This window comes from Hirsutella rhossiliensis, assembly GCF_020360975.1.
Source record: "Hirsutella rhossiliensis strain HR02 chromosome Unknown scaffold00001, whole genome shotgun sequence".
Lineage (NCBI taxonomy): Eukaryota > Fungi > Ascomycota > Sordariomycetes > Hypocreales > Ophiocordycipitaceae > Hirsutella > Hirsutella rhossiliensis.
This window is the reverse complement of record NW_025408667.1, coordinates 2,156,285-2,428,063: the sequence shown is the minus strand read 5'-3', so window position 1 is coordinate 2,428,063 and position 271,779 is coordinate 2,156,285. Positions and strand designations below refer to the sequence as shown.

The window sequence follows — 271,779 nt, the reverse complement described above, 5'->3', positions numbered from 1 at the left end:
CCTTTATTATATAGTCTTATATAATTCCTTAATTTCCTAAAATTCCGCTTTTACTTATATACCTTAAGATACTAGTACTTATATCTCTTATATAAGCGCCTCGTTAACTACGGCGTAGTACTAATAGCCCTTATCTATAAGGGTAGGGATAAGTAAGGAGTTATTAATTATAACTTATATTAAAGTAAGCTCCTCTTTTATATAGGCAGATAATTCCTCCTTTTCTTTTACTAGTACTAGTAATTAATACTTTAAAGCCTATCTTTACTCTAGAGCTACTCTTTTTCCTTTAGGCCTAGGGGCGCGGAGTCCTCTTTATTATCTAAAGTAAGGAGCAGTTCTATCTTCGCCGCTTAAACTACTATAAGCTATTTAGCTAAAAGGAAGGGGCATTTTAATATAAAGTATATAAACGCGCTATAACGTAAGTAGCGGCTATTAGCCTTTCTTTTCCTAATTTCCTTGCTTATTACTTACTTCGCTTACTACTTAGAGTATAGGATAGTATAAAGGATATTCGATAATAACTTCCTACTACGTTTAGCTTAGTCTATATAGGTAGCTAATATTAAGGTATCTTTATTAGTATTAATAGTTAGCTATTCCTCTTATAAAAGGGCGGTAATCCTATTACCGCTATATAGCGTACGCTTATAAAGCTTTTAAAAACGCGGCGTTTACTTATAGCCCTATACTACCTTTATTAACTAGCTTATATACTTACTATAGTTAGTAGGTATAATTATAAGGATAAGTAGCTCCTATAAAGCTAGCGTAATTAAGTTCTATAGCTATATAAGCTTTACGCTATCTTTTTATACTATAGTTCCCGCTGCCTATAAGAGCGTTTCTTTAAAGTTAAGGAGGAATTCGCTAAAGGTCTACCTATCCTTCTACCTAAGGGTCTATAGCCTATCCTATGCCTTCTCCCGCTCTTATACGTTGCCGAACGTATATATAAGGTATTAAAAGAAGTCCTATAGGTCGCGTCTACCCTTAGGGCCGCCCTTATCTTAGAATCTAAAGATCCGCTATATCTAGGGCTTTAGTAGTATATAAAGGAGCGAATACTATACTATATTGCGATAGCTATTTAGGCCCTATTTCTTATTTATTATAAACTTCGTCTATAGCTAGTTAAGGAAGAAGTAAAAGAACTTAAGCTTACTATCTTAAGTTAGCTAAGGAAGTAGCTTTTATATCGGTAGTACCGCCACCGTAACTAGTATTACGGAGGTTATAGGGGTTAACGCTAGTCTTATAGATAGCTCCCTTAGTATAGTAAGAACCTTATTTTTCTTATTAGCCGTCGCGCTTTTAATCGCTTCTAAGATAGCTATAATACTTCTTATTTACTTAAGGGGTAGCGGGGTACTCCTTTAAAGAAGCGGCACCCTTTTTAAGGAGATATCTATTAAATCTATTAGTTAATAGCTTATACTATTATAGAGTAAGTAAAGGTATATATATAAGTGCTATCTATAGGATAAAATTAATAAGCTATATAGAGCTCTCTTATACGCGGCTAGCCTATATATATATATATAGGATCCGGCCCTTTATATATTACTATATAGCTTAAGCTATAGCTTAAGCTTATAACCTATAATAGTTAAAGACTCTTATAATACCTTTATTATAGGCCTTTTATAGCCTGTTTAATAGTTACTTTTTCCTTTTTTAAGTAAGCTTAGATATTATTATTAATATAAAAAAAGACTATAATTTTACCCTTCTATATTATATATAGTTCCTAAGGGACTTTCTTAGAGCTTAGGGCTTTAAGGGAACCTATTAAATACTATTACTAAAGAAAGGGTAATCTTTATAGTCTATATAAAGCTTTCCTAAGCTATAGAACCTTTCCTAGCTATTAAAAGCCTAGTAAAAGGTATATATAAATAACTTCTTTTCCCTTAAGTAAGCAGTTAATAAAAGCATTAACTATATCTATTTAATTAAGTTTAAGGTTAAATTCTACTACTATAGCTATAAGGGTTTAAAAAGATATCCTTACTAAGGTAGTTACCTTAGTAAGAAGATCCTTGTTTTCCTATTAGTTCCTATAAATAACTAGCTAAGCCTTATACTTTTAAAGGAAGCTATATTTATTAATCTTATATATAAAGACCTACTTATAGCTAAGGACTTATTTTCCTCTTATTTCTTTCTTAAGGACCTCTTTAAATAACCTTATCTCTTTATATAAGGCTAGGTAGTCTTTCTAGGCTTAGAAAAACTAGTCTTTAAAGGGGTGTTCTTCTAGCTACTTTTAGTTTACTAGTAGGTCTAAGAGGTCTCTTTTATATACCTTGCTTATTAATAGTAGCTTAAAAAGCTAGCCTATTATAAACGCTTTATAGGAACCGTCTTTTATAAGGGTTAGATAGAAGTTAGAAAAATAATTAAAATAAGAGAGAGGTTAGTTTTCTTTAATAACTATATTAGGCCCTATATCTTCCTTTACTTCTTAAGTAAGAATAAAAAGGTAGCTAGGTAATCTTTTAAGAAAGGTGCTTTTCCTACCCCTTTAAGGGTTAAGATAGGAAGACTAATAGAAAAAGCTACTTTTAGATCTTTTTATTATATAAGAGGAGGTATAAGGAGTTTAATAGAGATAAGGGTATATACTTAAAGTATATATAGTATATAGCTAAGGATTAATAGAGTAATTAACTATATAATTATTTAATTATTAGTCCTATATATAGCTCTAAGGGTCTTAGGTTATTAATATAAGTCTTAGAGATTTCTTTACTTTATTCTTCTTTATCTTTACTAGAGTCGCGTAACTAGTAACCTTTACTTTAAAGAGGAAAAATAAAAATTTAAATTAACTATAATTAAGGAAGATACTTAATTAGATAATTAAGGTCTTTATAAAGCCTTTAAGTATACTTAAAAGGAAGTTAGATAGGGAGTGCTAAGGGTCTTATCCCTTTAATAGGCTAATATCTATAAGGGTACGATCTTACTTATTAAAGGAAGTAAGCGTATTTTAGCTCTACTACTTTCCTATAGTCTTTTTCTTTATCTAGATTGTTTAATTTAGTAGCTTCCTCTTCTTTTTCTTTTTTAAAGTTAGTGTTATCCTTAACTACTTTAACGTCGGTTTCTTTTTCTATTTCCTTATCTAGGACCTCTTCTTAAGACTATTTAAAAGGGGGGATTTAGATCTTATAAATTAGCTAACGTTATAAGAGTAAGAGGGGCTATTTATCCCTCTTTCTATTAAAGAAGCTAGATTTATCGAAAATTATATCCCTAGTTAAAATAACCTTTTTTAAAAAAGGAATCTAGATCTAAAAGATATTTATAAAGTTATAACTAATAAAGTAATTAATAAAGGCTCTAGGATTAAGCTTTCTTTTCTTCTTTCTTTTTAGCTATATATTAATAGTTATAGTATATACTTTATAGCTATAGGTATAAAGGTAAGCTAGTAAGGCCCTCTTTTTTATAAAGAGCTTAAGGGGGGATTTCTAGTTTATTCCTTAGTTTAGTTCCTTAGGGTCCTTAGGGTCCCTTAAGGTCTAGTTCTTAAAGTAATAAGCGGTCTTAATAACTTCCCTTTAAAGGTTATATAAAAGCCTTATAGTAAGTCTTATTATATAGGCCCTTTCTATTATAGTACCCCTTAATCTTTCTACCCTTTTTTCTAAGCCTAGGTATTTAATACTAATAAGAAGGGTAAAATGCCCCTTTTTTAAAGCTAATTTAAGATATCCTTTATTAATAGCTCTTTATTAAACTATATCTTCTTTACCTTATAGTTAACATAAGGTTTTATCTAGTTAATAAAGTCTTAAAAGGTAAACTAGTTATACTTACTTAGGTAGGTCTATAAGAAATAAGAGAAAACTATCTTTAAAAAAGCGTCTATAAAAAACATTACCTTAATAAAGCTTTTCTAGTCCTTAAAAACGTTAGTTTAGATAACCTAAATATCTTTATATAGCTAGTCTAGCTATAATAAGGTTCGTTTAGAAATTCGTCTCTTAGTCTTTCCTTAGCTATAGTATTTATATTTAACGGTCTTTAGGCCTTTTATTTATACGCCCTATTATTATCCTAGCTTATATAAAGATAGGGGGCCTAGGTAACTAAGTTATATATATTAAAGAAGGCCGTTTCTATTATATATTAGTCCCTTAGTATAGGGCTAGTACTTTAACTTAGCCGTTTACTTAGATTTAGTATAGGTTTAATAGGTAATTAAATAAACTAGCTACTATATATAATTAAACGTATTATATAAACTAGCTATTATATAGTATTACGCGCGTTAAATATAAACTAGCTACTAGTCTTATAAGTTAAAGTAAGAGTAATAATAACTATTTATATTTTTCTCTACCTACTTAAGATTTAGTAGGTTCTCTATCCTTTATATATACTATAGCGAGTATAAGACCTTACTTAGGGCTTTAACTAAGTAATATCTTAACCTTATAATTATATAATAGTAGTATAGCGTATTAGTAGTATTTCCTAGTATTTTTCCTAGGTAAGTATAGGTATTTCTCTATAATTTCCCCGCTATATTCTTATAGTAACTTCTTAAGGAAATATTAGTATAGTCCTTAAGGAGCTATTATTACTTAGGAAATTATAGTATATTCCCTATATAATATATTCCTAGGGGAAATCTCTATAAAATATCTATATAATTTACTTAGTTATTATTTCTAGGATTTCTAGGTAATTTCCTAGAGTTTACTTAGTAGCTTTTAGTTTCCTTTTTTTATAGAGAGCCTTAAGGAGTTAAGGGTAACTTCCTTAAAGGAAGTAGATATTATTATAGGTACTTAGATTATCGACTATAAGGTATCCTATAATAAATACCTAAGGTAAAAGAATTAACCGACGTCCTTATTAGTTTCCTATAGTATTTAAGCGGGAGTCGCGCTAATAGGGAATTATAGTAAAGTTATATAGATTTCTAAGGTTAGTATAAGGAATAACTTATATCTTACCTAGAACGTATCTTAGTATAACTAATACTAAGGGCGTAAGGTAGCTAAGCTAAAAGTAAAATTCTACTAGGACTAAGGGCGCTAAGTAGCTAAACTAAGGTAATAAATAAGTAGGGCTAAGGGCGTAGTATAGCTAAGCTAAGGAAAACTAATTAAAACTAAGGGCGCTCTATAGCTAAGCCGGTAATAAAATAAATAGGGCTAGGGATATAATAAGGCTAACTTAGTAACCGACCGTCTTATATTATAGGGGTTAGGGTAAGGTAAGGGATCTCCTTCTTAGCTTCCTCTTTTATTAGTTCCTTAGGGCCTACTAGCACGTTAGCTAGGGTATCTTATATATTAGAGGCTTTATAGATAGACACGCTATAAGCGTTATTTAGGGCTGGTTTTACTAAGAGTATTATAGCTAGTCTATTATAAGAGGCTAGAATTTAGTTATAGATTACTACTACTAGTACCTATATAGTTAGGCCTAGGTTCTAGAATCCGCTTAAGTACGTATTAGTAAACTTTTAGTTTAATAAGTTAAAATAAGCTATTATACTAGCTATATAAGGGCGGGCCGCTATTAGTATATATAAAGGGCTAATATAAGCGGCTCTTTAGTATACTATAGTAAGCTTAAGCGAGTTATCTAAGAGGTAAGCGGCGAAAGTAAACTAATAAATAAAGCTAGTAGGTACTTTAGCGAGGGTAGCGTACTAGCTAAGTAAGAGGTTAGCGTCGGCCTCCTTATAGATAGCGGCGAATAGATTTACTTAAATTATAGCCGCGTTTAAGGCTTTCTAGACTAGCGCTTCTAACCTAAAGTAAACGATACCTATATAGCCGTCTATATCGCTTAGGTTTTCGTAGTATACTATAAAAGGTATAATAAGGAATAGTCTAGGCTTTCCGCGGCTTAGAACTTAGAAGGGGTTAAGCTTTTATTAAACCGGTATCGGGGCTTATTCCTAAGTAAATAGGTTAGCCCGCTTAAAGGAAGTAAAGAGTAAGGCCGCGGCGGCGGTAAGTAAGCGTTTAATAAATAAGTTCCTTAATAGCTCGTTAAAGGTAAGGTCTACTATACTAGATCCTTTAGTCCTAGCTATGGTATACTTAAGGTTCTCTTTAAACTTATAAGTTCTTAGTATACTAATAGCCTCGCGCTCCTTTATAGTAGCGGCCTTAAATATCTTTAAATAAGTAAGGAGGCACTTTATACTAGTAATAATAGCGACGATCTTAAGTATCTTAGCGTTTATAGAGGCTACCTATCTAAATAGGAGCTTATTAATAATATCGGCTAAGATAGTAGCGATCTATATAGTTTTAAGGGCGCTAGTTATTATCTTAGTTTTATCGGGGAAGATAGCCCTATCTAGGTCGCGTAGTAATAAGGAAAGAAGCTCGTCCTTATTAAACGATAAGGTAAACTACCTATAGGCGTTTTAGGGGGTGCTAAGGGTTTTCCCTATAATACCTAAAACTAAGGGCAGCGAGTTACTAAACGAATTACTAAAGCTTAATAGCGATAAGGTATAGTTATTAAAGTAAACGCGTAATAAAGTACTAGGAATAAAGCGATAAGAAGCGCCGACCTACTATAGTTAGATAGTTATTATTACGTTTCTACTAGTTTAAGTAGTTACGAGAATTATAGTAGTAATATAATAGGCAGCGGTACTATAAGGTATAAAGAAGTATAGCTAGTTATATTTATATAGATTATAGGCTTTAAATAAGGGAAGAGATAAAGGGGTATAATATATACCGTTTTTTACTAAGCCCGCGTTAAGATTATACCTTTTTTTAATAAAGAGGTCGCGGTAGTTAGTATATATACTATAATTATCTTATTTCTACTTAGTAAATATAGCTATATTAAACTTAAGGTTATAAAGGAGCTTTGCTTTATTCCTATATAATTAGACTACTTAGTAGAATCCCTTAAGGCTTAAACGCGGCGGTTAGTAGTAGATTTAGTTAGAGAAATACTAGCGAAATACTAGGTCTTTATTATAATACTTATAGCTTTAGATAGTAGGAACCTTAAATATAAGTATAAGAGGGGCGTAGTTTAGTATAAAAAAGGGAGTATAAAAAGATAAGGAAATTAGGTTCTTAAAATAAAAATAAATATAGGTACTAAAATATAAAATTAAGTTACTATTTATTATAAGCGGCCTATTAATACTTATTAGCTAGTTAACCTATCCTTAGACTTCTAAGAGAATAAATAGTAACGGTATATACTATATACTATTATTTCTCCCTTAGCTATAGTAGCTTATACTATTATACGGCGTGTATATAAAGCTTCTAAGTATAAGTAATATAACCTTATAATACTCTTTACTATATAGTAAATTCTTTAATAAGGTCTTTAGCGACGATATCCTTAATAGCTACCTAAGAATTATAGCTACTTAGCTAGCCTTTCTAGCTAATAAGGTATTCTATATAAGTAGTCCCTTAGTAATATCTATAAGTTCTAGAGTTAAGGATTCTTTTAACCTCTTAATAGTTAGTATTAAGTTTTAAGCTAGGTCGGGCGTTTAGTTATTTAGCTAGCTATAGCTACGCGATAAATATAACGTTATAGATATTTAAAGATCTAGCTAAGTTAAGGCGGTAGGCTAGATAGCTAATCCGTTTAAGGACTTTAAATAGTCCTATATAGCGTTCCTTTAACTTTACTACCTATTTATTAGCTACGCTATATCCTTTCCCTAGCTAGAGCTATACCTAGTTTCTAAGCTTAAACTCTAGTACTTAGTACTTTACGTTATACTACTTTTTTATTCCTACCTAAGCTAGAGCGATCGAGATCCTAGCTTAGTCTTAAAGTATCTCTCTATCTATCTATAAGGGGCCTTCTTTAAGGTATTACTTACTATTATCTATCTATATCCTAGTTAATAGCTTACTTAAAGAAGTATTAATTACTAAGGAGTAAGAGTTTTTAAGGGTAAATTAAAGTAATAGTAATACGTCGACCTATTAATAGGATAGGAAGTCGGTTATAAAGAACTAAGTATAGTTTTAACTACCTAGTTATATTATTTCGATAAGCTATTAGTCTAAGGATACTAAGCTATAGATACTAATAACTTAGACCTATATATTATTTATAGTCCTTTCTAAAACGCTAAAAGGAACTTAGGGTCTTAGTAGGAAATAATCTAAGTAGGAATCTTTTAGTTATAGTATATTAACTTAGTAAATAGTACCTTAGCTTAGTCTTTTATAGTAAACTAGTTATAGCCTAAGATAAAGCGCTTTATTTTCGAGAACTTATTAGTTACTATTAGTAGTATATTATAGTAAACCTTAATAAGTAGTATTTATAAAGTTCGGTTTATAGGGACGTTTAAGAGTCTTATAACGAAATCTATAGCGATTATATAAAAGGGTAAGGCTAGGAAAGTAATTAAAACTAACTTACTAAGAGCCTTTAACTAATCGGTTTAGTTTTTATAGTAAGTATTATACTTATTAATAAAGCTATCGATAAGTTTCTTAAGGCTAGTAATAGTAAACGTAAAAGATAAGTCCTTTTATATCCTTTACTATCTAAAGTAAAATTTATATATATAGTTATCGGCGATAATTTCTATAGCGTAAGTAGTAAGGATATAAAGCTAATAGCGACCTTTAAACTTAACTAAGTATAGTAACTTATTCCGCTAAACGAATAAGAAACTAACCTAGGACTTATTATTTCTAAGCTACTTTAGTATACCGGCCTACCTAGGTTCTTTTATATATACTTCCTAGATCTTTTAGCGTAGGTTAGGTTAGATAAAGGATTCTATAACTATATATATATATTTAACTAGCGCTTTATCTTCTTAAACGCGGTTTAATTTCCTAGGTTTATATTTCCTAGGTATTATAAATAGTAGTTTAGGTAGTATATTAATAAGGATATTTATAGTTTTAAGAATATAGTAGACCTTTAAAGGTAACTAGCTAAGGTACTATAAAGCGAGTATAAGCTAATTATTAGTCTTTATATTAATAGTAAATAGCGATATTTACTTTAGGATTACGCTTATAGTAGTATAGTTAGTTAGTATAATAACCTTTAATAGTAAGGTAGAAATAATATATAACTAGAGCTTTTAATATACCTAGGAAAGATAAGCGACTTTAAGTTTAATAGGCTAGTATTTAAGCTCTCTATTAGTTAGGCGTTTACTAAGGTAAAGGATTAGCTAGATACTTATCTAAGGTAGGGTCCTTCTTAGGTTCTAGTCTACCCTTAGTACTAGGTAGAAGGCTACTACTATAAAGCCTAGCTTATAGCTAGCATTAATTTATAGGAATAATAGCTATTATAAGTCGAAATAATATAGCTATATTAGTTTTATAAGAGCGTTTATAATATCTTAAAAGGCCTATTCTTTTACTAAGGAAGGTTAGTATACTACTTTAAAGGTATACTTATTCCTTACTAATCCTTTAAGCAGCGCTTAACTATCCCGCGCTTCCTTAAGTATTACTATTTTCTAAACCTAAAGTACTTTTACCTTTTAAGAGAAGTAAGCTACTAAGTACTATAGCTAGTTAACTAAGCTAAGCTACTTTTTTAGTACTTATAAGGTATTTAGAAACTCTATATCTTATAATACTTATACTCGTTCTTTAGTATTTATTAGGCTAATACTATTAACTTAAAATCCTAATAGTTTTATAGATAGGTAGCTTAGGAATAATTTCGATCTAGATAAAGCTAGGTTATAGTCTATAAAGAGTTAAAAGATAGCTCTAAGGTAATAAATATAGTCGTTTATTATATCTAAGTATATTAGGATATTATTAATATACCTAAAGGAATATTCTATATATTCTTAAAGTATTTAGTCTATAAATCTTTAAACGTATATAGGTAAGTTCTTATATCCTATTAAGGCTACCGTTAGTCGTTCTAAGCCTTTATAGCTAATTACTATAAACCTTTCCTAATACTCCTTATAGATAAGGAACTAATAAAAGAAAGTCTAAGCGTTTATAATAGAAATAAAGCGTTTCACTTATAGCTTTTAGATTATATCTCCTTAGAACGGTATTAAGTAAGCGTCTAAGATAGCTACGCTATTAAGAGCGCGTAAGTCTATTACTATTTAGCCCTTTTTATTACTATATATAGTTCTCTAAACTATAAATATAGGGTAAGTAAATAAGGTTACCTCTTTAGCTTATTTTATACGCCCCTTTTAATATAGGTCCTTATAGGTCTAGTTAATTAGTACCTTATCCTTTTAGCTAAGCGGGTAAGCCTTAGACGCTAGTTTATATAGGTACTAATTTTCTATTAGTAGAATATATATATAGTAGTTTAAGTAGCCCTTAATAGTACCTTAGTCCTTTTTATAAGGTTAGGAAGGAAGCGACTATATATTAGATCTTTTTTATAAATATAGGGTCTTAATTATAGATTTTAACGTCCTTTAAAGTAGTTATTTCTAAGAAGCTATAGTCTTATAAAGTCCTAATCTTATAGTTTAAAGTCTATTTATATATTTATAAAGGGAGTTCCCTTTTAATAGACTTAGGGCTCCCTTCCTTTAAGGTTTCTACTAATAGGTTAGTATCTTAGTATAAGTCGCTATATTCTATAGTCTTTTATATAGCTAGCTCTTTAGTTAGAGTTACCCTAGCTAGGGTTTCCTTAGGTAGGTCGATCTATAAAAACTATATTTTATTACTAAGGTCTATTAGTATTCTTAAGTACTATCCTTTTTTAAATCTAATATAGTAAGCGGTAGTATTAACCGCTATAACTAAAGTTATACCTTAAATTAAGTTATAGGCTAATAATAGGTCTCTTAGAAGAAATACTAAGTTATAATCCCTTAGTACGTCCTTAATTTATACTAGTAAGCGTTCTATCTTATATATAAGGACGTCGATATTATCTTAGTACGTAACCTAACGATAGATCGTATAGCCCTATTAAGTTAAGCGAGCTATAACTATTAAGTTACTATATAAGCTAATAAATATTATTTCCTTAGAGTTTAAGATATCGACTTTATTTAGTACTAAGAAATCTTATTTAAGTAATAATCTTATAGATAGAGTCTAAACTACCTAGGTACCGATAGTAAATTACCTAACCTTAAATCCTATTCCTTATATTCCTAGGATATTAATTATTAAGGTCGCTTAAGCCTTAGTTTAGCTTTTCCCTATACTAGATAGTAAGACCTACTAAGTTATATTAAGGGTTATATCGTTAAAGTAGTTAAGCTAGTCTTCCTTAATTATAGAGCGGGCTACGCTAGAGTCTATATATACGTTTAATAGCTAGTCTAGGCCTTTAGTTTTAAAAATAAATATCTAGGCGTATATAAACTAAGACGGCTTTAATAGATTTAATATTTTAGTTTATAGCGCTGCTCTTATAGTTAGCTAGTTCCTTAGTATTCTAGGTAAATAGCTCGGTCCTATAGGTTCTACTTTTATTATATTAAGAATAAATAAGATCTTATCTTTTATTTCTTTAGTTTCTTCTCTTATATTAGCGGTAGTATCTTTATCTTTTAGCCCTTTATCCTAAGTAAATAGGATCTAGTTTTATATTTCCTAGGAAAGATAGATCCCGCCTTAGTCGTTAGTTAGTACTACTTAAAGCTAATAGGCGAGGTTAATAACGATTAGGTTTTCTTAAGAGCCCTCCTTTAGTTCTAAATCCTAAGGCTATAGTCTAGTTTAAGGACTAGTTAACTAGTTTAGTACTAGGCTTACGTTTACTTAGCGTAGATTATTTTATCTTAATATAGTCGTTATATTTCCTTTCTATTAAAATTATCCTTATTCCTAGGGTTTCTAACTAGTTAGTTTAGCTATAAATAAAGTAGAGTTTACTATAGTCCTATTCTTAGTTTCGCGTAACTTATTTTATACGCGTTCTTTTACTATATTACTTATCTTCCCTTATAACCTAATCGTTAGCTTAGTTTCTAACTATAAAATAAGTTACTTATAGTTATTAATCTAGGTATTAAATAATTCTAAACTAATAGGTCGGCGGAATAATTCTTATAGTAATATATTTAGTTATTAATAGACTAGTATAGTAAAGTACTCTTCTAAGTATAGTACTACTTTTACTTTTTAGTAAAGCTTTAATATCTATTTATAAAAGTTAGCTCCGTTTATAATATTTAAGGTAGTAAATCGTTTTATTTATAACGATCTTAAAGCTACTTCTAGCTAAATAGTAAAGCGTTTTTATAGTTTAGTATACTAAGCGGTATATTCTTAGTCTAGGGTATAAAGTATAGCTTAGTTAGATTTACTAAGATTACTAAAATACTATTTAATAGCGGTTCTATAGAGTAAGCTAAGAATTAGTATTACTAGTTTATTAGTATATTCTAGTCCGCGGATAGCTACCTACTTTAAGGAATCGATAAATCGATCGATGCTTTTATATATAATCGTTTTCTTAGTTTCTTTAAGGACGTTAAATATTATATTAAAGGGGCTAGTAAGGTTAAACTTCCTTATATCTTTTAGTCTAATATATACTAAGGGTGCTTAAAAAGGGTTTACGGTAGTATTATCCTTAGTTTCTCTTACTATAGCTATTACTAATAGGCTTATAAGAGCTTCTTTTATAATTAAACTTACTAGCTAGTTTACTAAGGTTATTATCGTAAACGTGCCGCTAAGGGTAGTATTATTTAAAGGTTCTTCTTTATTTTATTTATTATAGTTTAGCGAACTTCTTAGCGAACTTCTAAGGCTTTATCCTTTTAATAAAGGTAGTTAAGGTAGGGCGGAGGAAGCTATACTATACCGATTTCTATATAGCTCTATTACTTATAGCTAATATTACCTTATTACTAAAACGTATTCTAGGTTATTAATTCGTTCTTATAGGCCTTAAAAATTAGCTAGGTAAGCTAGTAAGTTATATTATAGAAGTTCTACTCTTAATTCCTTTAAGCGTTATTCCTACTATTAAGGTAAGCGATCTAGCTATTATCTATTTTTATAGGAACTTAATAGGAAATATCTTAGAAATAAGTATCTTTTTAACTACTAATAAAAGCTCTATATTACTTAAGCTTTAATACGTCGAAGTTATACCTTTATCTAAAGTTCCCTAAGTATTTCTTCTATAAAAAGAGATTAGGAAGCTAGTATTTATTAGTACGCGAGTAAGAGCTTTCTTCCTAAGAAGATATTAAGGTTTATAAGTTAAGGTTAACTTATCCCTTTCCTTATACTTTATCTTCCGTTCTATTAAATATAGACTTTAAGAGAATAGATAGTTAAGGGAATTAAAATTATTACTATTTATTATATACTAGTCCCTTAGTATAAGGCTCGTACTTTAACCTAGCTATTTACTTAGATTTAGTATAGGTCTAATAAGTAATTAAATAGACTAGCTACTATATATAATTAAACGTATTATATAGACTAGCTACTATATAGTATTACGCGCGTTAAATATAGACTAGCTACCGGTCTTATAAGTTAAAGTAAGAGTAGTAATAACTATTTATATTTTTCTTTACCTACCTAAGATCTAGTAGGTTCTCTATCCTTTATATATACTATAGCGAGCGTAAGACTTTACTTAGGGCTTTAACTAAGTAATATCTTAACCTTATAATTATACGATAGTAGTATAGCGTATTAATAGTATTTCTTAGTATTTTCCTAGTAAGTATAAGTATTTCTTTATAATTTCCCTACTATATTCTTATAGTAACTTCTTAGGGAAATATTAGTATAGTTCCTAAAGAGCTATTATTACTTAGGAAATTATAGTATATTCCCTATATAATATATCCCTAGGGGAAATCTCTATAAAATATCTATATAATCCGCTTAGTTATTATTTCTAGGATTTCTAGGTAATTTCCTAGAGTTTACCTAGTAGCTTTTAGGTTCCTTCTTTTATAGGGAGCTTTAAGGAGTTAAGGGTAACTTCCTTAAGGGAAGTAGATATCGTTATAGGTACCTAGATTATCGACTATAAGGTATCCCGTAATAGTCTCCTTAAGCTACTAAAAGAGGGTCCTTAGAACCTAGCTTCTTAGTAGATAAAGCTAACTTTTTAAGAGGCTCCTTCCTAAGTATAGGTTAGAATTCGAAAATAAATTAACCGAAGTTTTCCTTAATAAGCCTAATTATCTAAGTCTTCTAAACTAGCCTTATAGGCTTAGATATTATATCTTAAAAGATTTATTCTTTTTAAAGAAAGCGGAAGGAAATTAAGCTCGTTAAAAATTAAGGGTAAAAAGCTACCCTTTTTTATTAAAGAATTTATATAGACCTATTAAGTAATTTTATTATAAAATTCACCCTTCTATATCCTTCTATCTATATAGTTAATTCCCTAGTAATAAGGTACTCCTTTTATACCTTCTTAAAGGACCGGAATTATAAGAGTATATTATAGATATTAAGGGAAGTACTAGAGTTAATAATAGCTAATTTTCGTAGGGGATAGTTAGAGGGTCTTAATAGGTAGTCTTTCTAATCTATAGGGAAGATAAATACTAGATTTACTATACTAACGATTTTTCCTTAAATTTATAGCTCGAATAAGGGCAGCGACGTTATTAGTTACTATTTCTTAGTAACCTAAATCTTATCTATCTTCTTTTATAATAAGGGGTCCTCCTTAAGAGACTATTATATTATTTCTTATAGCTTCTTTAAAGGGTTAAATCCTTTAAGTTAGTTTTCCTTAAAGACCTACTAGTATTATAATAACCGATAGCCTAGGGATTTATAGGCTAGGCAGCTATTTCTTTTAGTCTTTTATTTCTTCGAGGAATCTTTATCCCGGTTTAAAAGGTCTACTTAAAAACCCCCCCTTTTTACCCCTTATTACTAATTTTAATTAAGAGGTTCGATTTTAACTAGTTCCTTAATTTTTCGACTAATAGACTAAAAGGTCTATTAGGGGACTAGTTAGGTTAGACGGACTAACGGGACCGGGCCCGGAGCAAAAGGCGGAGCTAGGGCCGGGACTAGGGCAGCCGTTAAAGACAGTGTTAATACTCTCGAGGGAGGAGGAGCTAGAGGGGCAGCGGTAGTAGTAGTAGCGGGGGCCGTAGTAAGAGGGGCTATAGCAGCTATAGGGGTAGTAGGTCGAGCCGTCTAGGTCGAGTGCTCGCTATAAAGGAATAAGACTACTTACTATTATACTTAAGTAGCCTCTTTATTTAGTTCCTAGCTAGCTTCTTAAAAGATAGTTAAGTAACCGTTACTAATAGGCTTTATTAATAAAGATATATCTTATAGCTACTAGCTAGAAAGAGCTTCTATTAAGAAGTATTAGTTAGCTTCCTCGAGGATTTCTTCTTACTTAGCTTACTATAAAGAAGCTAGTAAGTTCCTAGTAAAAAAGGCTCCTAGGTATACTATATAGGTCTTCCTAATACGGTTAGTTATATAGCCCCTTAAGGGAGCTATTAAGGTCTTAAGCTTTAAAAGCTACTACCTAAGAGTCTCTTCCTTTTAAAGAAAGATTAGCTTTATAGTATTAACGGATTCTATTATTACTATATATATAGTAGTTAGTAGCTTTATCTCGTATAGGTATTCCTTACGATAACTCTCGTAGTTACCTAAGGTAGTAGAAAAAGCTCTTTACTATATAGAGGTTAGCTCGGAGAAGAGGGAAGCTCCTTCTATAAATTCCGTTGCCCTAGGACGAAGAGTAGGTTCGAGAGGGTCCTACTTATTAATAAAGACTAAATTATAAATAGTTCTATTTATACGAGCCTATAGCTCCTTTACCTACTTATCTTAATCTTAGGGCTCTATAAGAATCGTCCTATATACCGTAGGGGCGGTAGAGTTATTTTTCGATATTATTACGGGGTAGAAAAGTTAGTTAAAATCGGCTTTTCTATTAATAGGGGTAAAAGGAAGCTACGAGGGATATAAGAAAGGTGCCTTTTATAGTAGCTAGAAGGTATAGGAATTTTATTCCTCCCTAGCTTATAACTCTCGCGAAGAGAGATATAAGAAGTATATAAAAATATACGAAGGTAAAATTAGAAGTAAGGGGTTAAATAGGTAGGGCAGAGATATTTAATTCTTATAGGGGCAGTAATTATAATAAGGGAGTAATTATTATATTACCTTAATCCTTCTTCTTTTCTTTATCTACCGCCCCTCTTTATACTTATTTAGTATCTTAATTAATAAAGAAGATCCTACTTAAAGAAGCTACTAATATCCTTTTAACTACTAAGCTTTTTACTAGTTTTTCCCCTTCTTTCTAGCCGTTGCCGGTATATCCGTTTTAGCTCTCGCTACCTCTATAGGAGGCTATCGCTACTTCTACTTCCCCTTATACCCTTACCCTCCTTTCTATACCTCTTTTTAGCTCCTTCTTCCTTCTTTTATACTAGGTATTTTTAGCTTTTAAAGTCCCTCTTACTAAGGGATGTTTCTAAGAACTACGAAATTAAGCTACGCTTCGCGATAAATATATTAGTTAATAAAGAGATAGATAGTGTAATAATAATTAACTTTAAGTATACTATATTACTTAAACTAGTATAATAGCTACTTATATTCTCGCGAAGAGAGATATAAGAAGTATATATAAAATATATAAAGGTAAAAGTAGAAGTAAGGGGTCGGATAGGTAGGGCAGAGAGATTTAATTCTTATAGGAGCAGCAATTAATATAGGGGAGTAATTATTATATTTTCTTAATTCTCCTTCTTTCCTCTATCTAACGCCCCTCTTTATATCTATCTAGCATCTTAATTAATAAAGAAGATCCTACTTAAAGAAGCTACTAGTATCCTTTTAACTACTAAGCTTTTTACTAGTTTTTCCCCTCCTTTCTAGCCGTTGCCGGCATATCCGTCTTATCTCTCGCTACCTCTATAGGAAGCTATCGCTACTTCTACTTCCCCTTATACCCCTACCCTCTTCTCTATACCTCTTTTTAGCTCCTTCTTTAAAACCTGTTTTTTAGCTTCTTAGGTCCCTTATACTAAGAGATATCTCCGAGAACTACGAAATTAGGCCACGCTTCGCGACATACCCCCTTAGCTATAGCCTGCCCTTATAGAAAGGGTAAAGCTAAATACCTAGGCCGGTAAGCGTATAGAGGAGGTCTTAGTCTATACTTATCCCTTACTTAAGAAATCTAGGTTTTAGCCCCGGGCTCTTTTAGACCTACTTTCTCGAGGATTTCTTCTTACTTAGCTAGCTACGAAGAAGCTAGTAGGTTCCTAGCAGAAAAGGCTCCTAGGTAGGCCGTATAGGTCTTCCTAATACGGTTAGTTATATAGCCCCTCGAGGGAGCTGTCGAGGTCTCGAGCTTTAAAAGCCACTGCTTAGGAGTCTCTTCCTCTCGAAGAGAGATTAGTTTTACGGCACTAACGGATTCCGTTATTGCCGTACGAGCAGTAGTTAGTAGCTTCGTCTCGTAAAGGTATTCCTTTCGGTAACTCTCGTAGTCGCCTAGGGTAGCAGAAAAAGCTCTCTACTATATAGAGGTTAGCTCGAAGAAGAGGGTAGCTCCCTCTATAAAGTCCGTTGCCTTAGGATAAAGAGGGGGCTCGAGAGGGTCCTACTTATTAGAGAAGACTAAATTATAGATAGTTCTATCTATATAAGCCTATAGCTCCTTTACCTATTTATCCTAATCTTAGGGCTCTACTAGAATCGTCCTACGGACCGTAGGGACGGTAGAGGAGTCGTTTTTCGATATCGTTGCGGAAGAGGGGGGGCAGAAAAGTCGGTTAAAAATCGGCTTTTCTAGTAAGAGGGGTAAAAGGAAGCTACGAGGGATGTAAGAAAGGTGCCTTTTATAGTAGCCGGAAGGTATAGGAATTCTATTCCTCCCGGGCTTATAACTCTCGCGAAGAGAGATACGAGAAGTGCATATAAAATATATAAAGGTAAAAGTAAAAGTAAGGGGTCGGATAGGCAGGGCAGAGAGATTTAATTATTATAGGAGCAGCAATTACGGTAGGGGAGTAATTATTATATTTTCTTAATTCTCCTTCTTTCCTCTATCTAACGCCCCTCTTTATATCTATCTAGTATCTTAATTAATAAAGAAGATCCTACTTAAAGAAGCTACTAGTGTCCTTTTAACTACCGAGCTTTTTGCCGGTTTTTCCCCTCCTTTCTAGCCGTTGCCGGCATATCCGTCTTATCTCTCGCTACCTCTATAGGAAGCCATCGCCACTTCTGCTTCCCCTTATGCCCCTACCCTCTTCTCTGCACCTCTTTTTAGCTCCTTCTTTAAAACCTGTTTTTTAGCTTCCTAGGTCCCTCGTACTAAGAGATATCTCCGAGAACTACGAAATCAGGCCACGCTTCGCGATATATATAACTAGTACTTAATAAGAGAAGATTAGACTTAGGTAATATAATAGGTTTAGGGAAGGGCAGAGTATATAAGCGGCGAGGTATAAGAAGTTATAGATTTATAAAAGATACTTTAAAAGTAAGGATAGTATTCCTAAGGAGAGAGGATAGCTATAAATAAGAAAGGGACGTTTATAATTAAACGTTATAATATAAGCAATAAATATATCTACTACTACTAAATAAAGGGTACGCTATAATAATATATTAATATTTAAAGTAGCTATATAATATAGTAATAACTTTAATTTAAGTATTAATTTAAGTATATTAAGTATACCTAAAACTTAATATACTTAAAATACTAGATTTCGTAGGATTTCTTAGGCGACGATCTAAGGAGCGTAGATAAGGATATTAATAGCCTATCGGCCTAAGCTATAGGGTATAAATTTAAGTCTCTCCGCGCTGATCGCACTAATAGTAGCCGGGGAGCGCGGCAGGAGTCGCGCCGTAAGTTTACGTGTTTGCCCGTGCGGTTAAGACGCGTCTAATCTAGATCAGGGTCTAAGCCGTCCCCTCGCTTCTTTACGTAGCATACTTTAATTAGTTTAGGACCTCGGTCCGCTAGTAGCTCGCCATGGCAGCGCAACAGCGGTCTTTAGAAACGCTTTTAGGGAGTAGCAGCTAGCGTAAATCGCTTAAATAATAGCCTAACGATGCCTCTATTAATGCTAAACCCGGGAGAGCGACGCTTGCCGACCGTCCTAGGGTTCGTATCGGCTGCAAAAGATATATACCGGAAGGGTAAATCGCCAATAAGAATCGCAAAGGCCGACGGAGCTGGATTTAAGTACATAGGTTCTTCCTTATAGAGATTAGTCCTAATTTACGAACGTTGTAGACCTACTAGGTCTGCTCTAAATACGATAAACACGGGAAAAGCTCGTTGTTTATCGCATCTAACACTACATCGCCTATTAAGCATCTCCGAAGGTATATAGCTTCCGTATAAATCAGGCGTTACTGCCAATCTTCCTTTCACGGCTCCGTCGAATCCGTACTTACGACGAAACCTCGAGCTATACGATGCGTTATTAGCAGAGGTACCATAGAACCGGCAGTCTATGCGTAATACTAGGCAGAAACGATTTAAGGTAAAGAAAGCAGTCTCCAGTTAACTAGAGAAGGCAGTGATAAGGATTAGCTTTAGCTTTAATATATAGACTTCTCTAAACCAGTACGCTTTCCTTAGCCTCCACGTTCACTATCTTAAGTTAAGGCCCTATATAGCTAAGGCCAGACAAGGGACGGGACAGGGACCAGTGGGTAGGCACTCTATCGAACGGCCTCATCCCGGCAGGGTGCCCTTAACCGTCACCATCTCTAAATAGGGGGTAGTCCTAACGGCTCATACATTATAGCGATCGATCACCCGCAGTTAAAATAGGTTGCGGGTAAAGGGGTTTAACCCTGCCGCAGCTTAAATGGCAATTAGCAGTCGGATTAGGAAGTCTTACTAAGGGCATTCGCTCTAGGGTTCCCTAATCATGCTAGAGAAAATCCCTTTCGAAGTCTCTACCTTCCCGACAATAAGGAACCTAAATTTTCGGTAAAGTAGAACACCGGAGGCTAATGCTATAACGAAAGTAGGGCAGTGCAATTAATTAAACCGATTATAGGCATGCTATAGTAGACGAGAACCTAAGCCCTAACGCTAACGACGAGGATAGACCGACGTAAAGGTTAAGCCTAAGCGGTATAGGTTAGCTAGTTCTAGATTGATTTTACTAAGATTCCACGCTTACGGCAAACGCGCTTACGACCGTTAAGAGCGCGCGCTCTCTCCTTTCTTAAGTTGCTCGAAACGCTAGACCATACTAATATATCAAGCGTCTCAGGTATTAATAGGTGCCTTACTAGTCCGTTCTCCCTCCTCGCGAGAGGTCTATCCTCTATAGTCCACCCGCAGAATCTAAGTAGTATGCCTTTAGCGTCGTAAATTCGAATAAGCGTGTCGGTGGTACGATTTAAAGCATCGATAGTCCCTCGTACGTACTAGTAGATGATTTCGGTTTATTGCTCTTCTATGACCTCCTTTAAGGGAAACATTAAGCGGTATAAAGGGCCATCCTCTATAGTAGGAAGGTCTACCTTACGCATAATATCGTCCGCACCTTTAATATCGAGAGGCGAGATATATAACTATATATTAAGGATAGGGTATATAATAGTAAAAGGAATAGCGATAAGCTCGTGGATATATATAGGAATATAGGATTAGGTAAGGCAGATAAAGACGGCGGCTGATAAAGACCGAAACGATAAGTCACTCTGCATTTGCAAGGCAGCGCTAGAAAACCCGTTAGGCGAAAACCAGCGCCGAGTGACTAAGGAAAGTACATGCCCATTAGTTAGCTACACCTATAGTTGCTCCTAGTATATGCTCCTCCCCGGTCTTTATAACAGTATTCCCTACAATTGCATCGGTTATCCTTATCTATGCCAAAGACCCACATTACAGAGATAAGACTCTCTTCGTTAATAGACCCCTTAGTAAGCATAATGTTTAAGCGACCCTCGGTAACCTTAACCGACGCGTTAGTGTCTCGCGAATCTAGCATCCTAACTCCCAGGATTTAATCTAGATTAGACTAGTGCAGGAATATAGACAGCTCTTATAGGAAGCCTTCTACGAAGTTAGATAATCCACTCTCCGTAAACTCGAACTCATAGGGACCCTAGCCCCCCTTCTAGGACCTCGTTGCCCGTAGGACAATATAGCCGTTATACTTTAAAATAACAGCATCCGTGTCGTTCCCAGTTTACTAAGGCGTAGACACGCTACGAAGATCTACGAGGCGCTCCTATAGCTAGATATCTAAATGCTTATATAGCAAGGCTAGTCTAAGATGCTTTTAAACTTTATAGCGAAGAAAGAGCTCCCGAATAGGGCCGGTAATAATACTTTCGCCACTATTTTCTTAGAGTAACTAATTCGCCCGGTATAAACTTAGGAGCGAGCGGTATACTTCTAGATCGTATACCATACTACTTTCGTCGTTAGTAAGTTAAATGGTCGCCGAAAGAATAACATACCTTGCCATTGCAATTATTCCGTGTATGCGACTTATAGCTTAGTAGGTTCGAACTATTAGACTATAGACGCGAAGAGGACCGTTCGGCGCTTTTATAGATTAGGGCCTTAATAGGTTTAGTCCTAAGCGGCTACCTTACGTAGAACACCGGCTCTTATATTAAAGGCATATTTAGGAACCAAGTATCGGCTTATCTATAGGTAGGCCAACTAGAAAGCGTCTAGTTGGTCTAGTTATAGCGCGCAGTAGTAGTTATATGAGCCGCATATACTAAAGTGCAACTCTACGGAGAAGGTCCCTATGCGATAGTATAACCGCGGACGAGGACGCCTATAACAAATGCCCGGGAGGCGAATAGATGATATGATTGGGACAACCCTTAGCTCCGAAGTTCTATGTTCACCGAATCCATCAGATAACAAAGGCCAAAGTACTATAGTTAGCTCACCATTTACCCTGCTCCTTAATATGTTCTTATTAAGCTGGTAAAATACCGCTACACTATATAAAATAAGGGCACCCCTAATAGAGGTGTTACTAACGCGTATTATAGGCCCTTTTCTTATCCTAATAGTACTATTATACCTATAATATACGGAATGCTAATTGGGTGTTGAGCTTGAGTGGACGGGTGGAGCCTGGGAGAGAAGAATGCCGTTACCCGACGAACCTTGCATTTAATAGCGCATCATCCGCTTCACGCCGCCGCATAGAAACTATTAGACATTAACCCCGCAGTTACTCTTCTCGCGACCACAACCGGAATTAGCAACGCACCATAGCGGCAAAAGTCCAGATCCCCGGCCTTAGCAGCGGCCTTACAGATATAGATATAGAACGGAGCCGTCAGCTATACGTCACACGCCTTATCCCATGCACCACGTACACTGCCACGCACACTAACCTCGTCCCGCAGGTACAACAGCCTTCCCTCCGATAAAGCCCAGCCCGAAATTGAGCACCTTCTCCAACAGCTCGCCGAGATTTTTATCCGAAACAACGCCCGTAAGGTTTTTGGCGTCTACTTAATCCATAGTTACCTCTAGATCCCGAAAAAGAAAGTACTATTCGGAGACAGGACTGGCCCACGTTGCCGCTAGACAAAGCCTACTAAGGTAGACTCATTGAACCTCGATAGCTTACGCGGGCATACTTTTATTCTCACAGACAAGGGTTTCCACCCGTACGAATACCACTCCGGCCAACGTCCCGAATTGGCCTAAGTTGAGGATAACTTCGTTCCTAAGCTGGCCGACTTCCTTAGGACAAATCAACTAAGCAGAATAATTACGCTTAAGGTTCTAGACAGCCCGTTGCCGGAAACCATAATAGAGCTTATCCTAGGGGATCATGGAACCATAATAATGGAACCGGAACGCCTAAGAGGCTACAAACCGTTCCAGCAAACTAGCTAGGTTTTCGTAGAAGAAAACGGCGAGCCACGTGTATATAAAGATGGGAAGCAGCATCATATCATAGGTCCCAACGGCCATATTATCATCGTTAAACCGCCGAAAAACAATAAGATAGAGACTTATTCTAATGCTTTGCATATCTTAAGGGAGCATAGCCTTCTTAACTAGGTACATAGGACATTAACGAATTTTTTTTTCCTACATCTAATATAGTCTACGCCGTAATAAATAGTTAATTAGGACTTCTAGGGATGTTTAGAAAGTAAGACGATCCGTTTAGCAGAGCTAAATGGGCCCTACTTTCGGTGACATCGGCAAGATAACCTAGCACTACCGGTGTTATAGAACTCCGCTCCGGAAGTTCACCAGGGCGATTTGTTAGTTTATAGGCTATTAGTTTAGGAACAGTAAATATTACACAAGACCCTATCCTACTATCTTAGTCGAATACTATCTAGAGAAGTATCAATATAAATTTTTAAGCATTGTGGTTCCGTAAAGCCTATATTGCCTGCTCTTTGCCAAGCATAAACGAGCTAGCTTAGAAGCTAGGGGAAGCTATATATTATTAACCCTGTATAATTTGATTGCAAAATAGGAGCATAACTCACTTAAATTAGAGGCGGCCAATGCACCTACGTGCGGCATAAGATGCTCTTATCTAATATATCTCTATATAGGCGGGCCAAGCGTGCCGGTTCGCGCGGCTCTAGCTTGCTCGCGTTGCGCGTGCACTACGGCGTCGTTATCCAGGCCATGTTCGGCAGGGTCGGACATAGTCGCACATAATATGCCGTTAAAGACTAGATCGGGCGAGGAGGACGCTCGTGCAGCTAACTTAAGCCGTTAGCAACCTAATATAGCAACGTATCTAGAAGCACTTACTCTCTTAAAATAACCCCTACACCCCCGGCTACGGGGAAAGGGACGGTACTATATTATATGCAGCTTATTGTGACGAATAAGTAGCGGGGTGTCTAGCAGGAGTTGGCAAAAGGACTCGGTCAAGGAAGGACGGCGCCGGGCGGTGGGTGACGGTGGCGGCGTCTAAAGGGCTTGCGGCAGAATGGGAAAGATAAGAGGCGGCCGTGCTAGTCTCTCGGTGGGATCTCTCATCCTTCTTAGACTCTTCTCTAGCCTACTCTAACGATTGCGAAAACTGCGGTTGGTCGGCCAGAGGCGAGCCCTGGGCCTAGAGCTCGGCTAATAAGTCTAGGTCAGGCAGTTAGCAGCGGCTTCCCAGTAACAACGGAGCCTTTAACTTACCGTAAACTTTCCCGGCATCTGCGGCAGCACTAACGGTAGTAAGACGAGTCCTCTGCCTCTTAGTCGCTCGGTCTAAGGGTGTCGGAGCTGCTCTTTTGCCGTGGGAACCGCCCGAGGGTAGGGCTTATTTAGACTCTATAGTCGACGACAAAGTTAGAGTCGTCCTAGCGTCTAGTAACGACGGCGGCGATGGCGGGAACGGGCATGGATTTCTACTAATAGCCCTGATGTCGGCAGGCAATAGGGCTAGCAACGGGCGAGCCGCTTCGGTCTGCAAGAGTCTACTGTAGCCGATGGGCGGTGGACGATCGGGGGCGATGCTACTCGCTGCCGATAGTGCGGGGTTTACTCGATTGCTATCTTGGCCGTCGGTCTCGAGACTTATTGGCTAGTCGTTAAATTCCTCCCTCACTATAACGCCGAAACGGTCTAACCTAAGGCTAGCAGGCAACCTATTGGCGGCACGGTAAAAATATTCAGACTTATATTTAGCTACCTTATAAGCGGCTTCCCGGTCTTTCTCGGTAGCCAGACCCTTAGCTTTAGCGCGCTAGATTTTGCCGCGTTAGTCCCGCCTTCTCGCTTTCTTAATATCGGTCTACGTAATCGGATTTATAGAAGCTAGGATAGGATACACATTAAGAGATTTAGCCTAGTATCGATCTAATAGAGTTTAGTTTAACCTCCTCACGAACGTTAGCCAGTCTATCTCCCTCGCTATAGCGTGTAGTTGTTAGCAGTAGGTGTGCGATATGGTCCCCCAGCCATAGTGGCGTGCGACCTAGGCACCCTAATAATCAGCCACCGTTTAGAGAGCCTTAGCACGGGCCGCCCGTAGCTTCGCTCCCTTCGCGGCTAGCTGCGTGAATTGTCGCCACGATCTATCAAGCTCGCCAGAAGTACAATTTTACTTAGAAGCTTCTATAATATCTTGGCAAAACGTGGATAAGATCTCTAAATTCTCGTGGTCGCCTAGAAGGCTGTCTCGTGTTTGGCGGCATACTATGGCCTTCTCTGCATCGGATTTGTAGGAAGCGAGCTCGCGCTGGAGTTTATTGACCTGCTCTAGTTGATGGCCGACGAGCACAATAGCGGGATCGCTCTAGGGCGAACCTGGGGACGGTGGAGCTCTCGCCATGGTGTGTAGGGAATACGGTGAAGGGTGGGCTAAGGGGGAGGAGAAGGTGACGGTCCGTATGACCCTCTCAAAGGCAGGACTTAGACATGTTAATAACAATGCCGAAACTCGAGGCTCTACTACCTTGCTATTGGTAGGTACTGCTCCATATTTTGTCATTCGAAATAGGACGAAGCGGAGCATCCTATAACCCCAACCACCAGCTGGGGTCGGTGCCTGCGCGCCGCCTATATATACGAACGACTCTCCTCTAATTACAGTTCTCCTCAGGGTGGCAAACCACGCAATCAACGCAACCGAGTGACGGGATTGCGTGGATTGCCAGCTTACATCATCAAATCCTCGATTGCGTTGAGCAATCTGAATCTCAATTGCGTGGATTGCGTGGATTGCTGGCGTTGACGGTTGTCAATATGCTATTCGGAGATAACGACAAAGTCCTCTGGCCCGTCCTCCTTTCTCAGAATTATCCTCTGCGGCCTCCACGAAGGCGTTGTCGTCTACCGATGGATCAACGACTCCTGGTAGTTGTGTATTAATCCCGCGTTCAGCCAAGACCGGATGGACTGTGCGGCGCTGATGGTCTTCACCTCAAGTCTCCTGCGCAGCCGGGTAACCATCAGTCCAGCAAATGAAAACGCCCTTTCGCACTCGGCAGACATGGGCGGGACGGATAGCATATCGAAAGCCATCCGCGCCAGCCGCGGATATGTCGCCTCTTTGAGTTTCCAGTACTGAAATGGATCATTGATCTCCCGTCGTCTGCCCCGATATCGACGGTCCAACGATCCAACTCGTCGGCGATAGGGCGCGTCGGCAGCCGGTAATCACCATTCGTGATATGGCTCGATTGCACCTGTGCCTCATTCGAAACTTTTGAAATCGTCCAGATCGTCGGGTGGCTGGAAATTCTCCACAGCAGTGGCTGGACCCTCCTCCTCGACGTTCAGCGACTTATAGTCACTTTCCCAGATGGCTCGGACGATCCGCCGGGCTTCCGTGACCCATTCGGGTCGATGAGCCCAAGCTTCTTCGAACCACTGTAACCGCAAGGCAGGATGCAGAGCGATGGCCGAGTAGTATATCGGACACTCGATGAGTTTCGCGTAGTACTTATCCAATTTTTCCAACCCAATTCGACGTTGATTGCGAAGTGGCCAGAATCCGGCAGGTCTCTGGCCATCGTTTTGGCTTCTTCAAGCTTCTCCAGAAGATATTCGAACGCCTGGATGATATCCCATGCGGTTCCATAGGCTATGAGCTTCCCGTCTTTGCGGACACGGACTTGCGCGTCTCCTTCAAGTGCCTTGAGAGCATTGGCAAAATGTCTCAGGACATCTCGGAAATTGCTGATCACCATCCAATCGTTCTCCGTCAGTAAATCCTCATCTCGTATACACGCAGGCCTGGCTCTACTTCTCGACCTGCCTCTGCTGTGCTCGAACTGTTCGATCGCGACAAGGTCGTCGAGAAATTCGCGAAGGAGAAGAGCCCGATCCATCATTTTGTAATGAGACAGCCAGCGCGTCATGTTATCGGTCACAACGTCGACCGGCCTTTTCGTACCATCCTTCTTCTCCTGCAGGCTCCGTAGTAGATAGGTCAGCCTGTCGGATCGATGAATCCAATGGACGAGATTGTGGAGTTTGCCGATCGGACCTTTTTTTCGCCAAAGGTTGTGCTGAGCCAGGTCGAGAATATTGGTACGATCTTCTGAATCGAAGACCTCGTCGTCTTTCCAAAGAGCAGTGCTTTCGCTACAAGGTTGATAATATGTCCAAAGCAGCGGACCCTTCTTTGCCTCCCATCGAAACTGAATTGGTCACCCAGGGCCCTCATCGCGGTGTCGTTGTTCTCCGCGTTATCCAACGTGAAGTAGCCAATCTTATCCTGTATCTCGAACGAGGTGATGACTTCTGCCACCTGAGAAGCGATGTTCTCTCCAGTATGGGACTGCCGCAACTCAGGCATTCCGAGAAGTATTTTTTGTGGGCGCTTTTCCTTGGACAGGTAGAACGCAGCAATCCCGTACACAGCGTGCCGATTGGGCGATCTCCAGCCGTCAAACGCAAGATGGATACGGCCGGGGCACTCTTTCAATTCCTTCACCACAACGCCCTTGTATTGGTGATACTCTTCGAAAAGCCTGGACCGAATGGTCGTGTGAGTCATGTGACTGGGTCAGGCCAATTGAAGGATTGAGATAGTCGAGCAGAGAACGGAATCGAGGGGCTTCGATGGCGCGAAAGGCAACATTTGACTCGGTGATCCAAGCAAGTAGGAGTGATTGGAACACATTCTTATCAAAGTGATTCTTGAGCGTGTTGATCAAGGCCTGCTCTTTGCCGTCGTTTGCGTCGAGCTCGAAGAACTGTGCGATAGAGCGCTTCTTTGTTGTCGTACCTTTCGGCAGACGTTTCCCAACGGCCCAGAAATGCGGTGCGCATCGTGCAGATGGCGCTCGATATTTGTCGTTCCCTTCGCTGCAAAGCTTGGGGGTCCTTGGGGCGATTTCTTGACCGAACAGGTCCCGCATACCCACAGCCTATTGTCCCCGTTGTCTTGATGCTCAATGTCAAACCCAAAGCGCCAAATCCACGACTTGAGCTTGCCGGCGCGTTGGGATTTGGTGTAGCCGCGAAAGTGCTGCCATGGAAATGTTTCCCATTCTCGACTGCCTTGGGGGCCTGCAGAAGGCAAAGAATCGAGATAGTCGCCCATCTAAGAGAAGAGTGGGATAATATGAGAGGCGTTACAAACATCCCGATTGCGGCACGATGATTGGGTCACTTTCCCTTACTCATGAACGCGTGGACGCCAGGTTCAGACACGAGCGCGTCGCGTTCATAACAGCAAGGACTCTTGTCAGAATGGATGATTGGTCCAATTGTCAATCTGCCCTGAGCTGCTGACGCTTCGGCTTGGGTGAGATTTCTTCATATAATCCACTGGTCATCTACCCTACACACTTTCCACCGTCAACGGCAATTCCGTCAATCCCGTCAATCAACGCGAGATCGGATTGAATTGCCGGCTTAATCAGCCGACCATCGATTGCGTTGATTGAGTTGCCAGTTGCTCAACTGGATTGAGCAACCGGTTGCCAGGATTGAGTGGTTTGCCAGCCTGGTTCTCCTATAACCTTTCACGCCTAGTCTTGCGACGCGTAAGGTTTACTATGAGGGCCGGTGCGCCAGCTAGTAGCGAGCATGATATATAGCGGGCGAGAGCGCGCACCCCCTTTAGAAATTCAAGGTAAGGGGCAGGCAGTGAAGCTGTCCCTGTTCCCGTGTTGTGTGCTAACTAACGGTGCAAGAGAAGCCTTGCTTAGGTCGACGCCTCAACGGTAAGTGCTGCGAAACGTGAATTCGCAAGGGCCCTCTAGGCCACGGAGACCACGGAACAGCTAAGAGGGAGTGCTAACCTGCAAGGTGGTGGACGCGCCATAGAGCACCTTATGTGGGGACCAGGTGCGACGACAGGCAGTATCCCGAGGCAAGAAAACGACGCTATAAATAGGCGGGGCGGGCTGGCGTTAGTACGTATCTTAAAAATGGGGTAAGTGTGTAAATAGCAATATGCTATTGTATAAATAGTAATACTTATTAATAATAATAATATTATTATTATTATTTATCTAGCTAGGTATTAAAAATACCTATAGCTTGGTATTTATAGGAGAAACCTTAGCTTAACGCCTTTAGACGAAACTCTATAATCTACTTCTCGTCGGCTTTAGGCCTAGGCATTATTAGGCCCGGTATACTTCTTTAAGAGGGCGGGCAAGCTTTCTAATAGTACTGTTAGACGACGACGACTGTCAACCGGTAGATCATTGGACCGGTGGGTCGTGGTCTAAGCCTAGTCACCCTTCTTCTTAGCAAGCAGCCAGCCATTACCTAGCCGGCTGAAGACGCTTCCTTTAGAGGAAGAATCGAGCTTCTTACACACACGCGCGCACATGCAAGATTGGTCCAACGGGCCACGCAACAAGTACTGTCACGGGGCTAAGGCCCTTTGGTTGGTTGTTTGACTTGGACCCAACGTTCTTACGTGTGGTTAATTAACAAAGCTGTCGCTTAGTCAATTCCGTTGCCTTGTGTCACACTCGTACAGTCGGCCTCTGTGGCAGGGGGGGTCCAGTAAGTTAGCGCGACCACTGCTTTTGCCCATTCCGGCCAAAATCCTTACAAGTACTCTCCAGCCCGGGAAAAAGAAGAGGTTAGGCCATAGCTTAAAGCATATAGTGCAGGCTGAACTTGCAGACGTAGTGTTACGGGATGGAAGCCAGACCTACGAGGAACCAGGAGGGTCTGGCCCGATCACGTATACTAGCTAGAGACACTAGACTCGTCAGCATGTAAGGCAGACTTAACGTCCATAGAGCCAAAAGAGACAAGCCTTTACCTCCCACTACTCGGACAGCATATCGTGCGACTGTGTAGAGTCACGGGAGGATCTCGTCAGACATAGCGAGAATCACTACGTATTTTGACGGCCAAGATCGTACCCATATGGACACAACCCCTGATAAGGTCTGACGGTCCTAAGCTTCTTTCCCGTGTACTTAAAGACTCCGAGGTGCGTAGATCATCTGATCAAGGGCGTCTCATCCTTTCATAATCAATTTGAACGTTCATTTTCCCCTCAATCGAGAGTTGCCAATCATGCAGCGCCCCGGCTTGACAAGAATCATGGAGTGAAAAAGTATCAGGACTAAGCATCTACGAGCGCAAGACTCTCAGAGCCACTTGCGACGTCGATGATTGGATTATCCCAAGGTCTATGAAGACGTTAACTACTTTATTTACCCTTAGCCGTATGCTGCGCGTGCTTTAGGTATATGCCCTCATCCCCGTCAAAGTACGTATCAATAATATGAAAAAAGACTACTTGATTAAAATACCCGGATTGCCGCCGGCAAAGGGGTAGGCAAAGCTGGTGCAGCCGGTGCAGGGGCGGGCTCTTTGCCTGCAGCGGGTTCTGCCTGTGGCGCACCTTCGCACTACAAACGTCATCACTTCACACGTTAGGAAGGCATAAGGTCGGCAGGAGATCTATTTCCGGCTGATTTTCAGGGGAATTCCGGCCAATTGCCACATGAGTTGAAATCATCTGGCCAAATACATGCTAGTAGACCTGTTAAAGGAGTTGAGCCCATTAAAGAATTAGCGCAGGAAGCTGCTGTTTGCCCACCTTCTGGTGCGCCCATTGCGCAAAGCTTACAGCTTGGCTTAAATGCTTTATTTACAGTTTTGCAAAAGAACAAAGGCCATGGCTGGGTTTTTTTTCTGCCTCCGCCCTAATTTTCGGCTGCCTAATCTCAGTGTTGAGCTTAATTGGGTGATCCCGTGGCGGAAGGTGTGTGACTCACAGCCTTTCTCGTAGTCTATATTCTTCCTTCCTCACCGACGAAACTTCCCTCTTTCCCAAACCGACCGTTCCCCGCTGCACGCAGAACTTCGTTCTTTCATTATCAAAGCTTCTCTTCTTCTCCAACCGGCAGTTCATTGTCTGTAAGCAAACTTCATTCTTACACCAAGCGTCGTCTCTTCTCCAAGCAGCTGCTGACCATCTGTACACAGAAATTCTCCATCATGGCTTCATCGTCCGATCCGCGACGCCGCGACAACTCTTCCGAATCATTCGAAGACAATCTTGCAAACAATCTCCAGCTTTTGAGCTTCCTCGAAGCCATCGCGGACGACGAAACCTCGTCCGCTGCCCCTCAACCTGCAGGCGGCCATCTTGGACCTGCCGATGGCGAGCTGAAGCGAATGCTCTCGCTTCACAGCGTCATCTGTACGGCATCTTCAGATGCCAAACACTACACCGCTGCTCAACAGCGCGATAGCGAGTCATTCAAGAAGATTGGTGCCGGTGCCTGTGGGATCATCTTCTGCCAAGAGGGAAAGTCTCTCGTCGTCAAATTTGCGAAAGCTGGATATCAGCCTGATCTGTTCAACGACTTCAAGAGCCACTCGACAATCCAGGCCGGGTTCGAAGCGTACGGTACCGGGGATGTCAAGATTCCGGCTTGTCTCTCCTTTGTTCCGAGCGACGATCCAATTTTCTTCGACTGCCGCCCTACCCTCCTCGAGGCAGCTCAATCCCAGTGCGATCTCCCGACTTGCGCTGTTGTCACTGAGCGAATTTGGCCGCTTCCAGAGGCTACGCGAACTCTGCTCATCGAACGATACTGCGCGAACCGGAACAAGGAGAACGCCTTGGCCGACCAAGCCAACAAAGACTGCTTGGTACGGCCTTATCTTGGTTCATCGCGCGGCAGAAGCAGCGCGATGTTCTTCTCCCTGAGGAACTTCAAAATGCACCTGAATCAAATGATGGAGATCCAGCTGGACGTTGTGGAGATGGCTCGTAGGATGGCTGTCGCCATGGCAATCATGCACTGGGCCGCAAAGACAGATGCCAGGGACGTGGAATTTGTCCTTGGGAGTTCAACGCTGAAGAAGCCGTCTGGCGCCGAAAATCGCGACCTCGCGAATCAGAACGGGCCGCACCGATACATCGGGCCACCATCGCGCCTGGATGAGGATTTCTACCATCGGACCACCGAGCTTTGGATTCTGGACTTCAACCAAGTCAGACCCATTACCATGGATGCAGCAGGTGTCGCTCAGGCCGTGCAGGCTGCGACAATCAATGACCCCTATCTGCCCAAGCCTCTTCAATCGTCCGCAGCTGAGATCAAGGTTTGGAATGCCTTTGTCAAAAGCTACTTGACCACTTCCCGCCGCATCCTGGAGGACCATGGTGAGGGTGGGATGGCTCTGCCAGGCATGTTTTTGCAGGGGCTCATTGACGTGCAGAGGGAGAAGCAAGCATGAGTGTCGGCAGGTAGTGGCAGGTAGTGAATAGTTTTACTCATAGAGTCTAAGAGAGACCTAGATCGAGGTTTGGAATCCCTTTGTTAAAAGCTACTTGACCACTTCCCACCGCATCCTGGAGGACCATAGTGAGGGTGGAATGGCTCTGCCAGGCATGTGTTTGCAGGGGTTCATTGATGTGCAGAGGGAAAAGCAAGCACGTGATTCTGGCACACCACCTGTCAAGTGAGTGTCGGCAGGCACGGAGCACTTCACATCTTTAGCTCGCAAGCCGCGGTGTGTGCGGCGAGGTCGCGATAGCTTCAAATTCGGCATGGTTGTGTAATGGGCGGGGCGGGCCGGCGCTGGTACGTATCTTAAAAATGGGGCGAGTGTGCAAATAGCAATATGCTAGTGTGCCAATAGCAATACTCTAAATAATATATGTGAATGCGGCAATTGGCCGGAATTCCCCTGAAAGTTAGCCGGAAATAGGTCTGCTGTCGACCTTATGCCTTCTTAATGTGTGAATTGACGACGTTTGTAGGCCCCGACTAACCAGCCGACGTGTCTGCCTAACCGGCCGAAATAAATAGGGTAAGTGTGGCTGGTCGAGGCGCAGGCTTTGTACCGCAAATTTAGGTGTATGTACATGTTCCCCGCGCCTACTGCGCTGTCTGCCATAAGAGTAAAATTTGCATCCCTTAACCTGCACGGCTAATATTCGGCATGCAAAAAGAGTGGGAAGTGTGGCTGGTTGAAGCGCTAATTGCGGTATCGGATTAGCGCCTTAACCAGCCACACTTCCCACTTTTCTTTTGCATGCCGAATAGCCAGAGCTGCATGCCGGTTAGTCAGGGCCCAAATTGAAGCTATTCACATCACGACTTCCGCACTAAGAAGCCGCCGCAGGCACGGCAGCCGCAGGCAGGCTCAATTCGTTTAAATAGCGCATCTTTGGCCCTCGAGCTCGAATGTGTGTAAATGACGTAAGCAGCCTACGCCTGCCTCGGTGCCCGTAGGTGCGAATAGCTTCACTTTACTCGAAGGCGGGTAGGTACGCGCAGAGGGGGGCGCGCGGTAGTCGCGAGGATCATGTACACTCAAATTTGCGGTACAAAGTCTGCGGCGTCACCAGCCATACTTCCCCCGCTTTTATCGGCCGGTTAGGCAACATGTCGGCTGGTTAGTCCCTCCCGTTTGTAGTTGTCAGCAGGATAAGGGGGTGCCCCTATTTTGCTGGTGGTCAAGTGGTATTTGCTATGTTTGACAGTAGTGTTAAGATGCCCCATAGGCAGAGCCCACCGCAGCACGGGCTGCACCAGCTTTGCTTACCCCCATCGCCGGCGGCAATCCGGGTATCTTAATCAAGTAGTCTTTTGTCATATTGTTGCTACATACATTTCCTACGACAAGTCTTCTCGAAGCCGAGTCTAAGAGAGATCTATCTCATTCCTGGCTTTCCGGCTCTGGACGGCTGCTTTCTGCCCTTTCAGTCTCGCAATTCTCCATCGTGCTTGCCTCTTTCGCCGTAAAGAAGGGGTGACTTGCTTCCAGCTGACGACCCTGGCAAATGTAGCCCATAGGGGTGTGCAGAATATCTTGCCCTTTGCGCCGGATGGTCAACCATTCGAGCAGAAAGGCGTAGATATCCCCAGCTGAGGTGCCTGCGGAAGCTTTCCCAGATGCAGCTCCAGCAGATGTGGCGCCGCCGACTTTGACCACGGAGCGTAGGTGCTCCAGGAGCATCGAATATTCCTCCAAATCGAAATACAATCTAGCGCCAAGCAAGCCCAGCTCAATTGAAAGCCACAAAGGCAAAGTGCTGTTGCTGAGAGGGGAGGGCAGGACGTAACCGGCCAGCTTGTTTGATTGGACCATGCCCTTGGTCGTCGATGCGGCGTAAGGGATCAAGTGTACCGGCGCATTCTCCAAGGCCCTTATGACTGGTATCAAAAGCTCCGCCTCCTCTGGAACGATCACCAAGGCGGTCTCATGAGCAGAACCCCAGAGAATCCACTCGACAGGTCTCTGTGCGGCCGTTTAGCTAACGCTCCGAAAAGTGAAAGTCAAGTCATTATATCTTACCAGAAAATTGTCATCCGGACTCTCCGACCCCATCTCAACGGTGCGTGTGAACTCGGCGGATACAAACAGTCGTGACCCTGGAGCGCGGATGTGGTACTTTTGCCCCAGGCCTGTGTTTGCAAGAAAGGTGGACGCCATCTCGAAACCTGAATCTCCGTCGAGTCTGCCAGTCCTGACAAATGAAGAGATAGCCGGATGCAGACCGAGGAAGCGGAGGCTCTTGAAGTGGCGAGGCTTTTGGATTTGGCGTATTTCCTCTACCTGGAATTCCACTTCACGTTCTTGTTCTACTTCCTCCATAAGCGAGCGCTGAATAGGAGACGAAGTGCTTCCATAGCCAGTTCTGTATCTCTCAAGCTTCTTTGCAATGCCGCTCAGGCTGGAGTGAAAGTTGTCCGGGGCACTGTTTCGCTGGGCCCGCGCAGCGCCCCCGTAAAGTTCATCGAGCATGATCTGTTCGGGGGATTTGATGACGTCAAGAAGAGCTGACCTATGTGCCTCTTCCGAGAGAAATTTGGGGTGTTGCCGAGTAGCACTCGTTCGGCGACAAAAGTCAATTCCTTGGGCGTTGAACAGGCTTCGGAGTTGCTCGTTGTTTCGACAGGTCTGTTCAAGCAACCAATGGATGACATCGAACGAGCTGATTTGCATCCCATTCCTTTTGCGACGTATATCCAAGATGCTGCGATAGACTTCTGGCGGAGCGCAGAAAGTGACTGATTGTGTTGTAGCCAGTTGTCGGAGTCGCATGGCGGCTAATTGTGCTTATTAGCTTTCACGGAACAAGATTGGCTTTTTGAAACCAGAAGCCCAATGAACAAATACCTTGAACCGTATGATCTTTCGTCTGCCCCAGAGCCAAAGTGAGGACCCCACGGGCTGGCGGTGGGAGCTTCAGGTCGGTGCCCCGAGTATGCGCTTCATCCAAGTAGACGAGGCATTCCTGCAAACTCTCGGCGAACGGCGTGGCTAGAAGAGGGAGCGTTTTCCCGTTTCTGTACAGAACCCAGGCTTGGTTGTCGTGCGAGCCAAAATAAACTCCTGCCTTCGCCTCCGTGTCGATGGCCAGCCACCTCTCGACAAGACTTCGGTTGTCCATCTCTAGAATGTAAGCCCCGGCATCGATCAGCAACCGGATCCCTTTTTCTTTTAGACATTCAAGTAGCTGCTCTTCAGTGAGCCGCGCCCCATGTCTCGCTGCGATCATGCACTCCCGATTTCTGACTTGGAGGAGACATGTCAGCACCTCGGCACTGGTGTGCCTCAAGCTCGGAAGATCATCTTGTCTGATTGTCAGAGGTAGCAGCCTCCGATTGTCATTGGTGCCGCTGAAACCTGTTGTCTTTGCACAGAGCTTCTTATCATCTGGAGAGAAGAGAGGTAAATCCCATCCCGAAGACTGCAATTTGACGGCAAACTGCTTCGCGTAGCGTGGAAACACGAAGGTATTCAGGTAATGATCAAGGACCCCTCGACTTAGGCGAAGATGCTTCCAGAGCTCCTCGATTTGTCCGGAATCATCGACGTTGATGAGATTCCAATGACAAAGAGCCTCTGGAAGTGAGTCGCATCCGGCAGTCCATCCATCATACTCCGAAGCCGGATCATCGGACTTGAGCACTCTCCCTAGGTCTTCTCGGAACTGGGTTATTGTGAGACCTGTATAGTAGAATGACAAGCAAGTGAAGATGATGGCAACATCGGGATGGCCAAATTCAGCCTGCTCGGATGGCACGCCTTTCGCCTCAAACGGGACCGCAAGGGGATCCCTCGTCGGATGCAGGCCGTATTGGACATTCCATCTCTTCTTAAGGCAGAGAAAAAGAATCCTCTTCAGCAACAGGCCTCGAACGATCAAAGCGTTCTTGAAGAGTGATGGCTTGGTGGCGAATTCTCTTGATAAGCTTGTGAAATCCTCGGGGTCTGGATTCTCTTCGGTCAGGATTCGCCTTAAGCACGCCTTGCAAGCGTCTGTAGACGAGCTCGGCAGCCGAAGGATTGAGGTATATCCCTCGCAAATTGTGTCAGTCAGCCTGCGTTGCAGTGTTTCCTCGATCTCGCTTTGAACAATGTAGATCATAGGAAAGCCGGCCCGCCGGTGGACAACCTCGATTCCCCGAGGAAACCGTTCACGAAGATAGGCCAGATTGTCGTGCACGAGTGTCAAAAGCCTTTGGGCTACCTTCCAACGATCAGGGTGCCCATCTACGGGCACAAGTTGTCCGCTTGGATAGATGAGTTGTGTCTTGACTGCCAAAGTGAAGTCCGATTCATCAAGCACATCACGGCAAGTCTTAGTCAACCAAGATTGAATACTCACCATCTCTCGAGCTTCCTCTAGCTTCGAGTCAGCAAGCTTCTGGAATCCGCTCAGCTTGTATGATAGTATGTGCTCCGGGATGGCGAGAATGACTCCGGAGCGGCCAAGGGTGTCGCGATGAAGCTCGACGTAGAGTTTCTGCATACCCAATCCCGAAGGAGTGCGTCGAGAAAATGGAATGTGCTTCATCTCACGTCCTAGCAAGCCTCCGATCTTGGACTGCAAAGTTTGGGCAGTCTGGCGCAGCAGGGCTTTTGGCACGATGAGTCGGCAAAGCTGTTTTGAATCTGCAAGGACGGCCACGACCATGGGCACAATACAGGAGGTTTTCCCTGTTAATTCGTTAGTTACTTGATAAACACATGGAGAGACGCGAATGTCGCATTTCTCCCCTCAGGATGACAGTGTAATGTGCATGTTACCTCTGCCCATGTTGAGTTGCAGTACGGAATTCGAAGACGAAGGCGGGGAAATGATTGCCTTCGCGACTTCGATCTGCTCACGACGAATGAGAATGTTGCTTTCAATCTCCAGAAGCAGCCAGTCAGGGAACTGGATCGGGTCCCAGTTGTTATGCCCTTTGTCAGAACAATACTCGAGGAGTTTCTGACGGTCCCCTCTCAGACACGCGGACCTCATTCTTAGGAGCCATTGAAGCGTGGTGATTGAGATACCGTAAGATACCAGAAGTTCTTTCATCCCCGGGCCAAGAATGGCCTTGTCGCTTGAACGCAATTGTTGAAGGAGCGACATTGGAGAGACTCGGGGCCAGAGGCCTCCCCGCCGTAGCCATCGAAATCGGTCGTCTTTCAAGGACAGAGCGTCGGCGATAAAAGCGAAACAATCCAAGACCATTCCACGAGCTTTTTCTATGTTCTCATTGATGCTTCTCAGTTCCGGAATCGTGGCTCGACCTTGTTGCTGACCTCCAAGCTCGCGCAACGCGTTGTGGCTTTGGATCAAGTCCTTGCCGTACTGCTGCCACAGTGGCTTCGGGGAGTTTGTGAATCTTGTCAAGATCTGGCCCAGTTCCTTCATTTCTCTCGTTTCAGTGCTTACTTTGGAAGTTTCTTCTTTCTCTGACGCGGGGCTGGTGGCCTGGAACACGGGACACAAGTCGCCAACAGAAGGAGCGCTAGGTCCCTGTTTGAGCAGAAGCTCTTGCGACAAAGACGGGACGACTGCTCCATGCGTTTTTGAACCAGTTGTCTTTAAAGGAGAACACCAAGGTTTAGGTCTCGAGGTTTCCTTGTTCCCGATTTGGCGATCCAGAACGGCCTGCGCCTTATCGAGATATTCCGAGAGCTTTAGATTATTATAGACGCGGGTCCATTCCAGCTGCAATATCTCCATAGCCCGAGAAATCTCAATGTCGCCTGCATCAAATTCGATCGTCGACGGCGTAGCACTAGGCCATTGGTTCAGAAGATGTTTCGCCAGCCTCCTGCCGACGGTTCTGCGCTTGGCCTCCTGCCGACCTTCAGATTGCGATTGTCGATACTTCAGCGCCACGAGCTCCGGCTCATGAACAGGCAAGGCAGCCAAGATAAGCTCCTCCAGGCGGTCCAGGGTCAGAGATTCCCGGTACTTGAACTCTGTGAAGAGAGGACAATCCGGTGGCTGCAGAATTTGTAGTTCTTTAAGTCTTGAGAATGCACACAATGCGTTGATTACTTCCATGTCGGCCTTTAGGGAGAATGACAGCAACCCTAGACGGAACACGGCATCATAAATGCTGTCCTCGTCTGCATTTCTGCAAATATTCACCAAACTTCCCCACTGCTCGCCAATTTTATCGTTCATCAAAGCATCTAGGGAGCCACAAGGGCGATCTGGCGCCGCGTGAAATCCCCCAATGATTTTCCCAGGAAGACCTAAAAGAATCTTTGCGAGGTTCGCCTTGGGAATCGTGAACGATCGGCAGTAAAGGATCTTGGCTGTCTGGTAGACATTTGTTCCGGAGCGTGAACCGGCGTTCCGATCTCTAGGCTCGTATGTCATGACTTTCTCACTCCGCTCGGCTGAACTGTCGGTGACACTGCGTTCATAGAGACCTCGACGTACCACGGCTCGATGTTGGAGGGAATTGGCGGCGTCTTCCGTTTCCTCGCGGACGCAACGTTTTTGAGCATGAAAGGCTTCCAGCTGTCTGGATTTGAAAAGAATGTCCTCAATAAGCCTGCCATAGCGATCGTGCTGAATCTCCATGGACAGTTCTCGGTTCCACTGAACAGTCTGAAGAATGCGCTTGCCTTTTGGGTAATAATCCCTCCGCGGACAAAGCTGCTCGATTTCCTTCAAAATGGAAAGGCTGTCTTCATCCAGGGGCATCCAGGGCTGACAATAGCCAGAGCTCAGAATTCGATACGCTTCTTCAGCCCCAGTAGAGGCTGTAAGTGGATCTGGCAAATGGAAAGACGTGGATGCGTGAAGCAAAGCCATCGAGTATAGGAGACTCATTTCCGGTGGACATGCGAGGCGTCCGAGAACGTTGTCGATTTCGAATTTGCTGTAAGAAGTCGTATTCTTTACTCGGACGGCAACATGCATTCCACGGCGTTGATAGGAAAGCTCTCCCAGGCCAGCAATGATACTTCTCTTGTTCCCATCAGCCGTGTCTCGAAGAACGATCTTGCTCTCAAGCCCGTAGAGAGTCCCGGCATCCTGATCCGGGTCAATTTCGGCTTGCAGCTGCCGACAATGAAGCATATGATTGTTATTGACAAAGAACGAGAGCTCCAGTGACTTCAGTTCCACGGATAGCTTTCCATTGGGGGGCTGGTAAACAGTCATATTTTGCGGTTTTTCGAAGCCTTGCAGAATTCCATTGATCTTTTGACAGACATCCGAGTGTGGGTCAACAAGGAGAGTCTTACGGCGTGTCGCATTGCTAGAGTGGATGTTAAGAATCCAGTTTCCAGGCCTGGAAATCCAAATGTTGGGTTTTCTTCGGATCTCAAGATCCCCGGTGGCGAGATTGAGCCAGTGGGCGCAGCCGTCAATTAGTTCCGCCGGCAAGTCAAAGTCGGACTCTCCACGAAAAAGTCTGCCCGGAATGTACTCAAGGAGAGCACTTGGCCTGTTTCTCTCATAGCGAAGGGCTCTAATGACAACTTCATCACCGCGAAGGCCCAGATGGATCTCATGATCATTGGAAAGGATAGCCAAGATGTGGCTCATGCCTTTCAAATGCGAAGGATATGTTCGCAAATGTCGATTGCCGAACAACTCCTTGACGTCTCTTGATCCGATGATATCAAGCGGCGGCCTTCCCAACGGCTGGCCGTTAATAAGAAGATGGCCCTCAACGACATTGTAGTGGAACACCTGTGGCTCGGCCCCATGCTGCGCTTCGTTGCTCATGATGGAGACTATCCATGAGTCGTTTGGCTTTTCCAAAAACCTCCATGGTGTAAAGTGCTGGCTGGGGTGATTCTGGGGCTCCGAGAACCTTGTGCTACAAAAAGCCGAACCCAGGGTCTCCACGTTGCTTTGCACGGACTCTTGCAGAATAGATCGAAAGCGGTGTGCCGTCTTAAGATCTCTCATCAACATGCTTTCAAGGCTTGAAGAGAGCTTAGTCGGGTCCACAGCAAGGCTCTGCTGCAAGGATATGGATGCCATCACAAATGAGTTAAGTTCCTCGGCATCCATAGTCTCCCTCTCTCGATCAGCGAATATCGCGAAGGTTCGTCTGCAAAGCAATGCTGCCCTGAAACTGTATTGCGCCATCCTCATCGCCTCATTGGCGTCGGTCTCGTTCTGGAACTTGTTGCGAAGATCTAGGCTCCACTGCAACGTCGCCCCGCGAGCAATTTTGATCAACTCATAGGCCTGTTGCCGCATATCTCCGCTTGTTAAGGCGTGAAGCCTTAGGGCCAGGGTGAGCATAAGCTCCATGCAGTGAACCTCTCGCCAATTGGTCTCAACCATTCGAATACGCTTCTCGATCTGCTCCCGAAGACGATGGCAGAACATATCATCACGAAAGATGACATGAGCGTCCCTAAAGACGTCCTCTGTGGACTGACCAGGGCCGGCTTGGACAGCGAGCTGGCTGAGCAGGCATGTGCTCTGCTTGTCACTGAAGTTGAGGTTGGACGAACCGAGCTCTATCAAAATCGTCATCCAGCGCCTATGCTTGCCACCCAGCAACCTCTGAAGGGCCATAAACTCATGAACCGACATATGCGAGGGGCATCTTGTTTGACTGGCAACAGTTTCATACGAAGACGGCCCATCAGCCCAAGAAGCCTTTCTTGGATCTGCGACTGCAGCGTCGAGTAAAGACTGCGGTATGCGGGTTCCACAGAGATGCTGAAATGTGACCGGGTCTTTGAAGTTGCTGACCCATGACTTAGAACCTTCGTCGTAGTATGAAAAACCAAGTCCAGAAGGCAAGACGATACTATCCAGGTCAACTTTCACAGCCTGCCCCCTGTAGTGGGTCTGAAGGAAAGATTTCGTGATCGAGGCCATGGAGATTCCGTGAGGCGCAGTTTGAGTATACGGCTCCAGTTGGGAGTAACTCTTGAGCAACATGATTGGCGAAGACGCCTTCAAGGCTGGACCCGGATGCCCCAGCTTGTGCAGAACCTTCCAGGTTGCGTGCCGATATGCCTGGAGATAGGGTGGAATGCCAAGCTCGAAAACAACCGTCGACTTTTGCGCAGACTCGGCAGGAAGAAAGTCTTCGTGAACTTTGATGGTCATCCTCTTACGGACACGCCGATGATAGCACTTGGCACAGCCGTGAACGCTGCGCGATCCGTCTGAATTGAAGGTGCAAACACATGTCCCGGAAGAAATTTTCTCGCTCAGGTCGTCATACTCGCGGCAAGCCTTCTCCCATTCTAGGATTTTCGCGGCGCGTGAGGCAGCAGAGTGCTCTTCAATCTTCTCCAGCAACTGCCGCATTGGACGGCCATTCTCGTCCTCTTGCAGGTAGCGAGCAGCAAAACAGTTTGTGCTTGGCCGGCATAAGATGTTCTCGTCGGGGTACTTGCAGCTGTTTCGCCTCATTTTCAGATAGCTTTGGACCTCTTGAAGTCTATGCATGGCTGATAGGTCGGCGAGGTGCAAGACATCTAAAGCCTCTGCGGGGAACAAGGGGTGATAGTCGCCAAGTAGGCGGCAGACCTTTACCGCACACTTGTCCATCCCAACCCAAAGCTCAAAGACTCTCAATATGAAGAGACTCATTTGATCCGGCTTCGAAGTGTAAGACTTGAACTCATCAATGGCCAAGAGGACGAAAATCGACTCGGCAATCGCGAGACAGCGGCTTTGGCCTGCTTGGTCCGAGTCGTTGGCTGCTAAAAAAGGCTGCTGCTGGACATTCGACTCCAGGTCTGCAAGCTTGAAGTAGCGGGCTGCAAGTTCACTCACTGGATGGACTACAGTCTTCTCCAGTGGAGGGAGACTCAGGTCCAAGCGGTTGGCATTGGCGGGATTGGCGGGCGACTGAAGGAGGAGATTCCTGAGGTGGTCGCCGCTTCTCGGAAGAGTAAGGTAAAGCGAGCGCTCGTTGGCACGAGAGGGGAGCAGAGGGATCCGTCGTGTCGTCGTCCTTTTGAAGTTGTCCCATGCGCTTTCGATCTGACGTGACGCTTTACCTATGATGTCCTCGCATTGCACCCCGACAGTGTCAAACAGCTTCTGGTAGACGCCACAAGCGGATCCGGAAGCCTTGGACTTCTCCTGCTCAAGTTTCGCAAGGCGGCGACACAGCTTGGCTCTCAGGACAAACGTCATGTCTGGAGAAAGTCCCCCGACGCAGTCCTTAAGGAGCCGAGCAAGCATAGTGCAAATCAAGAACTTGTACGACGCTCGGCCGCATTCGTTCCCCATGCTGAGACATAGCTGACGCTGGACAGCCACACGTAACGCCAGCCAGGATGGCTCTCTTCTCCAGGGAAAATCGGCACTGGAGATGCTCACATCGTCTCTGACCCGCTTTCTGAGCTTCGGGGTGTCGATAGACTGCCCGGTCGCTTCTAGTATAGGCATCAGAAACTGGGTCAGCAGGCCCGGGTCGGTGGTATCTCTAGATTCCACGGGGGTTGCTCCAGCCTTTCTGGCACGTGCAGCAAAGCGATGCAGAGGTTCTTGGGCAGCCTGTTCGAGGAATCGAGACATGTTTTCCTGAAAGGAAGCGTGCTGGAAAACATGTAGCGGAATCTGAGCAGCACGGCCGGGGAAATCCCATTCGAGAGCATTGGCGGACTCGAGCACGTCTTTCGCCGAAGGTGAGGTTTCAAAGACCTCGAAGATAACAAAGTGTTCTTCGTTCCTAGATTGGCTGTGAGAACACAGGATCGCACGATCACATGCTGATCAGGCACTGTTACTTACTGAATATCACGACGGATCAAAAGCGCTGCATTCTGCTCCGATATTCGCAGCAAGCACAGGTCGTCCAGGCGGAGATCGGCCCAGTCTTGCAGTAAGTGCTGGGCATCAAAATGTGCTTCTGCGATGCCCTTGCATTTCCCGAGACAACGTTTGATTGACGACCAGGCATCATCACCAGTGTCCTTGGCCACGACTTGACAAGCGTTCTTGAGGCGAGTCAAGATAGCTGCTCCTGTGGCTTCTGGATCCGGATCCTTGTGGTTGGGCAACTTGACCGGCAAGACCAGATGGTTGAAGACGGAATCAAAAGGCTCCATTTCGTCGATAGGGTTGAAGAACGTGCAAGTAGGAAGGGGGTTTTGAATTGCGAAGGGAAAGGTGTGTTGAGAGCAGCTTGACTCTTTGAGGGAGAAAGATGGTCTGTCAAGTGTCGATTATGTTGTATTTTTAGAGAAGGAGCCAAGTGCGAGGGTGAATTCCATTCTGAAAATTTTGCGGGCGCGTGACACTGAATTCACTTCGCTCGAGTTACCTGGTGAACACCCTGCCTCGTTCATTTGGATCTGATCCTGGTCGGCCTGTCCTACCAGCGCGTCTTTCGACCACACGATTCATCACTGGGAGGGCGGATCACGGGCACCTGCATTTGTGTACGAAGGCTCCCAGCAGCGGATCTAGCAAACAGTGGCGTCAGGGAGCTGGTGCCTGTTTGCTTCTAGATCCCTTTGAGTGCCGAGGGACCGCACCTATCTCACGAGCAGGGATGTCAGCTAATAGAGACGCCGCGCCCTTAGAGGTACTTTATTAATTTACTAGCAAATTAGGCTATAATAGAAGTCCCAGCAATCCGGCCGGGTGTAAATAGCTACTGTCAAGCTGGTAAAATACCGCTACACCATGCAAAATGAGGGCCCCCCCAATAGAGGTGTTACTAACGCGTATTGTAGGCCCTTTCTTGTCCTGACAGCTACATTGAACTGGTCGCATCCCTTACGAGTCTTCACAGCCGGCTTCTTGTTGCCGCTGGCCGCGCCTAACGGCTTGCGTTGACTCCGTGATCTTGGCTGCTCAGCTTTAAAGCCCTGGCAGGCAACGCAAGGCGACCCTTTTAATCGAGAGACATGATTGTGTTGCGATAGGGGCAGACTATGCTGTTGATAGGCTGCTCGCGCTAATAGTGGTCTAGCCGCATATAGAGGGCATGTTCGAAGCTATTTATAGCTAGAATAGCTGCCTGCGAAGCTTATAGATCTTGTTGCGAAGTCATTGAGCTTAATTTGAATGCGTTACTAGGAAAATTGGCTATTGAAGGTTTTGCTAAAACTGCTAGCCCCTGAATGGGTATTTTATATATAGCTACGTACTGTGGGGCTCGTGACATAGGTTCGGTCCCTCGGCACTCAAAGGGATAAAGCTCCCATGCCAAGGTGGACGGACATCCTCCATGCATCACAACTTTAGTCGTTGGCGGTCAAACTATCGACAAGGCTTGTCAAGGTTGCGCAGTTCATCGACCGCATGATGAAGCCAAGCAAACGGCAAGCTTTCTCACCTCCTCCCACCCTCAAATGCTGACCTGGCCGGAACGAAGGTGCCCATCGTCTACTATTCATCACAGCAGTCTAAATAGAGCAATTCTCTACCCGCCCTGGTAGAAGCTCTCCACGGTCGGACGTCAACCTTGAGGACAATGGCAATATCATGGATTGACAGGGGAATCCCGCCCGGCATCGACATCGGCTGTCCCTTTATTTTCATTCCCGAGCCTCGCTGGCCCTACCGTGTCGTATTCAGAGGCTTGACTTAGGTATAGATGGAGGAGAGTTCCAGGCATTCTCTGAATATTTAGGTATTCTTTTGTTTGGTTCATGGCGAGGCTTGTTTGCGCTCGATACGCGAGCATTCTTTGCATTCACGCGATCATTGGCTTATCGTAGCTTTAGTACCATTTTTGCCGGATCTTTAGTAGTCAAGCAGATGGCCCTGTTAGATAAATCAAGTTCAATCCCCGGTGGCTGATGATCTGCAAGATGCCGTTCGCCTCTGCCGGTGTCGTACCGATGGCACAGCCTCAAAGTTACTTCTCAACTTCAAATACCAGAACGCACCTTGCTTTTGCTGTGGCCGAGTGTGAATTCTCTTGTCTGAAAATACCACGTGTAACTACCTGGTACCCAGGCAACGTCAAGTTGCACTAAGGTTAATCACAGCAGTGCTAATCGTACAACCACAAAGCTCTGCCTGCAAATTTCCCCGACGTTGGTTGGGCGAAATACACTTACTGCACTAATTGCGACAGCTAATTGCATATCTCTGGATCGCATAATTCCACTGCTGTCTCCTTGATTAGCACTCTTTTTTTAGAATTGTGTGGCTCAGGCTTAAAGAGAAGACCTAGTTCAAATCACAGACGCTCTTCTGAATTTTCTTCAGTCATCAAAACGCAGTTGAAAACAGCGCCGCGCAGTGTCTGAGTACTAGAGACATCCGGCATGGCATTTGCAAGCCCAAACGACGGGACTCGGCCAGCCATGCCACCTTTTAATTATATCAATGGGTATCCAGGAGTAGGCAAGCTCACCATCGCCAAAGAGTTGAAGTTAGTCCCCATTCAAGCCGCGTCGGTTGTGCCATCTGCTAACGCCAGTGTGCGGACGTTGAATAGCAAGCTGCTACCGAGAGCCAAAGTCGTGAGCAATCATCTTCTCATCGATCCCGCAGCAGCTCTTTTCGATAGAACTGCGCAAGAAAATCAGCCTCTTCGTCCAGTCCTAGTAAGTACCGAGCCCTACTCGAAACGACCATGGCTTTTTCTGATGGAATCATAGCGCAGGGAAGTTTTAAGATCAATCGCTTCTTCTGTGTCAACGCGCGACATCACCTGGATCTTTACCGACCAGCAGTCGTCGAACCAATCTGGTAGCTCTTCTGCAAAGGACTACCAAGATGCAGCGACCGCACGCGGCGCGCCATTCGTCTCCGTCATCCTGCATTGCGAGCTGGAAGAAAATCTGAAGCGGGCCGTCCAAGGGGAGAAAGGTGGCTGTTCCAACACCAAGCTTACCAACCCAACAATCTTGCGTAGTATCAGAGAAAGGGAGGATATTTTCCGATTCAAGGACGAAAATGAACTGGAGCTAGATGTCACGCTGTCTTCTCCAAGGGAAGCAGCTCGTAGGATCTACGACCACCTGAGTAAGATGTTCCAGCTAGACGATGCTGGTCAAGAGCCACTGGAACACGCATCTTGCTGAGGCAAGTGTTTTATCAACAAAAAACAACCTTAAGCATTAGTGCGCTATTCAGGCCGATCACTCATGATGCAGGGTAGGAGTGAATGCGAACTAGAAACCTGTCTCTCTAAGTAATGGCATGTAAATGCGAGCGATCATGCAGGGTCGAGCCAGCGGCTCCATGCTTCATGTCGTCGTCACAATGCCTTTACCATGCGCGCCGGCAATCTCACTCCTGTCACACCACGATCTCCGGCGAGAGGTTATCCTGGTTGAAGAGCTGTGGGTTTGGAGGAGATGTCCCGCCTGGTCTCAATTACCTTACTGTTATTTCCTGATATGCTACGAATCTTGCTCTTGAATTGACGCAGCTATCAGGTTATTTCCGGATACTGTACGTGTGCTACTGCCCCCTCGCGCCAGCTTTATTAGGCAGCCGTACCATTGCATAGTGGCCCAGCTACTGGCCTCCTTGCAAGTGCATTGCATTGCATTAGCCCCCATCCTATCCGTACATTCTATAAGGAAGCCCATTTGTAGAAATTTCGGTCGCTGCCCGAGTAGCCGCAGCATTAAAACTTACTACCTCATCTAAACGTCTTTCTTTAGCCAGCGATGATGTTTCGTTATGAAAGTCTTCGACGTAACGTCCGAGAGATCCGCCTTGTTCGTTTTATCGCTGCAACAAGTGAGCCAGAATGCAGCTATAGCCTGCAGCTTGTCGCAGCTTCTAGGGATAGCCGACTAACTGGAGCTATCAAGGCGCTGCTGGATCGCCCGAACTGGTTTCGCTGTTGGGTTGTACAAGAAATCACCCTGGCTAGAAGAGGTCGAATACTTTGCGGCAATCAAAGTGTCTGCCTTGATGCTTTTCATTCCACCCTAACGGCCATATATTTTCCCAAGGTCAGCCGCTTTGCTCGTCAACAACCACATTGGAACGCGTTTGGGGCCGGCCTCAGCAATAACAGCTTTCACATTCGCGGCCTGCTCGCTCGCCAACAACATCTCCGAGGACTCCGCGTGACCCTCGTAGAGCTTCTCTTGTCAGAAATGAGGAAGGCGGATGAGAGCAGGCCTTTTTATGGCTTCGGATGCCCGGGACATTATATTCGCGCTTCTCGGCATTGCTGCGGACACGAACTTGCTAGGCTTACGACCAGATTACAATATGCCCGTCGAACAAATATACACTGCAGTTGCGAAGGGGTTTATCTTATATTGTCCGGACTATAGATTGGAATACTGCAGTTTCCCAAAGGAAACACCTCGCTTGCCGTCATGGGTACCCGATTGGCACCGTATCGGCCGTCTCGGAATTGAAAACCATCCCCTGAGCTACCGAGACTACTTTAATTCATCACGAGGAAGAACGCAACCTTCAATGGAGGAAACAGACGAGCTGACTCTACCTCGGCGTGGACATATGATTGATTCAATCGCCGCAGTTTTCGCCTTTGGCAAGTCCGAGGAGCACGAGCAGGATAGCCATCATCACTGGCTAAGCCTCTCAATGGCGCTTACGTCAAAGGCAAACAAATCTAGATATCTTCAGTCTATCTACGAATTTTCTAAGCCTTACTTCAGCGCAGGGGCCTCAGAATCAAGCCTCTGGCGGACTGTGGTCGGTGGCTGGATGGGGAACGAAAAGTGTACGTCAGAGTTCGACGCCTTGGCTCGTCGAGTTTTCCACGAAGAGAGGATCGAAGTCAGTGCTGTCGACGAGCCACAGCCGGCTTACATACTACGTAACGTATACTCATTCGTCTTGGAGCGCAAACATGGCGAGGACTTGAAACTCTTCCTCGATGAATTCTGTGATCAGGTCGTGGAAAATGCGTCCGTGAGGACACAGGGAAGGACTCTCTTTGCGACTACTGGAGGTATATTTGGCTTAGGTCCAGACACGTTATGCGAAGGAGACGTGGCTACAATACTATTTGGCACACAGGTCCCTATAGTATGCGATCATTCGGGAATCAGTATATATACTTGGGAGCTGCATACCTGGAAGGGTTTATGGAGGGTGAGTATATAAGAGCTGGACGAGAAGAGCGTAGCTTCTATATTGTGTAGAATGCGAAAGATACTACGCGGTGTTGAGTACAGGAGTGCGTAAGTATATTAGCAACATTAAACACCTTATGTTTAGAAATACCTATCCATTCTTGTGCTACTAAATCATGAAATGCTTGCGCATGTCACGCTTGTGATGCCTGTGGGAGGTCCCGATTTCTGTTCGCTCGTCGGACTGCAGAGACCGATGGCGGGAAGGCCCTACTACAGGGGTCTGCTCTTCCTCGGTATCGTAATCCTGGACAGATTCCTCATCGTGTTCGGTGTAAGCTTGGCGGGTATAGTGGTCTTAGCTGCTTCCGGCTTGGCTGAAATGCGGCGTGTCCTTGTCGTCTTCCACCTGTGTGGCCAGAACCGTCTCACACGCGGCTTTCCACACATTATCATCTCTCCTCCGTCGGTCAGGATCAGGTCCAGGTGAGAGTCGCCCTTGGACAGCCTCGATTTGGTGACGCCTAAGATGTTGTGGACGTATCCCTTGCCTGCGCGGTGCCGACTGTCTAGGCCACGGTACGAGTAATCGATGAGGCAATCGCCGCTTGTCGGCTTGTCGCCATCATAGACATTAGACAGGCACCAAAGAGTCAGGTTAATGGGCCCAACATGCGGCGGCCAGACGCGCAAATGTCCAATATACACTTGCCAGTTTAAGCTCTGTCGTCAGTCGTAGAGCAGTGGCGACTTGCATTTCACCCTTTGTTGGAGACACGGCATAGCCAGTTGTCCGCTTGTCGACGTCTCCCTGACGTGTAGATCATTGATGTGGACTGGATGCAGACGCAAGTCTAGAAAATGCGCAGCTGACTCCCCTTGCTCCGTTCAATCGCGTGACTGCGGGTGAGCCGGGGTGAGCCTTGCTGGGGGCGTCGCGCGACTGGGTGAGCCAGGATGCCAGGCATCTCTGCAGCGAAGGAATGAGGGGCGGTACAAATTGATGGGGATACTCCTGTTTTCATTGACCAGGTCGCGTCATTGAGCCTGCCCAATTGGCAATGAGAAACGGCATCCCCACACGGTGACGATACTCCAGCTGGACCTGGAGTTATTGAGCGAATCCTGGAACGAGATTAAGGGGCTGAAAACCCCTAAAACTCCACGTACAGAAAGCAAATGGTCCAAGAGCTAAACCGATAAGTGGAGGAGACAGGCGATGAACTGAAGCATATACGCGACAAGCTTGACACAATCGCAAGTTGCCCGATCCTTGCAGGCACCCAGACCAATCTACGAACGTATTGCCCGCACATCACCCCTGAACCAGACGACCAACCAAGCCCCTTTGTCGATGCGCACAGCATTAAGCACCTCCACCGAGACCTTACAATGTCATGATGGCGCATTCCGAACGTCTTGAATCGAAAGAAGTCAAGCAACCGACAGGCAGTAAGCCCGGGAGTAAGCAAGAAATTATGCGGCGCACGAATAATATCCGCACGGCCCATCGACTATAGCGAACGTAAGAGCTTGTCGACATAGCCCGAGCCCAATGCGACCGAGACCCCCTTCACATGGTTCCGAGAGCTTGACAGCGAGAAGTTGATGTTCCCCTCCGGCAGCCACGATTTCGGGCCTGGCTGTGGCTGTTGCTGTTCCTGTTGGTTCTCTCGCTGGCGCCTCACTTTCTTTGGCATCTGCTCGGGGTGAAGAACCCAGAAGGTATCCGGCGTATGCTTGTGGCTTGGGTAAACAAGGCAACCGTATTCTAGCTTAATCTTTTCCCTTGAAGGGGTCTGATGGTCGTTTCCGCTGCGCGAATTGCTATCGTTTCCAGAGCCGGCATCCTTCTTCGTTGGTGGTGTGCTGCGAGTGCCTTGGGCCTTGGCACCGTTGACCTCTCAATCAGGCTCTGCTTTTGAGGAATCATGCTGATTTCTTCCTTCGTTAGGTGCTGGCCGAGCTCACAATCATGCTCCCATTTGGCATACCACGTCGGGTGAGATACCTTAAGGCCGTGGATGGCCGTGATCACAAAGAGTCGCTTATCAACAGCTGGAAAGCCCGTTGTGGCCTGGGTCCAGCACCAGTGAAGGCGTTTGGTAAAGGCGTCAATGGAAGCGAAGTTATAGACCTCCAAACGGAACACTTCCTTGATAGTGCTCTTGATTGTGGCCTCCGGATGCTGTAGAGAATTTCTCTGAATGAATTGGAGGGTCTGGAGAGCTGTCATCTCATCATTCCAGCCTTCTTCTGAAAGATCCCCTTTAAGCTCGTTGGATAGGTTCTGTACCAGAATCCGTAGAGCTTTGAAGCCATCCTTAGGCGTGCAAACAGATAGATCAAATCCAGATGTACTCAAATCAAATCAGATATATCCAAATCAGATCAAATCAGATCGAAGGAGTCGAATTTATCTGGATATTTAACTATCTAAATAGCAGCTTCAGGGCAGGCCTCCGCCCACTAATACGCCGACGCAGTCTCGTTTGATTCGCCATCCAAGTCCCTACACTAGGCTTTAGAGAAGATTAAATCAGATTTAACTTTATTTTATTTAAATCATATCAAATTAACGGTCTAATCTCATTTAATATATCTATTTGCAAGCCTGTGGATTAGAGTCGAGATTTGGTGCGAGGCGGAAGTGGCCCGCTGGGCTGACTTAAATTTTTTTAAAGGGCTTTTAGGTAGGTGAGTGTGTTTTAATGGCGTACTAATGCTCGGTTTTAAATCACTTCGGCGAACAATGAACTGTCTTTAAATATGTTGGCAGTTCCTGGCTGCACTCTGCCCTGACTCAAAAGTGCTCTAAGTCAGCTCACCCACTTAGGGGCACACCCACTTAAGGGCACGTCTCCACAATACCAACGCGCCGACTAACTCGTATATCACAACCGCGAATTCTCGTGCATCTTATACTTAATTATTATTAAAAAAACATCATTCGAATCAGCAATATCTTAGCTTTCTAAATATACCGAAGATTAGCTTTAGAACGCTCTAGCTAATATTAAATTCGGCATAGGTTAAGTGCAGGCTAGTCGGAAGTAGGGTATTCTAAGGACGACACTTTAGAAACGCCTTAAAGGTGCCCAACCGAAGAGAGAGGCATACGAATGCCATTAGAGGCTTAGCCGAGAGTAAGAGAAACACCTCCGGGATTAGGTTCTTGCCTAAGCCGCCCTTAGGCTCCCCCCAACGCATCTCTAGCTAAGGGAATTCGCCGGCCGTATTATCACGGCTATAGGCGACACCCGCCTACTTAGAAAACACTAGGTAGCAGGCTTTTTAGCCCGAAATCTAGAGGTTAGCACGATTAAAGGTAAAGCTCTCGATTCTGCTCGCATTAACGGCGCCTCTATAGCCCGGATCAAGGAGTGGTTCTAGTTACTTAAGCTCCCGGCTTTATAGGCCATTCCCCCGAAATCACGCTTTAATATAGATAAGATAGGTATCCTCGAAGGCCTTAGCTATAACGGCCTCGTACTAGGGAGCTTAGAGAAGAAGGAGACGCTTAAGAAGCGGCTTAGGTCGCGTTATTAGACTATAATAGTAGAATATATCTCTACTACTAGCCGGGCCTTAACTCTTCTTATAATCTTTAAAGGTTAGGACCTTTAATACTAATAGTTCCCTAAAGAACTCGACTTTCTAAAGGATTAGGACTTTATAGCCTCTCTAAAGGGCTAGACGAGCGACTCTATCGCGATTTAATAGCTTAAGTAGGTCTTTATCCTATAAATAAGAAGCTAGCTATAAGGCAACGTCCTCTTAATTATAGATAGCCACGGAAGCTATTAGACTAACGATTTTATATACGAATGCTTCTTATACGGTATATATCTCCTTTTCCTACCTCTATACGCCTCGCACGTCCTTTAACCTCTCGATATCTCGATTTTTTCGCCGATTAAAGCTGCCTACCGACGTTAACTCTAAAAAATCGCTTCTCTCGACGATATAGCACTAATTAGCAAGGCACTTTTCCTTCGCTGCTATTATTAGGCCTAGTAGGCCGGCCTAACCGAGAAAAATATTAAAGGGGGGTGGCGAGGGATAGGACTTTAGCCAGTTAATATAGCAAAGCCATTAATAAGCCGCTTCGTCTTACCCGCGCCGTTAACGCCGTCACTACTAAAGAGGAAGAAGAATTTAAGCTTAATAGATAATAGCGATGCCCTTAAAACACCGAGACGATCGTAGGAAGTCTATAGGCTTATTAGGGGGCTCGAAAATCGCGGTTAAGTTGACCGTACGATCCGTGTGCTTTTTAGCAAAGTTGGCCGTAGCCTTAATCGTTAGAACACGCAGCTTATAACGGCATAGCTACGCATATAATAGCTTAAGCATTAATTATATCGTCTACGGCCTTAAAAGCAACGAAAAATCGCCTAAGATCTAAATGGCCGGTTTATACGGATTAAATAAGTCATCAAGACGAGGAAATAGCTTTAACGCGCCCTTAAGCCGTCTGCCGTCGCAATAGCTAATTAGAAGGCGGATTTTGAAGCTCTATATAGAAACTGGCAGCTAGAATAGTAGGAAAACACTATAATTAAGTATCGCGATGTAAAAACGCGGCTTCAATTGCTATTAGAATATGCTGTCTTGGTTGTATGAGACGTGCCCTTAAGTGGGTGTGCCCCCAAGTGGGTGAGCTGACTTTATAGTGTGGTTCTGTACACCCCACACACGTTTGGCACGTCGCAGGAACAAACTTGCTATAGATGTGCCCGCTTCTATATTGCATGTCACCCCTCGTTTGCCTACATCGGTCCCAACGCTGAGAGCAAGCGCGGGACCCGAATCAGAAAGCCCCGCGGCGCCCTAGGCCCTCCTCGTGGTCGTCGGCTGTCCAAGTCTGACTTGGACAGTCAATCTGAACCTGCTGAGAGTGTGTCATCTTGAATCATGTAATTTGCGGCGGACAGAGTTAGCAGTGTATTGAACCTCCGAGTAATGGCTACATGGCGGCTCTCAGCTGTGTTTCCGCTCATGTTTCCGGCAAATGCCACGTTTCGCTAGGGTCTAGATTCTCGCTCAGGACTCCGGGAACAGAGATGATCCCTGATATCGCTACTGCCGGTGAGCACTCATCAGAGGTTCGTGACATGGAAAAACCCTTGCCCGCCGATGAGTCGACCCAGGGCCGTCGCAGCGCGACATGACTTTGGTCCCATCTCCTTGAACTCCAGAAACACATGGCAGCTCTTGGACGATGGATCTCCGGCCCACCTCTGCTGCATCCGAAATGGCTCATGTCCAGATGACACCGGCGGCCCTGGCGGGCACTCGCTCTCCCTCTATGACCGCTTGACGTTTCGTCAATCCAGCCCAGGCCTACCAGGCCTCCCTGTCCCAGTGCTTGTCAGATGCAGAGTCGTCTGCTGTTTCGGCCACCGTCTACCCTCAAGGAGCTTTGCATCCATATCCATCGCGTCGGCTCCCATCTGACTCGAGAATTATCAGAGGAAACCAGTCATCAGTCCAGTAGTCTCCAGTCTCGTCTTCAAGAATATAAATATTGACTCTCTCACTTCCACTCTTGGCGTCTTGTCTCCTCACTGCAGCCTGCCTTGTTTTGTCCTTGTGTTTTCTTGTCCACTCAAGTCTGTGACTGAGTCCCCGAGTTGTGCTCCCCAGCTAGATGCTTGTTTTATTATCCTTATTAACTCCTGTTCCGACTCTCGCCCAACAACGCCGTCAATATGAAGTTCGCCGAGGTTCTCTCTCTTTTTGTTTTTGTCGTGTCCACCCCATATTCCTTTGCCCAACCTATTGCCAACCCTGATGGCAACAGCATTGATCTCACCAACCGAGGTAAGTTATCGCCTTGAAATTCCCCATCAGGAATCCAATGTTGACTGTAGGCCCAGCCCTTGGCATCAACTATGGCGCTGCAGCTGCGGCACCTCTGGCTGCTCGCAGCGAGAACGAGCTGAAGCCTCGGGCCAAGAAGGGCAAGAATAAGGGCAAGAATAAGGGCAAGAATAAGAACGGCAACAAGGCCAACGGCAACAAGGCCAACGGCAAGCGAAACAACGGCGACGATGACAACAAGATCAACGCCCAGCAGCAAGCCCAAAACGACGCCAAAAACGACGCCCTCCAGGCACAAAACACCGGCGCCGGACGCCAGGCCGTCAAGCGTGACGACGGTGTCGTGCTCGAGGAGCGCGACCCTTATCCCGTTGTCGGCGCTTCTGCCCACGACGAGTAAGCCGCGCCGGGTGCTTGCTGGGTGGCGGAAAGAGTGTCCACATGTCACTTTCGAAAAGACCACTATAGTACTATCTAAGCTTCAGGAAGATCTCTGGACGGCCGGGCCGTTGGGGGTCAAAGTCTTGGTGTGCGATAGCGGCTTGTTGAATAGGCTATGCTGTTGCGGTTACCTAGCCAATAGCTGAACAAGTCCCAACCGCCGGGTCAACCAATTAGCGAGACAATCACTCGGCAGCAGGCTAATGATGGTGTGCCGTGTTATATTGTAATTGAAGTTTGTTGTGACCATATAGTCTGCCATTGGCAGCGAATGTTTAGCACCTGCTAGAGTACGTTGGGTTTAAGTCAGCACACCCCACTTCTGGCATACCCTGCTTCCGGCACTCTCTATAACAACATCGCGTCGACTAACTCATTACATGTGACCGCGTTTTCTCGTGTATCCCTTACTATATAACTGCTACAAGGCTGTTAAGGACCTTTAGCCTTATCCTTAACGTTAATAATACCTAGGCTAGCAGGCAGCGAGCAGTATATATATAATACATCGCTAGCATAAGGTATTATTAATAACACTAAGCTAGAAAGTATATTAAAGAGTCCGTAGTTACTAGCAACATCGGGCTCTCGGGTGAGCAGATCATATTCGTCGAGTGGCTGAAACTGGTTTCTAAGTTCGGGGGTGGTGGTGCTCATCGGCAGCACCTGATAATGATCCTCCCAGTACTTCTTCACGCTATCCAGAACTGGTTTATGCCGTGACTTGGGCCAATGCTTTTGGGTGTGAACCATATGCCTCGAGGGATGAATCATCATTGCTGCCCCGTATGCAGGGCTCTCCTGCGTCAGCTGCTAGTTCTTGTCAAAGACAGCCTAAGAGGCTGCAATGCAGCCGTAGAGTGTATGTTTGTCGCAGTACTTTTGGAAAGACCGTGTGTGATGCTTATGGAGAGCATCCATGGTGAAAAGCGTACGGTCAAGAGTGACATAGCGACCCTCTGTGGGTTGAGTGATCTTCCAGAAGGGTTGAAGAAACGCGCGTGTTTCCTCTAGTACTCGCCATTCGTCGGGTGTAAAGTGGTAAATGTTGTTGCAAAGATTTATAGACAGCCCGCACATTCTAATAGGCAAGAAAATGAAGAAGAACAGCTGAGTATGTATGTTGAAGCGACGCAAGAATGCGACTGAGCTTGGCTATGCGGGATCTCCATCCTACCCAAACATCCAATCTTGATTACGTTCAGTGCTCGTAGCTTGCTCCACGCCTCCAAGGGCTCCTAATGTATGTCTGTCAATACTTCCCATTCCATCTAAGTTCAATGATCGGGCCTACCCTGGGAGTATTCGGTGAATTGAACTCAAGGGTGTCCGTGTTATCGTGTGACAATCGCCGGCTGAGCGAGGACCCCGAACGGTTGTAGAGGCTCAGCGAGGTCGAATGAAGAGGGTTCACTGGTCGCTGTTTTCTTGCTGAGAAGGGGGGCATTGATGGTTTGACGGATGACCGCGGCGTTTCCCGGTGCAAAGAGTGTTGTGGTCCAACTATTGGGTGCATGTTGTCGGAGGGCGTAAAATAAATCGACGATCGCAGTGGGCGAATGAAGAATTGGCGAAGAGGATGGTTCCCGTAAAAATCGAATCTACGAAATTAGAAGCAGAATTTGAGACGAGTTGCGATGAGAGAGTGTTACGTCTTAGAAACGAGAACGTACGTTAGTGCGCGATGAGAGGGTATAGCTATTGATTGCGGAACGAAGATGGAGGGCAAAGCTGCGCTGGACTTCTCCGCAAGGCAGGAAAACAACATATGCGTTGGACAAGTTAACATTCAGGCATTCTCAGAACTCTTAACGCGGGTGTATTTCCTTGATCGGATACAGTAGTTCTGGGATTCAGGCGAGCGGGTAAAAAACAAGAGTTCTACTATTTGCCCTTGGGCGGCTGCCTTTGTCGGGCGTTAGAGGAGTCGTTAAGTAAGTAGCTGTTAAGTAGGCGCCGCTTATATTGTTGTAAGGGCCAAAAGGCCCTGATCAATCGGCAGGCCGGGTTGTTGCAACTTCAAGCTAATGGGCCAAAGGCTCGGAAGTACGTTATTTAAGCGAATTAAGATGTATGCGTTATATGGCTAAAACTGCGTTGTGTATGATACACCATACCATCGTTAATGGATGGTCTCTTGGCGCCATCGGAGGGACGGCGTCCAGCAATGGCATCACAATTGCAACGGAGAGGCAGCTCTCTCGAATACGTGATCTTCTGTTAATGGTCATCTACACTAATCTCTCCTTTCGGGCCAAATGCAGTAGGCTAAGGCTTACAAGGCCGACGTTCGCCGACGCGGACGGTAAGCTTAGGGATCGTTTTGCCACACAAGCTTGCGTAGCGACTAAATGGATAATATGAATAGCCTCTACCCGCATGGAATTAGCACTTGAAGCTGCCATACCGCTTATTATGCGCTCTCCCTGCTTAGCACGGCTCGACAGAGAAAAGATGGATTCCGCGCATAGGACCGACCATCAACGGACTCTAATTTACATTGTCATGTGTATAGCGGAATTAGGAGACTCCAATTCATCGAAGTGGAACATGTCATAACACCGGTGATTTATTATATTCAGGCTGTCGCTGAGCACCTTATCTTCCGCTGCTAATACAACTGATTCACTACCTGTACACAATGGCCCACCCCGCGCCTCATCATCGCGATATCACCACACTACAACAGCACTACTGCAGGCATGGCTGCCGGCTGGCCTTATTATATTATCCACAGTCACAGTCACAGCTCCAGCGGCAATCAGAGCTCCGACGGTGGCGGGCGATACCAAGCAGCGTCCGCTGCGCTTACTATCCCCCGACGCCATCCTGGTCTAGCTCCTACTCGCAGTCACCTAAATGTTTTGAAACTGTGCCGTGAGAACTATTCTGTCTTGTAAGTCAAGAGCGGGAGCGGCCGAGACTCCACACGGGCCCTGCCTTGCGTCTGGTTAATTTGCCGGCTGAATTCCTGTAATATTCCCTCTTCGGTGGCATCGAGATCGTAAGATCTAGGACTCACTGTGCTTTGCGGCTATAAATATTTTTTTCTGTCTACTGCATATTTTGAATACGGCAAATTATATTATATCTACCTGAAACTAACCTCTGTTTTTACTTTGAAATTGTATATTCTCGTTATCATGGATATAAAGTTTTGTTTTATCTGCATGACTCCGAGGTTCTGTTACCTTTGGGCAAATGATCCGTAGATATGTAAAGAACCACCGGCTATATCCCACTTCCATGCCTTTAACTTTACTTTCAGTAGCCTGATTCTACGCTTCGGCACTTTTGTTCGTAATAAGAAGAAGATTTATTTTTACAAGATACGGATACAAGCTCGCTGAGCTCTTCTCTGCATCTCATACATCATCAATCTTCTGTGGCTTCGTTACATTTTCGCGTTGCCGGTTACTACTTGACTCTATATCTACAGTTTAGACCAGCCTCGAGCTTCGACTCCCCCCCCTTCGCTCTCTGCAACCATCACGCGAGAGCTGGAGTTAACGTCGGACTTGGCTTGCCGGGTATAATTAGTTTTTGGCAAGCGAGGAACAGAAAAAGGCCGGGCTTTTCGTTGATTTTGGTACACACAACGACCGGTGCTCAATTCGGACCTAAGCCTACTAGTCGCAGGTTTCCTCAGCTAAAGGGCCGTGTCGGCGCCGAGTCGGCGCCGGCACCTTGCAATTGAACTAGGAGTAAGCTCTGCCTGCAGCGCTAAAGCAACAAACCGGTACAATTTAATGTCTCTTAGAAGAGAGTAGAGGCTCTGCGGAACCAGCCAAAAGGTTTGGTGGCTGCCCACACGGCTTAGAGTTTCCCGACACGATCACAACCAAGGTCGAAGTGAAACGGGGCATCTTCGCCTTGAAGTGCAATAAATCAGACTGCCCATGTAGCTGAAAGAGTCACCATGTGTAATCTGACAGTCTATAAGTAAATGTGTCCGTCTTTATTGGCTTCTTAGTAATAACTACATTAAGCTTTGTCAATGCCAGTACATAGTGCATATAAGATGTATGCGGCTCTATGCAAGAAGGGCGAGAGGATAATAAATATGGGATCATCTCCTCTGCCTGGCATTTGCTTCTATCAGAGGATGAAAACATCAAACTTCTCACGCTGCCATGAGAGAGCATAAGTATGAAAGACAGCAACCGACCGCCGGCCTTTCCTTAGTGCAGGCATCCAGAAGAAACTTTCATTCATTGCCAAAAGACTTCGAGAGAGAGCCTGTATGGGCATAGACATTTCAGCGGTCCTTGACGGCGCACCGGTTAAATACATTCAGAACTTCAACCAACCCTTTGGCAGCTGGATATGAGTCGGGCTGATGTCGACGATACTGGTCTTGATGCTCCGTTGAATGAAAAGAAAGCCCCCTTGTTTAACATGCACCATTTCCGCGAGCGCTTTAAGCATTGCGATCCTTTTCACGGCCTTTTCCTGGAAACTCCTGCACATGATAATCCCCTGGGGGATTCTGGCCCAGCTCGGCTAATATCACTGAAATTGGTCTCGAATATGCAGCACACTGCATGGAGAAGCTGTGAATGATGAACTGATATCCGTTCAAACATTGAAAGAGGATCTTGGGAAGGCGAGGGGATCCTCATCGTTCTTAAATATGTGGCCTGGCGGATACGATGAGGGCTTGCACTGTCTCTATTTTAACAGGAGCATCTCTACCCCCTAAGAATACAGCCCGCGCAGCAGAGTCTTTAGCAGAGTCCCTGGCAGAGTCTTTAGCTAACCTGCTTCTTGATCAGATGATCCCTTGGCCCCCTGTTCGTCTAGGGGAGAAGGAAGGAAAATTCGGTCTATAAAAGGGGTCTCCTTCCCCCCCTTAGCTAGCTAGCGTGCATTATTCTCTTCATCTTCTTCACATCTCTTCTTAATACACTTTTTCCTCCTCTTTCCCTGCGTCGTTGATTTCCTTTTCCTTTGCTTCCCTAAGTCTCGTCGTCCCTCTTCTTCTGGCTTCTGCTGTTGCCGTCGGCGTGGGTGTGTCTTTGGGTGTGTGCCGCAGCCATCATCAAACTATATGCAAGACGAAGTCACTGTGCTACATTAATCGATTATTCGTTCTTCCCTTGTTTCTCTTATTTCATCGTAAGAGGAACGATGCCTGGCTGCAAAGGTCGCGCAAGTCAACGCTGTAGCCCAATCAAACTGGCAGCAGAATCCATCTCGGAGCCAACGTGATCCGATCTATAAAAACCGTCAATCGCATCCCATAGGTCAAGCAGAAATCATCTCTGCGGGGTAGCGAGAGGGCTGAAGTCTGAGCTGAGCAGAGTCGTACCGCGGCTAAATAGTGACAGGTCCGGTATATATATTGTATGCAAGTGCTTTATCCCTCATGTCCCGATCCGACGTGGCCGATGCTCGCGCTCTCAACTATCCGGCCCGGACCCCCATCATATCTCCCAAGAGCTGCCACCGGCTTCATAGTCTTCATCGATAGGCACCGAACATGCCCGGAAAGATTCGCACCGCCCAGTCCGTGTCCTTTGACGTACCTGCTTCCGAGCAGCCGTATTTGCACAACCGCTGGCATCCAGACAGTAAGCCGGTAGCAGCTGTCAGGCCAAAAGAGGAGACTGACCGGCGTGCGGCAACCTAGTTCCTAATATCGCCTCGATCAAGCCGGGAGAGACGGTCAAGATTGAATGCCTTGATTGGACCGGCGGGCAGATCAAGAATAACGACAGTGCCGACGATATCCGTGACGCCGTGCTCACCAAATTCCACTATCTTACCGGCCCGTTTGAGATTGAGGGCAGCGAGCCGGGAGATCTCTTGGTCGTCAACATCACCGACATCCAGCCCTTTGATCATTCGCCGTGGGGCTTCAGCGGCATCTTTGCTCGCGAGAACGGAGGCGGGTTTCTGGACCGCCACTACCCCAAAGCCGCCAAGGCAATATGGGACTTTGACGGCATCTACTGCACCAGCCGCCATATTCCTGGGGTCCGTTTCGCGGGCCTGATTCACCCAGGCATTCTTGGCTGCGCTCCCTCAGCCGAGCTCCTGGCTGAGTGGAATCGTAGAGAGTCGGCTCTGATTTCTACTTGTGCACAGTCGCATCCTGGTCAGGTCGTGGCCCTCGCACCATATGAGGAGAACTCACATGCCGGAAAGGCCGGCGACAACCTCAAGGCAAAGATTGCTCGTGAGGGAGCACGAACCATTCCAGGACGTCCGGAGCATGGCGGCAACGTGGACATTAACAACATCTCGAGAGGCTCTAAGACCTATCTTCCGGTACATGTCCCGGGGGCCAAGTTTTCCGTTGGAGACCTTCATTTCAGCCAAGGGGACGGGGAAATCAGCTTTTGTGGAGCAATCGAGATGGTGAGATTCACACGCTCCCCAACTTTCCTCGCATATTCTCAACGCGTCCCTTCTTGCTGTCAGCCGGGCTACTGATTGAAGCTTGGATTGAAAACGGGGACCTATGCTGACAATAGCAAACTTTGTTCAACGTTATAGGCTGGAGTGATCACGATTAATTTTGGACTGATCAAGAATGGTATGAGGGAGCGGGCCATCATGAGCCCGGTGTTTAGGCCGGGCGAAGTGGCCCCGTTGTTTGGGCCATCTCGCTACCTGACATTTGAAGGATTCTCCGTCGACGAGTCGGGGAAGCAGCATTTTCTTGATGCGACGATTGCCTATCGCCAGGCATGCCTTCGAGCGATTGAGTATCTGAAGCAGTTTGGTAAGAAACTGGGGAGAGCAAGCTCCGAGCAATCACGCAATTTACATAGAGCCGCCCCAGACAGAGCTGCTAACTCGTTTCATTGAAATTTTAGGCTACTCGGGCGAGCAGGCGTATATGCTCCTGTCTTGCGCCCCGATCAAGGGATCTATTGCAGGCATTGTTGATGTCCCTAACGCGTGTACGACCCTGGGATTGCCAATGGACATCTTCGAGTTTGACATCTCTGTTGAAGCAAAACGTATCAAGAGATCGCCGGGGTCTTGTCCTGTGTCCGATGGCTCGACTTGAACAGAGGTGCTCGATTCACTTGGAGAGCCATTGATGAAGTTTGCAGTGTCTCTCCAAGTCGACCCTTTGCCACAGATATACCTAGTAAATGGACCAAGAATGTACCCCGAGCTCTGTGAGCTCAAGAAATCGACCTCCCCAGTACAGATTTGCATCAAGTGGCGGAGACCTTTTTTTGCGCAGGCGGTGGCGGTTGTTGATACATGTACATGTCGTTTCAGTTGGTCCTTTGGACAGTGGTCTGGACTTCGAGCATTCCAAACTGTCCCACCCTAGCAGAAGTCCGCGGTCGAGCCCGAGGCGGCTATTCCACGTGGTCGGCAGAGGCGAGATTCACTACCCTTCTTTCCATGGTTGCACACATGTCTTTAGCTTTTCGAGGCGCCGTAGCTAAGCTTTCGAAACAAGACTGAAGAGGCAAAAGACTTTTGTCTCAACCCCTTTTGATATTCTCACCATTTGTTGGGGATGGATGCCATTGGACATCAATTGATCGAGTTCTGACGCCAGGGTATGTGAGCGGAGAGAACTTGGAGACTTATGCACGGTGCAGTTTCGTTAAAGTGAAGTGACGGTGTATATGGACACTAATTGCAAGATATTTCTTACTCTTCTCACGATCAAGGGCCTCGGCGATCATGTGTGTGCTTGCCGTGTCTGCAGGTGTGCCGTGATTATGGAACGGACCGCGACGGACCGCACTTATGAATCAAAGTGACTCTATTTTAGGAGCAATGTAGTAATGTCTTCTTAGCCCGTTGTGCATGCCTTATATGTGTACATGCATGGATTCGACTCGAAAAATTTGGCCTACGAAGCTTTTAGAAGTCAAGTCTAGTTCACTGAAGCTGGTTGTTACATGTGGAATGTATGCCTCAGGACCCACGCTCGTGATTGGTGATGCAAAGTGATCATATCATGTCGGGGAAGAAGCAAGCAATATGAAGCTGCGGTACATATGTTTCGTGCTGCGGGTACACTTTACGATTCCTTTTCAACTGTCAAAGTTTGGTTTTGCGAATCGGCGATCTTGCGTTCCAGATTTTGGAACTCGGGTCAATTGTTACGACTTCTCCAATTCCCCCGACCATGCTAGTGAGCGACGTCCTCATGCTTTCATGAGAACTTCATCTGCATGTTATGCGGTCATTCACGTGGTCACGGTTTCTGATCCGATATATACATGTAGCTGATTCTGCCGTGGCTTTAGAGCTCCGATACTGTTGAGGTTTAGGCTTGCAAGCTGAGAGTAACATCGTGGTGTTCTCAATACATGCATCAGAACGCTGCGAACCTCGATGAACCTTATGTGTATCCTATAGAAGGTATCAAAGCTGCCCTTTAGTCCATTGACATATGTTTCCGGTCCCTCCCCTCGTATTTGTCGGAAGGGATATTCGCTATCAACTATTGGAATAGTATTTCAACATAGGGCATCTGTGGCTACCATCATGTTGCAGCATGACTAAACGTTGCTGGCTCCCTCGACGCTATACAAAGAGCGGATGAGCGGGCGCCTTAGAAGCTGCCCTCTCAAGATCATTGTTGGAGCTAGAGAAACTATATCACACTGATTATGTACTAGAGATATCCTGCCTGATAATAAAGGCTGGGACTTGTAGACTTTGCTCCCTGTAGAACAGCCCCTTGCATAACCATCCATAAAAGCCACGAGACTGGGGTGTTTGGTCAAGCTGGTGCCAGGACGCGGTGCAGCTCAACATATTCATTCAGGTCAGGGGAAAGCCACCTATGATGCCACGCGAAACACAATGACAGCTTTATAAACGCAAGTGAGTGGATAGCCTGCGTCGAAGTCAACACCTACCAGGGACTCTGGGCCGGGAACCTCATCCCAGGCATCCTGGTGCAGTGGTGCCAGAGTGAAGCCCCCGGTATGATAGATTTCGTCGAAGAGTTGCGTAAGGAAAGCGCAATACTATAGAACGAGCCCTTGGACGGAAATACACTTTTCCAGAAGGCGCAAGCGTTTCCCGGCCATTTCATGATCGTAACGGCGACTAGGTTTTGGAGAAACAAAGAATCGCCAACGTTCAATGATGCGTCAGGCAGATCGTGGACATGGCTAGAGATGATTCGTGCCTCATGTCGGCAGGGTGAGAACATGGAGTTACTCGATAGCGGTCAACGCCGCAAGGGCGGTCGGCGTCAAGAACATGAAATCACGGGTACCGCTGAGCCGAAAGGCTTAGCCACGACTCTTGGCAGGGCAGCAGCGGCACCTTAGCCTAGAATAGTGGATGGGCAGTGGCCAATCCGTGACAGCCATAAGCTGCTGTCTCTCTTAACCTGGACACAAGTCCGGTGTTCTGAGGATGGGGCTCATTATTCAAAGGGTGCCCTCAAGCACGTTTTGCTGGCGATTTGTCGGCGAAGCATGAGCCACAGCAAAGGGACAGGACACAGTAAGCCTTGGCGTCGATCGGCCGGGTGGCGACCTCGCTGGTTCTTCGGTCGCTCGCATGGTGCGTGTGGAATGGAGGCGTAGAGATAGGGCGGGCCAGACTAAGGGCACGTCGGTCAGGCAATGATCGGTGAGACATGGACACCTGCAAACAAACTACCGTCCCATGAGGGAGTATGGACTATGAGGCCGCAATCCCTTGCCACATTAATGTTTCAGATCTCTCTATTCTTGCACTTGCACTTGCACTTTGCGTGAGCTGGAGGGGTTGTTGCTGCGTTGCACCCTCTTGGGCTCTGGCGATATTCAAGGCTTCATGGAGCGCCCACGCGGAGGACTGGCCGAACAGTCCACTGCAGTCACGAGAACGGTGGTTTGCCAACTTTCATCTGATCTCAGTGCTGGGCTCGGAGTAACTTTGGGGGGCCCCGTCAAGAGGGGATGTTTGCCGTTTCCCTTGAAATATTTCAGTGGCGGCGCCTAGTCTGGGAGGCGTTCGGTTGAGGCGTTAGATGAGGGCGAGTTCCTTGCATGGCCTTGGCGGCCAGAAGCAGTCTTGAACAAGCTTTTGCAGTTCTTCTATAATTACTTAACGCACAGAAGGGTACTGCAAAGGAGGTCGGGAAAAAGAAAGGTGCATATGGCTTATGCGCTACAGGGCTTAAGCAGGCAGTTCCAGTCCCTTTACATGCCTGACGCCCAATGCGGCCGAATAGGAGAGAAAGCTGCTGCCAAGGCGGAGAGCGTACGCCACCATGCGAGCAGATCTCGGGATGGTGATGATGACGAGACTAAAGATCGTGCCGGCGTCGATTGAAGGGGATGAAACGGCAGCCCGTGCAGAAGACATTCTTGGCCTCGACTGTACGGACTTGGAAACTCGTGGGTGGTGCTTGGAGCGAACAATGAGGGCGTTGGACAGTGCTGCAAGGGCGTGTCACGGTACATTTGACGTTTTGTAATCGGCTGGCAGCCCTAACGTGCGCCAATTTCTGACGGCTGTATGAAGAGGGGAAGATCAAGCCATCATAATCTTGTTGCCTGGTGAAGGGGTGGCTGTCCATCAGACATCGACTGTCCGGCACCACGGCAGGGATCCCTCGCCGGGAAGACTCCGGGGTTCGATCTCTCGGCTCCGGCCCCACGCCAGCTCCAGAGGTTGTGATTGAAACAAGCCATTTCGTGGAGGAAAGGCTTGGATGAAGCACACATTATGCAGGTCGGAACTGGGCCGGCACTTGACAGATCAGATGCGTCACCTTGGACTGCACGATGACGACTGACCGCGCCGGACCACCGGTGCCCCGTACCCACCCATAAGCTGACTTCTGTGTTCCTCGGCCATTGACGGCTTGTCACACGGCAGCGTCAAACAAGGGCTTCAATTAATACTGCTGATACTGTAGGGGAGCATCCATGTAATTACCCACCCGACATGGATGCCGGTGAGTCTCGCCCGGGCACCTACAAGCACGATACCGTGCAAGGCAGGGTCAAACGAAAAGGGAAAAATAAGGGGAGAGTTTTGGACGGGATGAAATCTGTTGATTGGAGCATGCAGTTCCCACAAACCGGGCTGTGTGTTGCGCCGTGTGTTGCACGCGCTGGCCATCGATCACGAGAAGGCTGCGTACTCAGCGGATGACGCAATGCGGCAATGCGGCAAAATCTCGTGGTGCGTTGCGCGGGACGAGCCAAGGCGGACATGGGGGAGATGGGGGTTGGGGGGGAGCGGTCAGGGGGAGCGATGACGATGGACCTTGAACGGGCTCGGGAGCCGAGCTTCGATCTGTTTTTAGTACGAATACTGTACGGAGACAGCATCCGGTGGTGAGAAGGCCACGGAAAACATGCAAGCTGGCCTTCATCGTCAACGACAGCGCAGTGTTGCCTGCCCGAGTCTGGCCCCGGACTCTCCGGTCGTCTTGGGCGGCGTCGCGTGTCCAGCTGAAGTTACATGTACATACTCGGGATATGAATAACTGGGCAATCGAAAGCTGGGATCATCGCCAAGGAACGAGGGATCTCTGTCGAAAATATTTCGGTCCCATTCCCGAAGCAACAGAGGATCCGCTGTCCCTCCAGTTTGGAGACAGCCGGAGGAAGAGGGCGTCGTGTACAGTAAACGATTATTTTCTGGTAGCAATTGTCCACTCGAAACATCTGCCTCCTTGTCCTCCATTGTTCCCACCAACACCGTGCTCATGGAGTTGACGATAATTGGCCCCGGTCTCCCTCCGAGGGCCCCACGGCAGGGAGGGGCTTCCCTGCAAAGTGCGTCATCGTCACTGCTCCGCAGCAGGCAGAAGCTTGACGTCCATGCTTGAAAATTTATCGATTTTTAGTTTACAATTTTTTGCCTCCCTTTTCTCCTACCGATGGTCTTCAAATGCCGGCGCCTTCTTGGCACAGTGTACCTTGTGAGCCTGGCAAACTCAAGCTCAAGAGGACGCTTCCCGGCCGTTTGCAGGTGTACTAATAACACACCGATGGACTTGGATTATTCGGTCAATCTCTGGTGCTTGGAGGCGAGAAGAATAGGGGTGAAACCCTCGGCTCTCGAGTCACATCGCCTTGCCTGACTGAGCCCACACAAAAGCCGCGCGCTCGTTGACGGACTCGCAGGGTCTCCACTCCCCTCCCCTACGGAGTGCTGGTGTTGGACTTAGATGGCTGCAGATGGTGGGTTGATACAGACATGGCATGGTCCAGTCTCTGTCGACGCTGCATCCAATGCGCTGGTGTTTCCACAATGGGCGTATGGGGAATGAGAAGAAGGGGAAGATGCTGTCCAGGGAAACACCAAGAAAAGGGAAGAAAAAACAGAGACTCGCCCTCTGAGACAAGGCGAGCTCGTTGTCTCGCCCATCCGCACAACAACGAGACCCAGGCGCCGAAAACCCGCTGGATACGCCTTGTCTCAGAGCCTCAGGGCGAAGGCACTGACTGGGGCGAGAGGAGCAAAGAGCGTTGCCGGGGCTACTCTCCTCCATCTACAGACGAGCTAGACCCGTCGAAATCCCTTCCCTTGAGACCATCTTTGCCGCCCGAGCTATTGATGGATGTCCCAATTGTCCACTCACCAGGGGCGCCTCCTTTGTGTTGGTTGGTATGGGCTTGTATGCGCGTCCCATGCATGCACACTGTGTGCCCTTTTTCGCCAAAGGCCGATTAACGACGATCCCCCAGACGCCGTGCGCTGTGTGTGATGTCAGTGGGTGGATGTTGCGGAGGCCGGCCAGCGCTCGGCCATAATACTGTAATATGCTCTGGTGGGCCTAGGAGGCTGCCACGCCCCGAGGAGGGAGACTGGAGTTCCTTGGTTTGAGGCTAAAGTAGTTTTCAATCCACGAGAGCTTGTTGCATACAAAAGCTTGCCCGTCCTCATACCACTACTTACACCTCCATTCCCCTCTCTCCCGCTCCCCTCCCCTTCTTCTTCTTCTTTTTCTTTCTCCTCATCCTCCTCGGCATAATTGGGCTTCATCTACACTGGTGAGGAGCAGCAATTATCCAATTGCCCCCCCCCCCCCAGCCTCTGCTTGCGCGGTCCAGACACAGGGAGGACTCGGAGCTTTGGCTCGCTTCGAACAAGCCCAGCATGCCGTCCACCCACTTCTCCGAAGACCCGCCGCAGGTCATTAACCAAAAAGATCTCGAACTCGCCAACGAGATGCTCAAGGCGTCCGATGCCGGGCACGCAGACGCTCGCGGCGGCGACGCCGTCGAGTCCGTCGCGGCCGCAAAGGCTCAAGACGAGGGCGTGGCACCCCTGCCCACGCAGGACGGGTCCGACTCGCCCACCGGCAACGGCAACGGCAACGGCAACGGCGCTCAGCTCGAGAAGCTCGGCACCTATGACAAGTACGAAATAACAGAGGACGACTGCTACAACGAGCTGGGCTATAGCTTCCCTACGTGGAAGAAGTGGTACATCCTGACCGTCATCTTCTGGGTCCAAGTGTCGATGAACTTCAACACGTCGCTCTACTCCAACGCCATCCCTGGCATTGCTCAGGAGTTCAACGTCAGCGAGCAAGCCGCCCGCTGCGGCGCCATGATTTTCCTAGTCCTCTATGCCTTTGGCTGCGAGCTCTGGGCCCCCTGGTCCGAGGAGTTCGGCCGCTGGCCCGTCCTTCAGCTCTCTCTCTTCCTAGTCAACATCTGGCAGCTTCCCGTCGCACTCGCCCCCAACTTTGCCACCATCATGGTCGGTCGCGCCCTCGGCGGTCTGTCCTCGGCCGGCGGCTCCGTCACACTCGGCATGATTGCGGACATGTGGGAAGCCGATGTCCAGCAATACGCCGTCGCCTACGTCGTCTTTTCTTCGGTCGGAGGTTCCGTGCTCGGGCCCATCATCGGTGGCTTCACCGAGCAATACCTGCATTGGAGGTAAGAAACTTCGAGACTGCTTGGACGGAGCTGATTGCTGACTTTTTCTCTTTCCATATTGCAGGTGGTCTATTTGGGTCCAGCTCATCCTCGGCGTCTTCGTCCAAGCGGTCCACTTCATGACCGTTCCCGAGACGCGCACCACCATCATGATGAATCGCATCGCCAAGAAGCGCAGAAAGGCGTCCAACGCCAATTTCTGGGGCCCCGACGAGCTTGTGCCCTTTGCGGATCGCTTCTCGGCCAAGGAGGTCCTCGCCACCTGGATGCGCCCCTTCAAGATGTTCCTGACGGAGCCCATCGTGCTGGTGCTTTCGCTGCTCTCCGGCTTCTCCGACGCCCTCATCTTCATGTTCATCCAGTCCTTTGGCCTCGTATACAAGCAGTGGGGCTTCTCAACTGTCCAAATTGGCTTGGCTTTCATCCCCATTGGTATCGGCTACCTTCTCGCTTGGGTGCTCTTCATCCCCGCCATTCGCCGCAATATCAAGGAGCGTCAGGCCAAGCCAGAGGATGAGAGGGCCCAGTATGAGTCGCGTCTCTGGTTCCTCCTATACACAGCGCCGTGCCTACCCATTGGCCTGATCGGCTTCGCCTGGACCATCTCAGGCCCTCCCATACACTGGATTGGGTCCATGATATTCGCCGCCGTTGTCGGTATCGCCAACTACGCCATCTACATGGCCACCATCGATTACATGATTTGCGCCTACGGCCCGTACTCTGCCTCCGCGACGGGCGGCAACGGCTGGGCCCGAGACTTTTTAGCTGGTGTCCTCACCGTGCCAGCCCTGCCCTTCTTCCAGAACATCGGCGCCTCAAAAGGCAGGAATCTCGAATACGCAAGCACCATTCTCTTCTGCATCTCCTTTGTCCTCGTCATTGCTGTCTACGTCATCTATTGGAAGGGGCCCACGCTGCGCAAACGATCGCCCTTTGCCCAGCGGTTGGCCAACGCGCGCGAGGAGCAAGTTACCGATGGCCGCCAAGGGAGTGTCTCGTACGATCCAGACCGCCGAGGTAGGTTTTATTTAACGTCTCTCTCCCATGTTGGGTATGATTGCTAACCCTTCTCGCCTTCCTCCAGCCTCTTCTGCCTCCGCCACCATTCGCCCAGGTGGATTCGAGCGACGATACAGCCAACAGCACCGTTTCTTCGGCGAAAGCCGAGTCACTCCTCGAGGAACACCACGCGGCACTCCAGCGGCGAGTCGGCGCCCCAGCATGGCCAACACGGGGAAAAAGTGAGATTGGGGAGAGCAATAGACGGTGTGTTGCGCAAGCCATCGGGGCCTGTCCCTGTGCCTGGACCCAAGTCCTGGCCGAGTAATACCGGGGCAGTTTGGCACTATCCCAGGAGATTCTTGATACTTCTTACTACACTGGCTAATATTCGGAGCATTGCCTGTTTCTTTTCGATTTATCTACTTTTTTCTGGGGACGATGTTCTGTATGATACCGATACTCTAGAGGCTCATGATGTGCTCTCAGTTGTAAGTGCAGGCTACGGGCTGCACCCATCTTATGTACAAGTACATAGAAAATACCCTCACCGTTACCCTCATCGTTTACCGTCATCAGTGTGCAAGCCTATGTCTGTCGGCGGCACCAGCATCGGCCGGATCGGAAACTCGGTCAACCGACTCTGCGACGAGATCGTCACTGGTTGGACGATGACGTCGATCTTCGGGCTGGGCAGACTCCAACCCCGCACGCTCGGTCATGGATGATGGAGGGCAGGTTGCTGCTTGTTGGCCAAGGTAGGTTAGGGCTGAACCATCCCCGGTGTTGGCGTAACCAACTGAGGCCTGGGTCAACGGCCTTCTCGCTCGAAACAGCGGTCCGGACCGCCGCCGCAGATATCTTGACGGATGTGTCTCCGGGGCAGGGCCAACCTTGTTCACCAAAAGAGCCTGGTGTCAATGCCATGACGCCCCTCGTGCAAATCGTCTTGGACGGAAAAGGTTAACAGACTCATCGACCTGCGCCTTTGTCGAGTAACAACATAAGTTACATGGCATACATCAGCAGACCATACAACGATAGATACAGCCAACATCGTGCTCCTACAGCTTCACGCCAACCGCAATGCGCATCACCATCGCACCGGCCGGGACCAAGACCGGAACGGCTGTGGTCCGATCGCTGCTATCTACCTCCGACCCCGTCGTCGAGGTCCATGGCCTGTACCGCAACCTGGCCAAGGTACCCGATGAGTTTTCCTCTCAACCACGCTTCCACGCGCTCCAGGGCGATGTCTTGGACCCTTTGAGACTGCACTTTACGGGGTCGGATGCCATCTTGGCAATCACTCCACCTGTGTACGATGGCCAAGATATCGTCTCGTATGCGGAAATCGCTTCCAAGAACGTCAGAGACGCAATCGAGAGGTCGGGCAGCGTCAAGAGGCTCGTCCTCCTAAGCAGTGGTGGCGCCCAGTTTAGCACCGGCGTGGTCCGTCTCCCCCAAGGTCCTTCCACCTCTGGTCTTGCGACAGATTACCCCTCCCATTTCAATGTGTGCCTGCTGCGGATTGACTGATGCACTCGTAGGGAGAGATCAAGACGAACAACATGGCGGAGAGGGTGTTTTCGATGACCGCCATTCCCGCAGTCACATTTGTTCGCTGCGCCTACTTTATGGAGAACTGGACCATGAACTTCGACACTCTCAAGGCACCACAGCCCTTTTTCTTTTCAACGATCACCCCCCTTGACTGGAGGGTCCCTATGGTTGCCGTAGACGACATCGGGTCTACGCTAGCAGCTGAGTTACTCAACGAAACCATTCCGCCCACCAAGCCGCACATATTCGAACTTCACGGGCCCCAGCCTTACACTCCGCTGGACGTGCAGGCTGCCTTTTCCAAGGTCTTGAAAAGGGAGGTGGCGGTCAAGCCGGTCGCGAAAAACGAACTTTACGATTTCTTCTCGCGCATATTTCCTCAACAGATTGTGGGAGAATGGGTCGAGATGGCCGCGAGCTTCCTCCCCGGCGGCATAATGGCTGCCGACACTATCAATTATGATGACGTGAATGTTGTCCGAGGTGTCACTGAGCTTGACACGGCTCTGGCTGCGGCTATTCGCAAGAACTTGTTGGGGTCCTGAGGGAACAAGGCCGGACAAGGCGCGTTGGTTCTTGACAGTCTGCTGTAAATGTATACTCCATGCTTTATAGTCTACAGTGACGTGTCCATTTCCATGGGCGCTGGGCGACGAGAAAACACATTCTATGATTCTAGGCGGAAGACGGCTTGCGCCAGACAATGTTTGAGAGTGGAATTATGCCAGTATTGTTTTTGATGAAGTCTCGTTAATCATCGCCTACGACCTGAACTCGAAATAGCCATCAATGTGAAGCAACGGGAATGCCCAATGTCTCCGGCCAGCTTAGCAGAGTCACCTCTACCGTGAAACACTTGCGCTACTCTCATCACCCTCCATCGGCGTCAATGGGCATGCCATTCTATTCCATGGGCCGGCCCGTCCTACTGGAATGTGGGCAGCAAACATCAAACGACGGTGTTGTACGAATAGATGTTGAAGTCTGGGTCTAGGGTAAGCTGCCTTCTCCTGAGCCGAACGGGGGCCGCCGAGACAGCCGACGACAACCGAGGCGGACAGTACGGAGTACAACGTCATGCAATCCGCGCGTGATTCTTGACCAGCAGACAAGTCGAGCCAATGCCCGTGATTCCGGTAGTACAAATGCGACGGCCACTTCTCAACTGCATTGTGCGACATGCCCAGTCGGCTGCATCGCGAGCGCACCACAAGGCGGCGGAAGCTGGGGGCCCGAAATCGGCCTCATTCAACCCAAGATGGTTCGCCGAGCTCGGGCACCGAATCAGTCAGTGTCTCGCTCGCCAGCCAAAGACCGACGATGGTAAGCTGCTAAGAGAGCGACTCGAATACATCGACAAACATTGGCTTGAGCTCTCCGCCGGCCGCGAGGGCTTCTTGACCAGCCACCGATGGCGAGGGCTGGACAAGCATACTGTTGTTTGGGGTGAAATGGTGAGCGGCCAGCGTTGGTTTCCCTTCTGGGACTCGCTCAGACTGACTGTCCTGACCATCCGGCGGGTTTGGCATCCAAAGGATAGCATGGTGAGAATGACTTTGACTCCTGGCCCGGTACATCGTGAGAGTAGCTGATCAAGTTGCAAGGGTACCGCTCCATGTCTCGAGATAGTGACAAGATGGCAATTGACGCTGGACAGGCCATGTCAACAACGTCATCTACAATCGATACGCCGAGTCTGCACGAGTCAACTGGCTCTTGAGGTTTGCAGCCGCGGCCGATCCAAAACACCGCCAACAGTGGAGCGAGCTCATGACACCCAAGAGCGTGGGACTCATCTTGCGAAGCATCAAGACCGACTACAAGCTTGTGAGAGCCACCTCCAAGCAGTTCTCGTCAAGTCAAGCTCCAACACTAACGATTGCGCAAGCCAATCACCTACCCGGACAGCGTGACGGTCTTGCACAAGCTTGCCAAGAAGCCACATTACAACTCTGATGCCATCTTCTTGGAGGCAGTCATCCTCTCCGAGCAGCACAGACGTCCGGCGGCTAGGTGCTTCGAGGACATTGCCGTCTACGACTACCGAGCGGCCCGGAGAGCGCCGCTGCAGGACTTCATGGTGGATCGACTCCGCGAGATATACGACTTGCAAGAGAAGAGCAGAGAAGAGGTTGAAAGCGAGGTGGTGCAATTAACCGAGCAGATTCTGCAGATAGAAGGTCGAGCTACGCATGATTCCGCGCATTGAAGGGGGCAGCCGCTACGAGGTCAGTATTTGTGAGGCTAGAACGGCGAGAAACTGTACAGATTGTCGAGGAGCGATCCAGTCCCGCTCACTCCCGTCAAGCCCGGCCCGCAAGTGGTTGTTCATCTTGTCAATAGAGTATGAGAAGTTTGCGCGACCGTGCATACGCATATACGCACTGCACTACATCAAACGCAAAGGCTCGCTCGTCATAGAATCGTCATAAACATCATCAGAAACTCGTCCCTATGTACACTTGGCCAATCTTATGTACAAGAAAGCTTGGAAGCGACAGATATAGAATGAATCTGAGTAAAGTTGCCCGCGCACTCAGCACGCAATCATGGGCAGAAGAAGGAATAAGTCGGAGCATTCAGTCGCCCAGTTTAATAGGCGGTATAGTGGGCCACGTAGCCGACCTCTAGCATGCTGCCGTAGCCGTCGAACGTATTGCCATTCGGATACCCGGGCTATAGCAGAAACCCGTGGTCAGCAAAGGGGTCCATGCAAATCCGTGTGTGGTTATGGCGAGCTAAGAATAGACACTCACCCAGTTGCCGCCAACGGCCACGTTCAGAATAAAGAAAAGGGGGCTGTTGCACAATGATGCCCAAACACCAGGGTTGTTGATGCGGTTGCCTCTGATTTGGTGGAACAGCCGGCCGTCCATGTACCACGAGATGCTCTGGTCCAGCCAGTTGCCGGGTCTGCGATCAAACTCGACTCTCCACGTGTGCCAGCCTTGATCGGGAAAGGCAGTGGAGCCCCCGATGCCGGTTCCCTCGTTGCAGATACCGCCGGGGAAGACATTGCAGTGCACCGTGCCATATCCCGACAGCTGGCCGTTGACGGACTCCATAATGTCAATCTCCCCGCAAGCAGGCCAGGGCGCGCCGTTGCGGATCGCGTGGCCCAGCATCCAAAAGGCCGGCCATATGCCCTGCTTGCGGTCGACCGGGTTGCCACCGAACCGCACCGCCGCCTCGACCCTCGTCACCTTGCCGGCCTCGGGGGTCACGAGATGGCTGCCTTCGAGCCGCCCGGATGTCCAGCCGCGCGGAGCCGAGCCGTCTTTCCAGGGGACGAGTTGCAGAGTGCCGCCCCCGCTTAGCTGAACATTGCGCGTCTTGGACGTATAAGTCTGCAGTTCGTTGTTGACGCCTAGGTTGCCGTCGATGATGTTCCAGTTTCCACGGTTCGGAGAGGACCCCTTCGCTCCGGCAAAAGTCTCTTGCCATACTCGGCCGAAGCCTGCGTAGTTGGGGGCGTCCCAGGCAGAAGCGGCCGAGACGAGGGCGATTATGGCCGTGAGAGTGCGTTGGGGGATCATGATGGAAGAAACAAACGCCGTATTGGTATGTACAGCAGCTATCGTGTAATACAGCCAAACAATGAGAAACAGACGGATCTTATCCTCTTATGGGAATGCCCTGAGACTTGGGCGGGCATTGTCGGGCAGTTAAAGGCGCAGCCTCCTCCAGCCTCCAGTATCCAGCGTTTTCCCTGTTGGAGGCAGATGAGATATTCAAGCAGCCATGATGACCTTCCAGCCATCCCATCCGCCTATACAGGCAGGTCGTTGCAGCGACCGTCGTCTGCAGCGACAGCTGGAATCCCTGTTGGTGGAAGTCACATTTCGGAGGGTAAGAGAGCAACGCGGAAGGTCACATGGCTCAAGTCATGACTCCCGTGCTTGTTCCCGGGACCCTGGGCAAAGCCCGAAGACGCCAGTGACCTCCGGCCCGGCCAGGCGCTGGCACAAGTTGGAAGCTTGGCATCAGGGTGCGGAGATGACGGTCTTCGGGATGAGTGACAGACTCGAAGACAATGTAACGTCCAACGCAGGAACTGAGCGCCTCCTGACGGAAGGCCCGAATAGACTGGCTGGGACACGTGCGATTAGATCCGGGGTCAAATCTATCGGATGATCTGGGGGAGGCTGGCAATGAGGCGATAGGTCAAGCCAACTTCAAGGTTGCTGCACTAGCTGCTTTAGTCTGGTCCTTGTTTTGTCGTGGGCACCGGGTCATTGACATCGGGATCTCAACGTCGCCACAAGGTTCTTTAGTTCCGTGGCCGATGGGTGGCTCGGATCGCCCTAGAACAGATTGACGTCCTTGAGCCGCAGGAGGCTTGCATCTATATAAATCAAGCAAATGTGCCGCGCTCTCCGCTGCATAATATTCGCGGATCTCATCTCTCGTATGGACTTAACCTTTGTTCTTTTTCTCTTCGGAGAAGGTGAGTACGCCCGGAATATCAGATTATTCATGAGTGCATGTCTCGTGAGGGCTGCACTCCTGCCACCAGAGGTTAGGCCGAAGCTCGAGCCATCCTCGACGACAAATAAGCTCTTGCGTCCAACATGGCGACCCTAGGTATTTAGTAGTATTTGATGATCAGAAGTACGTGTTGGCGGAATAAGAATAAGGGGCAGTGGCATTCCAGTTCGGAGGACTCCGGGCTGGAGCTAAACTTGACCCCGGCATCCTGGAAGCGGCGACACATCAAATATGCAGATGGATCATGCAGGGACGTTTGGCAACAAGCGCTGTTACCTCCCAGCGGGCTCTCATCTCGACGGAGCGGAAGAAGATCGAGCGCCGTCATGCCCCTCCACATCTTCCAGGGAAAACTAAGGAGGAGCGTGACAGCACATCCTCCCACACACCACCAAGCCCGAGTCTGATCACCTTGCTAGGTATATGATTGGCTGCCCCCCAGGTCGCCAGACAACAGGTGTAACCGCGTTATTTCACGGACCGGCGAGTGATGTTCCCCCCCTTTTCCTGTCGGCCGAAAACCTGTATCGCTACATAACCCGTGGGCAGGTTTGTACCTGAAGGAGATGCGCCGCCCAGCGAGCCAGAAAGCCGAGTGTGATTTACGGGGTAAGCTCGGTGATCGCGGTATTGGTGATTCGTCGACTTACATGAACCCATTCCTGTCTGCGCCAGAATCAAGTTACATGCTGGTTTGAATAGGTAGTCACAAAAACCCACCTCGTGGCCGAGAGTTGAAGTCGCCCCCGTGCCGACCAGTCGCGGCGGATACGGCGGCTCTGATGCTAGAGCCTACTCTGCCAAGACGGTGTACGTTGCGACTTCTCTGCTCCATCATTCGCCTATGCACCACGAGGCATTCATATTATGCTCGTGTGATTGCGGCCAGCATACAAGACGGTCGGCATTGGTCAAATTCGGAAGGGAAAGGCCGCCCTAGCGTGGCTTTTGGCTGGGAAGAGGGGCCATGTGGCATAAGCCTGTGAGCCTGACTGGTCCCGTGAGAACATAGGCCAGCATGCATCTATCCATGTCCGTTGCAGTTCTCTGTGTGGCGGCGCGTCTTCTCGTGCTTTTCCTCATGGACAAAGGATATGGGCGGAAAGAAACGGTCTTCCAAGCCCGCGCATTTTGCATAGAACCTCATGCTTCCCGTATGAAACCCGATTCGGGTTTTGTCACTGAGTGCTTCCAAAATCCGGGACGCACCCCCCCTGATACGTGTGTAGGCTCAGTGTAGCTCCGTAGTGTTGTAATTACAACTTCCAAGTTTGTATGTATGTACGCGGGAATTGCGTTCATTCCAAGTTATGTCGTATCCCGCGCATTGGACGGACCAACTGATCCGAGCCCATTGGAGGCAAGCTTGCATTGGCTTGGCCGGGCCCGGCCCTGTGGCTGTAAATGCGACGGGTGCCACAACTGAGAAGTTTCATGGGTGGCTTTACATTCCAACGGACCATTTTGGTATAACCGCTGCCGTTATTCTCACTACGACACCAAGGCCTGTCACGAAGCATCAGGCATTTTGTTGGAAGTACGAAGTACGTGAGCTGTGGTTCACGTTGTTACCCAAGGTCATTTCGGGTTCACGCTGACCACGCGATTTCGAAGCGATAAACGATTCGCGTGCTTTGTATTTCTATGTAAAAACGCTCCACCGTTGATATAATCACGCGGAAACTTCGTATCCGACTCGGCTCGGCTCATATGTACTCGCAAAGGAGGCCTACCCCGTTTATTCTTCAATAGCTACATCCTATTATTCTAGCGGCCCCGGGTATTCATCCTTCACTGCTGTCATGGTCAGCCCCAAAGCCGTCCTTTTGGTAACCGGGGTCAACTTCTCCTGATGCTGGATGCAGATGGAGTTTTCAAGCGGGCCTTTGCGGTCGTCTAGTTCCTGAATGTTGAGCTATCATGTGTCAATGCATATAGGATGGGGCTAAAAGTCTACGGGTTGCGCACTTCCGCAGAGAGGAGACATGCAGTCCTGAAATAATCGTCATTCCCCCAGCTTCCCTTGGCAGCCGTGCCGGCGTTCAGGACCAGAAGCTCGATGCCCCCAAAAGCTTTAGTCACGGCCTGTTTCAACGTCTTCCAACTGTCCGGCTGGCTGACGTCGGATACAGAAGTGACCACGTCTTTTCCCGTCGAATCTTGGCCGGCGATCTCGCGCTCTGCCCTTTGCAACGTGTCTGCATCGCGGTCGACGAGGAACACCCTCATGCCTTTGCTCTTACAGAGCTTGGCAATCGCAAGACCAATCCCCGATGCGCCCCCCGTGATGAGAGCGGCGGAGCCGGATGCGAAAACGTCGCCTGCAGTCATTATGGTGAACAGAGCGGTGTTTGTTCAGGTCGAAGCGCTTTCAATTGTCAGTACAAAGGGGTTTCCTGTTTATATAGGAACAAACTCGGCTCCATCACACAGAAACAAGTTGCAGTGAGCTCAAGAGCTGTGACGTCGTTCTCTGGCGGGGTTCGGCGTGTTAGTGATGTTAATGCAACGCTTAACTCCGCAGTCTCCGCGATTCCCGAACTCACTGCGCTGTCTGACAGTGAACCTCTCAAGTCTACAGATTCAAGTGATGTGTATATTTTCTAAAAAGCGCTCTGCCCTACGAGTCAGCCTTTGCTTCCCGCGAACCTTCCACCATGGTCCTTGGGGAGTGCAAGTGCTCGCCCTAGGGCCAAGACTGACGCGCCACGAACTTCTCCATGATGCCGACTTTCGGGGCAGTTCCGCGATGGTATCTCACTATGCGATATGAAGACTTTCTGACTTTGCAAGTTGTTCACGCAGTACGGTTTGTTCAGTACGTGGATCACTTATGCGGACTGTTATTTGCATCCGTAGATTTGCCCTCCATTCGCATGGCCTTGTCACGTAAGGGCCCCTTCTAGTGCTGCTTTCTCGATCATGCCTCCCTTGGGGAGATCCCCTCGCTACACGTGATTCCCTATTTCGTGCTGGCCCCGATCCCGGCTGCTGCTTGCCTGGTGGTGAGGCAGCTCATCGGTGTCCTCAGAATTAGACCCGTATATCTCTGATTGAGCATATAGCTCGAGTCTACATGTAGATAATAAGCATAGATGCCTCAAGTGCTGTTTGTTGATAATGCAGTCACTAATCTTCACTGTATAAGTCCCGGGACATGCGTAGGCCGCTTGTCAAACCAAATCTCGTAGATAAGGCACTACCAGTACCTTGTAGCTTAAACACACTCTCCCATTACTTTATTCTGAACATCCACACATTTCGAGCATCCTCTCATGACGCATATGTAGTCAAAAACGCATTTCGTTTTCCAGCCTTTACAGTGATTCCTCCTCAGCATCGGCTGTGAAACTGGTGACTGATTGGCCTTGGCGGGAGAATCCATAGGAATCTCAAGCTCGCCTTTGTCGTCAGACAACTCCTCGACCTGTCCCTAATGACCTCTGTCAGTGGCATTCCTTGGGAGGAGAGACATATGTACCAACCTGCGGCATCGCAAGGGAGACGCCAAAAAGGGCAACGATGGCAAGAGTTGATTTCATCTTTGCTTTGGTCGCTAATGATATGTGTGGACTTGCTGATGAGTGATGACTGAAAGTAGGCTGTTGCTGCAGGAGCTGTTGCAGCGGGTGTTGATGGTCTCTTAAATACGCAATTCTGAGGTATGCCGATTGCAGAGAAACACATTGATTGGAGATTCAACGAGGCTTAGACCACTCGTTGGACCGGCTAGAGCGGCAAGAATTATACTTATTCATACTGTTGGAGACGGCTGGTTATTTTGGTGAACGTGCCGCTCTCACGGGAAGAACAGGGGGGGGCTGTGCTTGCGGCCGAGGAAACGAGTCAAGAAAAGGTAGGTGAGATAAAACAGTAGGAAACGACCTACAGATTTGGAGATTGAACGAGAAATGTAATTCCTGCCTTGGCAATACTTGCAGAAAACGAGGGCGAGAAGAATGTGAGTGATGGTTCTCCAGCTAACAGCGGGCAATTGTTTGTGCTTTTCAAGCAAGTCATTCTATGAGCGCCAGCTTGCCATGTTTACATTAAGATTTCGATCATGGATACAAGACGATATACTGGACTCTGTATGATGTACATCATGGGTATATATTCGCACCACGTGCGAATAACCATTCTGCACGTATTCATATATATGCGATACATATGAAGTCCCAGGGACCATATAGACGAGGGTGGACGTGGTAGGCGAGCCATGTTGAACATCTCATGTATATACCATGGCCTTGAAATGAATACGTAAGAAATATTGGCTTGAAGAAGGTGCGAAGGCACCGAATCGCTCTGAATTGGAAAATTCGATTCCTTCTTCGAAAAACGAAACATGTAATGCAGTTGATACTAGTGACAAAGTCCACGTACCACGGCTTCTGGGAGAGGATTTTGAGTGCCAGGACTACAGGGGGAGAGCTTGAGGGGTTTTTCCACAGGGGCACTACAGTGTGGACGAAAACCTTCTGTCCATGCGAAGCTCACTGATGGGTAAAGCGGCACGGGAGTCGTCCCTATCCCTATCCACAGTCACGCGGGTCGGATGGGTGTGGTGTAACCAACCCGGCCCAGCGTGGTATCATCATCATCATCCTGGGATGGAGATCGCGCTGCTTGCTCTGCCGCGAGGGTCGGCAGAGTCAACACATCATCGGAGCTCGGCAACTTTGCGCAGTCGAGCTGTTACACACGCGGCGGATCCGGGCTGAGGTTGAGTTCTTGCCGCAGCACTAGGCCGGAGAACTGGTGCGCAGTGCATAAGCCAGATACTTCGTACACCATACATAAGCTATGTGCGGTAAGAGAAGGGCGAATGAAGGTGCTATCTCCGCCTCGGCGCAGGCCGAAATCCGCGACAGGCTTCAGTGCTCAAGTAATCACTTGCGCCCCTTTGTCTATCAGAAGGCTATACGTAATAAGAAGCTCTGGTTGGCTCCATAATGACGCCAGCTACTGTCAGCCCCATCATCCAAATGGCATTTTCGGCTTCGACTTGACGAAAGTGTGAGTCCATGAACATTCATCATATCCTGTAGACCGCAACACTTACCTCCCTACAGCCAACGTGCTATATTTGAGACTTTTAAACTTCTACAATAAATTTGGCGTTTATACATTCGATTGAGGTCTCATCTATTGCTGCACCCGCCTCGCATGCTGCCTTCATCGTAGCATTCAGGAGTAGACTCCCGCAATGTCTTTCTTTTCTTCATGAATATGGTGAGGTGCTATGCGGCTAGAGCTAATCGACCCTACTCCCAGACCCTCGAGACCAACCTTTTCGGAGTAATCCACGGCATCAACACATTCCTTCCTGTGGTGCAGGAAGCTGCCAAGTCAAAACAAACGGCCGTTGTAATCACTGGCAGCAAACAGGGAATCACCAACCCGCCGGGTAACGCTGCCTACAATGCATCAAAGGCGGCGGTGAAGAGCCTTGCCGAGCATCTCAGCTGGGATCTGAGGCACGACAAGACTACAGTTCATCTTCTCGTCCCTGGCTGGACTCACACCGGCCTTGTGAGTTTTCATCCTTTGGCCCCTTGCGGTCTAAGCACGGATTACTGAAACGCAGACATTTCCAAAGACGGGAGGCGGCCAAGGCAGAGAGAAGCCAGCTGGCGCCTGGGCACCCGAGCAGGTAGCTGAGCATCTTCATCGAAAGATGGGAGAGGACAGATTTTACGTAATTTGTCCCGACAATGATGTGTCGGAGGAGACGGACAAGAAGAGGATGCTCTGGTCCGTGGGTGACACTGTCAAAGGACGACCTCCGCTCTCCAGATGGCGAGACGAGTGGAAGAAGGAAGCTGAAGAGACGATGGCGAGCACTCAAGTGTGAGTCACAGGCAGACAGTCTGCAGCAAGTGTGGGATAACGCGGAGGCCTGCGGCTTGCCAGCTAGAAAAGGAGGTCCTCGTGAGAGAGGGAAGCGGTGAGGGCGACGGTTGGTGGTATCTCGTCATACTTGCTCCTGGAAGCGTCGCGTTGCGACTCGCGCGTTCGTCTGCTTGATGCATATGTTCGCTGCTAAACATGCGTAGCCGCACTGTGATCTGATGATAAATGAGCGTCGCGCATAACCAATGCGAATGATCGAGTGCTGGCTCCCAGTAAAGAGACTTCCCCAGAAGGAATTCCTTACCTCGGGCAGTCCTTCGATGTTCGACGGTGCTTCGACGGTGCTTCGACGCTCGACCGTTGGGGCAAACCGGGGACCGGGGCGACACTTTGCAAACGAGAGCTGCTCTTTTGCAAGAGATGTGCTGGTCCAATCGCACTCATCCCCTGCCTTGGGAAAACATGTTGAGCTGATCAGCCACGACTGCCTCGGTAGATGGGCGCTCATCACGTGACGTTGATGTTCCCTGGGGTTGGCGAACACCATCTCCACCCACGCTGGGCTGCTGGATCCGTTTTCGGCAGTCCCAAGCTCGGAGCTTCGCAAATTCTCAGGCGTCCTCGCGGACTCTCCCCTCTAGGCCTGCAGCCCGCGACGACGCTGGCGCGCTTCTGATCGCCGTGGCAGGGCCCCATCATCGTCACTGCAAGGCCCGATAGGGGCCCCAGCAGGCAGCATGTCTGAGGACGACATCGACATGCTCGGCCCGGACGGGCACTCAGAGACTCAACTCATCTGCGAACGCCGCACGCCGAGGTTCAGCTGGACGCCGGCCTACGAGACCACCTTCTTCCGAAGCCTTTGCGAGAGCGTCCAGCTTGGCTTGCGCGAGAATAGCAGTTTCAAGGCCGAGGCCTGGGCGCGCGCCGCTCAGGCGCTCGAAAAAAGCCATGGTGCCTATCCCACCAAGAGCCATCTCATCAACAAGAGCGACAACGCGCGCAAGCGATTTCGACTATGGAGGGGCCTACGCGAGCACCCGGATTTTCTGTACAACCCCAACACGCGAGTCGTGACGGCGTCCAAAGAGGCGTGGAACGCGCACATCGAGGTAAGCCACCATGGAACTGATGCAGTGTAACTGCGGCTTGGCGTGCTGACCGACAACCAGAAAGAACCCCTTTCGCGAGCCCTTCGCGGGCGACGTTTCGAACACGAGGATTTCATGGAGATACTTTACCCAGATGTGATTGGGTCGGGCGGCGCCCCCAAGAGAATCATGAAGCCGAGGAGGAGACCAGACGAGCTTGACGAGACGGATATGCCTGGGACGGGGATTTTGAATCTACAGCTGGACGCTGGCTCAGTCCAGACGTCCGACGGCGCAGACCAACATCGTGCGTATTCAACACAACCCACCACGGATAGCGCAACCGGCCCCGGGGCACGACCTCCGCGACCAAAGTCGGCCACACTTCCCGCTCGAACTGCCGTGGGACGGTCGCCATCAGCGCACACGCCGCCTGACGAGCCGGTCAATCAAGCCAAGAAGCGGGCGTTGCCGCAGGAACCCGCAGAATATGCCTTTGACGCTCAGCCGTCATTTTCGAGCGCCACGCCGGGGAGCGCTCCGCAGGCCGCGCAGTCGCCTGAGAAGCGAGCGCGCACGTCTGGCCAGGGCGATTCTCTGTCGAGCGCTCTTGGGGCCATAGCGGCTTCTGTGACGGCTCCCAGTTCGTCCAACACGACGCCGTTGCCTGTCAACGGAAACGGGTCCGGCTTGGAGGAACTGGACGCTGCGAAGAACAGACATGGCCTCCAATGGCAGGAAGCGGCCCTGGATGCATTCTTCAAGGACTTTGCCGACCAGGATCCGGATCTGCAACTCATGATTACTGAAGCAGTCCTGTGCGACCAATACAAGGCACTCCTGTTCTGCAAGATGCCTTGGCGAGTCAGGCAACACTGGGTTGCGAGGCTCAGCGAGACACATACCAAGCCGGCGTGACAGGCGCCGTTTCGGGGCATGCGGGCCTGGCGATGGCCTCGGCGCGGGGAGGGGGAGTTTTTGGTGGACAGATGCTTGCGGCACGTGGGAAGGATTGGCGCACTGGTTTCCTAGGCTGCTTGTTGAAGCGTGTCAGGGGACATTTTGATACCCGATGATACGGCGTCTGGCGGTTTATTGGATTAGAGGAGAGGGCCATGGGCAGGTGCGAGAGCATATTTCCGTCATTCGTCGATGATACCATGAAGGGTTGATCTGATTGTACTTTGTAAGAAGCAAGACGTAGTATTCTCTTCGGTTGCTGGTGGAAATGATTTTTCGCCTCGGTAGCGGGAATGGCAGGCGTTGCTTGTAGAGACCACAGCCTGTACCTGAGCCAGAACATGGAAGGACATAACAGTGAGCGGCCTTAACTGTGGTATCGAGCGGAGCGCATCGCATTGTCCTTCAACAGATAAGGCAGACGGACGGCTCGGAGTCTGGTAATCTTCGGCCCCATCAAGTCGACAATGCGCATTGTTTTGTCAAGCTAGAGGGGGGAATGGCCAATGTTTTGTTGCGGCCGCGGCGGTGGAAAACAAACTGGCGCGCAAGCTAGGTACAGTACGTCATGGGCAGTTGTCCCTCGGCCAGGACAGGAGTACCTTGGGTACTTGGCAGCAGGGCCCAGGCTTGGTTGCGTCACATGCAGAGCAACATCAGATCACTGCCGCCTACCTACTACTTAGCCTTAGCACACACGCCTCCCCTCCTCCCAGTTGCCGTGCAGAAGCCCGATTCATTCTTCATCCCTCCACCAAGGCCGCACCGTCGTCGCAATTGCCCTCTTTGCTCCTGCAACTCCTTGAACCAGTGAGTAGTTGTTGATGCGCATGTGCGTCTCCGCCAGACGTCGCTGACGCCCCTCGCGCCCCAGTGTCCTACGCCGAGATAGCTGCCAGCGGCCCCAAGCAATCTGCCAGTGAGGTGAGTCGACCGATTGCGAAGCGGCACAGCGCCCTAGCCCAAGATGACTCTCCCATCTTGCATGCCCTCGACCGTCCCGAGCAAAAGTTTGCTGAGCCCTGGCGCCTCGGATTCTGACCCTTCGTCCTTGCGAGCAGGCAGCTGCCCCCCAACCCCCCGAGATCATCCCCAACGAGAGCGCGTCCACGGCATCGCTAGTCGACGTCGACGTGCCGAGCGTGCACACCGTGTCCTCCGACTTCCTCGACCAGGACGTCAAGACGGAGACGCAAGCCGACCGGCGCTATCGCGAGGCCGCCGCCGCCAAGGCCAAGGCCGCAAAGGTCAAGAACGACGCCTCCAGCAAGGCCCGCCAGGCCGACTCGTGGCTCACAAAGCACTTTGCCGAGCTCTCCGACGGCAATGCCGGCGCCCTCGCCCTCGTCAACCTGGCTGCCGTCATCGGCTTGAGCTCCTACATGGGCTACCGCGCCTGGGGCCTGTACGAGAGGGGCTCCCTCGACTGGAAGACGGCGGGTGCTGGGCTGGGTGTCTTGGCTGCTGTTGGCGCTGTGGAATCGGTCATTGGAGGATACCTGTACAAGGGAAAGAAGAAGGGCTCACCCTAGGCTTTTCCCCGTCGTCGGTCACGGTAACAGCCAGCAGATGCTGGCTTCTTGACTCGGTTCTGGCGCTGGTCATTTGGTGTTGGCAAACTTCTCGTCTCTTGTAGTAATATATGTCTTGCTGGCTACTGACACTTGTCCCTGTTAAGATTGCGCTTCAAGTCTGGAGCATCCAGTCTGGGATATGCCCAAGACAGAAATTATCCTTTCGGAGCGAGTCGAGCGACAAGAACTCTGGACACGCGACTGGGTGATGAGAGGGCCGCCCCTTACTTGCAGTGCAGAGCGGTTGCGTGTCTTCTACTTCATCTACCATATATACTCCCTTGCTCCCCTTTATGGCGGCTGATAATACAGACATGACGGGCATGTCGACAGGTACACGGTATGCCTGCGCTTTGCGAGGCACACATAGGTTTCCCCCACCCCCACCCAACCTTTGATTTACTCTACGTCACTTGGTTGCCTTGCTCGGGCTTGACTCCTTCGGAGCCTTCTTCTCCTCGGACTTTGCCACCTCGTCGTTTGCGTCTGTTGCATCTGCCCATCTCACGGGCGCAGAGCTCACGGGCGCAGAGCTCTCAGTCGACTTTGCGCTGGGTGTCTCGGGCTTGATGGCGGCGACGTTCTCTCGGAGTACCTGAGTTTCTGTCTCGTGAGGCTGTGTGGGCCGTTGTTCGCCACGAGGTGCCGGAGTCTCTGAGGCTAGAGGCTGCTTGGCTCCATCGTCAATTTCCTCCGACTGCTCGTCGTCGGCCAGCTCGGCTCCATAAATGTCCGGGTATTTCCGGAAGCACTCCTGCATTCCCCTGGGTTCTGCGTCAGCACTGCATCCCTGGGTCTGCCATGACGGAGGGGTAGGGAGTCGTACTGGAACTTTTCTATGCAGTCCATGCCCTTGGGCTCCTCGGTGGAATAGACAAAACAGCTAAAGGCGGACTTGAACTCTTCTCCGCAGGGGCCATGTGCCATGCCGCCGAGGCAAGGACAGTCCCAGTTGATCTCGCCCGTCTCGGGGTTGAAGGCGCCCTCCTGGCCAGCCTCTTCCTCGAGAGCCTCGGGCGATCCAGGCACTGCTGTAGAGGTTTGTGCTTCGGATTGTGGCTGCGAGGCGGCTGTTTGGTTCGAATCTGGAGTTTTTCCTGCTGGATCGGGCCTCGCTTGTTTTCGCTTCTCCTCGATAACGGCATCGACAGTCGGTAGGTCGGACTCGGCAAACGGTGACGGGGCGGGTATCAACGCTCGTGCTTCTGGCCCCTGTCAATCTCACGATGGCCATGCCTAGCTGGGAGGCTAATCATACCAGGCGTCTCGTCTGCAAAAACCGAGCCGGTGCTGTAGTAATACACCGCCGCCACGGCGAGGCCCCATCGCAGCGCAGAGCTCTTCCAGCTTCGCGGCTTGTCAGCGGGAGACTGTGTGGAAGCGAAGCGTCGTGGTGCAGCGCGCACGAAAGCTCTAGGCGGCGCGCCCAGAGTCGCTCGAGATGTCGACCGCAGAGCTGCGCGATACATGATGCGCATTTCACATACGGGAGCAACGGATCGGGAAAGCTCGACGAAGCCCGGAGCTGTCGCCAATGACAAAAAAAATATTAACGGCATGGATTGGTCAGCGCGGCGCCATCGTCATGACGACTCTGTTGGATTGCGGCCGACAATTAGCCGGCTTGGTGCAAGTGTCCACAGCGTGCGACCAACGCGCGATGCTAGCCAAAGCCACCAAAGCAAAAAAAAAATGAGGATTTTCTGGTTCAGTTCTTACTTGGAAAGGTCTTGTCTCGGAGAAGATGTGTGACAATTGTGGTCCTGCGCCTTGAAACGACCGCGCCGCAGCCCGTCCTGTCCAAGCCCGGTGGCATTGAAGAGCTGAAGCGCATAAAAGTCACGGCCCGGCAACTATCGCGCTTGGACCCTGTCTTCAGCTCTACGCGCCTGTGTTTGCTTGGTTCAACTTATAAAGGCGGCATCGGTCTCCTTATCCCTGGCCACTTGGTCTTTACACTGTTGGATCATTGGCATATCACCCTTCCCTTCGACATGGCGGCCTCTCGGAGCTTTGAGTGGCAACCTGCCAAGCTGCTGCAGGACCAGGAGAGCAGCCCCGACTTTGCTCTGCTCGTGCTCAACCAACCGCTCAAAAACAGCGCCAATCTGCGTCGACTCTGGAAGAACTGTACGTTGATATGCAATTTCTCACCCCCTGCTCGGGAGGTCCCTGGCTCCATCGATGCAGCCAAGCTGAGCCTCGACTGACACCGATATAGCAACTCTGCGGGTCGCGGCAGACGGCGGCGCCAATAGGCTACATGAGTTGTCTTCGTTTAGGGGCAAGTTTGTAAGTCTCGCCCTTCCCATGAAGGCCTTCACCAGTCCATCTGACCTGTGCGTGTAGTCCAACCTACAAGCCATTATCGGCGATCTTGATTCCCTCGCGCCGTCCGTGAGAGACTTCTACTCTTCTCAGCCCAAGCCGGCGGAGGTCATCCACGACACGGACCAAGAATCCACCGACTTTTCCAAGGCAATCACGTGGATCCGCGGTTCTCAGCCAGAAGCGCTCGACATCGTCGCGCTCGGTGGCATTGGCGGACGAGTCGACCAGGGCATCAGCCAACTCCACCACCTTTACCTCTTTCAGCCCGGCTCCGACTACTCCATGGGCCGCGTCTATCTCCTCTCCGGGTCCAGCATAACATTCCTCCTCAAGGCCGGCACTCATCGTATCCACGTCAAGGAGGACGGCGAGGACCTTGTCTTTGGCAAGCAGGTCGGGATCATTCCGCTGCAGGAGCCGAGCGTCATCTCCACCAAAGGACTCCATTGGGACGTCAGCGGCTGGGAGACAAGAATCGGAGGAAAGCTCAGCACCAGCAACCTCGTCCGGCCAGAGACCAAGTACGTCGAGGTCGAGACAACCAAAGACGTGCTGTTCACGTTGGCACTACGGCAGGTCGACGGCGAAGAGGAAGGATGATGGAGCAAGGAGAAGTCGGATGATATTCGAGCCGAGCGCCCGGAGAACTCGGAGCATCACGGGAGCCAGAACGCCACGCTTTAAGAACCCCATGCCGTAGCAACACACATCCTCGTGCAAGGCGCCGCATCACCGCAGATAGTGTAGCACGAGCCAACAAAACAAAAAGAAGACGATGACGCCCGCGAAAAAGATCCACTTGTCCTCTCGCGCTCGCCGTTCGACCATGCGGATGGTGTCGCCGCTCACGCCGAGGGTGTTGGCGACGGTGTAGAGCCGCTTTTGCGTGTTCTTGAGCATCTCGCGCTGCTGGCCTAGATCTCCCAGGACAGCCTGTCCCCTGGCGATGTAGTCGTCCAGTGCCTGGTTTGTGTTGGCAAAAAAGTTTTGTTCGCGAAACGCATGGGATTCGCGCAGCTCGTCGGAGGACCCCGTCGTCAGGGGTTCTCCAGCGTGGGAGGACTGCCGGGGCGGGAAGTTTGGGTTGGGCGCCGTCGTGCTCGCGTTCGCGTACGGGTTCTCGGGCGTCGCATTGTAGGGTCTTCTTCCCAGCAGCTCGGCCCTGTTTGTTTGATGTTGCGCGTCCTCGCGGGTCTTCATCAACCCGTCGACCTGGGAGCGAAAGTCGGAGAGATCTTGGCGAAACCTCTTGACGCGCTCAAAGGCTTCTTCCTGCTTTTTCTGGACGAGTTCTTGGCGGGCGAGATGGTTGTACTCCTCGAGAGTCTTGCCAAACGACGCCAAGGAGGCGGACACGTTACCAATCTCTGCAGGCGCCAGGGCCCCTTTTGCGTTGAGGCTGTCCAGTTCGGCGCGGAGTGCCTTGCTCTGCCGCAGGGCAGAGTTGTAAGTCACGTTCTGTGAGTTACGGTCAGCATCAGATAACAGTGTCGGCCGGCAGAGACGTCTCCATACCATGATCCCCCGATGTCCTGCTTCAGAGGTTTGAGGAGGAATCAGGAAGCGTGTCAATACTTCCAGGCTGGGCGTCTGTAATTAATTAACTTGTCACATGTACGGATAAAGGCCACCTGTTTTCGGGACCGGAACATCTGCAATTCCGGCTCTCGCCAAGTACGATCTTTGCTTGGCCACACAATCTCCAAGCTCCAACCTCCAGAAGCCAGCCAACAATCACTGATCCAAGCGCTATTTCCCATTCGATTAAGTAAAAATGAATCAAATCGCCGCTACAAGTGCTCTGACAGGTGGTGAGCTGGCTGGAGGCCGACGCCGCGTTTCCGTGCAAGCCAATCCGCCATGCACTCTGTCAGCCTCCACGAGCAAACCAACAGGGCCGAGCTCGACGTGTCTTCAGCGTCGAGCAGCAGCCCCATCTCTCTGAAGAGCCACGCTTCCCTGGACGGAATGTGTCGACTCCAAGATTACACGGGCCTCCAACCCGACGCGCTGCACCTGTAGGGCATTGAAGCGCATGTCGGCTGGCCCCGGCTATGTGTCTGCTTTGCCGACTCGGCACCGAGCGCGGCACCGGTCCGGTCCGGCGCGCCTGTTTCGGCCCTGCGGCAGCGATATCGCGGGTGCCTCGACGGCGAGCACTACGCATGGTCTCATATCTTTCTCCGTCCTTGAGTATCTCGTTTATTACATGTCGTATGTCGAGATGCAGCTGTATGAACATCTGCCACTGCTGTCTACTTACTCTTGCGCCAAGCTGAAGCTCATCTTGTCAACGTCGAGTTGCCGACAACATGAATCTGAGTAAAGCCGAGAAGCCTCGGCAAACAATTGACGAGAATCTACATGACCAGCCGGGCGACGATGGCGAAGCAGCAACATCACCGCCCAAGTCAGCCCCCCCTTATTCCATCTTCACGACATGGCAGAAGCGCGCCATGGTTCTCGCGGCTGCTGTCACAGCCTTCTTCTCGCCGCTGACGGCGCAAATCTACCTTCCTGCCTTGACGGCCATTGCCAAGGACCTGGACGTGACGAGCTCCCAGGTCAACCTGACAATCACGACGTACATGATTTTCCAAGGCATCACGCCCATGTTCATTGGCTCCCTGGCAGATAGCGGCGGCCGACGTCCAGCGTATCTGATCTGCTTCGTCATCTACATTGCCGCCAACATCGGCCTCGCCTTGGCCCCCAACTACGGCGCTCTTCTGGGCCTGAGGTGTCTGCAGTCTGCTGGATCGAGTAGCACCGTCGCCCTCTGCACCGCTGTCGTTGCTGATATAGTCACCTCGGCCGAGCGTGGGCAGTACATTGGCTTTACCGTCATCCCAGCCGTTCTCGCCCCTGCTCTCGGCCCTGTGGTTGGAGGTCTGCTCTCCGAGTTCCTCGGCTGGCGGTCCATTTTCTGGTTTCTGGCCATCCTTGCTGGGGTGACGATCGTCTTGATCATCTTCTTCTTCCCGGAGACCTGCCGACACATTGTGGGCGACGGGTCCCTCTACCCACCGCCCATGTATCGATCCGTGTGGCAGATACTAAGAAGCCGTCCCAGGACAGTCGTGCCAGGCCGAAGCCATGGCGACTCAAGCACGCTTCGAAAAGAAAAGCAGTTCAAGTTCAAGCCACCAAACGTCTTGGGGTCTCTGTTTATGCTTTTCGAAAAGGAGACGGCCCTGCTGTTGTGGACTGGCAGTATAGTGTTCGCCGGGTTTTACTGTGTTGCCTCGGCTATGCCCATATTATTCTCGCACCGCTATGGATTCGACGAGATCAAAGTCGGATTGATGTATCTGCCACTGGCTGCCGGTTCCGTAGGCGCTGCCTCCCTCGTCGGTCCACTCATCAACTGGAACTTCCGGCGGCATTGTGCCAAGCTTGGCATCCCGTGCGATCGCAGCCGGCAGCAGGATCTCTCTGGATTCCCCGTTGAGCGGGCTCGGCTCGAAATCGGGCTTCCACTGCTCGCTGTGGGCGGAGCGAGCCTCATCGGCTGGGGTTGGGCGGTGAATGCCACAGTGCACGTAGCCGTGCCATGCGTGATCAGCGTGATTTTCGGAATGGGCATGATTGGTTACAACAACACAACCAACGTTTTGCTGGTGGACTTGCATCCTGGCAAGGCTGGGACGGCGACGGCTGCGAACAATCTGACGCGGTGCCTCGTCGGTGCGGGAGCAAGCGCTGCAATCGTACCCATGATGGATGCCATGGGTGTCGGATGGTCCTTCACCCTTGTCGGCGGGCTCTATCTGCTGTGTTTTGCCCCTCTGCTTGCCATCATGTCGCACGGCATGCAGTGGCGAGCGGAGTTGGCAACGAAAGCGGAACTTGGCAAGTCCGAGAAGGATCAGAAAGGGCAACGGACGGTTTGTCTTAACAGCTCATGAGGTGGATCAATAAAGTCCAAGTCTCGCGGTGTGGTTACCCGAGAGTGTCATCATGGATTAAAGCCCTGGATATGTGAGTGCTATGAAGGCAGCACCGGGTGTGTTTGTCACTCCTGAGTGTGATAGGCAACTTCTCAACCCACAAGTCAAACAGTCGGGTGGTTGCATATAACAAAACACCACATGTGTGTAGGACGAGACCCAAGGTTGTATTCACTTGTATTCACTTAGAATGAGGTGGAAGTTGTCGTACTCTAATTTTGCTATCCCGGTCTCTTTGGATAAATGTAGACGAGAAGCTTCTCGGGACCGAGGGGGCCGGTGGGTCTCTAACCCTCTAAACATCTTCGCCTACGAGCTAGCACTGTTAGGGACTCAGCGCTGGTCACCACCAACCAGCGCACCAAAAAAAACCATCACCACATCCCTCGTACCAGCTTGGAAGAAGCCCGCAACCAGACGCTCTGCCTACACGGCTACGATGCTCGAGGATGCTCAACTCCCTGGGTTCACCAAGCAATGAGCACGCCTTGGGTGGTCCGAAGCACACGCGAAGCCATCTATCAGGCCTCTCTGGCCTTTGACTTTGCGAGCAGGGAGGCCCATTGCCGACTGAGCTCACAACATGCACTTTGCATCTTTCTGGTCCACAGCCATAAGCGTCATACTGACAACAGCTCGCCTCTTTGCCCATATCTGCCTTGGCCTTGCGCTCTGCGCCCTGGCCGTTGCCGCATATCGACTATATCTCCATCCTCTTGCTCGTGTCCCGGGGCCGAGATGGGCTGCCGTGTCGAATGTCTGGCACGCTCTGCACGTAAGGAACGGCCGCGTGGGCCAACTTGCCATGACGCTGCATCAGAAGTATGGCCGTGTCGTTCGAGTTGGCCCAAACGAGGTGTGGTTTAACAGCAAGGAGGCCTATGACCAGATATACAGTGAGTCTTTGCATCCAACAGCTGGTGCGTACGCGGAAGGACTCACAATTTCTGCGTAGACACGTGTAGGGGTCTTGAAAAGTCTGACTTTTACCGTTAGTGTTCCCTTCCTCCATTATCCCGTTTCTCTCTTCAAGAGGGATATTGAAGCTTTGCGGTATGCTCAACGGGTGGGACAGTTGCAACGAGTTTGACCAAGCCGCGGCTTGACTGGCGCTTGCGCCCGCACTTTCAGGATACGCTTGATCTCCTGTCTGAGCGAGACGCAAAGCGATATCGCCTTCAAAGGAGGCTGATCGGGCGTACTTACCACGCCTCCAACATGGCCAAGTTCGAGGCAGCCGTTGACGGTGTCCTGGACCGCGTTGTCGAGAGACTCGGCACCTTGCAAGGCAAAGAGATTGACTTGACGGACTGGATGCACATTGTGGCCGTCGAGTGTCTCGGTGCCTGCGTTCTGTCCTGGTCGCCCGGAATGCTTCGCGACGGTACAGATTGGGGCACCATCTCCCACAGCTATCAGGGGTGGAGGAGGAAGACCGTGTTCGGCCTCTTCCCACTTGCGACTAAGCTGGACTTCTGCTCTCCTGACTTTGGCCGCGCATTTGGCAAACTCTGGGGCGTCACGTACAGGACGCCGCAGAGCTTCAAGGCCTTCTTCCCGGTCAGTTTAGCCCCGAAAAACCATCAGTGGAAACCACGCTCACACAAAGCAGGAGGTGACCAGGCGCGTCTCACGTCGCCTCAGAGCGGCTCTGAGGCCAATCCCAGTGAAAGATGACAGGGAGGATTTGCTCGCAGATTTGATCCAACTTCACCGGGATAAGCCCGAGTTCAACGAGACGTATCTCAGGAAGATGGCCGTCACCAACTTTGGCGCCGGACACGAGACCATGGCCTCGACCCTGACCTCGGTCTTGGCCATGATTGGATCTCATGCCGAGGTGCAGGCGCAGGTGGCTTCCGAAATCCGCGGGGCCCCTGGAGAGAAAGGCCATGTTGCCGCTGCCAAGCTGCAGTATACTCGGGCGGTGATCAAGGAAGCGATGCGGCTGTACCCCGTGGTCGCAATGTCACTCCCCCGCAAGACGCCAGCCGGCGGCCTTTCAATCCATCAGCGGTGGATGCCTCCCAATACGACGGTAGGGTGCAACCCTGTCGCTCTACACCGCAACCAGGACATCTACGGCCCCGATGCCGCGGAGTTCAATCCCGGCCGGTGGCTCAACGCTGATGTGGAGCTCGAGACTCTTCGAGCCATGGATCGGTACAGCCTCAACTGGGGCGGCGGCTCGAGGACCTGCCCCGGACGACACCTAGCCGAGCTCGTGGTGCTCAAAGCAGTCACTCGCATGTTGGATCGATATGATGTGAGGGTCGAGATGCCTCCAGAGAGCACTCAGCGATCCTATTTTCTCTCTATGCTGACGGGCGTGAAAGCCCGTTTCCTTCCTCTTCAAACGAGCCCAGACCAGGGAACCCAGAGAAGAACAGCCCGGCCCATCTGACTCGATGTAGCAGCAACGGCAGTTCAAAAAGGGCAAGGCGACTGCAGGAAGGGACACTGTTAGAATATGTCTCGATGTGCCGTCTTTGCATCATGCCGCGAGCATTCACGTTGCCTTGGTCATACGTATTTTACGTAATGGGCCCAGAGGTGTGTGCCCCTGTTTGTCTTTATCTCTTGCAGCTATGCAAGGCTCGTCGTCCTTCGACAAAGACAGACGAATGAGGTTCATGTTATCCGCGTGGGAGGCGTCGACATTAAGTCATTTCCCCTAGAGAAGCGTCATGCTCTCTCACCTTGTGGCCTGTTTCAGACCTGAACCAGGCCTTATCAGGTTATTGCGGACGTCCGATCCGGCTGGACTTGATGATCTACGGCAGGAGGGGAGGGCTGCGTCCAGCTCAAGCGGGATGAGGCGAGGATGGGCCTACTCGTCTCCAGTTTTCCGTTTGACTGGACTGGAAGAATCAAACAACTAGTCGTGACGCTGTTGTGCCCAAGGTCGATTACCTATCATGGCTTCAAGGACCGAAGCTTATGCCCACGAATCTATGACTAACAACAGTGACGTCCTTATCATTGATGCGGATTAACATTTCGTTATGATTCAGTATCTGCAACGTATATCCTTTGGCCGCCAAGCCATGTTTCAGCTACTCTGGCTTCCAAGAGCTTCTGCGCATCCCACTCCATGCAAATCACAGCCAAGTTGGCCGCCTTGCCCACTTCAAGGGTGCCGGTGCAACGGTCAGCGAAGCAGCTATAGGCGGCTCCGCGGGTTGCGGCAGCCAAGGCCGTCACCAGGGATAGTGCAAATTGCGGAGTCGTTTGCTCCGCCCTCTCGGGCTCCCGTGCCGAGCGCCGAGTCGTGGCCACATACAGGTTGGGCAGCGGCTTCAATGAGGCGGTGGGAGAGTCTGTCCCAAGGGCGAGGACGGCCCCGGCCTTGGCCAAGGCGGCGTACGGGAAAATGTGCTTGCACCTTTGGGGCCCAAGGAGCCTCGGCCACTCGTCCAGGATGGCTGGATCGCCGTGCACCGGCTGGATGGAAGCGATGATGCCCAGCGGGCCGAGACGCTGGGCGTCTTCGGGGGTGCATGTCTCAAGGTGCTCGATGCGGTGCCGGCCGGTCGGGTTGCCAACCTGTTCGAGAGAGTCGAGGGCCAGCTTGATGGCGGCGTCGCCAATGGCGTGCAGAGCGCACTGCAGCCCTGCGCCATCGGCCTTCTTGAGGACGGGGGCGAGCTGCTCCAGCGACCAGACGGGCTCCTCAACGTGCCCGCTGTGCGCGTACGGATCTCGCAGAGCCGCCGTGCACGAGTCCACAACGCCGTCGCATACAATTTTGATGCCTGTGATGCGACAGTCGGGCGTGTCGACGGCGTTGAAGCGCCCGTGCAGCTCGATGGCGCGGTCAACCTGCTTCATCGTCTCCTCCTCGGAAGCTTGAGGGAGGATCAGCCAGTGGATCGCCAAGGGGATAGGCAACGTGCCCTCTGGCCGCCGGGACCGGAAGGCCAGGAGGGTGTCCCATGCTGTGTCGTCGGTCGCGAGCTCCACTAGGCCCGTGTAGCCGGCCGAGATGTAAGCGTCAAAGGCGTCATGCATGCGCTGCACTCTTTCGTCGACGGACGAGGCTCTGGTAAGGAAAGGCCACACTATGCCGAGGGCGGCACTCTCGGACAACAAGCCCGTGGGTCTGCCGCTCTCGTCACGATGGATCACGCCGCCCGGCGGGTCTGGCAAGTCGGCCACGCCCAGTTCCTCGATGGCGGCCGTGTTGCACCAGGCCGAGTGCATGTCCTCGGCGGAGATGTGGATGGGACGGGGATCCAGGTCGTCCAAGTCACCGGCCTTGGCGAGGCCATCTGTCGATGGCTGCATCCAGCCCCGGCAGATGATGCGGGCCAGGTCCGGATTGGCCTGCGCATAGTCGCGGATGATCTGGCGGATCTCGTCCAGGGTCTTGCAGCTGTCCAGGTTCGGCCGGCTGAGGAGCTCCCCCGTCTGGAGCAAGTGCATGTGGCTGTCGATGAAGCCCGGCACGACGACGCGGCCGGCCATGTCGTGCAGCCGGGCGCCGGCGGCCCGGGCCTCAAGCACGGCTCCGTCCTGGGCCGATCCGACGTGTTGGATCTTGCCGGACGCTTCGTCGACGACGAGGCAATCCGCGAAATGGGCATCCTGCGACCCGGAAGCCTCCGACTGGAAGAACCGGCCATTGTGTAGGACAATGGACATGGCTGCTTTCGGGGAAAGGGGGGGGGGGGGTTCTGGCACGGACAGACCGAGGTGAAAGGGGCCGAGCTGGACGGAGTAAGGTTACCCCACCGGTTCCTGACAATTCTACGTGACGTTGTCGAGTGACGGCTTCTTTTTTCCTTCTTATCCTTCTAGATACAGTCCTCTTGCATCAAGAGGCAATGAGCCGTATTTCAGAGCAGAGCAATTGCACCGCCTCCGCCAAGTGCGGTCTCCGCGCGCGCCGAAGAGCCTTCTTCAAGGCCCCCGGCTCCAACAGCCCCTCTGTGTAAGCGATATGCGCGACCTACTGACGTATTGCACGACTCATTTGGTCTTAATAGCCGGTGTTATTAGGTAAATAGATCTGGGGAAATCCTCCGGTGTCGCAACTCTGCCCTTGAGCCTGACTAACGCGACTACATTCTACAATAGGCAGCTAATAAGGACGGTTCCCGTGGCGTAGCATCGTAGCATTGGACTATACGGCTTCGAACCGGCTAATAGCTGGCCGAGATCTTGGCCCCGAGCTTGTTGGAGGGAAGCCTTTGCTGTTGTATTTGGCATGGAATACGTATGTGCAGTGCATCTGTTAGGACTGGTCCTAGCCGTGTTGGCCTGCGCCTGGGGCCACCAACAAGTGCACGACCCCATATCATCATAGCTGTAAACCCTATTATCCTATTTGTCCTTCTCGACCTTTTCTTATCTGGTGGGCTACTGTGACAGCCGGATTCCATCCGGAACCCTGGGCGCTTACAGAGTGTATCCGTCTGCTGCACAGACCCAGGGATCGCCGGAGACGTTTCGTGTTTCCACCGGCTTGTATGTGTGCATGCTCAGCTCCATCTCCATTTGGATTCGCGCAAAGAATCCCAGCTCCCGGGTTGTTTCAGCGTCGAAACCAGGCTTCCATCCTGGGCAGTCAAGGCGCAAGGCACCTGCCGGCCCCCATGGTGGGCGACGCGTACGTACATGGAACGCAGAGATAAGGGAAGAGAGGAAGAAAAGGTGCCGGTCCTCGCGTTTGGCCTGAAAACTCTAACGGCGCCTACTGGGATCCGGCTTGTAATGGAGCTACTACCCTTGCTGGCATAAACTCTCCAAATAGTTTCAAGCCACGAACGCGGCAGCTGCAACGGGGAACGGGCGTCGTCGTGTTCGATGTTGTTTGCTCTCGTCACGTCTGTTCCGGCATCGCTGATGCCGCACTTGCCCGCCATGTAGCCACGCCCGCAGCATTGCACAAGCTCGGTTCTGAGGGTGTCAAAGTAGCACAGCAAGCCGCATCCCCTTGTTCGGGGTTGCTCCCATGCAGGCACACACGCGCTACCTCCATCTTCGTCCTAGACGGCAGGGCTGATCGAGTGCCGGGAGCACACCACACGGCACAGGTTCCAACATCCAAGGCCCTTACGGAGTACAGGCCTCAAAGCGCCATGCAGGAAGCATCATTGGGCAAGGTGGCATCGACGTGGTTGAGTGCTTCACCTGCAACGCCTGCGTCGGCCTCCCACCCTCCCTCCACTTGAAGCCACACCCACAGTGCCGCTGTCAGTCGTGCACCTCGTCCCTGCTTCTCCCCCCCGAGGCCGAGCTTGCTTGGTCTGGTATCCGTATCGTCTGAGTCAGATGGACGTGCAGCTGGCTAGGGCGCAGCTAAAGCTGAAGTGAACCCCCCTTTTTCCTTTTGCCCGCAGCAGACCATGCAAATCCCTTTGGCCGTGCAAAGACAGGTCATTTACAGGGGCTGTAACCAGTCAGACGCCGCAGAGGATACGCCTCAGCTTGCTAGCATATCAGAGAAGTCCTGGCTGGTACCGGATCGGCACTTCGCCTTATTTCAGTATTCTCAAGGCATGAGTTTGGATAGGCCCTCTCTGCTAGGTGGTGTGTATCGACTTCGTCTCTACGTATTGTGGGCTCCGTATCTCGAGGGTTGCCTTGCACTGCCATGAATAGGCGTACAAGGCTGGCCGCTAGGGTCCATGGATAGACATGGAGACCCTTTCATGTCCCGGAGGGCCCCCCTGGACCCCGCAAGTCTGGGGTGTCGACAAATAAGCTTGGTGCTTTTCCATTTTTGTCTGATAGAGTAGGAATTAAGCCTCTCAAATTCAACCCTATATATGGAGTCGAGTCCCTATCGACCCACCCACGGCGTGGTTCCGGGGTAGCCGACTACATGGTGTGCACTTGTCAAGCTTGATTTCTACGTGGATGGGAGCCGACTTCATTCAGGTCTTTTAAGAGATCATCGCGTCCCCCCCATCGAAGCTTCGAGGCTGTCATCTCTTTCCTTTCGAGGTCCCTCATCTAAGCTTCCTCACAACTTGCTCTACAAGGGTTAGCAGTGCCACCGGCTGGCTACACATGTCCCCATGAATCAACACGCCAACGCTTCCTTCAACGATGGCTCGAGCCGTCCGCATCCGCCAGGCACCCTGGAGCTGTTCTCCAGTAAGTCGACGAGCCGGGAGATACACTGAGTGCGCGGGTGTCTGGGAAATGAGGGCAACTAGCTGACGACGATGGCTCTTCAGAGGACAACAAGCAGGTCGGCAACGATGGCAAGATGGTGTTGATGCCGACTCCCTCGGATGACTACAATGATCCCTTGGTAAGTCGACCACGCCATGTGCTTTCGTGCCGCAGTCATGGTTCTGCAGTTTGCTTACACGGCATGTCGATATCCAGACGTGGTCGACGTTTCGCAAGGCCTGGAACTATGGTCTTCTCACCGCCATGACAATGTCCATCTTCGCCGCGTAGGTGCAATCATCCAACGCCAACTGCTCGCTTATAGCATGCTGACGGCCCGTCCCCGCATACAGGCTAGCTATCCAGACGGTGTTTTGGCCTCAGATGCTCAAGGAGATGGATGTGACGCTGCAGGTCCTCAACAACGCTCAGGCAGCTCAGCTGGTTGGCTTGGCCATTGGCTGCGTTGTCTTCATCCCCTTTGCCAAAAAGTACGGCAGACGGTCTACCTACATCGTCTCCACCATACTCGTCACAGCGGCCATCTGGTGGTCCGCCTTTATGAAGACGTCGGCGGAGGTTATCGTTACCAACATCCTCATGGGCCTTGCTGGTGCCACCAACGAGACGGCCGTTCAGATGAGCGTACGCCTAGCCCCTTTTCTGATCCCATCTCGTTCCGGTTTCTTCTCCCCGGTGCTCCCGGTCGAGAGAGTTGAATCGAACAAGTCTGGCCTGTGGCACCTTGCTGACTCCATCGTCCAGATCCGCGACCTGTTCTTTGTCCACCAGAGAGGCTCGGCCAACGGCGTTTACCTGATCGCCGTCACAGCCGGCACCTTTCTGACGCCAATGGCTGCCGGTGCGCAGGCATTCAGCTCTGGGTGGCGCTCGTCCTATCTGACGCTCGGCGGTTGGATGACGGGCCTGTCCCTGCTCTTCATACTCTCCTTTGAGGAGACCAAGTTCGTGCCCGCCACCCAGGGCATGAGCACCACGGGCGATGCCGGCGACGGGGACAGCGCCAGCGTGCGCGGCTTTTACGAGCTCGACCCCAAGCTGAGCCGCGTCGACTCCGAGGCGCCCGTCCGCGCAGACGCTCCGCCGTCCCGGCCGCCCTTTCCGCAATACCTCCGGCTCCAGCTGGTGACGCGGACCAACGAGTCCCTCTGGAAGACGTTTTACTACCCCATCTTCTCGGCCTGGTTCCCCCACGTCGTCTTCACCTTTCTCGAGTTCGCGTCGGGGGTTTGCTGGCTCGTCATCATCGCCTCCGTCACTTCAACCACCTTCTCCAAGGCACCGTACAACTTCAATCCCGCCCAGATTGGCTTCATGTCGGCGGGCCCCTTGATCGGCTCCGTGCTTGGCAGCTTGTATGGCGGGCCCCTTGTCGACTGGGCCATTGTGCGCTTCGCGAGACGCAACCGCGGCATCTTCGAGCCCGAGATGCGCCTGTGGCTCATTCCCCTTCCTGCCCTGGCCATGTCGGCCGGCCTCGCCATCTTTGGCGTCACAGCTGATCGGGTGCGTCTTGCTTTGCTTCCTACCCCTGACTTCGCGTCAGGCACTGTCCTGGCGAATTCTGACCGTACTTGCAGGGCATGCACTTCATTTTCCCCTCGATCGGATCCGCCGTGTTTGCGTACGGATTTGGCGGCATCTCCGACATCACCTTTACCCTTGTCATCGACTCTTTTCCCAATGTAAGCCAGCCACCCTGATGGTGAACCCCGAGGCCGATGATGAGACGAGGCGCTAATAATCCGTCTTCTTTTCAACAGCTCGTCGCCCAAACATTTGTGGCCATTGCCTTTTTCCGAAATGCCATCAGTATCGCCGGCCCCTTTTCAATCACCCCCTGGATGGAAGCCATGAGTGTCAGCTCCATCTTTATCATCGCGGCGGCCATCAGCCTGGGCATTCATTTGATTGGCGTTCCTCTTGCCATCTGGGGCAAGAAGATGAGGACGAGCATCGCTCCTCGGTACTATCGCTTGTCAGAGATGTCTGCGTAGAGCCTCCTACATAAGGAGGGTGACCTCAGATGATGAAAGGATACCCAATGACAGTGACGCCGGACGTCACGGAGGACTGGCTCCTCTGAACGTAATGTATTATGATTGCTTCAGGTACGGAGTAGCAGGACTGGATCCGTATGAGCACAAAGATTCGAAAAAAGGGGCGTTGAAACTTCCGAGAAGCTGTTCCAGACGAATTAGAAGATGGATAGGTGTGATCTTGAATTCAAGCGCTCGGTCAATTCACATTGCTCACTCTTGGATCCTGCATTTGATGGGATATCTTGTAAAGATTGAATAAGAACATGAGGAGTTTTGCCACTCGAAAATTGGTATCGTTCATCGTCACAGACACATTACTTTGTACATGACCTTGCCTGCCAACACACACAGTTCTCCCATCCGCATTAAGCCTCTTCGCCCGCTTCGTGAGCCTTGCTCAAGCCCGGCTGCTGCTTGCCGATAAATTCGGACCTCTTCAGCAAGTTCCACTTGTCTTCGTCGGAATCGAGATGTCGGAAGCAGAACCAGAAAGTAACTCCGCCAACCATGGCAATGCAGGCGACGGCGGTGTAGTTCCACACGAGGTACGGGTCGTCAGAGAGGGGGGTAAAGGCTTGGCCAAGGGCGGCGGAGATGGCGCTCATGAAGAGGTTAACGCTCATGACCAGAGACTTCATGTTCTCCGGAGCCTTGGAGTAGGCGTACTCATACGATGTGACGTTTGCAAAGATTTCGGCAATGCCAATGAAGATGTACGGCAAACATTGGGCCCACACGTTGATGGGCGCTGGCGGGCATGCCTTTTCGACGCCATCGACCAGGATGAGTTTGTTGGCATACCAGCCGCAAGGGCTTTTCTGGTAGATGTAGTATTGCATGACGGCCGAGGCAACCATGGACAAGGCGGCGATGATAAAGCCGGTCGTCATTCGCTTGATGGGCGTAAAGGCAATGCCGAGTTTCCGGAGTCCGGGGTACAGGACGTGGTCGATGAGGGGGATCATGATGAGAATAGAGATAGGGTTGAGGTTTTGGATAATGTCGTTGGGCACGCCGTGCAGCTCCAAGGTGCCGGCCTGAATGGTCAAGTTGCCGGTCATCTGGTTGTAGGAGAGGAAGAAGATGGGCAGGAAGAGGAAGACCTTGCAGGCCTTGAGACCGCGTCGAACCTCGTCGACCCAGGCATCGTCGTATGTCATCCAGCTCGGGCGCTCCGCGACGGGAACGTTCGATGGCTTGGCCACCTCCCAGCTGAACTTGGTCAAGGACGAGCGCTTGCGGACAAAGATGAACATGCGGAAGAACTTGGAGAGCAGCGAGCCCGTAGGGGGCTTGAGCTTGTAGCTCTTTTTCTGCGACCAGAGGACGAAGGGAGCCAGGAGGAAGAGGCCGGTGGGGATGATGAAGGCGACCCAGAAGCCCACGTACTTTTCAACGTAGACCATGCCAATCTGGCCGGTGAGTGAGCCGACGTTGATGCAGAAGTAGAAGTAGAGGAAGATGCGGGTGTTTGTGACGGCAGGGTCGACAATGACGCGCTCGCCCTTGCGGACCTCAATACGCGGCCGGACGTCCTCGTTTTGATCAGCCAGGAGCGGAGAAACGTTGGCCTTGAAGAAGCCGGTACCGACGCAGAGGGTCAGGAGGCCGATGATGAAGCAGGCGAAGGAGCCCTTGTTATTGGCGAGGACGCCCGGGGACGCGGCAACGACCAAGATGACGTGGGCGATGGTGGAAACGCCAATGGCTAGATGCAGAGTCCAGAAACGACCCATGCGCGCATCGGCAATCCAGGCACTGCAGAAGAAACATTAGCCAAGCTCCCCTCGTGGCCCTTGTGGCAGGCCTTGTCGCGGGATGACTTACCCGACGAGAGGCATCAGATAGGCAAAGAACATATTGAAGAGGTTAAGCCCCTGAGCAGCCTTGGGGCCCATGCCTAGGGCACCGGGGAGGTCGCCCGGGTGCTGGGGAGCGCCGGTGGTGGAGTCGACGGGCAGCGGACGGTTGATGAAGTTTGTGTAGAGAACCGAAGTGCCGTAGTAGGAGAAGCGCTCGCAGAGCTCGACAAAGGCGATGGTCCACATGCTCCACATGATCTTGCCCGAGACGCGGCGCAGCGTGTGCATTTCCTCCTCGGTCGGCTTGCCGTCGTACTCCTCTTCTTCGACCGACACGCCAGCCAGCGAGTGGCGCGTGACGGAGCCCTTGCGGACGTCCATGGAGCCGCGGGCAGGGTTGACGACGATGCCCTTGTGCTCGGCATCGACGAGGCCCGCCTGCGTGATGGCGTCGTGTTCGAGGTTGGGGGCGCTCGTCATGATGGGCGAGCTTGTGCGCCTGCTCTCTGGCCCGCGGCCGAGTTGATGGGATCAGCCAGGAGAGGGGGGGGGGTTCAGAGGGGGTTGCGAGGACAGGGGGGGGGACGACGGTAGGCTGAGCAGGCCGAGTCGACGAAAAGAAGAGGTGAGGGGGAGGATGGAGGCCGGAGGACGCAACGGTCGAGGAAGAGGGGGCAGAGAGGCGAAGATAGACGGGACGGGAGGGGGAGGGGGATGGGAATGAAGCCGTTACGGCGACTACTTATGTATCCAGCTAGCCCGTCCATCAGCGTCTCTCTTCCAAGCTAACTGGACGCATTAGAGCCTTGGAGGTACGCACAATCAGGTACAACACATGGCGCATTGTGCGTAACAGGAGCATGAGCGTTCCCGGTTGGATCTCCCTCTGAGCTTCGTCGAGTAGCGCCACGGCCGCCACTAACACATCCAGTCGCTATCTGCCACCAGCTAGCTCCTGCGGGCCAAGACACGCCGACCCCGGAGAAAGAGGCCCGATTCGGGAAGGTTGATGGCCATTGACAGTGGGACAAAAGATCCCGGTCCATCCAGCCGAAGTGGACTAACCGCGTGTGGGACCCTTGGCCTGGACAGGGGGGGATGGAGTGATGGGGACACCACCAGCAGGCTTGTCGACGGAGAAGCCGGGGCCTGGCGCCGAGGCGAAGAGGAAAAAGGCCGTCGGGGTGGCGGTTTGGGGGCTGATGAATAGCCGGCCGATGAGTGGCCGCGTCCTGTCCGTTGGTGCCAGATCTGTCCTACATCGCTCACCACAGCAAGACAGGTCTTTCTGTAGTTCATGTACTGTAGGAGCCGCCGACGGTCCATCCATCTATCCATCCATCCATCCATCCACAGCCGAGGATCAAGTAAGGGAGGAAGGGGAGACCAGCGTCTGTGTCACCCCCCATCATTCTCCGCTTGGATCACTGACCTCGCGCAGGCCGTTGATCCCATCCACTCGTCGGTGGTAGAAGAGGCGAAAACCGACCAGGTGAAACAAACAAGTCGAGGCGTTTGCGGCCGATGCCGCCGTTGCTGCGCTGCATCCGAGCGTCGTCTCGGGTAGCCATCCTTGCATTCCAGTCCGGCCACTCTCTCGCAAATAAGCCGCGTTCGGCTCTGCAGAGCACACGAGCCTGCTGATCCCTCGTATGGCCGTATGTGCATGTGGGGAGGCAATGATAGCATTTGAGCACATGTTCCCTCTTCATGCATCCTGTGGGCAAGCTCCTCCGGGGCCTTATACCGGGCTGCCTCTGCATACCCACGCCTTCACGGCTTTTCGGCGCAAATCAGGATGGGACAAGCCATCCGGCCATCCATCGGCGCATGTAATCCATGCTCGAGAGCCTGGGGTGGACCGATCCCAGACAAAGACCCGAGAGAGTTTACCCGCGGCACCGATAACAACAAAGTATGTGGACACACACACGCCCGGCAGCAAAGTGAGGCTTCTGTCGGACGGGTCCAATGCAGGGCCCAGCAAAATAAACCCGATGGACCCCAAGAGCACGCCATGGTGGGACATGCTCGGTATCTCTTGGCGAACCAGAGGCTTGCCTTTATCTTTGCCGCAATCTCTGGCTCTGTTTAGCTCTCTCCCTTTATCAGTATAGGCGCACAAATGTTTACTGCTGCCTGATAATAAGAAACGCCGGGAGGGGAGCAAGGGGGGGGGCTGAAGGGCTGCCAGCTGGAATAACCCTCCCCGACGACTCCTCTTCTAGAAGCAAAAAATGCTGGTTTGCCCGCGTGAGCGACGAGGAGCTGATGCCAAGGTGCAAAAGTGCAACGATGATCCTGGTCTAGGCGGCAGGCAACCCAGTCAGTCTATGGATGCCGGTGCGATGCCACAGAGGCCCTTGTTGCTTTCCGGTGAGACAAGTTCAGCAAGTCTTTGGTGGCAAGTCCCTTTCCTCTGACCTGACTGGCCGCATCCGTCGTGAACCAGCAGAAAAGGAAAACAAAGTGGAAACGAAAAGTGAAGGCTGGGCGGCCCGTTGAACCTGATGATTATCCATTGTCTCCATGCGCCATCCGCTTCAGATCTCGCCATCGTTGAAATATGTGTGTGCCCAATGCATATATCCATGTGTGTCTGCATCCATGGCTTGTACATCCACACCCCGTACATCTACACCACGATGTCTCGAGGGTCATGGCCCATAGCCAAGGGGCCGAACACTCCCTCCTCCCTATCTCAACATCAGCAGCACGTCTCCCACACCATCCTCTGCGGCGATGGTGCAAGTGTGTATTACCGGAAAGCGCAATGTAACCTTGAATTGATGAAACGATGCTTGCTTTTTCCCCGCAGAGTCTTGGCGTGGCTGTGACGGCGCAATCAAAATTGCCCAATGGGCCAATGCCCACGAGCATATGCTTGGGTCAACCTTGCCAGCCCCCCTCCATCATCTGCAGTACCCGGTATCGTCATGCCAGCATCCCAGCACGCACTTACGGGTATGGTGCGCATGTCCCGTGTCCACGGGCATACAGTAATTATTACGTAGCCAAACAGGATACGGACTCTGCGAGCGAGGCTTCAACTCTTGGGCTTCAACTCTTCACTTGATAGCAAAGGCCATCTACTGCTGCATGTGACTTGCAACCAAGAGTCATCCAGCCGCGTCGCAAAGGGCTGTACATCAAAGCCGGCCAAGGGGGGTTTGCATGGCGTCTGGGGTTGCCTCCGGTTGGACACAGACGCTCCATGTGGCTGCCGGGGAAAGGCAAACTGGATAGCTAGCATCTCAGTCGGGGGGGGATTGGTGGTGGCGGGCTGGCATCAAGCCATCAGCAAAGGCCCTGGTCCGCCAAGGGGCTGTATGTGGGGACGAGATGTTCGTGGCGACTGGGGTTTAGGCTTTGAACCGGCAAAAGACAAGGGAAGTGAGGCTCGACCGCATCGTGAAGTGATCACAGAAGGTCCCCTGCTTCCTGATAGCACGGAGGCCATGTACGGCTTCCGCGCCCGCGTCGTCTTACTGTACTGAGTCCGTAAGCCATGTTGAACCATGCACAGGATTGGGTCTTTCACCCCAGTCGCCGAAGCTCATCCGCGCCGTGAGACATATAGAAACGGCAAGGCGGGCAGACGCGGGTAGCAAAGGCCGCAGCGTTCTATCCAATGCAGACACCGCCATTGCCGACGCCTCCCGCCCGATCATCCATGTGCTGTTGGTTGCCTTGCATCATGTACATCAAGACCCTGCTCCGCTGCGCACTATGCGACTCTTTGCCTATCGCCAGACTGCTTGCCACGCGACGCTACATCGTAGGTTTTGTTCGAAGTCTAGTGGTGAGTGCTCCACGGCACGGCATCAACGGCACGCATCACTTTGAGCGTCTTGGTAACTGTCTACGCTGTAAGCTATGCGGAGCGTGTTAGGAACTAGAAGCCGCTCGATAATTACCCGTCAACCCGAGCAGCTTCAACATCGTCCCTCCCTCCCCATCTGCGCACGTGCAAGCTGCGTCAAGGATTCTCCGCATGCATGTCGGCGTGCAAGGCCAGCAAGGCCGAGGTGGGCGGATGAGCTGCTTGAAGCCTGTCCCTGCCAGGGCCACGTCCCACCGCATAGCAGAAGACTAGGCCCAACGTCTTGTGAGCCTGGGTCCGGGGCAAGGGAGAGGGGGGGGGGATCGAGGCCCGACCTGGGTTACGCCTTTTCTGGTTTCACCTCCTAGAACCGGAGTAGAACCATGGCTAATGCGGAGAAGCCTGAGAGCATATCGACGGGCTGCATGTGGACGAGCACGCAGGTCCAATCGTCGCACAGCGCCCGTCACCACCTCTCGGCTTGGCCATTGACAGGGATCTGCAGTCATGGCCTATCAAGTTGACGAGGCCTCCCCCCTCCTCCTCGTCCACCCCAACGATGAGCTGCTCACTTTCGATTCGAGCTTCTAGAATCAGGCAAGGGAGGGGCGTGACCAGGTCTTGGTTGCGTCTCTTGCATAGCCATCAACAATGTCTCGAAGCCCACACCCGCCAAGGCTCTGCACCAAGACCGGATTCTGTTCAGGATCAGTGGTGCGACTCTGCCTGTCACGAGGGGGGCAAATCTGAAATACCTATTGCTTCTAGTTTCTTTCGTGTGGGCGCGGCATTGCTGCGGCGGTTGCTTGTTGTGCGTGCGCTGTACCCATGAGATGATGAACACGCGGATGTATGCCCCGGGGAGGGTTGGCAGCGATAATTCTTTCCGGACGCTATATCCCGGGCCTAGAGGAACATGTTCCCTGCGACAAGCGTGATACATTGTATTCCAGATATCGCCACTGGGTTGTAGCCCAACATTGAAAGCTTGACAGACCCCAAGTTCGGGGATGCCTAGGGTGGGTGGCACATTATTCGGCCCATTACTCCGTATATCACTGATCAATGCGCAGTCGCTAATAAGTGTTGGACCTTGAAGTCGAGTGGCAAATCGTCAACTTCCTCCGTCAGTGGCGTGGTCACGGTTCAGTCTCGAGTCCAAGCTCTTGAACCATGCATGCAACGCCAGCGTGTAGGTCCAGATTTGACGTTCACTGTTTTCACCTCGATGATCGTGTGTAGCGCCCAGTGCTAGATGCGGCTCCAGCCTTGATGGGTTTACACTCGCAGCCACAACTGTCTGTACATGTTGCTACGATGCCAGTCACTTCCCCCGAATAGGACGCCACACAAGGGGTAATGGCGCTCAAGTCTAGAAGGATGGGTGCCTTTGTCAGGCATGTCCGCGTCAATGGCAACGTCGGGCTGAGCCGAGCTCCAAGCAGACGTAGCCCAGAGGTTGGCATTGACTGGCTGAGCGATTGGCCATTGGGGATGCAGCACTACTATTGCTATTAAAGTTCAACCGGTCATCTCCTCTGCCAGATTGAGTCCCTGACTGACATAGTTGAACCTGGTTGAGTGTACGGAGCATGACATGGGCATACAGCATTCGCCGTCAGTTGGGTGCGCTGCTTCCCCTTGAAAGCAGTGGAATAGAGAGCGTCAACTGTCAAGTTAGAGGTCTGATCAGCTATCAAGACAGTACATGAACTGACCACTGCGGACGCCGGAGTCAGGTCGAAATACATACGTCTGCCAGGCTCCTCTCTGCCACTGATGGCATCCTTTACCCATCTCCGGTTCTAGATTTCCGGGGTTCTCTCTCGAGATCCGCGCGATTCTGGAACGCCAGTCTCTCAGGAGGCGCCACTTGGTAAGCCTCGGGCTGCGGCACATCTCACCCGGATCGAGCGGCTGGATGCCGAGTGGATGCCGGCGTCCCCCGCACCGGAAAAGTTTCCGCTCCCACGGGCCCCGATATTCTCGGCACACTCGACTCGATGATTGGCCGCGGGGCTCGGCCAAGTCCTGGGCGTCATGGCTATCACCGGGATGCAAGTGTCATGACGGTGGAGACGGAGACGGGGAATCGTGCTATGGCCATGAATTCGAAGTAGAGAGTGGACTTGGGAACCATCCGGAGACGAAGCCTCGTTTGCGAGTTATCCGACACCGGAAACAAGTCTTTATCAAAGACCATCATTGTCAAGGGCGTAGACGCGCAGCGCAGCAAGTGGGATTCATCATGCCCGACTACACGCTGTACAGCTATTTCCGGTCCTCCTGCTCGGCCCGGCTGCGCATCGTCCTCAATCTCAAGGACATCTCGTACGACACTGCCCCCGTCAATCTCCTCGACGGCGAGCAGCTCTCCGAGTCCCACCGGGCCCTCAATCCTTCGGCGACGGTGCCGCTCCTCCTCTCTCGTCGATCCGAGCACGCGGGCTTCAAAGTCGGCCAGTCCGTCGCGGCCCTCGAGTTCCTCGAAGAGGTCCACCCGGAGACGCCCATCCTGCCCCCAGCAGGCGACGCCAAAGCCCGCGCCGTCGTGCGGACGCTGGTGAACATTGTCTCCGCGGACATGCAGCCGGTGACGAACCTCCGCATCATGCGCCGCGTCCGGGCCCTCGGAGGCAACGCCGAGGAGTGGAACAAGGAGCTCATGACAGATGGCCTGCGCGCCTACGAGGCCGTCGCCAAGGATCACGCTGGCAAGTACTCGTTTGGGGACGCCATTACCATGGCCGACGCCTGCTTGCTGCCCGCCGCGTGGAACGCGGAGAGGTTTGGCGTCGACCTCAGGGCGTTCCCCGTCGTCTCCAGAGTTGTCGACAGCTTGAACCAGCATCCGGCAGTGGTCAAGGCGCACTATTTCAACCAGCCAGACACGCCAGAGAATCTGCGGACAAAGACTTGAGACAGACGTTGCGAGGGTCGGCGACGCGGGAAAATGGATATCAGCAGTGGTTTGCACACGGAATATGTAAATACGTTCAATTCTAGAATGGAGGTCTCGGTCTCTCTCCCCCCAATGCGCCCTCTTCAACGCCGGCACCGGGATGAGAAACTCGGCATATTTCCCATCTAAAACAGGGGATGGGCCGGCAAGATCTTGCCAGACACCTCGCCAAAGCCAACCAAAGCGCCCTTCTTACCCGCCCATCCCCGAATGACCAGCGTGTCTCCGTCCTGCAGAAACTTGCGCTCCTCGCCGCCTTGCAGTTGCAAGGATATCTTTCCACCCTGCGTCTGCTCGAGGATGCTGCCCTGTGAGGTCGAGTCTTCACCAGATATCGTCCCCGAGCCGAACAAGTCTCCGGGCCGCAGGTTGCAGCCGCTGATGGTGTGGTGCGCAATCATCTGCGGCCACGACCAAAGGAGGTTCTTGGAGTTTGTCCTAGAAATTGTTGTCGTGTTTCCATTGGCAGCTGAGAAGGGGGGTCGAGTCAGCGGCCGTGTCTCCGGCGATATAAGGAGAGCGGTCTATAGAGAAAAACACTACACTTACTCTTAAGATCGACCTCGAGCTCGATGCTTAGGACGTTGTCCTTGACCTTCTCCTGGAGGTATGGGAGAAGCGGCGTGTCATTGGGGATACCGGGGCTCTTGGCATCCCTCAAGGCGTCGGCCAGCACGACCCAAGGGCTGATGCTGGTTCCCATATTCTTTGCCGTGAACGGGCCCAGGGGCACATACTCCCACGCCTGCAGATCCCTCGCGCTCCAGTCGTTCATAAGGACATAGCCAAATACGTACTCATCGGCCTCGTGAATGGGGATGGGGCTTCCCATCTTGTTCTCGCGGCAGATAAACATGCCCATCTCGAGCTCGAGGTCCAGCTTCTCGGCGGTGGCCAGGACGGGCACCTTTGGCTCCGCCTTGGGGTCCTTGAGGATCTGTCCCCACGGGCGGTGGATGGGCGTTCCGGAGACGACGACGCTGCTCGCTCGCCCGTGGTATGCCACGGGGAGGTGCAGGTAATTGGGCTGCAGGGCGTTTGCCGGCCCGCGGAAGAGCACGCCGACGTTGTAGGCGTGGTTCTTGCCGGCGTAGAAGTCGGTGTAGTCCCCGATGGCCATGGGGAGGTGGTTCTGGACCTCGGCACGCGGCAGCAGCGCGCGTCTCCTGAGGCTCTCGTTGTCCCTGAGCAGCTCGGGGTTCTTGGTGTCGGCGCTCAAGACGGCCTGTAGATACTCGCGCAGGGCACGGTGGAATGGGCGGCCGAGCGCGGCCAGGTCGTTGAGCGTGGCGGCGGAGAAGACGGCGGCGTGCTTCTCGATGTCGGGCGACGCAGCGAAGCCGCCGCCGGCAGCGAAGGCCTTGAGATCCAGCACATGGTCGCCGATGGCAACTGCCGGGCGCGGCGCGGCGTCGGCCGGGGTCGAGATGATGCCGAAGGGTATGTTGGCGATGGAGAAGTGAGACTCCGGGGCGATGGGGAGCCACGACATGATGGCGGATTGGGTCGTCGGTTGCGGATAGAGTCGGCGCGAGGTGAACCAGTGGATGGAGGAGAGGGAAAGCAGGAGAAAGAGAATGGCCGTTTTGTTTCTGAGCAGAGGAAGTCGGGCATCTGCTCAAGTTACTCAAGGTTCGGCTGCCCCGCGATTCATGAGCTTGCTGCCGGCGCAAGCCGAAAGGTGGTGGAGAGAGAGAAGTGGAGAGAGAGGTGGAGAAGTGCGGAACGACGGCTCGGCCTCGGTCCGCTCTGGAGGCGTTGGTTCGAGGGATGAAACATGCCCAAGATACAGGCAATCCTCCCTCCTACACACTGGCTCGACGTGGGCTCTGCGCAAGTACTGTATGTATGCTGTTTCTCACGAGTTGCGGATACTGGTATTACTGCCAAGCTGGTAAAATACCGCTACACCAGGCAAGATAAAGACACCCCCTTTGGGAGGTGTTATTAACTAACGCGCATTATAAGTGCTTTCTCTGCCCCGATTGGCACACTGTAGTAAACACACACGTGCTGTCTCCTTGAATGGCCAGCGACATACTGTACATGGCCACCTTTAATCCACACCTATCAAAGTCCTGCCTTGATGTGTCTTGTGCCGCCTGTATTCGCATCTTCGTTCCATGTCTTCCCATCAAACCAATCCCAGATGCCCACATCCGTATTGCTGCATGATTCTTGTGGCCTTGAGCTCGGCATTGCATCCGCTTGGTGCTTCTTTGTCTTGTGTCTGTCTGTACCAACGACATCTCCGACTCCGCGCGGTTCTCGAGCCCAGTCATATCAAAAGGCCATCTCACCCAAATCCATCCCAGCCCTGACTTTTGCACACGACAAGGGTGAATCGCAAGGTCCTTGCCTTGCTCTTCAAATGGCTGAGTCAAAAGGGCTTGACATCCTTGGCGACTGTTGCCTCGGTCGAGTTCGTCCCTCGAGGAAACTGTTGGCCCCTATTCGTAATTCATCGAATCAACATCAAGTGCCATCCATCTGCCACGACCGTCACGCGTCGTGAACACTACCTGCTCGAGCTGCAGTATGCCGCTAACCTCCTGCAACGGCTTGCCTAGCTGCATTGCCAGCGCAGCCGTCATGCCGAGCGAGAGCTGCCCCAGATCAGAGCCTCGCAATGCCTGTTGTGCCACCATGGTGCCTCGGGGGCTCGGAGGAAGTAATCACGGACGGGCGCCGCAAGGCAGTCAATGTCCGGATGGGAGCCTACGGGACGGGACCAATGGTGTGGAAGCACATGTGCATACACCGGGGGGTCTTAGCCGTCATGGATGATTTTATACCAGTCAGCGGATGCTCAAATGCCGATCCCATCAACGGCCTAGTGCAATCGCATTCACACGCGCGGCGTCGTCGGCCGTTGAGGGAGCCCGAGGCCCCGTCAGCTTAGTCTTGCAAATGATGCCGGCTCTTCGAGGCTATGCTTGCTCGTACAACGGCTCGCCCTACATCGCGCTCACCATGCATACCTAGCGGCCTGCGCCCAATGATGTCGCGTCGTCCAAGTCACTTGCACACGCCCGTGGACCAGACATCTCAGTAATCAATATATATTGATAAGTATGGGCATATTTATTGTTAAGCTTATCGATATCGATAAAAATATAGATGTCCCCTATCAATATGTATTGTTAATATGCCCCTATTATGCTCTGATTGCCTGTCTTAGGCGTACTTACTTTTCCCACTCGTCAGCCGTAGCGCTGTGGAAAGGGGCTCGGCACAGAATGGTAGCATTCTTTCGTTGAAGATTCTTCATGCCCTCCATTTTGCTGATTGAAGTGCACGCCCCCTCGATACCTCGGCTTTGGCAATGGAAGACTGCGTATCCCGTGTGCCGGAGGTTGACATCGCATCGAACCCTTCATCATCAATTTTGCCTTCCGATAGTGTCTCGCAATCTGCCAGTATACCTTCAGAATCGGAGCATTCCCCTCCGGCAGCAGTCAAGAGGAGGAAGTTGAGAGCGACGTCGACTTGGCATCACTTTCGACAGGCTCGAGGCGATGAGCCACGCACGGCAGGTGGCAATTTACTCCACTACTGCAAACGTTGTCGCAATCCATCGTGGTCAACCCACATTTCTGGCAACGCCCGCTATCATCTCGAAAAGGTTCATCACGTACAAGTCAGAGAAGATACGAATGCTCGATGCAAGCGTCAAGTAGCCATCGAGAATGCCTTTGCGAGAACAAGCGAAAAGCAGCTGAGGCTGACTCAAGAGAGCGAGGTCAACATTTTGCGGAGCGTGATCAATGTCGATGCTTTCCGAGAGGCACAGATGCTACTTTCCGCGAATAGGCATCTGCCACTGAGCTGCGCGACGTGGCCAGAGTATCAGGCACTTTGACCGCGATCAACCCCGCAGTCGAGGAGTTCCTCGTCGACTCTAGCAACACGGTCGCTTCGGATCTAGATAGGGCGTACGATACGCATCAACAATCCGTCTGTCGGTGGCTCGAAGGCGCTCGAGTCTTGTGCATATCGCAATGGATGTATGGTCTTCTCCTCAACGCAAGGCATACATCGCTGTTCATGCGCAATGGGTCGACGAGGCATACAAGCCTCGCAAGGCATTGCTGGGATTGCCAAACCTGCGACGGTCGCACGCGGGCGCAGCGATGACGCCGCACCTACTGAAGATCATCCGGAGATACGGCATCACACAGAAACTCGGCTATTTCACCGGAGACAATGATGCGAAAAATGACACTTGCCTCCGTCAACTTTCTGCTGATTTATCGCAAGAGCATGGGCTGACCTTTGATCCGATATCGTCTCGAACACGATGCGCTGGCCACATCATTAACCTTTCCCTGCAAGCCTTTCTCTTTGCGACCAGCGAAAGTGCACTTCAGGCCGCCGTTGAACAGGCGGACGACGAACTGAATCAAACTACTGTCGCAGATGCCTTGCATGACCACCTCCATTCAGAATCTACGCCAAGAACTCACGCCAAGCGCAGGAAAAGAAATGATACTGCCGGTTGGCGGAGCATCGGTCCAATGGGGAAACTTCACAACATTGCTGTGTTCATTCGCAACTCTACAATTCACAACGATGCATGGGACGACATTGCGGGGAAAGCCCTCGGTATCGACAACATCACGCGCTGGAACTCGTGGTTCAAGCTGCTTGATGCCGCCATCAGCCAGGAAGGCCCATTGTCGGTCTTCGTCAATCAGTATCATCGAGAGCTTGAGGACGACATCCTGACTCACGATGACTGGCAAGTATTGAAGATGACACACGAGTTTTTGCAGCCGTTTCACCAGGCCACCTTGGAGCAGCAAATGGCCTGGGCTTCAATAGATCAGGTGCTAGAGAACATGGACATCCTCTTCGTGCAATTCGAAGACGCAAAGGTCAGTCGTAGACTCTGCAAGTATTGCCTTCGGGCTGAAGAAAAGAAGCTCAACTTCGATGCAGGTCAAGTATGCCGAAAACGCCCACATGGTAAGCTCGATTCACATGGGCTGGTGGGTTCTTTCAAAGTATTATGAAGAAACCGACAAAAACCCCGTGTATGCCACGGCACTTCTGCTCCATCCAGAAAAACGGCGGAGGTATCTCGACCGTCATTGGGCACCAGAGTGGCGGCAGACAGCCATTGCTGCAGCACAGCGGCAATGGGCGAAGTATAAGGACAGACCAATTTCTTCGGAGAGAACCGTGCGACCCAGTTGTGAAGCGCGAGAGGTCGCTTCTTACGAGCGCATAAGGCAGTCAATGAGTGTCCTGGATGAACCTGGCGATGAAGACGAGTTTGAGAAATTCATCAATGCTCCTCCGAGACATATGCTGACTGCCAATCCGCTTGAATGGTGGTGTCGTGAGGAACAGAGAGCCGAGTATCCACGCTTGCATCAGATGGCTCTTGACATACTCAGCGTCCCAGCGATGTCGGACGACCCGGAGCGGGTGTTCTCTTGCACAAGGCGGACACTTTCTTGGGATCGAGCTCGACTTTCCGCGGACAGGACTGAAAAGCTGCAATGCTTGAGTAATTGGGTGAGGAACGACTTGATTCGCAAACTGTACGTTGCGGTTGATGACGAGATCATGGATGTGGGCGGCGGCAACGGAGACGGAGACGAGCATTCGACGTTATATTAATAATTATTGATAAGCTTAACAATACATATCAATATAGCCACACTCTTAACAATACATAACAATATGCCAAAAATATGTATTTATTTATTATTGCAATGTCTGCCGTGGACATCCCGCGGGTGCCGGGCTCGACTCCGTGCGAGATGGCCTGTAGTCTATATAAGCCATGACGCATCTTGGGGAGCGGAGAGTCTCGTCACTCGGCTCTCGAAAGCCAGCAGACTCCTTGTCCTCTTATTAGCAACTCTTTGCAACCTCCTCGGCCATGAGTTCCGCCGACCTCAGCAAGATCGGCTTTGATTCCTGGCGGGGCCTTTGGCAGTATGATGGCAACCTTTTACACACTCTTGGCCTGTTGTTCTTTCTGGTAGCTTACCTGGGCCTCCTTTGGCGTACTTGTGGTTCTGACAGCGATATAGGTCGTTGCTTACGGTGTAGCGCAAGGCATCTATCGTATCTGGTTCCATCCGCTTTCCAAGTTTCCTGGGCCGCTGCATCTGTCTCTTACATCGTTACCCGCTGCGTACTCCAACTACATCCAGGGAACTTGGGTGAGACATGTTGCCAAGCTGCATCAAAAGTATGGCCCCGCGGTGCGAATCGGACCAAATCACGTCTCCTTGGACGGCTCCATTGGATGGCCAGAGGTTTATGGCCGTCGACCAGGCGGAAAGGCAGAATTCCATAAACTGCCCCCCGTGTTTCAAGAACAACACGAAGCTCTCATCTCCGCTTCTCGTGACGGTCACCGGCGACAACGCCGACAGCTGGCCCATGCATTTAGCGACGCTGCCCTGGCGCAGCAGGAACCTGTCATTATCAAGTATGTGGATATGATGCTCGACCGCCTGTCTCAGCGTGCCGACGAGGGCCAAAGCATCAACATTGTCGAATGGCTAAACTTTACAACTTTCGACATCATTGGCGACTTGGTGTTTTCCGACTCTTTCTCCTGCCTGGAGAACAACGGATATCACCCCTGGGTACTGACCATCTTTCGCGGCGTTCAAGGCATATCTCTTCGACGCTTTTCTCAGTACTATCCACTCATGGGCTGGATCATCAGCAAATCCACCCGGCGGTCGTTGGCAAAATTATTACTCGGGGTCCGATCCGGTGCCAGAGACAAGGCCAAGACTCGCCTAGAACACGGCCCGAAACCACCCGGTGAGCACCAGGATATCATGGCCTACATGATGAAGAAGACTCGCGACGGTGGCGACGGCATGAGCGAGGGCGAGGTCCTGGTGAATGCGCCTACACTTGTCGTCGCCGGCAGTGAAACAACGGCGACAGCTCTGTCGGGCTTTTGCTTTTACATGTCGCGGAACCAACAGGCCTACGCGCTGCTCGCCGACGAGATTCGCGCCGCTTTCGCATCTGAAGAGGACATCAACTTGGTCAGCACCGGCTCGCTCGAGTATCTGCAGGCCTGTATCAACGAAATTCTTCGAATGTATCCGCCCGCCGCCGAGACCTCTGCCCGAGTCTCCCCTGGCGAGATGGTGAACGGCAAGTTTGTGCCTGCAGGGGTGAGTCCGGCTTTCAATTCTCGAGACACCCTTTTTTCTTTGGTGCGGTCCTTGACCATCTTCGTGCTGACGTCTTTTGCTTCTCCATCAGACCCGTCTTTCCGTATATCAATGGGCTACTTTCCAGAACCCGGCAAACTTCGTCGAGGCCGAATCGTATATCCCAGAACGATGGCTGCCAGCCACACATCCTCAATACGAGGGGCGCTTTGCGGCAGACAAGCGTGCCGCCTTCAAGCCATTCAGCTATGGCCCACGAGATTGCATCGGCAAGAACCTGGCCTATTCCGAGATGAGATTGATCATTTGCCGCCTTCTCTACCGTTTCGATTTCGAGTTGGCCCACAAGCAGGATAGCTGGCATGACGACCAGAAGATCTTCGGCATCTGGCAGAAGAAACCTCTTTACCTAAAACTTCAGCGGCGCGGCCCGAGGATTCAACAGACTGGCGAGTCACTCTAGGGATGAAAACGCTCAAGAGGGCTGAGTGTCATCCCTCATTACTTTTCTCCCATAAGAGTAGTGATGGTTAGGGTATGTATGAATATCTCGAGTTTGAAGGTTCCAATGTTTGGTGTATGTTGGCCACACATTCTGGTCAAAATTGCTGCTTCCCATCTCATCCTACGTTGTCCCCTGGCTTTCTTGTTTCTTGGGTATGGATCTTGAATTATCCCTTCTAGGTTGAGAGTCACAATGATACCTGATATGGACGCTAGCCCTGTTGCAAGCCGTGCCTCTGTTGTTGATCAAGGAGATCCCTCTCTCGGTCGAGTTTCGCTCCTTCGGCGCCATCCATCTGGCCCGTGGTTCAATCCGTGTACAAGGCTGTGCCCGTAAATTCTGTGCATTCTTGCATGTTCTAGCTCTTGATGGTCCGTATGTTACCATCGTCGCCAGTCGACTGCTAGAGGCTCTAATGCGCCAAGTCGAAATTGTCGCCCGGGGCGCACTGCGGATCAAGGGCTATTGCGGCCCATAGGCCGAGGGCAAGGGCCAGAAGAATTGGGTTCCGGAGAGGCATGTGGTGCGGGGGTGAAGATTTGGAATTTCGTAGAAGATAATCTTGCCCAAAGGTGAACGCTCACCCTTTGTATAGCAAATATAAATCTGTTGGCTGTCTGAAGCTATATCAAGACTATTATAGCCGTGAGAATCATGTATAAGCAAGCGGGTGAGCAAGTGGATGCTATCCTCAGAAGACTATGTGCGTTCACAAGAATGGACAAGTTAATACTTAGATCAAATCCAGCTTTTGACACCGATACACCCATTTGTCATAATTTTCAACTCGACAACGCTTTACTTTTCGCTTTTTCGGTCTTCAGGAATTTCCCCCGCTCTTATCCTCCTGCTTCTCGCTGTTCTTTTTGGGATAAAAGTTGGCGGATCGAGCAAGTCTAAGCTAAACCTTGCTGCTGTGTCACCGCAGAGCGGGAAGTAAGCCAGAATATGGACCAAGTGCCTAGCTAGCCTCGTGGAGTAAGCTGGTTTGGCAGAAGCTCCGATCAGAAAAATAAGCCTCGCAGAGAACTCCACATATATCCGTTCCCCGACTCCATGGGGTTATATTAATTCTCCGCCGTATTAATACTACGACGGGCCATTTAATGCGGGAGGATTATTGGCACATGCTACGGATTGGCAACTACCGCTTCCATAGGTATATGATCAGCTTCTATACGAGCTCCACCGAGGCAAGGGTCATTCCCTTCTCAGCAGTCATCTCTCTCTACTACGGTGGCCCTCCACGGCACGTGCGAGCATTGCCGCTCCAAGCTCGAGTCTCTAAAAACGAAGCTGAAAATTTGAAATGCTCGCGTCCCTCTGTCACAAACCTTACCGGCACAAAAGGAAAGCAGGAGGTCGACTTGGTTGAATCGGTCAGGCAGTCAAGTGGTGTATCCCGAGTAAAACATTGCATTGCTTTGGTCCAAAGTCGGCCTCCTTCTCGCAACACCGAGCCAAGACAAGGTAATTAACGCACTGAAGGCCGTCTATAAGCGTCTCCGTCTTGTAAAAGGGTTGCTTCTAATCAAATTAGCCATAAAGAACGCTGGCTCGGCCTTGTCGAGAATCATTCGGTCCGACAGGCCAACTGCCAACTACGAGCGAGACACTTGATTACATTCATGCATCTCAACGGAATGTTGGTAGCAGAAGCTGGCGGTTTATCAGAGAACACTCCGTTCCGGAGCCAAACAAAGGTTCAATTTCTGGTTTTCACCAACCACACCTTCGTTTATTTGAACCCGTCGTTGGCTTGTTGACTCAACAGCAGCATACAGGCTCCGAGGTGAGAAATGGAAATGAAACGGCGCCAATGAACAACCCGAGGCGGTGGCCTTGGGCCATCAGCTTGTCTAAACTCGACTTCGTTCTAGTTACAATGTTCTCTCTGCGAGAAAAATGACGGCATTTTATAAACGCGACGGAAAGCCGCGGTCAGCCCAGAAAAGAAAGTCTGGTTGGTCTAAGGCAGCGCAAAGGCGCCAATGAAGACGGCAACGCCGGCGTAGGCCGCGGCAGACAGCCTCTGGACGGAGGCGCCGGCGTTGGAACTCGGGGCTGAAGTGGTGGATGAAGCGCCAGCCCCGGAGCCGGAACGAGACCCGCGGCCGGAGGTCGAGGTGGAGCTGGAGAGCGAAGTGGCAGCCGTCATGGTGGACAGGTGGCGGCCGGTGCTGGTAGGTCTGAAGTCGGTGCTGTTAGCCTCACCGTAGGACTCAGAAGCAGAGCGGGACTTTGTCTCAAACTTGGTCGGGCACTTGAGGTCGAAGATGGGCTTGGTGGAGAGGTCCTTTGTGATGGCAAACTTGAGCTTGTTGTCCGGGTTGGAATCGCGCAGGTTGTACCAAAAGGTCGGGACCTTGTTGAAGAGCTTGCGGCAGCCAATCTCGTTCCAGTAGTGCTTTGCGTTGTCGACGCTGGCGACGGCCTGGTCCCAGTTGAGGCCCGAGACGGGCCAGCCAGTCTCGGTGACCCACACGGGCTTGCCGCCGGCGGCGGACAGGGTCTTCTGGTAGGCCTCGTCGAAGAGCTTGGCGGCGTTCTTGATGTTGTTGTTCTCGCCGCTCTGGTAGCTAGGGTACTCGTCGACGCCGAGCCAGTCGATGCAGTCGATGACGGGCTTGTTGGTCGAGTTGGTCCAGGCGTCCCAGGTGTCGACGTGGCCGACGGGGACCTTGGCCAGGGACGTCTTGGAAAACTCTTGCTTGAACTGCTTGACGAAGCGCACGATGGCGTCGGGGCTGTTGCCCACGCCGCCCTTGTTCTTGATGCCCGTCTTGGAGTTGCGGTACAAGTCCTCGCTGCCGATGGAGATGCCGATGACGAGGTCGGTGAACTTGGTGCCGTGCTTGGAGACGGCCTTTTTCAGCGCGTTGATCTCCTTGGCAATGCTGTTGGTGCCGGACGTCCAGATGCCGAGGAGGACATGGGTCTTTGTGTTGATGGCGGCCTCGAAGGCCTCGATGGGCTCCTCCTGGGAGTAGGCCTGGATGTTGGTGTAGAGGCGGACGGCGTTGAACTTGCCGGGGGCGCCCTGGAGGGCCTGGGCGGTGCGGAACTCGGCCTCGTAGTCGGCCTTGAACTTGGCCGAGTAGTCTGCCTTTGTGGCGCCCGAGTTGAAGCCGAGATAGTTCTTGTTGGCCGAGGCGCAGACGGCGAGCGCGCCCGCGACGAGAGCGGCTGTGAAACGCATGGCGGAAGGGCTGGAGAGGACGTCGATGGCGGCACTAGCGTCGATGGGATCGATGCCGTCGAGGCAGCTGTCGCGAGGATGAGCTTCAGGTCAAGGATCGAGCCGGTAGCGAGCGTCGGGGAGGGAGGAAGATGCGAAAAGACGGCGGCGTTGACAAAAACAAGAGTCTATAAAGGAGGGAATGAAAGGGCTTGTAGGAAAGATGGAAAGAGAGAGAAAGGCACGAAGAGAGAGAAAGGTCAGAGAGAGAAAAGGAGAGGAGAGGAGAGGTAGAGGTGGAGAGAGAGGAGGTGGCTTGGAATGACGCTGGGCGCATGGTGGCTCAAGCAGAAGTTCATAAGCATCTGCACAAATGCACAAGTCGAGCAGCGAGCGAGGAGCCAAAACAGGGGCCGGAAGCGGTCGTTTTTCTTTTTCTGCCCCTTTCCTTTCCAGCAGCCAACAGCGGTGATTGATTACCGGGCAGCAATGACGTACAACAAGGTGGTTTTCCTCTCCTTGGCCGCCTCGACCCTGCAGGCATCTCGCTCCCCTCTGTTTGAGGCTGTCTGGCCTTGACGAGCTTGATGTTGCGATATTATGAAAGCTGTGTAGACGGGGACCCGGCCACTTTGGACACCGAGGCAAACGTATGTACTGTAATTTCTCAGCGGTTGTGAAGCCAGGCGCTGCCACCCTGAAGGGCACTCACTGTGCCAACGGGCCGAGATGCAGGCGCCAGGGCCAACAATAGTTGAGACACGTACGGATACGCGAGGCTTGATTCGCCGTCTTTTCCAGGGAGCGCTGTGCCCTTTGATCTCGCTTGCGCGCGCGGGCCAGTTAGGCCAGAGCTACCTCATGTGTTTACATACCGAGTACGAGTGTCATCTTTTTGCTCGGCTGCTTGCCTATCAGGACAAGGAAGAGTTGTGATCTGCCAGCGGTTGGCAGTGACACGTTTCAGAGCATGCGGTGCTTACTCCGTAAAGTGATGATACATACTGTCAGCGTACATGCATGCCTCCAACAACAAATGCCACATGCAGAATTCGACCGACCAGCCGACCGAACAAGCATCTTTGTGCTGAGGCCCATGAAACGAAGCGACATCATGACGCTATTTTAAGCCTGTGGAGCGTCTCGCCCTCGGACAAAAATTGACCCTGAATCGATGGGGCTTCGTGCAGATGGAGCCGTTCGTCCACGATATTTATCTCCCCAACTCCCCCATGAGAAACCTCCACTACTACCAGGCATCAGCAGGGCAATTCGTTCCTTACTTGCTGGCCATCCAGAAATACCTGCCATTACTTGGGCCGCGCTCAGTGACATCTCGGACGCTGGCTTCTGCCTCGGCGGCCATGCATCAGACCTCCTCCTTCCTCCCCCATCTTGCCAGCCGTCAGCATCTGGCCCTCGAACATTCAATCCGCACCCATCTCTACCTTATTGGGTGACAATGACAGGCATGTCTGCTGACGATGGGGAAACACCCAGGATGCATCCCGTGACGCCCGTCAGACAATGCCATATGCCCCCCCCCCCCTTCCGATCGCCCGCGAACGAAGCTTCGATGCCGTGGGTCTCGTCCAACACATCTACAGTACCTACACGGGATGCCTTCCATCTGGGTCCCCTCAACTGGCGTCTGATGAGAGGGCTGTGAACATGAGCACTCGTGACAGGGCGGTTGGTCCTGACTCCTTTGGCTCTCGCCTCGAAGCAGCCCGCCCGTCGGCGCCCAGCATCCTGGCTCAGGGCGAAGATGCACAACCAGCCGCCGGCGAGACGTGCAGGGTACCGAGTCCGCTGCCCTTTTCTCCATGCTGGGGCCGAAGCGCGAGCTGCCCGGGCTGGACACCCATGGCCGTGTCCGCCAAGCTCCAGGGTAAGCTCTTGGCTTGGCGTCGGTGTAACGCGTTCCTCGTGGGCGTTCGCAAGCTCCATTCATGTACTGCACACTCTGCTTTAGTCTGTACGGTACCTGTCGACACTGAGTTTCATCTTGCTTCATCTTGTTTGCGATGAGAGAAAAGCTAGATAAACTGCCGCGATATAAACCGCGCATTGCGTGCGACTCTGCCCCATAACCGTGTCTCGACGCCCCGGTATGACGCCATTTGCCTTGCCTGCTTCAGCATCCCGGTGTTAATGTTCAGACGAGCATTCGCAGAAAGCCAAAACCTGCAGATACACGCCGTCTCTGCCATTGCGACGGGGGCTGCACCAGGAGTCCAGCAGCAATGTCTCGAGACATTTCTGGAAACCAAACGTGTGTCCCCCAGGGCATCCCGTCCGGTCTGGAACCCGCATTCTTGCTTGCCACAGGCAGCGGGCCGTCGGGGAGGGTGGCAAGGTTGCAACCCAAGATCACCAGATGTGAGTAGATGAGCCTGCAGAGCCATTACATTTCGAAGCCTCCGTCTCGAAACCGCAACAAACCCTCGGCAGCCCTAAACCCCGGTTCCTGTCTCGCACTAGGTATCCGTCGAGCAAAGACGGCTGCGGCTTGGGCGCTATCGAGGGACGGGTTTTGCATCCATGTCAGCCAGGCCGAAAAGGCAACCGCTTCCCCATTGGCCCTTTTTATCTTTTTCTTCCTCCATTTCCCCGTTTCTTTGTCCATGGATTGTTCCTGGTCTGCCACTCGGCCATCCCTCCGCAAAGCGACCAGTCCCCGGCCCCCGGACTAGTCGGAGCACGCAATTTGGTGGCTCACTTAGACAAACGCGGTGCGACCCGCTCTCCAGCATCCTCCGGGTCCAGCCTCATCCCTTGGGCCTGCAGCACGGCTGCGTGCTCTCGCTGACCGGTCTCTGCCACGTTAAGTAGGTAGCATTTTAGATGTTTAAAACATGTACCTTGTCTTGCCTTGCCTGCCCGGTTGCAACTTGCCTCGGCCCCTCGACTTGATTTTCCCAGTCACCACCACGGATCCCTCTCGCCCTCGCTTCCTTTTACCGCCGGGACCAGAATAACCCCAAGCGGCAGTGCGTGTCAGCTTTATCTGGGCCCATCTGCGCGTCCCCGAGACAGACAGCCAGCCCGCAAAAGAACAAAGGCCCCCCGGACCGCCGCCGCCGCCTCCCGGCCCGGCACAGCACCGGCCATGGTCGGCACCGTCAAGGACCGGCTGGCCTCGGCCATTGGCCTCGCGCCCAAGGACCGCAAGCACGACGACGACGTGCCCTCCATCTCCAACGCCGACCTCTTCGTCGAGCACGAGCCCACCGTCCACGAGTTCTTCGTCGAGCTGGCCCCCTCGGCCCAGGATGTCGGCCGCTACGTCTACAACTTGTTTCCCTTTGTCCATTGGATTGGCAAGTACAATTGGACGTGGTTCGTTGGTGACTTTATTGCCGGTATGCTGCCACGTCTGCTTGCTCACGGAAAGGCGAGTTCCGCGCAGCTGACGGGAGCCGTGTAAACTTCAAGGCACCACCGTTGGCGCCGTCGTCGTGCCCCAGGGCATGGCGTATGCGCAGCTCGCGCAGCTGCCCGTCGAGTATGGCCTGTATTCGTCCTTTATGGGCGTTCTCATCTACTGGTTCTTTGCCACGTCCAAGGACATAACCATCGGGGTAAGGCGCCTCAGACACGATGTTTCCCTCCTCAAGCGCACTCACACACCAAGCGCACACTCACACCAGACGACTGAACACACAACAAAGTCATGCTGACCTCCCGGCCCCAGCCCGTCGCAGTCATGTCCCAGGTCACGGGCAACGTCGTCCTCAAAGCCCAAGACGTCCTCCCCGACGTCCCGGGCCACGTCGTCGCCTCGGCCCTCGCCATCCTCACCGGCGCCATCATCCTCTTCTTCGGCCTCGCCCGCCTCGGCTGGGTCGTCGAGTTCATCCCCCTGCCCGCCATCTGCGCCTTCATGACCGGCTCCGCCATCAACATCCTCAGCGGCCAGGTGCCCAAGCTGATGGGCATCACGGGCGTCAACACGCGCGACCCCCCCTACCGCGTCATCATCGATTCGCTCCGCAACCTGCCCACCACCAAGCTCGACGCCGCCCTCGGCCTCACCGCCCTGGCCATGCTCTACCTCATCCGCGGCGTCTGTTCCCAGATGGCCAAGCGCCAGCCGCACCGCGCAAAGACGTACTTTTTCATCTCGACGCTGCGCACCGTCTTTGTCATTCTGCTCTACACTGCCATCAGCGCTGCCGTCAATGTCCGGATCAAGAACAAGCCCAAGTTTGGCATCATCAAGGAGGTCCCGCGAGGTGAGTGGTGCTTTCAGGGGGGGGTATCAAATGTTCCTAACGCCCTCAGGATTTCAACACGCCGCCGTGCCCGAAATCAACACGGACATCATCAAGGCCTTTGCCTCGGAGCTGCCCGCCGCCGTCATCGTCATGCTTATTGAGCACATTTCCATCTCCAAGTCGTTTGGCCGAATCAACAACTACGTCATCGACCCGTCGCAGGAGCTCGTTGCCATTGGCGTCACCAACCTTCTGGGCCCCTTTCTCGGCGCCTATCCCGCCACCGGCTCCTTCTCCCGCACCGCCATCAAGTCCAAGGCCGGCGTGCGCACTCCCTTTGCCGGCGTCATCACGGCCAGTGTCGTTCTGCTGGCTCTGTACGCCTTGACGGCCGTCTTCTACTACATCCCAAACGCCGCCCTGGCTGCCGTCATTATCCACGCCGTCGGCGACGTCATTACTCCCCCGAGCGTCATCTTTCAGTTCTGGCGCGTTTCGCCGCTCGAGGTGCCCATCTTCTTGGCCGGCGTCCTGGTGACCGTCTTTAACACGATTGAGAACGGCATCTACACCACCGTCTGCATGTCCTTTGTCGTCATCATCTGGAGGCTGTTCCTCAGCCGGGGACGAATCCTGGGACTGGCCCGCATCCGCACCGTCAAGGCCATCTCCAACGGCAAGACGGGCGAGGAGGGTGACGCCCAGAAAGAAGCAGTCGCCGAGGAGTCGGACCTTTCGCTACGCACCGGTTTTCTGCCTCTGGACCACGAGGACGGCTCAAACCCGCGCGTCGTGATACAGAGCCCCTATCCGGGCGTTTTCATATACCGGTTCGCCGAGGGCTTCAACTACCCCAATGCATCACGCTACCTGAATCACCTGACGGAAACGATATTCAGGGGGACGAGGCGGACGGACCCCAACACGTTGGGCAAGCTCGGTGTACGTGATGAGCCGCCGTCAAGCACTTGGCCACTTTTGCTAACGAAGAGTCGTCGTCACAGGACCGTCCATGGAATGACACGGCGCCTCGGACACAAAAATCGGAAGAGGCCAATCTACGGCCGACGCTCAAGGCCGTCATCCTCGACTTTTCGTCGGTCAACAACATCGACGTGACGGCGACACAGGCGCTCATCGACGTGCGGAACCAGCTGGATCGATACGCGGCGCCCGACACGGTCAACTGGCACTTTGCCAACATCGAGAACCGGTGGACCAAGCGGGCGCTGGCGGCGGCCGGGTTCGGGTACCGGACGCCGAAGCCGGACCCGGCGACGGGGATGCCGGCCCACTGGAAGACCATCTTCAGCATCGCGGACCTCGGGGGCTCCGACAGCGCGGCTAAGGCGGCGGCCATGGAGGAAAAGGCGGAGCGGAAGAGCCTGCTGTACGACGTCGAGGAGCCGCTGGAGCCGGCGGCGGCGACGGGGTCGCAGCTCTCGGACAAGGACGTGCCCCGGAACCCGGGGAGCGCACGGCTGGTGGCGGTGCAGGGGCTCAACCGGCCGTTTTTCCACTTTGACCTGCAAGAGGCGGTCGAGGCCGCGCTGTTGCATGCGGAGCGGGCGGACTGAGAAGTGCCGTAAGAGACGTGGGATTTTCTGCTCTTCCATCAGCGTCTGGACAAGCATCAAGGCAGACAAGAGCCAAGGGGCTCCGGGTTGTCTGTGTGTACACATCGAATTGCTCCATTTGGACATGTATCTATTTTCTTGCAGGGTCCGTTATTTCGCCTCCTGTTCTAAACGTCTCTAGTGGATGAGCTGGGGAGTACAAAGGAAAGGCTACAGTACAGTAGGAACGTACTTGGGGACAATAGATGGCTTGCCGAGGTCGAAAGTGGCAAGGCGCCCTGGGTAGACGAGTGGCGACGTCTGTAGAGGGCGTTGCACAGACGACATTGGTGAGACGCTGGCATCGCTGACATCATGGCGCTTGCTGCTGCAGAATCACCAGGGCCGTGGGCATCGGGCAGAGAGATGAGATGTGGGAAAAAGAAAAGAAACGAGGGAAAGTGTGTGTGATCCAGCGACGAGCGAAACTAGAACATGATCGGAGTTGGGCACATCTCGCTCAATTCCAGTTATTCTTGATTTCATCCCTGGCCCCTCCGTGATTCATGCGCCCTGTCTACCAGGGCCTTGGTAGCGGTGACACCTGCTGACACCACCTGCTGAGCACAGCGCTCGTCAGCGTGCAGATCGGCATGCAATTCCCCTCCAGCCACGCCAGCACCGCCTAGACCCGCCAAGTACCGACTGAGTGCCGTCACTCGGGGAGAATAGGAGTGGTAGCGGCTGAGCCGGTCAGTGGAGCCCCTACATGCCTTTAGCTGCCTTGTTGTTTACTAATTATTGCCTGGACTGCCTGCTTTGATTTCACTTCTTGCATCCTCGCCTCTTTCTTTTCTTCCTCGCCTGTGGACGGCAACGCCTGCGCGTTTGATGGATTCGAATCCTCGGACGCCGACGCCGCCGCCCCGGGCAGAGGCCGAGGGCGGGCAGTCCCAGTCGCCGCCCCAGTCCCAGTCGTCGCCTCCGCCCCAGTCGCCGCCGCCCCAGTCCCAGTCGCAGCCTCAGTCGCACTCGTTCTCACCGCCACAGCATCATCACCAGCTGCAACCACAATCGCGTCCCCAGTCGCCGCCCATCCCCAGCCCTGCCCTCTCCCGACTCTCGCCCTCCATCCTCCACCCGTCAACCCCCCAGCCCGAAGATCCCGCAGAAGACTACTTTCATCGCGTCAGCGACGCGCCCTCTCGGCGATCACGCCTTTCCACCTTTTCCATCAACCGCCTGCCCAGTTCCACGCCCTCGGAAAACCGTCCGCCCGCCCGCCCAGACCATTCGCGACGGCCCAGCATCCGAATCCGCCTCAGCAATGCCTCAATCAACCGAGCCCAGCCCAACTCCCCCGAGCGCGCCGCCTCCAGCCATGGCCCCGAACACATCGATGCCCCTGGCGGACGCTCCCGGAGCGCCTCGCAGTCCAGCGCCGCCAGCGCGCCTGCCGATACTACCAGCGCCGCCAGAAACGCGAGCAGGCTGACGATGCAGCCCGACATCTCTAGCCCCGCCCGCAGCCCGAGGAGGATGGTCCAGGCTTCGCTGCCCCGGTTGACAGAAGAAGGCTCACGCCCGACAATGGCCGAGCTGGGTCTCGTCCCCGTCCCTCGGCCCCAACGACCGTCCATTGCCCCGAGTGATCCGGCCGCAGACGAGGATGGGGAGCATGAGGAAAAGGGCAGCCAAGAGGCCGGTCCTTCGAACGAGAAGGGGAATCGTCTCCGCAGGGTGAGTCGCTTTTTCTGGCCCAGCAAAGCCAGGCGCGGCTCCGCCGACCCAGGCAGTGTTACCTCGGCCGAGACGCGCCATGAGGACGAGTATCACGAGGAGCTGGTTGACTGGCTCGACATTATCGGTGAGTCGCTTGCCTTGCCGCAGTGCCCGCGGTGGCCTCCCTTTCAAGTCTAACCCTTGTCCACGCCGCAGATCCCGAAGTCCAGACGCTCTCGACTCTCACCAACGTGCAGAACTCGCTCTTCATCCCCGACCTCGGCACCTGGGTCAACAGACGGCCCACCTACGTCCTCTCCCAGCCCGACATGCGCTCCAGGAGACCCGCGACTGCCGAGGGGCGAGTCGCCGAAGTGCCAGACACGCAGCGCGACGAGGCCGCCGAGACAGAGCCCTCGCCCGAGGCGGCCGCCCCCGAGCACCCGACGATACAGCGAAGCACGACCATCACCTCGCGGCTGTCCGAATCCCACTACGCCTCTCTGCCGCACGGCAGAACCCTCGACGGCTGGAGCGCCGCCGACAAGCAGGAGCTCGACGATCGCGTTCGTCACATGCTCCACTCGCGACGGTCCAAGTTCAAACGCATGATGAAGGGGTTCGGCCAATACGTGCGCCGGCCGCTCGGCTTCTTCGTCACCCTCTACGCCCTCCTCATCACCCTCTTCGGCCTCGCGTGGGTCCTCTTCCTCATCGGCTGGATCTACGTTGGCGAGGAGCAGCCGTACGCCGTCCATGTCATCGACAGCATCCTCGTCGCCCTCTTTGCCATCATGGGTGATGGCCTGGCCCCCTTTCGGGCCGTTGACACGTATCACATGATCTTTGTCCTCCGCTACTCGCGGATGATCAAAAATGCCGGCAAACCGCCTCGAGCTCGGTTACGGAAGAGCCATGGGCGACCCGAAGTGCGGAACGAGGCCGTGAGCAACACCTTGGCAGCGGGTCCCTTGCCAACCATTGTCGAGCGGTCTCCACGGTCTGACCAGATAACGGACGTCAACGGACACGGAATCCTCAATGAGCAGGCCATGACTGCCAACGGGGGCGACCAACATGATGCTACCGACGTCAACTTAGAGGACGGCAAGTCGGGAGGCGATATTCCTGGCTACTACCCCCTTAATGCGAAGCAGGTCAAGAGCCTGCTGCACCACCAAAAGAAGCTGGCCAAGTCGCACAGCTTCTACAAGCCTCAGGAGACACACACGCACTTCTCGTTTCCCCTCAACTTCCTCGTGGCCATTGTGATCCTCCTCGACTTCCACTCGTGCCTGCAAATATCGCTGGGCGCGTGCACATGGGGGATCAACTACCACGTGCGGCCGTTTGCGCTGACGACGGTGATTCTGTGCGTCAGCATAACGTGCAATCTGAGCGCGGGCCTGGTCATCACCGCTGGCGACCGCAAGACGAGGAAAAAGGACGTCATGAAGCTGCTGGACCGCCAGGAGCTGACGGAGGATGCGATTGCGCGGATGGAGCACAAGAAAGAGAAGGAGGAGGAGAGGAGGCGGGAGGCGATTCTGGAACGCATGGCAGCGGCGTAAAGCGCTCACAGGTTGATTCTGGTGTCATTTTCGGCGTATATGTTTTGGCTGGACTTGTGATGGCTGGCATCAGCGCACACGCGTACATTGGTATCGCAGGACATACGCATGAGATATCCCTATATACCCAACTATTAACTTATGTATTATTCATGAAACAGCTCTCGTGACCCTAGAACTGTTGGTCTCGTAGCGAGTCGCCCCGAGCAGCCACGGTCTACCGATGAAACCGGTCATTAATATTTGTGCGGCTCGCCGCTGGGTTCTCCCTTTTCTCTTGACACCTAGCGGTGATGCAGGGGATGCAGAGGGCGAGGATGTTGCCTCCCAGGAACTCGTAGAGGAGGTTAGCCTTATAGCATCATCGAGAGTCTAGCCTACGGCTTTTGATGACCAGGCATATACTGTACGCACTGCGTGGTGCAAGAGGGCGCAACTGTAGCGGGACCAAGCGGTGGCGTCGGCGCTTCACATGTCGGGGCGAATCAGGGGTCCAGCCAACGGCGGCTCGAGGACGTACCGTGTGGCACAGCAGCCAAGCAAGGCGTCAGTACTTTGCAACATGTAAAGACGCCCGTAGGGATGTTGGGTTAGGACCTGCAAGACAGCAGCCACAGTACAGTACACTCTTTTCTTGCCGAGGCGAGGAATGAAGTGGAAAGTGAGAAGACAAATACGTCGAGGGACTTGAAGGGGCCGTGACCCACTGGCTCCGTGCGCACCCGATCTCGCTGGATGCCTCGGCGAATCACGTCTCGGCCTTGCCGCTTGGAAGAAAACTCGATGATGTCGACACATGCCCCGTATCACCAGCACCCATTCGCTCCTGGACCGACCAGGCTGACGCCCAGCCTCTCGACTGTCCCCCGCATGTCGCATCTCATGAACCTCGCTGTCGGCAGTGCCATCGCATAGTCCGAGGAGAGCGCGCCCGCCATGAATTCACGCGTCCTCGCTCGCGTCGCCGGCGGCCTCGGCGGTGCGCGGCCGTGGACGTGCTCGACCTGCCGAGGCCAATTGACTCCAGCACAACTGCCTTCGCTCGTCGGCGCGAGATGCTTTGCCTTTGTCTCGGGGAAGCGCTCCTCGCGCGGGAACGGCGGCGGCGGCGGCGGCGGTAATGGGCGGAGGAGCAGGCCCAGGAGAGCGCTGCTCTACGCGTCGACGGGCGCTGCCGGCGCTGCGGGCACCGCCCTGGCCTTTACCGACGAGATCAAAGGCGGCTACGAGGCTGTCGAGCGGACGGGCCGCGTCGTGGCCGCCCTGGCCATTTGCATCAACGAGTAGGGCTGCCGCGAATGGGAGGCCGAGACGCGCGACGCTGACTTGATTCGCCCAGCTATCGCACCACGTTGAATGCCAAGGCCGCCGTCGACGACGCAGCCGAGCAGAACAGGATTCTGGCGACGTGCCACAAGCGCTGCGCCCAGCGGACGCTCAAGGTGCTGGAGAAGAACGGCGGCATCTTCATCAAGCTGGGACAACACCTGGTACGGGCCCCGGCTGAACATCATCTCGCGATACAAAGGCTGACGGCGGCTTGCAGAGCGCCATGAACTACCTCCTCCCGCCCGAGTGGACAACCACCTTTGTCCCCCTCCAGGACCAGTGCCCCGTCTCGTCGTTCGACTCCATCGAGGCCATGTTCCGCCGCGACACCGAAAAGGAGCTGTGGGACTACTTTTCCGACTTCTCGGCCGATCCCATCGGCGCCGCGTCGCTCGCCCAGGTCCACCTGGCGACCGAAAAGGACTCGGGCCGCCGCGTGGCCGTCAAGGTGCAGCATCCGGACCTGCAGGCCTGGGCGCCGCTCGACCTGGCCCTGACAAAGTACACCTTTTCGACGCTCAAGCGCTTCTTCCCCGACTACGACCTCGAGTGGCTGGCGTCGGAGATGGAGGCGTCGCTGCCCAAGGAGCTCGACTTCCAGGAAGAGGCCGACAACGCGCGCCGCATGAAGGCGCACTTTGCGCAGATGCCCGAGCTGCCCCTCGTCATCCCAGACGTCATCTGGGCCAAGAAGCGCATCCTCGTCATGGCCTGCGAGTCCGGCAGCCGGCCCGACGATCTCGCCTACCTCGACAGCAACGGCATCGACCGCGACGAGGTGTCGGCGACGCTGGCCCGCATCTTCAACGAGATGATCTTCGGCGACGGCGCGCCGCTGCACTGCGACCCGCACGGCGGCAACATTGCCATTCGCAAAAACGACTCGCGGCGGCGACGCGGCATCCGGCGCGCGCCCAACTTCGACATCATCCTCTACGACCACGGGCTCTACCGCGACATCCCCCTGCCGCTGCGGCGCTCGTACGCCAAGCTGTGGCTGGCCGTCATCGACGGCGACCTGGAGCGCATGAAGACGTACTCGCGCGAGGTGGCGGGCATCAGCGACCAGGACTTTCCGCTCTTCGCATCGGCCATCACGGGCCGCGACTTTGGCATCGTCAGCCGCGAGGGTTCCATCCTGCAGACGCGCACCGCCGACGAGCAGCAGACGATCAGCGGGGCGCTGCAGGAGGGCCTCATTGTCGACCTGGTGCAGATGCTCAGCCGCGTGCCGCGCATCATGCTGCTCATCCTCAAGACAAACGACCTGACGCGCAGCCTCGACGAGAGCCTGCACACGCGCCAGGGCCCCATCCGCACCTTTATGATCCTGGCGCGCTACTGCTCGCGCACCGTCTTCCACGAGCGCCTCGACCAGGTGCGCGCCCAGGGCTCGCTGCTGTGGCCGTCCAACGCGCTCCGGGTGCTCGCCGCCTGGCTGGGCCACCTGCGCGTCGAGGTCAAGCTCGAGGCCTTTGAGCTGGGGTTGGCCGTCAAGCGCCTCCTGGGGCTCAAGAGCCTCGAGTTTGGCGCCGCGGGGCCGCCGATGGAGTCGGAGGCGACGGCGTGAGGCGACGGCGTGTATTACTTGTCTCTCTGTATGTGTGTGTGTGCGTATCATGATGGATATACATAGACTTTGGGGGCTGTCTGGGGCGCTATTAGAGGGTGTTTACTGTCCCGGTGCTATCTACCCTGTACTGTACTCGAAAAAACTAGACGGTGAAGATTGCAGTGCCTTCAACGACACTTGCGACGAGCGGCATTTTCATAAACGAATATATATTAGATCACCGGTCGCTTAGTCTCATCGTGACTGATTTGGGCGACGTGACCGGATTTTGTCGGGGCATGGCTCGACGTTTACGCATATGTGCTATCCGCTCAAGACGTTTCAAATTGTGCCAATCCCCGCGCATCGATACTGATGAGTGGCAGTTATTGACCACGATTTGCTCAGACACACTCACTGGACAAAGACAAGCTACAAAAAAAAAAGCAAAAAGCAATATAAACGGAAAAGTGACGAAAAATAAAGCCCTGACGTGGGTAGGGCCAGGGACAAGAAAAAAGAAACGTGGTTCCGCCCGGGCTCGAACCGGGGACCGTCTCGGTGTTAGCGAGAAATCATGACCAACTAGACCACGGAACCGAGTACTACTGTTGATGAAAGATAGACTGCTAATGTTAACTAACAACCTACCAAGATGAGGTCTGGCATCTCGGTCGATTGCATGGCCACCGTCCTTGCACGTGTTTTTGCAGATGCCATTGGAATATCGCGATCAAGGATTGATGCGAACGCAGCTGGCATCAGAGCCGTGACGAGTATTCTTGCAGCCAATTCGCGGTTTGTTCTCTTGGGGGCTGGCTTGTTCTCCGTGAACCAAGCCAGCCAGCCACCGTCACGCGGTTGAATCAAGCAAAAAGAGGAAGAGGCAGAGAAAAGAAATGGCTTCATCCGCTCTACTGATTGTTTCATTGTCCAGAAACCGTGTGTTTTCTCGTGCCGACCTAGAGTGAACAGTTGCAGCCAGCTGCCCGGCACTCGAGGAGCGACGTCGCGTGACCGTCGCCAAACGCGTGGTTCTGTAGGTAGGGGCAGTCACTCAGCAACGCCCCTCGAAACTTGACTCGAGCATCTCAAGACCAAGCGCCCTCGTCAGAACAAGACACCAGAAAATCACACAAGAATCACATATCCTGCAAAAGCCTCTATTTTACGCATCAACCGGCAAGCACCAAACATCCTCGGAGAGCCGCGGTGCCCGAGCAAACGACGAGTCTTAAGATGCTCGTCCGCACGCCTCGACCTCGCCGGCGACAATTGTCAAGCAACTGAACATTTGAGCTCCCGCCAGCATCCTTTTCCGGCACTGCGCAATCATGGACATGGAAGCCCTCATAGAGAGCGGCCGCGGCTGCTACGCCCGCCGCAAGTACGAACGTGCACTTAAGCAGTTCACGCGTGTACGAGAAGCCACCCATCCGTCGACTCTTGGCCTCTCCTGCCATGCTGACCTACTCACGCAGGCCATGAACCGCTGTCCGTGCAACCGGGGGACGAAGCGCAAGCGGTGCACCTGCAAGAACTACGAGGCCGTCGCTGACAGAGACGGCTCCATGTTCGAGGAGGCCATGTTTACCTGCCATTGCGATGTGGGCAAGGCCTTCGACAAGTGTGATGATGCCTTGCACATTATGGCGCTCGATTACCGCGCCGCCACCTTCGAGGCCATGGATGAGCTTGAACGCGCCGAAAAGGACGCCAAGTGGATGTTGGAGCTCGCGCCTCGCCTGCCAGACGTACGGACCCGTTCCCCAGTGTCATTCAGTCCATGGCTGACTCGTCCAGGGATACCTCCGACTCGGCAAGAATGCTCGCCTTCGCAGGGATGCCTGGTTTGCCTGGAAGATCTACAGCGCCGGTGTTGATGCCAACAAGCACACTCCCCTGTCCTCATCGCGGAAGCTGCAGGTACGGGCTGCCCCCTCTCACCCCAGGCTCGCACGAGACGAAGCGTTGACGAAAGCTATCAGCAATTGCACCAGGCGTTGCAGCCACTGCAGGTTCGCTTCAGACGCAAGGACCCCATGTGCCTCCTCCCCCTCGAAATCGTCCATAACATAGTTGAAGACTTTGACGTGGTCGAGTTGACGTGTGTACGCCCGTCTTTCCACTCTGACCAAGTTTGCTAATGACCATCTTCTAGAAAATGCCTTCGCGTGTGCAAAGTCTGGAAACAGACCCTGGAGAGCAGCCACAGCCAGAGACTGTGGAGGTTCCTCGTCTTCCCAAAGCCCCCTCCTCAGCCGCCCTCCAAATCCGCCCTCCAGGCCCTCGTCAGACGGTCCGGTGGAAGCATGCGCAGGATTGTCATCCGAGACCCCGGCAAGTTCCAGCTGTCCCAGGCTAAACTGTCAACCCTACTGCGACACTCGCAAAGCCTCGAGCATCTTGAGCTGGGGCCCGCGCACGAGCACTACTACCGTTTCCCCGAGGGACCTGGGCTCTACCAGAACCTCTGCCATCTGACCATGGATACATACAACTGCTGGGAGCGCAACATGTGGCAATCGCAAGGTCCCTACCCCCTTGGTCCGGGCTTCCTTCCTGACGCCTTTCTCAAATGCGTCGCGGGCACCCTGGAGTACCTCAACTTGTTCGGCATTCCCCCAAGCTGGTGTGGACGCCGGAACCTACCAGAATTTCCCAGATTAAAGATATTGCGCCTGGAGCACAAGGAAGGACTGGAGCCGCAGGTGTCGTTCCCCATCGTGAGCCTCGACTGGACCCCCTACTCAGCTGTCATGGGATACTAACAGATGCAAGTTTTCCTTGGCTTGTAAAACGCCACAGCTCGAGCAGCTCAGGTTGGAGAACCTTCACCTCGCGGGCCACACATCGCAGGAATGCAGGGATTCGTGGCACACGCTATGGACGGGCCTCAAGGTCCTTGTCTTCCTCATGCCCAGGTCTAGCATCTCACCTCTACAGCTGGTCGACACATTCTTCAATGTCACTCTGCTCAACTCGGTCCAAGCCGGTAAGAACTTCGAGCATCTGGACCTGGAAGTTCCGGTGGACAACGTAGACGCGGTGCTGCCCCAACAGGTCTTTTCAGATGCAGACGACCTGGACCTATACGGCCTAACCAAGCCAGACGGCAGCCCGATACGGCGTCGCAACCAGTTCCAGAATCTACGATCGCTACGCCTCAAGCACTTTGTGCACCGCCCGAAGAAAATGGGGAAAATCTTTGCAGCCGCAGTGGCCAGCGGCAAGCTGCACACGTTTGACATTGTGTTCCCCGTCGAAAGCCTCGACCTCCCGTTGGGCGAGGAGAGCGCAAACTTCCTCAAGGGCTACGACTGGCTGCGTGGCCTCGACAGCATCCGTAGCCTGGGCGTCTCCGACTTCGCCTTCCCCGAGGTTCCGCACCGCGACTCCGAGCCACCCCTGCCCTCCTTCTTGGCCAGCTTCCCCAACCTCAAGACGCTTAGCCTCAGCACAAACTCCTGCAACCAGGAGGCCTTTTGCCTCATTGTGGAGGAGACCATGAAGAGGACGCGCCTCAGCACCATGTACCAGAATTGTGTCAAGGGGACACTGATGGATCGGCTCAAGAGGCTGGGTGATCGACACGGAGTGGTCGTTATATTCGGCACGCGGCCGCGAGACTGGCCGGTACAGCTGGATGGAGAGGAGCTTTCCTCGACATGAGCTGTATGGGCAACAAAGGTGCTGAGAGGGACGAGGGAGGCAAGGTTATGATCGAGCACGGGAATGACGGGCGTCGCAGATGCGGGAGGGATAAGCGCCCTTGATGGTCTATGAACATGCCCACCTTGCAGTAGGCATCACAATAGACAAATCTTTAGAATAATCCCCTGCCGTCCATGTTAACGCCGGTGATTGTGGCGGCTGGAAGGCGAGCAGGCAGTCAGGTCTACGAAATTGTTTCTTTTCAGAACACAGGGCTTTGCAGCGCACAAGCATCGCTCAAGCCCTGCCCACCTTGAACGACAAGACCTGCTGCTGGGTTAGCGATGAAAGGCGCGTAGCTCCAGGTTCCACCTACGTCGTTCTTCCCGACAGCAACGAGGTCGTCTTCTGCCACTCTCAAATTGCCGACGCCCTCGACGTAGGCGATCGGCGCATCGCCCATGACTTTGCGCGCGACATCACCGACCGTGGAGCCCTTTTTGACCAGGACGCAATCTCGAAAGACAAACTTGGACTCGGAGGCGCCTGAGGCAAACGTGGTCGTGTTCCTGACGGGGAAGACGGGCACCAGGCCGAGGAGCTCGGCCGCCCTCGACAGCACCTGGACCACGCCCGTGGAGCCGAAGCGGTACAGGACCATGTCCTTGAGGTTCTCGATGCGGGTGCGGTTCTTGTCGTCGAGGTCCTTGAGGCCACCGCCGGTCGGGTCGCCCTGCTCGATGAGGTCCTCCTTTGTGTCGACGAACTCGCTGCCCTCGACGTACTTGATGTATCCCTGCTTGGTCATTTTGCGCAGGAAGATTTCGGAAATGGCCGAGCAGAGGACAATCGTCTTGGGGTCCTGCATCTTTGCGATTTTGGAAATGTTCTTGTCGGCGTCGGGGTGGTCGATTTTGTTGAGGGCAATGACGGTAGGGAACTTTTCGTCGACGAAGCAGTTGACCACGTGGTGCACCGTCTCGTCGGACCAGTCCTCGAGCGGCTCCTTGACGCCCGCGCGGTCGAGGGTCCGGTTGATGACGGTCGACGTGGCGCCGTAGCCCGAGAACTGGCCCTGCAGCGTCTCGACGGCCGAGGCCTTGACGGCCATGTGCCTCCTCCGGATGGACCCCCATTTCTGCATCAGGTTGCCGAGGATCCAGGCCACGACCTCGCTGCGCAGCCAGGCAATGTCGACGGAGGGATCGTAGCCCCTCGTCTCCTTGCCCTCTGCGTCGATGGTCCCAGAGGCGTCGACGACGTGTATCAAGGCGTCGGCGTGGCGCAGGTCGTCGAGGAACTTGTTGCCCAGCCCGCGGCCCTGATGCGCCCCCGGCACCAGGCCGGCGACGTCGAGGAGCTCTATGGGGACGGACCGGCGGCCCTGGACGCACGCGCCATAGTTTGGCTTGCACCTGTCGGACACGCCGAGCCGGGCGCACGCGCAGTCGATCTGGAGGTAGCCGACGGCCCGCTGGGGGTCGATGGTGGTGAACCTGGACGTGTCGCACGACGGCTAGGGAGTCAGTCCAGCCCACATGGGTGCGCGAATGGGTGCGCGGAGACGGCAACGTACGGAAAGTTGCCTGTCGAGCACACGGGGGTATATTTAGCCATGTTCGCCAAAGTGCGTCGAGTCAAAAGCACCGACCAACTTTCGACGAGGCGTCCGTCAGGCTGTTGAGCGTCGTGCTCTTCCCCGCCGACGGCTTCCCGACGAGCCCGATGAGGGGATCACGAGGCATGGCGGGGGCTGCAGGGGTCGACAAGACTCGCTTCTCGGGATCGAGGTCGAAAAAGACCGTGGGAAGGGGTGGTGCGATGTCGCCGACAGGATGCGCATCGATATGGTGGCAGCGATCACAAAATTTGGAGATTGACGTAGGGCTGCTTCTGTGCCACCTTGTCCAATGGGGGCGAGGCTGAGGAAGAGTCCCCGCAACAGATCAATGTTCCCCGTACTTGCGCCCTGCTAGCGAGCCTGTGGACTTTGTATTTTGGCCTTCTGCCCTCGCTGGCATGGAATCGTGGTGGGGGGGGGTTTCAGGGTCGAGAGCTCGCGATAGCTCACCAGGCATGTACAGTGTACTTGGGCGAGGCACCAGAAAACCACCGCCACGACTCGCCTCTGTCTCTGAACATCTTCAAGGGAACAACAAATCTGAAGGCTCCCCCTTTTATTTTACCGTCTTACGGCTTGAATGCAGCTGGCTCACTGACGCAATCTTCTCGGGGCATGTCATCCTCATCGCAACTGCCGCTCGACGCCTTTCCGGCGTGGGCGCGGCTCAACGATGTCACTCTCGCTGGCATCGAGTTGCAACATGTCGACGGCAAAGGCTGTGGTTTCGTGGTCAGCAAGGAGCTTCAAGTCGGTGAGAATGCTCAAGAAGCATTGTTAAAAGTCCCTCGTGACCTTGTCTTGTCTTGCGAAGCAGTGCAAGAGTATGCCAAGGTCGACTCGAACTTCAAGCAGCTCCTCGAAGTCGTCGGCCACAAGGTGACCACACCTCGTCCGCTCCTCACGAGAGCTGCCAGAGCTTACATTGTGAATCGCAGTCTGTGCGGATAGATGCAATGCTGTACCTGCTGTGCCACCTCATCCATTCCCGGCGAGGCCAGCCCACGTCCAGAGGCATCACTTCGACGCCGTGGACTGAGTACGTCCGGTTTCTGCCGCGCTCCATCCCGACTCCCACCATGTGGTCTGAGCCCGAGCGTCTTCTATTGAATGGCACGTCTCTCGAGGTGAGTGGCCGCCCGAAATATGTCGGGCCCGACTTGGATGTTGCTGCAGCCCGCAACAGACTAGTGACGGCGCCATAGGCCGCTCTCTCCGCCAAGCTCTCCGCCTTGGCCAACGAGTTCGACGAGCTCCGTGCCCAGACCGAGGCGATGCCCTTTTGGGACGCCTTGCTGTGGGAGCATGGGACGGCCTCCCTGGACGACTGGGTCCTCGTCGACGCTTGGTACCGCTCTCGTTGCCTAGAGCTCCCTCAAATCGGCGACGCCATGGTCCCGGGCCTCGACATGGTCAACCACTCAGGATCCCCGTCGGCGTACTACGAAGTGGACGGCAATGCCGACGTTGTACTTTACGCGCGTCCAGACTGCGCCGCGTCATGCGGGCGGGAAGTGGCCATTTCCTACGGGGAGAACAAGTCGGCAGCCGAGATGCTCTTTAGCTACGGCTTCGTTGACCGACATAGCACGGCTCGTAACCTGGCGCTGCCTCTGGATCCCTTCCCAGACGACCCGCTGGCCAAGGCCAAAGTCCATGTCTTTGGCGGCCCGCGAACCGTGAGGGTGACTCAGGACGACCAACGCCTCGAGTGGCAAAGCCCGTTTGTGTACCTCATGTGCCTCAACGAGGAAGACGGCCTGGAGTTCCGCCTACTGCAGGATACAGAAGGAGAACGCCAGTTGAGGCTGCTGTGGCAAGGCAGCGACATGACGGATCGAGCCACTGACCTGGAGGCGCTGATACAGAACCACCCTCTGTGCCAGGTGTTTAGGCTTCGCGCCGTGGCCGTGGTGCATGAGCGCATTGAGACGCAGCTGGCCAGGATTAAAGGCGGCCCTTCTGATGACGAGCTGCAGCCGCTCATGGCGGCCGGGCTATTACGGGAGGAATGCATCGCGGCTGCGAGGACATTGCGCGAGGTCGAGACGTGTGTCCTCGAGGCCGCGGCTGAGGCGCTCGAGAGTGAGGTACGTACGCCCAAGATCTGTGAGAAGGCCAGGTCCCGAGATGTGGGTGGACTGGCACTTGGTAGATCGGGACCGACGCATTGTTGTTGCAGTCCAATCATGACCCGTCGTCTCGGAGCTGATCACGCTATGGCCCTGCAGAAGTCCACCTTGCTTGCCCACGACCACGTGGTAGCATACCTTGGATCAGTGGAAGATGGCCGAAACGACGAAGCGCCGTTGGAGACGACGCCCAATGAGGAAGAGGACGACTTCAGCTGACCTGAGAATCCTGCGCCGCCGCCGGCTGGCCGCCCAAATGCCAGCCTTGGCTGCATGGAGCGCATCGGGCCTCCAGCACGAAGTATGCAGGCATCGGGTCCGTCTCCTGTCATGCCAGAGCGTGACAGTTGTGTTCCAACAACCCACCACCGTCGGAAGCCAACAGTCGAGATGCGTATGCATGCGGCCGTCCTCGGTGCCGACAAGGTGCATCCCTCTTGAGAGGGGGCGTTGCCCACTGGGCGGGCATGGGATAGAATAGACCTAGTGCCGGCGAGGATGGGCGTAGACGAGCAGCTTTGAAATCTGAATCACGGATGACACTTGAGCCTTTTCCGACGATGCACGAAGCTCGCTGGCCTGTCAAGGACAGCCCGGGACTTACCGAGGCGAGGAGAGCAGCTGGTCGCGTGGCGAGGAGCTCGTTGTTCCCCGCAATGTTAGGCGGAGAGAATCCGGGGTAGAGGTGAATCAAGGGGCCCCGTTTGATTAGCTTGGCGGTCTGGGATGCCGGTCGCTTCGGGCTTGTTGGTCGATTGATTGAGCGATGGTGATGGCGGGGTGGGTTTGAGACGGGGTTCCATGCTGTCGCACTACCTACTGACTGTGTTTACTCTCTGCTACGAGGTACGAAGCCCAAAACAGTAAGTCGTCTTCCACGGCCGTGCTCCGTCCCACGAGCGGCATCCACGCGGCAAGCGAGGGGGAAGGGTTCGGCTCTCGTCGTGGAAGCGGCCGTATCTTGGCAAGGGGAGCATGTAAGTAAGCCATGACTGCTCCCGAAAGGCGTATATACAGAGTTTACTACACAGTATTCGAGCTTGGAAAGGCAGGAGAGTGGTATAAGCAAGAGTTATGGGGTCAAGTGCACGTCATTGCACGGCAGAGTTGACAAAGAGGCGATTCCACTGGGCGGACAGCTTTTTTCCGTCATCAATCCATGCTCCTAGTAAGCATATATATGCTCCGTGGAGGCCCTTTTGTGCTTTTGTCGCTCCATGAGGCTTGCGTACCGATTGGTGCTCCGGCCGACGCCGGGCCCGGACCGGCGGGCTGTGCCGGGATCGGCATGCAGTTGTCCGGCATGGAGGTGGCATGAGCGCAAGGGTGCGAAGCCGGTGTCGTACACGGGCCGCAAATGGGCCGACTCGTCTCATTTCCACACGTCGCGGAATCCTACAGCATAGTCTTATCGAGGTTGCTTGGCGGAAGAGGCCGATGTGGGCGTCGGAGCTCCATACATACCGGTATGTCCGGAGTACGGAGACACAGATGCCAGCGGACGACGTGGGACTCGATCCAGGCACGGCAAGGAGCTCGGGAACCTTATAGCCTGTTGCTTACTTGCTGCATTGAGGGCGCCTTGTCAGGCCAACTCCTCTTTTCGCGGCCGTCGACATGGGTTTGGCTTTGCTGGTGCGCTCATCTCCACTGCGAGGCCGGCTGTGCATAAGGCAGCCAGGAACCTTATTTACGTACATGCATATATAGTAAGTAGATGCTTGCCAGTTAGGTGTCATAATTCTTCTGTGTACCCTGACCTGGGGGTTGAAATTTAAAATTCCCCAGGTGCCGGGGCGGGCAAGCAGTGATTCCTTCCGTGGGGGTACAATGGCCAGACTGTGATAGCTGCCTTGTCTGTATATAAGTGAGTAGAAGCAAAGGCGCGCTACCGTTTGGTACGGTAGTTGCCAGCAGCATGCATATGTGGCCCATGGCAGTCGAGCGGTTGATGATGGAGTTGGGCCGAGACGGATCCTAGTGTTCGCACTTAAACTTGTCGATACACTGTACGAGAACCGGCACGGCCGAGAAATAACACTACGACAAACTTAGTTGGCTGGGTATCAAGTCCACAAGTGACTGCATCTGCATCCGTTCCTAATTATATGCTTCCAGTTGTAGGAGCCTCGATGGGCCTCTCTGCCTTGGTTTAACTGTAAAGCTGGACTCTACGAAGGAACGGCCCCTAACTAACTACATAACAGCGGGACTACAGCACTGTAAGCCCGTCGGTACCTGTAGTCGGGTGTTGGGGTGACACAACTGTATTCGCACACCTGCCTCCTCTCCCCTGTGCTGGCCTGCCCCCCACCTCCCTCCCCCCCACCCCGGTCTTTTCCCCGGGATTCTCCATCTGCCATTATGCATTATGGCTGTCCACACAGTCTCCTCGCACTGGCGTTTTTTCCCTCCCTCGACAGCTCTCGCGGCCTTATCTTATTTTCTTCTTGTCCTCCCCGCATCCGGCCCGACTTGTCGCCTTGGCCCTCTATTTTACTTGGCCTTGTCCCCGCCGCCCAGCGACTGCCCTTAAACGTTTGATCGACAAGGCTTGAAGAGAGATACAAGGGCTGGGAAGAGACGAAAAGAAAAAAAAGGACAAAAGGCGGGATTCAGGCAAGGAAAGGCGACCAGGGCGCGTTGGGAAAAAGGAACAAGAGACGGCAATCCCTCGTCGGATAATCATCACAGGCAGCCTCGTCGTCGGACGTCGCCCCGAGGCGTGGGCTTTTGGGCCTGTGCCGTCTCCGACTGCCATCGTGGTGGAATGCCGCACAGCTGAGCGGCGGCGACTCCTCAACCCTCGTCCTCTGCCTGTCGTCCCATCCGCCGCCGCCGTCATGCCCGGCATCCTCCCCATGAAGGTCATCAAGGTGGGCAACAGCGCCCAGAGCCGCATCGCCCAGGCCTGCGACCGCTGCCGCAGCAAAAAGATTCGCTGCGACGGCGTCCGTCCGACGTGCTCGCAGTGCGCAAACGTCGGCTTCGAGTGCCGCACCAGCGACAAGCTGAGCCGCAGGGCCTTTCCGCGCGGCTACACAGAGTCGCTCGAGGAGCGCGTTCGCCAGCTCGAGGCCGAGGTCAGGGAGCTCAAGGACCTGCTCGATGAGAAGGACGAGAAGATCGACATGCTCTCCGCCATGCACGGCAGCCATCGCCATCCCTCGACCCTGTCTTCATCCTCCCCCGGCGCGCCGAAGGATCCCCACGCCGCCGCCAGGGAGGACTCTTTCCGCGTCCAGGCGCCTCCGCTGCTCCTCGGCGTCGAGAATTCGGACTCGTGGTTCATGGGCCCGTCCAGCGGCCGATCCCTCATCAGTTGGTCGCCTCCACCTTGCCTTTCTCTGACCCTTCTCTAACCCATTTCTCGCCCGCAGCATCCCTCAAGCGCAAGCTCCAGGAGGCGGGCAAGCCGTGCACCGACTTCAACCCCGACGCCTTCCTGCACGTCCAGGGGTGCCCTCCCCTGACGACGCAAGAGCCCGACCAGTCCTCGAGAATCCCCCCTCGCCTCTTCTCGGACCGCTGCGTCAACGTCTTCTTCCAGGAATGGGCCCCCCTCTTCCCCGTCGTGCACAAGCCGACCTTTCTTCGCATCTACGAGGAGTTTGTCGCCAGTCCGGAAAAGGTCAAATGCAACTACAAGCTCGCCCAGCTCCATCTCGTCTACAGCATCGCCGGCCTCTCGTCCGAGTCGCCCGACCACCGCCAAGTGGCTGCCTGCGAGAAGCAATGGACCAGGGCTCTCGAGGCCCTGCTTTTCCAGAACTCGATGAACACGCTGCAGTGCCTCATCCTCGCCCTGCTCTACTGCACCATGCGCGGCGACCACCAACGCCTGCAGCACTACAAGTCGATTGCCGTCGGCCTGTCGCACCGCCTCGGCCTGCACCAGAGCCAGAGGCGCTTCTCCTTTGGCGCCTTGACTCTGGAAACGAGGAAAAAGGTGTTTTGGACTCTCTACACGCTGGACTGGTAAGCCCCCCTTGCGCTCTGCCTGGGCGCATGCCTCTCGTCTCGTGCCAAGCTCACTCCCCTCCAGCTTCACGGCAGCCACCATGGGCTTGCCTAAGCTCCTCAAGGAGGACATGGTTGAAACCGAGTATCCGTCCGACACGGACGACGAGTACATCACGGAAAAGGGCTTCCAGCCGACCCTGCCGGGCGAGTCGACTCGTCTGTCCAGCGCCTTGGCCCTGTTCCGGGCTTCACGCATCCTGGCCCGGGTCCTGGAGAATCTGTACCCCACGTCGACGAACCACGACCTCTCCCTTCAGAAGCTGAGGATGCTCGAGGGGGAGCTGGATGCTTGGTACGCGGAGCTGCCCACGCACCTGCGGCTCAATTTCGTGCAGGACAAACCCTCGACCGATGTCACGGGCAGTCGTTCGCCGCTCCTGGTAAGTTTTGTGGACAGAGAAGCAGCTGCGCCGGTGCTGAATCAGAATAGGCCTTGACTTTTTACTACATCCGTACTTTGATTTACCGTCCTGCCGTTGGATCGACTCTGGGCCCCAGGGCGGCGCCCGCGCTGCTCTCGATTGCCGAGTCCAGCAAGCACATGATTCAGATCACGCAACTTCTCGAGCAACGCAGCATGAGCTTCTCGTTTTGCCTCAACAAGTCCGACCTCTTGGCCGTCTGCGGAGCCACGCTGCTTTACCAGATGGCGGACCTCAAACAGGACAGCAAGCTGACGCGTGAGGTTGGGCGCCTGATCAGCGTGGTCATCAGGACCCTTGTCGGAGCCAAGGCGCCGGGCTCTCTCGACCTCGAGCGGGTGGCGCGATCGCTCGTATCTGTCGACACGGGCACCAACTCTTTGACCACGCCGACTCGTCAGGGCTCCATGCCCGCGCCCTCGTGCCCGGCGGCGCCACTGTCCAGGGCCATGAGCAACAACTCGGGCTTCCAGCACTGTCTCGCAGGCGGGGGACACGGGCTCCAAGCGCAGGACAAGGCGCGGCGAATGACGATGCCATTTGTGTCGGCGCAGGGGGTCGAGGTCCACCGTGCTCGATCGCGGCCGTCGTTTGACAGCGTCTCGCCAAGAGACAAGACGGGCATGAGCAATGCCGACTCGTATCGTCTGTCTATGGCGCAACCCTCGAGGGCCGCATCCCGTTCGATACCGAACCTCGATTACTTGTCCCTCAACAACACGCCGTCGCAGACGCAACCCCCGTCACCAACGGAGCTGGCGCGAATGCAGGCGGCAGGGTCTGTCCGGTCACAAGTCGAGCAGATGCTGACGGGCGGCGGAGAAGGCACGGGGAAGATGTCGTGCGTCTCGACATCGGACTGGGAGGCGCTGCTCGGGTCCATGGACGGCGGGCTCAACAACGTGTACGATGCCATCTACGGAGGCGCGAGCCTAATCAGCGAAGCGTCGCTGCCGGGGAACCACACGCCTCACGTCAACGACTGGTCTCCGGACTCGTGGGACCTGAGCAACTTCAGCCTGGGCGAGCTTGGCAGAGGCGGGCGGGGCGCGCCGCAGAGCGTGCTGAGCACGAGCGACGAAAGCCTCAGCTCGGGAGAGGAAGTGGCGCCGTCGGAGCTGGGATTGAGCGTGGGAAGCGTCGAATACCACAAGCATCTGGGGAGGAGCGGGAGCGGCGACTCGTTTGGCACAGACGGGGGAGAGGGTTTTCCGTTGTGAAGAGGTTTCTATCTTCTCCTTTGATTTCTCGCATAACGAACCCGTGCAATCACTTGGCGGGCCTGTTTGGGAGGCTGCTGTTTGTCAGAAGCAAGGCGCTTGTTCTTGTTCATGTTCTCGATGTGGACGGATGTCTGTCTTTGAGCGACTGTGGCGTTATGATGGAATGGCATGAGGGGAACAGAAATGATGCATGTTGGAACCCGTTGCAAAGCTGTGGCTTCGTGCAAAGGCCCGTACCGACGATGATGCATGCCAATCACAGATGGCGCTTACGATGCTGTGAGAGGGCTGTTGTTGCTCTTGAAGGCGGGCCGTGCGCGGACGTGTGAATGACGCCGTTTGTAGAGGCCAATGGCGCGTGAGGCGTTTCATGATGCCATTGGGAAGAGGGAGCCCGCTGCCTTTGACATGTGACACCGCGCGGCCGTCGATCATGGACAAAGTAAGTTAACGGCTGCTCGAAGTCAACTTGAAGCGGGCAAACCGAAACCGGGCGACAAGGAATACAGACGGGCGGGACTCCGGGAGGCGTGCCGGAAGCAGCAAGCTCTCTCTGGTTATATAACACGGCTCCGATACTAGCACGCTTGGGATATTGATATGCCCCTGCATGAGCCGGCACCCCCCTGGAAACGCAAGGGAGACGGATGAGCTTCCTCGCGCCGTGACCGAACAAAGGGCTGCACCTCCGACGCCATCAACCGGGGGGGACCAAGGCTGCAATGGCGACGGATAGCCAACGAGGAGACATGGACGCGGAGAGGAGGATGACGCTGACGGCGCCGCCGGGTGAGTTTCCCCGAGACCAGCGTGGCCCAATCTCTCTTCGTCTCTTTTCCTCCCCTCGGCACGCAATGTCACACAAGCTGAGAGAGGGCGGCAGCAGCGCCATGGGCCCGGGCCGTCGCGTCGCGGCGGCGGCGCGTCGTCCTCCCGCAGGCCATTTCGCACCGCGGCTACAAGGCGCGCCACGCCGAGAACTCCATGGCCGCCTTCCGGGGCGCGGTCCGGGCCGGCGCGCACGCCATCGAGACGGACGCCCGGCTGTCGGCCGATGGCGTTGCGGTGCTGTCTCATGTGAGTTTGTTTCATACTGTACTGTAACCCACACTCGACTCGCATCTATATGTATATATATATGTATATATATATATACATATAGGGGTTGGATGGAAAGTGACGGGAACCTGAAAACCCATGGACCGAACGACTGAACACATCCCCTCCCCTCAAGGACCCCACGCTCAAGCGCTGCTTCGCCCTCGACCGCCGCGTCGCCGACTGCCCCTGGGCCGACCTCGCGCGCCTGCGCACCACGACGACGACGCCGCCCGGTGCGCAGGGCCACGGACTGCCCCGGCTGCGGGACCTGCTGGCCTGGCTCGCCGCCGCCGCCGCCCACGACGACGAGGATGAGGATGAGCGGGAGCGTCGGGCCGGGGTCTGGGTCTTGCTCGACATCAAGGCAAGTCATTCCACGTTCCAAGTATTTGCAGCGGGACAAGGAGTGTGTGTGAGAGAGAGAGGGGGAGAGAGCGGGAGAGAGAGGGGGCTGACGACCGTGGGCCCGCGCAGATGGACGACGACGCACAACACCTCGTCGACGCCATCGCCGCCGCCATCAACGACGTGCCCCCCGGCCGCGTCCCCTGGGAGCAAAGGATCATGCTCGGATGCTGGAACGTACGCCTCTCTCCCCCAGCCACCCCCCTGAACCCCCCGACAACGCCCAACGCTCACGAGCAAGACAGGCCTCCACAATCCTCGCCGCCCGCCGCTCCCTGCCGAGCTTCCCCCTGGCCCACATCGGCTTCTCGCTCTCGTACGCGCGCCACTTCCTGCCGCCGCTGGCCAACCTGGCCCTCAACATGGCGGAAAACGCCCTCGTCGCGCCCCTGCGCGGCCGCCGCATGCTCCTCGACGCCGCCGCCGCCCGCCGCCCCGTCTTTGCCTGGACCGTCAACTCGGAGCGCGGCATGCGCTGGGCCATTCGCCAGAACCTTGGCCTCTCTCGCGGCGTCGCTGACGGCGGCGCTGACGGCGGCGCTGCCCAGATGGCGAGACCGGCTCTCGTCGACGGCGTCGTCACCGACGATCCCGCCCTCTTCCTCGACCTCTGCCGCCGCTACGAGGACGAGCTCGAGTCCAAGGCCCCGCCGCCGCCCGCCGCCCCGCTCACACACACCCTCGCCGTCGTCCTCCGCTTCCTCCTCGGCCAGCTCCTCTTCAAGCTCGTCTTCCTCTACCGGCGCTTCTGGCTGCACAAGTTGGACTACCTGCCCCGCCCCGTCGGGCCCGAGGCAAAGGCAGACTGACCGAGCGTCCTGTGACGTTGGTTGGAAGGCTGTCACAGCAAAATAGAGTATCGTGGTGTAGACGCGCGTCAACCGAGAATGGAAAGAAACAGGGATACAGTCAGGCGTTTGCATTGTCCTTTTGACGTAGAATCTATGTCCCTGCCACACAGGCACCTGAACCTGCCGGCTTTTTCTTTCCGAATCTCACGAGGCTGCTAGTCCTTTATCCGCCGACGGCTGATTCTTGTCTGTACCTTGTGTTGTCTCCCTAAACGCCATCATGGAGGATGCAAGTGCTCCTCGTCAGCCCACTCGTCTTGCGGCCTCTGTCCGGCAAAGGCGCAAAAAAGGAGGGCATCGACAAAAAGCTGGAGAGGGACAGGAGAGCCGGCAACTGTAGCTATCCGGGTCCCCCCCCAGTATCATCGACGACTCTCAAATCTCCACGTCAATGTCCAGATCCAGGGCGCCAATGACGTCGTCATCCATGAGCGGCTTGTGAATCGTCGGCAGCCCCTTATTGTCCTCGTATTTCTTCTCTTGCAGCTTGACCAGGTGCGACGCCATCTGCGGCTTGGTGGCGCCCACCTTGGGCGTCCCGGCCGTCGGCGTGCTGGTCCCGTTGCCGTTTGGCGACGCCCTCTGCGACCCGTCGTTGACGTCGTGCACAAACTTGGCCTTTGTTCGCAGCCGCCGCGACGGATCATCAGGTACCTGTTCGCCACGCTTAATTGCCATCTCGATCTCGCGCACTTTGGCCTTCTCCTTGAGCTGTGCCTTGCGCACTAGTTCGGCGTTCATCCGCCTGTTCTCCCGGTTGCGCTCTGCCAACCGGTCCTGCTCCGACGACAGCGCGGGGCCCTCACTGCCTTTGGAAGGCCCCAGCGTCGTCCGGAATGCGAGACGCTGGCTGCTGAGCTTGTCGAGCTTCTCCTGCAGTTCTTCCGCTTTCTGCTCGTCGCCCTTGGCCACCGCCTCGTCGAGCAGTCGCCCGATCCGCTCACGCTCCGCGGGGTCGAAGCGTCGCTTCAGCTCGTTCCTCTTCGCCAACCTCGTCTTGATCTCTTCGCTCGTCCACGTGTGACTGATGAGACGGTTGATGTCGTCAACCTTGTCCATCAGAAACTGCTTGGTCGGCAGAGTCATGTTTTCGTTCTGACAGGTAACCTGATAGCGATTGAGCTCGCCCTGCAATCGGTTAGTCACACGGCATGACTCTTCGCACCAGGGAAAACTCACATCCGTAAACTTGCCGCTGGACGCAGCGATGAAGGGGAATTCTTTGACCGCCTTTCCATGCGCGGCCTTGACGTACTGGTCGGTTACAAAGGGGCCGTTGGGACCGCCAAGTGCATATGGTCTACCGGTCGCAAAAGCTGCGGGAGGTACCATGTCAGCAAACCCCAAGCCTCAGCGCGGACTTGAAACATGGAAGCATCGGAGCGACGAGCATCTTACCTTTGATCACTGCCATGCGATACTGCTCGATCCCTGTCTCCGGGTGAGCGCCGACCGATATCCGGATAAAGCAGCCTGTGATGGCCGCCTCGAACCCAGGCGTAAAGCACACTTGGGCGAACTCGTTTCGGCCAAGTCGGACTCGCTCATAGTCGCGTAACTCCGCTGGAGGCAGGCTCTTGATTTCCTTCTCAACCGGAGTGCGAGACCGCGCACGCTCAAAGCCGTCATCGCTCTCTGGCTCGCGCGAGTCCCGCCTGGGCGAGAACTCATCCCTGCGGCGCTCCTGGTCCTCCTTGCGTCTCTGCTTCTCCGCTCGAGCTCTGCGCAGCGAGTCCATGGCCGTCTCGCTGGCCTTGCCGGTTCGTGGCCGCGAGGCCTTGCGCTCGACGTCCTCGAGTTCTGCCGTGTCGGCGCTGCGCTTCTTCTTGACGTACTTGCGCTCTTCATTCTCCACGCTGGTGACCATCTGGCGCAGCAAGCGGTTCTGTCTTTGGCGCTCAATCTCGGAGATGCGGTCGGCGATGATCTGCTCCCTCTCGACTTCGCGCATGGCCATGATCTCTGCCTTTTCGGCCTGACTCATAAACATGCCATCGATGGGATACTTGTCGTCGCTATCGGTGGTGCCGCCCGCGGGAGCGCGCTCGCGCGGTGCGGGCTGCTCGGCATCGGAGTCGGATTCGTCCATGGGCGCCGACTCGAGAGAGTTAGGTGATGAAGGTGCAGAAGAGCTGATGGGAGATAATAGGCGTCAGGAAAGGAACAGGCTGCCAGCTGCAAGAAGGAGAAGAGGCGAAGTGTTCAGGTGGCAGGGGTGAGAATTTTAAAGCGTTCAGGCTGCCAGGGGAAAAAAAGACTGGCCACGTCACTCACGCTTCACCCTCGTCCTCTGAATCACGGTTCCTTGTTCGCTTAGGCTTCTTGGACAATGATTTCCCGGCCTCTTTCCTCGTCGAGGACGGCGGTGACGCAGACGCGTCCCTCGGCGGGCTTGCGAACCCTTCATCCTCCGAATCGCCGCCAGCAAGAGCAAGAAGCTCATCGTCGATATCAGCCATGACGATACGCCGTCGTTTGCCGCCGCTCGAGAGCCAGCCGCTCTGGTCGTTGGATGGTCCTCGGTAGCGAGGTCCGTCAAAGCAAGCAGTAAGACAAGGTATTCCCAATCGCAAAAGCCTCGTCGGTCACAGAGGGTTCACGTATCAATCAAGGCGAGGCGCCTCGGCAGGCATCGGCGAATGGCGGAGAGGATTGGGTTTGCTCGGCGCAAGGAGAGTTCGTTGTCGTCAATGGGGACAGACAATGGACAGGAGACGCAGGCGTGACGCTGAGCCGCTCCCTGCTGGCTTCACAGAGCTAAGCCGGCGAATCCTTTGTCCGGCCATCCACGGACGTCATTCACCGCACGCCCCACATCTCACCACCCTGGCGTATCATGATCCGTTTGCTGAGCTCCATTGATAGCATCACGACAAAAGCGTTCTCTAACACAATGGCGCCAACGCGGTGCCTCGCCCGCGCTATCACTCTCCGTCTCTCCACCAGGCTACTCTGCGCCCACGCGGCTCGCGCCTTCTCTACCACGACGGGCTCCCGCTCCCAAGTCGCGCCGCCGCCCACCGACGGCCAGACAAAGCGCAAACCGCTTTCAAAAGAACAGCGCGAATTCCTCTCCTCGGCTGTCAGCACACCCCTCGTTCCCACAGCTGGTCAAAGATTCTTGCTGACCCGCGTCATGCAGCTCCGCGTCAACCAAGCTGGTGAACTCGCCGCCACGCTCATCTACACGGCCCAAACACCCCCCCTCGTCCGTCGATACCCGCACCTCCGACCCCTGATGAAGCACATGTACGACCAGGAGGCCAGCCACTTAGACACCTTCAATGCCCTGCTACATAAGCACCGCGTCCGCCCCACGGCTCTCTACCCGCTCTGGTCCGTCATGGCCACGGGCTTGGGATGGACGACCGCCGTCATGGGCCGTGAGGCTGCCATGGCCTGTACCGAGGCCGTCGAGACGGAGATTGGCGACCACTACAACGGCCAGATCCGCACCTTGCTCGAGATGATTTCCGGTTGGGAAGCTGAGGGCTACGATGCCGGCCCCGAGATGCAGGAGCTGGTCTCGACGCTGAGGAGGATACGCGACGAGGAGCTCGAGCATCTCGACCACGCCGTCGAGCATGACGCGAAAAAAGCCGAGCCTCATTGGCTCCTCACAGGCGTCATAAGAGCAGGCTGTCGCGGGGCCATATGGGTGAGCGAGCGTGTATGATCGGGGCGGGCTAAGGAGTTGAGGTAATGGGCTTTATCACGTACCCCGTGTACTGTGTAAGAATATAATCCGACTATAAGCACATGTTTCCCAAGTCACACAAAGGGCAAGACTGTCAATGTTCCGCGCTGTCCCAAGCCAAGACGCCGAGTCTATGCTTCCTCGCTGCGCGTCACAAAAAAGAATATTGCGGCCTGCACATCAAACTCCTTTTGCCATACCCGCTCTTGGTTTGCTAGAGAAGCCTTTCTGGCATTGTTTGTTTGTCAGCCCGTCCACCAAGGGTATTGATTGAACGAGGTTGAGCTGTTTCAGTTGCTCGAAGGATTCGGAAAAGGTGAGCTCGTCGGTTGCAGCATCAGTTGCTAAAAAGAGAGACTGGGTTAGCGGATCCCTCGACACGCGCTCAGTGGTGAGAGTCAACATACTAGATTGCCAGCGGAGCCACACCATCCACCTGGTAGCCCCAGTTGCCATTCTGCTCCTCGGTGAGAAGCCAATCGTACGGGAACTCGACCAGGTTGCCCTGGATCATCTTCAAAAGCTCCTCGGCATCGGCGCGGGACGGCATGTCCTCAATCGAGAGCCCGCGCCTGCTACCTTTTGTCGTGGCACGGCGCCGGCGTTTGACAGAGCCCGACTGGCCAGACGGCCCCCCGCCAGTTTCCCTGGCATCCCTCGAAGGTGGATTGTCCAACCCAGAAAATGTAGCCTTACGTTCAGTGTTCCTGGAAGTCTGAGGCTCGAGAGTCTTGGTCGGCACATTCTCCAGTGGAGGGAAAAGTGATTGTCCCTGAGGAGGCCCTGGGGCTTGATCGGCCCGGGAGGTCGTCGACGCGTCTGGGACAGCTTGTGTACGAGGAGACTTCTCGTCGTCTCCGTTTCGCAAAGGGCTTTTCTCATGCAGCTCTGCCTGTCCGCCCTCACTCATGGCAATTTGCGCTTTTCCTTCGTCTTGGCTCGTTCCTGGCATCTTCTCAGACAGCTTTTCCGACAACTTTTCCGGAGCCTTTTCTGCTTCCTTCCGGACAGCCTTGGTGATCGCTTCCGGTCCCGGCGCACCGATCCCGGCTCCGGCTGCTGTCGATTCTCGGTTGTGGCTCATCTCCTGCTTCAGCTCGCTCTCTTCGCCCGCAGCTTTCCCTTCCATGTTGGCTCGCAGCTTCTCGCCGTATTCCACGTATTCGCGGTACTCGGCCCACGTGCTCACCTCGGAGTCGGGCATGCATCGAAAGACTCTGCGATAGAGTTTCGTGTTGTTCCTCGCGGCTTTGCCCCAGACTCCATCCATGAAGCTTGCGTTGACGGGATCACGCATGCAGTCCTTTGTGATATCCGCCGGCCTAATATCCGACGCCATCGGATGAAAGGCGCCATTCGTCAGGCGGCCCGTGACGGGGTCTGTGTGGACGGGCGGCCCTCCTATGTCTGTGTCGTCCACCACGGGCAGGGGCGGGAGCTGAGCAGTTCGCGGCATCCCGAGCTGATCCGTTGTGCGCCGATTGAAGGGAGGTATGGGCGGTATTCCCTCGTGGCCGCCGGCGGAAGACGCCCGGTGTCTGTTTTCCGCGCCAGTGTTGGGCCGATGGGGCGGCTTGGGAGCGTCCAGGGCTCCTTTGCCCTGGCTGTCGATGCTTCGGACCAGTACTTCGCGTCCGTGAACAACGACTGAATCGCGGCCTCCGTCGAGGCCAGACTTCTCGGCAGTCTTCCATTGATCCGGCCCGTAGCCTGACACATCCAGCTGATGCTTCTTTCCCGTCACTCGAGCATCCTTGTCATCTTCTTTTCCATTGACGTCGAAGGAATCGTCTGGCTGAGTGGCTTGAGCCTTTTCCAAGTCAAGATCGTGGTTGAAGCTGGGTAGTCGAGGGATTTCAAACTGCTTCTTGAATAGATCATCTCGCACCGCGCTGGGACCTACAGCGGCACCAGATGGCGCGTCGTCGCCGTAGATGTCACCCATCTCGTGCTCAAATGCCTCGCGATCCATCTCCTGCCGCCGCTCTTCCTCCAGGATCTCGTCGACGTCCAGGCCAAGATGCTCTCGCATCAGACGGAGGCGTAGTGTGTAAGCAAAGCGACCGACCTGGTACGGCTTTCCGCCCATCGTCGACCACAGCATGTCGGTGTCTCGGACAATGGCTGCGCATTCCGAGTCTCGTGTACCAAGCATCGACCGCTCATTGATATTCGCCGATCCGATGAGGGCAACTCGATCATCCACAATGATGGTTTTGGCGTGGATGTAAAGCTGCTCCGTGACGAGGACGTCGTTGCCCATTATTCCCCATTGCCGGAGCGAGTAGAAGCCAATGTAGTCCTCCGGCTCGATGCCAGCTGCACGCAGGCGGCCGAAGATCGACTGCTCTCCCCGGCAGATGCTTCGGTACTGGCACATGAGGATCAGTCGGACGCTGGTCCCCTCTTGCTCGTCGACAGTGTTTTGGAACCCTGGCATCAGTGGTATCACAATGGCGCAGCGCCAGTCCTCGCCGTTTTCGTGCGCACGGATGATGCGGTCAACCAGCGCATCGCCAATGCGGTTCACAATCTTTGTGTTGTACGCCTCGGTGCTGGTAATGAAGAACTGGTTTTCCATGTAGACAAAATGATCAGAGTCCTCAATCATCTTGATGTACGCAGTCTGAATGCTGTGCTCCGTTTCCTCGATGCCAAGAGACCAGGTCGACGCGGAGCGCAGAATCTGCACCTCGCAAGTTCCCGTCAGGCCGAGGGCCTCGAGTTCGTCGAACTTGGCATCCGGAGGCGGCAGCAGGAAGGGCAGGGGCCGAGTTGGCTTCCGCCCGCGGCGAAGATAGTTCCAACGCTGGACGAAATGGCGCGTCAGGTCCCGAGCGGGCTGTCCGACGACCTGCATGGATACGTCATGCCATGGCATCCTGGGGACTTTGCTGCGATCGTACATTTCTTCATAAGGCTCGTTGAGACGAAAGAAGTCTTGCACTCTGGGGTTGGAGTAGTCCTTGCCAGGGAACAGCTGACAGTGCTCTGCGTCCTTTGGCCGCTCGCTCATCTCGAACCCAGTCGGCTTGTCGTCGACAATGGGGTGCTGGGGGCAGTCCCAGCGGCCAAAGCAGAGATCGATGCCGCCCAGGAATGCTACGTCGTGGTCCACAATGCAAATCTTTTCATGGTGCGCGAAGAAGAACTGGTTCTTCTTGAACTGATTGGGCGACCGCTGGACAAAGATGTTTGGGTGCAAGTTCAGCAGCGAGAACTTGGTGTACTCGGAGTCGATGGGAATGGCGGCTTCCACGTTTCGGTAGATGATGACGAAGATCTTGACCCCTTCTCGCGCCTTCTTCTGCAACAGCCTGTCGAGTCGCCACTTCTGGCTGATGCATGCCGGGCGTCGCATGTAGAGCTCGGGGCTCAGCCACCAGTCGTGGATGTAGATGACATCCCTGGCCATGTTGATGGCTCTGGAGACGTTCCACATGTAGTCGCGGCCGTCCACAAGCCACTGGGCAAAGACGCCGGTGCGTACCGGTGCGAAGCTCTCGAACCGTTTCTTCTCGTACCATTGCGTCTGCCTGAGCATCTCGTTGATGGACTCCTCAAACTGCTTCATGACAGACTGGTAGCTCGAGAAGAGGCGGACTTTGCGCTCCGACGTGTGGAGAGTCAGAGTGTGGTGCTTCTCGGGCGGCGCCTCGACGGTCAGATCGATATCTGCCTGCTTGTCCTTGGAGCCAATCTGCTTCAGCGGATTTCGCTTAGAAATGAGGCTGAACTTGGAGTCGACCAGATAGACGTCGTAGATGTTCATGTTCTCTGGCGACTCGACACACACTATGTAGCTCTGTCGAACCAGGAACCACTTGCGGCTGTGACGAGCAATGACCTTGGCCGGCGTGAGCACGCGGCGGAAATCGAGACCCTTTGACGACTGGATATGCAAGTACCCTTCCTTGCCATGATAACTGCCTTCTGCCGCAAGGCGAACCCCCAGGGCCGAGAGCTCCAGAAAGCGGCAGAGGCGGTTGCTGTCGGCTCGGAACATGAGCCACCTGATCATCTCCGAGAGATACTTTTCCAGCGTTCGCCTCTGCTTCTCCACATAGCGCTGTCTCCGGGTCATCATGTCCATGACGGCGCTTGACTGGGCGCCTTCGGCGTTGGAGATGTCTCCGGGGTCGGTGAATCCGGTGGACCGTCGCCGCATGCCCCACAGGTTGGCCCGCGACTTCTTTCGGCGCGGCTGGTACTGGCCCTCATCGGTGGCTCCCTCGCCAGCCGTAGCCTCTGCCGCCGTTCCCTCGCCGGCAGTCTCTTCTCCGGCCACGCTGGCCTGCTCATCATCGGAGCTGTCGTCGCCCTTGATGCGGGCTCGGCGCAGATAGGGAAATGCAGAGTACGGGAATTTGGGCTGCCTGGGGCGGGTTCCCAAGTCCAGGCGGCCCGGCATGTACTTGTCGTTGTTGAGGGCGAATCTGTAGCGGAAGTGGAGGTTGTAGATGTCCCTGATGGTTCGGATGACGGTCCAGCTCATCCGGCTCGGGCCGTTGCCGTACTCTAGCTCCATGGTGAATATCCAATGGCGGTCCTTGTCGTCATCTGGCATGGGACAGCTGTCCTTTATCCTGAGCCTGAGCTGCTCCAGGAGAACAGGGATTCTCTTATTCCCATGCTCGTCCCGCTGAATCATGCTCGCGAGCATCAAGACGGCGGGCGCACCAGCCCTCAGCTCGGCCATCAGTTCGGCCGACTTGAAGTAGTCGAACCGGTCTTCCTTCTTTTGGCGAAGAAGCTTCAGCGTGCTCTTCACCTGTTTCCACTTTTGCACGCCAAAGTGGGAGGCTCGCTCCGAGTTGAAAAACGGTCGCCTGGGTGACATGGCATCGCCATCCGACACACCGCCCCCACCGAAGACAGTGATGCGCCGTAGGTGACCGGCCCTTCGTCCGGGCGCGGGACTGTCGGCGTCGTCAAGGTCCTCGTCGGGTCCCCTCGGCGCAGAGTCCATGTAGGAGTGGCCTCTTCGAAAGGCCCTTCGTCTCAGCTGCTCGCGCGCATCGCCGTCCGACATGACCTGTGCAGAGGTGTCTGGCATGCTGGCGCGGCGCTTCAACAGACGGCTGGAGGTGAGGTCACTCGGCAGGCGATGCGGCGTCGAAGGCGAGGACACCTGTCCCTTCTTGAAACGCCGCATTTTTCTCTTCTTTTTCTTCTTGGTCGCAGGTCCTTGATCGGGGATGTTGGCCTCGTCGGCCGTCTCCTCGATATCTGCGTCAGCATCAGACAGCTCCTCGGCGAGGGTATCCGGCAGTCGCGAGCCAAGGCGGGCGGTGGTTGGCGAGTTGGCCGTGGGCGGCGACCCGTTCTCAAACGGCGCAGCAGGCGCACTCGGCGATTTTGGAGTCTGCAAGTTGGGATTGCTCGCAAACGCCTTGATCTTTGACATGAAGGAAGTGCCTCTGGGCTTTCCAGGGGTATCGGGAGCACCCCAGGATCCGCGACGGGATTGGGCGGCTTGGTTCGACTCATCGAGTGGATCGGCTCCGGCTCTGGCAAACTGAACGCTTCGCCTCCCGACGATGGAGGGCGCTTCCGACAAGGCGGGATTGGACGTGGGAGACAGAGGCCCATCGGCGTCATGGCGGCTCTGTCCAGACGTGTCAGGGGAGCGCAATGCCTGGGCGGAGCCCTCTGAAAGCACTCCGGGCGAGACGTCGGGGTGCTTTGTCCCTCCGTTCCAATAGTCCTTGGCCTCCATCCTTGGCCTCGGTTCTCGCGGCTGCTGCTCCGCCGTATCGGGGGTGGGAGGGAGTTGATGGTCTAACCGCGCCGTCGGCGACGCAGACTCGGGCTGAGAGGCGGCGTTTCCGGGCGACGACAACGGAGACCGCGTCCGCGGCGACACGGAGTCTCCTTGGCGGTTGTCGGCCATTATTTCGCAGCACAAGTGTCTCTCAGCCAGTTCCGGGGGCTTGGATGTATTGTCGAAGCGGACGAATTTCACGAGCGGTCGTCCGAGAGGCCGGGCTAACGCAACATGCTGGGACGGCAACGTCGAGGTTGTCGGTCAGTAGGCAGTACGAACAATGGCAGCGCAGGCGCAGTCGAGGGCGAAAAGGTGGCGAAAAAGAGGCCGTCTCGGAGCTTGGAAGGGAGGGAGCACGAGGCGAACGAGGGAGGGAGAGAGCGAGAGGCGGTAGGCCCGAACGCTAGGCCTGAATGCTTTCTCGCAGGCACAGGGCGGTGACGGGACTGGCGAATGTATGACAAGCTTTCACGGGCAGGGGGCTTCTGGCATTGACAGTTGCAGCGTTGAAGCTCAATCGGCGGGTTCGCGAGGCCTTGTTTGGACGACGTCGACTTTCTTCAAAGTCGCATTTATTACGGACGGAATCTGGGGGCTCGGCTCGCCCCACCAGCGAGTGACTTGATGCAAGCAAGGCCCAGCGCAGACCCCCCACTAGAATAGGGGGGAGACGCCCCGACAGCGCCCCATTTCATCCCTTGAAAGAAGGAAACAACGCCCACTAGTTGGAGCCGTTGAATGGGCTCTTGCGGTTCGCTCGAGCGTTGGCGTCACCGTCCCGCGCCAGGGGCCAGTACTTGCACAGTACAGTAGGTAGAGTAGGCAGGATGGTAATTAGACAACAGATGCAGCAACACCACGGGCGGCTGTTCGGTCCCGGCGCGACATGCATTGGACAAGACGCATGTTTCTGCGATGCAGCATTTTGCAGGTACAGTACAGCACAGGACGTGCATGTACTGAGACGCATGTCCGTGTGGCCCAGAGGCTTCGGTTCATCACAGAGAACTGGGGAGGTTACCTACCCAAGGTAATTCCCTACTTACCTAGGTAAGTAGGTAGGTACTGTCTCTAAGCTGCTGCTCACCAACTTGCCGTATGGTGCCCCCTTCGTCAATGGCCGGCCTTTCGCATAGTAGTCACAATTGCAGGTGGCTACTTAGGTAGTGATCGAGTCCACTCACTCTGTACGGAGTGACCAAGTCAAAACACGCCAGCCAAAAAAAAAATTTATTCGTTTTCCACAGCGCCCCGACACGCGCCGCCCAGTGCCCTGAGCCGTCCGCTATAACCCGTGGTCCCCGCAGCGGTCCCGTCAACAATCACCGGAAGCGCTACCTCGGTCCCTTGTCGCCGCGCCTTCCAACGGGCCTCCTTTTTCTTCTCTCCTTTTTATGCAAACCTCCCACACTCTGGCCTCTGTAGCCTCGTCGCTCTCTACACGGAGCTCCGTATCGTCGCCCGCGGCGCCGACGACTGACACACTATATCTGCATACGTACGCGGCCGTATGCCCTCCCATCGGTCGTCTTTTCTCCCGTTGGCTTCTTCGCACCCTCTTCCTTCCTCCTTGGCGTATCACTATACATAATACGGCGCGAAGCCACCGTCACCACAATGTCGAGATATTCGCTCCGTCAGACCCCGAGGTAAGGCTCCCTTGACAGCCGCCCCTTTTCTCCTCGTCGCGTTGGCTCTTGTGCGCGGAAGCACCTTTGCATCTAACCTTGCGCGTCCAGGAAGAAGGAACTCTTCGATGGCATGGTCGAAACGCCCGTGATGCGGCGCTCGTCGCGTCGCCAATCGTCCTTCCCCCGTGAACTCTCGGACCCCGACAACGACTCCAGCTCTGCCGCCGAGACGCGGACGCGCACTCGGTCCGTCCGCCGCCGCCGCACCGCCGGCAAATTCGCCGAGGATCTGGACGACGAGGACGCCAGCACAGACGCCGCCATCAACGGCAATGGCCACACGTCCAAAGCCTCCAATGGCCCTTCCACAATCAAACTTGGCAATGGCCCCACTGCGAAAGCGGCCGACGCGCCTACAGAAGAGCTCGTTGTTGACGGGTGGAAACCAGGCCAGAACCCCAAGGTCGACTACTCGGGCGAGTTGGAGTTTGGCGGCTCCCTGGGCACCACGCTCATGATGCTCCTCTTCCCCATCCTTATGTGGTACATGTGGATTGGCGCGACATACTACAATGGCAAATTCCCCTCGAGGAATCCGGGCCAGACCTGGCTGGGCTTCGCCGCCGAGATGGCCAGCCTTGTCTACACGGGCGCGTTCCCCCACGCCAAGGCCTGGCTCTGGTATTGGTCCTACCTCCTCTTCCAAGCCGCCTGCTACTGCCTCCTCCCCGGCGTATGGAGCTATGGAAAACCACTACCCCACGACAACAACAAGCAGCTCCCGTACTTTTGCAATGCCTACGTCAGCCTCTACTTTACCCTCGCCGTCCTTGCCGCCCTGCACTTCACCGGCATCTGGCCGCTGTACCGGGCCATTGACGAGTTTGGCCCTCTTCTGTCCGTCGCCATTCTGACCGGCTTCCTCGTCAGCATTGTCGCCTACGTCTCTGCCATCTACCGGGGCAAGCAGCACCGCATGACCGGCCGTGTTATCTACGACTTCTTCATGGGCGCCGAGCTCAATCCCCGCATGTTTGGCATCCTCGACTTCAAAATGTTCTTCGAGGTGCGCATGCCCTGGTACATCCTGCTCATCCTGAGCCTGGGTGCTGCCGCTCGCCAGTACGAACGCTACGGCTACGTCTCGGGCGAGGTCATGTTCCTTGTCATGGCCCACTACCTCTATGCCAACGCCTGCGCCAAGGGCGAGGAGCTCATCGTCACCACCTGGTAAGTTGCCCGCGAGTCGGCGCGTTTGACCGCAATCTGACGCGCAACAGGGACATGTACTACGAGAAGTGGGGATTCATGCTCATCTTCTGGAACCTGGCCGGAGTCCCCCTCTCCTATTGCCATTGCACCCTCTTCCTCGCCAACCACGATCCCGCCGAGTATCACTGGAACCGCTGGGCCCTGGCCATGATGTACATTGCCTACCTCTTCTGGTACTGGGTCTGGGATAGCTGCAACAGCCAGAAGAACCGCTTCCGCGCCATGGAGAGGGGCAAGCTCGTCGGCCGCAACACGTTTCCCCAGGTCCCGTGGCAGACTCTCCACGACCCCAAGACGATCGAGACGCCCCAGGGCACCATCCTCGTCGACGGCTGGTACGGCCTGGCCAGAAAAATCCACTACACGGCCGACACGTGGTTCGCCATCTCCTGGGGGCTGGTTACCGGATTTCAGTATGGCTCCTCGTCGTGGCGCTCGTGGCGGAGACTCGGCTAACGCTTTGCCTCAGGAGCCCGTTTCCGTGGTTCTATCCCGTGTTCTTCTGCTGCATGATTGCTCACCGTGCTTCGCGAGACATCCACCGCTGCCGCAAAAAGTACGGCGATGCCTGGCTGGAGTACGAGCGAACTGTGCCGTACCTCTTCATACCTGTAAGTCGACCGATCCAGGCCCTGCCCTCTTTTCTTAACTCATGTCGCCTCTAACTCTTTGCCTCAGTACGTCATCTAGGCCATGCCGGCTCTTTGTGAATAAAATGAAAAGAAACCCACCTGCCCTTGGAAGCTAGCCTGCTGTCCATTTAACTGCTTTGGGCCGGAGCCGCAAGATCTGCCTTCTTCAGTACATATTCGTCTCGCAAGAATACAGTCTTGATCGAAACAAAGCATGCTCTCGTCTACCGTCCCGGAACAAGGGTAAAGGGTGCGGAGAAAGGGGGTGTCGGATGGAACATGATGGAATAGAGGGCGCACGAAAGGTCGCCCAACACTGTAATGTTTTGTAGTATGAGACGTAATACCCGCTTTATATTCATAGCCGAGACTTCTTTTTTATATAGTTTGGACAGAAAGATCCTCCATGAAGCTCACAAGCGATAGCGCAGTTTTGCTTCACTCAGGTAGCCCGATGTTGTCCTCGAGTGCAATCACACAGGCGTCATAGTCCAGCAACGCGAGATTGGGGGTAAAGGAATAATATATGCATCGGGTTACATCAGACTTCTCATCCCGTCACCGTCTATAACGACAACGCTGCGAGACCAAAACGCACATTGTCACTACTGTACATATACATTCTCCCCAAGCGATTACCGAGTTCGTGTCTCCACGGGCGAGCCAGCGCTCTGCCGGTGCCGTCGAAAGTCCTGTTAGCGCCGATAAGAGCCTCGTTCGCGTCGTTGTAAGAACGACGCCATGCAGCTGTCCTTGTGCCTAATCAAAGTGTTTTGCTCGTTGCCGGGGTGGGGCGCCTCCTGCGGGTCGTCGCTCTTGCCGGGTCGCCTCCCTGGCCTCTCTGGGCATCAGAGGCTTAATTGCAGGTGGCATTGAGCGTGGCCTTGGAGTTCATGAGCAGGGCGACAATGAGGCCGTAGAGACCTGGGCGCAGGTTAGCATTCTGATCCTTGGTATTTCTTCGCGGAGCCATTCTTACCCAAGACTTCGGCGAAAATGAGAATCAGGATCATGCCGACGAAGAGTCGGGGTTGCTGAGCAGTTCCTCGGACACCAGCGTCACCGACGATACCGATGGCGAACCCCGCAGCAAGACCGGCAAGACCGACGGAGAGACCAGCGCCGAACTGGATGAAGCCCGTGTACAAGGGAAGCTCCTGCTTGAGTCCGTCTGAAATCAGGACAGACACAACCAGACCGTAGATACCAATGATACCAGCCATAATGACGGGGACAATGTCTGCGGTATTGTCAGAGACTTTTCTGCACGGCAGATATCGACGAGACCTACTCTTGACGATCAGGTCGGGCCGGAGGACGCCCATGGCGGCGATACCGACGCCGGACTTGGCGGTGCCATAGGAAGCGCCCAGGCAGGTGAAGACGATGGCGCAGGTGCAACCCATGGCGCCAAAGAAGGGCTATTCTAGTCAGCGGCACTGGTCCCAACACGGGCTCGATGATATTGAGGCCTTGCTGGCGTCTGGTGTGACGTCGCGGGGCGAGCGCTTCGCAATACTGACCGCGTAAACGGGGCTATGCGGGAAATGCCAGGTTAGCCTCAGGCCAAGATGATGGGACATGGCAGGAGCAGCAAAATTCTAGGGGCAGGAACGGGTAGTCGGTCTAAAGGTGCCGGGAGCTTCAGGCGATGCGACGGGAGCTCGATGACGACGGGAGGGAGGCGCGCTCAACGTACCAAGCTTCGGAGACCATCTTGGCGACTGTGAGCACGCGCGAGAAATGTCTAAAGAGTCGGAGTGAATATTCGGATTGACTGAGAGAGCGATGGCGGGAGAAGCTTCCGAGACGAGCTGTCGGGCGGCGGTGCTGTGGTGAGTTGCGGTGGAGGTTGAGGACGGACGGATGGGGTCGTTCGCTGGCTGGAGTCTTCGTTGGCACCAGTTTGTTTTCCGGCACAGGGGGGCGGATGACTGTTTACGTAAGATCTTTTGCGACCGGATAATTGGTTTTGCCGGTCCGGAGGCTAGAGCAGACTCAGCGTCGCCCCAGCCAACATCTCGCACTTAAGCGGGCGGATAGGGCAAACATTCGAACGACTTTTACCCATTCGGTCCGGCGGCTTGCTCAACTCTGGGCGGGCTAACCAACCAGCTCTACCGACGAGAACCAGAGGAACTCTTGGTTTCTGGAGCAGAGCTCTCGTGCTGACCATTTCACTTCACTGTAGGCTTTTACCTACGAAGCACGGGTCGGTTTTAAGGTCTATCGAAGTTTGCCTCTCGACGATAGGCTTCTCTTGACTCGGGAGAGCCTGTTCTATACGTCGACTGCCGATCCGGGCGATGGCGGCTACTGCGGGAGGAGGCTTTCCAACCGTGATGCTAACACAGCCGAGACTGCACAAGACTTTTTGATATTTGCGAAAAGCAATGGATATATTGATGCTCTGAGACGAACTGCTTTTGAATGGATCTAGCCACTATCGACGTTCTCACGGGGCGGGCTATAAACCATGTCCAGTGTCGCCGACGGTCATCAGATCAGGCCAGTATGCAGTTTAGCCTCCGATCCTTACGATGTACAGTATGCGTACCCCGGTGATGCAACGCCCATGTGCAGCGTCGACTCGAGTCGCGCACAGAAACGGCAGCTGAGGAACCTGGCTCGGCGACGCTGGCCCAAGTGCCCGAGGCGTTGGTGGCCGGACATCCATGCTCATAGCTCGTTGCTTTGTGCGCAAGGATTGGCTGCGAGCCAAGGCGTGGTGCCTGTACAGGATGACGTCGCTCCACCCCCTGCCGCTAGGCGTCGCGCGTGCGCACACCTGCAACGTTCCCCTCTGCCAGCCGTCGACGCGGGCGGCCCTGACCTAATTGTTTTGATATCCTCGGATTCGCCTCTCCTTGCCTTTGCTCCCTTCACCCATTGCGCCCTTTGCTTATGTTGGAGCGGTCGCTGCTCGTACAATGTCCGGCATCGCGCGCAAGATTGTCGTATGCGCAGCCATCGATGGCCTGATAATACAGCCGCTGTCGTCCAAGGGACAGAAACCACACCAGCCTGTCCGGGTTCGCTATGGCGACTCCTCGGTATCTGCCGTTCCTCGCGACCAGCTGCCCGACACCTCCAAGCCCGAGTCATCATTCGAGGCCTTTGGTGTCATAGGTGAGCGTCGAGGCCCAACCTCGTCAGGCTTCGCAGCTGACAGACCCTGGCCAGGCTTGATAACCGTTTCCAAGCTCAGCTACTTGGTCACCATTGTGCGGCGCCAGCAAGTGGCCCAGATCCTAGGCTTCCCCGTCTATGTCGTGACAGAAGTTGCCGTGACGCCGTGCACGTCCCAGTCGGATGCAGACGAGTCCATTCGGAGGACGGCGAGCCTGTTGGGGAGACAGTTATCCGATTCCCGGAGCGATGCTGGCAGGAGTAGCGACGAAGAACCCGAACCACACGACGAAATACTTGACGAAGTCGAAGATGCCGTCACCGGGCAACGAGACACCCCAAGGCCCGATTCTCAACGGAGCAGCGTTGCCGAAGACGTCATCCGCCGGCGAGGCAGCTACGGGAGATTTGCTCAGAGCTGGTTCAGCCAGAGCGGTTGGACAATGGACCAGCGTCGGACGATGGGCATGAGCATCGCCGCAGCCAACTCAGGCTCGGCCGTTGCTGATGACTCGGCGGCCACCCCGGGGGCAAACCCTCCGCTCACAGAAGACGTACATGTCCAAGCCCCTGTGTCTTCTTTGCTGCCCAAGCTTCTGCGGACAATCAAGTTCCTTTTCGGCTCGTCGCGAAGCTTCTACTTCTCCTACGACGTGGACATTACGCGCAGTCTGGCCCAGGATGCACTGCTCGTGCGCCGAGACACGCCGCTCCATGCTCAAACCGACGGCAACTTCTTCTGGAACCGAATCATCTTGCTTCCGTTTACGTCGACGGGCCAGGACTCGTTGGCCCTCCCCCTCATGCAAGGCTTCGTCGGGCAGCGAACATTCGTCGTGGACAGCCAGCCTCCGCAAGTGGACGAACCCGCGGCCGAGTCTCTCGAGATGCGCAACCTCCCCGCGTCGGGGTCGCGCCCGGCCTCGCCTCCGTCCGGCGGAGTGAGGGACTCGCTGGATCTACGCCCGTCCGAGAGGAAATATCTTCTGACGCTCATCTCACGCCGTTCCACCAAGAGGGCAGGCTTGCGCTATCTTCGTCGTGGCGTCAACGAAGAGGGCTTCACCGCAAACACGGTCGAGACGGAGCAAATTCTGTCCTCTACCAAGTGGGACAAGTCGTCGCCAATACGTTCGTTTTTGCAAATCAGGGGGAGCATTCCCCTGTACTTTACTCAGTCCGCCTATTCCCTCAAGCCAGCACCAGTCTTACAACATTCCCTAGAGACCAACTTTAGAGCCTGCAAGAAGCATTTCGAAAGCCTGTCAAAGACCTACGGGCTGCTCCAGATTGTTAACTTGGTGGAGAAGCACGGTATTGAGGAGCCCATCGGCACCCAGTACCAAAAGTGCATCGAACGCCTCAACGAAGGGGTTGAAGATGCCGCCAAGATTCCCTTTGAGTGGTTCGACTTCCATCAGGTGTGCCGCGGCATGAAATTTGAAAACGTCAACCATCTTTTGCTGAGGCTCAAAGAAAGGCTGGAGGCGCTGGGGAGCACAATTCAACATGAAGACAGGATCATGCAGCGGCAAAGGGGAGTCATTCGCACCAACTGCATGGATTGTCTCGATCGAACAAATGTGTGCCAGAGCTCCTTTGCGAAGCACATACTCGAACTCCAACTCAAAGGCGATGGGATCGACATGAGCACCCAGCTCGACCAGGAAACGGCCTGGTTCAACACGTTGTGGGCAGACAACGGCGACGCCGTCTCGAAGCAGTATGCTTCAACCGCCGCTATGAAGGGCGACTACACGAGAACGAGAAAGAGGGACTATCGCGGAGCGCTGAACGATTTAGGGCTGTCGCTCGCGCGCTTCTACAACGGGTAGGTTGGCAGGGCTCTCCCCATCTTCGCACCTCGCTAACAAATGCCAGCATGGTCAACGACCACTTCAGCCAGGCAGCCATCGACTTCCTGCTCGGAAATGTCACGGCAAAGATCTTTGACGAGTTCGAAGCCGACATGATGACAAAGGACCCGGCCGTGTCCATCTCCAACATGAGGGAGCGGGCCGTTGAGCTCTGTCAACAGCGAGTCGTGGCCGACATGAGCGAGGAGGCCCAAGGCGGCTGGGTGCTCATGAGCCCCAGCGCCGCAGACGTGGTCAAGTCGTGGTCCATGGACGAGGTCATTCTTCTCTTGACAGACGCCGCCTTATACCTCTGCCGCTTCGACTGGGACCTGGACAAGGTGTCGTCGTTTGAGCGGGTTCATCTCGCCAACGTGACGCAGATCAAGTTTGGCACATACATTACGTCGACCGTCTCGCCGGCGCATACGGATGAGTTGAAGAATGTCGGCTTCGTCGTCGAGTATCAACCCGGCAAGAGCAATATCCGGAGAACAAACACCCGGACGCTTTCCACCCGCGGGGAGATTGCCCCCAAGTCAAGCTCCCAAGGCGGCGAGGGCAACAGCTGGCCGACGGGCTTTGGCAACTTTTTCTCGGCGAAGCCAAAGTCGCCCGCGATGCGCAAGCTGGCGCTCAAGGCCCCGTACGCCGACTCGTCGGCCGCCGTCTCTGGCACCTCGCCGCAGCAGACGGAGATTCAGCAGGTGGTGACGATTTGTGCCGAGATTGAGCGGCTGGCGCTGGAACGGCAGTTTCGCAAGCAGGGCGAGGGCGCCAAGGGCATTGTTGAAAAGGGGGAAATCATTTCGCTCGAGGCGGCGAAGCGGAACACGGGGCTGCTGGAACAGTTGGGGCACTCAATCAAGAAGTTGGTATGGGCCTGAATCTGTGCGCCGCTTCGCTCCGTTGCGAGACGAGACGCAGAGGCGTACAGGGGCGTTGGGATTCTAGCACATGCACCAGACTGAGATGTCCATTGCTTGGCCGTGCAATGCACTGGGCCGCTAGGGCTTGTGTATTCGATACAGATGCATCTGATATCGCATGTTCTCCAACTGGATCGGGTACGACAAGCCCTCGGGGAGGCGAAACCAGACGGAGTCATGCGATTCCAGCTTCTCCCAGTGATGGTCCCGCGCCTCGGCGCCGAGCAGCGTGTGGTCGAGCAGCCACTGCATGGGATAGCGCTTCTTTTCCTTGCCCACCGCAGCCTCGGAGTAACTACCAGGGCTGTCGACTACGAGGAGCAAGCTCCGCGAGGCCAGCGCGCCTCCCAACGACCGCAGAAAGGCCGTCGTCTTGCCCAGCCCGCCGTCCGTGTACAGCTCGTTGAGAGTGAACAGGAGCGTGACGAGCAGTGGATCGGCGCCGACCAGCCCTGCGAGTCTGTCGCGCGTCAGCGACAAGACGTCGCTTTGGCAAAAGGTAGTGGATAGCTGCGAGTCGAGGAGGAGAGGCTGGTTCGAAGCTTTGGCGGCGGCCGAGGCATAATTGGAGAGTGGCGGGGCCGAGGTGAGGATTTCCTGAAGCCGGGACGTCACATGGGACCAGGGCGCGGCGTCTAGGAGGGTGAGGGCGCCTTGGGAGGCGGTGTCGTGGATGTAGTGGGCAAAGGCAACGTGTTCGGCGGCACAGCCCCCGATGGAGAGCATACTGAAGATTTTGGAGCCGTGGAGAAGCTCATCTGCGCTCCCTCGGTTCAAGTTATCTCGTCTTTTACCGTCGTCGGATGCGGCAGCTGGCGGCAGCTCACCGTCGGCCCCGAGCATCTGGCGCACATGGTCTCCCACGGCACGGAGCACGGCGGCGTAGCAAAGCGCCCTCGTCGGACTCCATCGCGCAGCATATGCATCGAGGCACCTCTGGCTGGCGAAGGCGGCGGCAAAGTCGCGCCTGAACAGGGCCTGCTTGATCTCCTGCAGAACGGCAGGGAAGTCGTCCGAGGCCAGCACGCTGCCAAAGGCGTGGGCGAAGACGTCGAGCAGCCGCTGCTGGTCTCTCGTGTCCTGGACGGTGGGCGCAGCTTTGGGTGGCCTGGTGCTAGAGGCCGACGTCGTCGTCTTGGATGGCGTCTTGCCGACCATTTCCCTGGGGTGTCGGCGGCTTGAGGCTGGCTACATTCCGAAATTACGTGGGCTGGCTGGATGCGCGGGCGAAACGGACGGGGAAAACCTCGGCCTTGTGCTGAGGACGAGAAGTACCTATGTAGTAATTATTAATACAGTCTCACCTACTGTACGTACTGTACAGTCCGTAACTTAAGTTACAGCAAGCATTCAACAAGGGCTGTTCCAACACAACAACCCCGACTGTCCAGAAATTGCTCCATGTTTGGTTGGTTGTCGAGAAACAGGGATACCATGCTGGAGCCCGAGTGCATAAATATCGCACCCCAGCGGCTCCATGGCCACGTCCGGGAACCGCGGTTTTCTTTAGCGCAGGCCGGAGACCTTGCGGATTCATAGCTGGATGCGTCGGCAAACGCTGACGGAACGTCGGTAACCACCTCTGTACCCACGGCCACGCAATCGGGTGCTGCAGCGGCCGGCCCCTGTAGCCGGCATGCCGCTATTTGCCTACATGTAGACCACTGAGACGGTTCTTCCACTCCCGAATATAGCCGCAATGCCCCGACAGAACGTAGGCCATCTAGAGCGGATTCTTACTAGAGGTGTGCCTTATCCCGACAAGCTGATGGCTGCCAAGACGTGGATGTTGTTGCTCAGAGTAATGGCAGAGAAACGTCCGCTCTCGGGCGCTCGTAGGCCGTTTCCATCAGTACATACTTTAAGCACCTGGACCACACCGACGTCATGGCACAGACAGCTATGCCGCCGTCTCCGTTCTGGTGCAGCGGTGGCCTTCGCTCGTGTGTTAAATTGCGTGGCGAGAAGCTGAACCAGTTCCCGCCGTGCCGGAACGGGGGACCAGCCGGGCGGGCCCGAAGACGGAGCCTGCGCTGGAGACCGACCCATGGCACATTGCGTCAAGTGACTGCACAGTTTTGCATTGTGGGTGTATGTGCATACTCATTTGGGTCGTGGAATATTATCGAAACAGCCATCATGGAAGGAGTAGAGGCTTTGAAACTGCTCGAATAGACGGCAGTGTCAAGCTCCCCAGCCAATCCGACAGCTTCATCGGGTACCGGTACCCGGGCTGAGGCCCGAAACATGCCTCCAGCTACTTGCCACAAACGGTCCACTCCTGCCGCAATGAGGTATCTCGCATCCAGCGTTTCGGGCCCACCACGTTTCTGTACCGCGGCCCTCAATACATTGGGCCATGACATAACCCCTCAGCAGAAAATGGTCCCGCCAAAGCGAGTACGCCCAAGCATTGAGCTCGCCCGCCAACTCTATTCCCTCCCCTTCCTCCTCCTCTTCATACCACTTCCCTCATCCTCAACCTCCTCCCTCTGCACACCTGCCCTGCAGCACACTTCCCGTCGATATATCCATTTCAAAAAGGGTCGCCATCATGGGTTACGGCGAAATCGACCAAAAGGCCATCAACACCATCCGCCTTCTCGCGGTAAGTGGTTTTTCCTCGCTCCCCTCTCGAGCTTACCCCGCCGCCACCTTTTTACCCCGCCAAAGATGCCGCTGGCGATATACCACCTCACGGCGCAGCAAGCCCTTCATGGGCGCGAGCGAGCGACTCCAACAGGGGAGCTGACACTGCGCAGGTTGATGCCACCTTCAACAGCAACTCGGGCCACCCGGGAGCCCCCATGTGAGTAGCACCAAGCTATGCCCCTCGCCAGAGCTTGCCGCGGCTTCCGCTGACAACGATTGCTGCAGGGGCATGGCTCCCGTTGCCCATGTTCTCTTCAACAAGTTCATGAAGTTCAACCCCAAGAACCCCAAGTGGCTGAACCGAGATCGCTTCGTCCTCTCGTAAGTCGCCGTTTCCTCGGCCGCGCCAACCCGGTCTAACCCCGGGACCACGCACAGCAACGGCCACGGATGCATGCTTCAGTATGCCCTCCTGCACCTCTTCGGCTACGATGTCACCATGGACGACCTCAAGGCTTTCCGAGTAGGTGTCAGCCTCGACCCCGACCTGACAATGTCGCTGACTGTGTGCGCTTCAGTCAGTCGACAGCAAGACCCCCGGACATCCCGAGGCCCACGACACTCCCGGCATCGAGGTCACCACTGGCCCCCTCGGCCAGGGCGTGTGCAACGCCGTCGGTCTCGCCATGGCCCAGGCTCACACCGCCGCCACATTCAATAAGTCCGGTCTGGACATCGTCGACAACTACACGTACTGCTTCCTCGGCGACGGCTGCCTGATGGAGGGTATCTCCAGCGAGGCCTCGTCGCTCGCTGGCCACTTGCAGCTCGGCAACCTCATCTGCATCTACGACGACAACCACATCTCCATTGACGGCGACACCAACTGTGCCTTCACCGAGGATGTCGTCAAGCGCTATGAGGCCTACGGCTGGCACGTCGTCTCCGTCAACGACGGTGACAACGACTTGGCCGCCATCGAGGCCGCCATTCAAAAGTGCAAGCAGGTCAAGGACAAGCCCTCCATGATCAAGCTGAAGACCACCATCGGCTTCGGCTCCCTCCAGCAGGGCACCCACGGCGTGCACGGCTCGCCCCTCAAGGCCGACGACATCAAGCAGGTCAAGCAGAAGTGGGGCTTCAACCCGGACAAGTCCTTCGAGGTTCCCAAGGAGGTCTACGACATGTACGGGAAACACTCCTCCGAGGGCGCCGCCGCCGAGGAGAAGTGGAACCAGCTGCTTTCCAAGTATGCTCAGCAGTACCCCAAGGAGCACGCCGACCTGCAGCGGCGCCTCAAAGGCGAGCTCCCCCAGGGCTGGGAGAAAAGCCTCCCGGTTTACACGCCCGCCGACTCGGCCGTCGCCACCCGCAAGCTGTCCGAGACTGTCCTCGGCAAGATTGAGTCGGCCATTCCGGAGCTGTTTGGTGGCTCCGCCGACCTGACTGGCTCCAACCTGACCCGCTGGAAGTCGGCCGTCGACTTCCAGCCCAAGGCCACCGGTCTGGGCGACTACGCGGGCCGCTACGTCCGTTACGGCGTCCGCGAGCACGCCATGGGCGCCATCATGAACGGCCTGGCCGCCTACGGCACCATCCTGCCCTACGGCGGGACCTTCTTGAACTTTGTTTCCTACGCTGCTGGCGCCGTCCGTCTGTCTGCTCTGTCCCAGGTCCGCGTTCTCTGGGTGGCCACTCACGACTCGATTGGCCTCGGCGAAGACGGCCCAACCCACCAACCCATTGAGACTCTGGCTCACTTCCGCGCTCTCCCCAACTGCATGGTCTGGCGCCCTGCCGACGGAAACGAGACCAGCGCCGCCTACTACGTCGCCCTCACCTCCAAGAACACACCCAGCATCCTGGCCCTGTCGCGCCAGAACCTGCCTCAGCTCGAGGGTTCGACCATTGAAAAGGCCATGAAGGGCGGCTACGTCCTCCACGAGGTGCAGGGCGCCAATGTCACCCTCGTCTCCACGGGGTCCGAGGTGTCCATCTGCGTCGACGCCGCCAAGTACCTCAAGGAGAAGCACAGCATCAAGGCACGCATCGTCTCGATGCCCTGCTTCGAGGTGTTTGACACGCAGTCCAAGGACTACAGACTGTCGGTCCTGCCCGACGGGATCCCCTCGTTGTCCGTCGAGGTCATGAGCACCATGGGCTGGGAGCGCTACACGCACGAGCAGTTTGGCATCAACCGCTTCGGCGCCTCTGGCGCCTACAAGGACGTCTACAAGAAGTTTGAGTTCACTCCCGAGGGCATCTCCAAGCGTGCCGTTGCCACCGTTGACTTCTGGAAGAGCGTGCCCAACATCCGCTCCCCCGTCAACCGTGCCTTCCAGCAGCTCATTTAAAGAGGTGCCGGGCGACTTGTGTGGGAAAAGCAATTACCGGCGTGGATCGCCCTCGAATTGCTTTGCGTTTGGGTTCATGTAATATGCAGTCAAAGATGGAACTTGGAGCAAAGGGACTGAGAGAGATGTTTGTGCAAAAATAGAAGTTTGAACATTTGGTTGACATGGTTCTGTGTCACCCTGTCATGATGATTCCCTGCGGCAAAGGCGTAGGACGAAATGTGCACATGTCTGGAAGAGAACATGCCAACCCTCGACTCCACGCTCATGCTGTAAACAATACAAACGTCGGCATCAACCGTCGTCCCAAGCTTGGACAGGGCTTTTTTTCCTCTGCCGCGCACCAGTGCCAGCCCAGCGGCCTTGGCTCTGGACCGACTCGAAGGAAGAGGACCAAGGCAGGGTACCGGATGAGGAAACTGGCGCGTCGAAAAGACGGCTCGTGCTTGGTCATTCGGGGCCTGCGTCGGGGGTCGGATCGGCGGCGCCCTGCAGCGTCCACTGTCGCTGAAACTCACGCCCGAGCTTCTCTAGCCTGGCGGCGGCACGACGTGCCTCGCGGGCCTCGTCCGAGGAGGCGGCAACAACAAGGCCGACGAGCATGGGGGCGGCATCCTCGGGCCTCGTTGCCGAGCCATCCCCGCTGTCCTGCGCGTCCGCGTCCACGTCCCCGGCTCGACCATCATCGAGGTGCAAGGCCGAATCCTTGTCTGGCGCGGCGCGGGTGGTGCTGCCGCCGCTGCCAGTGCCGGCCTCGCAGGGGTGGAGGTAGGTCTGCAGGACGACGGGGCCGGCATCGGGATACTCGACCATGATGCGCTGGGGACGGCCGAGTTGGGCGCGCTGGGCGGCGGTCTGGGCGGAGAGGGCGCTGGAGGTGAGGGAGGTGAGGGAGTCGAGGTGGGAGGGGGACGAGGACGAGGTGATGAGCGGGGTGAGGGTGAGGTCGGAGAGGTGGATGGAGAGGGTGGGGTGTTGCGAGGGCAGGTTGGCCATGGCGCGGGCTATGGTGTGAAGACGGCTGTTATTGTACCATGTTTGACGTGGGCAGGGGGCGTTTTCTGGGGTTTCTTTGGGGCTTCTGGCCGATGGCTTGTCTCGCTATTCGACAAATGGTCGGGTGAGAAGGAGGAAGAAGACGGCGGCTAGTGTGGGAGTATCTGCCAGCTTTGGCTTTCACATGGGCCGCCGTCAGTCCCCAGGCTTTGCCTCGACCCCGCCCTCCGGGCCTGCTGCATCTGGCGACGTGCATCGTGGATTGTGTCGGAGGGCGGCACTGTCTGTCTGTCTGTTTGCGGAGAAGGGGGCCTTGTTGAGGAAAGAGTATTCTGGGACTGACGACGATGTAAATGGGGGTTGTTTACGGGTCTGTCTTTTAGGTGTGACACGGCGTTCGGTATTTGCATCCATCCATCGACTGAGCTGTGAATGGGAACACGGACAGAAGCCCGGGAGTTATATATATATACATACTGTAGGTACTACTGCCTCATATTTGCGAGATGGCTGCCCCAGATTGGCTGTCCGAGTTACACGGCGTGCCAGAGTGCTGGCGTCGCCGGATGGCCCGCGCCGCGCTTTGGGCCAGGCTGCCTGTCACTGAGCCTACCCTAGACAACGTCTCGAGTCAAGTAAAGACAAGAGAAGACCTGGAAACAAAGGCTGCAAATAGGCATGCCCGGCACCGGGTGGTTATCTATTTATTGACTTGTCGGCTGGAGGCGCGGCGATCCGAGCGTCTTTATAGGAAGCTCTGTGGCCGCCGGGTGTCGATCACACACTCGTGAAGGGCTGCCTGCCACAGGTGGGCAGGTCTACAGCACAGTTGCCTGTACAACAATGGGCACCAGATAGCCGGGTGCTGGCCACACAGTCCAGCTGCCTACCTGCCTACCTATCTATGCGTTGGCTGGTGCGACTGCAGTCATGGGGGGGGCGCTGGGCTGCAACAGTATGTGTGGACTTGGGCGGTCCAGACAGCGTCATCCAAGAGGGACAGAGAGAGGGGTTGATTCATTCATCTCAGCTAGGACTTGTCACGGACGGGCCAATGGAGCGAGTGCCCTCCGTCAGCACAGGACTTGGCCTGCTTTATGCTGGTCAGGATGACATGGGCTGGGGGTCATGAACAACGACAGGCTGAAGTGGTCCGTTGAAAAAGCCCCTCCGTTACCGTTTGCCTGGCCGGCATGTACAAGCCAACTGGCGTTCCGATGCGTGCGGGTTCAGGTACCTCGCTCGGCTTCCGTCGTGTTACCACTGTGGCGGCCGGTTGACAGGCTTTTACCGAGCACAGTCTTGGGCCCGCGTTAGTCATCAAGCAAATTCACGACGCGACCTCATCGGACACCATCCCGACGCATTGCACGGCCAAAGAAATGTCCTGCCTTTGCTTCCCACATTGTCCCCCACGCAAGCCCTGCCTCGCATCAGACTGATTGTACGTGCCGAGCCCTCTACAGATGCCTGTCGTAGCAGCAAGGGAGCTGGTATGCGCAGGGCATCCATCTTACCTAATACAATCACGGTAGCTCCTCTGTTGTAGGTACGGTACGGAGTACTGCGGGACTTTCCTAGGCGGTACCCAGCCAAGGACTACTTCCGCCGCCGCCGCCTTGGTTGCAAGTCGGGGCCTGCACCTCACTTTTTTTGGCGCCTCGATTCATCGCCTCGCCAAATCTTCTTCATCCGTCCTCTTCACGCCCATCCATCCATTCCTGCCCCTCCCCCCCATCTCTCCCTTCCCCTTATCCTCCTCGCGTCGCCAGTCTCCTCCCCGCCTCCCCGGCACCGCATCGACGGGCCCTGTCCGACTGGGTCTGCGCCCGTCGAGAGCCAATCCGCTGACCCGAGCACCATCGCCGTTGGGTATTACCTGGTCTGGCACCGCAGGGCGGGTTGGGCTACTTCTTCCTTCCTCCTCTCTCTCTCCTCTTGCCTGTCGCCACCGCGCATGATCAGCCGGGCCCGCCGCCCGTCCCCATCGCCCTCGCTCCATTCGTCTGCCATCTAGTCGCCCCGTCATCATGGCCGCTGCCCCGCGACGCAGGAGAATCGGCCATCGGCGCCGGGTTGAGGACGAAGGCGATGATGAGGCCCGCACCGAGGCCCTCGACGGTGACGACGAGTCCCTGAGCGACGGCTCCCTCCTCACCGATGACGACGACGCCGGCCAGGACAGCGACACCAGCAACATCGACGAGGCCTCGCCCACGTCGCCCAACGTCAGGAAGTCGGCAAACGGCGCGCCAAAGCCCGCCGCACGGCACCCTCGCAGCTCGAGCGCCCGGGCAGCCTCCACCAGCAAGCCCGTCTCGGACGCGGAAGTGATGCTGCACGGCTTGTCTATGACCGACAAGCCCGCCCCGGCACAGGATATGCACTTTGACGAGGTGGTGGTATCTCCTCCCAAGTCCCCCTCGGCCCCCGTCGTCGTGAGCTCGGCATCGGCCATCCGGCAGCCCCCCGACGCTCAGGCAGACCGCCGTCGCCAAGAGCACGAGGATTATAAGCGGAGGAGGGACGAGGACCCGGCCTTTGTGCCCAACCGGGGATCCTTTTTCATGCACGACCACCGATATGCCGGTCCTGCCGGCAATGGCTTTCGCCCCTTTGGCCGAGGTCGAGGACGAGGCGGACGAGGCGGCGTCGGCGGCCCATTTTCGCCCTTCAAGTGCGTCTTCCTACTGCGTAAATGTATGTACCTACTGACCTCTGCTGCAAGCCACCTGCACAATCCCTCGGACCCGACGACCAGCTCGCCATGGACTCATGATATGCACGAGATTGTCGCCGATCCCGCCCCTCGCCGCCCACGCCAGATGCCGCACGGCGAGGGCCCGCCCAACGGCAATGGCTACATACCCACTTGTGACGCGAGCCCGACGCCCATCAACCGGACGCTGTCGACGGAGAAACATATTGGCAACGCCCAGGTCCGCGTCTTCCTCCCGCACCTGATGAAGAGCCCGGCCGTGTTCCCCGGCATGCCCGTGAAGCAATACACGAAGCTTCCCGATCACCGCCCTCCTCTTCGGCGAGACAAGCCCGTCCGTATCTCGCTCCCCGACCACGCTGCCAGATACATCTTCCCAGCATCCGACAGATCCTTCACCTTCATCCCGCGGGCACTGCGGCCTAACCAGCAGCGCATGCGTGGTAAGCCTCGATCGGCCTGGGGCTCCGCCGGGGGCTTTTCGAGACGCACGAGCGTCATGGGCGGCAGCTACTACGGGAGCGCCTATTCTCCGAGCATTGCCCTCAGCCGACGCTCCTCCGTCGTGCACGAGCGGGACATGGTATTTTCGCCCACCGGCTCGGCCATCTCGCGGCCGCCGATGCCCGCCGACGCTGCTCGACCCGTCGTCCGTCTTCCCCCTGCCGCCCGACCAGACGCTCATCTGCTGGAGCCAGCGCCGCAGCTCGGGATGCCTGTCGTGGCGCAGGAAGCTTCCATCAGCGACCTGCCGCAGCCGCAAACGCACCCGCTTCCGCAGAAGCCTGCCATACACGAGAACCGGCCTGCTTCGATCCCCATGCATCAGCCTCGCCCGCAGAAGAACATCTCCGTCGCCGACATTGAGTCCCCGACCTTTACCCAGGGGCCCCAGGCCTTCCAGCAGCCTTTCCATCAGCAGGTCCCCTTGCAGGTCGCCAACGGGCTCCAACATGACGCGCACGCGCACGCACGCGGGCCCTCATACCCGTCGCAGCACTCGACCGGAACGCCCTTGTCCCAGATCCCCGAGCGCGCAATACACGCGGCTCCCTTTCAGCCCAACAGCTACAACCAACTGCCGTACTACAACCAACACATGTACCAGCCCCAGCCTCAGGCCCAACCACAGGCCCAGCCTCAGGCACGGGCTCAAGCCCAGCAGGGCTATTACTACTCTCAGGGCTTCTCGGGCCCTGGCATTGCTTCGTCGGCGGCGGCGCCTGCCTTTGTTCCTGGCGGCCCACACGGCATGCAGGGCGGGTTTGCGGCTGCGGGCCATGTCGAGCAGCCGGCCGCGCAGGCGAGCGTGCAGAATCACTCGCCAAACCCCAACCTGGTGGCCCAGGAGGTCAACGGCATGGTATACTACTACGACGCGTCCCAGATACAGCAGGTCAACACATACCCGCCGTACCCGGCTCACCAAAGCTTCCAACCCAGCGTCATGGGCATGGGCGGCATGGTGACACCCAGCCCCGATGGCTTCTACTATCCCCAGCACGCGCCGGGCATGGTCTACTACTCGCAATAGGGCCTCGAGCCGTCCCACTGCTACGGCTTGACGTGCCCTGAACTATTCTGACTCTTTACTTCGATTTAATACCTGCGCTATCATGCCGCGCTTTGCTCTGGAGTGCCGGGGTCGGTTGGCTTTTCGCTGGTTGGGGAATCTCCCGGGTTATCATCATGGGCTTTCTGCGGGCGTGCACACCATTATGGCTTTGATGCACGCTCCATTCTTGATTATCGTTTCGAGTGGGCATACCGCGGTGGGTTTCGAGTACGCTGTCCAAAACGGCCTTTTTCTCTCGTCTTGTGTTTGACCGAGGGCTTGAGCATGCACCGAGATGGCGCATTTCTCAGAGGAGGGAGAAGAGACGATGCCCGACTTGGCTGTCATGTCGGTATCGCCGCTCCAGCAGGGAGGTGCATGGTGGAATGCGCACGGAAGAGTGAAGGGATATCATGGGGGCAAACCTCGACGAGGGGAGCATTTCCCGTTTGGCTTTCTGGGATGATTTGATGTTTGTTGCGGTCCCGATTTGCAGTTTTACCCTCTTCGTTCGTTGCCTGGGCAGTCCTGATACATCATCTTTCCTTGTCGGGATTTCCTTGTCCGTCACGAGGGACCTTGTGGTCTGTTTTGCTTGCTTTCTCTTGGCTGTCATGGCAGCGGCGTTCCTTTTTGGGTGTCTGGGAGTCGTTTCATACCTAGGAATTGTGAATGGAAAGAAAAAGGGGCGATTGCGCGCAAGGCGTTTTGCTCTGACCGAGTGAATATCCCAAGCTGTCATCCAGACGACCCGTGACCGTGGAAATTGTCAAGGGAAATGCGACTGGGCTAACCCTAAGGGGTGGGACAGTGAGGGCAACGGCAAAGGTATGCAAGGCAGAAGGGTGATTACGCATGCGGGTTGCCGATGGGCAGACGTAGACAAGGGAGTAGAGTCGGCGATTCTTGTAGAGCAGGGCCTTGGCAAGGTTGCAAGGCAGCACGCAGACAGCATGGTAGGCTCTCACTAGCTATCCGGGCACTTCTGTCGTCAGGATGGCTCAGAGGAGTGAGAGGGGGAAGGGGGGGGTTCGGTTAGTGATTGGATGGGAAGGGCTGGCCGCATCAGTGGATGGAGTCTGGAGACTTTAGAGACCATGATATCCGATGTCGCAAAGTTGGGGACGCTCCAGATGCCTCCTGGACATAGGCCGCTGCCCATGTCGTCCGAGTTTCACCGCATGTTCAAGTCTGGACACCAGCATGGGGGATGTTTTGTGTGAGAGAGAGAGAGAGAGAGAGAGAGAGAGAGAGAGAGAGGGCGGCATCTGACGGGACTATACACCAACGGGAGGTAGAGTACCTCCGGGGCCAAGTACAGTATGTGCGAGCATGTATGTACATACTTGACGATGGCAAAGCCAGTGGGTGTGTGGGATCACGCGGGCGGAGGACCTCAGGTGCGCGTCGGGGCTTTGGACAAGGCCGATAGGCGGGCAGAGCAAGGGCCAGTACCGAGAAGGATTCATGATTGATTGATTACCTGGTGCATGCTTGTCCTTGGGAGGCGTCACGTGGAGGGAAGCGGGCGGCTGTTGAGATGGATGGATGGGTGGGCTGGGTTGAGTTCTTGTAGGTGATGTATGTATTGTATATTCGCGAGTTCAGTGCAGTACAGTACTGTACATACATTATGCAAGCAGCAAGAGGGTGGCACCGGCAATAGCAAGCGAGTGAAATGAGGTTGAGGCTTGGTTTGCCGAAGAAGGCTGGCGAGGAGGTGATGACGAAGCTGGGGAGGCGAATGGGCATGGATGGGCATGGATGGGCATGGTGATGAGTGACACCTTCCTCCGAAGGACACTGGGGCAGGCGCTGCGAGGCGGGCGTCGTGAGTAAGGCAGCGCTGTTGATAGGGGAGCCAATAGAGGCGCGGGGGTCCGCGCCTTTAAAGTCGGCGCGGACGTCCGCGCCTGTTATGTAAGCCCGGCTGGCCATTGTGGGCGCCGCGAACAGCGCCCGCCGCGACCGCGCTGGCGCGCCAGTTTTACTGCACATATCTCCCCGCACATCGGCAAAAGTACTCAACGGCCACAGCGTCAATTTGAGTGTCAATCGACTCAAATTTTTTTAATCTAAATTGCTGTGGTTTCCAACTGTGGCGCACTTATACAGACCGGTCCTAGCAGACGACTTATATGCGGGAATAGTTTGCCTGCTGTTCCTCCGAGTCTCTCTCGCAGTCAGCCCATATACCTGCAGTACCTCTTTCTCGTGAGAAAGGCTGCGCTTGCATTTCCTCGGCCACCCGGGCATCTAACCGCTCTTCTTCTGCCTTATCCCAATCAAGGTATGCCATCATCTCTTCCTTGGTCCATTTCCTCGAGCCGCAGCTCCTTGACATTTGCTTCCAGTCGAGGCACCAGTCATATTCAGTCTTGCTGTAGCGCAATGGCAAGCCCATTGCCTTTCGGTATGCCTGGTTGGTCTTGAGATTGCCGCGAGGCTGTGCTCTATACCAAGAGTCTCTTGCCCTGACATACCTCTGATAGATGGCTCGTGGGTCATCATATCGTAGATTCTCCGTAGTCTCTGTAGCTTCTGCAATTCCTGTCGAGACTGCAGCAATTGTAGACACCGTAGAGACTGTAGTGACTGCAACCGTGATTGTCTCCATGACTGCTGCAGTCTGTGCAGTCTCTGAAATTGCTACTGCTTGTGCAGTCTGTGCAGTCTGTGCAGTCGCTGCAATTGCTGCCGTCTCTGCAGTCTCTGCCGCCCGTGCCTCTGCCCGCTGCAGTATGTCGCTATAGCGTAAAGGACAATTGCGAGATGTCATGATGTGCCCTTTCTGGTGGCATTTGCTGCATGTAGGTGGCGCCTTTGGCCGTAGAACTGGCTCTATGGCTTCAAATGCACTTGGCTCGCGCTGTGTGGATGACTGTGTTATCCTCGATGTGGCGACAAGTTGGTCCAATCGCCGACGAGGCTCTATGAGGACCTGACCAATCTCTTTGGTATCCCGTCGAAGGCGCCAATGCGTATGAAAATGTTGTGGCCGGAGTGGCAGATCTTCCTCTATGAGCGGCTGTAATGTGTGCGCACAAGGGAGACCGTGAGACTTGGTGAAGCTGCCTGTGCAAGCAGGGATGTCTTTCTCGTTGAGGCGCTTGTGTTGCTTTGCAACCTGTCGCAAGGCTTCGTGTGATACCCAGCCACGTACCGTGCTATATACGGTTCCAGAGAGCTCAATTGGCATCCGTATATGCTGCCTGGCTTGGTTGGCTTGTAGCTCGGCCAGTTGGTTGAGAAGAGCTTGCTTGATTGCCCTCGTTGCTTCGAAGAGGTCTAGTGTTGACTTCTTAAGGTGGCTCTTCAATAATGCGTGGATGCCTTCCACCGGGAAGTAGCCACATTGCCGAAATGAGCATATTGATCAACCCAGGCCTTGACGAGCTTTTCCTTATACGGGTCCAACCAGGTTTCCCGTATGTAGCTAACCTCCTTGACGTATCGTGGTACAAAGCGCTTCTCCAGCTCTTCAACTTGTTGATCGAATGTCTCCTCATCTCTCGAGCTCACGATTGAGTGCCAATACCCAAAGAACTCAACCCATTTCTCATCACTGTTAGAGTTCTCATCCTCACGGTCGAATGCTGGTTTGCAATAGCTAAGCACCGCCTTGTTCGCATGCCAGATGCAGAGCAGAGACCTTGACGCAGGAAAGCACCGGGAAATTGCGTTCATGCAGGCAAGGCAACGATCTGTAAGGATAACGGATGGCTGGCGAATGTCATATAACTCGTATATCGATTGGAGTTGGTCCAGTGCCCAGATGTAGTCATCTTCATCTTCACCACTGAGAAAGGCAAAGGCAATACAGAATGACCGTTGGCAGGCATCAACGCCGATCATATCGAGCAGTGGCATCTTATATTTGTTCGTCTTGTATGTGCAGTCTAGAAGTAGTAATTCTGGGTATGCGTTGAGGTATTCTAGTGACGCCGGGTGTGCGAATAAGACCGCTGTGACTCGGCCGTCATGGTCAAGCTGTATGCGGGTTTGGACCCCTCGTTGTCAAGCTCATTGGCAAGGGCATGCATTGTGCTCTGCCCAGCAAGAAGCTCTCGTCTGCGCTGTGCGATACAGTTATATATGTCTTGCTGTGTCGCTCCTTGAGCAGTCTGAGAGCTCTGGCGCATATATGTCCGGATATCCTTTGGTGCTATGCCGGCGCTTGCGAGGTTCCCAATAGCTGACTGGTCAGTTGAGGAGAGGGCACGATGAGCTGGATGTGCTGTAATGTGCAGACTGGGCTCATGGTTGTGGACCGACTTCTCCTCGCCTGGGCGATGCCTGATATACCAGTACGACTTATCAAGGCTCTCTTTCGCATTGATGGAAAACTGGCATCCAGTGATACGGGAGCTTGTAGACCGTTGCCGTTCAGCTGGCTTCTGGTCCTTGCTTGTATGAGCCCCTGGTCTACCTCCACGATCACAGGCAAATGTGACTGTGCGTCTTCCGGACCGCGGGTCTCTCGTGGACTTGCCTGTGGTGAAGGCATAGCCTCTTGGAGCTGCCCACGCATTAATTGAGACAAGAAGGGACTCTCGCGAGTCGAATTGACCCTCAGGAGGAAGGCAATCGTCAGGAATTCAGTAAGCTCCATATTGGCCTACTCTGCGTAAGGGGCGGCGGATAAATTGGGCCGCAATGGCGGCGCGCTGACCCTCCGTGGATATGGTCGTGATATGCTTGCCACAGTACGGAGGGCGAGAGAAAGGAGAGGACAGGTCGGGGCCGGAGGCGGGCCCGACTATCTTCCGGCTGGGCTTACAAAACAGGCGCGGACGTCCGCGCCGACTTTAAAGGCGCGGACCCCCGCGCCTCTATTGGCTCCCCTGTTGATAGGGATGCATGTTACTCTCGGACTGTCGGAATTACTAATCCCGCGTGGGCAGTCCGATATGGTTGAAGATGCCATGGCTTTGACTTTTATTCCTTTTCTTTTTTTACTTTGTTGATTCCGATGCTAAGACGTTCCAGGCCCTCGCTCACCTCGGGAAGAAAAGAAGAAGGGGGGGGGGGGATGCGTTTTTGCACCATTGCGGCGAAGCGGCAGCGGCAGCCGCCAAACGTTAACGCACACGCACACGCATACCCACCACCCACCCACAACCCACACACAGTTTGGTGAGTTGGGATTGAAGAGCAAATGGCTGGTAATGGCTTCTTCCTCGCCCGCATGCCGCGGCAGGCGTGCTGGCGAGAGGAATCGATGGCGGCGGATGCACGCACAGATCACCTGTACTGTTGAAGGTTTGGGGGTGCTCCGGGGGCAACAGCGGCCATGTACGGTGCATGATGTTCAGGCATCTTCGGTGGTTACGTTTGCACCTGCGCCGACCGAGGTCTGTGCTAGCCTCCAAGGCTGTTAGCTCCTGGGAATCGTTTCAACCTTTTTTCCTTTCTTCTTTCTCGCCTTGTTAACTCCGTCGCCGTCATTACAAGATGAGTTCGGTCCCGAGCGAGACGTATCTTGTCACTTCTCCTCCCCCCCCCTGCGTGTATGCAGTACAGTATCCGTATGCTTCATCATGATGCGACCTCTGCATTGTACAGACAGACAGACCCAACAAGTCATGGCTACTATTATTTACAGGATTGCCAGGCAAGCAAGCAGCACTACCATTGGTGAAGTCGACGGCTCGCTTAAAACGCCTCCCGCCGCCCATGTCCACGGCAGCAAGCAAAAAGTCGCGCCGTGGCTCTTGAATATTCCTGTTGGTGACGGGCGGCAAGGTGCATCAGGTAGCACACATGACATGGGACGGGCGCCCCTTGCAAGACCGACGGCGCCTCAAAAACAAATGCATCTCCGTCTACTACTGTACTACTAATCGGCTTTGCCTCTCGGCAGCTGCGGCAAGCCGTGCCCTCGCCCGTCACATCCCCGCCGACGACGACAGCGTCAGCCTGTTGGCCAGCAGCAGCAACAACCAGGTGTTGCTTGGTGCGTGCGCGCGCCGTTTTGCTGCCTGTTCGTACTGTACTTCGCGCATAGGTACCATGCACCATGTCCCGCTTGGAGGGTCCCCCGCCACCAGGCTGCTGCAAGGCCTCGTCCCTCTTCGCCCCCCCTTTGGTCCACCGCCCAGCTGCACGCACTCGGGCGGGGGCCCACCCTGCTTTTGTGAGGACGCACAGTGTCATTTTGGTAAAATGCACCGTGACCAGCTCAGCTCTCGGGCGTCTGTACAGTGCGTATGCAGGCCGAGTGCTGCAACAGCTCGTGGTCCACTGCATCTTGGACGTGTGCCTTGATTGCGTACACCTGCCGGTAGCTGGTGAGCCAAGGCCTCGGCGGCTACTGTACAGGCGGGGAATCCTCTCCTGGTCCCGCGGACTCGTCCCCGTACAGTGTCCAAAGCGTCCAAACGCCATCGTCACACTGTCCCATGCTGCGGCACAGTGCTCCGGTACAGTAATCACCCCTCTGCAAGAACCTCCCGCCTCCTCCACCTTCGCCTCCACCTCCCTCCACCACTATCCATCCTCGCCGCCCTTCCCATCCATCTGCGATCCGGCAACTCCACCTCAAAGCCCTCCCCCCCCCAATATCCATCTCCATCACCACGCCCTCTCGTGCTCGCTGCACGTCCATCTCTTCGTCATCTCGGGGGAGGGATCCCGTTTGATCTTCTCGTCACCCAGAAAGCATCGTTTTGGGCCGAGGTCAACAGCCAAGCGTCGTTGCCCACCCGCCCCAGCGTCCCGCCCGTCATTCGTCACCTTCGTCACCGCCTGTAAGCCTCTCACCGATCATAACAAGTCCTCTTTCCTCCCAACCCAACGCGCAATACCCTGCTGACTAGCTTCCTCTGCTGATGCCAGGGACATTTCTTTCGGGCACCAGCTTCATTTCCACTTCTCGATATTTTCACGTCCAGCCATCATGTCGGCTCTCTCTCACCACGCGGGCCTCGACGCCCCCGTCACACTCAAGGTCTTCTACGATGGGGCTACTCGCCGGGCCAAGATGCCTCTCCGCGAAATGGTCCCCAGAATCCTTGAGAAGCATGTCAGTAGTTTCCCCTCTCCCCCCTCTCCCCCCTCTCGCACGTCGTACGCGGGCTGTGCTCCGTTACGCACGCCGACTTCTCGACCCAAGCGTCGTCCGGGCTGGTCGATGCAACATGCAACCCCTCGTGTTTGACTCTGCCTACTAACTCACATCAAGCTGCGAACGTTTCTACAAATCCCTGAAGACTCGAAAATCATGATCGAACGGTATTCCGACTCTGCCGCCGCCTACGTGCTGCTTGATTCCGCCAACGTGTCTGTCTACAAGCAGCTGTACCGAGCTGCCAAGGCCAAGTCGAAGCTCAAGCTTCGCGTCAGTGTCATCGGCAAGGAAGATAAGGCGGCGCCCGTGTCCGCTCCGGTCGAGGAAGAATCACAAAGTTCAAAAATACCCGCTGAGCCTGCACCTTCCGGCGAAGCTGAGTCGTCGACTTGTATCGTCAAGACTGAGTCGCCGACGCCCATGGTTAAGTCCGAGTCACCCACGCCTGCCGCCGTGCTCCCGGCCGATCCGTCGGCCATAAAGCTTGCATTCCGAGGCCCCGGCCCGCATGCGGCTCAGGTCACTACCCCGCCCAAGGACACGCCCAAGGGCTCATACCAGCCTCGGAGGTGGAACGAGGAGTTCCAGAGCCGCATGAAGGACATAAAACAAACTACTGATGATCTGGCGGACCTGGCCTGTCAACTGGAGTGGCAGCTTCCGGCCCCCACTGCCGATAAACTCCCCAGCAAGCCCGATGACGTCGTTGCAAGCAAGTCGTCGGCTGCTGCCAAGGGCAGTGAAACCGTCTTCTCAAAGCCTGCATCGCCTTGCGCTGCCAAGGGCAAAGATGCTGCCTCTTCGAACAAGCCTGTACCGACCTGGCCTGCGGGGGGCAACGACATCCTCCTCATGAACAAGCCTGCATTGTCTTGCCCTTCAACGGGTTGCAGCTTTGCCGTGTGTTGCAACCACTGCGAAATGACCATTCCGAATGCCCACTATCATTGCTCGACGTGCGACGACGGCGACTTTGACTTGTGCCAGTCTTGCGTCGACCTAGGCTTCACATGCTACAGCAACGATCACTGGCTTATCAAGCGGACGATGAAGAACGGCCAGCTCGTTAACAGCACCACCGAGATCATTGCGCCCAAGTCCAAGCCAAAGGCCCAGGACAAGAAGGAGGACAAGAAGGAGGACCAGAAGGAGGTCAAGCAGACGGTTGCCATCTCTCGCGACTATGCCTCAGATGTCTTTGGCAAGCCACTGATCTCTCGCACCACTGTCGAACTGGCAAGCACCCGTTGGTCTTGTCTCAGCAACATGCGGACCTGCAACTGCTGTGTCCAAGGTTGGTATTCCCCATCGGCTGACGGCTATCTCATATGCCAAGCGGCGCGCTGATTGACTCGTTACCAGAACTCCCCGAGCGCGAATTCCTCCACTGTAGGACGTGCGAGGACTACGATCTTTGCCAGGTTTGCTTCGCCAACGATGCGCACGGCCATCACCCCAAGCACGGGTTCGTCCCGGCCGTCCCGGGGGCTCAAATGCCCGACCACGTCAAGGCAAAGATGAGGCCTGGCCGCAGTCAGATGCATCACGCTATATGCGATGGGTGCGATAAGGTTTGTTATTCATTGTCAAAGGCTACATGATAGTGCAATCACTAATGAGATGATTACAGTACATCACGGGTGTGCGTCACAAGTGCCTTGATTGCCCTGACTGGGATTACTGTTCGGAGTGCGTTACCAACGCCCACTCCGTGCACCCGAACCACCGGTTTGCACCCATCTATGAACCCCTCGGGAACACCCAGGTATGGCCCGCGGCACAGCCCATCCACATTGGCATCTGCTGCGATGGACTTCTTTGCTCCGCCTCTCAGGCCTACCCGTCGTATATTCGCGGCGTTCGTTACAAGTGCGCCGTGTGCCACGACCTCGACTTTTGCGCCAACTGTGAGGCACATCCTGGCAATAACCACAACAGGACTCATCCCCTCATCAAGTTCAAGACTCCTGTCCGCCACGTGAGCGTCACCACCACCGGTGAGCGCCAGGACGGCAAGCGCATGCCTGCTATGGGCGATCGCATGGGTGCCAAGTCTCCAGAAACGGCGAGCCCTTCGGAGAAGAACACCATCAACGCCGTGCAGACTGTTTTGGATATGAAGCCTCAGGAGCCCATATCCGTAGCCAGATACGAGCCTGCCGTGAAGAAGCCCGAGGCAAAGGCTGAGCCCAAGCAGCACGAATCTGCGACTGCCGCTCCCGAGAAGTCGTCCGAGGAAGACCTGCGAGCCGTGTTTGTTCGCGACTCGGTCCAAGACGGGACCATTCTGCCGCCGAACCAAGTCTTTGAGCAGACGTGGATTCTTCGCAACGAGGGCAGCGCCGCGTGGCCTGCCGGGTGCTCAGTCAAGTTTGTCGGTGGAGACTATATGGGCCATGTCGACTCGGCCCATCCCGCGGGCATCTCGGAGCTTGTGTCCGCCTCCGAGTCCACCGTTTGCTACGCGCCACTTGCTCCTGGCCAGGAGTTTTCATTTACCGTCCTCCTTCGCACGCCCACCCGCCCCGGCAGGATCATCTCTTACTGGCGCCTGACGACGCAGGACGGACTCAAATTTGGCCATCGCCTTTGGTGCGAGGTCAATGTTCGCCCCGTGCCCAGTGAGATCAAGCCCAAGCCTGATGTGCTTCACGTCGAGGATGTCAAGAAGGAGCAGGAGAGCAGCTCGGGGTCCAGCAGCACCATGATCTTCCCGAAGCTCCAGAAGGAATCTCCCAGTGCTAGCATCCACGAGGAAGTCCAGATCGAGGCGGAAGCACCGGCGTCGACCGGCAAAGTTGATGCTGAGGATGGCTTTGAGGACTGCGGAGACGACGACGACGAGTGGGATGCCTCGGAAACGGGATTCATGACCGACGAGGAGTACGACATCCTGGATGCGTCGGACGAGGAGTTCCTGGAGCAGCAGCAGCAGAGGCCTGCGAAGAAGTGAAGGCCTAGAAGGCAACAAATTTCCTTTGTACGGATCGGTATATGGGGGTTCGGAAGTATTGCTTTCTGTGAATCTTGGTCTTCAAGGCTGGAGCTGTACTACCCCTGCCCTTCCCAAACCCCTCCCCTGAGCCTCCCCCATGTGTAATATTATGTTCGCGATCCCAGAGCCAAAGGAACTGTGTCGGCAGCAGGACAATGGCCTAGCGGACTTGGATCGTGGAGATGGCTAAAGACGGGAATCTCATTCGTTATAGTTGTAGGTCACCAGATTAGGATGCAATTGACCTCGGTTGATACTTGCCACTATTGCACTGTGCACGTTTTCTAGTGTTACTGTAGGTTCGTCTGAACGATCGGCGGCCGGGGTGATATGGTAGGGCAAGAAGTACGGATATGTATCCACGTAACTCTTTTTTGCTGGGCCGGAAACTTACCACGCAGCCTTAGTAATCAAGCGAGTGCTGCCTGTTGCCTGAGGCATGCGAAGAGGCCAGAAGCGGCGCTACTCGGGCACCCCCTTGCCGCATGCTTTTTTTCCCCTTCCACCCGGAGCATCAAAGCATCGACCGTTGAGTGACGGTTGCGTCCGCTCTGCGAAAGTTCACTTCCTCCATCTTTTTACCCGTATCCGAACGCTCAAGGCATCATTCGAGCCTCGGACACGTAATTGTGGCAACGCCTCGAAAACCCTTCAGCTGCAGCGCCGAGGGCGGATGCTCGAAGCTACGCGACGGCCAACAAAACTCCATTGCTGACGGGCGCCTTGTGCAGTGGCCACACTCGTCCGACCATTGATGGAATTCTGAAGTGACGGCGCGACCGCGTCTTCTCCGTCTCTCAATACCTCGACTTCGTTCACACCCTTTTGCCGACAGACATCTTTCCCCTCGACATGGTGACCTTCTCTATCCCCGGCGACGATGATGTCGCCGAGGTCGCAAACGGCACCCCGAAACCCCGTCCGCCTCTACCCTTTGCGAAGCGCACCTTTGCCGCGTCGCCCTTTGCGGGTGGCTCCTCCAAGCGCCACGGCACGCCTCAGACTGCCCCGACGCGCAAGTTTATGTTGGGCACCCACGACGACAACCCCCCGAGCGGCCTGAGCAACAGCTCGATAGCCACCGCCCGCAACATCTTCCGGGAATCCACCTTTAGCGACAGCCCGCCCTCGACTGCTTTCTCGCCGAGCCTCCCGCATGGCGCAATGAAGAAGGTGTTCGCCCCCGGCGCCACCCCCGAGTCGACGCGCACATTTCGTCAGTCGACCGCGCAGGCGACTCCGCGAGGCATGGCCGCCAAGGCGACGGACAAGGAGCTGTTTCCTATGCGCATCTCGTCTCCGCCGCCGGAATTGTCTGGCGAAGTGCTCACTCAAAAGATTCCCAAGGAATGGAACTCTAAGGGATCCATCTACGCAGACCAGTTTCTAGCACACTTGTGCCCGCCAGGTCTCGATGAGGAGCAGCGGCGCCAGTTCTTTTGCATCCTCGATCTTCGACGACTCAAATACGCGGCTAACGAAATCTTTTCTCGCAAAGACTGGAAGTTGAATGTGATCAATTTTGCAAAGGAATTCGAAAAGAGCCGTAGCATCATTCTCCTACGATATGGGCTCTACGAGTTCCAGAACGTCAAGCCCTCCAAGGAGGTGCTCAAGAGGTGGCGACGCGAGCACGGCCTCCCGGAGCCAGAGGAAGAGGAAGTCCCGCCCACCCCGTCAAAGATGGCCTCGATGAAGAAGCGCAAGGCCAGCGACGACCTCTCCAAGGACTCGGCCGCGGCAAGCCGCTCGATGCTCAAAGGCAAGCGCAGAGCAATGGAGGAGGAGGAGACGGTGGCGACTCCTGCACCGAGCAAGAACAAGAGAAAGGCTTCGGTCAGCGAGGAGCAGCCCTCCAAGTTGCAAAAGCCCGCGCCCTCCTCGGCCAAATCGTTGTTTGAAAAGATTGCCAACAAGCCAACCTCGGCCGCTCAGGCCTCTCAGACCCCGGCCAGCTCGAGGGTGAACCTTTTTGGTGCCAAGACATCCACCAGCAGCAACCTGGCCCGCTCGGTCTTCACCAACTCAAAGGCTCTGGGTGGCCAGGGCGGCGCCCCAGCTGGAAGCAACATCTTTGGCTACCTTTCCGACGCAAGCTCGGCCAAGAACAGCGGTGTCGAAGCCGATGTAGAGAGTGAGAGTGAGACTGGCTCAGAGGAAGCAAGCCCCGGCGAGGGCCAGAGCGACGAGAGGAGTGTTGCTGCCAGTGGCACCGGCGAGGCTGGTTCCCAGGCCGGGTCCAGCTTTTTTGCAAAGCAGCCTGCGTCGCTGACCAGCGGTTCCGGCCCGGGCCTGTCGAGCAACCCGGGCACGAGGGAGAGCACGCCGGGACGAAGCTTGTTCGAGCGAGTCACAAAGGACAACGAAGGCCAGCCAGTTCGCGCCGAGAAGTCCGCTGACTCCTTGAACGACAAACCCGCGGCCCCGCGGGATCAGACGTGGAACCCGAGCACCACCCCCATCAAGTTTGCCTCATCGACACCAGCCAGCGCTGCTCCTGCGGGCTCCGTCTTCGCCCCGAAGAGCACCACCACGACAAACTTTGGCACGGCCGGCCAGGAGACGTCATCTGCAAAGGCATTGTCGGCAGGTGCAAGCGCGGAGGAGGGGGCAAAGGAAGGCTGCGAGTCCGACAAGGAGAATGAATCGCAGCCCTCGAGAAAGTCTCCTTTCGAGCCCAAGGCGCCGGCCGCACAGCCGAGCCTGGGTTCCTCGCTGTTCCAACCCAAGTCAACGCCGACCGAAACCCCTCAAGGATCGGAAGTCCCCAAGCAAAGCTCCAACATGTTTGGCTCTACAGCTAATAACGACTCAAAGCCTGAAGCGGCGCCGGCCACGACCAACATGTTTGGCACATTGGCCAAGGCGAGTGGCGCGACTTCTGCCACGACCCCTCCTGTTCAGTCGGGCTACACTTTTGGAGCGAAGCCTGTGCAATCGGACAAGTCCGCCGAATCCGAGGCCGCCCCCAAGGCCGGCCCCCTGTTTGGTGGCATAAGCGCCCCTTCGACGCTCGGAAACACGGGCACCGCGTCGTCTGTGTTTGGGGTCAATAAGCCGGCCTCCAATCCCGCGAGTGGTCCAGGCAGCGGTGCCTCAACTCCATCGGCTTCTCTTTTCGGCGCATCCTCTGCTCAACCAAGTGGCTCCGCAGCTGCAAAGACTAACGACGCCGCGCTATCCTCCACCGGTCCTCCATCCCATCCCCAGTTCGGTTTTGGGAGCGCGTCAAACGCAGAAGACGGCAAGCCCAGCTCGGGGACTGAGGCTACCCCCTCCAAGCCACTCTTTGGTGGCGCGCCCAAGTCTCCGTCTTCTGGTGCCATCGGGAATAGCTTGTTCAGCGGTAGTCCCATGAAGCAAGATGAGCCGTCGCCTGCCAAGAAGGCGTTTGCAGGAGCCAGCGGCGCGGGGTCGTCGGCTCCCGTCTTTAGCTTTGGCAACCCGCAAGCCGCGACCAGTAGCGCCCCAAGCAGCAGCAGCATTTTCGGAGGGGCACCGGCACCCGCCGCCAGCAATGCCGGCAATGGTAGCGACCCCTTTGGAGCCGCAACACCGTCCAACGCCGGGTCTGGCGGCTTCAGCTTCAACTTTGGCGGCGCTGGGGCCTCTGGCTCGTCCTTCAACAACCCCTTTGCCAAGACGTCGAACACTGCATCCGGGGCGCCCTCTGGCGGCGGCTTCAGCTTCGGAGGCGCTTCATCGGGTCCCACCGGTGGCTCGTCGACTTCCTTCCAGTTTGGAGCAGGCGCTGGCGCGAACGGATCGACGACGGCGACATCTGGTGGTTCCCTCTTCGGAGCGGCGCAGGCGGCCACAAATGCGGCGCCGGCCTTTGGTGGTGCCTCGACGCCCGGCGGTGCGCCGGTCTTCAACTTCTCGGGCCCCCCGTCCCAGCCCTCGCAGGGCAGCGGCACCATGTTTGGGTCCAGCCAGGCAGTTCCCGCGTTGGGCGGCCTCCAGCCACCTGCTGGTGGATCCTCGACCACGGGGACCAGTAAGTCACCATTTCCACATCGGAAAATTGCCCCGCTAAAGCGTCGGGTGTAGACTCTCCTTTGAACCTTGGAGGAGGCGGTTCAAGCCTGGCGACTACACCGGCCGCGGGGACCCCGGAACCTTGGAACCAAGCTGAAGGAACCACTGGCGGGGACCACGAGGGGGGCGATAAGCATGAGCAGATCAACCTCACGGACGGGGTGGACGTGAACGAGGAGATTGTCCACGAGGTGCGGGCCAAGGCGCTGAAATTTGTGCCGCCGGCGGACAGCGACGGCAAGGGCAAGTCGAAGAGCCCGTGGTCGACCCAGGGCATCGGCCCACTGCGGCTGCTGAAACACGAGGAGACGGGCATGGTGCGGCTTGTGTTGCGAGCGGAACCGCGAGGGCACGTGGCGCTGAATCGGGCGGTGCTGCCAAACATGCCGTACAAGGCGGATGAAAAATATGTCAAGATTACGACATCCAACGAGGACGGCGATGGGCTGGAGACGTGGATGGTGCAGGTCAAGACCAAGGACATGGCGAAGGAGCTGGCGGAGGCGTTGGAGAAGAACAAAGAGCTGAACAAGCAGTAAATACTTGGGGGGACAGAGATTGTTGTTGTGGCAGGGCATATGGGGGGAAGCATGGCTGGCGCTTTGTGCAGCTCTATATAATCGCGTTTGTCTCTTGGCAAGGGACGGAAAAGAATGGTAGGAATTGAGGATTGCGGCGGAAAACTTTGCTTCTTGGCGACTTGTGACGAGCGACGGGCGGTCATGGTGAGTAAACGGCAGCCTCGTGACACCCAAATTGGCCGTGCAGTCTCGTAGCAACGGGTTTCTGCTTGCCTCTTATTTTCTTATTTGATGCAGGGGAAGCAAACGAGGCTACGAGTTACTCCGTAGTGCAGGTACTGTAGGTACTTTGATGAACGGCGGGGGCGGAGACGTCTCTCTACGCGTCGCGTGTTTTAGCCACTGCGATAACCAACCTCGATCGACACCTGCTTGCTGGGCTGGCGGCAGAAACTTTGCACCGCAGGCGACCAAGATGCCACGGTAGGACCCCGCGTCCGGATGCCGTTGGAGTGGCCCTGACCGAATTGCACAGGGAGATAATCACGATCCAGGCCGGTCAGTGCGGCAACAGCAGTGAGTCTCCGGCCCATCGTCACCGCCTCCTCCTCCGACTTGGTCTCTCGCTGACGGCTGGAAATAGTTGGGAGTCAGTTCTGGCAGCAGCTTTGCCAGGAACACGGAATCAGCCAGGATGGCAATCTCGAGGACTTTGCGACCGAGGGCGGCGACCGCAAGGACGTCTTTTACTACCAGAGCGACGACACGCGATACATCCCGCGCGCCATCTTGATTGACCTGGAGCCGCGCGTACATTTCTCTTGGATGCCTCTATCCCGGCACAAGCGCTGACATGACGGTTGCAGGTCATCAACGGCATCCAGACGGGCCCGTACCGAAATATCTACAACCCCGAGAACTTTTACGTCGGCAAGAATGGCATGGGCGCGGCCAACAACTGGGGCGACGGCTACCAGAGCGGAGAGGCCGTCTACGAGGACATCATGGAGATGATTGACCGAGAGGCCGACGGGAGTGACTCGCTCGAGGTTCGAATCTCCCCCTGCCGTGACGGTATGTGCTGCTGACGACTTGGGGAGCAGGGATTCATGATGCTGCACTCGATAGCCGGCGGCACCGGGTCCGGCCTCGGCTCCTTCCTGCTCGAGCGGCTCAACGATCGGTTTCCAAAGAAGATTCTCCAGACGTACTCGGTCTTCCCGGACACGACCAATGCGGGCGACGTGGTTGTGCACCCCTACAACAGCATCCTCTCCATGCGGAGGCTGACACAAAACGCCGACTCGGTCGTGGTGCTAGACAATGGCGCCCTGTCGCACATTGCCGCCGACAGGCTGCACGTCCAGGAACCGTCATTCCAGCAGACGAACCAGCTCGTCAGTGGGATCCGTGGCGCAAGCACGGGAACAGCGAGTGCTGACAGACACGTTTCCTGACAGGTTGCAACGGTCATGTCGGCGAGCACGACGACGCTACGATACCCAGGCTACATGCACAACGACCTGGTCAGCATCCTGGCGTCGCTGATCCCGACGCCGCGGTGCCACTTCCTGATGACGGCATACACGCCCTTTACCGGCGACCAGGTGGAGCAGGCCAAGACGGTGCGCAAGACGACGGTGCTCGACGTGATGCGGCGGCTGCTGCAGCCCAAGAACCGCATGGTGTCGACGGTGCCGGGCAAGAAGAGCTGCTACATCTCCATCCTCAACGTCATCCAGGGCGAGGTGGACCCGACAGACGTGCACAAGAGCCTGCTGCGCATCCGCGAGCGGCGGCTGGCGACGTTTATCCCCTGGGGCCCGGCGAGCATCCAAGTGGCACTGACGAAGAGGAGTCCGTACGTATCCAAGAGTCATCGCGTGAGTGGGCTGATGCTGGCCAACCACACCAGCATTGCCACGGTAAGCCTTTCTCCTTGTCCTTGCGTACACATGTATATGTGTGTGCGCGTGTGTGCGTGTCCTCGAGGCGACGTATGCTAACAAGAGCGGGATCTGATAGCTGTTCAAGCGCATCCTCAAGCAGTACGACGGGATGCGCAAGCGCAACGCCTTCATGGAGGGCTACAAGAAGACGGCGCCGTTTGCCGAGAACCTGCACGAGTTTGACGAGGCGCGCGAGGTGGTGGCAGACCTGATTGGCGAGTACGAGGCGGCGGAGAACGCGGATTACCTGCAGCCAGAGGGCGGCGGCGACAAGGCCGTGTCGGCGGAGACGGACAAGAGGGTGGCCGGGTGAGAGCATTCAGGGATTGGTGCTTGGAGTCTGGTCTTTTGCCCGTCGCAACCTTTGTTGATTCTGCTCTTTTACTGGCAGGCTGGGAGTAGAAGGAGATGTATTCAGGAAGCTGAAGCTGTCATTTGGGCGTCCCGTCTCGTAGTTGCTCGGCTTGCTCGGCTGTGGGACCGAGGCTCACCAACCACAGTCTTGGAAGGTGGAAACCGAGCATTGTTCTACAAGAATACACGCGCTTACCCGAGCATAACCACTCAGTCAGGGCGAAGACAGGAACCCTTGGGAGGATAGAGAGGTACGTCATGTAGGGCCGTGAACGTGCCGATGAAGAACTGTGCCTGATATACTGTTTCGGGCACGGAAGTTGTCAATGCGAGCACAGTAAGGACACGGTATACACCGAGAGACCGAGACCGAGGTTTGGTGGTTTGCCAGCCATCGGTGAAGCATCCTTGACTACACAAGAATGGGGTAGCCGGAGGTCAAGGTCCGCCGCAGAGGATAGTCGACGACGACAGTGACGTCAGTGACGTCAGTGGGGGCGTGGGGACGGGCAATCGTTGATTTAAAGGGCCTCTTTGGAACCCGACATTGGCAATTTTATCTACAAACTTCTTCATCGGAAGTCCAAAAGCACTCTGAACTTGTCTGACCAAGAGCTGAAGCAAGGTATGTGGTTACCCAGAGACAGACAGATGACCGACGAGAGCCAAAGAAGAAGGCTGACAATTGAAGAAACAAAACAACAGCCAAGCCAATCTTGATCGAAAATGCCCGAGTCCAAGGCCGACCAAATCGCAAAGGCGCAGGCCAACCTCCCGCTGCCCGAGCAGCCGCCGCAGGCATCGGACTGGCAGTCGGCCGACGCGCGCAACGTCAACGTGGGCGCGGGGGACAGCAAGGCCGAGGCGCCCATTGGCACGGGGGCCGGGGCGCGGGCCGGCCTGCGGGGGCCGGCGACCCAGGGCGCCGACATGGACATGAGCGGCGTGGGGCGGGATGGCAAGACGGGCTGAGGTTGCGGGGTGGGTGCTGTCTTCTACGGCCGGACGGGATACTGCCTGTGCATGTACGCTTGATGCCAGGCTTGCGAGCACCTGAGACGGGCGGGGGATGCTGTCGTGACGGTCTGGTCTTGTGGTTTGGATGCTTTCCTTGGCTTGTTGCAATGCTTCCTTTATTTTGGCTGATGCTGGTATTCAATAACTGCCTTCCCAGGCGGGGTTAGAAAACACGACACGTGCTGAACGGGTGATTATAAGAAAGAGCACGGAAAGCCCTCTCTCGGAGTAGCTGAATATCTTCAAAAAAAACATTCAACTAAGCGGTAATAATATTAATAGCATCTATGTGATTAGTTTTTTAAAAAATTTAACCAGAATATCGGAACGCTGCGTAAACGTTCTCTTAGGCAGAAAAAGGACACCCCACCAGCTCCCTACCATGTATTACCAGAGTCCTGGGCTCTGGTCAAATCCGGCGCTCCTGATTGGACAAAGTCCAGTGCTCTCTCTCTCTCCAGCGGACTACCCACCAAACCCAGCATCCCAAGCTCCGTCAGTGCCTCGTTTTCACCCTCTCTCCTCCTCGGCCCAATTGCCCCCTCCCGCAACCGATTGCCCGTGCTACAAGCAGAGAAAACGACCAAACAAGACGAGGGCTTCTCAGAAACCCCACACCAGCCGCCTCCCCCTCCCCCGGTCCATGCTGCGTCGCCTCGTCGCCGCCATGACGGAATCCGCCGCAAAACGCGCCAAGACGGGCGCAGCAGCCCAGCCGCCGCTCATCGGCACCCACAGCGGCCACTTCCACGCCGACGAGGCCCTCGCCGTCCACATGCTGCGCATGCTGCCGACGTACCGCGACGCGGGGCTCGTCCGCACGCGCGACCCGGAGCGCCTCGCCGCGTGCCACACCGTCGTCGACGTCGGTGGCCGCTATGATGTCGAGGCCCGTCGCTTCGACCATCACCAGCGCGGCTTTGACGCTGTGTTTCCCGGGCGCGAGACTAAGTTGTCGAGTGCCGGGCTGGTGTTTCTCCACTTTGGGCGCGCCATTGTTGCGCAGAGGCTTGCGGCGGCGGCGAGGCCGAGCACCGGCGACGGCGGCGACGACGTGGCGTCTGCCGACCAGGACTCTCCCGAGGTCCATCTCCTGCATCGCAAGCTGTACACCGACTTTGTCGAGGCCCTCGACGCCCACGACAATGGAATCGCCGTCTACGACCCCGCCGGCGTCGCCGCCGCCGGCCTCGACAAGCGCTACTCCGAGGCCGGCTTCACCCTCGGCGCCCTCGTCGGCCGCCTCAACCCGAGCTGGAACGACGCGGCCCCCGCCGACGCTGACGCGGCCCAGCGCCGTGAGGACGACCGCTTCCTCGTCGCCAGCCGCCGCATCGGCGAAGAGTTTGAGCGCGAGCTCGACTACTGCGTCGCCGCCTGGCTGCCCGCCCGCACCGTCGTCCAGCGCGCCTTTGACGCCCGCGCCGCCCACGACCCCGACGGCCGCCTGCTCGTCTTCGACGGCCAGTCGGTCCCTTGGAAGGACCACCTCTACACCCTCGAGGACGGCCGGCCCCAGGTCCTCTACGTCCTGTACCCGGAGAAGCCCGAGCCCGGCGCAAAGTGGAGGATCCAGTGCGTCCCCGAGTCCAAGGACTCGTTTGTCAGCCGCAAGCCCCTGCCCGAGGCCTGGCGCGGCTTCCGCGACGAGGAGCTCGACGCCGTCGCCGGCATCCCTGGCTGCGTCTTTGTGCACGCCGCCGGCTTCATCGGCGGCAACAAGACGTGCGAGGGCGCCAAGCAAATGGCCGCCAAGGCATTGGCCGCATAAGGCGCCCATACAATACATAACAAAGCGCAAGCCTACAGCCAATCACGGGGCAGAGACAATCCGGACGTCTAGGCCGAGAGCTCAATGCGGGGTCGAGCTTCATGCCAGAAAAAGGGACTCGATCCGACCTGAACAGTAGTACATGGCGAGAAATAGCATACAGCAGACTGGGGAAAAGAAGCCACTTCTCTTTCCAGCCCTGGCGAGTGTCCTCCTGATACATGCGTGCACAGTCCAAACTTCAATAAAGATGACTGCATCCTTCCGCAAACAGAGAACGGCGAGGAATGGCTGGGCTTAACCCACCAGATAAAACAAAGGGAAAACAGAAAAAGAGCCAACTATCGTTGCCTCTGGCCGCGCAACCATTTTGAATGGCCTCCCACACCACCCAACGCCTACTTTGCCAGTTCCCATGACAAATGAAATTTCAATCACAATAGCTTGTCGACGGGGCTCCCCCCGCCTTGAAAGAATCCAGACTGTCTGCCCGCAGTCTCCAGTCTCATGAGTTGTCGTCGGTACGTCACCGTCAACTCGGGTCTGCAAACGACGGTCTAGTGCCGAATGGGAATTCCGTCGCCGGCGGCGGGCTCTGGAGACGCAGAAGCGGTGGCGGCGTCATGCTTGTCCTTTTCGCCAGGCATTGTGGTAGCACCCTCGGCGCTCGTCTCGCGGTTGAGAAAGCTGCTCTCCTTGACGGGGCTCACGGCCTGGATAGAGCCGTGGTGGGTGTGCTTGGGGCCGTTGGGGCCGCCGTTGACGGGGGACGAGAGGTGGGGGATGTTTTCCGGGACGGGGTGCTGGGAGCCGACGGCGCCGGCATCGACGCCGTCGCCCTTGCCGGCCTTGGACATGGCATAGTCGCCCGAGTCAAAGTACTTGCGGTCCTTAAGGTGCTTGGCGAAGTGGTCGGAGCGCGTGGGGAGCTTGCCGTAGAGGCGGAAGATGCGAAACTCTTCGGGGGAGAGGGACTGGGCGAGCCGTGGTCAGCAATCTTGTATCCGCAGCGTAGCGTCGAGGCCCTTGCCGAGAGTGTTGCAGCGCAATGCTCAAGCGAGGGGAAGATGCTCACCTTGACGTCGACCTTGTTCTTCTGGTGCGGATTCATGGTCGAGGCAGCCGGTGGCTGAGACGTGTGTCGTTGGCGGACGCGACGTCTCGATGGGATGCTGCTGCTCTGTCTGCCGGCGGGCGGATGAGTGACGAGTGCGAGTCTGTGGAGGCGAGGGTTGGTTGATGCGAGTCGATGGCTTGAAATGCGTCCCTGTGAAATGGCTGGTGACAAGACGATGCTTCAGTAGCAGTTGAGCGCGAGGGAGAAGGGAGGAGGAGGGGCCCCGGGTACTTGCAGGTAGCGGGGTGCATTGGAATGGCGGGTGCTGAGCGAGTCACCGGGCCCTCCCTTGGTGGAGCCAAGTGGCAGTGTACCCTTGAGAAAGGGACTCGAGATCCCTCACTATTTTGGCGCGAGTGCAAGTACCGTCGTCATGCTCAGCCACGAGCGTACCTTGCGCATCAGGGTCTCGGAGCCGGACTAACACTTGGTGCGCCGACCCTCTCTTCTCGACTGCGTCTGACCGCGAGCAGAAGTGACGATAAAGGGGAGAGAACGAGGCCAGAGACGTGCCGCGCTGAAGCTGCTATTCGTACAGTGGTCGAGCTCTCTACAAAACATGCTCTTCGAGTCGCCTGCCCTCGCCAGTACTCACAGCGAACCAGGGCATCAAAGGGAATGATGGCATCTACTCACATCGAGGAGTCCACTCATCCATCTTCCAGTGACAGGTTGTCTACACGGGCGTATGGATTATGTGTGCTTATAATCTGCAAGTCTAAGAGCGATCCTGCAATTCTTCATCTCGCCCAAGTGTCAGATCCGGACTGTAGAGGTCACGAGATTAGTCACGTGCCGGGACCTGGGGAACTTGTGCTCAAGGAAATTAATTGCCCATGAAAGGTCGCATCGTCAGAAGCTTCTTCTTCACGCACAGAGTCAATCACACAGACGCCTTACAGGCCTCTTTGGGCATCATCCATCTGGTACTTGTGGTACTGCCCAATTGGGCAGGCTGCAGGACTATTGCTCTGGCAGTTACGGCCACCCATATGCTTGTATGCGGTTGTGCAATAATGGGCAATTGTAAACATGTCAACGCTGGGGGCCTGGACGCCGCAGGAGAATGACTTGTCATCTACACAGAGTTACCTTATCAAAGGTTCCTCGCTCAAGAATGCAGTCGAAACGGGAATAAACACGTTTGTAGGCGGATTTAAGCCAGGTGAATCCATTTAAATCGAGGACGAGATTTAACAAAACCCCCTGGGCGCTGCAACGACATATTGCTAAAGCAGATGCGATGCCAACTATCTCGATAACAAACGCTGACGTATTCGATGGGCTTCACGTCAAAAACGTCCCCAATCAGTGCTTCCAAGGAAGCCCCGGCAATATCCTCGCTCCTCAGTCGAATTCAGACGTCCATGTCGATGGCACGGGATGTACCTTGATGCCAGGCCTCATTGATGCCAAGGTCGACGCCAATTCGTCTCCAGGTGCGCTCTACACCTGTGCAGCCTTTGGCATCACGACTGTCATCGATTCTTCCAGCACAAACGCCGAGTGTCAGGCGATGCACTTGGCCGTCTCGGAGAACCCAACTCTCCCGTCTTATTTCGCTACCGGCTCTGCAATTGGGCCCGAAAATGCCAGTTCCCTGAGCATATTCTCCTACCGCGCTGTCCGGGTCGCTACTACGCCAGCAGAGGCGAGACAGGTCGTGGCAGAAAATGTTTCTGCCTCGAGTGGAGGAAACTTGGTCAAGATCATCGTGGACCAGCCCGGCTTGGATTTTCAGACAATTGCAGCTGCGGTCGCGGCAGCTCACGAGCACGGGAGCCTGGCCGTCGGACAGGCCTCCCAATGTGATGCTTACAAGCTCGCGCTTGACGCTGGTTTCGACGTTGTGACGGCCGTCCCTGTCGACGGCACGCTCGACGCCGAGGTAGTACGAGGATTTGCGCAGAAAGGTATCGGCGTCGTTCCCACCCTCTGCTATCTGCGGAAAGCGGTCGACAAGGCGGATAACGCAGACTATGACTTTGCTCATGCCATGGCCGCGGTGAAGCAGCTTCATGAAGCAGGAGTTCGGATATGTGCAGGGACGTCGGCGAACCAGGAAGATAGCATGACAGTGTCATTTGGTCAGAGCCTGCACGAGGAGCTGAAGCTGCTCGCCGAGGCCGGGCTTACCAACATGGAAGTGATGCGGGCTGCAACATGTGTTCCCTCTGCGCTATTCAGGTTGCCCGACCGCGGAGCCATTGAAGTAGGCTACAGAGCGGATTTGCTACTTGTCAGTGGTAATCCGCTTGAGAACCTGGCTCTTGGCAGCCAGATCAGGCGGGTCTGGATTGCTGGGGTCGAGATTGATATCAGGTAAGAACCTGTTGGCGGCCGGAACGCCTCTGGCCTCAAAGCATCTGCCTCCCTTCTGTGAGACTTTGGCTGTTTGTAATTGGCAATGGCGAAGAATCCAGCCTGACGTGTCTAGTCGTGGGTTCATCGTGACCTACAGGCCGAATTGGACAGGCCAAGGTGCTGGCTGTTGAGACAGATGCTGCGAGGTTCAGCATGGCGCGGGTATTTCAACGAAGAGCTTTTCGTAGTGAGCAGATAAGCCGGTAGCATGTGAGAGGTCGTTCGCACGTTGCAGTGCATTTTAATGGTTGTTCTGCAACATCAGTCACCTTCTCGCACACCCTCCCCTCCCCCCCTTTTTTTGCATACTTAATTCTTTAGCTTCGTGTTGGAGAAAACATCAAGCTAAAGAGACCTTGCAAGTAAATAAATGTTACGGACCAAGGAACCTGCAGGCTCAACACCACGTGGTGCGCCTACATGTAGGTGGGAGGACAGCGGTGACAGGAGCGCACTTTAACATGCAAAACACACAGAAAGTTACATGGAGTTCTAAATATATATTTTCAGCCTCTTGCACAAGGAAACCCTAGCGGTCTAGGCGCGTCAAGTACACGAATAAGGCCATATCAGCCGACTCTCTCTTTTAGGGAGGTCAGCGCAACCAACACGGTCTCTCCCAATGCAAAGTCCACATAACTTAACGACAGCGTGTATGTACTAGGTGGTGACTGATGTTTGATGTTGGTGTTTATCTGAATTAGTAGGGGCATCCTGGACCTTGTAAAGCAGCCAGGCGCTAGCCATGGAGCGGCTGCCGGTCTGCCACGGGTGATGTCATCATCTACTGAGAAATCATGCGTCTACAATGCAAGCAGCTGATTGTGTTACCTGGTCGTGTCACCATCTTGTCTCTACCGAGCTGCCTTTTCACTCGGATCTACAATGCATCGTTCGCATGGACACCCAAGGCCAACTCTCCGGAGCAGGGAGCTGCGACCCAAAGCACCGTTGAATCAAGCTTCGGCTGAGCCATCTGAAATACTTGCAAGGCATAAGCGTGAGCAGGTAAAGTTGGCCTGCGATCGTAAGGCACCCATCATTCCTCTGGGGAGAAAAATCTAAGGTTTCCCTCGTTAGGATGTCGGAAGCGGAAGGCCAAGGTCGACAATAACATCCAGAAGGGCGTCGGGAAAAGACGTTGTGCTAATAAGAGTGCAGTGCGACGGTCGCCGCCCGTCGTGTCGTTCGTGCAGCACGGCAAAGGTGGAATGTGTGTATCGCCTTCCCGAAGCCAACTTGCGGCGCCGCTTCGAAGAGTTGCGGATGGCGTATGAAAACATCAGACGATCTTCCAACCCATTGCGTCAAGTCTCAGAGCAGAGCGCTGTCGAGTCCGAAGCGCAAATAGGAGCATGTCAACGCCCAGCAATTCCATCAATGGATACCCGTTCGATTGTTCACCTACAAAACACTCCTCAACCGGAGTCGAGGCAACACGGGCCTTACGGATCGATAATCAAGGGAAACACGTCCAAGTCTGCCCCCAACTGTCGTCCTTTCTTCGTCTCACTGGTCAAACTGCCTCTCTCTCGATGGACCAACATCAGCAATGACGATACTCTGCTTACCCATCTTTTCACGCTGTTCTGGACTTGGGACAGCTCCCTTGCCAGGATATTGCATCGCGAGCTGCTCCTCGACGATTTGTCTGCGCAGCGGGATGCCGCGTCCAGCGTGCCGAGGGAAGCTGAGGCACAGTTCTGTTCGGATTTCTTGATTAACTCGATACTGGCCGTCTCCATGGTATGTGGTTCATTACAACAAAGAATCATCCCTCGGTGTTAAGCGGGAATAACGAGGATGTGCATCTCTCTAGGGTTACCTCTTTAAAAGTACCGACTTTAACGAGCCTCCGACCCATCGGGAGTTTGCAGACGAGGCTTTCCGACTTTTTGCTCTGCAAGGTCAGGCAGCCCAAGTACCTTTGCTGCAGGGAGTTGCCATAATGTCAATCTATGAGCAAGCCTTTGGAGACCCGCTCAGGGGGGCGAGCTTGTTTCTCGATACGCTGTGCACACTACGGTCAAGCTCGGACATTATTGATGTTCCTGCGTTGCCGTACGACAATTACGAAAGCCCGAGAACAGACAACCTTCGACAAGCAATTGCCTTTATTTCCGACGGACTTTGTTACCTAGACGTGTAAGTGGCAAGTCGAAAAGCTCCGAACGCTAGGTAATCTTAACACCTCTCTTGCCGCACCGCAGTAAGATAAGCCTGACTATGGCTCCTGCGGCGTTTGCTTCTCGAATCCCTCGGGCCAACGGCGTGCGAGGCCAAGGGTCGTTGTCTGAAAAAGGATCAAATATCGACGCGCTGTGGATCCCTTACCCGGTGTCGACACGGCCACAGCTGTCGCACTACGATGACGCCCTTGAGGCCGAGTACGAGCTTAGTTGCTTAGCGGGCGAGATTCTGCTTGCTATCCAGAACAACCGCGCAAGTCCAGTACCGGACTATCTTGGTGCAAAGGCATTGTATAGTCGTCTACTACAGTGGAAGGAGTCAAAATCACAACGTTTTCAAGGTCAAACATCCGTCGTACCGGCCTGGGTATGCTTGATGTGAGTCCAACCGTTTGCCAATGTACGCCTATCCCATACATACTTTTAATGCAGTGAGAAAATCATGGCCTGAGGGCCTAGGTTCCTCGGTCGAAAATTCGACCAAGGACGCAGGACACGACTTGAAGAAGGGTACACTGACCACCAGCAGGGCGTCCTATCACTTTGTCTCTATAAAGCTCCTTGAGCCTTTCACGGGCCTGTCTTTCTTGGACTTTAGTGACGGGAAGACGGCTCGATTTCTCTCTCAATCGCACAGTGAGGGCACCATCTCAACTTTATGGAACTATCGCACAGCGTTCGGGATGCGACACGAGTATTGGCTCCTTCATGCCTGTAATACTGCTGTAGCGAGTTTGCTTCTCGACAATACGCTCCCCGGGCCCCATGAGGAATCATTATCTCGGGGCTGCGAGCTGCTATACAGCATGGGGCGATACATGCCTCGGGCAAACTGGCTTCTTCTGGCTCTATGGGGCAAGGCCCAGGCGAGAGCAATCAGGTTACCAGGCGCATGCAAAATGTTCTTGAGTGCGGGGACCGCGACGGTGAGGCGTATCAACGTCGGTAACGTTGCGCCTCTGATATCCACCAATGCTGGCAAGGGGGTGTTATTCACGGATCCGGCTCAGGTCACCTTCAAACAGAAGATTGAATGTATAGAGAGGGACGGCTAAGACGGAGAGAAGACCAGTATTTAAGTAGTTGCCGAAGTGGATGAAGAAAAAGCCTGACTCTGAGCTGGCATTCGCGCCTCATGTGCTTTTCCGTGGCTGTGAACCCTGAGACTGTTGAGAGTTTGGAGTCGTTTGTCAGGTGAATCCGACGATCGCCCAATCTTTTCACAAGCTGCGAACACAGAGTAGGCTAGGAGGTGATTATGGTCTTGGCTAGACAGGGTGAGTAAAGACAGTGAGTGAAGTAGCGGGAAACGCGCGAGGAAAAGATGCGGGCACGATCGTACCTGAACTTGGTCGACAGTCGTTGCCTCGACCTTTCGAGGACTAGCCTAGCGTAGCCGCTAATCCAGCGGCCGCACCCGAGGTGGCCTCATATTTTGGTTCTTGCGTCATGCAGGAAGACAATAGGACACGGGAAGTGACGCGAGGTGCATCATCGGATCACCGCTAACGCTGGTCAGATCCACAGGTGGCTACAAGTGTAGGGTTACATGACGAATGCAGACACATGATTTCAATGGCTCAGGACCCCCCAGAGATAAAAGGGGGCCCAAGGGGTCAAGGGGCCAGGAGCCGGCATCGGTCTCTGCCGCCCTTGGCAGTAGAGACCTCTTTCGACAATTTTTACCATATATACATTAATTAACCACACGCTTATGCATAAGTTAGTAGTTAGCCCGGACAACAGTTAAACGGTATAGTAGTCAGTGCGCGCGGGAGTCAGTCCGCCGGTAAATCAATCTGCCCGGTAACCAATCCGGCTGTCTTCTTTCGCTTTCGCCAGCGTCGCCATATCACGGTATACCGGTTTTCGACTAGCCAGACTAAAGCGCTGCTTATAAGGATTACCTATACCTCTATCCCCTCTGTATAAGGTAAACCGCTAGCTTGCTGTCAGGACAAGAGAAGACTTATAATACGCGCCAGTTATGCCACTAATAGGGATGTCCCTATTTTGCTTGCTGTAGCGGTATTTCACCAGTTTTTCATTTACTCTATTTGGAGCGAGAAGTACAACAGGAGGAAGCCTTGGCATTTTAATCGTGTAAAGCGTAAGAGCTAACCTAGCTATTTTTAGGTCACTTTACTATAGCTGTCTATGGAAATTCTGAAGACTTCAATAGGATCTTTACTACTAAATGGAAAAAGAATAGAAATATTACCTCAAGTAGCCTATGACTTTATAGTTAGGTTAGACCTGTTAAAAATCGGTTCCGATCAAGAGTATTGCTCAGACTAGAAAGCCGCATAATGAGTGTCTAGAGTGCTCCCATATCTCATTTCTGTATCATCTCCCGTGGCCATGTCCGCTGGAAATGTTTGTCAAGGCCTCGGAAGCGGCAACCACTGCCTTGGTAGCACCGGATAGATTCATTCGCAGCAGATGGCGTCCGGTGAACAACGACGCTCGTGCCGGAATTTGTATCGTTGGCTCTGCCTGTGCGGGGTGGCGAGGAAGGGGCGCAAGTGTTGGCTCACCCTGGACTTACACGGTGCATGGAGCTTTCATGTCGTTGGTTGCTGCGCGCGCGAACCCCTGACTCAACAGGCTACCCACTTCTCCATCCGAGGGAAAGAGGAGCAGCAGAGGAAGTCTTCGGATCTTTGTGCCTACAATGACTGTCTCTACCTGGTTCAAAGTGAGACAATGTGGCAAGGACCCTTCGGCGACTTTGACCCAGCTACCAGATTGGCTGGGGCGGCTCTGATTTCCGGCGTACTGGCGCAACACCTATCTACCAGCCAAGCCGAGCTCGGTTCCGAAATCTTGGGCTGGATCCTGCTGCCGGTTATGTTCAAGGTTGCCGAACGACCACATGTCGACAAGTTCCCCAGAGCAGTGGCTCCCGGTGGAGCTGAGAGCTGCAGTGCCTCTGCATCATCATTATGGACGGTTGCCTTGAGCATTGCTACTGTCTCTTTTTTTAAAGCCGAAACAGGAACCGGTGCACTCCTTGTGAGCAGCTCATGTGGGCGAGGAATCTATTTTACCAAACTGACGATGAATTAGCTGCCAGCGTCGACGCCACTGTTCTTGATGGTCCAAAGGGTCCTCGGAGTTGAGCCTCGTTCTTTGACAACACCCGACTCTTTACTCTCTTCTTTCTCATACTCAATTCTGGGCACGGCGGTCGTCGCCTTGTTTGTCATCACCACCCAGTTAGACTGCCCTCTCGGAGGTCTTGCCCTATCAGCCATCTCTCACGCCTAGACACGGCGCGAGCACTCAAATTTTACCTCATATTGACTTGGAAGACTCAATCGTCTCTCTTTCACTGCGTGTCGTGGTCGTGTTGACGGCCGTGCTTGGCGCAGAAACCGCCGCGTTCGGATTCCCCAGCAGCAACGCCGTCGCCACGCTGATGGTGGGCTTGGCCAAGGCGTCTTGTTGGTACTTTACGACTCAACTTGTGCGTGACGACTGGCCTCTAGCTCTGATAAAGAGATTTGCATAGTGCTGACCATCGAGGGTTGCAGACACAACATTCTTCATGGCTTATTTCTACTGCAACGGGCACGTTCAGTACCAGTTCGACTCGCGACCCATTTAAGCAGCCGTCCGGTGCTGGGGCTCTATCACAAGTCACGGCGTCCTTCTTTGCCCTCGGCCAGGTCATTCTCATGCTCCCAAAACAAGCCAAGTCCAAATCAACCCTCTGGGCCTTTGGGCTCGTCTCGCTTGTCCCGTACCTCGCCAACATAGTGTCCATTCAAATTTCACAATCCTCACAGCTTCTCCACCAAACACATCCTGTCCAGGTCTTAATCGAACACGCCAAGGCGGACTTTCAAGACTTGTCGAAAAGGCAATCGCAAAACTACTCGGAGGCCCACCGCGAATATCAGCATCGATACGGCGTGGAACCGCCGCCAGGCTTCCGAGCCTGGTATGAGTTTGCCAAGTCGCGCCGGTCACCCATTATTGACGAATTTGATATGATTTACTGTCAGAGGGAGCAGACTGACGGTCTAATCCGCACACGTATAAACTCCGGTGAAAGAGGCAGGTCAGACACAAGGACTTGAGTCAGGTATCGATACAGTAGAGGAACATTGCCCTAATCGGGATACACGGGAATTGGCACTGATTCAGGGCCACCACGGGTCCCAGATTGGTATCTATTCGTATAAATACCCCTCAATGTCGCACAGATAGATAAAAACATGCATCATCGTTTGGACTCAATTGTGCCTGCCCTTATCCTTCCGCCCGCGCTCTCAGCTTGCTGAGAGTTATGAGCCCGGTTTGCGGTGCTCTTTATCCTTCGCATTCCTCTACCAACTGTGAGGCTATCACGAATCTCAACGCACCATATATCCTTCACCCTTGGGGTTGACGCGAGGAAGAGAGCAAAATTCAGGGGCAACACCCACAACTACGCAGAGTCAACGTGACGCGTGCATCCCTCGCAGGAGGTAAAACACACGATGACACTAGGCCCCCAATATCAGAAGGGGGAGGTGTACATCACCACACTCAAGGAAAGCCTTGACTGGACCCCATGGATTAGGGGTATCAAATCATGGGCTCAAACGCACCACATCTGGGAGTACGTTAACCCAGAAGGGACCGTGGTGCTCGAGGAGCCCCTGAGGCCTAGCTGGGAAGAGCTACTCGAGAAGGTAGGGCAGAGGCCCCACCGAGGAAGCTTTCCCAACGAAGAAAATAAGTATAAGGCAGCAAGGGAAGACTTCAATGAGAAGCTTCAAGATGCCAAGGACCTCTTTAGGTACAAAGAGAAGACCTTCCAGGATCAATTGGACCGCTTCAAGGCTAGAGAAAAGCCATGATGCAGATCGAGGAGGTGATCAAGAAGTCCATCAGTGAGGGGCTCCAGGGCGAGACCCTGATACAGCTGACGCCCCGGGACAAGATCAAAGAACTCAAACAGAAGGTTCTCCCCTCAGCGGAGGAAGAAAAGAACCTTATCGATGAAAGGTATCATCAAATCATCAACAAGAAAGGAACCCGGGACTGGAAGGCCTGGGCAGAGCAGCTGGACCAAGTCATCCTGGATTCAAGAGACCTAGCGGTCTCGACTATTAATGACACAAAGATTCGTCAGGACTTCCTCAAAGGGACCGAAGAATGGGACCCTAGCTGGCCCATGACGATTAGGCTGCTGGACGCACTCCTGGAGAGAACAGGACTCCCAGCAACCCCTTTGCGCACCCTGATTGCCGACTTTAAAAGGGAGGTTGGATTCAGGAAGAAAGGAAACCCTCAGAAGCCCCCAGGGGTCAACAACGCAAACAACGCTCCAAGATCATCTGATCAGAGGACTAGGAATGGCCCAGAGGGTCACACAAGTGCCCGGCATGTAAGCAACACTGGGTCAAAAAGGATGAGTGGTGGGAAAGCTGCTGGACCTTTAGAGCGATGTTCCAGAAAGACCCCCCCGAAGGATGGATTCCCAGGGACCACCTTAAGGAGGCCATCAACCAGCACCTTAAGGAGAACCCCTTGGACAAGACCAAAGCCATGGAGTGGAAGCCAAAAGCCAAAGACATCACAGTCCCGCAGAATAACAACAACTCGAGCAAACAGGCTAATACAGTGTCGCACGTGCATAGCACTAATACGAGTGAAGACTCTCTCGAGGACAAGGCCATCTATGATTCAGGGGCTAGCGTACATGTCTTTAACGACCTACGATGGTTCGATGAGGATACCTTCACCTGGGGATCGTCAGAAGAAGTCCGGGCAGGAAAACTCCTCCAAGTCAAGGGGGTAGGCATGGCCGTTATCCCAGTGAAAAACGGGATCAATTTGAAGCTTGAGCAGCTACTACATCCCAGAGATGCCAACAAGTGTGTTCTCAGCTCGTCAGGGATTGTTGCGAAGATCTATTGGAACCAGGTTAACGGCACACTCTACCATGAGCCCACAGGGCGCACTCTGGTCAGTCTGCAAGAAATTGAAGACCAATACGTTATTGCAAGCCTCTCAAAGCGGCCCCAACACAGCGTCTTTGTCACAAGCAGGGCTCCTAAGCCACCAATGGGTGGGCAAGCAGACCTTTGGCACAGACGGCTAGGACATCCGGGGCCAGAACCCCTTAGCCACCTAACCAAGATGGGGACCGGCCACGTGTGAATGCGAGGTCTGCGCAACAGGCAAGGCAAAGAGGCAGGTCTCCGTGAGAGCCCACTTTACGACCCAGAGGGCCGGAGCTCAATTTAGCTTCGACTTACACCCAGGCCCGGTGGCCGGATTCGGGGGTGAAAAGTACTTTGCGCTCTTCACATGCATAACGACCAGGATGAGGTTTTATTACGCGTTGAAGAGCAAAACCGAGGTCCGAGATGCCTTCAAGAAGCTAACATCAATGCTAGAAACTCAGTACGGGATAAAACTGATCAACCTGGCTTCTGACGGAGAAAAAGCCCTTCTAACAAAGGAGCTAGTCAAATTCATCGAAGGATTGGGCATTCGGGTCTTCCAGTCAGCTCCATCCACGCCCACGCAGAATGGGCATGCAGAAAGGTCCGGGGCCGTGGTCAAAGAAAGGGCCCGGCTTATGAACCTGGACTCCCGCATCCCGGAGGAGCTCTGGACCGAGACCTACCGCACAGCAGTGTATTTGCTCAACCGTACGCCACTTAAAGGATCTGATCATAGCTGGAGAAGCCCACACGAACGATGGTGGACCTATATGAGGGACCACAACCCTCTATACGGCCACATCAAGCGAGTCCAGCCGAGCATAAATCACCTGCGTGTCTTCGGCTGTGTGGCCTACCCAATGACAATCACTGCGTTGGAGCATGTAAAGTCACATAAGACGCAGTCCCCGCTTGAGCAGAGAGCTCATATCGGTTACCTGGTGGGCTACAGATCGACCCATCAATATGTCGTGTGGATACCCTCGATCCGCCAGACCAAACTGATGGTCTCGGCGAATGTACAATTTGATGAGTCAACAATGTACGATCCGAAGAGGGAAGAAGACGCGGAAGCCTTCCAGGTCTATACATACGATGTTCTTCGTCAAATGGTGGCGATAGACGTCCCTGACGACGAAGACATAGAGGAAGCAGGAGTGCGCAATTACTCCGATGATGAGACAGATGACGGAATGACGCCGTACACCTCGGAGTCAATTGCGGCACCCTCTGCAGACGAGGCGACACAAGAAGCACCGAATTTGAAGACTTCGATGAGGGCTACAACGGACAGTGCCTATATTTCGCCTCCAAGCACTTCAAACAGTAGGGTGGAGGAAGAAACCTCGCCCTCCCCACCAAGCTCTGTCACCACTAGCGTGACCCAGCAGGAGGTCACACACCACGGGAGTCAGGACCCGGAGGTGGAAAACTCAAGCATTATCTCGAGCCCTACGCGGACCGACCCGGAGCCTCAGGTATCATTAGGCACGCCGATCCTAGACGTATTGAATGAGCGATTGAATGAGCCGCCTGTCGATCCGGGGTGGTGCGCTCGAAGAGCCACAATGGTCAGAATTCGAGGAGCTGTCTCTGGGGGTGGGAGAGCCCGACCCCAGAGTCACAATCACAACCTGAAAACGACCCCGCAAGGCGAGGACAAGTCTCAGGATAAACCCGCCAATGTGCTTGAGGGCAAGAGACAGAGGAAGCCGAAGAAGGCCTTCATCAATAACATCATTGCTAATGCCTCGAAGCACAGGCTTCACGTTGAGGATATGCCTCCTGTGCCAACCTCCTTTAAAGCCGCGATGGCTTCGGAATACGCCTCCCAATGGATAATGGGGATGGGGCGTGAAATTGAGGACCAGATGAAGCTCGAAACGTGGACCAAGGTGGCCAGAAAGATGGTTGAAGAAGCCGGCCACTTCATAATCCCGTTGCGATGGGTATATGCATATAAACTGGATGAGCAGGGCTACGTCACTCGCTTTAAAGCCCGACTTGTGGTCCGTGGAGACCAGCAGCCGGAAGACAACGAGGACACATACGCGGCCACACTACGAGCAAGAACCTTCAGAGTGTTAATGGCCCTCTGCTGTCTTGAAGACCTTGAAACAGAACAGTACGATGTGAAAACAGCGTTTCTGTATAATAAGCTCAAGCATGCCATCTATTGTCAGATGCCACCAGGCTACCTTGAGCCTGGGCTATGCTTGAAGCTTCTCAAGGGACTATACGGGCTTCGAATCGCTCCAAGGCTGTGGTTTGAGGCTCTCGGGCTTCTTCAAGAAGCTGGGCGCTCAACAACTCGTCGAAGATGCCTGCGTGATGACTTATAAAGGAGTCATCATCTTCTTCTTTGTGGATGACATCGTGATGATGTATCCAAAAGAAAAGAAGGCCGAATGGGAAGAACTTCACGCTGCCATTATGAAGGAATATACCATCAACCACATGGGGGAACTTCGCTGGTTCCTAGGGATTGAAGTCATCAGGGATAGGGCCCAGAAGAAGCTTTGGCTCGCTCAAGCCTCGTATCTCTCGAAGATGGCCAAGAAATTCCACATTGAGGACGATGATCAGATCCTTGGCGTGCCCCAGATCCCGATAACGACCGAAGAGCTCAAGCCATACGAGAAGACGGCTACTAGGGACGAGGTTCATCAATATCTCTCTCTAATTGGCTCAATTCTTCACCCAGCGATTCACACCAGACCCGACGGTGCGTTCCCGGTTGGAAAACTGGCACAATTCAGCCATAACCCGGGCCCGAAGCATAGGAGAGAGGCCAGGAGATGCCTGGCATACCTCTATCACACGAGAGATCGCTGCATCTGCTTCTCAGTCAAAGAAGCTGAACGCAGGTTCCTCTGCGCTTCTGATTCATCCTTTGCAGACAACCCGGAGACTCGAAAATCCTCACAGGGATATGTCTTCTTGTTTCTAGGCGGACCCGTTGACTGGAAGGCTACGAAACAAGCGACTGTGACGACGTCGTCCACAGAGGCCGAATTGCTGGCCCTGTCAAGCGCGGCGAAGGAGCAAATGCAATTTTCCCGGCTAATTAAAGAGCTTGACATCAAGGTAGAAGGCACCAATGAGCTATGGTGCGATAACCTGCAGACCATCAGGCTCCTGACTGAACTAAGCGCAAAGCTCAAGACGAACCTTAAGCACATCGATATCCATCGTCACTGGCTTCGACAGGAGGTTCAGGAAGAAAGACTCCAGATCACATGGATCAAGTCTACGGAGAATCCCGCTGATGGAATGACAAAGGCCCTTCCCCAGCAAAAGCACGAAGCTTTTGTCAAGCAGCTAGGGATGCAAGGAGACCGGTGGCACCAATTGAAGCCGATGCGCCGGAGGACAGTTTCGACAGTATCACCACCCAGAGAGATATAGATGCTCTCCGAGCATCACCCAGGCACGGGATGGACCCATCATTTTGCTGGTATTGACTTGTTAAAATGCTCCTGGTCACAACACCAAGGAAGACATCATGAAGAGCATCTCCTCAACGGTAGTAGCCTCACTCGCTGGATATTTGATAAGATTGGATGATTCGTCTGTCTTTTGCTTGTTTGCCTCACTCACCCAGTGAGACCGAGGCAAAGGGGTGTGTCAGAGGAGCAGACTGACGGTCTAATCCGCACACGTATAAACTCCGGTGAAAGAGGCAGGTCAGACACAAGGACTTGAGTCAGGTATCGATACAGTAGAGGAACATTGCCTAATCGGGATACACGGAATTGGCACTGATTCAGGGCCACCACGGGTCCCAGATTGGTATCTATTCGTATAAATACCCCCTCAATGTCGCACAGATAGATAAAAAACATGCATCATCGTTTGGACTCAATTGTGCCTGCCCTTATCCTTCCGCCCGCGCTCTCAGCTTGCTGAGATTTACAATGCAGTTTCGCCCTTTTTGAGAATGAGTGGTCAAGAGGTTGTCGAGATCATGAGTCGTGCGCGGGATGCTCCCAACGGCGAGTTGTGGCTCTGTGCATTTTCAGGTAGCCAAGGTAAAACTCGGTGTAGCCATCCTCATCGCTCTTTTGACAGACATATCCAAGATTCGTTTGATAGGCTACTGGGAGGCTTGACAGGCATTGTTCCCGATGTCGAGTTTCTTATCAATCATTTAGATGAGCCGCGTGTCCTGATCCCCCACGTGTCGGCGGATGAGGACTCCCCACGTGGCCATGGACGATTCAACATAACCGACATGTCAGGGCGACCTGTCTGTGATGAGCTTACGAGATTCTGCTTGTCTCAGAAGAGCAGGAGCATAACTGGGACTGGAGAAGCGGCAGAAAGCTTCGGCCTTCCTTTCGTCGCCGACCCTGTGTTGGCCATGGACCTGTGTCGACACCCCGAGTATAGAGGCATGCACGGTCTCCTCATCAGTCCTACCTCGTTCCCGCTGATCGAAGGCCTGCTGCCGGTGCTGTCAACGGGTTCGCTTTCGAACATGGGCGACATACTGTACCCCAGCCCGGCCTACACCGAGGCCGAGTTTCGATACGCCGAGGCACACGATACAGAGTGGGATGGAAAGAGAAACAATCTCTACTGGGCCGGCTCTACCACCGGAGGGTTTGCGGCCGACGGCCAGTGGCGAGACTTTCACCGACAACGGTTCGTCACGTTGGCACAGAATCTGGAAAGCCGGGAGAATCAATACCTACGAGAGAGAGACGGCGTGATAAGCCGTGTAAAGTCTTCGTTCCTCAACATCAGATTGTTCGATGTTGCTTTCACCAGGATATTCCAGTGCGGGAGGAAATATTGCAAAGAGCAGACTGCGCACTACAAGATCAAACCGTGGGTAGACAAGGACCGAGCCCTCGGGTCGCGACTGGTCTTCGACGTCGACGGAAACGGAATCAGCGGACGCTTCTACAAGCTCCTGGCGTCGAGGTCGACGCCGCTCAAGCAGACGCTCTTGCGCGAGTGGCACGACGAGCGGCTCCGGGCTTGGGTTCATTACATACCCATCAGCCAGAGCATGGAGGAGCTTCCGGCGCTTGTCCTCTATCTGACATCGACCACAGCAGGGCAGAGATGGGCGAGGGAGATTGCCGAGCAGGGGCGGGAGTGGTACTCCAAGGCGTTGCGAGATGTCGACATGGCCATTTACACGAGCCGGCTGTTGCTGGAGCTAGCGAGACTACAAGACCCGGAAAGACCGGCAGTCGCGGAAGGGGTCGATGGGCTGGCCAGGGGATCGCAGGGTAGACAGTCGTATCGAGATGGTATTTAGCAGTGGCAGAAGACAAGGGCGGAGTCTGTTGATCTCGGGCGAATCCAATCAAGTGTTCTGAGTCACTTCACAGTACTGAGTGTTCGAAATTGCCGGCCACAGCCGTATGATAGCTGGGCTCTGGAGCAAGTATAAGAGCGAGGGCCTTATATATATGCTTGAGCCATACCATCCGTCATCCTCTCGGACCTCTAAATTAGACATATACATCAAGAGAGGCTCGCAGGGACGAATAGAGGAAAAAAAAGCATTGAAGAAAAATAAGATACTAGAAGACCGGAGCGAGGGGCCTCGTCGACGACATCGCTTATATATCCGTCCCCATATTTCCCTCTCATCGGCACGCTGTAATGTCTCGGAGCAAGAGGCCGCAGGCCAGCCTCCACGGTGCAGGACGCGGGTGGCGTTTTGATTTGCGTTGGGAACAACCGACCCATCTCATCATCGGTCCATGTCGATGGAGACCAGGGGTATAGCACCGTGTTTCTGGGTGCGCGTGCGAGGGCCAGCCGACTCGGTCACCCACCTGGGCTTATCGCCTGCTTGCCGTGGCTCTTCTCAATATTATCCATGGAAAGGTACGCCTCTACCGCCTCCTTTCGCACCTTGAGATCCAGCCCGTCCCTGTTCCGGATAATGCCAAACCTCTGCTCCCCCTAGCTGCCATCGCTGAGGAGATAATCCGTTCCTCCTACGTCGTAGCTTAACTCCCCCATTCTTGCGAAGCCGCCATAGCGGACCGGCGGTAGCTGCGTCAACGTCCTCGTCTCGTCCATATAAGAGGTGGCCAGCATGGACCATCCAGGCGGCAGCTATCTTGGCTTTTTGCGCTACATTGTCTACTGCGGCGGGATCCTTGTTCACTTCATCTGGGGGGCCTCAAATAGTCGTTATAGTGCCTTCTAGCGTATCGACGAGAGACCAGATTGCATATACCTCGAAGGGGAGGCGGCAAAGGCCCGTAACCCTAGCTCCGTAGACCTGGAGATTAACGTATCGTGCTTTCCTTTGCTCTTCTCCGGGAGCCCTCGAGTCATCTAGTTGGCGATGATACTAGGGTCGGCACGTCGTGGGCTAGGAAAACGTACCGTCATCGAGCTTCTCGCGGAACGTATTGGCAAACATGGTCAAGGTCGTCCATAGCTCTGTTTGGCTGTCACTGCCGAGGCCCCGGGTTTCTCCCAAGTTGAACGTCTTGGGCGGCAGGTCCTGGAGCGCATTGATAACGGCGGCCAGCTGCCTTGTTCTCAGCTATCGTAGGGGACCTGGCGCACCAGGTCATGGATGAGGTCCCAGAACCACCAGAGGAAGCCATCTGCGTACTTGCGACTGCAGATCGAGTCTAGGAGCTGGGCGGCTTTTCTTGGCGACGTTGGGCCGTCTGGCGGGAGGGCTGAGTTGAGGATCTCAACCACGTCACCAGCATAGTCTGGTTCGTCCTCATCTTCGACCTGGAGACGCACGCACGGCATCTGCTCGGTTCTTCTTGTTTTATTATTTACAGGCTGTAGTGAAGCCATAATGAATAGAGAGGGGAGAGTATAGTGGGTGCTCCGAGACAACGCTGATGACACGGCAGCGAATAAAGACGACGGTCACGAGTCGCAGCTGCTAATAATCTACTGGAAATACCAGAGGCGTCTTTGAAGAAGAATGGTTGCTACACAATATCTGTCTAATTGGAGAAAGGTGATATGTGAGTATCTAGCCCTTCTACCTGCTCCTATCATCCAATGTCTAACATGCCACACGCGCGATTCTGTATTCCAGACATCCTTTCTAAATACGAAGTGGGTTTGCGAATAGGTATGGACTGGGAGTACCGGCATCAGAGGAGACCAGTGACCGTCGACAATGGACTGAAAATAGTCTCGGTTTCCCAACTAATTGCCCTTTCCATATGGGAACCACAATCGAATGAGCTCGCTTCTGACAAGTTGTTGAGTCTTAACATGGTTGCGCTGTTGTGCTTGAATACTATCGCTGGGTCACTAGCAGAGGCTGGATCCCGGGGCTATGGAGATATGTTGTCTTTCCTTTGCTGGTTTGGATTGTAGGAGCCGACAGACCAGAGTGGTTGGTGCATTGCCTCCCGATTGGTGACTTGAGATGTACAAGTCGTCAAACCAGATTAGTTCGTTACATTCCTTTTTTTTTTGGACAAGAGAAGCGCGTAGCGTCAGTGTTAATAGATAACAAGTCCTGGACACAGTAGATGCAATTCCTCTAAGTTTACCTAGGCCGATTATGGGGCCGTATCAGCTAAGACTTGGACGTAACGAAGATGTGGAGATTCGTCTATTCCTGTTCTATTTGGCTTCCTCCCCCCAAAACTTGCTTCCTTGAAGTCAGATTCAGCATATGGAGGGGCGGGCTTCTCAAAAAGCGCCAGGGTTTCTACTTGACGGAACCGGCATCGTACTCTTCAGCGTGTACGTAGTGAGATGAGTTGCTGTGCGCGTGTCCGCTTTTAGAGTTGAGATGAAGGAGTTGACTGAACGGTCGTTGCATGGCATATATCATGCATGCTAGTGACATGGCCTATCGAGGAAGCCTACGTCCGCTCACTACATGTAACGAACCCGTATACGAGGATAAACAGGCTGTAGCAAGCACTGCTTTCTAGAGACATGGCCCCCTTGCGTACCCAGGCTAACCAAGCCCGCACATTGCAAGAATGGCGGCATCCGACCCCTTCTCGGCGTTTACGTCGCCGACATAGCCAAGTTTCCCGCTCCCGAGCCGTGCCAACACGACAGCCGACTCGCCTGTGACACAAGAGTCCTCGCTGGGCTGGTACCACGCCTCGGTGGGCGCAAAGTTCCTGACAGAGACGGCTTTTTGACTGTAGCTGGGCGGCAGCTTGGCGGCCAGCGCGGTGTCCACTGCGGCTCGATTCAGCACCGTGGTAGTCCTCCGGTACGATGCAACTTCCCAGTCGAGACCGGCCCGAGAGAAAAACGGGTTGATCTTGTCTGGCTGGACGAAGCTGGGAAAGAGGCCCATGACCACGGCGGTGCCGCCCTGACGGACGTACTCGATGGTTGCGTCCCAGATGCGCGTGTTCTTGGCAAAGGTGAGCGCCTCGTCTGTCACGATGACGGCTGATGGCGGCGGCTGCTGCGTGAGGAGACGAAGCGCTGACGTTGCGTCCTCGGCGCGCTCAAGGTCTGCCTTTGATCTCACCGCTGCAAGGAGGGCGTCGTACATTTCGTCGAACCATGGCAGATTGTGCAGTGAGATGAGCAGTACCTGCTTGCGGGAAGCCATGATATCTGATCTTCGTCGAGGGCCTGTGCGGCTGTCCTGCCCATGCTTGCAAAGTGCAAACAATGGCCTCATAGTCCTACTGGGTATGTACTTCGTAAGATGACCTGTGTCAGATCCATGAGTCACGTGTGTCACGTGCAATGCATGTAGGGCACTGTTGGAAAACCACTGTGGCATGCGCCGAAAGTGAAGTGTACACTCCAGCAAATGTACTGCAAGTGGAACTGTTGAGGAGAGCTGAGCCAGGGGGCCTAAGAGCCAGATTAGGGGCCTGCTGGGCCAAGATGATACTCCTAGCAGAGGCATGTATAAAGGGAATAACTTGTATACAATAATATGTTTATGCCCTTTTTGGCTAGTTATTTGTTGTATTTATACTTTATATCCCTTACTCGTCCTGGTAGATAGGCCAGGACATACATTAGTAGATTCGCCGTTTTGAGACCCCTATCCGTACACCTTCCACTATTCTCTCAAGCCACTGCTTAAGAGGAACGAACCTATGACCCATTGAGGTGCTGGTGGTAGCTGACAGATACAGTGGTGTCAGATCCAGTTGCTGTCAGAACTTTAGTCCTAGCCATCATGCCCTTCATCCTAATCACATATAGTGGTAGGGACGAAGGAGCGCACGACATCAGCCCCGGGAATTTTGACAACGAGTGGAATTATAACGATATACGCAAAGGAAAATACGGTACAAAGTGACCTGTGTGGCGGGAGGTGAGCAATTCTATTTGGTGGATTGCCAAGAGCCTGGATAAGAACATGCCGCAATAAGGAGTAGAGGAAAGACAAGCGAATTTACCAACGCCGTTAAGGCCATTCTGTCGAGCTTCTTGTTGATGTGAGGATTTGAACTAGCTTTTGAGCGACCTAGCATGACCACTCATCCGCCCCACAAGGACACATGGCCTTTCTATATATAAACTCTTAGAAATGCACGGATAGATGAATATGACCGTACTTTCTTGCAATGGGACGACAGTGATTTTGATAGTAGTGCGGCTGCGAAGCCCAATGAGGTAGGTCATCGTGTTAGTGCGGGCTAGGGGGCTACGAGCTTGCAAGAATGCGCAGCAGAATACATCCGGAGACACGAGGCAATAGAGGTTATCCAACAGTGTGTTATTCTAACCTTCTTGGTAAAACCAGGTGCACTCCGTTCAAAAAATATTTATACCTGTCTAGATTCTCAATATATCCTCTCGCACGCTATATGCATTAATGGCTTTCCTAGCGGTGTAGCCAACAGGAGATTCCCTGCTGCTGTTTATGAATAGCTATAAATTTTTACTCCAAGAGTCTATAAACAGGGTATTAGGCCTTATTACGGAGCACTATAGGATTTGCATCAACGCGGAAGCTCGGATGCCTTGGAGTAAGGATGACGAGAAGCTCAACGAGACCATCCGGGAATACGTTGGAGGCTGTCACAGACTGCCCACTGGCACAGCATATTGAGGGTCAGTGCAATGGTCCGACTCCATGTGTCTAAAAATTGCCCTGCTAACTTGAGTAGTTCCCCGTGCGAGCGATACTTTAAGTCGACACAGGTTAATGAGAGGCGGGAGGTTTTACTAGACTACGTTAAAAGTGAGCAAAGAGAGCAAAACTGATGATGATCTAGGAAGAGAGGAGGGCTGAGGCGACGACAAGCCACAGCCGGTAACTGCACTGCTGCCTGCAAACCAGCGGTATTTCCATCGCGCATCCAGTCCCGCTCAATCCCGCTCGTTTAGATCGAAAATAAAGAGCCGCTCCTTGCCTGATCGCTGTTTTTATCATGTCGCTCTTATGGAGAGGCAAGGGGAGCGAATAGCCGAAGAGAGATTGACTCTTCAGCACCCCCGCCTCTCCTAGTATCCGAGCAGACGTGGATCTGTGAGGGGACAGCAAGGTTCAACATTTGACCCCATCAAAGGAGCCGGCGAAGTTTGAGTCCCTGACGATGGTGGTCGAGGGAGCGGTTACGTAAGCACCGGAAGCGGAGTTTGCAAATCCACACAGCGGAGCATCAATCACATGATTGGCAGCCACATGCAGGCATATAGTTGCTGCATCCATCATTGCTTCCAAACTTGCTTCTTCTTGAATATACGAAGTGGAGTTAAGGAACAAGACTTACGTGTGAATTATATCCGTGAAAGATATTCATAATTTCCCCCCAAAAAGTGGAACTATTGGTCGCGGTAAATACCCAAACGCCCTCGGCAGTCTGACGAGCTAGCGCGTTTTGCGGCCCCGATTTCTAAGCATGTCCGCCTCCGCCCTGACCTGTAAGCAAGCAGCAAGTTCACGTTGCATCTCATGCATGATGCATGATGCAACCGAGTTCTTTCCCTTTCCCTTTCCCTTGTTCAGCGCCATCTTATCAACTTCTACGTCTGTCACGAACAGGTACAACTGGACTGAAGCGCTCTGCCTGACCGCCTGTTGTCACTCCATCCACCACCACCAAGCGCGCTCTCATAATCACGCATCTTCGGCACCGGCGGGGCCCCTGGCCGAGAGAGCTCCGCCTTTTTTCTTGCTCTCTGTTTTTCTTCCTTCTCTCCCTTCACCTCCATACGGACAGTGCCATTCCTCAACCAACGAGAGACACGAAACAGGGCCAAGGAAGTCGTCGTCGTCTTGCGTGAGGCGTCTCGTGCCCGCCCCCGCTTCCGAATCCACCGCCCACGACCAGGACCAACACGACATCGCTGCCCACGTTCCCCGGTAGACCATGGGTCTCTTGTAAGTAGACAGCCAAGCGCGAGCCCACGACGGCCGCTAACACGGAGAATCCAGGGCGCTCGGCACTGCGCTCGAGTGGCCCGAGGCCAAGAAGCGCGCCCACCAAGTCCGGGAATGGGGCATCAAGGTGCGTCCCCGGCCGACTTGGAGAGGAGACGCCTCTGAGCTAATCCGTTTGGCGTGTAAAGCAACTGCTCGAGATCTGGACAAAGGCAAAGAGCAAGGAGCGCGATGCCATGCTCTGGGGCGACGAGGTTATCCCCCCCCCCCTTCCTCTCCTTTTGTCGCATGGCTGACTTTGGCTTGACCCGGTCAGGTCGAGTACCTCGTCGTCACCTACACCGACAATGACCCCAAGGTGCTCCTGTCTCTGCGCCAGGCCGACATTCTCAACGCACTGGCCGCAGACAAGGAGCTGGGCCAGAATGGAACGACCCCTCCCCAACTCCACGATGAGCCCCTGAAGAGGACCAAGTAAGTGACATGAGCCACACACACAAGCACACACTCTCTCGCCTCTGTCCCGCTCACATCAACAACCTTCAGGTCAGGTCCTCTGCCCGTCTTCCACCCCGAGTTTGGTCGCTTCATGCTCGAGGCAACCCCGGGCAAGCCGTGGGGAATCGGCTTCCGAGAGCTCCTCGACGTCGAGCCCGACATGAAGCTGCGGCGCAAGATTGCAAAGGAGCACATGCTGTCCAGCGAGTATCCCATCACCCTCACCACCTTTCCTCGCCTCGGCAGCCCCGGCCAGTTCACCCAGCCCTTTTACCCCCCCTCGGGCCCCCGGCTCCGCTCGCAGTTTGTGCCCGACGAGATTGCCAACCCGCACATTCGCTTCCCCACCCTCGCCGCCAACATCCGCTCTCGTCGCGGCCGCAAGGTCCAGGTCAACGTCCCCGTCTTCCATGACAAGAACACGCCGAGCCCGTGGACGGACCCGACTGTCAACCGTGATCTGCACACCTGGCCCGAGGACAACGACGAGCGCAACGGCGCTGCCCCGGACGACTTTATCCACATGGACGCCATGGCCTTTGGCATGGGCAGCTGCTGCCTTCAAATCACCTTCCAGGCCAAAAACATCACCGAGGGCCGGCAAATGTACGACCAGCTGAGTCCGCTGGGCCCCATCATGCTGGCCCTGACCGCGGCGACGCCCATCTACAAGGGCTTCCTCGCCAACACGGACGTGCGATGGAACCAGATCAGTCGCTCCGTCGACTGCAGGACCCCCGAGGAGCTTGGGGAAAAGGTGAGCCGATCCCGGTGGGGCGGAAGCAGTGGGCGAGTTGGCGAGAGATGCTGACCCCAGTCCCTCGGCCCAGCCGCTGAAGCATGATCGGTGGCGCATCCCCAAGTCGCGCTACGCCTCCAACTCGACCTATATCTCGACGGACCCGAGACTGCGTGACGAGTACCTGGACCCGGACCTGGTCATCGACACCGACATCAAGGCCAAGCTGCTCGACGGCGGCATGGACGACCGCCTGGCCACGCACTTTGCCCATCTCTTCATCCGCGATCCCATTGTCGTCTTCGCCGAGGACCTCGAGGAGCTTGATCTCGCCAAGACGGACCACTTTGAGAACATCCAGTCTACAAACTGGCAGCACATGCGCTTCAAGCCACCCCCCGCCGACAACACCATTGGCTGGCGCGTCGAGTTCCGGTCCATGGAGATTCAGATGACGGATTTCGAGAACGCCGCCTTTTCCGTCTTCATGGTGCTCGTCACGCGCGCCATTCTCTCCTTTGACCTCAACTTCTACATCCCCATCAAGCGCGTCGACGAGAACATGGAGCGCGCCCACGCCCTCGACGCCCTCCTCACGGAAAAGTTTTACTTTCGCAAGAACCCCTTTCCGCCCCGGCCCTCGCGGCCCGGGACCGCGTTGGGCGGCAGGGGGGGCAGCGACGACTCCCCGTCGTCGCGCCCCGCGTCGGCCATGCCCAGCCGCTGCGGCTCGCCCGGCGTCACCCCCGTCGAGGACGAGTACGAGGAGATGACGATTGACGAGATTGTCAACGGCTCGCCCGCGGGCCAGTTCCCCGGCCTCATCCCCATTGTCGAGAGCTACCTCGACAGCGTCAACGTCGACGTCGAGACGCGCTGCCAGCTCGCCACCTACCTCAAGCTCATCGGCAAGCGCGCCAGCGGCGAGCTCGACACGACGGCCCGCTGGATCCGCAACTTTGTCGACGCCCACCCGGGGTACCGGCACGACAGCGTCGTCGACGACGTCGTCACCCACGACCTCATCGGCGCCGTCATCGCCGTGGGCGAGCGCGAGGCCGCCGGCCGCGGCTTTTCTGGTCTCGGCATCCACGGCCTGTCCCGCCTGCTGGGCAGCTTCCGCGGCGGCTGCGGCCAAGAGGCCAACGGCGCCGCGCAGAGCAACGGAGAGGTCGCTCCAGACGTCGCCGACACCACCAACGATCCGGACCCGACTTCGCGCAAACGTAAGAGCGATTGGCTGGAGGGCCAGGCTGTCCAAGCCCAGTAGATTGGTGGGGGGAAGGGGGGGTTCGAGCATCCGCTCCCTTTCTTGCTTTTACGTTGTCATGCCAAGAAGCACCTTGTTCAATGAATCGTGGCGGCAAAATAGAGAGTGAGGCACCATGGCGCAAGACCAATGCGAAACAGGCCATGGCCGGTTCTCGATACGCTGGCTACACCTATTGTCCCCTAACCTCAAGGGCAACGCCGGCTGCGTGCTGTAGTGGCAGCTGCACGACTAAAAGGGGCTTTCAAACCGTTCATTGAAGGCAAGGCCGGCCACCAAAGCTAGCAACCCCGTTGCCCCTGTTCATGGCAGTGCAGAGACGCTCCCCCTTGCATCCACCGATGAACTCGCTTCCACCCGGACACTCTTCAAGGGATCGACATCTGTAGAATACAGCCCGAACGAACGGCCCGGCCGACGCCGACAGACAGCAGGAGGGGGAAGAGAAAGGGGGGTCGGTGAAGCTGAGTGTCTTGAGCCCAGCAGGGCGTTTCTAGAGAAGGCAATCTAAAGTCGTTTGGCGCTACGGTTTGGGCTGTGTCTGTCGCAGCTTGACGGACCGCGGATCTTGCCTCCGTCAGCAACCAGGTCCTGCTGACAACATCGCGGCTGCGGCTAGTAATGGCTTGTTGATCGTTGATGAGTCTCGCAGGGGTGAGCATGGTTTCGGGGCGAGCACAGGGATTGGGCTTTGGAGGGAAAGCAGCCCATCCTGGGCTAATGTCTTGGCCGAAAGAAAAACCCTGTCTTTGATTTTCTTCTTGATTCTCGTCCTTTCTTCTTTCGCAGAGGAATGAGCTAGATGCTTACGGTGGTCATTCATTTCAAATCAAGGGCGGGAGCGGTACCCAATCAACCAGCCGGGCACGGGGCTAAGAAATGGTTCAATCATTGTTGGCAGTGGGTGCTGATGCGCCACGGCTTACCGGCGCTTGGAGTGTCGAGAAAGAGTGAGAGCTTGGGGCCGATGCTGGTTTGCGACCGAGGACCGGCGCGCGCTGGAAGGGAAATAAAGGGCGACGCGGTGGAAGACGATGTGAATCAATAACGAGCCCGCCGAGTGCCATACTGAAGTAGAGCGCCTGCAAAGGAATATCGAGCGTGTTGTTTGGGTAGCTTGGGTGGACTCCTTGCTTGCTTTGGCTAAGGGGGGTGAAACTCTACCCTCGCGTCCCGAGGGCAAACCGTGAGTAAACAAGGCGCGCACGAGGCTGGCATACCTTTGCCTGGAATGCCCGTCACTAAGAGTTGCGATACGCTGGCCGCGTGGTTGAGCGAAATAGCAGCAGTCAGCATGGGAGAGATGTCTCTCTCAAGATCGGTTGTCGTGGGTAGCGAGATGCGACCGTCTTGACAGGGGTACTGCGAAACCAAAGAGGGACTGGCCGGCCTGATACGGGGCCGGCGGCTTGCGCGTGCCATAGGTAAGCCTGTGACGGTCCCGGGACGCGCTGTCGATTGACCCGACGAGCGAGTGGGATAGGGTGGTGCCTCATGCAGACCTTGTGGCTTCAGTGGCCGGTTGTCGACGATGGGAGTCGACGCGGGCTTTGATGCGGACGGGCAGTGACTCTGGCGGACGATTGGTGGCGGCAGAACGTGGTGGGTCATCGTGGCTGCCTCGTGCGAAACAACTGTCGATTTGAAACGCGGTTGCAGTGTAAAGCAGACGGGGCTGCAGGCCGGGCAGCCCGTGTCTCCTCTGTCCCCCCATGGCGCGCGACAAGAGACAAGGCCGGCAGGGGTTGTTGGCCGGGGGGAGCCTGAGACTGGAGGGAGATCGGATCTGGCGATGCAAACTGACGACGAGTCGGGCTGAGTCGGTGAGCCGGTGACGAGGGTGCGTGGCCTGCGAAATGTGCTCACTGGTCTCGGGACCAAGTAGGGAATCTTCGACGACAGCGGGGGCACGGCCGACGTGAGGCGGAGTCGAGGCCCCGGTTCTGCACGCGACAACGCAAGTCGACCAGGAGCAAAAGGTGTCGGTCCAATGACGCCAGGTCAACGAGCATGAACTCCAAGGAAGAGGAGACGTGCACGATGATGGCGCAGCGCCGTCGCATCCTCTGTCTCTCATCTGAGTCAATCTCACCAAGCCCCGTCTCGCCCTGCACCGATCTCAACAAACGTCGTCTCGGCCTCGTCATTTTCCATGGCTGGTAGGGAAGGGTGGCGCGGGAAAATAGACGACTCGTGTTCCCCTCCTTGTCGCTCGCTCGAAAGAGTCTCGTATACAGGATCCGTAGGCAGGCGGCACGGGCTACGCGTCGTCGTCTCGTCGTCGTTGTCGTCGTCGTCGTTGGGTGTCATGGTGATGTGACTCTCGTTGGTTTTGACGCGGTGGATTGATTACCTACTGGCTTTTTGTGGAATCGGCCTAAAAACGGAGCTGTTGTGCTGACCTTATCGAGAGCAACCTATAGAGTACCTCAAGCGCAGTGCAAAGCCTCTACCAAGCCAAGGTACCGCCCCTGTCCTCAAAACAAGAGGGACATGCCAGCCCGCAAGCCGTTGGTCTCGATCGGCAACACCCCCCTTCCCCAGCTCCTGCCTCTTCCCGCACCCCCCCCTCCACCCGTTCCTTCCTTCCCTTTGCCCCTCCCTCCCTCCGTCCCGGGCGCGGGCCGTCCGTCTTGGTCCGTGGCGGCGCCGCGCTGACGATGTTGCGACGCTTCACGGGGGGGCGCGTCCAAAAAAAGCTTCACTTTGAAACACACAAGGGGCTATGTTTTTTTCCCTTCTTTTTTTTTGGATGTAATTCGTCTCTTGGAGCCCGGTTCTTTCTGCTCCATCGTCACCCGTCCCAGCAAGCCAGCCAAACAGCTTAAGGGGGCGCCACGGAGAACCCCTGGGCCAAGTGCATCGTTTCGCGTCATTCCATTCCTCCGTTCGTTAATGTTTTCGTTTCCCGCCTCCCTGCTCTTTGGTTGATTCTGATGCCCTTTCCCGCATCCATGTCCTTGATTTCCCACCTGCCGTCATTCCTGCACCGCCGTTGCTGCGCGGAGAAAAGGACACCCTTTCAAGAATAACAAACCATCCTCTGGGGTAGTTTGTCGGGGTGTGTTTCCCCTTTTTTCCATGGACCCCCGGAGCCATGCCGGGCACCTTACATGGCTTCGGCTGCCTCGAGGAACCCCAATCAGCCACCAAAGACCATGTCAGCCGCCCCGACTTTGTACGCCATCGTCTTCCATGTATCACTGATGTGATCGGTCCATGTCGCCCTCGGGGCTCCTCAATGACCACGTATCGATCCAGTCCCGAGGCCAAGAGCAGCGCCCTATATATGACTTATATGGCGTGTTTGCCCAAGCAGAAAGTCAGGTGGGAGTCCTTTCTGGACCCCTGGGGCCAACCACCTTGCCGTGTGTCTTCAGCGCCCGTCACCCTTCCCACCACGGGGCTTGCTGTTCGAGGGAGAGAGACAACAAAACGTGAGCTGGGCTGCGATTTGCACACCGCGTGTAAGCTGCGTCATACACACTGCACCTACGTGCCAGTTAAGGGAAGGAGGAGAAAGAGGGGTTCATCGAGTCTATGGAAGAACATTGAGCACGAGGTAAAGCGAATCGTCCATGAGGCTTTTCCTCTTCGTGTGACGCAGACAGCAACGAAATCTGAGCCAATACACGCACAAACGATGCCGACGTCGGCAGGCTTTACCGCCCTTGGCTTCCGCACCACCACCCCTCATCGGTTGCACGCAGCAGGAGATCTCCGGATGCTGAAGCCTGCGTCAGCCGTGTTTCTGATGGAGTGGCACGAGGAGGAGAAGGCCTGTCGATGGGCGAGGGGGCGGTACGTGAATAGTACGGTGCAGTAGGGGACACCGAGAGCCAGCCTCGATACCGCAACGAGTCGATGGAGTGATTGGCTGGCTCGGAGGGGGGCCATAGCCAAGGACGCCCGCCGTATCTGCAGCACCTCCCGCAGCAACAAAGAAGAGCTGCTGGCTTTGTCCCCATCGATCTCTCAACGCCCTCCCACCTCCTTTCTGTGACCACTGAGCTACCCCAGCAGACGGCGATGCTGCACTCTCAAACTCCTTGTCCTACCCGCCGCCCGCAGCGCCTCCCTTAGGGTCCACCAGACACATGTCATCAAGCTGCCGTGTCTTCCGTCATACGGACACAGAAGACCATTCATTCCCTCGAGTCACGCTGTCGCGTCACACGGGGCTTATTGTTGTTGTTCAGAAGAAGCCGAGGGTGGGCAACGGGAAAGGGCTGGGGGCAACATGGAAGCAGAAGAGGGCCCGGCTTCAATATTGTGCATTACTATTCCGGCCGTCGTGTCGTGCCCCTTGCCGCCATCATCAGACCCTTCCGAGATTCGGCTCGGCGTTACCCAACTTCCCAACCGTCCACCGTCCCCCGTCACAAGAGCCAGCCAGCCAGCCAAGCTCCCCCCTTACCCATTTTCATCCAATACTTCTTTCATGTTTTCGTACAAAAGACAATACAAGGCTCCCCCCCTCCCGGTGGCGGCCTTCCAACGCCCCTCGACCCTTCAGATCTCCCTGTGCGATGACGCCTTTCTCGTCGGGATTCGCAGAGGGCCGCCCAGATGCAGTACCACCGCCGCCGCTGCTGGTGTTGTACGAAGCTCTCGGTACATTCGGTGCAGTAGCACACCACGGGGACACCACAGCCCCAAGACGACGAACCCGAAATGACGAAGCTCGTAGACTAATAAAATAGACAAGCGCGCGGCCTTGGAATTCCCTCTTTTGGCGACGTGCCGGCCTCCCTCCGCTAGCCGGCATCATAGGCAGTCTCGGATAAAGGATGCCCTCGTGAGATAATAACAGAGATGAAGTAAGACCAGCCAAGGCTGTAAAAAAGAAAAAGATGCCCAAAAAAAGCAACGCAAATCGATCACCGCCTCCTTTTTTTCCCCCGCCTGAGTTCTGACAGACCTCGACCGTTGACCACGACGGCAGCAGCCCAGCCTCCCCACCCAAACGGTTCCGCGATGTGACAAGTCTCATAGCACAAGCCCTCTCAGACTCATGCTCTCATGCTGGAAAAGCCCACTTTGTGCTCATTGTTCCTCTCATCATCACATGCATACCTTCTGTCCCCCTATTGTTGACACCCGCTTGTCTCCTCTTACCCCCCTGCCCCCCCTCTGACCTTTGCAAAACCTTGTCTCTTGTCGCTCTCTTCCATGTCGTTCCCACCCCTCCCTCACCCTTCCTCTCCAGATAGTCCAAGTCAGTCACATCTGATCTGCGACAAACAACCTCGCCCCCTTCTTAAAACGAAATAAAAATATTGGCGGCAGCAACCACATATGTTCATACACATCGCCGATGGCGTACTGGTGTGAGCGTGGATACAGACATTGAGTACCAAGTACAGTGTCACATAGAGAAGGCGTCAGTAGGTTGTAGTCTCTCCATAATCTTCCTTGCTTCTGAGGAACGAGCCAGGAAAGAAAAAGAGGAGAGACAGCTATCAGGGTGACGAAAGGGGAAGCAGCTAGCAATTGAAACAGAAAAGGTAAAGAAAAGAAAGCAAACAAATAATACCCGAAAGCCAAGCCTGGGGGACGTTCCAAGGTTCTTGGCTTGCTTTTTGTTCATCCTTTCTTTTCTTTTCACAATGTTTTTCCTTCTGCAACTCCTTGGGAAAGCAAGGAGACAGAGAGAGAGATGGAGAGAAAAGGCGAGGAGAAATGTCTGGGCCAGCCTCGGCAAGCACTCTGTTAGGCGCCAACTTGGCAGAATCACAGATGGACAGAAAGAGCGAGTGAGGAGAGGGTGATGCCATCCCGGATGCAGCCAACGCTCCGAAACAAAGCTTTTTGACTGGCCTTGCCCAAGGAAGGGGGGCAGCAAACACCGCCGAGGCTTGTTCCCCGGTCAAGCAGGTCACTCAAAATAGTAACCTGAGACACTGTTGTTCTCTTCCCTTGTTGCGCCGTGCGCGCCTGTCACGCCGCGAGGGCCAAAGGCAGGAGAACGAACAAGTGCACAGACCGAGGCCATGTCGACGCGTGCTGTGTACCGCTTTCTTCATCCCGTATCATTTGCGAGCGCGGCGGCCGTGGATGCATACATGGCAGAGATTAGACACTACCGTCCTTGACAAATACATGGCCAGCTAGGAACCGCGCTCGGCCTTGACCCCAAACCGCTCTCGAGTCAGTTTCAGTATTCTCCGCCGCAGCGTGTGGCTTTAAACAATAGCTTATCTTTATCTAAGCGACCCGTCCAACAAGCCCAAAATGCACAAACCCTGGGCAATGGCGGAAAGTGGGCGTCACTTCGCCAGCCCGATCTGCCAATCCATTCGCGGATAACGCCTGTAATGCCCGTTCCATCCATCCATCCAAAATAAGGTATCCGAGGATCGACACATATGTGCAGAAGGTGCCTTGCGCCAGCGTTTGTGTTGTGGAAAATGGTAATATGAGTAGCGCCGAATGAACAATGCAGACAAGTCGTGGATGAATTCCGCCCTCGAGGGCCCGGCTCGGCCTCTGCGCCACCGTACCGGGCAAGACCAAGCTTGGAACCGTCATTATTCGAGAGGGTCGTCTGACAAGGTCTCGAGTGGCTTTTCGATAATTGGGTGGCGCCCAAGGGGGAGGGTGCGTCCCCGACTTCGTTGTGACGCCGTCTCACACGTTCAGCTCCTGTCCTCGGGCTTGGGCCGTATGGACCGTGCTTCCAACTGACGCTTTCTCTCCAACTTGGCGTAATGCAGCCCACAGGCATTGCACAGAGTCCTCGCACCATCGGGGCCTCGCCGCCACTCGGGGGTATCAATCCGATTGCAGCTGTGGCATCGTCCGGGTGGCGCAGCTCGCTTCATCCCACAGTCAGCGAGATTCTTAGCAGACGATTAAGCACACACTTACCCCACGTCTTTTCTTCACCTCGTGTGATGGCATGGCGTACTGAGGCTTCATGGCGTCTCCGTACATGGGAACATCGTGGTCCTCTTCGTATGTCCCCTTGATCTTGATGCCCTCTCGAGCTCGTTCGCTCTGAATGGAAGCTTGCACGGCGTCTTTGACTTGATCGAACGACTGCTTGATCACCTCGAGGTTCGCAAGCATGTCCCCAACCTCGCGTTCCGTTGGTAAGCGCTCTGGGATGGGCTGCGACCCGTGCTGTTCCCTTGCAATCCTCGTGTAGGCCTCGGCGAAGTTGAAAATGACGCGTGACGATGATCCAATCTGCAGCAGTCTGGTCAGCTTCCCGAATCTGTACATGTCTGCCAGTGGGTGGTCACATACTCGGGAAAGGGACTCTAGATAACTCCAAGGCTCAAAGTGTCTGTTGAGCGAGGGGTCGAATCTCGCCCGGTTGGCGTAGTCGGCCTCGTCTGGGTGTAGGGGCTGCGCTCTCGGGTCGTAGACGGGTACAGTGTGACGAGGAGAGATGGGATAACTGGGAAGCGGAACCTGGCCGGGCGGGAGCTGGCCGGGCTGGTAGGGATGCGAGGTGGGCGGCGGGTGTGGATATGCACCGTTGTCCGAGGGCTTCTGCGAATGTTGCGAGGGCATATCTGGCTTGGTCGGAGGCGTTGGCCGCCTATCTGCCACAGGAGGTAGGCTGTGACGACCATTGAAGGGCAATCTTGGGGAGTCGACAAAGGCAGGCAAGGTGTCTTGTCTCTGAGGAAAGGAAGAAGTTGGATGCATGGGCTGTGGCGATGGGTGCTTGTCCGAGTCGGCGTACTGGTGGACAGCCTGGGGGAAGGATGAGGGCAGGCCAGAACCAGGAGCCATGTTGGACTGGCTATGCGGAGGGTACTGGGCCGGTCTGGTGCCGGAAATGACCTCTGAGATGGAGGGTAGCGACTGTCGATTGGGGGAGTCGTTGTCTTCAGGGTGCCTGCGAGGCTCTGAGGAGATCATGGCGGACGAGTTGACAGTCGAGGCCGACGAGTGTTGGGAGAAGGTGGGCGTGTACGAAGGGTAGTGGGCGCTCGGGGCGAGCACGGTGGCTGTGGCCATGGCCGGTTGGTCTTGTCGATGGCGCCTGTCTGGAAGCTCTCGTGGAGCTTGGGCAAGCTTGTGTTGACGTAGGTGAAGCTGTTGATGGGAGAGTGTATTGGTGGTGGAGGAGGAGGAATGAGGAAGTAGACTGGAGAGGGCGGATGTTAATACGGGAGAGAAAGGGAGGTGGAGGATTCATGTAAGACGGACCTTGGCCGGTCACCCGGTTCCATAGCGCGCGTGGCGAGGGACCCAAGTAAGATCTGGCGCGAATCAGGGGTGTAGATACATGTGCGGATGTGTGTGTGTGTGTGTGTGGTGTGTGTGTACGGAGGAGTATGTACGAGATGGGATGAAGGGAACCCAGAACCAACCGCCCAAATTGACTGCGAGGCGGCGGTTGGGGAGAGGAAGAAAGAGAGCGACAGGTGGCTGAGTAGGGAATAATAAGAGGTAATAATTGAGGGCGAGAAAAAAGTACCGATAGCCCAAGACCGGGGTCAGTCGAGATCTGACGCGATGGGCGACTCCTCGTGGTGGCGCCTGTCGGTGCAGGGGTTCGCTGTGCAGGACAAGACACGGCCAATCCAAGAGATGGGCGGCATGTTGGCCTGCTGCTAATCTGCCTTGGGGGAAGGGCGTGAGATTTGGGCGCAACGTGGGAGGCGGGCGTGGCCTTAGCGCTGTGCATGGTGGTGGTGATGGTGGTGGTGCGGGTTCAGAGCGGGTACGGGGCACGCCTAAATCGCACTGGAATGACGGACGCTGGAGCGGGCGCGCTAGCAAAAACATGTGTTGTTATTTTTGTTGTCCTTGGGTGCATACTGACGATTGTTCTGTCTGTCCCGGGGGGGGCAGTCGAGATGAGGTCCATGTTGCGGGAAGGGCCGTGATGCAGCAGCAGCGGCAGCGGCAGCATCTACTGTAGCGAAGGGCATCGACGTCGCGCGTCGCCTCCCCGTGGAAGCTGTGCCCGCGTTTGAGGGGGGGGGGTTCGATCGGCAGATGCAGCAGCGACAGTTGGAGTTTCCTCTCAATTGGACCGTCGTGACGTTGGCACATCTGGACAGTGAAAGCCGCCCAGGCGAGATGCAGCCCGAGGCAGATGCGTCTCCATTAGTCAGTAATGCCTGCTCCTACCCTACCCTGCGAAGGCACAGAAAAGTCGGCCAAGTACTGCGCGTGCCCCCAGCACCAGGCAGTCCCCTGGCTGCTGTGCTGGTCAACAGTACTTGCTCTGGGCGGGTCAACCATTTTCCTTTATTTGCTACCTGGCCAGAGATGCTGCCTCGCAGCTTCACATTTCATATTTCCTCCGGCAGACGACCGATGTCGATTCGATTGGCCTTTGGCCGAGACATGATCAATCCCAAGCCGTCTCGTGCTCTACATACACTCCCGATACCGCCCCAGGTGTGCGGAGTAGAAACTCCGCCTGGACGCTGCAGACTTGCATCGACACCTACCGTTACCGAGAGGCATTGCGGCACGACAAGTGGCCGCTCGTGCATCTCCGAGTCCTTTGTGCTGTTGTGCTCGGGCGCTAGGGACAAGTCCCCGTACAGTAGTCGCTCACGATTGGTGCTGTTGCTGACGGGCTCATTAGAGGTATCCGCATCTTGTCAAGATCAGCAGCAGCTTGGTTCCATGACGCCTAGCTCACCAAAGGTCTCAATGGTCGACAGAACAGGACTCTCTGTCCCGCGACGGCAAACAAACCTTGCTTGAGCGATAAACCCCCCAAAGCTGGGGGGCCAAATCGGCTCTCGCGATCCCTCTCGATCCTCCCTTGGTGAACTCGCCCCGACAGCCTGGGTGGGGGAGTGCAGTAGCGCTGGATCATCTCAACCACGGCCATGGTATCTGACAACACTCCAAACAAGGAACACGCAAAAGGGGCCAGGCAGATCGCCTCTGGCCTTGCGGGAAAACACATGATTCCGGCGCCATGCGCCGTTCCTTCCAGCTGCCGGTAAGGAGTGGTTTTAACAGCGAAAAAGGCAGCCCCGGTTGACTTGAGTGAGAAGACGTTTGAAACCACTTGCTACTAGCTTTACCGACGGCCGCAGGTTGCCGAGGGGGGAGAACAAGACATCGGTCAGCCCAAGACTGACTGATGAGCGCCGCGAGAGAGGCCAAGGTTGCTTTTTGGCTGGCTGTGCTTCCTTTCTCGCCCCCTCCCCACCGGCGCCAAGAGCGAGAGAGGCCTGGACCCCGGGTACGAAAGGGGGGGGTTTCGATGGGCCACTGCCATCATTCTGTCGTGTAGTCGACGTCAGTGAGTCCGTCGAGCGTTGGGGCCATGATGCGGTAAATGGGCAGTGACGAAAAGTGGTTGTTGATAGAGACCAAGACCTGGGCTGGAGCCGGGGTCGAGGCGGTACATACAGTAGCGTCGGTTGGATGGATGCGGGTTCGTCGACCTAATCTCTCTCAGATCCAAGATGAGCCTTGTTCGATTTCGGGTGGATCTTGATCACGCCAGTCCCATCCGCGCAACCTTCCCTCTCTCTCCCCCACCCGGCTGACTTCCTATTTGGATGCCGCCCCATCTCCCAAAAAGTATCCATCCATTCCTCATCGCCGAAACTCACTTTGTCTGCCGTTGACAAGATGCCATCGGCACAAGAAAGAGGGCTCCCAGTAGCCATGTGCCCTCCATGCTGTCTTTGCCCTTTCCCCCTTGGCGAAGGCAAAGGAACAATTAGCTCAAGCCGATCCAAGTGCGCCCGTAAGGGAAAAGGAAAGAAAAACAGGTAAAAGGGAAAGGCAGTTGACCCAGGGCCCGGTGGGGACGCGGCTCTAGACGTTGTCGAGTCAGTGGTACACCGGTGTTGAAGGATTCGGACTCGCAGGCTCACGAACCAACGCGGACCCTGGCCAACTCTCATCTCGCTACCGACTCGTGGTCCCGCGATTACTCTGTCTCGTGCTCCCCCCCATCCCGGCCTGGCTTCCAGAATGGCTCAATGTGACCCTGCCGCGGCAGTGGCATCCGGGGCTACGCACTCAGGTGGGCAATTCCAAGAACATGTCCGGTCACGATTTTGTTTGTCCTGCACTCATCGTGCGTTTTGGCCGACATTGTACATACTGACTTGGCCCCCTCTCCTACGTTCCCTTTAATTTGCGCTTTCATACAATGCACAGGGATCGACATCGATGGTTGGCCCGTGGCTCGAACCACATTGCCCAGTAGGCGCACCGGGGCACTCCATCACCAATACGGGTGACGAGACAGGTCCCTGCCGCGAGAGGAGCAGAAGCAGGTGCCCATCCGTGGCAGATTGGCCTGGGTATCACGGGTCCAGCGTCCCGTTGCCGCGCGCCGTCCTTCCACCCCCCCCTCCTTTTTGTTCCCTCCTCCCGATCGGCCGGGATATCGAAACGCCAGGGACAAGGGGGGGAAGAGTGTGCTTGGTTGCTGCAGCGCATCACGATCAAAGGGAGATAGGGAAACACACTCTGACGGTAACTGGCTCGAGCCTTGATCATCCTACCACCCGGCCGGGCTCGCTGGTCTCTCCCACGGTCTCGGCCCGGGGCCCTACGGAGCACCAGCGGCAGAGACGGACGCACTAGTACTGTAGCCGTGCTTACGAGACATGGAAATCGCCCGGCGGAGTGGAAGAAAATCGAACGAGGGCTTTGTCGGTTTCGGTGCCTTGAGTCTGGCGCTCCCCCAGACCCCTGCCATCGTCATCGGGCGGTGTGTGCTCTTTGGGGGAGCTGCCGGCCTTCGGCGTGGGGACAACACGACATGGGGTTGAAGAGACAGCCCGTATCAACGTGATACATTCACACCCGGCTATATACTGTGAGTATGTGTGTATAATTATAGCTCCACCGCAGACCGAAAGCTAATCAGAGAGAAGGAAAAGAGAGAGAGATCTGCCGACTGCAACGATTCTCGTCCCCCTTTACAGAGAGAGGCCAGCATGTTTTGCCCCTGCACAACGTCGGAGACTTTGCTGACCGTGACTTTTCTTGTGGCCCCTGTCCAGATAGTACTGTATGCAGCGAACCGATCACGCCTTGTGCTTGGTTCTCCCCTCCTTTCTCCCCATCCCATCCCCAGCGCGGATGGCCATCTTGGCTAAGCGGCACAGAAGCCCAGCCTGCGTCGATGGCCGGCTCCACCAGTACCGATTTTTCTTCGTCGATATTACAGCAACTAAAAATATGCCCCCGCTACAAGTACCCAGACCTGGTAGTTTCCGCGAGGCCATTAGTTTATCGAGCTTAGTACAGTCTCTCGCACTTTTCCGAGCGCAGGAGATGAGCGCTGACGAGCTGACGACATAAGCCCGGCTCTAGAATTGGAACGGGCGATCGTCATCAACGGGGAAAGACGGCTCGAGTCAGCCTGGATGGAAAATGCAACGAGTCAACTCACAAGCTCCCATTCCCCCAGTCCTTCGGGGGCTGCTGCGAGTAATGCCGTTGCGACGCACTAGAGAATCCCCCTCGTCTGCGACTTGTCCCTCCTTTTACTGTTTCCCTTACCGCATCGATCTCATCGCATCGCATCGCATCGCATTGCATCGCATGCTTGCTTGCTGGCTTGTCCGTTCCGGGGAGGGACAACAGCGGCCCGTCTGCTGCCTCCCTGCCCAGTACATACGTAGGCGACTCGGTCGCCTGTACTCCAGACGCAACGTGTTCATGCCCGCAGTAGGTAAAAGCTCAATGCTGAGCCCCCAGGCTCACGGGGGTTCCTTTTTGTCGTTGTGTCCGCACCTGTCCCGTGACCTCGGCATGCATGCTTATGCAGCTGCGTCTTTACCGAGACTGATACTGTCTCGGACACAAGTTTTATTCTTCCGCTGTAGATTGGCTTCAAGGCCGGCACTGCAGACGCTTCCTCCAGCAGCAGGGAAGCCATCCGCTTAGCCATGGACAAGCCTCGCATCTGCCATCGACGATTGCCGCCGCGTAATATTGGCATATGCATCCGTTATTGACCTCCCGGCGGCTCCCTGGGGAGGGAATCCTCCCGTCGGATGTACCGTCGCTGCTTGCTTCGACCCCGGGGACTTGTTCCGTCACATCGCACGCCCGGCGGGGGCGCAATTTCCAACGCGGCGCCCAGCTCAAGCCCTGCCAGGACCCCCCTGTCCGATCGGCCCTCCAGCCTCATGGATCAAGGGCAGAAAAAGAAAGAACGGCGCCCTGTGGCCATGTACGTACTTGGTCGTACAGCACGCCTCTTCTGGGGGTTGCGGTCTCGGGTGACGGCAGGCAGCCCCGGGTCACAAGGGGCACGGGGAAACATTGGGCTCGTCGGCGGCATGTGTCCCCGTGGTCGATGGCGGTGAGGGAGACCAACGAGCAACGATGAGCAAATAAGCAAAAAAGTATGAAAATTTCTGTCCACTGAGCAGATGACGACCAATAACTATCTCCCCACTACGTAAAGTGTGCTGTAGGCGACATGCTAGGCGCGGGATTTCCCGTTTCCTCGACCTTGATTAGGGGTAATGAGAGCACAGACGAGCGTTTCTGAGCGTCTCTTGACAAGGCCAACACGGGCGTTTTCCTCTGATTCAGACCCTGCGTCCTTCGGCAGATCACACCCACGTTCTATTCGTACATGCGTACATGGTCCCCTGTGTGGCTTCATATCACTCGAAGAGGAGACTCCTCTTGAGCATCACATAACCGGGGGATTACAGCACATGCTGAACCTACTGTATGTACGCCCGCACATGCGTGCTAGAGACTATCAGGTGCTGGTGCTTCAAGAACTGCACTGTGCAACGCGTCGATGATGCATCTCGCACAACATGAAGCTCCTCTCTCCGCACCGGGGAGAACGAAAAACAAAAGCCCGCCTTAACAAGCGTTGCAAAGAACCAGGGGAGGTATAATAGTGACGACAGTCGAGGAAGAGCGAATACTTGGCTTTGCCGCCATGGTCGTAGTTAGAAGCTCGTCCCTGAGATCTGGTCGCCTGGCTAATCAAACGAAAATAAGGGGAGGGGGTCCGGTTATCGCCAGATCCTTTTTTACTAATTTTGGTTTGATTTTACGAGCCCATTTTCGTGCTTGGCTCCCCTGCTACGGCCACGCCTGCTATGACTCCACACTTGCCAGTCAGTGTATTTACTGGGTCGTCCGATACTAAGACTGGCCATTGCTCTGACCGACCTCAGGTGATGCGGCTGGGGGGGCCAGGCCGGATGGGGCGGCTTGGCTTTGCTCGTTTTCGGTCCCCTCCCCCCTATCGGCGTCAAATCTACTCCGTATGTATCCCCACGATCAAGGGCGCGATTAGCTCTGCGCGGTGGTGGGGCCTTAGGCTTATGCCGCGCGCCGTCGAGAGGGAAATGGGGTGAGCCCGAGGCTTGGGCCAAGCAGGGAGCCGGGTTCTTACAGTGCCTTCATCCGAGGCCGATTTTCGAGTCTCATCAGTCACCCGATGGCCGGAGCTCCACTGGGTGAAGATTCCGGAGTATGAGGGCGAGTTCACGACTTCGGCTACTGGAGACTCTACAGAAGCATCATTTCTCATAAATCACATCAACGCATACCATAACATGGTAGGGCCGCCGTGTTCCTTGTGGACCGCAACACCGCGTTTCATGGCCAATCTATCCGCCCCTGCAAACAGGGCTATTTTCGTTTTAGCACTAAGTCTGCTATCCGTATAGTCGCCTGAGTAGGGCCTGGAGAGGAGGCAGAACGCTCGCTCAACGAATCGAGCTCACCGGAGAAGGCAACGGTAAGGCAGGCAAGCATCCACGACGGAGGCACCGCCTGACCCACCCCTGCGCCAATAATGACTCCTGATATTGGCCGGGTAGGGGGCTCCTGAGAGCGTCTTGACGGAAATCACGGATGGGCGTGAGATGCATCGGCCAACTCGCCAGCAACTCCTTCGCACGGAATACTTGATCCACGGTGCACGTACGCCGAGCATCTTTTTTGGTTGATATTGACCTTGGAGATGACGTCGAGTCCAGGTAGACATACAGTGCTGTATGTTTGTGCTGTATGTATGTACGCTGCAGCGAGGCGCAAGTGCAAATCGCACCAACCAGAGAGCTGGCGGCTTGAAAGTTGCCTTTTCTCGGCCATGGATGGAGCCAATGCAACAAGAGGTCCCCCATGTGCCGTACGATAACCACATGCAACGCAATGGCGGAAACGGATGGCCTCCGTTCAACCGTCACATGTCTTGTGCCTAATCCTCGACGCTGTGCAACTCTGGCCGTCAGGCTTCACAACATGAGCTCCCCCTCTCTCTCGTCAGACGGGGGCAAAAAGACATGGCGGAAAAGGGCAAGGGGGAAGGGGGGGATGCCGAGGCGGAGGACGGGTCGCTCGTCGCTTGGCCGTTGTTGTGTGGCAGTTGCTTCATGCCCTCGTCTTCTCATTCGTGTCCAGGGGTTTGTTGTACAGTATGTTGCAAAAGTGCCTCGCATCTGGATTGTGCATCATCGTGCCTACAGTACAACAGCACACAGCCACCCCTCTCACTATGATGGTGCATCCACATCATCATCCGCCGCACTGGGAAACATGGCCCAAAGAGGCCAAGGGGCGAGCAATGTGATGTTAAATGCAGCGAGAGACTTCAATCCCTGCACACATATACATTCACACAGTATGTACGCTAACATAGGAGCAAGGCCACACAGGATTGGGGGGGATGGGATCGGTCTGGCCGACAGGAGAGTTCAATGGGGGCAACGAGTCGACGAACAAGGAAGAGGGGAAACGGAATGAAATGACACGAAATAAGCATCGATCGAGGGGGATCGAGAGAGTGAGGGACGGGCGTAAAGGAGACCCATTAAAGCCGATTCCAAAAAGAGGTTCTTGCGCCGCGTGGAGTCGCCAAGGGCCCCCAATATCAGCAATGCAGGCTGTGTACATATGTATGTAGGGAGTATGGTGGCCAGCCGGCAATGACACGATGGTTACTTTGTCTGGCTCGTTCTTGGAAGTGGGAATGGCCTCGGAGGGGTGGAAGCCACGACTCTCCGCGTTGCCCTACCGTATCAAGTGCCAAAGGACTGCTGGCACAAGAAGCTGGAACAAGGTACTCCAGTGTCGGTCGGGCTGTTGCATGATTACGGGGTGGTGGAGAGGCCGACTCGGCAGTGCAAGGTGACAGGCCAGAATGAACACATGCATACTCCGTACGTGAGTGATGTCACATGGCGATTTCCATCGTAAAAACGGTCCGCGGGTGCGAGATCCAGACCACATGGCCGTTGGACAAGGTTTTCCACGGAAAGGGGCTGGAATGTGAATGGCTGTCTCTCTCGCCCTCCCACCCCTGTTTGATGCGGAGCTCAAGGATCGATCCTACGCGAGATACTGCACCTGTACAGTACAATGTGCACACACACACGCGAGCCGGTACCTAGGCACGTCTCCGAGCTCTGTAGTGAGCCTTTGAGGTTGTAGGGAAAGTGGATGGAAAAGGGGGGATGGGTGCGTCGAGGTGCGTGTTCAGCTCAATGACCCCTTGTTCTATTAGCCATCGGCCTCTGTTGGTCGGTGATGGCTAATGAACAGGTACGGATAGACGCACCACGATCCTGCATCGGGTGAAAATTCTTCCTCCCTGGAATCGGATGGATGGAGGGAAACAAAGGGCCGACGGATGAACGCAGAGAAAAGGCCCACCACGGGTGTCCGCCTAGAGACCGCAATCGGTCACTAACTACGATGCGCTAGTATTCATTCGCGAGACGAAGCGGCAAGTCCAAGGAACAATCGAACAAACCGAAATCGAATGGCAGTTGACCACGATATGCTGGCAGTGGGTGGTGCCCTCGGGCCTCGCTCGGACTTGTCCACCATCACAGACTACAGCACTTCGTATAGCTTAGCACATTGGCGGCCACGGGTCAGAATACACACGTGTCCGCAGCAGAAACACTGCCTCCCGTCGCACTAGATGACGGGAGCCCAGCCGTGCTATGTATGCTACCAGATAGCCATCTGCTTTGTCTTCACACGTGTCAAGTTGTCTGCCTCCCGCTTCCGCCCGTCTGTTCAGCCAACATACAGATACCGGGTTAATTGGACTTGCGGCATGTCTGGGTGTCCGTCTCTTCTGAATATAATACTGTAAACTCTCACCTGCAGGAACTGGCATACACATATATTGCGTCTGGGTCATAATTCCCGTCGAGTCATGTCCTGTGCTTCGATGCACACATCAGAATCGCCGGCTTTCGAGCAGGTCCTCCGGAGAATCCTTGGCCCTTCATCGGACCGGTCCGCAGCGAGCATAAGCATCAGCGGTTGCAGAATCTCATGCCATGTCCATATGCCACATGCCATGCGAGCAGAGAGGCAGGGCTGGACCGGGGCGCCATCCCAAGGCCATGCTGAGCAAAAGCAGGGCGAGACGAGGCGAGACGAGGCGCAGAAGGGCTCTCCACCCCCTGGCCACCCTGCGTGCGTGCACAGCCAAAGGGCAGTCCGGGATGCGGGGGCTCGGCGGCGGCCAACGGAAGAAAAGGGGGTTGCTGTCAGAATCAGAAGCGTTGTCTCTCAAGGCCTGACAGGTGACGAGAGACGAAAAAGTGACGGATCAACGAGTGCCGTCTGCCGCCACGAGTCGGAAGGGCCGGCTTAGGGGACGGAAGGACAATAGCGATCTCATGTGGCACATGCAAAAGACGGAGTCCCCTCCCGCGAGAGAAACGTGTCGCATCGGGGGCCAATCAACCAACAAAGTGACGGATCTTGCGCCCATTTGGCACATGTCCAACGGCCATGTCGGTCCCAACAGTCACCGCCAGCCGCCTACTTTTGCTTTGCCCAGCCTTGGATGCCCCTCGCCGAGATCATGGACCCCGGGCTGTGAAACATGTTCCTCCGTGGGGGGTTCTTCTCCCTTGTCCCGAACCGATATCGGTACGGAGCCAAGGCACTTGAGTTGGGATACCTATTGAACCGACGGCTTCGTTGCTTCAGCCAACCACCTGTCGGGACGATGACGGCGATGTGGGTTATCGTCGACCCGCCCTTCTTTTCCCGCGTCAGCAACACCCAGCCGCAGCCATCCATCCCGTGGGGTCAGCAAGCGAGCAAAGAATTTACTTTTTCCTCTCAAACCTTTCACCTTTCTTTTCACGAGACAGAGGCGGGGGATATACCTCGAGATCGATGCGGCATTAGCGCGTACTCCTCAAGGGAGGGAGAGATGGCTTGCAGCCGGAAAACGCACGATTCGGTCACTTGCACGATGTACGAAGCGATTTCCCCTACCGACCCGGCAAGGCTGCTGCTGTTGCTGGCCGTGGCTGGAGAGGGAAAGTAGGTGGAAGGCGGGAGGAGACGAGGCAGGACCTCGTGTCCGACAAGCCACTGCCCAGGCTGGCAACGCAGATAGGGACGGACGCACACCATCTCATCCGTCTCTGCACGTGCATGCATAGGTGCCCACCTCCTAGGTTGTACTCTGTATAGCTGGCGAGGAAGTGAGATATGGGCTAAACGGCCGTGTGCGTGTCATTGCAGGCTAGTGGCCTTATGAGGGAGCGCAAGAGTGAGAAGGGAGACCGGCGGGAGAGGAGCAGAGGCAGGGAAGGGGTGGTGGAAAGCTTGGATGCGCCATGACAGCGTAGGGGCCTCGAAGGATGATGGGATGGATGGAGGATGACACCCTGCGGGCCGTCTAACGCTCCTCTTGGCATGCCGCCGAGGAGGAACCGGGCCTTGATCCCCTTGGCAATGGCCGACGGTAATTACAGGTCCTTACTTCATATGCAGTATCCGGAGGACGACTCCGACTCCCGTTTCCCGACGGCCTAGGATGAGGCCTTGTGGTGGGTCTGTGGGCAAGTGTATGCATATCCACGTCAAAGGATGCACCTTTTCGGGGCGACGAGTTGGAGAATATCTGTCCGTATGCAGGCCCAAGTGACACCCGCTTCATTCGGGCATTGGAGTCGAAGACGACAAGCGCCCTCGGCCACTGTCAGTTGACGGTGAGGAGAGTGAGGCCGACGACGGAGCCAACGCCGGAGCCAACGCATCGCAGGCTACTACGCCGCGAGCGAGTAAGCGGCACGGAAGGGATGGGGTGAGTGCGTGTGTCGTCGAGAAAGGGGGAGGGGCGTGCGGCGAGCCAGCCCGTTGGGAATCTGGGATAGAGATTCTAGGCAATGTGGAGACAGCCGATCGACTGATCTGGGACCATGCTAGATCGCCGTCTTAGTTCCTGTCTGGATTCTCGACGCCATCATACCACGTCAGCACGGCGCCATGTGATTGAAGACGGTCTTGTCTCTTTTCCCGGGCTCGGTTGGCCCCAGATTGGCTCGTCTGCTGTTGCCGTACGTACATTTTGCATGGGCAGGACTGCATGTGTGTGCGTGCCTTTTGCAGTGTAGGGGGCCCCCTTACCCCAGAGTCCGAGGTTCGAGATGAGCCAATGTTCGTTCGAAAAGGGGCCTCGGATGGATGATGGATGCCCAACCTGATGCTGCCTCGGCTCCCGTCTGGTTTCCCTTCTGCTATTTTTACACTCATGCACGATACTACGCTGTCATGTATGTAGGAGCCTGGCGTGTATCCCGCATTCCAATCCTGTCGCAGAAAACGCCTTGTGGCCAGGTGAAGCCTTGCCTAAGTCTCTCCCGCCCGTCTGAGAGGCGGGAGAGGAGAAGGGCGCGGGTGGCTCCGTTGCCTAACGACCCCTATCCCTCCCCCAGCCAACCACATGTCCGAAGTGTGAGTCACCGAGGCAGCCTTGCAAGTTGCGAGTGGTAATACGTAGGCAAAAAGGTGGGCTAGAACGCTGGCCTTTTTGGCCCCCGGGATGCTTTCATCTTCGACAGAGCTGCGGCCTCAATACCGTGCCTCTCTACGGACACAGACGTATCTCGGTCATCTCTCACATTGCGTAGAATCTTTTGCCTTCCGCCCCCATGCAGCGCAGAGACATTCTACCACGCAACGGCATCCGATTTGTGCGATTGTCGTGGCGAGGGCAGATTACGCCTGTCCTTGGCTTGTCCATATCGCCTCCACGCTGTGCCCGGGACCTGCCGCCTTTGCCCCAGTGAATGACTGGCTCGGGCGGGACGAGGAGTCGTAACGATGGACATCCAGCTTCATAATAGATCCATCCTGCCACAACCTTGTTCCCTTGCTCTCGCGGCCGGACCCGGCGACGGCTGATGATCCGTGGAATCTAGCGACCATTCCTCTATGCGATGCCACGGCACGACGTCGTCGCGCGCTCACAAGTCTTCCGGCTGGTGAAGTGCGTCCCACGTGAGATCTGATGGCGCTCGTGTGGAGTTGACTCCGTTGCTGAGACTTTGCCGATGATACGAGTACGAAGACAGGGAGGGGCCACAACGTCATTATCGATGGCACGCACAGCATACAGACTCGCCGAGCTCGACTGGCAATCTCACTTGAAGCAGGCTTCATGCTTCCAGGCCTCATCGAGCTCATGCGGACATTGCCTGATGATGGACCTTGCGCCCGGGCTCATAGCTTTCACGGACCTTTCACGGACTTTTCGTTGGTTCATGTACAGTACCTCGGGCTTGCCGACTTCCCCCGTCCTCAAGCTCTCAGTTCCGCCGCCGCAGATGAGCCCGATCCTCTTCTGCAGCGCACGCCCACACTCACTCACGACCGAAGCACTTTGGGGGGTGATGTGCAAGGTACTGTACGTACGGCAGGGACTCAACACACAGCCCATGCCTGGGTGGTCTCGCGTGAGTGTCCGCGGGTATACCTATACACGCAACTGGTGCATACGGAGCGCAGCATGCAAGCACGTTGATTCGGCCGGGGCGGATATCACACGCCGGGCCGCCAGCAGGCGACAGGTCAGTTTTCTAGCAGACGGGGCAACAAAGAACAGGCTCCAGCTCACACGCATGCAGGGGAGTGGCTACGCCCACGTTCGATCAGGATGACCAGGTGCCAGGATGCTTGGCCGACGGAGGGTTCCATCAAGTCGGCCTAGAAGCCGCCAAGACTCGTCTTGGTCGGACCCAGAGAAGACTGCGCCCGGGTCTCGTCGAATTCAATGTTTATCGAATCTTTTTTTATGGATCCAGCTATAGGTATATCCAGGGAATCGAGATTGCGAGCGAGGAAAAGCTTGTTGATAACTGAATCACCGGGGTAATAACAGTGGTCTAAACAACGTTGAGTCTATCGCGCGGCCCGACAGCCGGACAAGGAGCAGGCCGACACAGCCTCTGTATGTATCCGCCAACCCGCCGGCCCCCTTTTTCTCTTCCCCTTCTTCTCGCCACGTTCTCTCCGTCTTTGCCCAATGCGGGCAGCGGCCTTGTTGGGGAAGGTTGGATTATTCCTTGCTGGCCGGTGGGCTCCGCTGAGCTTTTTCCATCAGAGCCCCTTTCTGAGAGGAATTGCGGTGTGGAAACATCGCGGAGATGCAAAAGACTCCGAGTGCCTCGGCGCCGCCTCATACCGGCCGGCTGCCGGCCGCCACGGACATGGATGGGCTCTTGTTACGCCACGAAGCAACTCTGCGGTACGAGCCTTGGAACATGTCGTCCGAGGCTTCGTACTTTGTACATATTTTGTACAGTAACTTAAAGTCTGATTCTTGCGTCTCTGTGTCCCCTGATTCAAGCGTCACGGCAGGATCCGGACACGATCATGTAATCTGCAGCCCCTGCCCCCCTGTTGTCTCCGGCCCCCGTCTCCAAGCAGATGACGACGGCCGATGGCATGACTCGTCACTTGGGCGGGAAGGCATATATTGAGCATTATACCCCCCGTGATGCAAGCATGTAATCTCGTAAGGATTCTCCCCGTCTCCACCATGTACCTTTGTCGGAGCTGAAGACGTCTTTGCCTTCATTTCGGTGGCCGTGATAATCGCGGCAAGGGCCTCGATCCATCTGCATCTTGGCAGGATTGTGTCGAGTACACACATACGACATGCCGACGCATGTACAGTAGGGCCGGTAACGCACTTGTGCATGCTCCCTCTCCCCAGAGGTCGCGGCTGAAAAGCCCTTGCGGTGAAGTGACGCACGCACACCATTGTTGGACGCTGATCAAGGCACGGACGTTGACATGTACGGCACAGCAAGTTATCTGTTCATGTCTTGAATGTTGTTGAGTTGAAAAGACTCTGATATTTCATCCGAGCGTTACACGTGCTTTACGAACTTCTTCCCAGTCGAGTTCTGCACGCCATGTCACATATCATTGCTTTTCTGTTCTGTACCAAGTACGAAGGACGCTGTTAAAGGCAGAAATTATCCGCCTGTTCCCGGGAAATGGCTGGACAGCGTAGCCAAGGTACTATGTTTCGTACACGTGGCTATTCGACGAAATGTTGTGTTGCTCCCACACGATGGTCAAGGATTTCCTTGCAGCGGTGTCTCGTTTGATGGAAGATAGAATCGTGTTCTACCCGTGGGCTCCAAATCTTTCCTCCCCGTGCGCCGAGTCCCTTGCGCCGAGTCGCAATCGAGCCGTTGGGTCGCGGAGGGGGAGGCCAACGTACATACATATATGCATCTGCCATGTGTTTCTATCCGAGGGACATACGTACATACATACAGCAGTCATCATGCCGCGTCGTGATGTACATTACATGCACGTTCATGATCGGTCAACGGATGACGAGGTCCGTTCCTCTGCGTCCCTGCTTCGGAACAAAAGTACGGATAAGGGAGGGAGAGATCGAGACCGCGGGGGGCGCCTGTATCTTCCGGGCCGTCCAATGAGACGCTTTTCGCCCCTGCTTCCCGTCGTCCCTTTGCAGTCGGTTTGACGGATGCAGGTTGATGTGACTGGTATGTACAGTAACTTATATGCGTGTGTGCGTGTATGGACGGAAAGCAATAGTCCTCTCGGTATGCCGGGGCGACGATCCTCCCGCAAACCACGCTTCGGACACACCTGTTCGCCAGCCAGAACGCGCCGTGCTGCAGCCTCGCCCTCCCGGATGCGTGTAAACCTCCGCACAGGTCCAGGATATCTGCTGTTGGGGTCTCGGTCCGACCGCAAAGGAGCAGCTTCATTTATATGCAAAGTCGACCAACACGGGCAGCCGAACGTGCGTGGCAACGGCAAGGATCGCCCGCGTGTTGGCCCCGCCGGCCCCCTTTCAGGACCCGGTGAGCGTGTGCGTGCGGTTGGGCGATGACCGGAACGTGGCCGCCGTTTTTGGTAGGACCTCCGAAACCCGGTTTTGTTTCCTTGTTGGTTTCTGGGCGTCTTCTCGTCTCGTTTAGTGCTGTGTTTCCTTTTCTTCACCTGCCGAGCTCAAGTCTCGAAAGAGCAATAAGTGTCTAAACGATGCACGTCTTCACTTAGCCCCACGTCTGGGCGTTGGAAATTCAAACTCGTGAGCAAAGTGTCCAGATGAGGACTTCGTAGCGCTGTTGGCTCGGCTTGTATGCGGTCAGGTCCGCACGCTCGTTAAAGCTGTGTCAGTTTACTCGATACTCGCGTTATTCATTGCACGCTCCAACCTAGTCAGGCCTGGAGCTCTCGTCCAGCATTGATCTACGCAATCATCGACGACGGTCGTCCGTCGTAGCAGGTGCTCCGTCAAGACAACCCAGCCAAGCGAATCCTTCCCTCATGCATGCCGATCCCGGCAACCGGACCATGATTGCTCTCGTGGCCATATGTACATACCCTTGTTGCTGCGAATTACCTGCCTCTCTCGGAAGCCAGGCGCAAAATGCGGCTGGGCGAGGGATCATGGCATAACGGGGGCTGCCTGTCATGACTGCAGTCGGGCTGGACGTGCAAGACCCTCCAGTCAGCCATGGGGTTGCAGAACGGGAGCCGTCAGCGCTTGCTGTACGTGTAAGTCGAGTCCTTTCTGCGCAGTATGATCCATCCATACAACGTCGTGGGCAAGAGTTCCTATTCGTCCCGTCCTGTTACAGGACACGCTTGATGCACCAGGACGGATACGTGTAGTTGGGGACAACACACGTCGGCCCGTCCATCCATCCCCATACATACATGCTATATTCCACGGTCGAATACGTACGGCTGGCATGCAGGCAACTTACGCTCTTTCGTCACTGTTGCATCCGCCAAACCTCTCTCTCTTTAATGCTCCCTGGGGGCCAAGGCCAAAGGCCGCTTCCTCCCCTCGGACATATTTTCAGTTACCAACAGCAGCATTGCTGTACGCTCCTTTCCGCTTTCTTCTCCCCACCCTCTGCCCCTCACGGCGATCCTGCGCAGTGCACGCCATCGCTCAGCCGCATCCATCCACGAGGGCGGCACTTCGTCTGGTACTGGGCATCGGACCTCCCTGCATGATCTTGTACCGTATCTCTATGTATGCCGGTCGCTCGAAGAAGAAGAAAAAATGCATGCTACATAGAGTAATAAGGGGACGGTCGTTGTTGGCATCCTTTCCAGCCCCCTACATACCCGTCAGGCAACGCTGGGCTGAGGAGGACCCTGAAAACTTCCAACCACTGTTGGCACAATGTAGTCAACATCGCTGTTCAACTCCATCTCTTTTGTGCATCGCCCCCGTTGATCCCTAAGCTCGACAGGCTCGCTCCCATCTGCCAGTCAGTCAAGCTGCACGGCACCCGCAGGGCAACTCGACGCTGGAGTCTTGGACTCTACTCTCGAGTTCCGTTTCTCTATTCCATCGTCTCTCTTCCTAGCAGCTTACACCAATGCCAGTGCTTTAGGGAATGCATATCACTCTGCACTATTCCTTGTTTTCCCCTGGACGTCAGTCAAATCATCCCACAATGATTGGCAGATAAGAACTAGTAGAGAGAGGCTGCCGTTGGCTCTCCGCTTGTCGCTTCCTCGCTGAAATGAGGGAAAGGAGACGACAACTCCCGTTCTGTATCCGTATACATAGATAGATACTGTACGTGTGCATACTGGTGAATGAGATGGATGCATGGCCCCTGAAACGAGTACCTCCTCGCTGGCCGATCCAGGCCTGCGCAGCACATGTGGGGGAATGACAGCCGACGATGATGATAGATGGGCCAGCGAGGAGGAAGCAGCGGGCAGCCGGTTTTGCACCCGGGGGGGGGGGAAGCAGGGAAACTCTTCCACGTCCCTCCTCCTCCTCCTCCTTCTCCTTTTTGCTCCTGCTATGTCACCCAACACCAGCATTGTCAGCCCCAAACGTATCTGGGGTCCCTGCTCGGTCACATCTCCATCTGGAAATCACCGGGGAAAAGCAGCAGCTACTGAGCAGTACAAGGGGGCATGGGGCGGGGAAAGGGGCCCGCCTGCACGGAAAAGCACAGTCCAAGTTCCCCGGCCGCCTACCCATCCGAGACATGCGTAATTGCTGCTCTTTTTCTCTTCCATCCATCCATGGAAAGCTCCCTGGAAGAAAAGCACGGCCTTTCCTAGCTAGACCGTTGTCGTCGTTGGCTGTCAAAGCCTGCACACGTTGCGCTCCTATTCCAGACCAACCGGCGAGACACAACGACGGCACGTTTTTTTGAAACAAGAACCAACCAGCCAAGCCATGCATGCTCTTTGCCCATTCCCTGATTATGCTCCGTAATCCCTGCTCGGGGAGCAAGGACAAGGTGAGGGGGGGGGCGAAAAGAAAGTCGCTGCGGCGGCCGCGCGCCATCCCGGTTACTACGCGCGGCGGCGACGGCACATCGCCAATCTCGATTGGATCGTAGGGGACCAGGGAGGGGGTGTCAAACGTGGTCTGTGACCTTATTTGTACGTACGAGTTATACGTCAAGTGCGTAAGAACAATCTTACGGGCTATAGGGTAGCTCGAGGCATCCACAAACGAGATGGTGGCCCGTTGCCAACCATCGCCGAGAGAATAGGCGCATATAGGAGGATAAAAAGAGAGGAGAAGAAATGCTGATGACGAAAACACTCTTTCTCCTCAAAAGATCGAGTGGTCTAGGCACTTATTATCAATATTCGCGGTCAATGGACCCCATTTCTCCATGACCAGTGGCCCACGCAATGTACGCGCTACCCATGTCATCGTCAAGCATCTCCGTCCATCATGACTCGTCTCGCAGATTTGTACATGCTTCGCCGCTGCACCGTCCTCAGATGCTGAGCGTGGTCGTGAGCGGCAGGTTGCGGCTGCTATTGCCGACATGGATGCGGTGCGTGCCCTTCTGTAGCCTCCACTTCTGCGCCGTCGTGTCCCAGACACTCAAGTCCCGCCTCGTCAGCTCAAACGACACGACTTGCCGCTCGCCAGACTTCAAGTACGTCTTCTCGAACCCGCGCAGCTGCCTCGCCGGCTCGCCGGGTATGCCCACGTACAGCTGCGCCACCTCCGCGCCGGCCCTGGCGCCCGTGTTCTCGACAGAGACGCTGACCACGGCCATGACGTCCCACAGGTCAGTCGGACCGCCGGCGGCAACGGCGCCGACGGGGTGCGGGCCTCGGTTGGCCACCCCGGGGAATCGTATGGCCAGGTCGGAGAAGGCAAAGGTCGTGTAGCTGAGTCCGAAGCCGAACTCGTAACGGGGCTCGATGCCGTGCTTGTCAAAATACTTGTAGTCGAGATAGGTGCCCTCGGAGAAGTCGGACTGAGGAAACTTTTTGTACTTGCCGTGTGGTAGATCCGGGTTCAGCAAGTGGCCGTAGTCGGTGTCATTCTTGGCCACCGTGTACGAAAGCTTGCCCGAAGGATTCGAGTCGCCGTAGAGCAACGAGACGAAGGCTTCGCCGCTGTCACGGCCAGGGAGGTGCGCAAAGATGATGGCCGTGACGTTGGGGTGGTCGACAAACGAGTCCACGAGGCGAGGGCCGGCGTTGTGGAAGACGACAATGGTCTTGGCGCATTGGTTCGCCACTGTCCTGATCAGATTATCCGTGTATTCGTCGTGGATGGCTGGACGGTCGTAGCCCTCGCATGCCCAGGCGTTGCCAAACACGATACACGCGTCCGAGAGCGGATCGACGGCCGGCTCGGCCGATTCGAAGTCGTAATAAATGGCCGTGTCCTTGTGGGCTGCCTTGACCTTGAGAGACTCAAAAGGGGACGTGAAGACGGCTGGTGTCGTGGCCCCAGAGCCGCAGCCGCCATAGAGAGTGCCCTTTTTGCCAATAGTCGAGTAGTCTGGGCTGGGCCTGGAGTTGATGAGGGTCTGGCCAAGCTCGAACACGTCAATCGACTCGGCACCAGATGCCCAGGATGCGGACGCGAGCAGGCCTGATCCAGGTGCATAGGCGTCGGGAGACTTGGCCGAGTACCCAAAGAGTGACAGCATGCGAGGTCTTTTGAGAGGAAGCGTCTTCTTGGTGTTCTTGACGAGAACGTGCCCTTCGATTGCCCCCACGAGAAGCACGGGCAAGGCGCTGGCGGCGCGGCCTTCGACGGCCTCGTGCGGTTTCGTCAGGTCTTTGGGCATGCCAAAGCCCGGCTTGGTGAAGATGGTATCCTGCTTGAACTGATACCACGTAGTCATGATTCTAAGGGGCCGGGCGTCAACATTGTCTTTCAAACGAGCAGGAAATACAAGCCAAAGGACAGCAGGGGACCTACCGGGTCACCATGTCATCGACGCGAGATTCCGGCACAGTGCCATTCTTGACAGCCTTGATCAGGTTATGGCCCCAGAACTGGTCGCCGCTGGGCATGGCCATGTCCAGCCCAGCCAGGGCGGTCGCAACGCCCGCATGCTGCGCGCCCCAGTCCGTCACAACGAATCCCTGTGGAGCAAGGTTAGCACGTAGGCGAGGAGCGCGCCTCCTAGCTGCTTCAGAGGGACGTACCTGAAAGCCGAGCTCGGTCTTGAGTAGCCCGTTGAGAGTCTTACTGTTGGCGCAACCGTAGGAGTTGTTGATGCGCTGGTATGAGCACATGATGTTGCCGGCTCCGGCTTTGACGGCGTCTTGAAACGGCCTGGACGGGGGCGATGGGTCAGTAGACGAAGGGGGGCTCGCTGCTGTGCGGGCGCGACTTACCAGAGGTACATCTCATGCATTGTCTTGTCGTCAATGTTGGAGGATATGGCCTCATCTGCACCCGAGGCCGAGGGAGTCCGGTAGGTCTCTTGTTCATTGGCGATAAAATGCTGGCAAGACGGCCAGTAAGTGATCCGCCTAAGCCGGGTTCGGGGAGATGCCAAACCTTGACGGAGGCCTGGACGCCTTGGGCCTGGATGCCTCGGACGCTCTCGGAAACGAGCAAGCCCGAGAGATACGGGTCGACGGAGAAGCCCTCCCAATTCCTGCCGCCACGAACGACACGCCAGGCCGGGCTGACGACGGGACCGAGAAGCACGTTGACGCCTTTGCGGCGAAACTCGGCCGCCATGGCGGCGCCGCGTCGGCGGGCGAGGTGCTTGTTCCAGCTTGGGGCGACGGCATTTAGCAGGCGGTCAAACAAAGGAACAAAAGGGCCTCCTCACCTAGCGCCGACGTGGATGCCGCTGGGATAGGCATTAACCAGGTCGGTGCCACGAAGGCCGTTGCCGGCGTCGCTGAGACACATGCCCGGGAAACCGAGGCGCTCAATGGGGGCGATGGAGCCCGAGCATCCGGTGCCGAGATCGACGCCGCCCGTGAGACCGACCTGCGTGTGGCCGAGTCAATCAGCAAACGAGGAGAGAGAGAAAGGGTTGCAACCCATACCTTCTCCTTGAGCGTCATCTTGCTAACTAGGTCCACGGCCATGTTGTGGGCATGCGCCCAGTCACCGCCCGTCATCGGAGCTGCGGGCGAGAGCCATGGGGGTCAGAAGCCGGCGCGAGGACGGGGTGGGAGGAGCTCCAGGCGACTCACGCGAGGGATAGATGGGGGGCGACTGGCCGTAGAAGTAGGCGTCGTCCGTGATGAAGCCGTCTCTGTTCTGGTTGCTGCTGGCCGCCGCTAGGACCGTGGCATGCTTCAAGACGGCCAGGCCGGCGAGGCCCGACAGCAGAGCTCGCGACGGCGAAAGCATGGTGGACGGGCGAAGCGGAGGGACGGGAGAGACAGGCGTCGCCAGTGGATGCGGCCGGGGAGACGGTAGGCAGAGATGGATGGACAGGCGAGCTGGGTATTCATAGTCGAGCAGCCCGTCTCGCGTTCCTCGCAGTCTCTCTCTCCCTCCCCCGCCCTTGCCCCTCGCAGATCAGATGGTCATCGACGTGCCGAGGGAGCGGCAAGCGGCGCATTTGTCTATCCAGCCTTGGCTGCAGGCGCGGCAGCAGACCGCAGGCCCCCGCCCCTCCCGGCTGCCGCTTCTCTCTCCGTGTACGGCTGTTTGGCGTCGGCAGCCGTTGGCGGTGCGCGAAAGGAAGCGAGGGGTCGAAAAAGCAGAAAAAGATGCTTGGCCGGAGTGGCATAAACTCCCGTCTGGGGAAGTGGAGTCGCCTGCGGGGAGGAATGCATGTCTCTCCACCACCATCAACCTCCCTCTTTCTCATCTGTAGCAGACATATGTAAACGTGGCGACAACTCGGGGAGCATTGCACGCATCTGATGCCCCGAGAATTGTGCAGAAAGACTCGGCCTTTTCCCTCCGCCTCTTGGCAGTCAGCGGACTGGCCTGGGAGAATCTGCTCGTGCACGCAGACAAGGTCAGATCCCTTGATCAATTTATCGGAATGTCCTGAAGAAATCTCAGCCATGCGAAATCAAGGGCGCTGCGTTTCCCGCAAAAACTCTTCCGAGTCCAGGCGCCCTCGTCAGCTCGTCCGGGCTCCCTGACAGGCAGCCAAGCAGTGACCAAGTCTCCCAGCCATGTTCCATCACTGTGGGCGTGGCTGGCTCAAGTTGCGCAATCCCCTCACCGCAATCGCTTGACACTGCGTCTTCAATATTCCTTTATTTCCCCACGCTATGCTCGTCCACCTGTGGCGTCAGCTCCCGACCCTTTCCAATCCCCTGCCAACGACATAAATTAGACAGGCCCTTGTCAGCTCGTAGGCCTGGGTATCATTCGTCAAATCAGTAGCCCATCGGCTTCTCCACCTCTTTCAGCCAGCCCATCGACTCGATTGCGGCGTCCAGCCCAGGCACCTGCCAGTCGCTCCTCGTGTAACCTTGACGCAACAGGGGCATCTGCTCGGCGCCCAATGAGCCCATCTCCCCTTCGAGTCATCATCCTTGGCTCGGCAAGCTCGACTGCAGGGCTATGATCTCCGATGCATTTGCATTACATGCTTCAATGGTGTGACAAGAAAGTAAAGAGGGATATATGGCAGAAAAAAAATATGAGGAGTGAATCGGATTACCGGCCGTGGATCCCACGTAATCGTACAAACTTGTCCGGTCCATCGCGCCGTCTCGCATGCATTCCGGCCGGTCATCCCGGCGTGGGCGCGGGCCGAGGACGGCGGAGAGCGCGTAGCCCAAGGCCGGACACGCATATTCGTCGCCTCGGCGATGACGGTGAAATGAGGCGAGAATTATGACCATCCCATGTGTGATGAGGCCAAGGTGCGCAGCCATTGTCCCAACGCTTAGTGGCTCACAGAATGAGCTGCTTGAGGTTGCGCTGAATTATCATGTCCTGCACGGAGCCCATGGTGATCTTGAGCAAGTTGGTATCTGTAGCGTTGGTGAAGTGGCCGTAAATCTCCTTTTCCTGGTTCCGGCTGAGGGCGCGGAACTTGTCGAGGAAGTACTTGCTCGCTGCCTTCCAGTCGTCTTCCGGCCCGTGGTAGTCGGTGAAGCCATGCTGGCCGATGGGACTGTGGGAGAGCTTCTCCTTAAACAGATCCATCTTGTTGAGGAAGAGAATCATGGCCGATTTCGCGAACCAGTGAGAGTTGGCAATTGACTCCCATAGCATAAGAGCCTCGTTCATTTGGTTCTATAATAGAGGTGCCTAGTCAGCTTTCTCGAATAGGTTTAGACGGGAGGGAGACAAGAGGGACGGCCTTACCCCATCCTTGTCTTCCACCAGGCACTGGTCGTAGCCGCTGATGGCCACGAGGAAGAGGAGGCAGTTGACGTTCTCGAAGCAATGGATCCACTTCTTGCGCTCCGATCGCTGGCCGCCGACGTCAAACATGCGATAGGTGAGCTGGCCCAGGTCGAATATAGTTTCGGTAATGCCCGTCGTCCGCAAGCGGGAGCGGAGAAGGTCCTGGTTGCTGGGGACAAAGCCATCGGCCCATATGCGGTCTATATCGTCGAGGAAGCTGCAAGGCCTCGAGTCAGCCGCCATGGCGAGGGGATTCCATATCGGCTAGGGTTGGACATACTATGCCAGGTTGTCGTGCAGCGCGTACTCGTTTCCTTTGGCAATGGCCGCCTTGACGCCGCCGTCCTGCCAGAGCGCCTTGATAGGCTCGACATAATCCCGTGGCAGGCTCTCTTGTAGGCCGACCTCGCGCTCCACGAGGATGTGGGCCATGTATTTCTGTGCCAAGCGAGTCAGTCTCGATGTCTCACCGGGCCCCAGTCAATTTAAAGTTGGCGAGGCATTGTATGAAGCTTCCGCTAACGACGGAATGACACGCTCCGAGACGGGAAAAGAACTAACCTCGTTGTCCGAGTTGTCAAACTCGTAGCCCATTTCGGTCATGGCCCCTGATATGGTGCGAAAGGACTGGACGATGTTGCTGAAGATGACAAGCTTCCACTCGAGCCTCTCATGGTCGTTGAAGCCTTGCGCGTAAATGAGCTTCATCTGCTTAAGGATTGTCGATTTGCCTGATTCACCGGCTCCTGTTACACAACATGTGAGCGGGTGGGCCAGATGGTACACGGACGGTAGAGCCTAAACAAGGCGACGGTGACGCAGCAGCTGCCCCGGCCCTCGTACTCTTTGCACGCCCTGAGCCGTGTGGGCGGCGGCGGGGAAAAGAAAAAAAAAGGAAAAAGGGGAGAGCAAGGATGGCCGCTTTCTTCAGCGGCTTGTGCAGCTCGCATTCGGGGAGGGGCTTGTTGGCTGCATACCTAGCAGTAGCAACTTGACCTCCCTGGCCATGCGCTTCTCGTCCTGGCGCAGGATGCGATCAATGTCGCGGGAGCGGGCGGTGTCGCCATTGTCCTTGCTGCTGCGAATGCCAAAGCACATGTTGAGGATGCAAGCGGCGCGCGGGTGCTGGGCGGCTCGGGTCGGGACGAGGGAGAAGGGCGAGGCCTGGGGCCGTGCGGCGACACACCAAGCAACCAACTTGTGTTGGGAACAAGCGCTGGTCGGACGGAAACGGACACGCGGCCGTCGAGGTCACAGAAACGGCGGATAGATGGGAGAGACGAGGCGATGGAAGGAGAGAGAAAGAAGACGGAGGACGGCGGCCGAGGCACTTGGGGAGGGGTGAGAATTGGCTTCGACGTAAGCAAACGCTTCTGTTTCGTCCGTCGGCGTTCGGCGCCTGTCGTTGGGAGGAGGGCGGGGGGGCGTGCCAGGGTATATTGGTCGTATATCGGTCGACGAAGGAAGCAAACCGCCGCAGCTCTCGTCGATGGCGGCCTTGGCTTGGGTGGTGTGGATGTATGTATGTATGAGCAAAAAGGACACGGACTAAGGGGGGGGGGGGAGAAGCGGGAAAAAAAGACGAAAAAAAGAGAGGGGAAAGGGTGCAAAAAAAGAGACAAGAAATCGGGTCACCCCTCGTCGGGGACCCGAGAGGCTCCGCCTACGGCAGGGAACGCGGCGGTGGTGGTTAATGGGGAGGGTCCCTTGATCACGTCCTCTTTGCCGCTGCCATCTGCCATGGCATCACCAAAAAGGCGTTGAAAGTACTCTGTAGCGAGCGGGTGGGAAGTGGGGAAAGAGGGGAGGCGAAGCCTGTTTGGCCAGGCTGTACCGATTAGGTAGGTCGTGGGCCGGCGACCATGTTTCGGATTGCCGCTAGCTGAGTACCTAGGTCCTGGCAGGTACCTTGGAGTACGCAGCGCTGCATGTACGGTTGTACGGTACGAACATGGACATGCACACGCGACAGCGCGCTGCAACTGCAGCTGCAATGCACATGCTCCGTACTTACTGACGCATGCACTGCACTGTACATGCACTAACAGCAAGCATCGCCGTCCACTGAATACTAATGTCTAGTCAACCAGCGCCTCTCCAAATATACAGGACAGTCTAAGTTACCACCTACTAAACTACGTGGGCTGTCGGCCTGGCTACCTAGGTAGTGCTACTGTCGGGCTTCTCTTTCTTTTTTAGATGTAGTTTCTTCCTCGCACTCAACTACCGGTAGGCACTTGGCTGGCATTGCCTGTGTGGCCCAGAGCACCCCCCTGAACCCTTAAGGTGCCATGCGTGCGACTTGCTCTGTTATACCTCTTTGGCGAGCACTCCCAAGGTAGGTCTTAATTATCCATCCATCCGTATTACTCTACCTGATACCCGAGTTATGTAATCGAACGATATAATCCTCATCCCTGGTTCGTCCAACCCGCAAACTCTTTCAAGCCTAGGAGTACCATCCGCGACCAAAAGCCATGGCCGAAGCGACAAGATATTCCTCGGGCGTGTCCCTTCCACTCAGAGCTCAGCCTCGGATGGAGAGAGTTTGCTCCATCAATGGGACGCTCCACATGCCCTCGACCCCGTGAACGGACCACCCGGACAATACAAGTCATGCTATCCAGGCTCCAAATCAGGTTCGCCTACGACCCGGGTGCCGTCACCCGTCATGATTCTCGGCCGGGAGTTACAGGTACATACATACAGGCGCACGTGGCGAAGCGTTCTGTCAGTTCCTCTCCGTGCCACCCAGGCGCTTCGACATGTGAGTGTGTGTGTGAATCTGGTCCGTGTACATACGTACACATGTGTGCCCCCTGTGCTCCTCCCGCTCGGCCCCGTCTGCGCGGGAGCCTCCGCCTGTCATCCGGTAGAAGGCCGAATCTAAGTTTGCACGCACAGGTACTACGGCCTAGAAGAGAGCCTAGAAGAGAGAGCAATCCGTCGCACATCCCCCGTTGGCAGGCGCTCGGCGGTCTTGTTGGTCCGGTCTCCATCCACCGCCCGCGCGTCTTTTTGTCCGCGGCCTCCGGTCCCTCTGGTGGAGATTCTGCCGAGAGTCGCGAGAGAAGCAAAGAAAGGGAGAAAAAGGAGCAGGAAACGATGAACGCCAAGGCATCATGAGCCGCTGTCGGGCATCCTCGGCCCCGTCGCCCGACGCAGCAATTGCTGAGAAGTCGGCTGGAAACGAAACTTAATAGGTAAGCGTGCACAGTGTGCTCCTCCGCTTGCACGCAACCTGGACCTAGGATCGGGGGTCCTGACTCGTGTGCCCCTGATACCCTGTCCCGCCCCCCTTTTGGTCCGCCGGGACGAAGCACAAAGGCCCGCGTCGCAGCAGCGAGCGCCTAATCACGTACTGTACTTCATAAATGACATTAGAACGGGCTGAAAAGGGGGGATTTGTTTCGAGCGCCCAAAACTTATTGCTACAAGACGACGCTCCATCACACTGGAGTGCTTTGCGGCTCGTGCAGAACCGATCTGGCACCCCAGCTCGTCCTTCGTACAAGTACGAGGACAGTACTTTCACTTGCCCACCCCCTTGATCCTGATCTCGGTGGCTGATTCCGGTAGCCTTGGCTTTTGCCTCCCCACGGGCCGCACTAGATGGTATGTGACCAGGCGCCAATCTCTCACGGGCGAAAGCAGATTCTGCTGTCGAATGCTCTCTTCACTTGGCACTCTCTGATCCGACGGGACTCCATCCAGCATCGCTGCGAGGTACTTGCCGAGCACTTGCAGCGATGTACGTATTCGACTTGAAGCGAGGTAGGTACTGTACTGTACAGGACGTTCTCTATGATACTGGCCCCATGGCAGAGGGTGTGATGTGGCTTGCGCCCGTTTGTGAATGGAAGCGCTGTGATTGGCCGTGCCATCGACTTCTCGAATGCTTCGAGAACTGGTCTCACCAGCAAGTCTCAGCGTGGGAACTTGGCCAAGGTGCATGCTGTACCGAGTACTAATTATACATGATGCAAAACACGGCCACGGCAGGGTCCCGTTTGCTCATGCAAGTGTACTACACATACGCCATCTCGACCCGCGGATGCAGCAAATCGACACCGGTTTCGGGGTCCCGGGCTCATGGCAGCGCCGGCGAGGGGGGTTCACTGAATGAAAGACCAGCATTGGCCACGGCTGCTCCGCGGCCTTGATTGCCCTTTCATTCGTCCGACCATTAGAGCACCCCCTCATGCACAGCTGTCAACGGCCCATCACCGAGGCCTGCGTCGTGTTGATGTCACGAGAGGGCAGCGGCAAGGCGGCGGTGGGCGCGGAAGCATCGGAGCCCGGAATTGGAGAGCAAACCGTGGTCTGCCATGTTTCAGCACCCGTCCCTCTGCGAGGACGAACCAGGAGGTCAGACAGTCATGCCACGGTAATTAATGACGGGACCGACACAAATGCTCCGTACGCGTCCGTGCACATTTGACTTGAGGAGCAGCTGGGACAGGATGTCGGGTCTTGACGTGGTCTTGACGTCCCGTGGATGCAAAGTGCAGTGTATAGCAAAACGGGGCATGCTGTTGCCGTTGACACGCGTCAGTCGCTGGCTACGCTGCTTGTGTGTGTTATCCGCGTCACTCCGGCGCCCGGTCCGTCTTTGCTCGCATCCATCGTTGAACCACTTCCAATTTGCTCATGGCCCATGACCAACACCAACGGCCGCAAGCAAACCCCCCCCCTTTTGGCTCCGGCGCTAACTTAAATCCTTGCTGCGCCGGGCCAAGGGCCACCAGGCATTATCCCTTCCCTGTCGCCCTCGGGGGCCTTTCCGCGAAGAAAGAACCTCGGGGATTGGCCCGGCCAATCGCCCGGGTCTCCCGCCACGCCTCGAAGCTTGAGAGAGCACGACGACTGCACGGCATTGATGGTTTGCTTTGTTCTGCCGAGGCCGCAAAATCAAGAAATCAGTCGCGTCCGGTGCCAGAAACTTGGCAGTAGGCGCGGCGTGATGCGGGATGCATGTCTCTCCGCATGAGTCTTATCACGGCGTTACCGGGCTCAAGACAGGGCCGGCCAAGCACGTGGGAACCCCTCGTATGTGCAATGCACTTTGCCCTGCCGCAGACAAGACTGCCAAGTCTCGAGAAGCACCCATTACTGAGCTTGCGGGCAGTGAGAGAAGTCAATAGCCGCCCCGCCGCTGTGGCACCGGTGAAAGGCGCCCAGTATTACACGCAGCAAACGATGCAGTGCGTGACGACGACGACGACAGAGTCTCACAAGGCGACCCCCCCCCCTCCTAAATCTGATCCTGACAGTTCATGATCCCGGCATGACCATGTGTGCGAGCGCGCGAGCACGTGGCTAGCAAACACTCCTTTTTGTGTCCGCCGCATCTCGGCACTTCACTCTTCGGCTCCCTCCTTTCTCCACCCGAGGCTACAATGATGTTTCACTTTGGCCAATTCAGCACCGTCGTGGAGTTATCAGTACTCCCAGAGTCAGAGTCAAGTCTTGCGGGTTGCTCTGTCCAGGCAACCCCTCGTTCGGTAAAACGACTTGGAGGGTACGCATGTCAAATAAATGCCCGAAATCGTGGCAGCTCGGACTGGTTCCGAGACACATCGGCTCAAGCTCAAGGCCCCCAGGCAGCAAAAGCGCAATGCCCAACTTGGATTTGTGGCTCTGTTTGGCCTCCTCACACGGCCCAGGATTATAGACAGCATCCCCGCCCCCAAGGCAATTCGACTCAGCCGCGGGTCATACTGCACTCCGTGTGCGTGTAAGCTGACCCTTGGCCCCCTTAACCCTCTCCAAGGGTGGTCGACTGGAGGGTGTGCGAGATGCATCCTGCAATGGCGACGTAGTAAAAGGTCACCAGCAGTGTAACGGGTGCTGCATGCTGACAGGATTCAGCGGTATGGTCTCTTATGTCTCTCCGGTTGCTGCCTTCACGGCAGGCGATCTCGCACATGCTCTAACGCCAAAGTTCCCAGGAGAACCCTCCACTGCAGTGCGTGCTTGAAGATGTCTTGGGTGCGGAAAGGGAGATATGCTGAAGATGTAGCATCACCTATGGACCGCATAGGAATTAGTTAACAAAGACGGCCTGCAAGGTGTTAGAGAGACATGATGATGGGACAAGGTAGCAGCAATGGACGGTACAAATCTCCCGGGAACAACATGTACTGTACTCGAGTTGTGGCGCCGAAGCAAAGTCCTCAATCTCGCTTCATTAATGACAAAAGGGCCACGCAGCCGAGTGTCAAGGACATATTGTCCTAGCCCACCGAATGAAGGTGCCGGATAGCTGGTATCAAGCAGGTCAACCCCCTTTTCTCCGCGTGAGAGACAGGATCCTTGTCAAGGGCAAGTTGTCAGAGCATTCATTGCACGAGTGCCGAGGCCAAGGACCGATGCCTAACCCTCTATCAACACCAACCCGTGGCTTTGGCTGATCCCTGGAAGCTCATTGGTTGTCAAATTCGGGGACGGCAACCAACGTCTGATGTAGTGACAGCCTTGCTGCCTCCCCTTTTCTTGCTCAGGTGCATGTACTGTATGATGTCGAGAAATGCACAGGCATGTCACTACCTTCCCGAGACACTTAACCAGGCGGAGGAAAAACCACATGGCCGGTCCAGCAGCAGGGAAAGGTCACGGAGAGCGACCATGTTGTTTTTAACCTGCCTACCGCCTTACCTTGTCAGCCCTCGCTTGAGGGCCTCCCCCTCTGTATTCCCAGGGATTTGTTTCGATGAAGCGCCAGCCCATCCGCCACCGGCACTTCATCTCGGCAAGCGCCCTGAGGAGACCAGCTCAAGTACGTGAACTTGCTTGAGACCGGCATTGAAGTCGTCGTTGTCGACGCCCAAGGGTTCGGTTGGCCTGGAGCCGGGGGTATGACGTACGGTAGCTGGGATGGCCGCGATATGCCTGAGTCGGTGCCAAGTACGAAATAGTGCGTATTTTCAGCGCAGGGGTGGAGGGGAGAGATGTAGGGAGCATATTCGATAGATGCCTGGACCTTGCCGTTGATGCCCGTCTCTATCCAACCACAGTCTTGTGCCACCGTCTCGTAATTGCACCAATGCTGCGGCACTCGTGGCTCCTCTCCCGGTTCAAAACCTTGGACAGGCTTGATGAAGAGATGCACGTTGGCCACGACACGGTGGGCGGCCGATATCGACTGGGACCTGAGCCTTGGCCGGCAGAGCTGGCTTCTTGGGCATCCTGTGCGGAGATTGAGCCCGAAAAGCCTGGCACTATCTGGGGATGAGACAGGGTCATCCATGTGAGGCATGGAAGTCTATTCGACGAGCTCCGGATGCCAAGACTCGCTGCCCACGGACTGCCAAGGTTCGAAGTCGCGTAAAGTATCAGAGTACGGATGGATACATGCAGGGGCATCTCTTCACTCCTGCTTCCATGGGATTTCTTCTTCACCTATTCTCGAGCCACCTCGTCTTCTACCAGGATGATCCTTTTGTGAATACTCCACTGACCACGACATTAGCAGCCTCCCCGGAGCCGAGGTGTGACGACATGAGCGGCCCGCACGCACGCACTGCAGGAAGCTCACCACCCATCCTGGACAGGCAGTCGTTTTGATCGCCAAGACAACTGCTCTTTGTTGATTCAAGTCTCACTGCTGCACTCGGGCTCCTCCACAACGCAGCCTCCTCTATCAGACGTATCGTATCCCGCAGCTCGTCGATCAGCCGGTTCAGCTCGTCCTTGCGCTCAGACGCATCCGCTCGAGACATGAGCTCAAAGTCGATGAGGGTCGCCCTGCCGTCATGGATGAGAAAGTTGTGCTTGTTGATGTCCCCGTGCTTGAAGCCCGACTCATGCAGTTTGGTCAAAGCGTCGCGACACAGCCCGAAGTCGTTGGGCGTGGCGTGGCGAAAGTCGGTCACAAGACCTATGATGAAGCCGATAACTCTTCCCTCTTCCGCCAAGTGCCCGAGGAAGGGAGGGCCGATACCACGACCCTCTAGCAATCTGTATGCGTCAGTCTCCTTCTCGAAATACCCAATCTCGTACGGGAAGCGCGTGAACTTGGCGGCAACGGTGGATGCGAAGTGCGGACAAGTAGCCTCGTGGACACCGACGTGGAGCCTCTCTCGCAGTTGAAGCTCCAGGTGGTCGATGCAGATGGGGTGCCACGTCTTGGTAACGCCTGGCAGTATTTCCTTCGCGACGGATGCAAAGTGAGGCTTTTCAGTCGCTGGTTCCCGGGAGATGCGGCCCTAGTTCCAATCTCCTGGCGGGAACTCGGAGAGCATTGGAATCAGAGCCGGCTCGAAGCACATGTCGTCGACTTCGTAGATGCCCCGTTCGATGTTGACGTATTTGACATACTTTGCATCCACGAGGAGGCGGAATTCGCTTTCGTCTTCTGGATCAATACTTGCCTCGAGCATTCGAACGCTTGGGGTGTTGCGAGCCATGCTGATTTCGACTTGAACTCACATTTACAGAGTATGCCTCTTTCATAGAAGGCTTCGGCTCAATAATTAAACTGTCCGTAGATGCCTTTTGAACCGGCTCCCAGAGGGCGATGCCAGGCGCTGTGGACAAACATCTCCATAATTTCGCTTCGCTGGCTACCCTCGTCTCTAAGGTGTACAAGGTTCAAACGCGGCAATAAAGAGCCCAGCTCACAGAAACGTTGACGTGAGAACGCGATCCACGCATCCCAGGAAAGCATAAACCTGCCCAACGCCGTACCCCTGTATGTCGCATACCCATAGTCTGTCAACATGTTTTGCAAAAGATGAAAGAAACCGGGTGAATTGACGGCAACAATCCCGAGCACGCGCCTAGGCATCGCCTGGATCCTCCAAGAACTCGTAGCCCTCCTCCGGCGGCAGCAGGTATGCCGAGACGGCCAGGCCTACGGCGGAGAGGAGGCAAAAGACGGCGCTGACGGTGCTGAGATACCATGAGAAGTCGAGGTTCCACCCGGGAATGTTGAATTGATCGTCGTGGTCGAAAAGATAGGCCTGCGGAGAAAACGTCAGCGCAGTCCGAATGCATCCAGCCAAGCCCCGGCGCACGGGGGAGCGGAGAACGCACGACAAGGGAAATCATGACGAGCTCGACGATGGCGACGAGCGACAGCATTCCCGTGACAAAGGGCCAGCCCGTCTCACGTTTGTATTTGCCGCCGCGCATAATGACGAGGAAGGTGACAAGGCAGGCGAGGCACAAAATGGTGGCAAACGAGGCCATGAAGCCGACGGTGCGCCACATGGAGCAAAAATAACTCCCGCCGGCTTGGCACAGCTCGGGCGAAGGAAAGTCGCGGCATCGTGGAGAGTCGAGGTTGGAGCAGCTCTTGTGCAGGCCGATGTTCTTCTCAAACGTCTCGCCCTTTGCTGTCGTGACCGAGTATGAGACCCAGTTGGGGGTCGCGAGTGAGGCGATGGTCATGGCGGTTGCTGGCGAAAAGAACCAGGTCAGCTCCATTTGTTCGTCGCGCCGTGTCTGCCCGCGACAGCAGAGTGCACGCAGATGCCGTGGGCTTGCGGCGTCGTCGAGTGGCGAGGATGACGACGTCACTGGGCGGGTCTGGGGCAACGTACCGGCTACAAAGGCCACGAGGGCCGACGAATAGATGGAGACGCGGGTCATGGCGGTCGGAGGAGCGGCTGGGCTGGAATCGAGCGTTGCGGAGAGCAGCTGAATGGGGGGGGGAGGGGATGAGAGGGGAAGAAGAGGAGGAGGTGGAAGGAGATGAAGAAGCTACGACGAGTCACTCCCCGTGAAGCGTTAGTGTCGAGCTGGCAGCTTCCATCCGTACCTGTACCTGAGCGGTGTTCGCTACATGACAAGTGCACTAACAGAGCTGGAGCTGAGCTAGCCGCATTCAGTCTGCATACTGAGGGTGGAGTACGATAAGAGTCTACCCTTCGGTGTCGGCCCGCCAAGTACTGGACACCTCGGGCGCATCTGCGAAGCTGAAGAGGCTAACGCAGCTGGCCAGATGACGAAACTGTCGGTGACGGCGGCATCCCAAAGGCGCCAATAAGGCAGTCGCTGCGTCTAGTGGCTCATGCAGTATCACGGCCTCTGTCGGCACCTAGGGCAAGGCGCGGGCGACCGAGTGGCTCAAGGACCTGCAGCCGTCGGCTGGTCATCATCTGGTCCTCCTGTCGTCGGTTGGCGGAGGCCGGAGAGGAAGACGGGTTTCGGCCGAGGGGGAAATTGGGTGATGGACATGCCCTACGATCTCGTTACAAGACATTACTGCCCAAGGAAAAACGGAAGAATAACCAGTCGGCAGCTCGATGCTTGCTGTCCATGACCGAGCAATGCGATGTCTATACAGTATTGTGGGTGTTGACACCTCGCCTGTGTCGTGGATGCACTGAGATGAGTGCTCACAATGTCTGCATAAGCAGATACTGGTTGCATTTTGCGCAGCGACAGATACACATTTCCTTCAGTGGCTCGCTCATATCTCATAAAATCGTGTCGACGCCAGCGAACATTACATCCTCATCGGGCATATCCGAGCTCTGGCCCAAAGCACACCTTCGCGTCGTCCGAATCCTTCCAACAGCACCTCCCAATTCGAAGCCATGATCCATCCTACCTCACTCCTAGACCACGGCCGCAGAGTTGTCGGTACGATGACCAGCCCCATTCTTGACGAGCACATTGTCGCTCCGGTGCGACCTCCAAAGCATCGCCTCGGCAAGAGTGTTGCAGATGAGAAAGAACCTAGACGCTGTGTCAGATGGCATCCCCTCACCCGGCAGTTCTAGGGCCGACCCACAACCCAAGGAAGTTGAATGCCTCCATTGTATGCTTCTTCCCGCAGTTCCCCAACAAGGGCGCTGTGTAGTAGCACCGACCGCGGCTCCAGTCCTGGGCCGAGAAGATGAAGGACGTGAGCCAGAGATACGACAGGATCAGGTTCAGCGGCATCAAGTAGCCCCCATAGCTATCGATGAGAGGCAGGACCATGCCGAACAAGTAGATGGCCAGAGTAATGGTAGCCTGGACAGCCAAGTCAGTTCCGCCCGGGTCGCCAAGGGCAGCTCGACTCACGATGACCTCCTGGAAGATGATGTGGGTGCCGCGGTAGGAGTCACGGTGAATGAAGTATGACGCCAAGGCCATGACGATCAACGACGAGAGAAACACCATGAAATGGTTTCCCAGAATCACCATTCGCAGCATGGGGTGGCTTCGTGCCATGATGACGGGCGGCAATGTGTGTGAACCGAGGTAGCAACGTCGTAAACTTCGTAGAAATCCAAGGCTTTGCTGACGCGGGATTCCGAGAACGAGTACGAAGTACGAATTTGCCCAAGTAGAAGCACGGCAGGCCCTGTTTATAGTCGGGCTCGGCTTCGTCGGACATTGTCGTGCCATCACAATGACGTGAACTCACCTCCCGGCATTGCCACGTCTGCCGTCCTGTCAACCAATGGCTGCGCCAAGCGTACGCTGTACCACATGGGCACGGCCGGGAGTTCAGTGGTCAATCCTTCGTACATGATGTCAAAATTTGCCGGCATGCATGTACGCTGGTTGGCTACTGTGCAGACTACGCGGAGCACTCGACCCGGCTCCCCCCCCTAAGAGAAGTCAATGCTGTCATGGCGCTTGGCGGGCAGCGACTGATCACTTGACCAAGGCAGCGGAAGTGGTCTCGAACGCCGGGTGACTGGGACGTTGGCTGGGGTCCGAGCTCGAGTATCGCAACCCATGTTCAGTAAGCGTCCTGCAAGTGGCCTGGGTAGCTTGACTGCCTGCATGAGACGCTCTGCTCAACCCCAACCAAGTTCTGCTCTGAATGGGCAAGTATGCTTGCATATACAGCAACGTTGCCGCATCCGTCCTTGCCGTCAGAGCCAGTCTAGGGAGTTTGAATCCAACTCCGTGTGTTTCCTATCAGCGCGCCCGACGATCGTTGATCTAGAACGATCATATACAGCAAGGAGCAACTTGCAGATGATGGCAATCTGGAAGCTTTCAATAAGAGTATCGATGGGAGTTCTTGATCACAACTACAGATGCCATTCATGGGCTGCCTCGAATCAGGCCACCACCAGGCCAGATTCATGTTATTCCACAGTCCCCCACAGCAACTGTTGTGAAGCGGCAATAATAGCTCGTCCAGTACTTTGTTTGTGACGTCAAATGCTCCCCTTTGCCACCAAGTGTCGTTTTCTCGACATTTGCCTGTTTCTATCCCACCCGTGTGTAGGTTTGCACCAAACGAAAGCTATCCGATTCGCAAAGTTGGCGTCAAGCAGCCACACGCAAATGCAACAAGGCCACAAGGTGGTGTCCTCGCTTCAACACAATGACGCTCAGAGCTTGAAGCGGGCGTGAAGAGGTTATATAAGACGGGCATGCGCCCTGGCGAAACGGAGCAACAATCTTTCAACCGAACAAACTTATAACTCGAGTCAAGCTTCATCCACGCAACAACCAGTCAGAGTAAATCCATTTGTGAGCTCTTCATAGCCATGGACACCGCAAAAGAAACCCTGCAAAAGGTGACCCATTCGTCCAAGTCCGCTCTCTTTCCAACCAGCTCGTGAAAAGGGGCATCCGCGTCAACGCCGTGGCTGCAGGTCCGGTTTGGACGGCGATTATGGACACTGCGGTCAGTAAAGAAGGCCCAAAGGGCCATGGGCTTGGAAACTCGACGCCCATGGATAAGATTACACAGCCCGTTCATGTTGCCACGAGCTACGTGTTTCTTGCCGTCAAGGAAAGTATGTACATGAGCGGCCAGACGCTGCATCCGAACGGAGGCATAGTGGTCAATGGTTGAGTGCTGATTCTTGTGAACACGGAAAGCTCTGGCCATTCGGCGTGTCCCTGGCGGAAGTGTGCTTCATGGCCGATATATGCGTGGATTCTGTCGCTTTCGTTGTGTAACGTGATAGTACAGAATGACAACGAAGAGTTCCCTGTTTCTCCGTTTCCCAGGTACTGTGAAGACGGCAGTTGTAGGAAAACTAAACTTCATGTTAACAAGTGGAGTTCAACATTGGGACCCGTCTGTGCTGAATCGCGTGCATATTTGATGGTGTTCTCTTTGTCTTATTGCAAGTCTGAGATTATCTTGATCATTAACTCCCAGACAATAATCCTCACAGGGCTCTTCGTCTAAAATACCGTGGCATCGGATACTTGGCAGGAGAAGCTCGCCTGTCGTGTCAAAAACGCAGATCGTGTGCCTCCCCTGTCAACAGCCGACGATCCATCGAGGACGCACGAAAGTTGCAACATTGAATTTTGGCAACGGACGAAATCACGTCACTCTGGCGTCTGGTGCGAGTACACGTGCTGTCCCCAGTTGCGGCTGTCAAAATTGACAAGTCTGTAACCGAAGGCTTGCTTCGCGTTTTCTGGCGTGGCAGAGGCCCAGAGAGCGTCATAGTGATGATGTTCATTCATCGCCTTACCGGTTGCCAGACAATTCTTGTTTCTGCATTGGCGGCTTGGTACGCAGCTCAGGGTTGAAGAGAACCTTACACAAACAAGATTGGTACAAAAGTAGCTTATAATGCCAGTAGTATGACAATCAAGAGGAAAGTGACGTCAAGATTAAATAGGAAAGGTGTACGAATGCCTGGTAGCTTTGGGGAAGCAAACTCCCATTTCGCACAGCAGCTTTTGTCCCCCTGCTGTGGACACTTTGGCAGCCACCAATGACCAGCACGGTGCTTCACTTCTCCTGCATGTACATACGTATATATGGCAGGCTTTCGATTTCCTGTAGCCCCCGTCATTGGCTACCAAGATACTTGTGTATGAAACGTTTCAGATCCCGAGCTCAGTTCATGGTCGGATCATTGTGACATCACACAAACGCGGCTTTAGATCACGAGAAACGACATGTGGCCAGCGACGCACATTTGTTTCCTACAAGTAGCGTGCGCTTCCCGTTCTCACGTCACTGGGGACAAGATCTGCTCCTCATTCTACCACCAAATCAAAACCAGCATCATGGCCAATCGAGACAATCATGGCGGTCTTCCCAGAGGAGACGACTTCGACAAGGATCCAGAGAGGGTCGCCGCTGGCCATAAAGCCACCATCGCCAACCCGCGTGAGTACCTGAGGCGTTGCGATGATCTATGCAGAACTTTTATCTGATGAGAACGTGCGCAGAAACGTCTGACAAGGCAAAGGCGCACTCAACGGCGGTTCTAGGCGACATGGGGGAGCCAAGGCGAGCCCAAGGACAAAACGAAAGCGATCTAACTCAGCAAACGGGCAAGGACCCAAGCAATGTGTGAGTACTATCGCTTCTGCACCGTCAGATGCCTTGGACAGTCTTTGACTTGATGCAGTGCTCGCGGTCTCAAGGCGACTATCAGCAACCCTGGCGTTTCCGCGGAAGCAAAGAATAATGCAAAGGAGAGGCTTAAAAAGGAGGATTTTTGATCGACTCCGAGGATGGATTGCTGGGGAGAGCGAAGAAAATCTTGATATACATCGCGTAAAGTGCCAAAGGGCTACTTCTTTTTCAATTTCCTTCTCATTGCTCTAGCAGAGAGCGCAGAGCCTATAGCCTGAAGAGGAGAAGAGCATGAATAAAAACAGAACTTCTACCTCGAATAATCAGCGAGGTGACTTTGCATCTAGAGCGACACATGATCAGCAGAGGTCGGAATTCGCATATGCAGTAGCACCATACAACATGGGGCAAGCAGCTGCCCAATTACGCTTGCGACTATGTATGTCTGGTGGCAGGCTGCTCCCAGGCATACATTAGTAACGATGATTGAAACCCCATTCTAAAGTTTGCACTACATTGCATGGGCCACACTCAAAGTTCGAAAGCCCGGGCGTCGCTAAGCAAGCAATTCTATCTCCTGGTGTATGGTTTGAGCCCACCTCAAATTGTAAGAACAGGATGATAAATCATGGCGAGGCTGGCAAGGAGTTAATCATGGTTCATCACATTCTTAATTTGCATTCCCCAATGTCGGGAGCGTCGCAGGCGGATAGCTGTGCAGTGGACGCGCCTCAGATGACGCCCACCGCGGACGTGGCCATTAGGACCGTCACATTGCAGTCAATGCCCGCGGAGCCACCGAAACTGGCTATAGGAGTCCCAATAGTGTTACAGGCATGGGCACCATGCCAAAAAACCCCATGCCCCTGGACGTTGACAGCAACCGGCTCACCGCACAACAGATGATAGGGCAGGATGAACAAACTAAGCGGGGCTTCTTGTTCTCGCCACAGAAATCCAAAACAAGGCGAAGAACTCGCCGAGCTTGCCAATGTTGCAGGAATAAAGCAAAAGATGCAGCGGGGCGCAGCCGTGTAAGAGGTGTGATGCGCGGGGAAAGACCTGCCAATATTCAGATAGTCCCAAAGAAGGGGTTCGCGGGAACAGTACAGTGACGGGAGACACACCAAATCCACCTACACAAATTCGCCTCACATTATTAAAGCCGAAAGGACCAAGATGAGCTCGCCCTGCGACCTGAGCTGGAAGAATTGCGTGGTGCTCGAATATAGGACGCTCAGGATCAAATGGAGTATGTTGTATTCACCATGGCTAAAACGCTGGAGGTTCTGAAACGACGTCTTCATTGTGTTGTATTTAGTTGAGCTCTCTCATCGCTCGTTCCCATCGTTCTCGTACGTCGTTTTTCGGGACTTGCTCGCACACTTTACGTTATATCGCTGCCCGTGGCCACCGGCGAAAGGGGGAGGTGACTTGCAAAGCTATTGCGAACACGAGCAAGAGCTTTTCTAGTGCTGGACGGCAGTTCGTATAAAGATGATACCCAACGCAAAGCAGCCGAGCCAACAGGCCCCTTTGTCATACCCTACTCTTGCGACTGCGTCCGTTTGGGCTGATAGGGCCAAGAATGAGGCGCTCGTGAGCCTCTGCTCTTTCAAAATCCACAATGATGACACTAAATCCGTCACACGACGCATTACGTGGTTCTGCATCATGATTTACCACAAGGCGTTTGTGCATTTCTGCAAGCGCTGTGGAGACTTTCGTGATGATCCCAGGCCCCACCGATCAGTGCTATGGTTGAGAAGACGCCGAGCATAGGTTAGAAGCAGGAAGGTCGTGTATATCTTCTCATCGGAGGTGTGAGGGAAGGTTAGGTCGAGGATTCCGAGACTCACAGGAACATGCGTTCCTTATATAAACGGTGTCTGTCTATGGCTACGGAATGCCACTAGTCCATCATATGCCCTTGGACAAGACAAAATAAAGCCAAGGGTGATAGAACGTCTCGTCATCTACCGGATCGAGAATGGTTGGCAGATATTTGGTTCGCCATTCATTCTGAAGAGCGTCGCTAAAGTAAGCTGGATCCAATGTGATGTATCTGGCCTTGCAATACTCCCAGTATGAGGGATACCATCCAGCCTGGCCCCAGTCAATGACGGCCGCCACTGTTGGATTTGAGTCTGGCGATAGGATGATGTTGGGTGCAAGGAGATCGGCATGTGTGAAGACAATGGGTACTTGAGCGCTGATGTCGATTCCACAGCCATTTTGAAACTGTCTAGCGGCGTCGGCGCCGTAGAATGGCCCCTGGAGGTTGGGATGATAGGCGAGGAGAACATCGTTGAGAGGATTGTCGCCCAGGCTGCCTATACGAAAGGGGTCCATGGTTAAGAATTCTCGACATGTCGCACGATTGGGGATCAATTTACCAATAAAAGGCTCATGCGTTTGCGGTTTGAGAGCTCTCCACGCCTTAACCATGTGCTTGAGTTGCTCGCAGATGGCGTGTCTAGCATCTTCGTCGAGGTGGCCCCATTTCTCCTCCAAGGTGCAGCCGTCAACTAAGGCCATGTAGATGAAGGTCTGTCCCTCATCTACCGTCCAGCCAAATACTTCAGGCACAGGGACGACATTTTGCAGTTGTTGGTAAACCATCATCTGCGTGCGAGCTTCTGCGATTGTGACTTCAGCTCCGTATTTGACGACGAGCCCCAGCGACCGGATTCTGACGGGCGGCGGACCATAAGGGATTTCCCGGTGATCTGCCGGATCGGACGATTCGCCGGATTTTGGTTCCCTTGCATTCCGGTGAAGATTTGAGTGAAACTCCACGAAAATAATATGAAACAATCTCACATTAAAGCAGAAGCAAGAAAGATGCCTAGCAATTCCATTCAATCTACTTCGCAGTCATCAAGCCACCGTGGCCGCTTCCTGTGGCGTCCCGATCGCGCAAGTCCCCGCATTGCGACTACCATCTCCTGGTCGCGCTCGACAGCCAATGATGGCTTTTTGGGACGTGAGGAAGTGGTCAATGCCGGCTTTGGATCTTTACGCAACTTAATGTTTGGCGATTTTGAGTGTTCCGGAGCTGTCGTCGGTTCTGGTGGAGCCGAAATGGCGACGACAATCTCGTCTCGAACGCCCGGACTCTTCTCGCGAGTCTGTGGAGCAACAGAGGTCCGGATCCCATTTCCGACATTTTTTCTGGTTCTTTCGCTTGAGCTCTTTCCGTATCTGCCTGTTTTCTCCCGCTCTTGTTGTCTGGCTTCCTTTGCCTGACGTCTTTGCTCAGTTTTTGCCTCCCGCTGCCTTCTCTTCTCCAGAGCGAGAACTTTGAGGTTTGCCGCCTTTTGCTGTCGCTCAAACCTTTGTCGTTCTTTCTCCAAGGCCTCTTCTTGCTTCTGAGTCTCCATGGCTGCTTTCTTCAAGCGCGCTTGGGCCACTTTTGCAGGGCTAAATACCTGCGCCGAGTTAGGATCTACACGATCGAAAGGTAATCCTTCAGAGCTTTACCGCGCATTCTGCGCTGCTTTTCGTGAAAGATAGTCTCCCGAAGTCCCTGATTCTCATATCGAAGCAATTCGTTCTGAGATTGGAGACTTTCGAGAGTACTTTGAGCTTCCGACTGTCTCGGCTAGCGTTTTTGAGGATCCATCGACTACCTTGTCGACAAGTCGGCGCAAATCCCGAGCAGTGGGCTGCTGCAGGGCGAGCGAGTCAACGGAGCTGTCGCCAGACTCAGACTCATCTTCTGTTTTCTCCGCGATCTGCGACAAAACGACTTCAGGGTCAAATGGGAGGAGTCCGGTCCGTTTCCAACCACTTGCGATGTTCTCCGCCGAGAAAGATGACCCGAATGCGTTCCAAAATAACGACCAGAACTCGCGTTTCGATAGCCCGATGAGTCCCTGTGTCTTTGCAGTCCACTGGATGAGCTGGTTGGTGTATGCGGTCGAAAGAGGGCCAAAAAGGGACACATCAAGGGGCTGCAGCCTGTGCGTGGAATGCGGCGGAAACACGGCAACGATTATCCGATGCTGGTCACACCACTCCAGGAAGTCCATATTGACATGACTAGAGTGTCCGTCGGTAATCAGGAGGCGGTAATCCCGGCCGTTTCGCGCCTTTTCTTTCGTGAACCGGTCGAAAACACCAATGAGCCATTCCTTTCCAAGTTCATGGTTCGTCCAACCCGTTTCTGAGGTTGTGAAAAACGCCGCTTGGTGCTCCGGATCAAACTCCGTGAGCCAGGAGTCCTGAACTTGCCCTGGCTTGCCTTGGTAGATGAGAAACGGGGGTAGCGCTGTCAGGTCTTGACAGACACATGCCAGGAACGTGATCCATGATCTGTTGCCATCCTGCGCAGCACCGATCAATTTTCCTTGCTTCTTGGCACGAACAGAGAATACTCTCTTGGTACGATTGATGACGCCGAGGAGAAAGCCCTTTTCGTCCACATTATACGTGTTGCAAGGCAGGATGTCGTATTTCTCGATTTTCTCGCCAATCTTGTACGATCAGCAATGAAGGGATGGACTTGGGCACCTACTTACAAGCTCATAGTAGGCTCTGTATCTAGAAGCATTGTCTGCTCTCTTTCTTGCGATATCAAAACCGTCGAACCAAGTGCAACCGAGCTCATCGCTGTTACGTCGGACGAAGCTATACGGCCAGTCCTTTCCGACCTCAATTTTGGCGATATCCTGGGCAAAACTTTTGATCATCGGCAGCGTAGGCGGAATCCCACGTGATGAAAGCTTGCGAATATACGCAACAAGATCCCTTTCTTGCTGTTTTGAGAGACGTGACTTATACAAACTGTCGGCATCCCGTCTTGACCTCTGTTTGCCTTGGTGTCGCCGTCGCAGGGTAGTCTCGTCGCAATTGAACTGACGCGCAGTCTTGGCATAGTTAACAGTGTCACACAGCTTCAGAAACTCAAGCGCTTCATCAATCGGGGCCATGGTGGTGGAGAAATTCAGGATTGAAGTGGAGACGTGAACTGGCGGTGAATCCGGCGAATCGCCCGATCCGGCAGATCACCGGGAAATCCCTTAGAAGTCCGTACCGCGGATGTTGCCGGACTTGGCGTTGATGGCTCTGATCTCGGCTGGTGCAGGAAGCGCAGACGCCCGTCGCTGCTCGAAGAAGCTGGACTCGAGGCATGCATTCATCTGGAAGTCCTTTGCCATGTTTCTTTTGAGCCTGCCTTCGTGGCCGACAAAGAACAGCGTGCGAAGTTTCACCACACGCAGGGTCGGCCCTATTAGTGTCGGCAAGTTGATTGAGCACGTGATCGACCGGTGTGCTATTACTGTAGACAAATAGGTTACGTAAGCCAACATGACACCGCAATCAGACGTCGCAATTCCCTCCCTGGTACCTGCTGTCGGAACTTTGGTTTTGCGGCCTGCCTAATAAGGCTATCTACGAGTAAAAGAGAGTCCAGTTGAGAGGCTTAAAGGATCTATCAACTAAAGCTAAAAAGCGAGTCTATAAAGCTTATTACTAGTTATTAGGTCGTTGCTTTAAGAGAGAAAGAGTATATAGATGTATAGGGCTGATATTTGAAGATTTTGAAGTCGAATCG

At 54.3% G+C, this 271,779-nt stretch overlaps 65 protein-coding genes and 1 non-coding gene across 66 annotated transcripts; 37 read left to right on the top strand and 29 right to left on the bottom strand.

The window, feature by feature from the left end:
- Positions 1-30,795: 30,795 nt before the first annotated feature.
- Positions 30,796-32,046, top strand: HRG_00334 (zinc finger protein; the record flags this gene model as incomplete). The annotated part of the gene is made up of 1 exon (XM_044858805.1): positions 30,796-32,046. The coding sequence occupies one exon, from the start codon at positions 30,796-30,798 to the stop codon at positions 32,044-32,046; it is 1,251 nt and encodes a 416-aa protein (XP_044725205.1).
- Positions 32,047-33,474: 1,428 nt separating this feature from the next.
- On the bottom strand, positions 33,475-35,212 carry HRG_00333 (P-loop containing nucleoside triphosphate hydrolase; the record flags this gene model as incomplete). The annotated part of the gene is made up of 4 exons (XM_044858804.1): positions 33,475-34,056; positions 34,114-34,868; positions 34,939-35,108; positions 35,187-35,212. 4 exons carry the CDS (start codon positions 35,210-35,212, stop codon positions 33,475-33,477), a joined length of 1,533 nt encoding a protein of 510 aa, XP_044725204.1.
- Positions 35,213-36,291: 1,079 nt separating this feature from the next.
- On the bottom strand, positions 36,292-37,471 carry HRG_00332 (very large low complexity protein; the record flags this gene model as incomplete). The annotated part of the gene is made up of 4 exons (XM_044858803.1): positions 36,292-36,318; positions 36,434-36,765; positions 36,856-37,011; positions 37,360-37,471. 4 exons carry the CDS (start codon positions 37,469-37,471, stop codon positions 36,292-36,294), a joined length of 627 nt encoding a protein of 208 aa, XP_044725203.1.
- A 3,386-nt stretch (positions 37,472-40,857) lies between these two features.
- Positions 40,858-43,104, bottom strand: HRG_00331 (very large low complexity protein; the record flags this gene model as incomplete). The annotated part of the gene is made up of 3 exons (XM_044858802.1): positions 40,858-40,882; positions 40,944-42,725; positions 42,788-43,104. The coding sequence occupies 3 exons, from the start codon at positions 43,102-43,104 to the stop codon at positions 40,858-40,860; spliced, it is 2,124 nt and encodes a 707-aa protein (XP_044725202.1).
- A 5,092-nt stretch (positions 43,105-48,196) lies between these two features.
- Positions 48,197-50,263, bottom strand: HRG_00330 (uncharacterized protein; the record flags this gene model as incomplete). The annotated part of the gene is made up of 4 exons (XM_044858801.1): positions 48,197-48,346; positions 48,460-48,734; positions 49,553-49,773; positions 49,929-50,263. 4 exons carry the CDS (start codon positions 50,261-50,263, stop codon positions 48,197-48,199), a joined length of 981 nt encoding a protein of 326 aa, XP_044725201.1.
- A 3,478-nt stretch (positions 50,264-53,741) lies between these two features.
- On the top strand, positions 53,742-54,253 carry HRG_00329 (uncharacterized protein; the record flags this gene model as incomplete). Its single annotated transcript, XM_044858800.1, has 2 exons — positions 53,742-53,853; positions 53,910-54,253. 2 exons carry the CDS (start codon positions 53,742-53,744, stop codon positions 54,251-54,253), a joined length of 456 nt encoding a protein of 151 aa, XP_044725200.1.
- Positions 54,254-59,776: 5,523 nt separating this feature from the next.
- Positions 59,777-61,315, top strand: HRG_00328 (acetamidase/Formamidase family domain-containing protein; the record flags this gene model as incomplete). The annotated part of the gene is made up of 5 exons (XM_044858799.1): positions 59,777-59,867; positions 59,927-60,273; positions 60,385-60,657; positions 60,796-61,024; positions 61,119-61,315. 5 exons carry the CDS (start codon positions 59,777-59,779, stop codon positions 61,313-61,315), a joined length of 1,137 nt encoding a protein of 378 aa, XP_044725199.1.
- Positions 61,316-67,341: 6,026 nt separating this feature from the next.
- HRG_00327 (major facilitator superfamily domain-containing protein) lies at positions 67,342-69,380 on the top strand (the record flags this gene model as incomplete). Its single annotated transcript, XM_044858798.1, has 3 exons — positions 67,342-68,132; positions 68,197-69,152; positions 69,220-69,380. The coding sequence occupies 3 exons, from the start codon at positions 67,342-67,344 to the stop codon at positions 69,378-69,380; spliced, it is 1,908 nt and encodes a 635-aa protein (XP_044725198.1).
- An 840-nt stretch (positions 69,381-70,220) lies between these two features.
- On the top strand, positions 70,221-71,242 carry HRG_00326 (NAD(P)H-binding domain-containing protein; the record flags this gene model as incomplete). The annotated part of the gene is made up of 2 exons (XM_044858797.1): positions 70,221-70,586; positions 70,685-71,242. The coding sequence occupies 2 exons, from the start codon at positions 70,221-70,223 to the stop codon at positions 71,240-71,242; spliced, it is 924 nt and encodes a 307-aa protein (XP_044725197.1).
- A 600-nt stretch (positions 71,243-71,842) lies between these two features.
- On the top strand, positions 71,843-72,906 carry HRG_00325 (thioesterase-like superfamily domain-containing protein; the record flags this gene model as incomplete). The annotated part of the gene is made up of 3 exons (XM_044858796.1): positions 71,843-72,164; positions 72,355-72,524; positions 72,586-72,906. The coding sequence occupies 3 exons, from the start codon at positions 71,843-71,845 to the stop codon at positions 72,904-72,906; spliced, it is 813 nt and encodes a 270-aa protein (XP_044725196.1).
- A 383-nt stretch (positions 72,907-73,289) lies between these two features.
- Positions 73,290-74,233, bottom strand: HRG_00324 (glycosyl hydrolases family 16 domain-containing protein; the record flags this gene model as incomplete). Its single annotated transcript, XM_044858795.1, has 2 exons — positions 73,290-73,373; positions 73,454-74,233. 2 exons carry the CDS (start codon positions 74,231-74,233, stop codon positions 73,290-73,292), a joined length of 864 nt encoding a protein of 287 aa, XP_044725195.1.
- Positions 74,234-77,138: 2,905 nt separating this feature from the next.
- Positions 77,139-77,516, bottom strand: HRG_00323 (short chain dehydrogenase domain-containing protein; the record flags this gene model as incomplete). The annotated part of the gene is made up of 1 exon (XM_044858794.1): positions 77,139-77,516. One exon carries the CDS (start codon positions 77,514-77,516, stop codon positions 77,139-77,141), a length of 378 nt encoding a protein of 125 aa, XP_044725194.1.
- Positions 77,517-80,417: 2,901 nt separating this feature from the next.
- On the top strand, positions 80,418-81,042 carry HRG_00322 (short chain dehydrogenase domain-containing protein; the record flags this gene model as incomplete). The annotated part of the gene is made up of 2 exons (XM_044858793.1): positions 80,418-80,720; positions 80,788-81,042. 2 exons carry the CDS (start codon positions 80,418-80,420, stop codon positions 81,040-81,042), a joined length of 558 nt encoding a protein of 185 aa, XP_044725193.1.
- Positions 81,043-81,778: 736 nt separating this feature from the next.
- On the top strand, positions 81,779-84,624 carry HRG_00321 (myb/SANT-like DNA-binding domain-containing protein; the record flags this gene model as incomplete). Its single annotated transcript, XM_044858792.1, has 6 exons — positions 81,779-82,153; positions 82,214-82,439; positions 82,554-82,950; positions 83,406-83,449; positions 83,967-84,016; positions 84,154-84,624. 6 exons carry the CDS (start codon positions 81,779-81,781, stop codon positions 84,622-84,624), a joined length of 1,563 nt encoding a protein of 520 aa, XP_044725192.1.
- Positions 84,625-85,075: 451 nt separating this feature from the next.
- HRG_00320 (CHCH domain-containing protein) lies at positions 85,076-86,135 on the bottom strand (the record flags this gene model as incomplete). Its single annotated transcript, XM_044858791.1, has 4 exons — positions 85,076-85,138; positions 85,190-85,430; positions 85,493-85,871; positions 85,925-86,135. 4 exons carry the CDS (start codon positions 86,133-86,135, stop codon positions 85,076-85,078), a joined length of 894 nt encoding a protein of 297 aa, XP_044725191.1.
- Positions 86,136-86,660: 525 nt separating this feature from the next.
- Positions 86,661-87,597, top strand: HRG_00319 (thiamine pyrophosphokinase, catalytic domain-containing protein; the record flags this gene model as incomplete). Its single annotated transcript, XM_044858790.1, has 3 exons — positions 86,661-86,796; positions 86,888-86,958; positions 87,016-87,597. The coding sequence occupies 3 exons, from the start codon at positions 86,661-86,663 to the stop codon at positions 87,595-87,597; spliced, it is 789 nt and encodes a 262-aa protein (XP_044725190.1).
- A 129-nt stretch (positions 87,598-87,726) lies between these two features.
- On the bottom strand, positions 87,727-88,515 carry HRG_00318 (v-SNARE protein; the record flags this gene model as incomplete). The annotated part of the gene is made up of 3 exons (XM_044858789.1): positions 87,727-88,059; positions 88,102-88,455; positions 88,513-88,515. 3 exons carry the CDS (start codon positions 88,513-88,515, stop codon positions 87,727-87,729), a joined length of 690 nt encoding a protein of 229 aa, XP_044725189.1.
- A 794-nt stretch (positions 88,516-89,309) lies between these two features.
- On the top strand, positions 89,310-90,905 carry HRG_00317 (major facilitator superfamily domain-containing protein; the record flags this gene model as incomplete). The annotated part of the gene is made up of 1 exon (XM_044858788.1): positions 89,310-90,905. One exon carries the CDS (start codon positions 89,310-89,312, stop codon positions 90,903-90,905), a length of 1,596 nt encoding a protein of 531 aa, XP_044725188.1.
- Positions 90,906-91,752: 847 nt separating this feature from the next.
- HRG_00316 (cytochrome p450 domain-containing protein) lies at positions 91,753-93,361 on the top strand (the record flags this gene model as incomplete). Its single annotated transcript, XM_044858787.1, has 5 exons — positions 91,753-91,843; positions 91,903-91,938; positions 92,023-92,507; positions 92,560-93,213; positions 93,314-93,361. 5 exons carry the CDS (start codon positions 91,753-91,755, stop codon positions 93,359-93,361), a joined length of 1,314 nt encoding a protein of 437 aa, XP_044725187.1.
- A 589-nt stretch (positions 93,362-93,950) lies between these two features.
- HRG_00315 (amidohydrolase family domain-containing protein) lies at positions 93,951-95,591 on the bottom strand (the record flags this gene model as incomplete). The annotated part of the gene is made up of 1 exon (XM_044858786.1): positions 93,951-95,591. One exon carries the CDS (start codon positions 95,589-95,591, stop codon positions 93,951-93,953), a length of 1,641 nt encoding a protein of 546 aa, XP_044725186.1.
- A 2,381-nt stretch (positions 95,592-97,972) lies between these two features.
- Positions 97,973-100,090, top strand: HRG_00314 (major facilitator superfamily domain-containing protein; the record flags this gene model as incomplete). Its single annotated transcript, XM_044858785.1, has 8 exons — positions 97,973-98,051; positions 98,135-98,211; positions 98,289-98,359; positions 98,426-98,717; positions 98,838-99,320; positions 99,372-99,599; positions 99,674-99,778; positions 99,857-100,090. 8 exons carry the CDS (start codon positions 97,973-97,975, stop codon positions 100,088-100,090), a joined length of 1,569 nt encoding a protein of 522 aa, XP_044725185.1.
- Positions 100,091-100,500: 410 nt separating this feature from the next.
- Positions 100,501-102,417, bottom strand: HRG_00313 (POT family domain-containing protein; the record flags this gene model as incomplete). Its single annotated transcript, XM_044858784.1, has 2 exons — positions 100,501-101,893; positions 101,963-102,417. The coding sequence occupies 2 exons, from the start codon at positions 102,415-102,417 to the stop codon at positions 100,501-100,503; spliced, it is 1,848 nt and encodes a 615-aa protein (XP_044725184.1).
- Positions 102,418-108,008: 5,591 nt separating this feature from the next.
- Positions 108,009-108,680, top strand: HRG_00312 (putative glutathione S-transferase; the record flags this gene model as incomplete). The annotated part of the gene is made up of 2 exons (XM_044858783.1): positions 108,009-108,170; positions 108,225-108,680. 2 exons carry the CDS (start codon positions 108,009-108,011, stop codon positions 108,678-108,680), a joined length of 618 nt encoding a protein of 205 aa, XP_044725183.1.
- A 167-nt stretch (positions 108,681-108,847) lies between these two features.
- HRG_00311 (fumarylacetoacetate (FAA) hydrolase family domain-containing protein) lies at positions 108,848-110,214 on the bottom strand (the record flags this gene model as incomplete). Its single annotated transcript, XM_044858782.1, has 3 exons — positions 108,848-109,191; positions 109,272-109,414; positions 109,460-110,214. 3 exons carry the CDS (start codon positions 110,212-110,214, stop codon positions 108,848-108,850), a joined length of 1,242 nt encoding a protein of 413 aa, XP_044725182.1.
- Positions 110,215-113,239: 3,025 nt separating this feature from the next.
- On the top strand, positions 113,240-116,345 carry HRG_00310 (cytochrome p450 domain-containing protein; the record flags this gene model as incomplete). The annotated part of the gene is made up of 4 exons (XM_044858781.1): positions 113,240-113,599; positions 113,664-113,690; positions 114,770-115,882; positions 115,974-116,345. The coding sequence occupies 4 exons, from the start codon at positions 113,240-113,242 to the stop codon at positions 116,343-116,345; spliced, it is 1,872 nt and encodes a 623-aa protein (XP_044725181.1).
- A 2,011-nt stretch (positions 116,346-118,356) lies between these two features.
- Positions 118,357-119,586, bottom strand: HRG_00309 (glycosyl hydrolases family 17 domain-containing protein; the record flags this gene model as incomplete). Its single annotated transcript, XM_044858780.1, has 1 exon — positions 118,357-119,586. The coding sequence occupies one exon, from the start codon at positions 119,584-119,586 to the stop codon at positions 118,357-118,359; it is 1,230 nt and encodes a 409-aa protein (XP_044725180.1).
- A 3,091-nt stretch (positions 119,587-122,677) lies between these two features.
- HRG_00308 (sulfate permease family domain-containing protein) lies at positions 122,678-125,362 on the top strand (the record flags this gene model as incomplete). The annotated part of the gene is made up of 6 exons (XM_044858779.1): positions 122,678-122,930; positions 123,004-123,149; positions 123,263-123,803; positions 123,853-124,727; positions 124,790-125,034; positions 125,098-125,362. The coding sequence occupies 6 exons, from the start codon at positions 122,678-122,680 to the stop codon at positions 125,360-125,362; spliced, it is 2,325 nt and encodes a 774-aa protein (XP_044725179.1).
- An 870-nt stretch (positions 125,363-126,232) lies between these two features.
- On the top strand, positions 126,233-128,634 carry HRG_00307 (uncharacterized protein; the record flags this gene model as incomplete). The annotated part of the gene is made up of 3 exons (XM_044858778.1): positions 126,233-127,208; positions 127,280-128,007; positions 128,074-128,634. The coding sequence occupies 3 exons, from the start codon at positions 126,233-126,235 to the stop codon at positions 128,632-128,634; spliced, it is 2,265 nt and encodes a 754-aa protein (XP_044725178.1).
- A 936-nt stretch (positions 128,635-129,570) lies between these two features.
- HRG_00306 (ABC1 family domain-containing protein) lies at positions 129,571-131,533 on the top strand (the record flags this gene model as incomplete). Its single annotated transcript, XM_044858777.1, has 3 exons — positions 129,571-129,917; positions 129,974-130,124; positions 130,181-131,533. The coding sequence occupies 3 exons, from the start codon at positions 129,571-129,573 to the stop codon at positions 131,531-131,533; spliced, it is 1,851 nt and encodes a 616-aa protein (XP_044725177.1).
- Positions 131,534-132,041: 508 nt separating this feature from the next.
- Positions 132,042-132,115, bottom strand: HRG_12036. Its single transcript has one exon. It is a non-coding gene; the product is annotated as a tRNA-Val (tRNA).
- A 734-nt stretch (positions 132,116-132,849) lies between these two features.
- HRG_00305 (Tetratricopeptide-like helical) lies at positions 132,850-135,187 on the top strand (the record flags this gene model as incomplete). Its single annotated transcript, XM_044858776.1, has 6 exons — positions 132,850-132,933; positions 132,997-133,269; positions 133,319-133,441; positions 133,504-133,622; positions 133,677-134,241; positions 134,297-135,187. 6 exons carry the CDS (start codon positions 132,850-132,852, stop codon positions 135,185-135,187), a joined length of 2,055 nt encoding a protein of 684 aa, XP_044725176.1.
- A 279-nt stretch (positions 135,188-135,466) lies between these two features.
- HRG_00304 (50S ribosome-binding GTPase domain-containing protein) lies at positions 135,467-136,914 on the bottom strand (the record flags this gene model as incomplete). Its single annotated transcript, XM_044858775.1, has 4 exons — positions 135,467-135,496; positions 135,546-136,665; positions 136,746-136,755; positions 136,821-136,914. 4 exons carry the CDS (start codon positions 136,912-136,914, stop codon positions 135,467-135,469), a joined length of 1,254 nt encoding a protein of 417 aa, XP_044725175.1.
- A 491-nt stretch (positions 136,915-137,405) lies between these two features.
- Positions 137,406-139,141, top strand: HRG_00303 (SET domain-containing protein; the record flags this gene model as incomplete). Its single annotated transcript, XM_044858774.1, has 5 exons — positions 137,406-137,544; positions 137,608-137,669; positions 137,729-137,917; positions 137,996-138,880; positions 139,022-139,141. 5 exons carry the CDS (start codon positions 137,406-137,408, stop codon positions 139,139-139,141), a joined length of 1,395 nt encoding a protein of 464 aa, XP_044725174.1.
- Positions 139,142-141,765: 2,624 nt separating this feature from the next.
- On the top strand, positions 141,766-144,587 carry HRG_00302 (fungal specific transcription factor domain-containing protein; the record flags this gene model as incomplete). Its single annotated transcript, XM_044858773.1, has 6 exons — positions 141,766-141,831; positions 141,895-142,067; positions 142,146-142,243; positions 142,303-142,900; positions 142,968-143,325; positions 143,376-144,587. 6 exons carry the CDS (start codon positions 141,766-141,768, stop codon positions 144,585-144,587), a joined length of 2,505 nt encoding a protein of 834 aa, XP_044725173.1.
- Positions 144,588-145,339: 752 nt separating this feature from the next.
- On the top strand, positions 145,340-146,905 carry HRG_00301 (glycerophosphoryl diester phosphodiesterase family domain-containing protein; the record flags this gene model as incomplete). Its single annotated transcript, XM_044858772.1, has 5 exons — positions 145,340-145,379; positions 145,477-145,667; positions 145,825-146,103; positions 146,166-146,273; positions 146,342-146,905. 5 exons carry the CDS (start codon positions 145,340-145,342, stop codon positions 146,903-146,905), a joined length of 1,182 nt encoding a protein of 393 aa, XP_044725172.1.
- Positions 146,906-147,322: 417 nt separating this feature from the next.
- Positions 147,323-149,406, bottom strand: HRG_00300 (plus-3 domain-containing protein; the record flags this gene model as incomplete). The annotated part of the gene is made up of 6 exons (XM_044858771.1): positions 147,323-147,433; positions 147,476-147,529; positions 147,602-148,075; positions 148,127-148,263; positions 148,346-149,079; positions 149,222-149,406. 6 exons carry the CDS (start codon positions 149,404-149,406, stop codon positions 147,323-147,325), a joined length of 1,695 nt encoding a protein of 564 aa, XP_044725171.1.
- Positions 149,407-149,840: 434 nt separating this feature from the next.
- HRG_00299 (ubiquinone biosynthesis protein COQ7 domain-containing protein) lies at positions 149,841-150,623 on the top strand (the record flags this gene model as incomplete). Its single annotated transcript, XM_044858770.1, has 2 exons — positions 149,841-150,029; positions 150,090-150,623. 2 exons carry the CDS (start codon positions 149,841-149,843, stop codon positions 150,621-150,623), a joined length of 723 nt encoding a protein of 240 aa, XP_044725170.1.
- A 427-nt stretch (positions 150,624-151,050) lies between these two features.
- On the bottom strand, positions 151,051-156,537 carry HRG_00298 (phospholipase D active site motif domain-containing protein; the record flags this gene model as incomplete). Its single annotated transcript, XM_044858769.1, has 2 exons — positions 151,051-151,427; positions 151,482-156,537. 2 exons carry the CDS (start codon positions 156,535-156,537, stop codon positions 151,051-151,053), a joined length of 5,433 nt encoding a protein of 1,810 aa, XP_044725169.1.
- Positions 156,538-158,028: 1,491 nt separating this feature from the next.
- HRG_00297 (ergosterol biosynthesis ERG4/ERG24 family domain-containing protein) lies at positions 158,029-160,004 on the top strand (the record flags this gene model as incomplete). Its single annotated transcript, XM_044858768.1, has 6 exons — positions 158,029-158,060; positions 158,151-158,401; positions 158,462-159,272; positions 159,323-159,727; positions 159,784-159,925; positions 159,993-160,004. 6 exons carry the CDS (start codon positions 158,029-158,031, stop codon positions 160,002-160,004), a joined length of 1,653 nt encoding a protein of 550 aa, XP_044725168.1.
- Positions 160,005-160,802: 798 nt separating this feature from the next.
- On the bottom strand, positions 160,803-161,662 carry HRG_00296 (ATP synthase subunit C domain-containing protein; the record flags this gene model as incomplete). Its single annotated transcript, XM_044858767.1, has 5 exons — positions 160,803-160,870; positions 160,926-161,186; positions 161,238-161,367; positions 161,470-161,482; positions 161,646-161,662. The coding sequence occupies 5 exons, from the start codon at positions 161,660-161,662 to the stop codon at positions 160,803-160,805; spliced, it is 489 nt and encodes a 162-aa protein (XP_044725167.1).
- Positions 161,663-162,876: 1,214 nt separating this feature from the next.
- HRG_00295 (sacI-like domain-containing protein) lies at positions 162,877-165,818 on the top strand (the record flags this gene model as incomplete). Its single annotated transcript, XM_044858766.1, has 4 exons — positions 162,877-163,075; positions 163,130-164,206; positions 164,300-164,906; positions 164,957-165,818. The coding sequence occupies 4 exons, from the start codon at positions 162,877-162,879 to the stop codon at positions 165,816-165,818; spliced, it is 2,745 nt and encodes a 914-aa protein (XP_044725166.1).
- Positions 165,819-165,938: 120 nt separating this feature from the next.
- On the bottom strand, positions 165,939-167,018 carry HRG_00294 (putative SAM-dependent methyltransferase domain-containing protein; the record flags this gene model as incomplete). The annotated part of the gene is made up of 2 exons (XM_044858765.1): positions 165,939-166,627; positions 166,688-167,018. 2 exons carry the CDS (start codon positions 167,016-167,018, stop codon positions 165,939-165,941), a joined length of 1,020 nt encoding a protein of 339 aa, XP_044725165.1.
- A 1,396-nt stretch (positions 167,019-168,414) lies between these two features.
- On the top strand, positions 168,415-170,806 carry HRG_00293 (transketolase, thiamine diphosphate binding domain-containing protein; the record flags this gene model as incomplete). Its single annotated transcript, XM_044858764.1, has 5 exons — positions 168,415-168,468; positions 168,623-168,669; positions 168,738-168,833; positions 168,891-168,975; positions 169,031-170,806. The coding sequence occupies 5 exons, from the start codon at positions 168,415-168,417 to the stop codon at positions 170,804-170,806; spliced, it is 2,058 nt and encodes a 685-aa protein (XP_044725164.1).
- Positions 170,807-171,256: 450 nt separating this feature from the next.
- HRG_00292 (uncharacterized protein) lies at positions 171,257-171,802 on the bottom strand (the record flags this gene model as incomplete). The annotated part of the gene is made up of 1 exon (XM_044858763.1): positions 171,257-171,802. One exon carries the CDS (start codon positions 171,800-171,802, stop codon positions 171,257-171,259), a length of 546 nt encoding a protein of 181 aa, XP_044725163.1.
- A 2,030-nt stretch (positions 171,803-173,832) lies between these two features.
- On the top strand, positions 173,833-176,055 carry HRG_00291 (CASC3/Barentsz eIF4AIII binding domain-containing protein; the record flags this gene model as incomplete). The annotated part of the gene is made up of 2 exons (XM_044858762.1): positions 173,833-174,479; positions 174,531-176,055. 2 exons carry the CDS (start codon positions 173,833-173,835, stop codon positions 176,053-176,055), a joined length of 2,172 nt encoding a protein of 723 aa, XP_044725162.1.
- Positions 176,056-182,974: 6,919 nt separating this feature from the next.
- HRG_00290 (Zinc finger, ZZ type) lies at positions 182,975-186,098 on the top strand (the record flags this gene model as incomplete). Its single annotated transcript, XM_044858761.1, has 9 exons — positions 182,975-183,100; positions 183,260-183,463; positions 183,548-183,568; positions 183,665-183,958; positions 184,007-184,439; positions 184,508-184,716; positions 184,776-185,142; positions 185,206-185,285; positions 185,343-186,098. The coding sequence occupies 9 exons, from the start codon at positions 182,975-182,977 to the stop codon at positions 186,096-186,098; spliced, it is 2,490 nt and encodes an 829-aa protein (XP_044725161.1).
- Positions 186,099-186,992: 894 nt separating this feature from the next.
- Positions 186,993-190,717, top strand: HRG_00289 (ranBP1 domain-containing protein; the record flags this gene model as incomplete). The annotated part of the gene is made up of 3 exons (XM_044858760.1): positions 186,993-189,894; positions 189,943-190,137; positions 190,191-190,717. 3 exons carry the CDS (start codon positions 186,993-186,995, stop codon positions 190,715-190,717), a joined length of 3,624 nt encoding a protein of 1,207 aa, XP_044725160.1.
- A 457-nt stretch (positions 190,718-191,174) lies between these two features.
- Positions 191,175-192,961, top strand: HRG_00288 (tubulin/FtsZ family, GTPase domain-containing protein; the record flags this gene model as incomplete). The annotated part of the gene is made up of 8 exons (XM_044858759.1): positions 191,175-191,182; positions 191,235-191,275; positions 191,343-191,509; positions 191,566-191,748; positions 191,803-192,096; positions 192,160-192,525; positions 192,574-192,624; positions 192,725-192,961. The coding sequence occupies 8 exons, from the start codon at positions 191,175-191,177 to the stop codon at positions 192,959-192,961; spliced, it is 1,347 nt and encodes a 448-aa protein (XP_044725159.1).
- Positions 192,962-193,728: 767 nt separating this feature from the next.
- On the top strand, positions 193,729-193,974 carry HRG_00287 (uncharacterized protein; the record flags this gene model as incomplete). Its single annotated transcript, XM_044858758.1, has 1 exon — positions 193,729-193,974. One exon carries the CDS (start codon positions 193,729-193,731, stop codon positions 193,972-193,974), a length of 246 nt encoding a protein of 81 aa, XP_044725158.1.
- Positions 193,975-194,686: 712 nt separating this feature from the next.
- Positions 194,687-195,790, top strand: HRG_00286 (UPF0160 protein C27H6.8; the record flags this gene model as incomplete). The annotated part of the gene is made up of 2 exons (XM_044858757.1): positions 194,687-195,040; positions 195,092-195,790. 2 exons carry the CDS (start codon positions 194,687-194,689, stop codon positions 195,788-195,790), a joined length of 1,053 nt encoding a protein of 350 aa, XP_044725157.1.
- A 557-nt stretch (positions 195,791-196,347) lies between these two features.
- Positions 196,348-196,901, bottom strand: HRG_00285 (cAMP-regulated phosphoprotein/endosulfine domain-containing protein; the record flags this gene model as incomplete). The annotated part of the gene is made up of 2 exons (XM_044858756.1): positions 196,348-196,764; positions 196,866-196,901. The coding sequence occupies 2 exons, from the start codon at positions 196,899-196,901 to the stop codon at positions 196,348-196,350; spliced, it is 453 nt and encodes a 150-aa protein (XP_044725156.1).
- Positions 196,902-198,150: 1,249 nt separating this feature from the next.
- HRG_00284 (amidohydrolase family domain-containing protein) lies at positions 198,151-199,233 on the top strand (the record flags this gene model as incomplete). Its single annotated transcript, XM_044858755.1, has 1 exon — positions 198,151-199,233. The coding sequence occupies one exon, from the start codon at positions 198,151-198,153 to the stop codon at positions 199,231-199,233; it is 1,083 nt and encodes a 360-aa protein (XP_044725155.1).
- Positions 199,234-200,651: 1,418 nt separating this feature from the next.
- Positions 200,652-202,515, top strand: HRG_00283 (fungal specific transcription factor domain-containing protein; the record flags this gene model as incomplete). The annotated part of the gene is made up of 5 exons (XM_044858754.1): positions 200,652-201,017; positions 201,091-201,416; positions 201,482-201,751; positions 201,802-201,827; positions 201,893-202,515. 5 exons carry the CDS (start codon positions 200,652-200,654, stop codon positions 202,513-202,515), a joined length of 1,611 nt encoding a protein of 536 aa, XP_044725154.1.
- A 6,731-nt stretch (positions 202,516-209,246) lies between these two features.
- HRG_00282 (reverse transcriptase (RNA-dependent DNA polymerase) domain-containing protein) lies at positions 209,247-210,813 on the top strand (the record flags this gene model as incomplete). Its single annotated transcript, XM_044858753.1, has 3 exons — positions 209,247-209,354; positions 209,404-209,414; positions 209,628-210,813. The coding sequence occupies 3 exons, from the start codon at positions 209,247-209,249 to the stop codon at positions 210,811-210,813; spliced, it is 1,305 nt and encodes a 434-aa protein (XP_044725153.1).
- Positions 210,814-211,801: 988 nt separating this feature from the next.
- HRG_00281 (glycosyl transferase family 90 domain-containing protein) lies at positions 211,802-212,677 on the top strand (the record flags this gene model as incomplete). The annotated part of the gene is made up of 2 exons (XM_044858752.1): positions 211,802-212,061; positions 212,125-212,677. 2 exons carry the CDS (start codon positions 211,802-211,804, stop codon positions 212,675-212,677), a joined length of 813 nt encoding a protein of 270 aa, XP_044725152.1.
- An 879-nt stretch (positions 212,678-213,556) lies between these two features.
- Positions 213,557-214,149, bottom strand: HRG_00280 (uncharacterized protein; the record flags this gene model as incomplete). Its single annotated transcript, XM_044858751.1, has 3 exons — positions 213,557-213,714; positions 213,766-213,886; positions 213,952-214,149. 3 exons carry the CDS (start codon positions 214,147-214,149, stop codon positions 213,557-213,559), a joined length of 477 nt encoding a protein of 158 aa, XP_044725151.1.
- A 1,180-nt stretch (positions 214,150-215,329) lies between these two features.
- HRG_00279 (triacylglycerol lipase) lies at positions 215,330-215,947 on the bottom strand (the record flags this gene model as incomplete). The annotated part of the gene is made up of 1 exon (XM_044858750.1): positions 215,330-215,947. The coding sequence occupies one exon, from the start codon at positions 215,945-215,947 to the stop codon at positions 215,330-215,332; it is 618 nt and encodes a 205-aa protein (XP_044725150.1).
- Positions 215,948-218,675: 2,728 nt separating this feature from the next.
- On the top strand, positions 218,676-221,193 carry HRG_00278 (glutamate-cysteine ligase domain-containing protein; the record flags this gene model as incomplete). The annotated part of the gene is made up of 7 exons (XM_044858749.1): positions 218,676-218,686; positions 218,741-218,813; positions 218,875-218,940; positions 219,003-219,160; positions 219,233-219,941; positions 220,015-220,580; positions 220,644-221,193. The coding sequence occupies 7 exons, from the start codon at positions 218,676-218,678 to the stop codon at positions 221,191-221,193; spliced, it is 2,133 nt and encodes a 710-aa protein (XP_044725149.1).
- A 6,638-nt stretch (positions 221,194-227,831) lies between these two features.
- On the bottom strand, positions 227,832-229,167 carry HRG_00277 (GATA zinc finger domain-containing protein; the record flags this gene model as incomplete). The annotated part of the gene is made up of 4 exons (XM_044858748.1): positions 227,832-228,011; positions 228,064-228,384; positions 228,445-228,598; positions 228,890-229,167. The coding sequence occupies 4 exons, from the start codon at positions 229,165-229,167 to the stop codon at positions 227,832-227,834; spliced, it is 933 nt and encodes a 310-aa protein (XP_044725148.1).
- A 17,996-nt stretch (positions 229,168-247,163) lies between these two features.
- HRG_00276 (fibronectin type III-like domain-containing protein) lies at positions 247,164-250,015 on the bottom strand (the record flags this gene model as incomplete). Its single annotated transcript, XM_044858747.1, has 9 exons — positions 247,164-247,797; positions 247,858-248,541; positions 248,615-248,781; positions 248,845-248,974; positions 249,037-249,146; positions 249,203-249,425; positions 249,483-249,646; positions 249,706-249,785; positions 249,856-250,015. The coding sequence occupies 9 exons, from the start codon at positions 250,013-250,015 to the stop codon at positions 247,164-247,166; spliced, it is 2,352 nt and encodes a 783-aa protein (XP_044725147.1).
- Positions 250,016-251,527: 1,512 nt separating this feature from the next.
- On the bottom strand, positions 251,528-253,084 carry HRG_00275 (g-protein alpha subunit domain-containing protein; the record flags this gene model as incomplete). Its single annotated transcript, XM_044858746.1, has 5 exons — positions 251,528-251,872; positions 251,945-252,203; positions 252,267-252,424; positions 252,548-252,732; positions 252,964-253,084. 5 exons carry the CDS (start codon positions 253,082-253,084, stop codon positions 251,528-251,530), a joined length of 1,068 nt encoding a protein of 355 aa, XP_044725146.1.
- Positions 253,085-259,387: 6,303 nt separating this feature from the next.
- HRG_00274 (lipopolysaccharide kinase (Kdo/WaaP) family domain-containing protein) lies at positions 259,388-260,440 on the bottom strand (the record flags this gene model as incomplete). The annotated part of the gene is made up of 3 exons (XM_044858745.1): positions 259,388-259,441; positions 259,591-260,193; positions 260,417-260,440. 3 exons carry the CDS (start codon positions 260,438-260,440, stop codon positions 259,388-259,390), a joined length of 681 nt encoding a protein of 226 aa, XP_044725145.1.
- Positions 260,441-260,766: 326 nt separating this feature from the next.
- HRG_00273 (pre-mRNA splicing factor) lies at positions 260,767-261,580 on the bottom strand (the record flags this gene model as incomplete). The annotated part of the gene is made up of 3 exons (XM_044858744.1): positions 260,767-260,949; positions 261,023-261,387; positions 261,532-261,580. The coding sequence occupies 3 exons, from the start codon at positions 261,578-261,580 to the stop codon at positions 260,767-260,769; spliced, it is 597 nt and encodes a 198-aa protein (XP_044725144.1).
- A 971-nt stretch (positions 261,581-262,551) lies between these two features.
- HRG_00272 (membrane-associating domain-containing protein) lies at positions 262,552-263,152 on the bottom strand (the record flags this gene model as incomplete). Its single annotated transcript, XM_044858743.1, has 3 exons — positions 262,552-262,672; positions 262,728-262,951; positions 263,003-263,152. The coding sequence occupies 3 exons, from the start codon at positions 263,150-263,152 to the stop codon at positions 262,552-262,554; spliced, it is 495 nt and encodes a 164-aa protein (XP_044725143.1).
- A 2,772-nt stretch (positions 263,153-265,924) lies between these two features.
- HRG_00271 (conidiation protein 6 domain-containing protein) lies at positions 265,925-266,365 on the top strand (the record flags this gene model as incomplete). Its single annotated transcript, XM_044858742.1, has 3 exons — positions 265,925-266,027; positions 266,090-266,213; positions 266,272-266,365. The coding sequence occupies 3 exons, from the start codon at positions 265,925-265,927 to the stop codon at positions 266,363-266,365; spliced, it is 321 nt and encodes a 106-aa protein (XP_044725142.1).
- Positions 266,366-268,139: 1,774 nt separating this feature from the next.
- On the bottom strand, positions 268,140-270,913 carry HRG_00270 (DDE superfamily endonuclease domain-containing protein; the record flags this gene model as incomplete). Its single annotated transcript, XM_044858741.1, has 7 exons — positions 268,140-268,552; positions 268,616-268,769; positions 268,839-268,948; positions 269,703-269,775; positions 269,852-270,547; positions 270,599-270,697; positions 270,743-270,913. 7 exons carry the CDS (start codon positions 270,911-270,913, stop codon positions 268,140-268,142), a joined length of 1,716 nt encoding a protein of 571 aa, XP_044725141.1.
- Between the last annotated feature and the right edge of the window lie 866 nt (positions 270,914-271,779).